Here is a 283,692-nt window from a genome sequence, read left to right as displayed (position 1 = left end):
TTGGAGAAATATAATAGTAATATGGGTTGACGAAAGAGATCCTGTGATTCTATATGTAATTGTATGGGATTGACAGTGTGATGGACTGTATAGTACCTTTTCATGTGTCTACTATGTCTTCACCTGAGAAGGCCTTTAGAGTTGGACACGGAGGGGGAGAGAAAGAGAGGGGGTGTGTGTGTGTGCTAGGGAGAGAGGAGGGAAGAAGAGAATGCTGCAGGGAACTAGCCTGCTCTGAGCTTTCTTTGTTCAGCAAGGTAGGAAAAAACGTAATCTCTCATTTCCTGTCAGATGATGTTTTTGGCAGGAGAGAAAGAGAGTGAGGGGGAGAAAGAGAGAGTTAGAGAGAGTTAGAGGCAGAGAGAAAGAGTGAGTTAGAGGCAGAGAGAGAGAGTTAGAGGTAGAGAGAGAGAGTGAGTTAGAGGCAGAGAGAGAGAGTGAGTCAGAGGCAGAGAGAGTGAGTCAGAGGCAGAGAGAGTGAGTCAGAGGCAGAGAGAGAGTCAGAGGCAAAGAGAGGGTGTGTGAGAGGCAAAGAGAGGGTGTGTGAGAGGAAGAGGGGGTGTGTGAGAGGAAGAGTTAGAGGCAAAGAGCTAGAGGCCGAGAGAGCTAGAGGCAGCAAGAGTTGGCAGCAAGAGAGCGAGAGTTAGAGGCAGAGAGAGGGAGAGAGTTAGAAGCAACAAGAGTTAGAGGCAAAGAAAGAGAGAGCGCGAGAGAGAGCAAGAGTTAGAGGCAAAGAAAGAGAGAGTGAGAGAGTTAGAGGCGAAGAGAGAGAGAGAGTGAGAGAGCAAGAGTTAGAGGCAAAGAAAGAGTGAGAGTGAGAGAGTTAGCGGCAAAGAGCGGGAGAGAGGGAGTTAGAGACAAAGAGAGAGAGAGTTAGAAGCGAAGAGAGAGAGAGGTTAGCGAGAGGTTAGCGGCAAAGAGAGGAAGAGAGTGAGAGAGTTAGCGGCAAAGAGAGAGAGTGAGAGAGTTTGCGGCAAAGAGTGGGAGTTAGAGGCAAAGAGTGGGAGTTAGAGGCAAAGAGTGGGAGTTAGAGGCAAAGAGAGGGAGTTAGAGATAAAGAGTTGGAGGCAAAGAGGGAGAGGCAAAGAGAGGGAGTTAGAGGCAAAGAGAGGGAGTTAGAGGCAGAGAGAGAGAGTTAGAGGCAGAGAGAGAGAGTGAGTTAGAGGCAGAGAGAGAGAGTGAGTTAGAGGCAGAGAGAGAGAGTGAGTTAGAGGCAGAGGCAGAGAGAGAGAGAGTGAGTCAGAGGCAGAGAGAGAGAGAGAGAGTGAGTCAGAGGCAGAGAGAGAGAGAGAGTGAGTCAGAGGCAGAGAGAGAGAGAGTGAGTCAGAGGCAGAGAGAGAGAGTGAGTCAGAGGCAGAGAGTGAGTCAGAGGCAAAGAGAGGGTGTGTGAGAGGAAGAGGGGTGTGTGAGAGGAAGAGTTAGAGGCAAAGAGCGGGAGAGAGGGAGTTAGAGACAAAGAGAGAGAGAGTTAGAAGCGAAGAGAGAGAGAGAGTTAGCGGCAAAGAGCGGGAGAGAGAGAGTTAGAGACAAAGAGAGAGAGAGTTAGAAGCGAAGAGAGAGAGAGGTTAGCGAGAGGTTAGCGGCAAAGAGAGGAAGAGAGAGAGAGTTAGCGGCAAAGAGAGAGTGAGAGAGTTTGCGGCAAAGAGAGAGAGTGAGAGAGGCAAAGAGTGGGAGTTAAAGGCAAAGAGAGAGAGTTGGAGAAAGAGGGAGAGAGTTGGAGGCAAAGAGAGGGAGAGAGAGTTGGAAGCAAAAGAGAGTTGGAGGCAAAGAGAGGGAGAGAGTTGGAGGCAAAGAAGAGGCGAGGGAGAAAGAGAGTTGGAGGCAAAGAGGGAGAGTTGAGGCAAAGGAGGCAAAGAGAGGGCGAGAGTTGGAAAGGCAAGTTGGAGAAAGAGGGCGAGAGTTGGAGGCAAAGAGGGCGTTAGAGTTGGAGGCAAAGAGAGGCAAAGAGGAGAGAGAGTTGGAGGCAAAGATGGAGAGACAAAGAGAGTTGAGAGAGGCAAAGAGATGGAGAGAGTTGGAGGCAAAGAGTGGGAGTTAGAGGCAAAGAGTGGGAGAGTGAGTTAGAGGCAGAGAGAGTGAGTTGGGCAGAGAGAGTGAGTTAGAGGCAGAGAGAGAGAGAGTTAGAGGCAGAGAGAGTGAGTTAGAGGCAGAGAGAGAGTGTGAGTTAGAGGCAGAGAGAGTCAGAGGCAGAGAGAGAGAGAGAAGTGAGTCAGAGGCAGAGAAAGAGAGAGTGAGTCAGAGGCAGAGAGAGAGAGAGAGTTCAGAGGCAGAAGAGATGAGTCAGAGGCAGAGAGAGAGAGTGAGGCAGAGAGAGTGAGTTAGAGGCAGAAGAGAGTGAGTTAGAGGCAGAGAGAGAGAGTGAGTTGGAGGCAGAGAGAGAGTGAGTCGAGGCAGAGAGTTAGAGGCAGAGAGAGAGTTAGAGGCAGAGAGAGAGTGAGTTAGAGGCAGAGAGAGAGAGTGAGTTAGAGGCAGAGAGAGAGAGAGAGTGAGTCAGAGGCAGAGAGATAGAGGTGAGTCAGAGGCAGAGAGATAGAGAGTGAGTCAGAGGCAGAGAGAGAGAGAGTTCAGAGGCAGAGAGAGGCAGAGAGAGAGAGAGTGAGTCAGAGTGAGTCAGAGGCAGAGAGAGGGTGTGAGAGGAAGAGAGAGGAAGTTAGAGGCAGGAAGTGGAGAGCAGAAAGAGAGAGAGTTAGAGACAAAGAGGCAGTTAGAAGCAGAGAGAGAAAGAGATGGAGAGACAAAGAGAGGGAGAGAGAGGCAGAGGCAAAGAGATGGAGAGTGAGTTGGAGGCAGAGAGGCAAAGAGTGAGTTAGAGGCAGAGAGAGAGAGTGAGTTAGAGGCAGAGAGAGAGAGTGAGTTAGAGGCAGAGAGAGAGTGAGTTAGTCAGAGGTGAGAGAGAGAGAGTGAGAGAGCAGAGAGAGAGAGTGAGTCAGAGTGAGTCAGAGGCAGAGAGAGAGAGTGAGTGAGTTAGAGAGAGAGAGAGAGTGAGTCAGAGAGGCAGAGAGAGTTAGAGTTGAGTTAGAGGCAGAGAGAGAGAGAGTGAGTTGGAGGCAGAGAGAGAGAGAGAGAGTAGTCGGAGGCAGAGAGAGAGAGTTAGAGGCAGAGAGAGAGTGAGTTAGAGGCAGAGAGAGAGAGTGAGTTAGAGGCAGAGAGAGAGAGTGAGTTAGAGGCAGAGAGAGAGAGAGTGAGTCAGAGGCAGAGAGATAGAGAGTGAGTCAGAGGCAGAGAGATAGAGAGTGAGTCAGAGGCAGAGAGAGAGAGAGTGAGTCAGAGGCAGAGAGAGAAAGAGTGAGGCAGAGAGAGAGAGAGAGTGAGTCAGAGGCAGAGAGAGAGAGTGAGTCAGAGGCAAAGAGAGGGTGTGTGAGAGGAAGAGGGGGTGTGTGAGAGGAAGAGTTAGAGGCAAAGAGCGGGAGAGAGGGAGTTAGAGACAAAGAGAGAGAGAGAGTTAGAAGCGAAGAGAGAGAGAGAGAGTTAGCGGCAAAGAGATGGAGAGACAAAGAGAGGGAGAGAGAGAGAGCGAGAGTTGGAGGCAAAGAGATGGAGAGAGAGTTGGAGGCAAAGAGGGAGAGGCAAAGAGAGGAAGTTAGAGGCAGAGAGAGAGAGTGAGTTAGAGGCAGAGAGAGAGAGTGAGTTAGAGGCAGAGAGAGAGAGTGAGTTAGAGGCAGAGAGAGAGTGAGTTAGAGGCAGAGAGAGAGAGAGTGAGTCAGAGGCAGAGAGAGAGAGAGAGAGTGAGTCAGAGGCAGAGAGAGAGAGAGTGAGTCAGAGGCAGAGAGAGAGAGAGAGTGAGTCAGAGGCAGAGAGAGAGAGAGAGTGAGTCAGAGAGAGAGAGTGAGTCAGAGGCAGAGAGAGAGAGTGAGTCAGAGGCAGAGAGAGAGAGTGAGTCAGAGGCAGAGAGAGAGAGAGTGAGTCAGAGGCAGAGAGAGAGAGAGTGAGTCAGAGGCAGAGAGAGAGAGTGAGTCAGAGGCAGAGAGAGAGAGTGAGTCAGAGGCAGAGAGAGAGAGTGAGTCAGAGGCAGAGAGAGAGAGAGAGTGAGTCAGAGGCAGAGAGAGAGAGAGAGTGAGTCAGAGAGAGAGAGAGTGAGTCAGATGCAGAGAGAGAGTGAGTCAGAGGCAGAGAGAGAGAGTGAGTCAGAGGCAGAGAGAGAGTGAGTCAGAGGCAGAGAGAGAGAGAGAGAGAGTGAGTCAGAGGCAGAGAGAGAGAGAGAGTGAGTCAGAGGCAGAGAGAGAGAGAGTGAGTCAGAGGCAGAGAGAGAGTGAGTCAGAGGCAGAGAGAGAGAGAGAGAGTGAGTCAGAGAGAGAGAGTGAGTCAGAGGCAGAGAGAGAGAGTGAGTCAGAGGCAGAGAGAGAAAGAGTGAGGCAGAGAGAGAGAGAGTCAGAGGCAGAGAGAGAGAGTGAGTCAGAGGCAGAGAGAGAGAGTGAGTCAGAGGCAGAGAGAGAGAGTGAGTCAGAGGCAGAGAGTGAGTCAGAGGCAGAGAGAGAGAGTGAGTCAGAGGCAGAGAGAGAGAGTGAGTCAGAGGCAGAGAGAGAGAGAGTGAGGCAGAGAGAGAGAGAGAGTGAGTCAGAGGCAGAGAGAGAGTGAGTCAGAGGCAGAGAGAGAGTGAGTCAGAGGCAGAGAGAGTGAGTCAGAGGCAGAGAGAGAGTGAGTCAGAGGCAGAGAGAGAGAGTGAGTCAGAGGCAGAGAGAGAGAGTGAGTCAGAGGCAGAGAGAGAGAGTGAGTTAGAGAAAGAGAGAGAGAGTGAGTCAGAGGCAGAGAGAGAGAGTGAGTCAGAGGCAGAGAGAGAGAGTGAGTCAGAGGCAGAGAGAGAGAGAGAGTGAGTCAGAGGCAGAGAGAGTGAGTCAGAGGCAGAGAGAGAGAGTGAGTCAGAGGCAGAGAGTGAGTCAGAGGCAAAGAGAGGGTGTGTGAGAGGAAGAGTTAGAGGCAAAGAGCGGGAGAGAGGGAGTTAGAGACAAAGAGAGAGAGAGTTAGAAGCGAAGAGAGAGAGAGAGTTAGCGGCAAAGAGCGGGAGAGAGGGAGTTAGAGACAAAGAGAGAGAGAGAGGTTAGCGAGAGGTTAGCGGCAAAGAGAGGAAGAGAGTGAGAGAGTTAACGGCAAAGAGAGAGAGTGAGAGAGTTTGTGGCAAAGAGAGAGAGTGAGAGAGGCAAAGAGTGAGAGAGAGAGTTGGAGGCAAAGAGAGGGAGAGAGAGTTGGAGGCAAAGAGAGAGAGAGAGAGAGAGTGAGTTAGAGGCAGAGAGAGAGTGAGTTAGAGGCAGAGAGAGAGAGAGTGAGTTAGAGGCAGAGAGAGAGAGTGAGTCAGAGGCAGAGAGATAGAGAGTGAGTCAGAGGCAGAGAGAGAAAGAGTGAGTCAGAGGCAGAGAGAGAGAGAGAGTGAGTCAGAGGCAGAGAGAGAGAGTGAGTCAGAGGCAGAGAGTGAGTCAGAGGCAAAGAGAGGGTTTGTGAGAGGAAGAGGGGGTGTGTGAGAGGAAGAGTTAGAGGCAAAGAGCGGGAGAGAGGAGTTAGAGACAAAGAGAGAGAGAGTTAGAAGCGAAGAGAGAGAGAGAGTTAGCGGCAAAGAGCGGGAGAGAGGAGTTAGAGACAAAGAGAGAGAGAGGTTAGCGAGAGGTTAGCGGCAAAGAGAGGAAGAGAGAGAGAGTTAGCGGCAAAGAGAGAGAGAGAGTGAGAGAGTTTGCGGCAAAGAGAGAGAGTGAGAGAGGTAAAGAGTGGGAGTTAAAGGCAAAGAGTGGGAGAGAGAGTTGGAGGCAAAGAGAGAGAGAGAGTTGGAGGCAAAGAGAGGAGAGAGAGAGTTGGAGGCAAAGAGAGGGAGAGAGAGTTGGAGGCAAAGAGGCGAGAGTTGGAGGCAAAGAGGGCGAGAGTTGGAGGCAAAGAGGGCGAGAGAGAGTTGGAGGCAAAGAGAGGGAGAGAGAGTTGGAGGCAAAGAGAGGGAGAGAGAGTTGGAGGCAAAGAGAGGGAGAGAGAGTTGGAGGCAAAGAGAGGGAGAGAGAGTTGGAGGCAAAGAGAGGGAGAGAGAGTTGGAGGCAAAGAGGGCGAGAGTTGGAGGCAAAGAGGGCGAGAGTTGGAGGCAAAGAGAGGGAGTAAGAGATGGAGAGAGAGTTGGAGGCAAAGAGAGGGAGAGTTGGAGGCAAAGAGAGAGAGAGAGAGCGAGAGTTGGAGGCAAAGAGATGGAGAGAGAGTTGGAGGCAAAGAGGGAGAGGCAAAGAGAGGGAGTTAGAGGCAAAGAGATGGAGAGAGAGAGAGCGAGAGTTGGAGGCAAAGAGATGGAGAGAGAGTTGGAGGCAAAGAGGGAGAGGCAAAGAGAGGGAGTTAGAGGCAAAGAGATGGAGAGACAAAGAGAGGGAGAGAGAGAGAGCGAGAGTTGGAGGCAAAGAGATGGAGAGAGAGTTGGAGGCAAAGAGGGAGAGGCAAAGAGAGGAAGTTAGAGGCAGAGAGAGAGGGAGTTAGAGGCAGAGAGAGAGAGTGAGTTAGAGGCAGAGAGAGAGAGTGAGTTAGAGGCAGAGAGAGAGAGAGTGAGTTAGAGGCAGAGAGAGAGAGAGAGTGAGTTAGAGGCAGAGAGAGAGAGTGAGTCAGAGGCAAAGAGAGAGAGAGAGCGAGAGTTGGAGGCAAAGAGATGGAGAGAGAGTTGGAGGCAAAGAGGGAGAGGCAAAGAGAGGAAGTTAGAGGCAGAGAGAGAGAGTGAGTTAGAGGCAGAGAGAGAGAGTGAGTTAGAGGCAGAGAGAGAGAGTGAGTTAGAGGCAGAGAGAGAGAGTGAGTTAGAGGCAGAGAGAGAGAGAGTGAGTCAGAGGCAGAGAGAGAGAGAGAGAGTGAGTCAGAGGCAGAGAGAGAGAGAGTGAGTCAGAGGCAGAGAGAGAGAGAGAGTGAGTCAGAGGCAGAGAGAGAGAGAGAGAGTGAGTCAGAGAGAGAGAGTGAGTCAGAGGCAGAGAGAGAGAGTGAGTCAGAGGCAGAGAGAGAGAGTGAGTCAGAGGCAGAGAGAGAGAGAGTGAGTCAGAGGCAGAGAGAGAGAGTGAGTCAGAGGCAGAGAGAGAGAGTGAGTCAGAGGCAGAGAGAGAGAGTGAGTCAGAGGCAGAGAGAGAGAGTGAGTCAGAGGCAGAGAGAGAGAGAGAGTGAGTCAGAGGCAGAGAGAGAGAGAGAGTGAGTCAGAGAGAGAGAGAGAGTCAGATGCAGAGAGTGAGTCAGAGGCAGAGAGAGAGTGAGTCAGAGGCAGAGAGAGAGTGAGTCAGAGGCAGAGAGAGAGAGTGAGTCAGAGGCAGAGAGAGAGAGAGAGTGAGTCAGAGGCAGAGAGAGAGAGAGAGTGAGTCAGAGGCAGAGAGAGAGAGTGAGTCAGAGGCAGAGAGAGAGAGAGAGAGTGAGTCAGAGAGAGAGAGAGTGAGTCAGAGGCAGAGAGAGAGAGTGAGTCAGAGGCAGAGAGAGAAAGAGTGAGGCAGAGAGAGAGAGTGAGTGAGTCAGAGGCAGAGAGAGAGAGTGAGTCAGAGGCAGAGAGAGAGAGTGAGTCAGAGGCAGAGAGAGAGAGTGAGTCAGAGGCAGAGAGTGAGTCAGAGGCAGAGAGAGAGAGTGAGTCAGAGGCAGAGAGAGAGAGTGAGTCAGAGGCAGAGAGAGAGGAGAGAGAGAGAGAGTGAGTCAGAGGCAGAGAGTGAGTCAGAGGCAGAGAGAGAGAGTGAGTCAGAGGCAGAGAGAGAGAGTGAGTCAGAGGCAGAGAGAGAGAGTCAGAGGCAGAGAGAGAGAGTGAGTCAGAGGCAGAGAGAGAGAGAGTCAGAGGCAGAGGCAGAGGCAGAGAGAGTGAGTCAGAGGCAGAGAGAGAGAGTGAGTCAGAGGCAGAGAGAGAGAGTGAGTTAGAGGCAGAGAGAGAGAGTGAGTCAGAGGCAGAGAGAGAGAGAGAGTCAGAGGCAGAGAGAGTGAGTCAGAGGCAGAGAGAGAGAGTGAGTCAGAGGCAGAGAGAGTGAGTCAGAGGCAGAGAGAGAGAGAGTGAGTCAGAGGCAGAGAGTGAGTCAGAGGCAAAGAGAGGGTGTGTGAGAGGAAGAGTTAGAGGCAAAGAGCGGGAGAGAGGGAGTTAGAGACAAAGAGAGAGAGTTAGAAGCGAAGAGAGAGAGAGAGTTAGCGGCAAAGAGCGGGAGAGAGGAGTTAGAGACAAAGAGAGAGAGAGAGGTTAGCGAGAGGTTAGCGGCAAAGAGAGGAAGAGAGTGAGAGAGTTAGCGGCAAAGAGAGAGAGTGAGAGAGTTTGTGGCAAAGAGAGAGAGTGAGAGAGGCAAAGAGTGAGAGAGAGAGTTGGAGGCAAAGAGAGGGAGAGAGAGTTGGAGGCAAAGAGAGAGAGAGAGAGAGAGTGAGTTAGAGGCAGAGAGAGAGTGAGTTAGAGGCAGAGAGAGAGAGAGTGAGTTAGAGGCAGAGAGAGAGAGTGAGTCAGAGGCAGAGAGATAGAGAGTGAGTCAGAGGCAGAGAGAGAAAGAGTGAGTCAGAGGCAGAGAGAGAGAGAGAGTGAGTCAGAGGCAGAGAGAGAGAGTGAGTCAGAGGCAGAGAGTGAGTCAGAGGCAAAGAGAGGGTTTGTGAGAGGAAGAGGGGGTGTGTGAGAGGAAGAGTTAGAGGCAAAGAGCGGGAGAGAGGGAGTTAGAGACAAAGAGAGAGAGAGTTAGAAGCGAAGAGAGAGAGAGAGAGTTAGCGGCAAAGAGCGGGAGAGAGGGAGTTAGAGACAAAGAGAGAGAGAGGTTAGCGAGAGGTTAGCGGCAAAGAGAGGAAGAGAGAGAGAGTTAGCGGCAAAGAGAGAGAGAGAGTGAGAGAGTTTGCGGCAAAGAGAGAGAGTGAGAGAGGTAAAGAGTGGGAGTTAAAGGCAAAGAGTGGGAGAGAGAGTTGGAGGCAAAGAGAGGGAGAGAGAGTTGGAGGCAAAGAGAGGGAGAGAGAGTTGGAGGCAAAGAGAGGGAGAGAGAGTTGGAGGCAAAGAGGGCGAGAGTTGGAGGCAAAGAGGGCGAGAGTTGGAGGCAAAGAGGGCGAGAGAGAGTTGGAGGCAAAGAGAGGGAGAGAGAGTTGGAGGCAAAGAGAGGGAGAGAGAGTTGGAGGCAAAGAGAGGGAGAGAGAGTTGGAGGCAAAGAGAGGGAGAGAGAGTTGGAGGCAAAGAGAGGGAGAGAGAGTTGGAGGCAAAAGAGGGCGAGAGTTGGAGGCAAAGAGGGCGGAGAGTTGGAGAGCAAAGAGGCGAGAGTTGGAGGCAAAGAGAGGGAGTAAGAGATGGAGAGAGAGTTGGAGGCAAAGAGAGGGAGAGTTGGAGGCAAAGAGAGAGAGAGAGAGAGCGAGAGTTGGAGGCAAAGAGATGGAGAGAGTTGGAGGCAAAGAGGAGAGGCAAAGAGAGGGAGTTAGAGGCAAAGAGATGGAGAGAGAGAGAGCGAGAGTTGGAGGCAAAGAGATGGAGAGAGAGTTGGAGGCAAAGAGGGAGAGGCAAAGAGAGGGAGTTAGAGGCAAAGAGATGGAGAGACAAAGAGAGGGAGAGAGAGAGAGTTGGAGGCAAAGAGATGGAGAGAGAGTTGGAGGCAAAGAGGGAGAGGCAAAGAGAGGAGTTAGAGGCAGAGAGAGAGGAGTTAGAGGCAGAGAGAGAGAGTGAGTTAGAGGCAGAGAGAGAGAGTGAGTTAGAGGCAGAGAGAGAGAGAGTGAGTTAGAGGCAGAGAGAGAGAGAGAGTGAGTTAGAGGCAGGCAGAGAGAGAGAGTGAGTCAGAGGCAGAGAGAGAGAGAGAGTCAGAGGCAGAGAGAGAGGAGAGAGAGTGAGTCAGAGAGCAGAGCAGAGAGAGTGAGTCAGAGGCAGAGAGAGAGAGTGAGTCAGAGGCAGAGAGAGTGAGTCAGAGAGAGTGAGTCAGAGGCAGAGAGAGAGAGTGAGTCAGAGGCAGAGAGAGAGAGTGAGTCAGAGGCAGAGAGAGAGTGAGTCAGAGGCAGAGAGAGTCAGAGAGCAGAGAGAGTGAGTCAGAGGCAGAGAGAGAGAGTGAGTCAGAGGCAGAGAGAGAGTGAGTCAGAGGCAGAGAGAGAGAGTGAGTCAGAGGCAGAGAGAGAGTGAGTCAGAGGCAGAGAGAGAGAGTGAGTCAGAGGCAGAGAGAGAGAGTGAGTCAGAGGCAGAGAGAGAGAGAGTGAGTCAGAGGCAGAGAGAGAGAGAGTGAGTCAGAGGCAGAGAGAGAGAGAGTGAGTTAGAGGCAGAGAGAGAGAGAGAGAGAGTGAGTCAGAGGCAGAGAGAGAGAGTGAGTCAGAGGCAGAGAGAGAGTGAGTCAGAGGCAGACAGAGAGAGAGAGAGTGAGTCAGAGGCAGAGAGAGAGAGTGAGTCAGAGGCAGAGAGAGAGTGAGTGAGGCAGAGGCAGAGAGAGAGAGTGAGTCAGAGGCAGAGAGAGAGAGTCAGAGTGAGTCAGAGGCAGAGAGAGAGAGAGAGTGAGTCAGAGGCAGAGAGAGTGAGTCAGAGGCAAAGAGAGGGTGTGAGTGAGGCAGGAAGAGAGGGGTGTGTGAGAGGAAGAGTTAGAGGCAAAGAGTCAGAGGCAAAGAGTTAGCAAGAGAGGTTAGAGACAAAGGAGAGAGAGTTGAGAGAGAGAAGAGAGTGAAGAGAGAGAGGGAGTTAGCGGCAAAGAGAGAGTGAGAGAGTTTGTTAGCAAAGAGAGAGAGTGAGAGAGGCAAAGAGTGGAGAGAGAGTTGGAGGCAAAAGAGTGGGAGAGAGAGTTGGAGGCAAAGAGAGGGAGAGAGAGTTGGAGGCAAAGAGAGAGAGAGAGAGAGTGAGTTAGAGGCAGAGAGAGAGTGAGTTAGAGGCAGAGAGAGAGAGAGTGAGTCAGAGGCAGAGAGAGAGAGAGTGAGTCAGAGGCAGAGAGAGAGAGTGAGTCAGAGGCAGAGAGAGAGAGAGAGTGAGTCAGAGGCAGAGAGAGAGAGAGTCAGAGTCAGAGGCAGAGAGTGAGTCAGAGGCAAAGAGAGGGTGTGTGAGAGGAAGAGGGGTGTGTGAGAGGAAGAGTTAGAGGCAAAGAGCGGGAGAGAGGAGTTAGAGACAAAGAGAGAGAGAGTTAGAAGCGAAGAGAGAGAGAGAGAGTTAGCGGCAAAGAGCGGGAGAGAGGAGTTAGAGACAAAGAGAGAGAGAGGTTAAGCGAGAGGTTAGCGGCAAAGAGAGAAGAGAGAGAGAGTTAGCGGCAAAGAGAGAGAGAGTGAGAGAGTTTGCGGCAAAGAGAGAGAGTGAGAGAGGTAAAGAGTGGGAGTTAAAGGCAAAGAGTGGGAGAGAGAGTTGGAGGCAAAGAGAGGGAGAGAGTTGGAGGCAAAGAGAGGAGAGAGAGTTGGAGGCAAAGAGAGAGAGAAAGAGTTGGAGGCAAAGAGAGGGAGAGAGAGTTGGAGAGCAAAGAGAGGGAGAGAGAGTTGGAGGCAAAGAGAGGGAGAGAGAGTTGGAGGCAAAGAGGCGAGAGTTGGAGGCAAAGAGGCGAGAGTTGGAGGCAAAGAGAGGAGAGGCGAGGGCGAGTTGGAGGCAAAGAGAGGAGAGTTAGAGATAAAGAGATGGATGGAGAGAGAGTTGGAGGCAAAGAGAGAGAGAGTTGGAGGCAAAGAGAGAGAGAGAAAGCGAGAGTTGGAGGCAAAGAGATGGAGAGAGAGTTGGAGGCAAAGAGGAGAGGCAAAGAGAGAGTTAGAGGCAAAGAGATGGAGAGAGAGAGAGAGTTGGAGGCAAAGAGATGGAGAGAGAGTTGGAGGCAAAGAGGGAGAGGCAAAGAGAGGGAGTTAGAGGCAAAGAGATGGAGAGACAAAGAGAGGAGAGAGAGAGAGCGAGAGTTGGAGGCAAAGAGATGGAGAGAGAGTTGGAGGCAAAGAGGGAGAGGCAAAGAGAGGAAGTTAGAGGCAGAGAGAGGGAGTTAGAGGCAGAGAGAGTGAGTTAGAGGCAGAGAGAGAGAGTGAGTTAGAGGCAGAGAGAGAGAGAGTGAGTTAGAGGCAGAGAGAGAGAGTGAGTCAGAGGCAGAGAGAGAGAGTGAGTCAGAGGCAGAGAGAGAGAGAAAGTGAGTCAGAGGCAGGCAGAGAGAGTGAGTCAGAGGCAGGCAGAGAGTGAGTCAGAGGCAGAGAGAGAGAGTGAGTCAGAGAGAGAGAGAGAGTGAGTCAGAGGCAGAGAGAGAGAGTGAGTCAGAGGCAGAGAGAGAGAGAGAGTGAGTCAGAGGCAGAGAGTCAGAGGCAGAGAGTGAGTCAGAGGCAGAGAGAGAGAGTGAGTCAGAGGCAGAGAGAGTGAGTCAGAGGCAGAGAGAGAGAGAGAGTGAGTCAGAGGCAGAGAGAGAGAGTGAGTCAGAGGCAGAGAGAGAGAGTGAGTCAGAGGCAGAGAGAGAGAGAGAAGTGAGTCAGAGGCAGAGAGAGAGAGAGAGAGTCAGAGGCAGAGAGAGAGAGTGAGTCAGAGGCAGAGAGAGAGAGTGAGTCAGAGGCAGAGAGAGAGTGAGTCAGAGGCAGAGAGAGAGAGAGAGGTCAGAGAGCAGAGAAAGGGTGTGTGAGAGGAGTTAGAGGCAAGAGCGGGAGAGAGAGTCAGAGGCAGAGAGAGAGTGAGTCAGAGGCAGAGAGAAGTGAGTCAGAGGCAGAGAGAGAGAGTGAGTCAGAGGCAGAGAGAGAGAGAGGAGTCAGAGGCAGAGAGAGAGAGAGAGTGAGTCAGAGGCAGAGAGTTGTCAGAGGCAAAGAGAGGGTGTGTGAGAGGAAAGGGTTAGAGGAAGAGTTAGAGGCAAAGAAGAGAGAGAGGTTAGCGAGAGGTTAGCGGCAAGAGAGAAGAGAGAGAGAGAGTTAGCGGCAAGAGAGAGAGAGAGAGAGTTAGAGGCAAAGAGAGAGAGTGAGAGAGGCAAAGAGTGGGAGTGGAGGCAAAGAGTGAGAGAGAGAGTTGGAGGCAAAGAGAGAGAGTTGAGGCAAAGAGTGAGAGAGAGTGAGTTAAGGCAGAGAGAGAGAGAGTTAGAGGCAGAGAGTGGGAGAGAGTTAGAGGCAGAGAGAGAGAGAGAGAGTTGGAGGCAGAGAGAGAGAGTGAGTCAGAGGCAGAGAGAGAGAGAGAGTGAGTCAGAGGCAGAGAGAGAGAGTGAGTCAGAGGCAGAGAGTGAGTCAGAGGCAAAGAGAGGGGTGTGTGAGAGGCAAGAGTTAGAGGCAAAGAGCGGAGAGAGGGAGTTAGAGACAAAGAGAGAGAGAGTTAGAAGCAAAGAGAGAGAGAGAGTTGAGGCAAAGAGATGGAGAGAGGAGTTAGAGACAAAGAGAGAGAGAGGTTAGGAGAGGTTAGCGGCAAAGAGAGGAAGAGAGAGTGAGTCAGAGGCAAAGAGAGAGAGAGAGTGAGAGAGTTTATTAGAGGCAAAGAGAGAGTCAGAGAGAGAGAGAGAGTGAGTTAAAGGCAAAGAGAGAGAGAGTTGGAGGCAAAGAGAGGGAGAGAGAGTTGGAGGCAAAGAGAGGAGAGAGAGTTGGAGGCAAAGAGAGGGAGAGAGAGTTGGAGTCAAAGAGAGGGAGAGAGAGTTGGAGTCAAAGGAGAGAGTTGGAGGCAAAGAGAGGGAGAGGAGTTGGAGGCAAAGAGGGGGAGTTGGAGGCAAAGAGGAAGAGTTAGAGGCAAAGAGGGGGAGTTGGAGGCAAAGAGAGGAGTTAGAGACAAAGAGATGGAGAGAGAGTTGAGCAAAGAGAGGAGAGTTGGAGGCAGAGAGAGAGAGCTGAGTTGGAGGCAAAGAGAGAGAGTGAGTTGAGGCAAAGAGGGAGAGGCAAAGAGAGGGAGTTAGAGGCAAAGAGATGGAGTGAGAGAGAGCAGAGTTGGAGGCAAAGAGATGGAGAGAGAGCAGGAGGCAAAGAGGAGAGAGGCAAAGAGAGGGAGTTAGAGGCAAAGAGATGGAGAGACAAAGAGAGGGAGAGAGAGGAAGAGTTGGAGGCAAAGAGATGGAGAGAGAGTTGGAGGCAAAGAGGGAGAGGCAAAGAGAGGAAGTTAGAGGCAGAGAGAGAGGGAGTTAGAGGCAGAGAGAGAGAGTTAGAGGCAAGAGAGAGAGAGTGAGTTAGAGGCAGAGAGAGAGAGAGTGAGTTAGAGGCAGAGAGAGAGAGAGAGTGAGTTAGAGGCAAAGAGAGAGAGAGTTAGAGGCAAGAGAGGGAGTTAGAGGCAAAGAGCGGGAGAGGGGAGTTAGAGACAAAGAGAGAGAGAGAGGCGAGAGAGAGTTGGAGGCAAAGAGAGGAAGAGAGAGAGTCAGAGGCAGAGAGAGAGAGTGAGTTTTAAGGCAAAGAGAGCAGAGAGAGAGGTGAGTCAGAGGCAAAGAGTGGGAGAGAGAGTGGAGGCAGAGGCAGAGAGAGTTGGAGGCAAAGAGAGAGAGAGAGTTGAGGCAAAGAGAGGGAGAGAGTCAGAGGCAGAGAGAGGGAGAGAGAGTTGCAGGAAAGGAGAGGAGAGAGAGTGAGTCAGAGGCAGAGAGAGAGAGTGAGTCAGAGAGAGAGAGAGTGAGTCAGAGGCAGAGAGAGAGTGAGTCAGAGGCAGAGAGAGAGAGTGAGTCAGAGGCAGAGAGAGAGAGTGAGTCAGAGGCAGAGAGAGAGTGAGTCAGAGGCAGAGAGAGAGAGAGAGTGAGTCAGAGGCAGAGAGAGAGTGAGTCAGAGGCAGAGAGAGAGTGAGTTGGCAGAGGAAGTCAGAGAGGAGAGTGAGTCAGAGGCAGAGAGAGAGAGTGAGGCAGAGAGAGAGAGTGAGTCAGAGGCAGAGAGAGAGAGTTAGAGAGAGAGTGAGTCAGAGGCAGAGAGAGAGTGAGTCAGAGGCAGAGAGAGTGAGAGAGGCAGAGAGAGAGAGAGAGTGAGTCAGAGGCAGGCAGAGAGAGAGAGAGAGTTAGGCAGAGGCAGAGAGAGAGTGAGTCAGAGGCAGAGAGTGGAGAGTCAGAGGCAAAGAGAGGGAGTGTGAGAGGAAGAGAGGCAAAGGTGTGTGAGAGGAAGGAGTTAGAGAAAGAGAGAGGTTAGCGAGAGGTTAGCGGCAAAGAGAGGAAGAGAGTGAGAGAGTTAGCGGCAAAGAGAGAGTGAGAGAGAGTTTGTGGCAAAGAGAGAGAGTGAGAGAGGCAAAGAGTGGGAGAGAGTTGGAGGCAAAGAGTGGGAGAGAGAGTTGGAGGCAAAGAGAGGGAGAGAGAGTTGGAGGCAAAGAGAGAGAGAGAGAGAGTGAGTTAGAGGCAGAGAGAGAGTGAGTTAGAGGCAGAGAGAGAGAGAGTGAGTTAGAGGCAGAGAGAGAGAGAGTGAGTTAGAGGCAGAGAGAGAGAGTGAGTCAGAGGCAGAGAGAGAGAGAGAGTGAGTCAGAGGCAGAGAGAGAGTGAGTCAGAGGCAGAGAGTGAGTCAGAGGCAAAGAGAGGGTGTGTGAGAGGAAGAGGGGGTGTGTGAGAGGAAGAGTTAGAGGCAAAGAGCGGGAGAGGGAGTTAGAGACAAAGAGAGAGAGAGTTAGAAGCGAAGAGAGAGAGAGAGAGTTAGCGGCAAGAGAGCGGGAGAGAGGGAGTTAGAGACAAAGAGAGAGGTTAGCGAGAGGTTAGCGGCAAAGAGAGGAAGAGAGAGAGAGTTAGCGGCAAAGAGAGAGAGAGAGTGAGAGAGTTTGCGGCAAAGAGAGAGAGTGAGAGAGGTAAAGAGTGGGAGTTAAAGGCAAAGAGTGGAGAGAGAGTTGGAGGCAAAGAGAGGGAGAGAGAGTTGGAGGCAAAGAGAGAGAGAGTTGGAGGCAAAGAGAGAGAGAGGTTAGAGGCAAAGAGAGGAAGAGAGTGAGAGAGTTAGCGGCAAAGAGAGAGAGTGAGAGAGTTTGCGGCAAAGAGAGAGTGAGAGAGAAAGAGAGAGAGTTGAGGCAAAGAGTGGGAGTTAAAGGCAAAGAGTGGGAGTTAGAGGCAAAGAGGGGAGAGAGTTGGAGGCAAGAGAGGGAGAGAGAGTTGGAGGCAAAGAGAGAGAGAGAGTTGGAGGCAAAGAGAGAGAGAGTGAGTCAGAGGCAGAGAGAGAGAGAGTCAGAGGCAGAGAGAGAGAGTGAGTCAGAGGCAGGCAGAGAGAGTGAGTCAGAGGCAGAGAGAGAGAGTGAGTCAGAGGCAGAGAGAGTGAGTCAGAGGCAGAGAGAGAGAGAGTGAGTCAGAGGCAGAGAGAGAGTGGTCAGAGGCAGAGAGAGAGTGAGTTGGAGAGAGAGAGGGAGAGAGTGAGTCAGAGGCAGAGAGAGAGAGAGTGAGTCAGAAGAGAGAGAGTGAGTCAGAGGCAGAGAGAGAGAGTGAGTCAGAGGCAGAGAGAGTGAGTCAGAGGCAGAGAGAGAGAGTGAGTCAGAGGCAGAGAGAGAGAGAGTGAGTCAGAGGCAGAGAAAGAGAGGAGTCAGAGGCAGAGAGAGAGGTGAGTCAGAGGCAGAGAGAGAGTGAGTTAGAGGCAGAGAGAGAGAGTGAGTCAGAGGCAGAGAGAGAGAGAGTGAGTCAGAGGCAGACAGAGAGAGAGAGTGAGTTAGAGGCAGAGAGAGAGTGAGTCAGAGGCAGAGAGAGAGAGAGAGGTTAGAGGCAGAGAGAGAGAGGGAGTCAGAGGCAGAGAGAGAGAGAGAGAGTCAGCGAGAGTTAGAGGCAAAGAGAGTGAGTCAGAGGCAGAGAGTGAGTCAGAGGCAAAGAGAGGGTGTGTGAGAGGAAGAGGGGTGTGTGAGAGGAAGAGTTAGAGGCAAAGAGAGAGAGAGAGGTTAGCGAGAGGTTAGCGGCAAAGAGAGGAAGAGAGTGAGAGAGTTAGCGGCAAAGAGAGAGAGTGAGAGAGTTTGTGGCAAAGAGAGAGAGTGAGAGAGGCAAAGAGTGGGAGAGAGAGTTGGAGGCAAAGAGTGGGAGAGAGAGTTGGAGGCAAAGAGAGGGAGAGAGAGTTGGAGGCAAAGAGAGAGAGAGAGAGAGTGAGTTAGAGGCAGAGAGAGAGTGAGTTAGAGGCAGAGAGAGAGAGAGTGAGTTAGAGGCAGAGAGAGAGAGAGTGAGTTAGAGGCAGAGAGAGAGAGTGAGTCAGAGGCAGAGAGAGAGAGAGAGTGAGTCAGAGGCAGAGAGAGAGAGTGAGTCAGAGGCAGAGAGTGAGTCAGAGGCAAAGAGAGGGTGTGTGAGAGGAAGAGGGGTGTGTGAGAGGAAGAGTTAGAGGCAAAGAGCGGGAGAGAGGGAGTTAGAGACAAAGAGAGAGAGAGTTAGAAGCGAAGAGAGAGAGAGAGAGTTAGCGGCAAAGAGCGGGAGAGAGGGAGTTAGAGACAAAGAGAGAGAGAGGTTAGCGAGAGGTTAGCGGCAAAGAGAGGAAGAGAGAGAGAGTTAGCGGCAAAGAGAGAGAGAGAGTGAGAGAGTTTGCGGCAAAGAGAGAGAGTGAGAGAGGTAAAGAGTGGGAGTTAAAGGCAAAGAGTGGGAGAGAGAGTTGGAGGCAAAGAGAGGGAGAGAGAGTTGGAGGCAAAGAGAGAGGTAAGAGTTGGAGGCAAAGAGGAGAGAGTTGGAGGCAAAGAGAGGGAGAGAGAGTTGGAGGCAAAGAGAGGAGAGAGAGTTGGAGGCAAAGAGAGGGAGAGAGAGTTGGAGGCAAAGAGAGGGAGAGAGTTGGAGGCAAAGAGGGCGAGAGTTGGAGGCAAAGAGGGCGAGAGTTGGAGGCAAAGAGGGCGAGAGTTGGAGGCAAAGAGAGGGAGTTAGAGATAAAGAGATGGAGAGAGAGTTGGAGGCAAAGAGAGGGAGAGTTGGAGGCAAAGAGAGAGAGAGAGAGCGAGAGTTGGAGGCAAAGAGATGGAGAGAGAGTTGGAGGCAAAGAGGGAGAGGCAAAGAGAGGGAGTTAGAGGCAAAGAGATGGAGAGAGAGAGAGCGAGAGTTGGAGGCAAAGAGATGGAGAGAGAGTTGGAGGCAAAGAGGGAGAGGCAAAGAGAGGGAGTTAGAGGCAAAGAGATGGAGAGACAAAGAGAGGGAGAGAGAGAGAGCGAGAGTTGGAGGCAAAGAGATGGAGAGAGAGAGTTGGAGGCAAGAGAGGAGAGGAGTCAAGGCAGAGAGAGAGGGAGTTAGAGGCAGAGAGAGTGAGTAGAGGCAGAGAGAGAGTGAGTTAGAGGCAGAGAGAGAGAGTGAGTTAGAGGCAGAGAGAGAGAGAGTGAGTTAGAGGCAGAGAGAGAGAGAGTGAGTCAGAGGCAGAGAGAGAGAGAGTGAGTCAGAGGCAGAGAGAGAGAGAGAGTGAGTCAGAGGCAGGCAGAGAGAGTGAGTCAGAGGCAGGCAGAGAGAGTGAGTCAGAGGCAGAGAGAGAGAGAGTGAGTCAGAGGCAGAGAGAGAGAGAGAGTGAGTCAGAGGCAGAGAGAGAGAGAGAGTGAGTCAGAGGCAGAGAGAGAGAGAGAGTGAGTCAGAGGCAGAGAGAGAGAGTGAGTCAGAGGCAGAGAGAGAGAGTGAGTCAGAGGCAGAGAGAGAGAGAGTGAGTCAGAGGCAGAGAGAGAGAGTGAGTCAGAGGCAAAGAGAAAGAGTGTGAGGCAGGAAGAGTTAGAGGCAAGAGTGAGAGAGGCAGAGGAGAGAGAGGAGTCAGAGGCAGAGAGAGAGAGAGTGAGTCAGAGGCAGAGAGAGAGTGAGTCAGAGGCAGAGAGAGAGTGTCAGAGTCAGAGGCAGAGAGAGAGAGAGAGTGAGTCAGAGGCAGAGAGAGAGAGTGAGTCAGAGGCAGAGAGAGTGAGTCAGAGGCAGAGAGTGAGTCAGAGGCAAGAGAGTCAGGGCAAAGAGAGTGTGTGAGAGGAAGAGTTAGAGGCAAAGAGCGGGAGAGAGGGAGTTAGAGACAAAGAGAGAGAGAGTTAGAAGCGAAGAGAGAGAGAGAGTTAGCGGCAAAGAGCGGGAGAGAGGGAGTTAGAGACAATTAGAGAGAGAGGTTAGCGAGAGGTTAGCGGCAAAGAGAGGAAGAGAGTGAGAGAGTTAGCGGCAAAGAGAGAGAGTGAGAGAGTTTGCGGCAAAGAGAGAGAGTGAGAGAGGCAAAGAGTGAGAGTTAGAGGCAAAGAGTGGGAGTTAAAGGCAAAGAGTGGGAGAGAGAGTTGGAGGCAAAGAGTGGGAGAGAGAGTTGGAGGCAAAGAGAGGGAGAGAGAGTTGGAGGCAAAGAGAGGGAGAGAGAGTTGGAGGCAAAGAGAGGGAGAGAGAGTTGGAGGCAAAGAGAGGGAGAGAGAGTTGGAGGCAAAGAGGGCGAGAGTTGGAGGCAAAGAGAGGGAGTTAGAGGCAAAGAGAGGGAGTTAGAGATAAAGAGATGGAGAGAGAGTTGGAGGCAAAGAGAGGGAGAGTTGGAGGCAAAGAGAGAGAGAGAGCGAGAGTTGAAGGCAAAGAGATGGAGAGAGAGTTGGAGGCAAAGAGAGGGAGTGAGTTAGAGGCAGAGAGGGAGAGTGAGTGAGTCAGAGGCAGAGAGAGAGAGAGAGTGAGTCAGAGGCAGAGAGAGAGAGAGTGAGTCAGAGGCAGAGAGAGAGAGAGTGAGTCAGAGGCAGAGAGAGAGAGTGAGTTAGAGGGAGAGTGAGTGAGTCAGAGGCAGAGAGAGAGAGAGAGTGAGTCAGAGGCAGAGAGAGAGAGAGTGAGTCAGAGGCAGAGAGAGAGAGAGTGAGTCAGAGGCAGAGAGTGAGTCAGAGGCAAAGAGAGGGTGTGTGAGAGGAAGAGGGGGTGAGTGAGAGGAAGAGTTAGAGGCAAAGAGCGGGAGAGAGGGAGTTAGAGACAAAGAGAGAGAGAGGTAGAAGCGAAGAGAGAGAGAGAGTGAGTTAGAGGCAGAGAGAGAGTGAGTTAGAGGCAGAGAGAGAGAGTGAGTTAGAGGCAGAGAGAGAGAGAGAGTGAGTCAGAGGCAGAGAGAGAGAGAGTGAGTCAGAGGCAGAGAGAGAAAGAGTGAGTCAGAGGCAGAGAGAGAGAGTGAGTCAGAGGCAGAGAGTGAGTCAGAGGCAAAGAGAGGGTGTGTGAGAGGAAGAGGGGGTGTGTGAGAGGAAGAGTTAGAGGCAAAGAGCGGGAGAGAGGGAGTTAGAGACAAAGAGAGAGAGAGTTAGAAGCGAAGAGAGAGAGAGAGTTAGCGGCAAAGAGCGGGAGAGAGAGAGTTAGAGACAAAGAGAGAGAGAGGTTAGCGGCAAAGAGAGGAAGAGAGTGAGAGAGTTAGCGGCAAAGAGAGAGAGTGAGAGAGTTTGCGGCAAAGAGAGAGAGTGAGAGAGGCAAAGAGAGAGAGTTAGAGGCAAAGAGTGGGAGTTAAAGGCAAAGAGTGGGAGTTAGAGGCAAAGAGTGGGAGAGAGAATTGGAGGCAAAGAGAGGGAGAGAGAGTTGGAGGCAAAGAGAGGGAGAGAGAGTTGGAGGCAAAGAGAGAGAGAGTGAGTCAGAGGCAGAGAGAGAGAGTGAGTCAGAGGCAGAGAGAGAGAGTGAGTCAGAGGCAGAGAGAGAGAGTGAGTCAGAGGCAGAGAGAGAGAGAGTCAGAGGCAGAGAGAGAGAGTGAGTCAGAGGCAGAGAGAGAGAGAGTGAGTCAGAGGCAGAGAGAGAGAGAGAGTGAGTCAGAGGCAGAGAGTGAGTCAGAGGCAAAGAGAGGGTGTGTGAGAGGAAGAGTTAGAGGCAAAGAGCGGGAGAGAGGGAGTTAGAGACAAAGAGAGAGAGAGTTAGAAGCGAAGAGAGAGAGAGAGTTAGCGGCAAAGAGCGGGAGAGAGGGAGTTAGAGACAATTAGAGAGAGAGGTTAGCGAGAGGTTAGCGGCAAAGAGAGGAAGAGAGTGAGAGAGTTAGCGGCAAAGAGAGAGAGTGAGAGAGTTTGCGGCAAAGAGAGAGAGTGAGAGAGTCAAAGAGTGAGAGTTAGAGGCAAAGAGTGGGAGTTAAAGGCAAAGAGTGGAAGTTAGAGGCAAAGAGAGGGAGAGAGAGTTGGAGGCAAAGAGAGGGAGAGAGAGTTGGAGGCAAAGAGAGGGAGAGAGAGTTGGAGGCAAAGAGAGGGAGAGAGAGTTGGAGGCAAAGAGAGGGAGAGAGAGTTGGAGGCAAAGAGAGGGAGAGAGAGTTGGAGGCAAAGAGAGGGAGTTAGAGGCAAAGAGAGGGAGTTAGAGGCAAAGAGAGGGAGTTAGAGATAAAGAGATGGAGAGAGAGTTGGAGGCAAAGAGAGGGAGAGTTGGAGGCAAAGAGAGAGAGAGAGCGAGAGTTGGAGGCAAAGAGATGGAGAGAGAGTTGGAGGCAAAGAGAGGGAGAGAGAGAGAGCGAGAGTTGGAGGCAAAGAGATGGAGAGAGAGTTGGAGGCAAAGAGAGGAAGTTAGAGGCAGAGAGAGAGAGTGAGTTAGAGGCAGAGAGTCAGAGGCAGAGAGATAGAGAGTGAGTCAGAGGCAGAGAGAGAGAGAGTGAGTCAGAGGCAGAGAGAGAAAGAGTGAGTCAGAGGCAGAGAGAGAGAGAGAGTGAGTCAGAGGCAGAGAGAGAGAGTGAGTCAGAGGCAGAGAGTGAGTCAGAGGCAAAGAGAGGGTGTGTGAGAGGAAGAGGGGGTGTGTGAGAGGAAGAGTTAGAGGCAAAGAGCGGGAGAGAGGGAGTTAGAGACAAAGAGAGAGAGAGTTAGAAGCGAAGAGAGAGAGAGAGTTAGCGGCAAAGAGCGGGAGAGAGGGAGTTAGAGACAAAGAGAGTGAGAGAGTTTGCGGCAAAGAGAGAGAGTGAGAGAGGCAAAGAGTGAGAGTTAGAGGCAAAGAGTGGGAGTTAAAGGCAAAGAGTGGGAGTTAGAGGCAAAGAGTGGGAGAGAGAATTGGAGGCAAAGAGAGGGAGAGAGAGTTGGAGGCAAAGAGAGGGAGAGAGAGTTGGAGGCAAAGAGAGGGAGAGAGAGTTGGAGGCAAAGAGAGGGAGAGAGAGTTGGAGGCAAAGAGAGGGAGAGAGAGTTGGAGGCAAAGAGAGGGAGAGTTGGAGGCAAAGAGAGAGAGAGAGCGAGAGTTGGAGGCAAAGAGATGGAGAGAGAGTTGGAGGCAAAGAGGGAGAGGCAAAGAGAGGGAGTTAGAGGCAAAGAGATGGAGAGACAAAGAGAGGGAGAGAGAGAGAGCGAGAGTTGGAGGCAAAGAGATGGAGAGAGAGTTGGAGGCAAAGAGAGGAAGTTAGAGGCAGAGAGAGAGAGGGAGTTAGAGGCAGAGAGAGAGAGTGAGTTAGAGGCAGAGAGAGAGTGAGTGAGTTAGAGGCAGAGAGAGAGAGAGTGAGTTAGAGGCAGAGAGAGAGAGTGAGTTAGAGGCAGAGAGAGAGAGTGAGTTAGAGGCAGAGAGAGAGTGAGTTAGAGGCAGAGAGAGAGAGAGAGTGAGTCAGAGGCAGAGAGAGAGTGAGTCAGAGGCAGAGAGAGAGAGAGTGAGTCAGAGGCAGAGAGTGAGTCAGAGGCAAAGAGAGGGTGTGTGAGAGGAAGAGGGGGTGTGTGAGAGGAAGAGTTAGAGGCAAAGAGCTAGAGGCCGAGAGAGCTAGAGGCAGCAAGAGTTGGCAGCAAGAGAGAGCGAGAGTTAGAGGCAGAGAGAGGGAGAGAGTTAGAAGCAACAAGAGTTAGAGGCAAAGAAAGAGAGAGCGCGAGAGAGAGCAAGAGTTAGAGGCAAAGAAAGAGAGAGTTAGAAGCGAAGAGAGAGAGAGGTTAGCGAGAGGTTAGCGGCAAAGAGAGGAAGAGAGTGAGAGAGTTAGCGGCAAAGAGAGAGAGTGAGAGAGTTTGCGGCAAAGAGAGAGAGTGAGAGAGGCAAAGAGTGAGAGTTAGAGGCAAAGAGTGAGAGTTAGAGGCAAAGAGTGAGAGTTAGAGGCAAAGAGTGGGAGTTAGAGGCAAAGAGTGGGAGAGAGAGTTGGAGGCAAAGAGGGGGAGAGAGAGTTGGAGGCAAAGAGGGGGAGAGAGAGTTGGAGGCAAAGAGGGCGAGAGTTGGAGGCAAAGAGAGTGAGAGATAGAGTTAGAGGCAAAGAGAGAGAGAGTTAGAAGCAAAGAGAGAGAGAGGTTAGCGAGAGGTTAGCGGCAAAGAGAGGAAGAGAGTGAGAGAGTTAGCGGCAAAGAGAGAGAGTGAGAGAGTTTGCGGCAAAGAGAGAGAGTGAGAGAGGCAAAGAGTGAGAGTTAGAGGCAAAGTGTGAGAGTTAGAGGCAAAGAGTGAGAGTTAGAGGCAAAGAGTGGGAGTTAGAGGCAAAGAGTGGGAGAGAGAGTTGGAGGCAAAGAGGGGGAGAGAGAGTTGGAGGCAAAGAGGGGGAGAGAGAGTTGGAGGCAAAGAGGGCGAGAGTTGGAGGCAAAGAGAGTGAGAGATAGAGTTAGAGGCAAAGAGAGGGAGTTAGAGATAAAGAGATGGAGAGAGAGTTGGAGGCAAAGAGAGGGAGAGTTAGAGGCAAAGAGAGAGAGAGAGCGAGAGTTGGAGGCAAAGAGATGGAGAGAGAGTTGGAGGCAAAGAGGGAGAGGCAAAGAGAGGGAGTTAGAGGCAAAGAGATGGAGAGACAAAGAGAGGGAGGGAGAGAGAGCGAGAGTTGGAGGCAAAGAGAGTGAGCGAGAGAGCGAGAGTTGGAGGCAAAGAGAGAGAGCGAGTGTTGGAGGCAAAGAGAGAGAGCGAGAGTTGGAGGCAAAGAGAGAGAGCGAGAGTTGGAGGCAAAGAGAGAGAGCGAGAGTTGGAGGCAAAGAGAGAGAGCGAGAGTTGGAGGCAAAGAGAGAGCGAGAGTTGGAGGCAAAGAGAGAGAGCGAGAGTTGGAGGCAAAGAGAGAGAGCGAGAGTTGGAGGCAAAGAGAGAGAGCGAGAGTTGGAGGCAAAGAGAGAGAGCGAGAGTTGGAGGCAAAGAGAGAGAGCGAGAGTTGGAGGCAAAGAGAGCGAGCGAGAGAGCGAGAGTTGGAGACAAAGAGAGAGAGAGCGAGAGTTAGAGGCAAAGAGAGCGAGGGAGAGAGCAAGAGTTAGAAGCAAAGAGAGCGAGCGAGAGAAATTAAGAGTGAGAATGATGAAGGGAAGGGGTCCAAAGAGAAGGGAGTAAGGAGGAGGAGAAAAAAGCCCTGCCCAAATAGCCCGTCTGGTGTTTTAACCCTTTATACGACTGGATCTGGCTTCTAACATTTTCCACTTAAAAATGTAGTTGTCAAATGTTCTGTTTCTCTCGCACTCTTTCTTTCTTTCATTCTTAGTCTCTTTCTCTCTCCTTCCCTCCTCTCCTTCACTCTTTCCTTTCTTGTTTTATTTTCTGAGTCTGATCTCCTTAGAAACATGTGTTGAATATGTGGTTCCCATTGGTTTTAGTCGAGGCTGAACCACTCGGAGAAGTGTCTTGTATGAAATGCAGACCAGATCATTGGACACCATTCATGGACGGAGACAGACAGTCGTGTCAGATGGGGCAGTCTCGGGGGGGTCCCCACTCCTCTCCTCTTCCCCCCCGTTAGCTTGTCTTCCTATCCCACTGACGACAATAATCTACTTGTTTTCTTTATCGAGGAAGTCTTACATCTGCATGGAAACAGTGGAGGGACTTGGTTAACCTACATTACCTTTCAAACATATCCCTCATTCTTTGCACCCCAAAAACGCTATATCCTCCTCCTGTCTAGAGTCTGTGTACTAGGCTCTGTATATAGTGTTGGCCTATAATGTAGCAATTGTGCAAGACAGGTATTGCAGATGTAGTGGGAGCGGTGGGGGTAATTGATTAATTATTCAACATGTACGTATCATTGAGCCCCTTGAGAACAACACACTGTTTGTTTCGCAGGCAGACCGCGTTTTCGGTTTGCGCCTCCTGCGAACAATCGCTGTGTTGTGTTGCATTAGTGTGCGTTGAATAGGGATTGGGCGGATTTGTAAAGACCCCCACCCCCCCTTCTGTAGCACCATTGATCAACATGGAAAGGGTCTGTTGATATGGAATTAGGTGTGATCCTCGCTTGACATCCTTCTCAGAGGAATCGGTGGAAAACACCGGAAGCGCTTTGTCTGACTGTGTCCCCCTCAAACCATAGACTGATTAGACTAGACATAAGGCCTTTACATCATTCCTCCTGGGTAAAGCAAACGCACTGGGCACACACTGGTTGAATCAACGTCGTTTCCACGTCATTTCAAGGGAATCACTTTGAACCAACGTGGAATCGACGTTGAATCGATGTCTGTGCCCGGTGGGAAGTGATTGGGTGAGAGGGATGAGTCTATAGTGGACTTGGGACATGCCGTTGTCAAATGGTCTGCATGAACATTTTGTTGAAATAGTTTTAGGGGATATTCATTAAACATTGCCATAGAATCTGATTCGTAGAAATGTGATTGGCGGTACAGAATAATGACGGATGTTAACAGCACATTATGCCAATTACTCAGAATTGTGTTCTGCCTAACAAAATAATTGTGTCGTTGAATATGGTTTTTAACACTATGAATAAACACTTTTGTTCCCCCCTTCAGCTGACTATCCCTCTAAAGTGTAACGGTTCATTTAATAGTGATGTGTTACAAATGTAATGACTTGCTGCAGAGCACTTCATCATTGTGCGTGTAGAGCATCTGATTGGTGCTGTTGTCTTATCTCTACTCATGCTTTCAAAAGCTTCCGATGCTCAATGCAGGCGACTCAAAACCCGCTTCTGTTCTCTCCTTCTCTCTCTGTTGTGTTTCCACAGTCCTGGTACCTGGGCGAGCTTAGTTCCATTCCAAGTCACGAACGGGACTCCGATTCTGCCAACAAATGTCCACCAGAACTACAGCATAAACATCATTGGTGAGCCCCCCCTCCTCCACACAGAGGCAGAGAACTGAAGACCCGTCGGGGGGAGAAGTGTCGGCAACGGGGGAAATAATCAGCAAGCAGCACTTAAAACAATTGCGTTTGTCCTTTGTCCCCCCTCCTGCCCTCCACCCTTTCCTCCCCAAACCCCTCCTCCCATCGGGACATTGGCCAAGAAGAGTTGGTTTGGAGTGAATCTGATCCGGTCCGCTCTAGCTTAACCCTATGCCATGCCAGTCAGTCATTGTGTGAGAAGAGCCTTTCCATTCAAAATGCTGTGACGTATTCTGTACAAAAACATTTAGATGCCTTAATATTTAGCATGACAACTCTTAGTCTGACGGTGGTGGTCTTCTTCTTCATTCTGTTGTTGGGAGTTTTTAACCTTGGTTTACAAACAGGGGAAGTGATCTGAAACACACAAAGGCTGGCTGGTAGTAGATTACCCGACTGTAAGTTATTCAACTCTGACCTTTACCCCTTCTGCAGAAGAGGCTCCCATGTCAAACTATTGACTATGTAACCATAGGAACAAATTGTGAATTCAGTGTTTTTTCTTCTTCTTTGTTTTCAATTTACTGTGATACAATTTTTATTTTGTCTGAAACTCGTTATCCTGTTGATTCTGTACTGCTATCCACTTAAAAGTTAGTTATACTCCTTAGAGTTGTGAACTCTTACTATGGTAAAAAAGAAGAGAAAGACACTATATTTTTAGGTTAGAGATTTGACCCGTTTTTTAAGAATTCGTATCTCCTTTAGAAAAGGATTTTAAAAAAAGACAAAAAATTATCTAAAAATCTCGAAAGAGGCAAGTGCAATTGAATTTTTGAAGGGAAGCTATGTCTGTCAGCCCTAAGACTCTAAAGGAAGGGAGGGTAAATATGAAACTTTGTTGTTTTAAATACATAAACGTAAAAAGGTTTAAAAAAAACAAACATTTGATTTGATTTCAGTCGCATTTCTGTGTATCTAAATATGGAAAGTAAAGAATACTAAGCCTGAAATGCAGTGATGTGTTTGAAGGTGCGCATTAAGCTACCTGTGCAGAACTGAATATGAACAAGACAGCACTTCTATTAAGCCCTACTCAGTCTCATGGGGAGCTTTTTATTTATTGTGAGAGAAAAAAAAGACATTTAAAAATCGTTTTTTATTGAAACACACGTAGTGTATAAAATGGCATCTGAAATCAAGAACATATGCATTTGGCCATCAGCTTATGAAGCTTGTGTTTATAATATGACTTGACGAGGGAAAAAAAGAAGAAGAATGCAGGCTGTTAAAGTCATTCATAAAAATGTATGTGTATGTCACAAAAAAATCTACACTTTTGTGCAACCCTGAACCTTCAAGGTTGCAGAGGGTTGCACATTTTGCTTCTTGAACACTCACATCCCAGATACAGTGGTGTCAGTCCCTGAAATCTAGAATTGTGCACGGCAGGTCTATTGCCTTGGCCTCTCTCCAAGTCCAGATATATTTCTATGACAAATCTCTCCAATACTCTTAATTTGCACGATGACATACTAGTCCACATTACGTGCCTTGCCTTTTGAACATAGAGACATCACTACACTTGTTTTATTGCTGCATTTATTACCATTATAGAAAAGAAATTAACATTTTTATGATAAGATAATTGTTTTGTACTCTGAATGACAATTGTGACATTGTTGATTTGTAACTTTTTTCATTTACTACTTTATCTCACAGTTACGTTGCATATCAAGGCTGTGTATCGTCGCCGTTTTAAAGTTTATAATCAACCATCATTATTTTTCAGTATTTTCGGTGGTTTTTTAATAACCTTTCATTTTTGTTATTGTTTTTGTCATTTCGTTTTTTTGTTTTTCATCTTCCAGTTACTATCGGGGAGGGAGGAATTCAGATGTATGAAAATTATGCAATACCAACTTTTGCCTATGTAGGTAGTGCTTATAGATACGTCAACTATTAGAGGCTAGTTTGGAGACTATTGTAATGCATCTATTTTGTTGATATAGTTGTTGTTGTTGTTGCTGTTGTTGTTGTTTTCCTTTTTTAATTGACCAAAGTGGGGACTGCTTTCGATGCAGTGTATGACAAGGTCTTTTTTAGTGTACTGAGAGATGGAGAGACGTGTTTCAGTGTGTTTTGAATTTTTGGTGGGGGAGGGAGGGAGGGGGTATTTTCTCAAACCTTACAGTTTGTCTGTAAAGAATGCACCCGGTTGGTCTCATATGGCTGCAAAGTCACTGATCTGTCTACTGTGACAAAATGTACTCTTTTTCTTTCAACTTCCCATCTGGGGTGCTAGCATGTGAGATTGACTAAGCTCGTTCTCACAGGAGAGACGGCTTGACTTGAGTGTGACAATCATTTCACACAAAAAAATCACAATATTCACATTAACCTTAATCAGGCCCGCAATTTCAAACTGAAATCATACCGCGTACTTGTGAAAAGCCAACACTTTGCTCATACCGCTTGTACGCAGGAAGCTATATTAGCATTAACCCTTAACAATCATCTGTGCCATTCTATCAGTCGCTGTGTGCAATTCCCAAGTAGATGCCTTAAACTATATATAAAGTTACCTGTTACACATGTGCTACAATCAACAAACCGACAAACGCTTGTGAGACCGGTCAAATCAGAATACAGGAAGTGGTCAAATTTATGCACTAGATCTGTATAAATCCCAGGGATAACTCTACCCATTTGGGGGGAGTTATTTTATCGCTATAGGGAGCCTTGTATTTTATCATGTAATAAGCTATGGACTACAGAGGAAGGATATCTACTATTTTCCTTGTACTCTGTAGGGCCAGAAGAAGAAGAAGAACAAAAATGGAGCCCTTGCATAGCACATAGGCATTGGTTAATCGTCTTCCCCAAGTGTGTTGTGTCAAATATATAACTTGTTCATAATAAATAATATAATAAATAATAATAAAAGATAAAAAGTCATACATATAAGAAACAAAATCAAAATCTCAGACGTTACGGGGCATTAAGAATTCCAATGATTACTCTCCCACTTTGTATTATGATAAACGACTTTTAGAACTCAAATAGACACTATCCACATTGATGTTTTGTTTCCTGTTTTGTTACCTGCCAGAAAGTATATAAAACGTATTAAACTCAAGTCAAGCTTATTCTCTCCTCCTTCACCCAAGACACTTATTCTGATTTTGTGAAGAAAGAAAAAAACCATGACAAAAACAAAAGCCACCCCCCCGTTCTATGTGCACTGTTCTGCCTTTTTTTGAGTGAAAACGTAAGTGCTTTGCAGCCCCTGGCCACTGGAGACCCCACTGAAGGACATTTTCCCTGAGTCAAGTGTGATAGAAACGTGTCAGATGCGGTGTTGAAAATTTGGGTAGAAGACTGTGTGTATATAAAGGTGAATACTGTGGTGGCGTCGATAGCAGTAGTCCTTTGGGGTCCGTTTGTGGGTAATGTGTGTTTTGAGAATGTGTGAGTATGTGTATGTGTGTGCTTGTAAGAGAGAATGTATGAGGGATAGAGAGGGTGAAACTACACAATGAGCGAAGATGAGGGTATTTCTATTGAGAAGCCTGCCTTATAGGCAGGAGTTTGTACACTGTAGTCTTTTTCAAGATTTTTTCTTTGACGCCCTTGTTTGTAAATGTTTTCAAACATCTTGGGGAATATGAGTCAATTCCATTTTATGAAAAAAAGAAAAAAACAATAAATTGGTTGTGGAGGCAGGACTTGAGTTACAACTCTCCAGCTTTCCCCAAATAATCGAAAATAAAAGTATTTTATCAATTTTCCATATTCCTGTATTTAGGGGAAGTATCCTATACAGAACCCTAAAATGTAAAAAAAAATATGTTTTTTAAAATTGTGTTTAGTGCTTATAAACTTTCCATTTTGGAAACATTTCAGTAATATTTTAAATTCTTGTTTTTGTTAGTGTGGCCATAGTACAGAGTGTGATGTGATTATGTGGTTTTGAATCCATGTCGGAGAGCGAGAGAAATAGAGGTTTGATTGGGGTTCTATGTTTAACGGTAGGGGATATCTATTCATGTCACTTTACAATAAAGTCACCTGATTTGAGCCTACCACCAGTGAATACCAGGGTAACGTCTTAAGTGACATCATAGGTTGTTCTACTGTGCTAAAGTGTGTTGTGTCAATCGTACGTAAGTCCTCCTTTAGAAATGTGCCGTATAGCGTTTCGCTCAGAAAAATCGTAATTACAGGATGATGCAACAATCCGTGAGAAGTTTGGCACTAGCATTTGACAATGTTTTGATATGTCTATTAGGGTTTTGGAACAGGCATGTGTATGGAACATCAAGCAAGTAATTCCGCTGTGAGGATTGGTTGATGTAAGTCCTTTGTGGCCCCCAGGCATCACACATTTTTGCACTTTCCATAATTTAACCTACATTTGATTCAAGCCCTTCAAGTACTCGTATAGAAATTGCCCTTAGATTCTCCAGACCTTTTATATCAGTGTTTCACTCATGGTATATCTTTCATAGATGTACAGGTATTGGCAGTTTTTTTTGTTGCACACATTTTTTAAGGTAATATTTATTTTCAAAGGGCTACTTTAATTTGATCATCTCTGGACAGTATGTACACAGGTGAAACCATTTTCACAGAATGACATGTAGGCCTACAGATAAGAAAGGCTTGGTAGAGATGAGTAATATTCAGTTATGATTGTTGAAAGCTATCCATGGTCAACCGTTCAGTTAGTACCTTATGCAAGGAGGACCAGTGGCAATCATGCAATATCTGTGTAGTTCTAGTTACTGAATGTTTAGTGCTCTAGGGTCTAAGAGGACAGATGGATGGCCGAAAACGCTTTCAGGAGGTGTGTTTTTACGCAAGCAATAGACGTGTTCCATGTATTGATTATTAACATCAGGTTGTTGTTGTAAGCAGGAAACATAAAAACCAGCATTTTATGTATTATTAATCACCAAACAAAATATATTATTAATTCAGTGCCTGTTCAAGCTCACCGTGTCAGTGGAGTGTCCATTGTTAATAAATCTGAAATCTGAAAAAGTTCAACAATTTAAAATGAAGAGGTATGTTTGGGGCGCCTTGGCGTGTTCTCCCAAATCTTTTGTTGTTTTGGTTTGAGATGTGGCTTCACAAGAGCGTTTTTTTTTTGTGCTTCATTCATTTGAAGGTCTTGGTCAACTGGGTGCACACGTCTCATGCTTGCTCTTTGAGGGGGGGAAAACTATGTGTACATGTCATTTGGACAGTGTATTTATTTGGATTGTCAATTGCTACATTATGTAAACTAATGTCATTTAGAAACGAATGCTTGCAAACTTCTCCGCAGGGTTGACTTCTTATGGGTCTTGTGGCACTTTTACTCCCTCTGCGCACACATTATTACGATGGCGAATCACTTCAAGGTGAATTAAAAAAGACAACAACAACAACAACACCAACGAAATAATGTAACAGTCTCCAGTAGTGAATTGTAGTAACACTGCAGGTGTGTGCAAAAGGTCTATGTATGTATTGAATGTATGTTTTAGAGAACTTTTGAAATCTTTTTGTTTATATCTTGTTATTTTACAGTTTAGGAACCACAGGTATCCGTTGTGAACTGTATAGCGAAGGCCTTGATATCCCTTTTTTATTGATTTTAGAACATTAAAGCAGTAGGCAATGCCTTTGAGATGGTTACATTTGGTGCAGGGGCTAAAATTGCCACAAGATTAAAATCAATGTAAATAAGGCTCAACATTTTTTGTGATTGTTACTGTAATATCCAGCCTATACTGCTAGCAGCTGTTTTTACTGCAGTCAATTACTGGAAGCGGATATATTTCCTATGCAAAACTGTTTAAACAATAAAATGAGCTATGCTACAAAAATGTCTGTGGTATCATGTCTTCTCTGTGTCAGTTAAACATCTCAGGACTACATACTTCCATACAACTGTACCTTTTCATTTTGGAATAGTTACTTTGTTTTAAGTCAACTATTGGAGACACTCACTTGGCTAAATGACAAAACTCAAAATGTATGAACTGTTCTGTGGTTGAGACGTCAATCACAATGAACGAGATAACATGCCTAGAGCATCAACGGACTTCATCACTGCATTCAAAAGGGTTGCAGGCATTTTTATTTTATCAAACCGATTGAGAGCAAGGAAAGGGGGAAGATTGGTATGGAGAAGTTATGTGGTTATATTTCAAGCTAATTGGTTTCTTTGTGGGTGTCTACACATTGGGCCTTTTAACTTGGAATATTCTGATATATGTTGAGTTGGGAGCTGACTGCAGACAGAGGAGCAAGGGATGTATTTCCCCATGTGGGTCACTATGACACGACCAGTCGTTACTCAAAAAAAGTAATATTACTTGTTACTTCTTTCAACAATAACAAATTACTTGACTTATTACTCCCTGGGGAAAGTAATTAGTTACACTAATCGTTATATAACTTTTACGTTACACCCAAAATGCTGCGTGTCCTCACTCAGAACAATGTCAATGTTATGTAGGCCTATACACCAACACAAGTAACCTAATAATGACAGACACAAAATCTACTATACACCCAGCTACAAGCTTGTTCAGCTTTCCCTGGGTTACAGCCTTGGTTGTTTGGATGAGGCAGGCCTACAGTTATCTTCAGCAGCAGTGATCAAGGGGTCTATCGATACGAGTTTTGTCTTGGCGTGTTACTTTTGCAGGTGCTTCAAGAGATTGGAAGTTGTGTTTCTAGCAGTGGGGAGGTGTTTCTCACCTGGGCACAGTAGACGTTTAACAGTTATATTTCAATTTGTCTTTCTTAACCAATCAAAGTAATGGGAGTACTTCCAAGCGGAGAAAACGTTTCAGACACAATTTTTCATCTCCCTTGGCGAGAGGACGTCAGACTTAGGACGAAAACAATTAGAATCTGGGGCGGGGGGATTTTCAATATTGCACCAACAGGGAATAATAATCATCACAAATATGTATTTGGATCAATAACTGTAATAGGAAGGGAATGATAACAAAAGTAACAAAGTAACTACAGTACGACCTATATTTGATCAGTAACTGTAATATTATTTCTCAAACTGAAACAGTACTCTGTTATATTATTTGTTACAGCAAAAAGTAATATATTTACTGTAACGCATTACCCCCAACACTGGTCATGACTATGAAACATTGAACTCCTAAGCCCTTCACACAGACCTAATAGAATTCTGGACATTGCATAAGGCACAAAGCAGGCAAATACTCCTATTAAAGCCAACCAAAACCCCATTGCTATGCTCTACAATATCATCTGCCATCAAAACCCCCATCGCTGTGCCCACAAGATAAGCCACTGCAAAAACAAAAATGGCTGCCGCCGCATTTGCTCTAGGACAGGACGCTGTGGAGACACACATGCCATGGTTCTGATCAAGGTGAAACTAGCACCTGGCCTTGAGCACCGAGCTGAGTTCATTTGGTCTATAAAAGAAGAACAACAATGTGCCGGACTGATAGAAAATTACGCCGATGTATAATAGTAATCATTATGCCATTTATCAAAATTGGCCAGTTAAAGTCAACATCTGGCTTCAATAGAGGAGCTACAGTCTGTAGGGTTTTGGCGGTTCTCGTATCGTACATATTTTCCATTCTTTTTTTATCAAAGCCTGCTGTCAGTGATTTGAAGAAACTAAATAGATGGCGATTCGCTCTTATTAGGTTTCTCGGGCCTCAAGTAAAGGGGATTTCATGATTGCCTTTGTTTTTGGCCTTTTTTCTTCCGGGGTGGACCTTTTGTGGAGGCTCGTGAAACATGAAGCTCTTCCCTGAGCGCTCTCAGTAAACTACTGCAGTGTAAAGAGAGAGAGAGGGAAGGAGGGGAGGACGGAGTTACTTCAGCAAGACAGGAACAACCAGTTCTCTAACACAAACATGTGAGTACCTACAGGAACTAAACCCTGGGTGCAATCAAACAGAGAAATGTCAAATAATATGTTTACAGTTCATTTTGAAAGTTCATACTTTTATCGTGATCTTCTTGAAAATGAGACGCTACACATCAGGAGATTATTCTGCCTATATATTAAAACAGAAAGGTACAGTTGATAGTGAAAGTGTACACACTGTTTCTACTGATCTACACAACCTCAAATATGTATTTTTTTTCATTACAACTGTGAATAATTTTGAATAAGATTCTACCAAACTTGCACAACTCTTAGGGGAACATATGTCCATTGCTTTTGACAAAATTGCTCAAACTCAGTAAATCCGTTTAGGAATCATTGCTGGACAGCAATATTCAAACCTTGTCTCTGATTTTCAAGTCAGGACTAAGACTGGATCATTCAGGAACACCTCAACGTTTTCCAATGGATATGTTTTCAGAAGACCACGGCAGGTTTTCCTTTAACTTTTTACCAGGGCTTTTCTCCTTTTATATTTATTTTGATCCTGACAAACACCCAGTCCCTGCTGTTGACAAGCATACCCATAACATGCTGCTGCCACCACAATACTTGAAAATACAGAGGATCAACAACATTGCATTCACTCCACATTACTGGCCTGTGTGACAAAGTGAAAAGAAGGAAGCCAGTGTCAAACAATCCACTCCAAATCATCCATTCTGTTTACAACAAGGCCGTTAAGTAATACTGCAAGTCAACACAGCAAATTAATAAAACATTTGGCCTAAATGAAAAACTACAGGTTTTGGTCAAATCCAATACAACACAGAGTGAAACCCTCTCTATTGTCAAGTATTGAGGTGGCAGCATCATGTTATGGGTATGCTTGTCAACAGCAGGGATGGGGAGTTTGTCAGGATCAAAAGAAATTTGAAAAGAGCAAAGCCCAAGTAAAAAGTTGGGATAGAGTTGTATTTTTCAGCAGAGCGATTACACAAATTGTAAAGACAAAGACACACCAGAATGGCTTTCCAAGAGATATAGAGTGTCCATTCTCAGTCCTGACTTAAATCTGCTTAAAAATCAGAGACACGGTTTGAAAATTGCTGTCCATCAATGATTCCCAACCGAAGTTTGCGCTTGAGCAATTTTGACTAAAATAATGGATACAGTGGGGCAAAAAAGTATTTAGTCAGCCACCAATTGTGCAAGTTCTCCCACTTAAAAAGATGAGGCCTGTAATTTTCATCATATGTACACTTCAACTATGACAGAAAAAATGAGAAAAAACATCCAGAAAATCACATTGTAGGATTTTTAATGAATTTATTTGCAAATTATGGTGGAAAATAAGTATTTGGTCAATAACAAAAGTTTATCTCAATACTTTGTTATATTCCCTTTGTCGGCAATGACAGAGGTCAAACGCTTTCTGTAAGTCTAAGGTTTTCACACACTGTTTCTGGTATTTTGGCCCATTCCTCCATGCAGATCTCCTCTAGAGCAGTGATGTTTTGGGGCTGTTGCTGGGCAACACAGACTTTCAACTCCCTCCAAAGAGTTTCTATGGGGTTGAGATCTGGAGAGTGGCTAGGCCACTCCGGGACCTTGAAATGCTTCTTACGAAGCCACTCCTTCGTTGCCCGGGCGGTGTGTTTGGGATCATTGTCATGCTGAAAGACCCAGCCACGTTTCATCTTCAATGCCCTTGCTGATGTAAGGAGGTTTTCACTCAAAATCTCACGATACATGGCCCCATTAATTCTTTCCTTTACACGCATTAGTCGTCCTGATCCCTTTGCAGAAAAACAGCCCTAAAGCATGATGTTTCCACCCCCATGCTTCACAGTAGGTATGGTGTTCTTTGGATGCAACTCAGCATTCTTTGTCCTCCAAACACGACGAGTTGAGTTTTTACCAAAAAGTTATATTTTGGTTTCATCTGACCATATGACATTCTCCCAATCTTCTTCTGGATCATCCAAATGTTCTCTAGCAAACTTCAGACGGGCCTGGACATGTACTGGCTTAAGCTGGAGGACACGTCTGGCACTGCAGGATTTGAGTCCCTGGCGGCGTAATGTGTTACTGATGGTAGGCTTTGTTACTTTGGTCCCAGCTCTCTGCAGGTCATTCACTAGGTCCCCCTGTGTGGTTCTGGTATTTTTGCTCACCGTTCTTGTGATCATTTTGACCCCACGGGGTGAGATCTCGCGTGGAGCCCCAGATCGAGGGAGATTATCAGTGGTCTTGTATGTCTTCCATTTCCTAATAATTGCTCCCACAGTTGATTTATTCAAACCAAGCTGCTTACCTATTGCAGATTCAGTCTTCCCAGCCTGGTGCAGGTCTACAATTTTGTTTCTGGTGTCCTTTGACAGCTCTTTGGTCTTGGCCACAGTGGAGTTTGGAGTGTGACTGTTTGAGGTTGTGGACAGGTGTCTTTTATACTGCTAACAAGTTCAAACAGGTGCCATTAATACAGGTAATGAGTGGAGGACAGAGGAGCCTCTTAAAGCAGAAGTTACAGGTCTGTGAGAGCCAGAAATCTTGCTTGTTTGTAGGTGACCAAATACTTATTTTCCACCATAATTTGCAAATAAATTCAATAAAAATGTGATTTTCTGGATTTTTTTCTCTCTCATTTTGTCTGTCATAGTTTAAGTCCTATGGTGAAAATTACAGGCCTCTCTCATCTTTTTAAGTGGGAGAACTTGCACAATTGGTGGCTGACTAAATCATTTTTTGCCCCACTGTATATGCTTCCCTAAGTTATAAAATGTAGGTAGAATCTTATTAAAAAGTATTCACAGCTGTAATGGCTGCCAAAGGTGCTCTCTCTCACCAAGTATTAACTCTGGGGTGTGAAGACAAACACAATCAAGACATCTTGTTTTTTACATCTTCTTATTCATTTGGAAAATGCTTAATAATTGTATTTAATATGAAAATGTTGAGGGGTTGTGTAGATCTGTAGGAAACAAATAATATAGCTAAAATTTTACAGCAGCAAAATGTAGACGGAGCGAGGGGTGTGTATAGTTAATTAACTAGGCACTGTAAGTCTTTTTTTATATCAATAAAACCAATCATAGCTTAATTATTTGGGAAAAAAACACTGACAATTCCCATACAAATTGTCTTTTTTTTCATAATCAAATGTTTTTCCTTGTGGTATGACATCCACAATCAACACACTGAGGCCAATTAGTGTGGGACATATAGGTTTGGATGTTCTTCAGACCGTGGGATTTACACACATATTGAGGTGTGGAATAGAAACAGGTGTTCGGTTGTGCGTGTTTTTGTGTGCGCTTGTGTGTGTTAGGAGGGGGTTAAATGGGGGGGGGGGGTTGTATTGAAAAGTCCTCCTCTCCTAGACTCTTCAACGTGGTGGATTAGCTCCACCAGTTTCCCATGGATCCTCTTGCGCAGCCCCCCTGCCTATTTGCATAAGGCACAGACAAGAGAGATATGACAAACAAACCTGGCACAGAGTACCGGCTGGCTTTTTCATTAACTCCCTCCTCTCTGAAGAACCGTGCCCAACACCACACAAACACACGGTCTCTCTCAAACTGTCACACCATCGTGCATTCAGACAACAGGGGGCGCTTTAACTCAGGAGACGACAGAAGATACTGCCCGTCTGCTATAATGGGATCGGAGCATAGCTGTACAGCATGTGCCAAATGACAAAGTCCGACCACAGTAGAGACATGTAGGCCTATTCTTCATTCGATCATAGTGATTTGCTAGTGAAGGAATGTCAACAGCAGGATCCCCAGGAGAAGGTGAGACAGGTTGGTTTTCGTTGTTCTGCCATTTCCCCCAATTCCTTCTTTGTAGGAGACCTTGTCCTTATACCCCTGTACATTACATCCTCCTTCACGGTGGTAATGTTCACCTTAAAACATTTTTTACCATACAGTGTACATCACATAGCTGTGCTGCACTGCTGTCGGGCAGCCAAGTTCCTATCAAGGCCCAGATTTATGGCATGAGATGCATTCCTTGGCTGCGGTGGGGACCGTTTCGTTGAAATATGAGAGGAGATGCAGGGAACACAGTCGGAACACAAATGACAAGCTTCACTTCGACTTACCCCATGTCCTGTTACTGTAAGCTATGTACAGTATATTTTGCTGGGGCAGGTGAAAACTAAAATGTTATAGTGAGTGGAGTCAAACATGCAATATGTTACAATACAGTAGTTGAATGCGTTTGGGTGAAAAACTATAGCATTTTTCTATGTTATCGAACAAATCATCTTCAGAGGAGGAACTATTCCAGCTATGTGCCGTCTGTCCACCTCATCAGCACGGCTTGTCAGATGATAACCAAACAAAAAGAGTAACTGTAACCCAGCTGTCATGAAAACCTTTCAAGCGACCACAAACCCCTCTTTTGTTACTGCTGACATGCAGCTTTCACCCTCCTAAATTACATTGGGATTAAATATGTTAACCAAGACTCCTTCCCTCTCCCTCTCTACTCATGTCCAGTCAAATTGGATGCAGGTGTAGGCTGCAGGAGGAGAAAAGGAAAACCAAACTTGTTTGTATTATTCTGGGGCACAAATATGGCTGGCAGATATTTGATTTATTTCACCTTTATTTAACCAGGTAGGCAAGTTGAGAACAAGTTCTCATTTACAACAGCGCCCTGGCCAAGATAAAGCAAAGCAGTGCCACACAAACAATAACAGAGTTACACATGGAATAAACAAGCGTACAGTCAATAACACAATAGAAAAAAAAAGAAAGTCTATATACAGTGTGTGCAAATGGCGTGAGGAGGTAAGGCAATAAATAGGCCATAGGAGCGAGGTAATTACAATTTAGCAAATTAATACTGGAGTGATAGATGTGCAAGTAGAAATACTGTTGTGCAAAAGAGCAGAAAAGTAAATAAAAACAATATGGGGATGAGGTAGGTAGACTGGATGGGCTATTTACAGACGGGCTATGGAAATCAAATCAAATTAATTTATATAGCCCTTCTTACATCAGCTGATTTATCAAAGTGCTGTACAGAAACCCAGCCTAAAACCCCAAACAGCAAGCAATACAGGTGTAGGCTAGGAAAGACTCCCAAGAAAGGCCAAAACCTAGAAAGAAACCAGGCTGAGGGGTGGCCAGTCCTCTTCTGGCTGTGCCGGGTGAAGATTATAACAGAACATGGCCAAGATGTTCAAATGTCCATAAATGACCAGCATGGTCAAATAATAGTAAGCACAGTGAACAGGTCAGGGTTCCATAGCCGTAGGCAGAACAGTTGAAACTGGAGCAGCAGCACGGCCAGGTGGACTGGGGACAACAAGGAGTGTGTACAGCTGCAGCGATCAGTTAGCTGCTCAGATATCTGATGTTTAAAGTTAGTGAGGGAAATATAAAAGTCTCCAGCTTCAGCAGTTTTTGCAATTCGTTCCAGTCATTGGCAGCAGAGAACTGGAAGGAAAGGCGGTCAAAGGAGGTGTTGGCTTTGGGGATGACCAGTGAGCTGAGATAAGGCGGAGCTTTACCTAGCATAGATTTATAGATGACCTGGTGACAAGTATGTAGCGAGGGCCAGCCGACTAGAGCATACAGGAGGCAGTAGTGGATGGTAGATGGGGTTTTGGTGACAAAACGGATGGCACTGTGATAGACTGCATCCAGTTGGCTGAGTAGAGTGTTGGAGGCTATTTTGTAAATTACATCGTCGAAGTTCGGTAGGATAGTCAGTTTTACGAGGGTGTTTGGCGGCGAGTAAAGGAGGCTTTGTTGCGAAATAAGAAGCCGATTTGAGATGTTTAATATGAGTCTGGAAGGAGAGTTTACAGTCCAGCCAGACAACTAGGTATTTGTAGTTGTTCACATATTCTAAGTCAGAACCATCCAGAGTAGTGATGCTAGTCGGGTGGGCGCGGGCAGCGAACGGTTCAAAAGCATGCATTTAGTTTTACTAGCGTTTAGGAGCAGTTGGAGGCCACGGAAGGAGTGTTGTATGGCATTGAAGCTCATTTGGAGGTTTGTTAACAGTGTCCAAAGAAGGGCCAGATACAGAATGGTGTCGTCTGCATAGAGGTGGGTCAGGGTATCACCTGCAGCAAGAGCGACATCGTTGAAATATACAGAGAAAAGATTCGGCCTGAGAATTGAACCCTGTGGTACCCCCATAGAGACTGCCAGAGGTCCGGACAACAGGCCCTCCGATTTGACACACTGAACTCTGAGAAGTAGTTGGTGAACCAAGCGAAGCAGTCATTTGAGAAACCAAGGCTGTTGAGTCTGCCGATAAGAATACGGTGATTGACTGAGTCGAAAGCCTTGGCCAGGTCGATGAAGATGGCTGCACAGTACTGTCTTTTATCGATGGCGGTTATGATATTGTTTTGTACCTTGAGGGTGGCTGAGGTGCACCCGTGACCAGCTCGGAAGCTGGATTGCACAGCGGAGAAGGTACGGTGGGATTCGAAATGGTCAGTGATCTGTTGGTCAGATATCAAGCGCATAGATTGAAAGTGGTGGTGTAGTAGGTTGTCCCTTTTTGTGATAAAGTATGTCAAACTGCATGACCCATTCACTTTACACTATCAAACCATTTCTCTAACAGGCTATATTTTGAATCAAAAAGGTAGAGTACAAAGAATGAAAGCACAACTGTAAATAAACACTTTTTCCTCTAATCGTTTTGAAGCAGGCATAATCAACCAGACATGCCTTGAAAAGACAAAAGGAGTACTCCAAGATTAAATTATTTAAAAAGGTATACAGGTCCATTAATACTTTCTATCCACTTTTAATTGGTCAAGTTCTCTGAAGATGTTCTCATCCTCCAAAAATGTAACCCAAAGCTTTAACAATCAACTAAAGCACCTGTGGGCTGCCTTTCATAATAGCCTCCATATGAGTATGACTGTATAGTGGACTCTCCGAAACACAAATAAATAGGGTCATGACCTAACAACCACAACCCCAAGCTCTTTAAGATCATCTCAATTCTGACGCAGCCATAGAACTTGAGGCCAACCGTTAACAGAACAACCATAAGGATCCATATCAGAGAGGTAGAGAATGCAAACAGGTATAGAGTTTTGTTGCAGTACTCTGGGTTGGTGATGGACTGGTTGTTGCTCCCACTGCAGAAGGTATGGTTGTAGCTCTCGTTGGCAATGGTCTGGTTGGAGCTCCCGTCGCTGAGGGTCGGGTTGTAGCTTGTTGTTTGAAATACAGAGAAAACAACCCCACTACCTATAGTAGATAAAGTGGTAGGGAAATAAATGTATAAATATAACATATTTATAACGTTATAATTGACAGAGTCCAAGCCGGTGCCATACTACCACCATCAGTTGAAATTGGACTCACAGCTCTTGGATCATGGTGGATCCCTGAAACAAATTTCTTCCTTGTAAGGAGAGGAACCTATGTATCAAATTTGGAGACTAGGAGTCTAGTGGGGTGTTTACATGCTGTTGAAGTTATCGGAAGTTTGGATTTCCGAAAGGGAAATTTTACATGAATGACCCTCCAAGTTGTAATTACAAATGGGAAACGGAGAAAACTGACCTTTCACCTTTTCAACCATATTGATAATGTAGCTAGCTGTACCCGATTTACAATGTTAAGCAAGGTAGCCAACTTTATTATTAGCAATGTAAGCTAGCTTATCAAGCTAGCTAAAATATACTGAACAAAAATAAAGGCAACATGTCGGATGTGGACGTCCTGGACTGGTGTGGTTACATGTGGCCTGCGGTTGTGAGGCCGGTTGGACGTACAGCCAAATTCTTTAAAACAACGTTGGAGGCAGCTTATGATGGAGAACTGAACATTAAATTCTCTGGCAAACAGCTCTGGTGGAAATGACTTAAAGTCCTGTTGTGTGACAAAATATGCCACACCTGTCAGGTGGATGGATTACCTTGACAAAGTATAAAATGCTCACTAAAAGGGATGTTAACAACTTTGTGCACAACATTTGAGAGAAATAAGCTTTTTGTCCGTATGGAACATTTCTGGGATCTTTGATTTCAGCTCATGAAAGATGGGACCAACAATGTGTGTGCCATGATTGTTCCTTGAAGGAAGGGAGAAAGGATGCATTTTCAAAATAAGTTCAAACAGTGCCACATATGTCTGGATTGGGAATCTCGCTCACCAGCAAAGATGCAGAACATCAGAATGAGCAGACTGATCCATATGACCCATGAGCAGAACCCTTGACAGTCTTTGATGGCCATAAACATAGACAGTAACACCAGGACCACATAAAAACATCCCAACCCTATCAGGTAGATAGGGATGAAGAACATAACAGGGCAGTCATTGAAGCACTCAGCACCTAAAGATAGAGAGGTAAATGAATTTTAGAAGGGTAGCTTTTGCATAATGGTTATGCAATAATGTTTTTGCGAAATGGTATTTCTTCACTACTACTTACCTATGACAAAGTGGACCAAGGGGATAACTGAAACAAGGATTGTAACAACACAGCGGATGATGAGAGAGATCAACGCTGGGGGAATAAAGAACAAGATGTATCATAATTTTTTCCATGATGGAGATGCATTCACTATTTGTTTTTCATTGTCATTATTTGTACAAAGTGAACTTCTACTTACCTATAAAAATATGGGTGTAGGGGATAATTGAACCGATACTGGTAATGATAATGACACTGATCAATTCTGGGGGAATACATGACAAGACTAATTAGCATGATATATAACAATACAAGATAGGTTCAAAAGAAATCCCAAGTTCAAGAAACATTGGGAAATGTGATAATGCCTTCGAACCCAGTGTTGATATATTGGTGAACTCCAAAAAGTTTAAAAAATAAAAGTTTTAAAGAAAGGATGACACCTCATTTCACCAATATATCCTGCAAACACTGGCTTCGAAGGCATTGTCACTTTTATACAGCGGGTTACCAACATAAACAAATACGAAGTGCATCATTATTTGAATAAGTGACATTTATTTGGACACATCCATAACAATGAGCTATTGATGCGCGATTTTACCTGGCATAGAAAATGTGCTCTCTCGTCGGGACACTGTTGTTCAGAGGAGCTAGCCAACAACACAGCTAACACAATCACTCCCAACTGAAGCTGGACAGACTTCAAACTAGCTGCACTTTGTTTTGTTTTATGTTTTCTATTGATAGTTTTGTGTATGTCCATAAAATTATGCTGATTCATGATTTCGACTGGCTAAGAAAAGCTGCCTACCTGTCTGTCTCATCCCGACACTTTCATTACTATGGGACAGCTGGAGATCGAATTTGAATATTGAAACAATGTTGCACATGCCAGAGACAGACCGCAAGGTTTATACGAATATCCGTGGTTGAAAACTAAATGTTACAGTCGTTTAAAATAAATTAGACAATGTCTAGATGCTTTTTATAGTGGTGATCAAGTTTCTAAATTGCCTGGCTGAGCTGGTGAGACAGTGGATTGTGCAGTCAGATGGAACAGGGTAAATAGGCATTTTAACGCCATAGATTTAGCCTGTGATAACTTGTGGAATAGACAACGTCTGGAATGTGGTTTTAACCAATCAGCATTCAGTATTAGACGAACCCGTTGTTTAATCAGGCTGGTCGCGAAGGGCTGGGGAAACAACCCTTAGGAGGATGCTATTCACAGTAATTACCATGTTTAAGGGCTTTTATAAAACGGTTGCCAACATATATTTAAAAAAAAGATTAACATTATTTGATTAAAAACTGTATTTTAAAATCAGTAAATATATTTTTATTCATATGATAACACCATATGATAGGTTCCACTGGATGTCATAAGGTGAATGCACCAATTTGTAAATCGCTCTGGATAAGAGCGTCTGCTAAATGACTTAAATGTAAATGTATGTCATGGAAAAAGTCCGTCGTTAGTTCTGAGATTCTGAAGTTGATAGCCAAACATGCTGATTGCTATCCCCAAAAAATGTATAATATGGTTAATGATTTTGATTTGCGATTTTTGCCATTTTTCTAAGTCCCATCTAATGCCGGCTCCCTCCCTCTCCCGTCACTCAGTAAATGTACACACCATAAGTTCCAAACAGTCCCACACCGTTACCAGATTCAATACGCTGGCAATTAGAGCCTGGGGACAATGTTACTAGCTAGCCAACTAAAGCTAACACACAATCACATCAAGCTGCTGAAATGACAGCAAACTGTGCCTTTTCATTTGCCATTTCCTGGATCCTGATAAATTAATTCGCCTGGCTCAGAGAAGCAGTCAGTCTCGTCCAAACATATTCATTCTCTATGGCATGATGGAGATCGCAGAAAAATAAACTGCAACATTGCCGAGCAGGTCAGAGAATCTGAGCAGCAAGGTTTGGACAAACCCCAACTGTTGCTAACCAAATGCTAGCCTAGTAGCATGGGGAAATACATTTGACATCTTCCAGGGAAGAATAAGTTTATGAATTGACTGGCTGGGTTGTGGGACAGTGAAGGCACATGATAGTTTAAAATGGAACTTTTAACAGCCATTACCTGGGGATTGTGGTGAATAACTCCCTGCTATCAACCAATAAGCATCCAGGATCCAAACAACTAATTTTATAATATTGCATACAATTTCTTAGCGGTGGCGAACCGTAATTATAGGACCTTCAGAGGGACAAAAATCTTTCAATATGAACTAATATATATATATATTAAAAATAAAAAAAAATCTAGATCATAACATCACTTAATGCGCCCAACATTATATATTCTGTAGTCTGGACCATTCTAGTTCTAGTGAAGGAGGAGCAATTATTGATGACATTATGAATGAATCAGACAGGCTTGGCGGCGCTTCGGGCTGGCACACGCAGAGAGACAGAAACAGCATGGACACATCATGACCCACAGCATAAAATAATGCACTGTTTACACAACATATGGTAGCCAACACCAGTCAATAGCATCAACAACAGTGTCACATCAATGGTGACAGGCTCATGGTGTTGAAAGGACAGCGACCATAATACCTGTGCACTCCATGGCGCTGAAGGAGAGCCCATTTTGGTCAAACACAGACACGGCTGATAGACGACAGGAGACAGCAGTCACACACAACATTTTATTTTATTTTTTTATTTCACCTTTATTTAACCAGGTAGGCTAGTTGAGAACAAGTTCTCATTTGCAACTGCAAAACATCAAATAATATTAAAGTGTAAGCAGCCCATTCACTCCAGTAGGCCCCATCTAGTCAGAACAATACAAGAGCACCACCATTCCATGTCCAAAATTAAATTGACAAACCAGCTAGCTAGTACATTTGATCACTTTCATCACACTAACCGTCCATCTAAAGTTGAAATGCTGAAATGTTTCAGTCATTATTTTCAAAGAGATAGCTAACAGCAAGCGAACTGCAACAAAAAAACAGTGCAACGCACCAGATTATGATCATTTGTAAACAACATTTGAAAGAAGTGATGCTAGAAAATGTGCAACAACATCCACGGCTGATAACATTGTCTCCATTGTCACACTACTAATACACAAGCTAGTGAACGTTTTATAGCGTTAGCGTGGGAAAACTACTGCTTGAAACACAAATTATTTTCTATTGCGCTCGCTTCTTCTTCAAGGTTTCATGGCAGACTACAACCTATTAGTGCAGTGGTTCTCAATCCTGGTCTTGGTGACCCAAAGGGGTGTACAGTTTTGTTTTTGCCCTAGCACTACACACCTGATTCAAATCATCAAAGCCTTTGTATTACTGTATTGCCACCACCTACTCGATTGGCTATTATTAGCCTGCTATTCTGTATTATGAATTCATTACCTCTTGCGCTCTCAGTAGTGAGTTTAGGCCTTCGTAGACACGTCTCTTAAAAAAAATATTAAAAAACTTTTCACATCCATTGCAATCCAAAATTTGATTGGTTCATTCCACTGTCACTCCAAAATTCTGCTCTAACACAGAAGCTGAACAGAGGCCTTCTGTCCAGCTTCTGAAGACCTAGCCAATGGCTGGCTGAGCTAGCTATAGTTTTCTACCCAGAAGTGCCGACTGGAGAATTTCCTTTTCAGTATTAACCCTTCTCTTTCCAACACAAACTGAAGAGATGAAATCTGAAAATTATTACAATTACTGTGAAGATTAAATGGAAATTAAAACTAAATGTATGTAAGACATACATTTTTAAGAAATCCTTTGGCCTTTTATGAAGGCCTAGAAGGCCCTGACGGTTCACCACTTACCGTATAGACCCCTCAAACTCAACAAGTTCCACTGTGTTTTTTAATTGTTACCCTCTAAATCACATATGTCAGAGTCAAGGCCCGCGGGCCACATCCGGCCCGCAAGAAGGTTTTTTACGGCCCCTGGGATGATCTTGATTTATTATTAGAACCGGCCCGCAGCAAGCCGGCAGCCCGCAGATCTTTTACACGCACCAATACTACATTTCCCACAATGCAAAGGTGACGCACCGAGCAGTAGGCTGCTTCATTTCAATATTTATTGGCACAGCAGTCGTCAGCATCACAGTAAAATTAACTTTCAGATACCCATCAAAAATGGCAAAACGGAAGGTGGATACTGAGAACCGGGGGTTTCAAACAAGGTGGGAGTCGGAGTATATGTTCACGAAGGTAGCTGGAAAACCTGTGTGTCTTCTGTGTGGAGAAAGTGTGGCGGTACTGAAAGAGTATAATCTGAGACGACATTATGAAACGAAACACGCGGACAAAAACAAGAATATGGACATGGAACAAAGGCTACAAAAGGCAGAGGAATTAAAACGAGGCCTCAAATCTCGACAGGCTCTGTTCAAAAAAGCCAAATCACAAGGCCAGGCTGCTGTCAAGGCCAGTTTTATTTTGGCAGAAGAGATCGCTAAATCAGCCCGGCCATTTACGGAGGGGGATTTCATCAAAAACTGCATGATTAAAGTTTGTGACGAAGTTTGCCCAGAAAAAGGCAACTCTTTTTAAATGTGAGTCTGAGCAGAAACACCATTGCCGAGAGAGTAGACCAGTTGTCCATCAATCTAAAAGAGCAGCTTGTGAAAAAGGGAAAAGATTTTATTGCATATTCCTTGGCTGTGGATGAGAGCACCGACATTTCTGACATTGCCCAGTTGTCAATTTTCATCCGCGAGTGGACTCCAACCTAAGCGTGACAGAGGAGTTTTTGGCTTTACGTCCTATGCATGGCACAACTACGGGGCATGATTTGTATGAAGAGGTGTCAAGATGTGTAAATGAGATGGAGCTGCCTTGGGAAAAACTCGTGGGTTTGACAACCGACGGAGCACCTGCGATGTGTGGACACAGGAGCGGACTGGTGGCGAAGATACGGGAAAAGATGCAAGAGGAAAACGCGACAGGTGAGCTGACAGCTTATCATTGTATCATACACCAGGAAGCGTTGTGCGGTAAAGCCTTGAAAATGGAGCATGTAATGAGCATCATCACGCGCACAGTTAACTTTATCAGAGCCAAAGGTTTGAATCACCGCCAGTTCAAGGCATTTCTGACGGAGTTAGAAACGGAGCATGGTGATTTGCCTTATCACACAGAGGTGCGATGGCTAAGCCAGGGAAAGGTGCTTCAAAGATGTTTCGAGCTTCGTGAGGAGATTTGTCTGTTCTTGGACAGCAAAGGGAAAGACACAACACAACTCCGAGACGAAATGTTTCTGTGTGAAATGGCTTTTCTGTGTGACATTACGAGTCATCTGAATGCAATAAACTTGCAGCTGCAGGGTCGGGATCGTGTCATCTCTGATATGTACAGTACAGTGAAGGCATTTAAAACCAAACTGACTCTGTGGGAGACGCAGATGCGGAAAGAAAATTTGAGCCACTTTCCCAGCTGCCAGACCATGAAAGAGAAGCTCTCTACCAGTGCGTTCCCGAGCACACAGTTGGCTGATAAAATAGGTATGCTTGCCGCTGACTTTCGACGCCGATTTGCTGACTTTGAAGCACAAAAAGCAGGTTGGAACTGCTCGGTAACCCATTTGCTGTTGACGTGGAAAGCTCACCACCAAACCTCCAAATGGAGTTGATTGACCTCCAATGCAATGATGCACTGAGGGCAAAATATGCGGCAGTGGGTGCTGCGGAGTTCGCCCGTTTCCTCCCGGCACAATGCCCCAGCTGCGCATCCAGGCTGCTCAAACGTTGTCTATGTTTGGCAGCACATACCTGTGTGAACAACTGTTTTCTTTGATGAACCTGAACAAAACATCACACAGAAGTCGACTTACTGCTGAACACCTCCACTCAATTCTGAGGATTTCTTCAGCTCAGAGCCTTACCCCAACATTGATGAACTTGTGGAAAAGATGGGACACCACCAAGTATCACCCTCAACCTCAAACAAGTGAACATTACTGTGCAATCACATATTTAGAGTTTTTACTCAGTTCAAGTTTAAAAGTTAAAATTTAATATTTGTTTTCACTGCATGTTACTTCTCCTTAAACAAAGTGTTGTTTTTGATTAATAGATTTTTGCACTTTATTTTTTTGTATTTCAATCCAATTATATTTTAAAAATATTTCAGTTGAGTGGATGATAGAAAATTGCTATTATTGTTTTTTCTTTGAAGTAAATTTAGCCCACTTTTGCTAAAATAGAAAATATAGTCTACTGATGGTGCCTTGAATACCGGTTTCTTTCATTTAATGTTCATGTTATGGGGATATTTATATAAAGGAAATTTGTCTTTTGTGTCTGTTGAAAATTAAAGATTACTGACAGAGCCATAAGAAAATATTGCTTTATTTATCTGATCATATTGTAATATATTTGTTAGGTTTTCAGTAGGTTCAATTAGGTTCACTAGACTATATGCGTCATTTAAAAAATTTTCAATGAACATTCGAACAGTCCGGCCCTCGTCTTGTAGCTGATTTTTTTATTTGGCCCTCCGTCCATTTGACTTTGACACCCCTGCTCTAAATCAATCAGGGACTGATTTAGGCCTGGGACACCAGGTGGGTGAAATTAATTATCAGGTAGAACAGAAAACCAGCAAGGGTAAGAGGTGAATACCCTTGGTATAGGCCCTTGCTATCTATATCTTAGCCATGGCCCCCCGGGTGGGAGACCTCTGACATTAAAAAGATAGTACTGTACCTAGCTACAGTGCCTTCAGAAAGTATTCACACAAAGACCTTTGTCAAGACCTTGACCTTTATCAACAATGTTGTTTTGTTCCAGCCTGAATTTAAAATGGATTAAATCAAGATTTGTATTTACTGGCCTAAGAGGATTTATGTTTTAAAAAATGTGTACAAATTAATTCAAAAAGAAAAGCTGAAATGCCTTGAGTGAATACGTATGCAACCCCTTTGTTTAGGCAAGCCTAAATAAGTCCAGGAGTAAACAGTAACATAATCATATACGTTGCATGAATTGTGCAATAAGTGTTCAACATGGTTTTTCAATGACTACCTAAACTCTATACCCCACACATACAATTATCTGTAAGGTCCCTCAGTTGAGTACAGCAGTACATTTCAAACACAGATTCAACCACAAAGATCAAAGACCAAATATTCCAAAACATGCATCTTGTTTGCAACAAGGCACTAAAGTAATACTACAAATTGGCAAAGCAATTCACTTTTTGTCCTGAAAACAAAGTGTTACAGTAAGTTTGGGGCAAATCCAATATGACACATTACTGAGTAACACTCTCCATATTTTCAAGCATAGTGGTGGCTGCATCATGTTATGGGTATACTTGTAATCGTTAAGGACTGGGGAGTTTTTCAGGATAAAAAATAAACGGAATGGAGTTAAGCACAGGAAAAATCCTAGAGGAAAACCCAGTTCTGTCTGCTTCCCACCAGCCACTGGAAGATTAATTCACCTTTCAGCAGGACAATAACCTAAAACACAAGGCCCAAATATACACTGGAGTTGCTTACCAAGAAGACAGTGAATGTTCCGGAGTTGCCGAGTTACAGTTTTGACTTAAGTCTACTTGAAAATCTATGGAAAGACCTGAAAATGGTTGTCTAGCAATGATCAACAACACGTTTGACAGAGCTTGAAGGATTTTGAAGAGAATAATGGGCAAATGTTTGCTGTGATGACAGCTTTGCACACTCTTGGCATTCTCTAAATCAGCTTCATGAGGTAGTCTAGTCATCTGTAATGCATTTCAATTAACAGGTGTGCCTTGTTAAAAGGTAATTTGTGGAATTTCTTTCCTTCTTAATGTGTTTGAGCCAATCAGTTGTGTTGTGACATGGTAGGAGTGGTATACAGAAGATAGCCCTATTTGGTAAAAGGCCAAGTCCATATGATGGCAACAACAGCTCAAATAAGCAAAGAGAACCGACAGTCCATCATTACTTGAAAACATGAAGGTCAGTCAATCCGGATTTCAAGAACTTTGAAAGTTTCTTCAAGTGCAGTTTCAAAAACCGTCAAGCCACATGGCAAGGGTCTAGAACACAGATACGCACCTTTAAAGTCCATTGTGAGAGAAGCACACAGACCTGAAAGAAGACACAGGCAATGTGAAATACCCATCATAGCGTACTACATACTTAAACTGCATACTATTTACTCATCGTCTATTCATTTTAACACGTACTGTTAAGTAAAAAGTTAGTCGTACGCCAAAGAGGCAACGCAGAAGTACCTCTTGATTGGCTTAGGTGAGGCGGGGCCGAGTGCAGGTGGATTTTTCTTCACATTGACCCGCATTAACCACCCTGATTATAGCTAATTTAACATTTTATTAATTTCTCTAAACTTTGAATAGAATAGGAATTTAGTTATAGGCCTACTCAGGCTGGTTATAGGCGGACTATCACATTTGACCTATACCGTAGTAGACCATATAGCCCATCTATCCTATTTTAAAATGACAGAAGACAGAAACAGATACGGTACTTTGGTTCCAGTTCAAAATATATATACTTTTATTATTTGACCCCAATTTCATGGTATCCATCGCTGCAACTCCCGTACGGCCTCGGGAGAGGTGAAGGTCAAGAGCCATGCTTCCTCCGAAACACAACCCAACCAAGAGCCGTCCTCCGAAGCACAACCCAACCAAGCCGCACTGCTTCTTGACACAATACCCATCCAACCCGGAAGCCAGCCACACCAATGTGTCGGAGGAAACACCGTACACCTGGCAACAGTGTCAGCGTGCACTGCGCTAAGCCCGCCACAGGAGTCGCTAATGCGCGATGAGACAAGGATATCCCTGCCAGCCAAACCCTCCCGACACTGGGCCAATTGTGCGCCGACGCATGGGCCTCCCGGTCGTGGCCGGCTGCAACAAATCCTGGGCTCGAACCCAGAATCTCTAGTGGCACAGCTAGCACTGCGATGCAGTGCCTTAGACCACTGTGCCACTCGGGAGGCCGCAGTTGAACATATTTATTAGTGAAACCAAAGTTCTGTAACATACAGTACCATTCAAAAGTTTGGACCCACCTACTCATTCAAGGGTTTTTCTTTATTTTTAATATTTGCTAAACTGTAGAATAGTGAGGACATCAAAACTATGAAATAACACACATGGAATCATGTAGTAACCAAAAAAAGTGTTAAACCAATTAAAATATATTTTAGGTTTTAGATTCTTCAAAGTAGCCACCCTTTGTCTTGATGACAGCTTTGCACACTCTTGGCATTCTCTGAACCAGCTTCACCTGGAATGCTTTTCCAATAGTCTTGAAGGAGTTCCCACATATGCTGAGCACTTGTGGGCTGCTTTTCCTACACTCTGCAGTCCAACTCATCCCAAACCATCGCAATTGGGTTGAGGCCAGGTCATCTGATGCAGCACTCCATCACTCTCCTTCTTGGTCAAATAGCCCTTACACAGCCTGGAGGTGTTTTGGGCCATTGTCCTGTTGAAAAACAAATTATAGTCCCACTAAACACAAACCAGATGGGATGGCGTATTGCTGCAGAATGCTGTGGTAGCCATGCTGGTTAAGTGTGCCTTGAATTCTAAATAAATAATTGACAGTGTCATCAGCAAAGCAGCCCCACATCTCCTCCATGGTTCACTGTGGGAACCACACATGCAGAGATCATCCGTTCATCTACTCTGAGTCTCACAAAGACACGGCGGTTGGAACCAAAAATCTAAAATTTGGACCAAAGAACAGATTTCCACTGGTCTAATGTCCATTGCTTGTGTTTCTTGGCCCAAGCAAGTCTCTTCTTCTTATTAGTGTCCTTTAGCATTGGTTTCTTTGCAGCAATTCGACCATGAAGGCCTGATTCACGCAGTCTCCTCTGAACAGTTGATGTTGGGATGTGTCTGTTACTTGAACTCTGTGAAGCATTTATTTGGGCTGCAATTTCTGAGGCTGGTAACTCTAATGAACTTGTCCTCTGTAGCAGAGGACCATCATAGCGCTGGATGTTTCTTGGTAGCACTGTCTATAGATGTGTCTATTTGAGAGTGGTTACATTTTTCCAGCCCTATCCCTCAGCTGTTAACCAAAACAGTGGCGGGGGTTCCTGGTTTGTAATTGTTTGAACTACAGATTGTCCCTTTATTGCTCCCAGTCATAAAAGTAACACCCACAGTAATAATGAATGATAGTTACAAAGTCCTCCCAGTGTTGGTGCCACCGTTTCCATGTAATAAATCTGTGTGGCTCTCCTTTGAATTTCGAAATCCTGATGTGGCCCTCGAGACAAAAAGCCTTGGGCTACCCTTGGGCTAGATGCTTCACAAATAATTTATTATGTTAGTGCATTTTAAATTCTTCAGGGTTTAATGAATTTTTATTCACTCTTAATTGACTGAATAGACAAATAAGCTGTCTCAGAAAAAGGTCAGTTCTATCAATATGCCTTAAAGAGGCTTTTCTGCACATATCAGATATGTCTATGTCCTGGGATTTTTTTGGTTTCTTACAACCTCATGCTAATCACATTAGCCTACGTTACCGATCTTGAAGTAGTTTTAATTAAAGAGGCTATACATAACTTTCCCAAGATAGGCTTGCTTTTTAACCTTCCATATTTATCTTTAAATGAAATGTTATTGTTCATCGAATCATAGTATATGCCTAATGTGGGATAGGCAGTGATTTGAGACTGTATTTCATTCAAGTGTTACGGTAATTCAAAACATTCTAGAGCGCAGAAATGACTTGGTAGGTAGCTTGGGACATACAATTTCAATTCTGCATAACGACACCGCATTTCATACTTCACTGTGGGAAAGGGGAATAAATACCTGTCGTGTTGACATGCTTTTTAGTTTGTTTCCATGACTGGTTTCACATTTCTTTCCAGCGATCACAAGGTAAAATAGATATAAAACAATTGTCATTCATATTTACAAACCCCTTATCCAAACGGATTATTAATTTACCTACAGTGCCTTCGGAACCAATTCAGACTCTGACTTTTTCCATATTTTGATACGTTAGTCTTATTCTAAAATGTATTAAATTATTTGTTTTCCTCATCAATCTATACTCAATATCCTATAATGACAAAATGAAAACAGGTTTTTAATTTATAAAAAAATAAAATAAATTGAGCTCAGGTGCATCCTGTTTCCATTGATCATCCTTGAGATGTTTCTACAACTTGATTGAAGTCCACCTGTGGTAAATTTCATTGATTGGACATGATTTGGAAAGGCTATATAAGGTTATATACTGTATAAGGTCCCACAGTTGACAGTAAATACCAGAGCAAAAACCAAGCCATGAGGTTGAAGGAATTGTCCATAGAGCTCTGAGACAGGATTGTGTTGAGGTACAAGTCTGGGGAAGGGTACCAAAACATTTCTCCAGCTATGAAGGTCCCCGAGAACACAGTGGATGGCCCCCATTATTTTTAAATGGAAGATGTTTGGAACCACCAAGGCTCTTCCTGATGCTGGACGCCCGGCCAAATTTATTAAATGGGGGAGAAGGGCCTTGGTCAGGGAGGTGACCGAGAACCCAATGTTCACTCTAACAGAGCTCCAGATTTCCTCTGTGGAGATGGGAGAACCTTCCAGAAGGACAACCATCTCTGCAACACTCCACCAATCAGGCTTTTATGGGAGTGGCCAGACGGAAGCCCCTCCTCAGTAAAAGGCACATGACAGCCCGCCAAAAGGCACCTAAAGACTCTCAGACCATGAGAAACAAGATTGTCTGGTCTGATGAAACCAAGATTGAACTCTTCGGCCTGAATTCCAAGCGTCACGTGTGGAGGAAACCTGGCCCCATCCCTACGGTGAAGCATGGTGGTGGCAGCATCATGCTGTGGTGATGTTTTTCAGCTGCAGGGACCGGGAGACTAGTCAGGATCGAGGAAAAGATTAACAGAGCAAAGTACAGAGAGATCCTTGATGAAAAGCTGCTCCAGAACCCTCAGGATCTCAGCCCGGGGCAAACGTACACCTTCCAACAGTACAATGACCCTAAGCACACAGCCAAGACAATGCAGGAGTGGCTTTGGGACAAGTCTCTGAATGTCCTTGAGTGGCCCAGCCAGAGGCCGGACTTGACCCTGATCGAACATCTCTGGAGAGACCTGAAAATATCTGTGCAGCGACGCTCCCCATCCAACCTGATAGCGCCTGAGAGGATCTGCAGAGAAGAATGGGAGAAACTCCCCAAATAAAGGTGTGCCAAGCTTGTAATGTCATACCCAAGAAGACTCGAGGCTATATTCGCTGCCAAATGTGCTTCAACAAAGTATTGAGTAAAAGGTCTGAATACTTATGTAAATGTGATATTTACATGTTCCTTTTTTTAAATAAACGTGTAAAAATGTATAAAAACCTGTTTCATTATGGGGTATTTGGTGTAGATTGATGAGAGAAAAAAGGCTATAAGGTAACTAAATATGGATAAAGTCAAGGGATCAGAATACTTTCCCAATGCTCTATAGTTCTTATCAATAGCAATTGTCAATTTATACATTTCTGTGCATGGAGAATGGTGTTATTTCGATCTGGAGAAAATTAAATGCACTTGGAACTGACAGGTTGCTTGACCTTACTCATGGCTTCCTCACCTGTAAAGTCAAATTCAGATTACGGTATATCTGTAGACACACATCCGCCACACCTTCATTGATTCGATCTCCACTCCCAACAAATAGCTAGTGAATAGCATGCTATTCTCATGCTTAAGTTCAAGGTCCAGAGAGAGAGAAGTGCATAAAAAGGGAATTCTATTCCATTTACTAGTTCTTAACTCAGGTCGGAATTCCCCCCATGACAAATTAATCACTTATATTCTTTAAGAATTAATGTTTGTTTATATATAATTCATTTGTAAGTCAAAAAATGGATAAAGAGGCTACACAACTTTCCTAAGATATGCTTTCCTATTTTAACTTTCCATATATATTTCTTGAAATCAACTTTGATTGTTGATACATGCATAAACACCATCTGTAGTCTTCTCTTACCTGATAAAGCAACAGAATCCTTTAGGTGAAGACAGACCAAAATAACTGCTACCGAGTGCCTCTGACTGGATTGTCTGTCACGCCCTAGCACTCCGATTGGCTTATTTGTCTCAAAGACTTGAACTATGACTAGCCCCATCTGATTTGATGATATTTTGCCAGAGTCTGACCAGGCAATAAAGGAACGTTAGAAAAACAACCGCACCAGAAAATGTTGATGATCAGGCAGGGCAAAAACAAAAACATATATATAAATAAATTGGTAGCACTTGTCGCACACACGAAGCCATACGTCTGCCATCTGCCCAGTACAGCTGAAACCGGGTTTCATCCATGAAGAGCACAGCTTCGGCTGAGACAGTTCCTGGCAGTTTGTGGAGAAATTCTTCGGTTGTGCCAACTCACAGTTTCATCGGCTGTCCGGGTGGTTGGTCTCAGATGATCCCGCAGGTGAAGAAGCTGGATGTGGAGGTCCTGGGCTGGCGTGGTTACACATGGTCTGTGTTGTGAGGCCAGTTGGACGTACTGCCAAATTCTCTAAAATGACGTTGGAGGCGGCTTATGGTAGAGAAATGAACAATAGATTCTCTGGCAACAGCTCAGGTGGACATTCCTGCAGTTAGCATGCCAATTGCGTGCTCCATCAAAACTTGATACATCTGTGGCATTGTGTTGTGTGACAAAACTGCACATTTTAGAGTGGCCATTTATTGTCCTCAGCACAATGATCATGCTGTTTACTTAGTTTCTTGATATGCCACACCTGTCAGGTGGATGGCTTATCTTGGGAAAGGAGAAATTCTCACTAATAGGTATGTAAACCAATGTGTACACAATATTTGAGAGAAATAAGCTTTTTGTGCATATGGAACATTCCTGAGATCTTATATTTCAGCTCATGAAACATGAGACCAACACTTTACATGTTGGGTATATATTTTTGTTCAGCATACATTGACAATTGTACATTGTCTCCTTAAAAATGTCAGGTTTGTAATGATGACATACAAGAGACCTGTCATGCATTCATTGCTATGATCATTGATCTCCTGAAGAAGCCATCCCGTTTCCTTTCTTTCTGTGCCCTGAAATGTTTGGATATACTTGTAAAGTTACAAGGTTGTTAGCTAGCTAGCCAATGATGTAACATGACTGAATAAAGTGTAAACAAATGGTTAACGACACTTGAGAGGTTTTGGTTTATGAATGTAAAATGCGGTCCTGGAGATTCGCTAGAGGAAGAAAAATGATCTGACTCATATTACCAGAGAAACATTGTTGACCTGGTTGGGTGAGAAGCAGGCCGTTTCTGCTGTAGTAGTGGTGCAACCATGACGCCAACAAATCTGCACACCCTTGTTTCTGTAGGGCACTTGGACACAATCTTATCATTAAAACGAAACCTTATCATTAAAACTTTTGAGCCCCGTGGGCAGGTGTCCCTTGGGTTGGTATCTTTCCGTCAAACACTTCTCCAAAACCAAAGTGGGCACAAAAAGACTGACATCACCAGTTTCACACACCTTTTGAAAAAATTCCATAAATGCCTTTTTTTGATTGAAAAGTGAATTCCTTTCTTTTTTAAAGCAGAGGTACAGTACAAAGAATAAAACCACAACTGTAAGAAAAAAAAAAACGATTTCATTGTACAATCTTTGGAATTTGGAGAGCGCAGCCTGGACAAAAGCTACATGTTGATTTGAGGCAATCTTTCTGTCACTAGATATGCTAGTAGGATGCCATTGTCATTTAGACTCTTAAAATGGTGTTGAGACATACCTTTTGCTCGTAGATGTTAAAATTTAGCAGGCTCAAGTGATGAATCATGTAACCTAGTCGGACAACGCTCCACCCATGCTAGTTATTTTCTAAATTGTGCCAGAAATAATGTAATTTCTCTGCTAGTTCTTCACTGGGCAGACGTGAGAGAGGATAGTGTTTATCATGTTCTTAATGATCGGAGGGTGCGGGTGGATATTGTGTGGGAGGTGGTGGGCAAGGGTCATCTCCCAGGCATCCACTAACTTGATATTCAGGCCCCTAAACATGGCCTTGATCACCCCGTCCAACTGAACCGAAAACCAGTCACTGACAATGAGGGTCTCTTCTAGGCTTTGGGCCCGGAGGTTTGCCGAGCGCACCACTACCACAGTCCCCGGAGCCCGGTTCAGAAGCCGCACAACCGCCCTTCGAATGTGGCGGAGTCGACGAATGTAAACCTGCACAGGGAAGGTACAGAAATGGGCCCAAACACTGATGACTACAACAGTGTCTGAGCCCCCGGCCAGGCCATCCAGCTCATTAGCTACATAGCGCAGCTGACTGATGCTGAGAGGGGTCCATGTGATGGGGGGGCCATGGCTACGGTACTTCAGCAGAATATTGTGGGGGATGTCCACCGCCATGAAGGGCCCTGCCTTCACCGGACTTCGAAGGTTGAAATCCTTCAACTCTGTGACAGAGAGAGAGAGAGAGTGAGATGAATGTATATGTGACAGAAGCCATGATTACACCTTGCATAAACATGGTTGTCGCCATTGCGATCAAGATTTGATCACTATCTGATCGAGATTTGTTGTCTACACTTAATTAAATATGTCTCTTCTCTGCCCACTTCGTCCGTATTTGGACCAGATTTCCTGGTCCCTACCTGTATGCAAATTAATCTAAACTGCCTTGGACCTCCCATTATGACCCAAACTGTGTAAATCAGAAAACAGCACACTTTTATAGACAATAGTTTTATACTCATCATTACAGCCTACTTTTGTTATCCAACGAATTAAGACTTGGGCGCAATAGGCTACTGTCCCGATAACCTCAACCTGTCCACAGCCATTCAAATAAATATTCAGTGAATCTCTCCCATCCCTAAAATGTTCACCACATCTGGATATGTGTATAAAATACAATTATTGCACAGTATAAATAAAAAGGACACTTGGGACACTTTTTTACCTCAGTAAAAACATAAACAGGTTAAGTTAAAGAGTAGGATACAAATTGCATCTCTGAATGGCGCAACATATTATCCAAACATGTCTGGACAGGGTTGTTATTTACACATGGATGTTTACATACGTTGTCTTTATATTATTGTAATCATGTTTTCTAAATAACCTTTAGTATAGGACAAATCATTGATCATTGATCATTCGCTAATGGAACCTCAATAATTCTGATAAGCAAGACGAGTGGTCAAATTCTGAAAATGCATGGATAAAAGCAGCAATTGATAAAAAGTGCAAAGAAGCATGTCAGTCAAGTGTCTTTATAAAGGAATCATGTATAAATATAAAGGTATCTTAAAGAGGCCTTCATAATTCAAGCCTGCAATATATTGGATAAGGGCCTCGCTCATGCTTGCAGAAAGCTATGCGCCTTTTACGCATCAGTTTGGACATCTGCTGCACTTGATTGACAGCTGGAAAATGCTCAAATATTCACAGAATATTAAAGAATAGAATCAAATCGAAAAGGATTGCAATGCTAATGTATCATTTTCATATCTGATACAGCAACCGAAATAGACTAATCACCACCCATCCACCTTTCATTCTGGCTAGATCTAAAGGTAGCCTACAGGTGGAAAATTAGGCCATACACTTCTCATGCAACTCCATCATACTCTGTCCAATACATTCCCAGTACATTTGTAGTTCAGTTTAAATTCAGACCTCGGCCTTTATGTAGCCTACGATTTTGATTATTCGACTTTGCACTGGCACCAGCTCTGTCAGGAGGAAAGGGACAATATTCACCCAACTTATTGTGGGAAGCTTGTTTAGGGTAGCCTTCCACAATCTTCCCACAATAAGTTGGGTGAATTTTGGCCCATTCCTCCTGACAGAGCTGGTGTAACTGAGTCAGGTTTGTAGGCCTCTTTGCTCGCACACGCTTTTTCAGTTCTGCACACAAATATTCTATAGGTTTGAGATCAGGGCTTTGTAATGGCCACGCCAATACCTTGACTTTGCTGTCCTTAAGCCATTTTGCCACAATATTGGAAGTATGCTTGGGGTCATTGTTCATTTGGAAGACCCATTTGCGACCAAGCTTTAAAGTCCTGACTGATGTCTTGAGATGTTGCTTCAATATATCCACATAATTTTCTTTTGTCATAATGCCATCTATTTTGTGAAGTACATCAGTCCCTCCTGCAGTAAAGCACCCCCACAACATGATGCTGCCACCCCTGTGCTTCACGGTGGGGATGTTATTCTTCGGCTTGCAAGCCTCCCCATTTTACCTCCAAACATAACGAGGGGCATTATGGCCAAACAGTTCTATTTTTGTTTCATCAGACCAGAGGACATTGCTCCAAAAAGTACAAGCTTTGTCCCCATGTGCAGTTGAAAACCGTAGTCTGGCTTTTGGAGCAGTGGCTTCTTCCTTGCTGAGCGACCTTTCATGTTATGTCGATATAGGATATAGATACTGTGTATATAGATACTTTTGTACCTGTTTCCTCTAGCATCTTCAAAAGGTCCTTTGCTGTTGATCTGGGATTGATTTGCACTTTTCGCACCAAAGTACATTCATCTCTAGGAGACAGAACGCGTCTCCTTCCTGAGCGGTATGACGGCTGCGTGGTCCCATGGTGTTTATACTTGCGTACTATTGTCTGTACAGATGAACGTGGTACCCTCAGGATGAACCATACTTGTGGAGGTCTACAATTTTTTTTCTGAGGTCTTGGCTGATTTCTTTTGATTTTCCTATGATGTCAAACAAAGAGGCACTGAGTTTGAAGGTAGGCCTTGAAATACATCCACAAGTTAATCTCCAATTGACTCAAATTTAGTCAATTAGCCTATCAGAAGCTTCTAAAGCCATTTTTTTCTGAGCTGTTTAAAGGCACAGTCAACTTGTAAACTTCTGAACCACTGGAATTGTGATACAGTGAATTATAAGTGAAATAATCTGTTTGTAAACAATTGTTGGAAAAATTACTTGTGTCATGCACAAGGTAGATGTCCTAACCGACTTGCCAAAACTATAGTTTGTTAACAAGAAATTTGTGGAGTGGTTGAAAAACGAGTTTTAATGACTCCAACCTAAGTGTATGTAAACTTCCGACTGTATATACATGAAGGCAGGGTAAAGTGACTAGTCATCAGGATAGATAATAATATGAGTAAAATAAAGAACAGAGCAGCAGCAGCAAAGGACGATTATGGAAAGTGTGTATGTCGTGCATGTGAATGTGTTGGTTTTGTTTAGGAGTGTCAATGTAGTGTGTGTGTATATATAGTCTAGTGAGTGTGTATATGTTTTGCACATATAGTCTAGTGCGTGTGCGTAGGGTTAGTGCAAAATAGAGTCAGTGCAGATAGCTAGGGCACCATTAATTGAATATTTAGCAGTCTGGAAATTTAGCAGTTTGATGACTTGGGGGTAGAAGCTGTCTCAGAGTCTGTTGGTCCGAGAGCCGATGCTCCGGTACCGTTTGCCGGATGGTAGCAGAGTGAACAGTCTATGGCTTGAGTGGTTGGAGTCTGATATAGAGGTCTTGGATGGCAGGGACCTTGGCCACAGTGATGTACTGGGCTGTCCACATTTGCCATACCATGTGGTGTTGCAGCCAGTCGAGATGCTCTCGATGGTGCAGTTGTAGAACTTTGAGGATCCGAGGGCCCATGCCAAATCTTTTCAACCTCCCGAGGGGGAAGAGGTGCTGCCGTGCCCTCTTCATGACTGTGCGGGTGTGTGTGGACCATGTTAGGTAATTAGTGATGTGGTCACCAAGGAACTTGAAGCTCTCAACCTACTCCACAACAGATCTATAGAGAGAGAATTTGAATGCACCTGAAACAGTGTGAGATGTAATAGGTTTGGCAAACAGCACTCACCTGGCAAGAAGTTGGTGAGGAACTCATAGTACTGTCTAACGGTGGAGTCTCCGTACATGTACACCACCTTGCCCTTCAAACACTGAGTAATGGGAGTTGGATCATTAAACTGGCGCATCACGACATCACCCAGGGACTGCCATGAACCTTGGAAGTAATACCCAGAGGGAGTGGTCCTGACAGGCGCTGGCTTTGCATGGCTGCTTTCCACCTCTGGTTTGTCTGAAATAAGAGAGGAAACATGATGCACCAGCTACCATCACTTTATATACACTCTCCGATTTTATCTTCACACTGCAACAATTTTTCCTACCTTTCTTCTTAGGCAGCACAGTGACACTGGCAGACCCCTTAGCCCGAATACGTGTTTTGAGATTTACGCCACTTAAAAAAGTAAAATAATAATTTGAAATGTTTAAACGCAAGCAATAACAATCACCTGAACAACATTTTGTAATTGTATATTGGAGAAAAGGCTGCGTAGATCTAAGGTAAAACATACGCTCATTGCCACACACACTATTTTTTACCCCACTCTAACCTCCGGAAGAGCAGTGCTTCTTTGTTGGTTATCAGATCTTTCTGGTAGCCTGCCTTGAAGTGGTTGATCCGTGTGTCACAGCTCAGCAGCTGCTTAGGCTTGTAGCAGTACCAGGGTTCACCCGTGTGGGGGTCTGTGTAATTGCACAGCGGCTCCTGGTTGGTCGGCAGACAAAGGTTACACATTGTGGTCTCAGACAGTAATCCATATTTGAACAGGCTCTTGTAAAGCACCCGGTTAGGCCGTTCTTCACGTAAGTTTCGTAGAACAGCAACTGCCTCACTAGGATGAACTAGTGTCACCTCCACTTGTACAGACCCCTCCCACAGTAACAGAAAAATGGCAGAGTAGGTCCCATTCTGGTGGTCCAACACCTGTCCTGCAACGCCCGCCCCCAGCTCTGGGGAGTGCAGCCTAGCCAGCAAGAAGTCCCCACCATGGCTCTTGGGATGTCCCTGGAAATCTTTCATAAGGACCAGAGACTCCAGCTGGTCCCCCACGTGCCACTCTCTCCCACCCACTGCTGGCAGCACTGCAAAATGGCTGTGCGCAGGGTCACTGGTCTGTTCCAGGGGTATAGACGTGGGCTGGGGCGGAGGCTCTGGCCAGGCAATGGACTCCAGGAGGTAATGCTCCTCCAGAGCTTCCTCAGGTGTGCGCTCCTGGCCCTGGCTCAGGTGGTTACAGCTTTGATTGTGGTCCAGGGGAGTAGGGCCCTCTGAGTGGTTGCTGCATAGTTCCCAACATAGGTCTAACTTCCACTGTGGATGAGAGTAGAGGTCACTGAGGGGGAAGAAGGTCATAGAGTAACACAGGTAGATAAGCTTGGACTTGTACTGGGGGAAGATCACTTTCCTCCTCACCTCTAGAATGCTGATGTTGCGGAACAGATAGAAGACGCCTGACAGGGTCAGCAGGAGGAAGATGCAGACATATTTGGACAGGCACTTCCACATGGCCCCAGTCTCCAGTACCCTTTATATGGACACATAGAAGCTGGTAACTGTTAACATGCTTCTCCAATGACCTTATCTGTATTTGATATCCCAAAACACGGTGTGCGTTTATCAGACCTAGACTAGACCCCATACAAATTCATGTTGATCTGGGCGAGGCACACCAGATTAAGAATTATCTTAATTTCATATTTTCCCACGTGACTATTTCTTTACCCATTTCGAAAGAAAGCGAGCAGGAAAAAAAGTTGTACTTCTTGTAAAAAATACTATAACAACCTAGCCTCACCAGAAAAATAACATTTATTGACTAATAAACCATGAAATTAAACCATGACTGTCCATGATTACAATATTTATTTAAAGCTCACATTAGGCTAATGTCTCCTCTACTCAACTTGATTGCAGATCCTGCAGCAATGACAGCTATGGATCAGGTGACAAAAGCATTTGTTTTGATTGACTGTTGCTTACAACTAGTTTCACAAAGTAGATGTTTTTGCAACTGGATGCCACCAAGTTGCAGAGTAATTACTTATCAGTTGCTTGGGGTGTTACATGAAGCAATCCGAATACAACATAGTTGCAAGCAACTCAATTTGCAGGAAAGCTGTAACAAATCAGATCATACACCGGTTAAACTAGCTGATTAAACCTTTTTTTTTCTCCTACAATACTATCTTGTGATTTCACAAGACTCTGGCTGCTGGTGGGGGAGGCGGAAGGTGTCCCAGGAAAATAATACTTGTGACGCCACATGGCAAGAGTCGAGAACACAGGTAAGCACCATTTACAGTCCATTGAGAAAGAAGCACATAGACCTGGAAGATGACACAGATTACATGGACATAGCCATGGCACACGTCTGTAGCCATGAAGTGCTTTGAAAGGCTAGTCATGGCTAACATCAACACCATCATCCCAGAAACCCTAGACCCACTCCAATTCACATACCGCCCCAACATATCCACAGATGACGCAATCTCTATTGCACTCCACACTGCCCTTTCCCACCTAGACAAAAGGAACACCTACGTGAGAATGCTGTTCATTGACTACAGCTCAGCGTTCAACACCATAGTGCCCTCAAAGCTCATCACTAAGCTAAAGACCCTGGGACTAAACACCTCCCTCTGCAACTGGATCCTGGATTTCCTGACGGGCCGTCCCAGGTGGTAAGGGTAGGCAACAACACATCTGACCCGCTGATCCTCAAAACAGAGGCCCCTCAGGGTTGCATGCTTAGTCCCCTCGTGTACTCCATGTTCACCCACGACTATGAGGCCAAGCACGACTCCAACACCTTCATTAAGATAGCAGACGACACAACGGTGGTAGGCCTGAACAACAACGATGAGACAGCTGGCAGTATGGTGCCAGAACAACAACCTCTCCCTCAACGTGATCAAGACAAAGGAGATGATCGTGGACTACAGGAAAAGGAGGGCCGAGCACACCCCCATTCACATGCATTAGTGCAGCAGGACAGGGGCTTCAAGTTCCTTGGTGTCCACATCACCAACAAACTATCACCAACCAAGACAGTTGTGAAGAGGGCACGACAATGCCTATTGCCCCTCAGGACACCTGAAAAGATTTGGCATGGGTCCTCAGATCCTCAAAAACCTCTACAGATGCACCATCGAGAGCGTCCTGACTGGATGCATCACCACCTGGTATGGCAACAGCTCAACCTCCGACCGCAAGGCGCTACAGAGGGAAGTGCATATGGCCAAGTACATCACTGGGGCCAAGCTTCCTGCCACCCAGGACCTCTATACAAGGCAGTGTCAGAGGAAGGCCCTACAAATTGTCAAAGACTCCAGCCACCCTTGTCATAGACTGTTCTCTCTGCTACCGCACGGAAAGCAGTATTAGAGTGCCAAGTCTAGGTCCAAAAGGCTCCTTAACATCTTCTACCCCCTGCTGAACAGTTAATCAAATTTGGTACAAATCGTGCCTTAAGTTCTAGACCTCAGCTGAATCTGGTAATGAATGGTGTGGCTGTTGAGCAAGTTGAGGAGACACTTGGCGTTACCTTAGATTGAAACTGTCATGGTAAAAAAAATAGATTCAATGGTTGTGACACCACACTACAAAAAGCAAGTTCTGCAGGCTCTAATTTGGTCTAATCTTGAATATTGTCCAGTCGTGTGGTCCAGTGCTGCAACGAATGACCTAGTTAATCTGCAGCTGGCCCAGAACAGAGCGACACATTTAGCTCTTCCTTGTAATCAGAGGGCTGATATAAATACTATACATTGCCAGTCTCTCTTGGCTAAGAGTTGAGGAGAGACTAACTGCATCACTTCTTATTTTTATAAGAAACAATGTGTTGAAAATCCCAAATGGTTTTCGCAGTCAACTTACACACAGCTCTGACAGACACACTTATCCCACCAGACATGCCATCAGGGGTCTTTTCACAGTTCCAAAGTCCAGAACAAATTCAAGAAAGCGTACAGTATTATATAGAGCCCTTATTGCATGGAACGTTCTTCCATCTCATGTTGCTCAAATAAACAGCAAACCTGGTTTCAAATGTCACCTCACGGCACAATGCCTCTCCCCTATTTGTCCTAGATAGTTTGTGTGTATGCATTGATATGTAGGCTACGTGTGCCTTTTGAAAATAAAATATGTAGTTCTTTCCTTGAGCTGTTCTTATCTATTAATGTTCTGTATTATGTCATGTTTCATGTTTTGTGTGGACCCCAGGAAGAGTAGCTGCTGCTTTTGCAACAGCTAATGGGAATCCTAATAAAATACCAAAATACCCGGCTTATTTGCATTGACCCCCCGTTTTTTTACACTGCTGTGACCCACTGTTCATTACCTATGCATAGTCACTTTACCCCTACCTACATGTACATATAACCTCAATTTCTTTGACTAACTTGTACCCCTTCACATTGACTCGGTACTGGTACCCCCTGTATATAGCCTTGCTATTGCTATTTTATTGTGTTACTTTCTAACTTTAGTTTATTTACCAAATATTTTCTCAACTCTTATTTTTCTTAACTGCGTTCTTGGTAAAATCAAATTTGATTTGTCACGTGCGCCGAATACAACAGGTGTAGACATTACAGGGAAATGCTTACTTACAGGCTCTAACCAATAGTGCAAAAAAGGTATTAGGTGAACAATAGGTAGGTAAAGAAATAAAACAACAGTAAAAAGACAGGCTATATACAGTAGCGAGGCTACATACAGACACCGGTTAGTCAAGCTGATTAAGGTAGTATGTACATGTAGATATGATTAAAGTGACTATACATATATGATGAACAGAGAGTAGCAGTAGCGTAAAAGAGGGGTTGGCGGGTGGTGAGTGGCGGGACACAACGCAGACAAGCCCGGTTAGCCAATGTGCGGGAGCACTGGTTGGTCGGCCCAATTGAGGTAGTATGTACATGAATGTATAGTTAAAGTGACTATGCATATATGATAAACAGAGAGTAGCAGCAGCAGACTTGTAAGTAAGCATTTCATGGTATTCATTGTATTCGGTGCATGTGACAAATAATATTTGATTTGATTTATTCTCTCTTGAAATAAGAGTTACCTCATTCCTTGAGTTTTTAGTCTAGGCCAGTGCTTCCCAAACTTTATAGCCATCATTGTACGCCTGCCACACACACACATTATACGATACACTTATTAAACATAAGAATAAGTGTGAGTTTTGGTCACAACCCGGCAGGTGGGAAGTGACAAAGAGCTGTTATAGGACCAGGGCACAAATAATAATATAAAAATAATCAATAAATTTGCTCTTTATTTTAGCCATCTTACATATAAAACCTTATTTGTTCATCAAAAATGGTGAATAACTCACCACTGGTTAATGAGGCAGGTGTGCTTGAAAGGATGCACAGAACTCTGAAATGTTGGGTTGTCTTGGAGAGAGTCTTAAATAATTTCCCACACAGTCTGCGCATGTATTTAGTTTTCATGCTAGTGATGGCCGAGAATCCACTCTCACATAGGCACTTGGTTGCAAAGGGCATCAGTGTCTTAACAGTGCGATTTGCCAAGGCAGGATACTCTGAGCGCAGCCCTATCCAGAAATCTGGCAGTGGCTTCTGATTAAATCAAATTTTCACATAACCACTTGCTGCAATTTCGATGAGGCTCTCTTGTTCAGATATCGGTAAGTGGACTGGAGGCAGGGCATGAAAGAGATAACGAATCCAGTTGTTTGTGTCGTCCGTTTCGGGAAAGTACCTGCATAATTGCGCACCCAGCTCACTCAGGTGCTTCGCTATATCACATTTGACATTGTCCGTAAGCTTGAGTTCATTTGCACACACAAAACATCTTATAATGATGGAAAGACCTGTGAGTTGTCCTTGTTAATGCAGACAGAGAAGAGCTCCAACTTCTTAATCATAGTCTCAATTTTGTCCCGCACATTGAATAAAAAGTCAAGGGGTCTGAGTCCCAGTAATCCTAGATTTAGATCATTCAGGCGAGAAAAAACATCACCCAGATAGGCCAGTTGTGTGAGAAACTCGTCATCATGCAAGAGGTTCGACAAGTGAAAATGATGGTCAGTAAAGAAAACTTTAAGCTCGTCTCTCAATTTAAAAAAACTTGTCAATACTTTGCCCCTTGATAACCAGCACACTTCTGAATGTTGTAAAAGTCCGTTTGATGTCACAAAGCTGTCTAGTACTTTAAAAATAGCCTCTCCTGTTGTCCTGGTTTCCAGTGGTTTGCAGAAGAGAATGTCTTCCTTAATTGACCTCCCATAAATGTAACGGACATATACCAGGAGCTGTGCCAGGCCCGCCACGTCTGTTGACTCATCCAGCTGTAATGCATAGAATTCGCTGGCTTGTATGCGAAGCAGTAATTGTCTCAAAACATCTCCTGCCATGTCACTGATGCATCGTGAAGCAGTGCTGTTTGATGAAGGCATTGTCTGCGTAGTTTTATTTGCCTTTTCCCCCTGTCCCAGCCATATCTGGGGAAGTAGAAAGAATTAAGTCCTCCACAATAGTATGGGGCTTGCCTGTCCTAGCCACTCGGTAGCTCACCATAAGATGCTTCTAGCCCCTTCTTATTAATGGTATCTGTTGCATTTATACATACATGTCTTACTACTCGAAAGTCGTCTTAATTCTCGCCAAAAAAACTCCTGTTCTTTTTTTTTTCAAATTGGCATGTTTCGTTTCTCAATGTCAGCGCAAGAGTGAAAGTTTCCCGTGAGAAAGTAACAGATAATGTGATTGGTCCCTTCCCTGACCAAGGCCCTTCTCCTCCGATTGCTCAGTTTGGCCGGGCAGCCAGCTCTCGGAAGAGTGTTGGTGGTTCCAAACTTCTTCCATTTAAGAATGATGGAGGTCACTGTGTTCTTGTAGACCTTCAATGCTGCAGAAATGTTTTGGTACCCTTCTCCAGATCTTTGCCGCAGACAGAATCCTGTCTCGGAGCTCTATAGACAATTCCTTCGACCTGATGGCTTGGTTTTTGCACTGACATGCACTGTCAACTCTGCGACCTTATATTGACAGCTGTGTGCCTTTCCAAATCATGTCCAATAAATTGAATTTACCATTAGTGGACTCTAATCAAGTTGTAGAAACATCAATGATGGTCAATGGAAACAGGATGCACCTGAGCTCTCAATTTCAAATCTCATAGCAAAGGGTCTGAATACTTACGTAAATTAGGCATTTCTGCTTTTTTATTTTTTTATCTCTAAAACCTGTTTTTGCTTTATCATTATGGGCTATTGTGTGTAGATTGATTCGTATTTTTTTGTATTCAATGCATTTTAGAATAAGGCTGTAATGTATGTGGAAAAAAAGTCAAGGGGTCTGAATACTTTCCAAATGCACTATACATTATCATTGGGTAGGATAGGCAGCTAGGGTAAATTTGAGCCCAACCCTTCATGTTTCATGTTGAAATCATCTCACAATTAACATTATTGAGCAACACAATCCATTTTTAGAAATGTTAGTATAACTTGGACACGAAACATGCTAATTTGTGGGATACTGATTTACATTGAATTTTGGGCACACACAGATAATAAGAAGTTAACATTTGGAGATAGTGGTTTGTTTGTAATTTGGGTGACATTTTCCCTTTGTTTGTAATTTGGGTGACATTTTCCCTTTAAAGAGGCTATACATACCAGTTACACTATACATCATTTTTGGTTATTGAACAGATATTTCACAGCCGTTTAAATTGCACAATGATTCTCTACACTATACTTGTTTTGTGACAAACTAAATCCACGCAAACCGTTAACAATCCATACAACCAGGAAATGGCTGAGCAACCTTCCATTTATATTTCTTGAAATCAACTTGTAATGTACCATGTGTAGTCCTCTGTTACCTCATTTAGCCAAAGAATCCTTATCGCGAAGACGGACCAAAAGAACGCTACCGACTGACTGGGTTGTCTGCTGCAATCTTTTACTTGTTGAATTTAAATACTAATGCGGAAATGTAATAGTAGAACAACCGAACGGTATTGATGGGAAGGTGGAAAGGCGCAATCATATCCAATGAGGGTACTAGTAAAAGTGTGAGAGCAGGTCTCTAGACTTGAATGTAAAGATTAAACTACCTGTTGATTTGGCTGTCGCCAGACTGGGCAAACCACACACTACTGTTTTATTTGCCCTGCGATCAAATCAAATTTCATTGGTCACATGCACATATTTATCAGATGTTATTGTGGGTGTAGCGAAATGCTTGCCTTCCGAGCACTTCCAGGTAATGACATCACGGTCTTGTTTTTACATCCTACACGCCTCGAAGGCCAGTGTTTACAGAACATTTGGTGCTGTGTGATTAGAACATAAGGGTCTGATCTAGAGAAGACGAATTAGACATTTCTCTCTGCTTCTGTGCTGAATGATATTCTCCCTGTTTGCAAAAAAACTTGTAAAGAAGATTGAATGAATTGACTCTATGAACGACTGCTCTCCTTTTTGGTTCACCTGGAAATTCCTGTTACACTCATGGATTTCAGTTAGTACTGACTGCCATATGAGTGTAATTAAAACTAACTTGTTGGCTTTTTTGAGGTAGTGACTGTACGGGCATTTTCTGAAACAATCTGGAAGATTTTCTGCTATTAAATGTTCATTTCATCTAGTGATATACAGCTAACCCATTTATTCTTGAAGAATAACTTCTAATGCACCGTGAGCATAACCCAAAATACGGTTCTGTCATGAGAACATCTATTCGGTTGACATCACATTTCATTGAACATAACATGTGAATGATAATTTAGTATTGTCGTTTAGGCTCTGCTCCTGGAGGTGGTCCCAACATTAGGAAGGTGCTCAGCTAATCAAACTCAGCTTGCCAAATTATAACAGTTTTTTTTTCTGGATTAAAAAATGTGTTTTTAGGTGGCAGGATTTTTGAGAACATAGAGTCCCCCATGTCGTCGGTGTAGATACATTTTAAAATTTTAAAGCTAATTTCCTGCAATTCTACACATTTTGACATGGAAGCAGAGAGAAAATGTTGAAGTTTTAAAGCAAATTTCTTGCAGTTATGTACATTTTGCCATGGTTAATGCTGTGTTATTTTGCTCTAACGTATATACATTTCAAAACCAATACTGCTCAATTCATTGTTTTGGGGAATTTCCAATTCGCCCTGTCTGTCTTTTATTTTGGTGATTGTTAGTCCTCAGATTATTTATTTAAACATATTGGTCCATTATAGTTTGTACTATCCTATATCTAGTTTAGGTCGTTTGAGTTTACAGTGAAAGTGTATTTCCATCTCGGCCTGAAAAAAATGCTTAGGTGGCCCACCCAAGGATTACAAGTGCAGAACTATCCCTGTACAGGTAGGGAGCAGAGCTTCCTGCTATCCCCGGATAGGCAGAGGAGTAGACACAAAAGCAGATGGAGACTACTGTGGTGGGCAGCAATGCGAAGGATAATATTTGCTTAACATCATTCCTGGTCCAACTGAATGAAGAACCATTATGTGTGTTGTTCTATGTTGTACAGTGCCTAGTTTCTTCTTGAGGGCAACCAGTGTTCGTGCAATCCCCACAATCCACAGCACACAGGTAGTGAAAGCAAACAGGTATAGAGTTTTGTTTAAGTCGTTTGGGTTGGTGATTGTCTGGTTGTAGCTCCCGTTGGTGATGGTTTGGTTGTAGCTTGTTTTGGGAAATTGAGCTTTGTCGTGAATTTCCATGAAAAACAAAAGCTGAACAGTCCTTTTAGCCAATTATCACGGGAATGTAGTAGTCAGTGTTTGGAATAAAAATAAATGTATAATCAGATACATGTTGTGAATGTTATGACACAAGTAGGAGAAAGACATGGCCGTTTTCCGTCACATTAGAAATGCTTCCTTCCTTCCTGGTTGATATTTCCAATCACATACAAATCTGTGATTATCTTTAACAAAAACATACATTTAAAAAGTAGTTCAAAAAGGTCCACGTGTGTCTGAATTAGGGATCTCACACACCAGTTATGATCCAGCAGGTCAGAACGACCACACACACCCCCATGAAGCAGCAGTTTTGGTCCTCTGCAGGAAGGCAATCAGAACCAGTAATATCAGGACCAGAGGCAAACATCCGATCACTAATCGGTAGCTACTGTAGGGATAAAGGGCTGGACGGGGCTGTCATCGAAATACAAACCACCAAGAGATAGAGAGGTGAAGGAAGTTTAGGAGAGTCGCTGTTGCATTATGGCGATGCATATTGTTTTTTTGTGTATTTCATTTGGAAGTAACTTATCTATGATAATGTGGATCAAGGGGATAATTACACTGATACTAATAATGATAACATGTCTAATCATTATAATGATCATTTCTGGGGGAAAACTTGACAAGGCTTATGTTACAGGCTTTTCTATTTCTAGTTTTTCTATTTCGAGGTTGGACTTCAGCACGTTGGACGCACAGATTGGTGTCACCTCGTTAGTCAGTGTGTGTTACACCTGTGCTGGCTTGTCATCTTGTTAGTCAGAAAGTGTATCACAGGTCGTTTTTAAGAGCAGCTGACCCAGTGGGCTTGGGAGATGTGGAGGGTTAACACCTTTAGTTGGCACAACCTATTATTTATTTTTTTAGTCCGGCCTTTTAAGTTTTATATGGGTTTTATTTAGTTTGCCTCTTCTTGGGCAAATTTAGTGGGCGCTTATGGTGGGTGTCTTAGGGCCCAGTTATTGCTAGGCATCTTTCAGTGAGTGTTTTCTTTCCCCATGAGTGTTTTACAGAACCCCACCAGTTTTGTTTTGATTTAACTGTTTGTTAGTTCCCCCTTGGCGTTCACGTGCCACTTCTGGGCAAGATGATAGGCCCAGTATCTCAAATTGTCGTTCCGGTTACACTTCGACAAGAGATACTGAGGTTGACTCACGATGGTAATATGGTAGGTCAACTAGACATATGTTCGTATTTTGCGTGACTAATTTTGCCCTAGTCTGAAACAGAATGTTGAAAGGAAGCTTTTGAGACGACAAAGACCCTTTTAGTCTCTGCAGGAGATGTTGAGCAACCTGTGGGGTACTTTTCAAAGGAACTGTACTTGACTATCGAAGGAAACGATCGCTTTGTACTGGCTCTTCAGCACTGAGGTTCATGCATCGGCCTCTACCCCTCTGGTGGTCTATATCGATCATAACCCTCTCGTTTTCCTGCAAAAGACGAGCTCCAATAATTGCTGACTCCTTCGTTGGAGTCTCATATTGCAGGAGTTTCCCTTTGAAATCAGACATGTCCTTGGTAGGGACAACTTGGTTGATGATTGTCTTTCAATGGTGGGCTTTGTTTAGCCAGAGTGTCGCCCTGGCACACATTTAGTTTGATTGCTTGTTTTTCCCTATGTGAGATTAGTTGGCACTCCCTATTTTGATTTGTTTTGGATTGCTTCCTGTCTTTTAAGTTTGGTGTGGGTTTTGTTTGCCTCTTGGGCAACTTTAGTGTGTGCTCATTCTGGGTGTCTTTTAGGGCCCAGTTGTTGCTAGTCAAATTTCAGTGGACATCCCCATGAGTGTCTTTCAAAACCACTCCTAGAACACCACCTGTTTTGTTTTAGTGACTATTTTTTAGTTCCCCCTTCTGTTTGGAGGACAATTTTGGGTTTCTTGCTGGGGAACGTAACAGCTTATTAGCATTTTGGTAACACTTTTTTACAGCATCCAAGCATATTTTGACAAGAAACTCCTTCCCAAAAATAATCCTCAAATCATGTTCACAAGATTCATTGAGTTGAAATAGTGTGAAACTGAAACAAAGGCAATAATGTCTGCATAAGACAATGTAATCTGTCCTAAAATACAAACTAGATCTGAACGTAACCTGATATTTTACTCACTGACAACAAGCAAAAGCTAGGCTAACATACTGTAGCAATTAAGCTAGTGCTGTCCATCTAGTCCACGAAGTAAACATACACATCCGAATTCCAGAAATAATGCTCTGAAACAAAAGACGCATGCAAAAGGAATGAAAATACTCACTGACAAAGCTTCCTATGGCATACAACGTAAAGGATGGATGAATATTGTTGGCAGACAACTGAAACAGAGCACTCTACATGAGGCAACAATAACAAACTTCCTCCTAACAGGTCACACGATGGGTCATTTTCTAGCTTTACATACGTATTCAGACCCTTTGCTATGAGACTTGAAATTGAGCTTGAGTGCATCCCCAGGTGCATCCTGTTTCCATTGATCATCCTCATGTTTCTACAACTTGATTGGAGTCCACCTGTCTTGAATACAATTGATTGGACATGATTTGGAAAGGCACACACCGGTCTTTATAAGGTCCCACAGTTGGGGGTCTCCCGAGTAGTGCAGTGGTCTAAGCAGGGATATCCTTTTCCCATCGCGCACTAGCGACTCCTGTGGCGGGCCGGGCGCAGTGCACGCTGATACGGTCGCAAAGTGTACAGCGTTTCCTCCTACACATTGGCCTCCATCATTCTTAAACGGAAGAAGTTTGGAACCACCAAGACTCTTCCCTAGAGCTAGCCAAACTGAGCAATCAGGGGAGAAGGGCCTTAGTCAGGGAGGTGACCAAGAACCCGATGGTCACTTTAACAGAGCTCCAGAGTTTCTCTGTGGAAATGGGAGAAACTTCTAAAAGGACAGTGCCTTCAGGAAGTATTCACAGCTCAACATTTTGTTGTGTTACAGCCTGAATTTAAAACAGATTAAATGTAGAGGTTTTGTCACTGGCGTACACACAGTACCCCATAATGTTCTTACAAATTACATATGAAAAGCTGAAATGTCTTGAGTCAATAAGTGTTCAACATATGTTACGGCAAGCCTAAATAAGTAAAAAAATTAAATGTGCTTAACAAGTCACATAATACATTGCATGAACTCTGTGTGCATGACTACCTCATCTCTGTACCCCACACATACAAATATCTGTAAGGTCCTTCAGTCGAGCAGTGAATTTCAAGCACAGATTCAACCACAACGACAAGGGAGGTTTTCCAATGCCTCACAAAGAAGCGCACCTATTGGTAGATGGCCAAACATTTAAAAAGCAGACATTGAATATCCCTTTGAGCATGGTGAAGATATTAATTAAACTTTGGATGGTGTATCAATACACTCAGTCACGACAAAAATACAGTCGCCCTTCCTAACGCAGTTGCCGGAGAGGAAGGAAACCCCTCAGGGATTTCCCTATTAGGTCAATGGTGATGGAGTTTAATGGCTGTGATAATAGAAAACTGAAGATGGATCAACAACATTGTGGTTACTCCACAATACTGAGTTGACAGAGTGCAATAAGGCCCTAAAATAATACTGCAAAAAAACCATTTGACTAAACAAATTACTTTTTTTCCTGAATACAAAGTGTTATTTGGGTCAAATTCAATACAACCCATTACTCAGTACCACTCTATATTTTCAAATATAGTTGTGGCTGCATCATGTTATGGGTATTCTTGTAATCATTAAGGGCTGGGGAGTTTTTCACGATAAAGAATACATTGAATGAAGCTAAGCACAGCCAAAATCCTATGTAAATTAGATATTTCTGTATTTCATTTTCAATACATTCGTTTCCTTACCTTAAATACACTCTATGGACAAGGAGAAAGTGCAATCAGTACTTTGGTTTTGTTAAACTAAACCGTGCCACCAATAGCTAACAAGATCAGTTACCCTTATCTAGTAGATTATGTTGTTTGACAAATGGGGATGAAGTCCAAATAAATATTTTGGGTATAATTTGCAAAGAGGAAGTACCCTAAACATGTATTCCCAAATGTTCTCACATGCATAAGTGTCAATATGCATAAAATCTGTGGTCAGAAATGTTTTAAGGAAAGCCATGGTTTATGTTTCAGCCCAACTGCATGTGGCAAGTTTGTCCCGCAACTCTAACGTTAACCTCTCTGGGTTCTTGCTTAACCCTTAACCAAAGGCTCTATTCAATATGTAACACTAAACAGATTCTGCGATATACAGTGGGGCAAAAAAGTATTTAGTCAGCCACCAATTGTGCAAGTTCTCCCACTTAAAAAGATGAGAGAGGCCTGTAATTTTCATCATAGGTACACTTCAACTATGACAGATAAAATGAGGAAAAATATCCAGAAAATCACATTATAGGATTTTTTATGAATTTATTTGCAAATTATGGTGGAAAATAAGTATTTGGTCAATAACAAAAGTTTCTCAATACTTTGTTATATACCCTTTGTTGACAATGACAGAGGTCAAACGTTTCCTGTAAGTCTTCACAAGGTTTTCACACACCGTTGCTGGTATTTTGGCCCATTCCTCCATGCAGATCTCCTCTAGAGAAGTGATGTTTTGGGGCTGTTGCTGGGCAACACAAACTTTCAACTCCCTCCAAAGAGTTTCTATGGGGTTGAGATCTGGAGACTGTCTAGGCCACTCCAGGACCTTGAAATGCTTCTTACGAAGCCACTCCTTTGTTGCCCGGGCGGTGTGTTTGGGATCATTGTCATGCTGAAAGACCCAGCCACGTTTCATCTTCAATGCCCTTGCTGATGGAAGGAGGTTTTCACTCAAAATCTCACGATACATGGCCCCATTCATTCTTTCCTTTACACGGATCAGTCGTCCTGGTCCCTTTGCAGAAAAACAGCCCTAAAGCATGATGTTTCCACCCCCATGCTTCACAGTAGGTATGGTGTTCTTTGGATGCAACTCAGCATTCTTTGTCCTCCAAACACGACGAGTTGAGTTTTTAGCAAAAAGTTATATTTTGATTTCATCTGACCATATGACATTCTCCCAATCTTCTTCTGGATCATCCAAATGCTCTCTAGCAAACTTCAGATGGGCCTGGACATGTACTGGCTTAAGCAGGGGGACATGTCTGGCTCTGTAGGATTTGAGTCCCTGGCGGCGTAATGTGTTACTGATGGTAGGCTTTGTTACTTTGGTCCCAGCTCTCTGCAGGTCATTCACTTGGTCCCCCCGTGTGGTTTTGGGATTTTTGCTCACCGTTCTTGTGATCATTTTGACCCCACGGGGTGAAATCTTGCGTGGAGCCCCAGACCGAGGGAGATTATCAGTGGTCTTGTATGTCTTCCATTTCCTAATAATTGCTCCCACAGTTGATTTCTTCAAACCAAGCTGTTACCTATTGCAGATTCAGTCTTCCCAGCCTGGTGTAGGTCTACAATTTTGTTTCTGGTGTCCTTTGACAGCTCTTTGGTCTTGGCCATAGTGGAGTTTGGAGTGTGACTGTTTGAGGTTGTGGACAGGTGTATTTTATACTGGTAACAAGTTCAAACAGGTGCCATTAATACAGGTAACGAGTGGAGGACAGAGGAGCCTCCTAAAGAAGAAGTTACAGGTCTGTGAGAGCCAGAAATCTTGCTTGTTTGTAGGTGACCAAATATTTATTTTCCACCATAATTTGCAAATAAATTCATTAAAAATCCCACAATGTGATTTTCTGGATTTTTTTTCTCATTTTGTCTGTCATAGTTGAAGTGTTGTTGAGAATTCCAGACCTCTCTCATCTTTTTAAGTGGGAGAACTTGCACAATTGGTGGCTGACAAAATACTTTTTTGCCCCACTGTAAATGTAAAGGTAATTTCCGATTTAGCTGTCATAGGTCGCGTTTACTGTGAATGCAGTCGCCGCGAAGGCGGGAACATTGTCTTTAAATTTCAATCAGTGGTCTAAGGAACTGCATCGCAGTGCTTGAGGCGTCACTACAGACCCGGGCTCCTGATTGACGTGTACTATGGTGCATTGAGTTGGTTTAGTGGTTAATACTCTGTTTGATTTAGAAGTGTGGGGTCTTTTTATTTGGTTTTAGTGAGTATTTCACGGGTTAGAAATGATGCTGTACACAAATGAAAGTTTATATTGTCAGAGTTTTGGTGGCACATATGGCCCTCTCCGGCCTCTAGGTCACCAGGCCGTTCGTTATGGCACTGTCACCATCATTACGCGCCTCATGACACTCACCTGGACTCCATCACCTCCTTGATTACCTGCCCTATATACATGTGTCACTCCCTTTGGTTCCTTCCCTAGGCATCATTGTTTCTGTTCCAGTGTCATGTCTGTGTGTTGTTTGTGTTTCTTGTTTTGTATTTAGTTCATTTATTTATTAAAACACTCAGTCCCTGAACTTGCTTCCCGACTCTCAGCACACACGTTACACATATGTAAATTCTGTTGATTAGAAGACATGTACTGAAAAACCCAATGTAAACCTGATACACATTTTGAAATATCTTTAAATGATGTCTGAGCTCCAGGAAAACAAACACTCACTTAATAGGGCTGACTGACCTCTGACCTCTGTTTTGACTTCCTAGTGAGGCCAGATCACCCTTACTAGGAAGACAAAATACATAGCCCATAAAAAAACGATCTAAAGACAACTAATTAAAAAGTTTATAATTTATCAATAATGTGTGATTCAGACCATGAAAAGGACAGAGAGAGAGACCTGTCTCTAGTCTATTTTACCATTACTTTATTGGATACAAGTATTTCCTTATGGCGTTATCAAGAGAAAAATTTGTTTGTTTTTGTCCTGCTTCAATAATACATCTCATTAAATTGGGTCTGCTCGATGGTTGGGATTTCTCCCTAAGGATTAGCCCTCTGACTCCCTGACCTGTAATGCCGCAGTGAGATCGTCAAGATGTTAGGGGAGTATAAGTCCATTTTGAGGGGGGGTTTCAACTGTGTGTTGTTATTCTCTAAGACATTTGCCTTAGAAGTCCGGATTTCCTGAATTACAAGTGTCCTAACTAAACTGTCTGGTCTGTCCTCTCTCGAGGTTATTGCGAGGTGACCACAGATGGTATCTAGATGCATGGAAGATAATTCGGCAGGTGAACAGTGTGAACCTCAACACCCCCTCTATCCGGCTGAAAATGGTGTTCAGTATCCTTCACCACTTCTACCGTGAGACCTGAGTCTGAGCCAGCAACCTGTACACAGCAGTCGAAGCGTTCAACTGCCTTTTCTCTCATGTTTTTTTCTCTCAGGAGTACACGTGGATGCATGTGGAGTGAGCATGGAGAGAGATCCAGTCCAAATGTCTCTCATGCTGCTGGAGTACTGGTAGGAAAATGGACAAAGACATAATGACCCTAAAGTAAATGTGAGAGACATTATCAAGGGCCATCCACTTTGAACATGTGCCATTAAAAGGACAAACTGAAACACTATCTGAAGAAAAACATGAAGAAACACCAGGAAGGATGAGTGCCGGGGACCGAGGGGGGTGGTCACCCGTGCCATAATTGATTTAAGCTGGTCCAAAATGGTTTATTTGGGGTATCTGGTTGATTGTGGAGATCTGCACACTGCATAATGTATAGTAATTTAGACTAAGAATCCATTGAAATACCAATCTGTCATTACCACAAGGGATGAAAAAAGTGAGGGTCTTAAATTAAAGTGATAGAACCAACGTGAAGCACTAAGGACTGTCATTCTAAATTTGGGTTGGATAATATTTCAATAATTATGATTTGAAAAGGCAAGGCTTCTAGAGTCAGAGCTGTGCCCTAAAAATGTGAGGAGAGACACATTGTACCGATTGTACCTTGGGCTAACCTTGCCCCAATCTCATTCTTAGCAAGGTTGGTGTGAAACAGTATTCTCTTTCTCTTCCCTGTGAAATGTTATTAACAAGCTGTAAGGAGATATGTGCCTCTCTGGCTGATAAGATGTCAGCAGCTATCTTGTTTTCTCCTCCTCTAGAGGATGGTGAAACAGTTAGATGCCAACTCTGGATGAGCTCCCATTTCCCCTTGAAGATATGGACGATGAGTAATGATTGACGACTGTTGTTTATTTATTGTGTGCTTTTATCCATGCATTTTCAGAAATTGACCACTCGTCTTGCTTATCAGAATTATTGAGGTTCCATTAGCGAATGATCAATGATCAATGATTTGTCCTATACTAAAGGTTATTTAGAAAACAAGATTATAATAATATAAAGACAACGTATGTAAAACATCCATGTGTAAATAACAACCCTGTCCAGACATGTTTGGATAATATGTTGCGCCATTCAGAGATGCAATTTGTATCCTACTCTTTAACTTAACCTGTTTATGTTTTTACTGAGGTAAAAAAAAGTGTCCCAAGTGTCCTTTTTATTTATACTGTGCAATAATTGTATTTTATACACATATCCAGATGTGGTGAACATTTTAGGGATGGGAGAGATTCACTGAATATTTATTTGAATGGCTGTGGACAGGTTGAGGTTATCGGGACAGTAGCCTATTGCGCCCAGTCTTAATTCGTTGGATAACAAAAGTAGGCTGTAATGATGAGAGTATAAAACTATTGTCTATAAAAGTGTGCTGTTTTCTGTTGATTTACACAGCTTGGGTCATAATGGGAGGTCCAAGGCAGTTTAGATTAATTTGCATACAGGTAGGGACCAGGAAATCTGGTCCAAATACGGACGAAGTGGGCAGAGAAGAGACATATTTAATAAAGTGTAGACAACAAATCTCGATCAGATAGTGATCCAATCTTGATCGCGATGGCGACAACCATGTTTATGCAAGGTGTAATCACGGCTTCTGTAACATACGTACAGTGGGGCAAAAAAGTATTTAGTCAGCCACCAATTGTGCAGGTTCTCCCACTTAAAAAGATGAGAGAGGCCTGTAATTTTCATTAAGTTCAAGGTCCAGAGAGAGAGAAGTGCATAAAAAGGGAATTCCATTCCATTTACTAGTTCTTAACTCAGGTCGGAATTCCCCCCATGACACATTTATCAGTTATATTCCTCAATAATTAATGTTTATATATAATACATTTGTAAGTCCAAAAATGGAAAAATGGATAAAGAGGCTACACATAACTTTCCTAAGATATGCTTTCTTATTTTAACTTTCCATTTATATTTCTTGAAATCAACTTTGATTGTTGATACATGCCTGATAAAGCAACAGAATCCTTTAGGTGAAGACAGACCAAAATAACTGCTACTGAGTGCCTCTGACTGGATTGTCTGTCACGGTCTTTTTTAAATTTTTTACTTTACCCCCTTTTCGTGGTATCCATTTGTTAGTAGTTACTATCTTGTCTCATCGCTACAGCTCCCGTACAGGCTCGGGAGAGACGAAGGTCGAAAGCCATGGGTCCTCCGATACACAACCCAACCAGCCGCACTGCTTCATAACACAGCGCGCATCCAACCTGGAAGCCAGCCGCACCAATGTGTCAGAGGATTCTCCGGCAACAGCTCTGGTAGATATTGCTGCAGTCAGCATTCCAATTTCACGCTCCCTCAAAACTTGATACATCTGTGGCATTGTGTTGTGTGACAAAACTGCACATTTTAGAGTGGCCATTTATTGTCCCCATCACAATGATCATACTGTTTAATTCGTTTCTTGATATGCCACACCTGTCAGGTGGATGGATTATCTTGGGAAAGGAGAAATTGTCACTAATACGTATTGTAAACAAATGTGCACAACATTTGAGAGAAATAAGCTTTTTGTGACATGGAACATTCCTGGGGTCTTATATATCCGCTCATGAAACATGAGTCCAACACTTTACATGTTGGGTATATATTTTTGTTCAGCATACATTGAAAATTGTACACTGTCTCCTTAAAAATGTCAGGTTTGTAATGATGACATACAAGAAATCTGTCATGCATTCATTGCTATGATCATTGATCTCCTGAAGAAGCCATCCCGTTTCCTTTCTTTCTGTGCCCTGAAATGTTTGGATATACTTGTAAAGTTACAAGGTTGTTAGCTAGCTAGCCAATGATGTAACATGACTGAACAAAGTGTAAATGGTCAACGACACTTGAATAGTTTTGGTTTATGAATGTAAAATGCGGTCCTGGAGATTCGCTAGAGGAAGAAAAATGATCTGACTCATATTACCAGAGAAACATTGTTGACCTGGTTGGGTGAGAAGCAGGCCGTTTCTGCTGTAGTAGTGGTGCAACCATGACGCCAACAAATCTGCACACCCTTGTTTCTGTAGGGCACTTGGACACAACCTTATCATTAAAACGAAACCTTATCATTAAAACTTTTGAGCCCCGTGGGCAGGTGTCCCTTGGGTTGGTGTCTTTCCGTCAAACACTTCTCCAAAACCAAAGTGGGCACAAAAAGACTGACATCACCAGTTTCACACACCTTTGAAAAAATTCCATAAATGCCTTTTTTTGATTGAAAAGTGAATTCCTTTCTTTTTAAAGCAGAGGTACAGTACAAAGAATAAAACCACAACTGTAAGAAAAAAAACCTATTTCATTGCAATTTATTGTACAATCTTTGGAATTTGGAGAGCGCAGCCTGGACAAAAGCTACATGTTGATTTGAGGCGATCTTTCTGTCACTAGATATGCTAGTAGGATGCCATTGCCATTTAGACTCTTAATGGTGTTGAGACATACTTTTAGATCGTAAATGTTAAAATTTAGCAGGCTCAAGTAACCTAGTCGGACAACGCTCCACCCATGCTAGTTATTCATCCCCCCGAGATGGCATAGCAGTTCAGACGTCTTTTGTCCTCGTCTTGTCGTGTCGTGTATATATATATATTTACAACTTTTTTTTCACATACATTTTATTTTTATTTTCCATCAACTCATCTTCAATACACTCTCCTGCAACCTGCCTTACCAATTGATATGTATAAATACGTATTATTTACCTCAAATCTGCAATCAAATCTGCAATCCTCCAAGAAGCTAGCCAGAAGCTAGCCAGAAACTCCAAGAAGCTAGCCAGAAGCTAGCCAGGAGCTAGCCAGAAGCTAATCAGAAGCTAGTTAGCTTCTTTACTGGCAACTCGTTCGTATTCAGCTAACCACGGTTTGTGGTCATCAGCTATCCTTTAACTCGAAAATCTATCGCCAGTTTTGTACGGCGCAGCGCGGCTCGGAACGGAACATACCGGACCGTTTTTTCTCTCCATGTCCCTGGATTTCAACTGCTCTCTGGACATTCACTCCCGGATCTCACAGCTAGCTGGCTGCTATCCGTGTGTCTATCTGCTTTCGTCGATTCCGGAGCAAACATCAATTACTCCGGAGCTAGCCAGCTCCGTCAACCACTCCTGAGCTCCGTCAATCACTCCTGGGCTGCAGTCACCTATCCGGACCCGTTTTACTGCCTACACGGAGCCCCTCCGGGCCTTCACAACTGGACTGCCGACGTTATCTACCCGAAGGAGATCCGGCTGGCTCCTCCGTCGCGACGTTACCTGAATGCCCATCTGCGGCCTGCTAACCGTTAGCTGTCTTACCGGATGCTCTCAGAATAGACAATCGGACAATTTATTTATTTTTATTATTATTATGTTTCTTCTTGGGCCTCTATAACTATATCTATTGTTTTTATTTTTTTGTTGTTGTGTGATTTGGACTAATCCCCTCTACAACACGGAACTCCACTAATCTACTGACGGAACGCAAGAGGTGGCTAACAACAGACCTCCATCCTATGCTAGCTTGCTACCGATGGCCTGGCTAGCTGTCTAAATCGCCGTGACCCCCAAACCAACCTCTCCACTCCCTGGACCCTTTTGATCACTCGACTAAGGATGCCTCTCCTTAATGTCAATATGTCTTGTCCATTGCTGTTCTGGTTAGTGTTTATTGGCTTATTTCACTGTAGAGCCTCTAGTCCTGCTCACTATACCTTATCCAACTTATTAGTTCCACCACCCACACACGCAATGACATCTCCTGGTTTCAATGATGTTTCTAGAGACAATATCTCTCTCTTCATCACTCAATACCTAGGTTTACCTCCACTGTATTCACATCCTACCATACCTTTGTCTGTACATTATACCTTGATGCTATTTTATCGCCCCCAGAAACCTCCTTTTACTCTCTGTTCCAGACGTTCTAGACGACCAATTCTTATTGCTTTTAGCCGTACCCTTATTCTTCTCCTCCTATGTTCCTCTGGCGATGTAGAGGTGAATCCAGGCCCTGCAGTGCCTAGCTCCACTCCTATTCCCCAGGCGCTCTCTTTTGATGACTTCTGTAACCGTAATAGCCTTGGTTTCATGCATGTTAACATTAGAAGCCTCCTCCCTAAGTTTGTTCTTTTCACTGCTTTAGCACACTCTGCCAACCCGGATGTTCTAGCTGTGTCTGAATCCTGGCTTAGGAAGACCACCAAAAATTCAGAAATTTTAATTCCAAACTACAACATTTTCAGACAAGATAGAACTGCCAAAGGGGCGGTGTTGCAATCTACTGCAAAGATAGCCTGCAGAGTTCTGTCCTACTATCCAGGTCTGTACCCAAACAATTTGAACTTCTACTTTTAAAAATCCACCTCTCTAAAAACAAGTCTCTCACCGTTGCCGCCTGCTATAGACCACCCTCTGCCCCCAGCTGTGCTCTGGACACCATATGTGAACTGATTGCCCCCATCTATCTTCAGAGCTCGTGCTGCTAGGCGACCTAAACTGGAACATGCTTAACACCCCAGCCATCCTACAATCTAAACTTGATGCCCTCAATCTCACACAAATTATCAATGAACCTACCAGGTACCCCCAAAGCCTTAAACACGGGCACCCTCATAGATATCATCCTAACCAACTTCCCCTCTAAATACACCTCTGCTGTCTTCAACCAAGATCTCAGCGATCACTGCCTCATTGCCTGCATCCGTAATGGGTCAGCGGTCAAACGACCTCCACTCATCACTGTAAAACGCTCCCTGAAACACTTCAGCGAGCAGGCCTTTCTAATCGACCTGGCCGGGGTGTCCTGGAAGGATATTGATCTCATCCCGTCAGTAGAGGATGCCTGGATATTTTTAAAAAATGCCTTCCTAACAATCTTAAATAAACATGCCCCATTCAAGAAAATTAGAACCAGGAACAGATATAGCCCTTGGTTCTCCCCAGACCTGACTGCCCTTAACCAACACAAAAACATCCTATGGCGTTCTGCATTAGCATCGAACAGCCCCCGTGATATGCAGCTGTTCAGGGAAGCTAGAAACCGTTACACACAGGCAGTTAGAAAAGCCAAGGCTAGCTTTTTCAAGCAGAAATTTGCTTCCTGCAACACTAACTCTAGAAAGTTCTGGGACACTGTAAAGTCCATGGAGAATAAGAACACCTCCTCCCAGCTGCCCACTGCACTGAAGATAGGAAACACTGTCACCACTGATAAATCCACCATAATTGAGAATTTCAATAAGCATTTTTCTACGGCTGGCCATGCTTTCCACCTGGCAACTCCTACCCCGGTCAACAGCACTGCACCCCCAACAGCAACTCGCCCAAGCCTTCCCCATTTCTCCTTCTCCCAAATCCATTCAGCTGAAGTTTTGAAAGAGCTGAAAAATCTGGACCCCTACAAATCAGCCGGGCTAGACAATCTGGACCCTTTCTTTCTAAAATTATCTGCCGAAATTGTTGCCACCCCTATTACTAGCCTGTTCAACCTCTCTTTCGTGTCATCTGAGATTCCCAAAGATTGGAAAGCAGCTGCGGTCATCCCCCTCTTCAAAGGGGGGACACTCTTGACCCAAACTGCTACAGACCTATATCTATCCTACCATGCCTTTCTAAGGTCTTCGAAAGCCAAGTCAACAAACAGATTACCGACCATTTCGAATCTCACCATACCTTCTCTGCTATGCAATCTGGTTTCAGAGCTGGTCATGGGTGCACCTCAGCCACGCTCAAGGTCCTAAACGATATCTTAACCGCCATCGATAAGAAACATTACTGTGCAGCCGTATTCATTGATCTGGCCAAGGCTTTCGACTCTGTCAACCACCACATCCTCATCGGCAGACTCGACAGCCTTGGTTTCTCAAATGATTGCCTCGCCTGGTTCACCAACTACTTCTCTGATAGAGTTCAGTGTGTCAAATCGGAGGGTCTGCTGTCCGGACCTCTGGCAGTCTCTATGGGGGTGCCACAGGGTTCAATTCTTGGACCGACTCTCTTCTCTGTATACATCAATGAGGTCGCTCTTGCTGCTGGTGAGTCTCTGATCCACCTCTACGCAGACGACACCTATTCTGTATACTTCCGGCCCTTCTTTGGACACTGTGTTAACAACCCTCCAGGCAAGCTTCAATGCCATACAACTCTCCTTCCGTGGCCTCCAATTGCTCTTAAATACAAGTAAAACTAAATGCATGCTCTTCAACCGATCGCTACCTGCACCTACCCGCCTGTCCAACATCACTACTCTGGACGGCTCTGACTTAGAATACGTGGACAACTACAAATACTTAGGTGTCTGGTTAGACTGTAAACTCTCCTTCCAGACCCATATCAAACATCTCCAATCCAAAGTTAAATCTAGAATTGGCTTCCTATTTCGCAACAAAGCATCCTTCACTCATGCTGCCAAACATACCCTTGTAAAATTGACCATCCTACCAATCCTCGACTTTGGCGATGTCATTTACAAAATAGCCTCCAATACCCTACTCAACAAATTGGATGCAGTCTATCACAGTGCTATCCGTTTTGTCACCAAAGCCCCATATACTACCCACCATTGCGACCTGTACGCTCTCGTTGGCTGGCCCTCGCTTCATACTCGTCGCCAAACCCACTGGCTCCATGTCATCTACAAGACCCTGCTAGGTAAAGTCCCCCCTTATCTCAGCTCGCTGGTCACCATAGCATCTCCCACCTGTAGCACACGCTCCAGCAGGTATATCTCTCTAGTCACCCCCAAAACCAATTCTTTCTTTGGCCGCCTCTCCTTCCAGTTCTCTGCTGCCAATGACTGGAACGAACTACAAAAATCTCTTAAATTGGAAACACTTATCTCCCTCACTAGCTTTAAGCACCAACTGTCAGAGCATCTTACAGATTACTGCACCTGTACATAGCCCACCTATAATTTAGCCCAACAACTACCTCTTTCCAAACTGTATTTAATTTATTTATTTATTTTGCTCCTTTGCACCCCATTATTTTTATTTCTACTTTGCACATTCTTCCATTGCAAAACTACCATTCCAGTGTTTTACTTGCTATATTGTATTTACTTTGCCACCATGGCCTTTTTTGCCTTTACCTCCCTTCTCACCTAATTTGCTCACATTGTATATAGACTTTTTTTTTTTTACTGTATTATTGACTGTATGTTTGTTTTACTCCATGTGTAACTCTGTGTCGTTGTATGTGTCGAACTGCTTTGCTTTATCTTGGCCAGGTCGCAATTGTAAATGAGAACTTGTTCTCAACTTGCTTACCTGGTTAAATAAAGGTGAAATAAAATAAATAAAATTTTTGTAAATTGTGCCAGAAATAATTTAACTTTCTCTGCTACTTCTTCACTGGGCAGACGTGAGAGAGGATAGTGTTTATCATGTTCTTAATGATCGGAGGGTGCGGGTGGATATTGTGTGCAAGGGTCATCTCCCAGGCATCCACTAACTTGATATTCAGGCCCCTGAACATGCCCTTGATTACCCCATCCAACTGAACCGAAAACCAGTCACTGACGATGAGGCTCTCTTTTAGGCTTTGGGCCCGGAGGTTTGCCGAGCACACCACTACCACAGTCCCCGGAGCCCGGTTCAGAAGCCGCACAACCGCTCTTCGAATGTTGCGGAGTCGACGAATGTAAACCTGCACAGGGAAGGTACAGAAATGGGCCCAAACACTGATGACTACAACAGTGTCTGAGCCCCCGGCCAGGCCATCCAGCTCCTTTTTAAAATATTTTATTTATTTGATTTTTTACCCCTTTTTCTCCCCAATTTCATGGTATCCAATTGTTGTAGTAGCTACTATCTTGTCTCATCGCTACAACTCCCGTACGGGCTCGGGAGAGACGAAGGTTGAAAGTCACTGCCAACCTTGGTTAGCGCGCACTGTGCCCGGCCCGCCACGACCAAGCCCTCCCTAACCCCTAACCCGGACGACGCTAGGCCAATTGTGCATCGCCCCACGGACCTCCCGGTCGCGGCCGGTTACAACAGAGCCTGGGCACGAACCCAGGGACTCTGATGGCACAGCTGGTGCTGCAGTACAGCGCCCTTAACCACTGCGCCACCCGGGAGGCCTCCATCCAGCTCATTAGCTACATAGCGCAGCTGACTGATGCTGAGAGGGGTCCATGTGATGGGGGGGCCATAGCTACGGTACTTCAGCAGAATATTGTGGGGGATGTCCACCGCCATGAAGGGCCCTGCCATTACCGGACTTCGAAGGTTGAAATCCTTCAACTCTGTGACAGAGAGAGAGAGGGAGATTAAGGCCAGGTGTGCACAATGAAAGTTCCAGAGGGATCTGTGACACAGTTAGTGAAAATGCAACCCGATTGTGGTAAGAAATGTGGAAATAATGGTCAAGATTGAGAGATTTATTCACCTCTGAATCTACATATGGTGTATGTGTGTGCATTTTTGATGCTCACTCCCATTAATAAAGTATAACCTTTATTATGATTAAAGTATTACCATACTATGTGGATTGTACAACCCAGAATGAAGGGTTTGAAATTATGAAGTTCCCTTACTTTAATAGAGTTTTTAATATTTTGATATATAAGCTCAAATTTAAATGCTTACATTAAAATGTAATGAGTATCACACGAGTGAAAAGAGGATGGAATGTAAGGGATATGTTAATGTTTGTACTGTTCTATAAACCAATTTCTGTGTTCATGCAAGTGGTTGACTGAACAAATCCTTCTCAGTAGCTGCAATTTTGCAGAATGCCCAGACCTTGTTTTGAGAACAAACAAAAGACATCTCAGTTTCAAGATCTCAGCTTAGAGGAGAAGCTTCGTGAGGTGTTGGTCTGTCACATGTTATGAAACTGTTTTGGTCGGTCACATGAATGAAACAAAACGGCATTGATTAATTAATTATTCTAAATCATGCAAATATATCTTGTCTGTGTATAGCCATATATAAGACAACTGCTGGTTTTGCCTATGCAGAGCTCCTGATTGACATGTGTACTATGATGCATTGAGTTGGTTGGAACCTCTCCAGCGCGCTGACAAATAAACAATGAGAATGTCCCTGTGTAAGAATTTTCACGACATACCATTTAGCGTTAGCATTCAGCATGCAACATTTTCCACAAAAACCAGAAAAGCATTCAAATAAAATAATTTACCTTTGAAGAACTTCAGATGTTTTCAATGAGGAGACTCTCAGATAGCAAATGTTCAGTTTTTCCTGAAAGATTATTTGTTTAGGACAAATCGCTCCGTTTTCTGCGTCACGTTTAGCTATGAAAAAAACCTGTATCCAGGATTGTGTAAATCTATCAGCAAGCTCATTAGCATAACACAACATTAACTATTCATGAAAATCGCAAATGAAATGAAATGAATCTATTTGCTCTCAAGCTTAGCCTTTTGTAAACAACACTGTCATCTCAGATTTTCAAAATATGCTTCTCAACCATTGCAAAACAAGCATTTGTGTAACAGTATTGATGGCTAACGTACCATTTAGCGTTAGCATTCAGCATGCAACATTTTCCACAAAAACCAGAAAAGCATTCAAATAAAATCATTTACCTTTGAAGAACTTCAGATGTTTTCAATAAGGAGACTCTATTAGATAGCAATGTTCCGTTTTTACAAAAAATATAATTTGTGTTCGGGTAAATTTTTTTTTTAAAAAGTCATTAAAACGCTAACTTTTTTCCAAATTAACTCCATAATATCGACAGAAACATGGCAAACGATGTTTAGAATCAATCCTCAAGGTGTTTTTCACATATCTATCGACGATAAAATCCATCGTGGCAGTTTACTTTCAATTCTGAAGAAATGGAACGTGCATGGACCTACAGATTACGCACACAGGACACCGGGCGGGACACCAGGTAAATGTAGTCTCTTATGGTCAATCTTCCAATGATATGCCTACAAACACGTCACAATGCTGCAGACACCTCGGGGAATAGACAGAAAGCGCAGGCTCATTCCTGGCGCATTCACAGCCATATAAGGAGACATTGGAACACAGCGCCTTCAGAATCCGGGGCATTTCCTGTATGAAACTTCATCTTGGTTTCGCCTGTTGCATTAGTTCTGGAGCACGCACAGATAATATCTTTGCAGTTTTGGAGACGTCAGAGTTGTGTCTTTCCAAGGCTGTCAATTCCATGCATAGTCGAGCATCTTTTCGTGACAAAATATTGCGCTTAAAACGGACACGTCTTTTTATCCAATAATGACACAGCGCCCCCATAGGTTCAACAGGTTAAATGTCTTACTCACGTTGGCCACAGAGAACGAGAGCCCACAGTCTTCGGGAGTGGGTCGCGTTGTTGGCACTGTGTTAAACTCAAAGTAGGCGAAGAAGGTGTTTAGCTTGTCTGGGAGCAAGACATCAGTGTCCGCTACGTAGCTGGTTTTCCCTTTGCAATCCGTGATTGTCTGGAGTCCCTGCCACATTCGTTTCATGTCTGAGCCGACTCCACTTTGTCTCACAGACAGTGTGGTGAAGAAGGTGCAACAGTGCCTCTTCAACCTCTGGAGGCTGAAGAAATTCGGCTTGGCCCCTAAGACCCTCATAAACTTTTACAGATGCACCATTGATAGCATCCTGTATGGCTGTATCACCGCCTGGTATGCACTGCCCACAACCTCAGGGCTCTCCAGAGGGTGCTGCAGTCTGCCCAACACATCACTGCCTGCCCTCCAGGACACCTACAGCACCCAAGGTCACAGGAAGGCCAAAACAATCATCAAGGACATCAACCACCCGAACCACGGCCTGTTCACCCTGCTATCTTCCAGAAGGCGAGGTCAGTACAGGTGCATCAAAGCTGGGACCTAGAGACGGAAAAACAGGCTATCTCAAGGCCATCCGACTGTTAAATAGCCATCACTAGCCGGCCTCCACCCAGGACCCTGTCCTGAACTTAGTCGCTGTCACTAGCCGGCTACCACCCGGTTACTCAACCCTGAACCTTAGAGGCTGTTGCCATATGTACAGTACCAGTCAAAAGTTTGGACACTCATTCAAGGGTTTTTCTTGATTTTTTACTATTTTCTAGTAAAATAGTAGTGAACACATATGGAATCATGTAGTAACCAAAAAAGTGTTAAACAAATCAAAATATATTTTATATTTGAGATTGTTCAAAGTATCCACCTTTTGCCTCGAGGATGGCTTTGCACACGCTTGGCATTCTCTCAGTCAGCTTCATGAGGTAGTCACCTGGAATGCATTTCAATTAACAGGTGTGCCTTGTTAAAAGTTAAGTTGTGGAATTTCTTTCCTTCTTAATATGTTTGAGCCAATCTGTTTTGTTGTGACAAGATAAGGGTAGTATACATAATTTAGCCCTATTTGGTAAAAGGCCAAGTTCATTTTATGGCAAGAACAGCTCAAATAAGCGAAGAGAAACGACAGTCCATCATTATTTTAAGACATAAACATCAGTCAATCCGGAAAATGTCAAGAACTTTGAATGTTGTGCAGTTGCAAAACCATCAAGCGCTATTATAAAACTGTCTCTCATGAGGACCATCACAGGGAAGGAAGACCCAGAGTTACCTAGAGTTAACTGCACCTCAGATTGCAGTCCAAGTAAATGCTTCACAGTTCAAGTAACAGAGACTTCTCAACGTCAACTGTTCAGAGGAGACTGCGTGAATTAGGCCTTCATGGTCGAATTTCTGCAAATAAACTACTACTAAAGGACACCAATAATAAGAAGAGACTTGAATGGGCCAAGAAACACGAGCAATTGACATTAGACCGGTGGCAATCTGTCCTTTGGTCTGATGTCTCCAAATTCAATATTTTTGGTTCCAACTGCCGTGTCTTTGTGAGACGCAGAGTAGGGGAACGGGTGATCTCTGCATGTGTGGTTCCCACCGTGAACCGTGGAGGAGGAGGTGTGATGGTGTGGGGGTGCTTTGCTGATGACACTGTCAATGATTTATTAGAATTCAAGGCACACTTAACAAGCATGGCTACCACAGCATTATGTGCTTGATGGGACTATCATTTGTTTTTCAAAAGGACAATGAACCAAAACACACCTCCAGACTATGTATGGGTTATTTGACTGAGAAGGAGAGTGATGGAGTGCTGCATCAGATGGAGGGTTAACTACTTTAGCTGTCGCTCCCTATTTGATTTCTAGAAAAACATTCCTTTGTCTGATCTTCATTACAGACAGACCTCTCCCCCCATCTTTCTAATTAATTCATACAGCCAGCAGGAAAAATCACAGATTGTGTAGCAGTCTACAATACATGAGAAAAATCTTAGCACATGTGGAACTTGGGCTGTGGTTTATCAAGTATGTGAGAGTTATCTACGCCAATAATAAACCGTTTGAGTTAGCCCGAATCTCTATAAGGCAATTGCAAACAACAACAAGAATTTAACTGGGATTTTCTTGAAAAAAATATAACGTGAGATTACACAAACCTGAAAATAATATTGATTGCGACGAAAATAATAAACCTCGGAGATCAGAGTTGGGATCAATTCAATCAATTCAGGCGATAAACTGATATTCTATTGCTTTTAAATTATCAAAATTTGCCAAAAATATCCCAGAGTGGGCCGTTAAATATAGCCTTAATAATCATTTGAAGGATTACACACAGTGCCTTCAGAATGTATTCACAACCTTTACTTTCCCCACATGTTGTGTGTTACAACGTGGGATTCAGATTCATTTCATTGTCATTTTTTGTCAATGATCTACACAAAATACTTTGTAATATCAAAAGTGGAAGACAATTTTTTCTTTTTTTATTATGAAAAATAAGACTTTTCTTAGATAAGAAATTCAACCCCCTGAGTCAACACGTTAGAATCACCTTTGGCAGCGATTACAGCTGTGAGTATTTCTGGACACCTGGATTGTACAGTATTTGAATGTTTGTATTATTCTAAATCTGTCAAGTTGGTTGTTTATCATCAGCCATTTTCAAGGCTTGCCATAGATTATTATTATTTTGTATTTTACCCCCTTTTTCTCTTTCCAACTTTCAATCTTGTCTCATTGCTGCAACTCCCCAACGGACTCGGGTGGCGATGGTTGAGTCATACGTCCTCCAAAACCAACCAAACTGTGCTTCTTAACACCTGCCCACTTAACCTGGAAGCCAGCCTCACTAATGTGTTGGAGGAAACATTGTTCACCTGGTGACCGAGGTCAGCCTGCAGGCGCCTGGCCCGCCACAAGGAGTTGTTAGAGTGTGATGAGCCAAGTAAAGTTCCCCAGGCCAAACCCTACCCTAACCCAAATGACGCTGGACCAATTGTGCTCCGCCCTATGGGACTCCCGATCACGGCCGGTTGTGATACAGCCTGGGATCAAACCCGGGTCTTGAGTGACACCTCTAGCACTGCGATGCAGTACCTTAGACCACTGCACCACTCGGGAGATCCCCGGTTTTTCAAGTAGATTTAAGTCTAAACTGTCACTTGGCCAACATTCAGTGTTGTCTTGGTAAGCAACTGCAGTGTATATTTGGCCTTGTGTTTTAGGTTATAGTCCTGCTGAAAGGTGAATTTGTCTCCCAGTGTCTGGTGGAAAGCAGACTGAACTAGGTTTTCCTCTAGGATTTTGCATGTGCTTAGCTCTATTCCTTTTATCATAAAAAAACGTCCTTGTCCGTGCTAATGACAAGCATAAACATAACATGATGCAACCACCACCATGCTTTAAAATAATGAAGAGTGGTACTCAGTGATGTGTGTTGGATTTGCCCCAAACATAAAGCTTTGTATTCAGGGCATTAAGGTTATTTCTTAAAGATCCCAGAAATGTTCCATATGCACAAAAATCTTATTTCTCCCTGTTAGTGAGCATTTCTCCATTGCCAAGATAATCCATCCACCTGACAGGTGTGGCATGTCAAGAAGCTGATTAAACAGCATGATCATTACACAGGTGCACCTTGTGCTGGGGGCAATAAAAGGCCACTCTAAAATGTGCAATTTTGTCACACAACACAATGCCACAGATGTCTAAAGTTGAGAGAGCGTGCAATTGGCATACTGACTGCAAGAATGTCCACCAGAGCTTTTGCCAGAGAATTGAATGTTAATTTCTCTATCATAAGCCGCCACGTTGTTTTAGGGAATTTGGCAGTACGTCCAAACAGCCTCACAACCGCAGACCACACCAGCCCAGGACCACCTCCACCTGTGGGATCATCTGAGACCAGCCACCCGGACAGCTGATGAAACTGTGGGTCTGAACAACCAAATAAATGCTGCACAAAATGGGAAGATCATCTGTGTGCTGGTCATCCTAAACAGGATCTTGACCTGACTGTAGTTCAGTGGGAAAATGCTCACCTTCGATGACCACTGGCATGATGGAGAAGTGTGCTCTTCATAGATGAATCACAGTTTCAAATGTACTGGGCAGATGGCAGATGACATGTATGGCATTGTGTGGGCGAGTGGTTTGCTGATGTTGACTTTGGGAACAGAGTGCTCCATGGTGGCGGCGGGGTTATGGTATGGGCAGGCATAAGCTACGGACAACAAACACAATTCCATTTTATCGATGGACATTTGAATGCACAGAGATACCGTGACAAGACCCTGTGGCCCATTGTCGTGCCATTCATTTGCCGCCATCACCTCATGTTTCAGCATGGAAATGCATGGCCCCATGTCGCAAGGATCGGTACACAATTCCCGGAAGCTGAAAATATCCTGATTCTTCCATGGCCTGCATAGTCACCAGATATGTCCCCCATTGAGCAGGTTTGGGATGCTCTAGCTCGACGTGTACGACAGGAGATGTGTCGCGCTTCATGAGGCAAACGATTGTCACACCAGATACTGACTGGTTTCCTGATCGTTTTTTTAAAGGTATCTGTGACCAACTGATGCATATATGTATCCCCAGTCATGTGAAATCCATAGATTATGGCCTAATTTATTTATTTAACAAGACTGCAAACATTTAATCATATTTGATGATAACAAAATGAGATCAGTCCTTACCTGTTTTCTAGGAGATGCTGGTGGTAGAACAATGTGGGCAACAGTTCAAATACATGTTTGAAAAGAGGAAGTAGCCTCAACATTTGACAGGAAGACATGGGAGTTGGCTTGTCAGGGATGTGGGAGGCCTTTTATAAATAAGATTTGCTCCACTCCTGCATCCTCTCGCCTCCTTTTGAAAAAGGTCAAAGTTAATCGAGGAAAGTCTGCTAGGAGAGGGACCGTGGATGGAAATTGCAATTGAGATGGTCCTTCTCCACTCGTGGGCCATTAGGCAAATTACGTTTATAGAGGTGGATCCCAAAATAAATGTGTAAAGAGCTGGAGACAAATTAAGTTAGTTGTGCAATAGTTTTTATAGATAAAACAATAAATAGTATAATGTTTTTAAACGTGTGCATGTTTTTCTCCTCTGACAAAACAAAAGCTGATTCAGAGTGGTTGTAGCAGATTTAAAAACTCTTCCGAGGTAGGATACAAATGAGTATCCTTGATGAAAAGGTGGCTGTCAAGGACAGGAGGACACTCTTCCACTTACCTACTAACCAATTGATACACTCCTCAACCGCTCAATCCGGTCATGGAGAAGAGGATGAACTTTTGCCCAAATAAGAAAATCCCTACAGCAGAGGTCTCCAAACTTTTCTTGCACGAGAGCTACTAAAAAACAATAAACATGGTGCAAGGTTGTCATTTCTTTCCAGGTAAAAAATGGGCACTTTATTTTCTTCTCCTCTAGCCCGCAACTCTTCCTTGGGTCCTTAGTTTACAAGAGAAAGTAGTGCACTGTTTTCTGTCAATATACCTGGTAAAATAAAGGTTCATAAACAACTCTAAGGGGGGCCCTATAAAATCTGACATTTTCTCCCCCTCAATGCGTGGCGAGCCCTTCATTTGCGGCTCGTGGTATTTTCCTATTTTCCATTCATAATACATAAAAATGATACCATTTCAATTCAATGTGTTTAATGCAGGCCTGAATTACTTAATTGAATATCTATGGTTCTCTGGAAGGCAGATAAATGGCAGTAGAGGGCAGCTGTTGAACAGAAACAAAATAGAACGTTTGCCAACGCAACTGCTCAGCTACAGCGACCGCCACATATCAGTTTGCATCTACCTAATTTTGCAGTCTGGTAGACATGGATTGATTAATTGTCAAATTAAATCTAAATCTATTCTTCAATGAAAATGAAGGGGAAGAGCTGGAGAACAACGTGACTGCTATGAATGAACAACCACTGGAGAACCAGGAAAATCAGAGGATGGAGGCGGGGAAATGCAGTTAGTTAATGTAGCTAACGTGGCTCCGGTGACTAAGAGAAGGAAACTATCGATTCAAGAAGAACACAGAAGGTTTCAAGAGAAATGGACAGACAAGCATTTTTTTTTGTACTGCATAATGGGGCTAGCTCACTTTGTTTGATTTGCCAGAAGGCAGTCAATTGTATTAAACAAACAAATTTAGAGCAACATTTCCAGTCACACCATGCCAACATTGACAAAACATATCCACCACAAAGCAACCTCAGAAACAACAAAATAGCACAACTCAAAGGACAGCTCAAAGGACAACAACAACAAATGATGAACAGATCTAGCATTTCTTGCAGAGAATACGACAGTGGCAACATATGGGATTTCTTGGATACTCACGAGAAACAAGAAGGCCTTCGCAGCTGCGGAGATTGTCAAAGAATGTTTTTGGCCTCAGTCGAAATATCGTATGCTGATTTCACAATCAAGGAAGCTAATTTAAAGCAAATGAAGGGACTGCAACTCTCAGAATCGAACATAACAGTACACACCTTGGATTAGTTAACACAACGTGCCATTGAAACACAGGAGTGATGTTTGCTGATAATGGGCCTCTGTACGCCTATGTAGATATTTCATAAAAGATTTGCCATTTCCAGCTACAATAGTCATTTACAACATTAACAATGTCTACACTGTATTTCTGAACAGTGTAGACAACAAACAACAAACACGCGCACCACACAGACAGGCAGGGGCAATGTTGCTGGAAATTCATTGGCAGATATTGTGTTAGGTTTGGCTAAATAGTTACTTACCAGGGATGGGATAATGTCAACGTTGCATTGATTAGGTTGTACCTGAGTGTTTGCGGTGTCTGATACTTGTAAGCTTGTTTATGACAGTTTGCGGGGCAACATGTGAAAAATGCATGTACTTTCAGAATTGCTTGGAGAGCTACTCATAGGTGGGCTGCGAGCTGGTAGCTCACGATGGACCTGTTGGAGATGCCTGCCCTAAAGTGTATGTCTGCGCATTCCTAATTTTCACAGTGGCAATATTAAACACTAGTGGTTGGTTTCCCAGACAGAGATTAAAGCTGCAATATGTAACTTTTTGGGCAACCCACGAAATTAGCATAGAACTGTATGTTATAGATCTGTCATTGTCGTTGAAAGCTGGTCTGTTCAATGTGCGCTATTTCTATGCTTCCCATTCTGAAGTTTCATTTTTGCATCTTTCGTTTTTTTTCTACACCAGCTTCAAACGGCTGAAAAAACTATATTTGGTTATGGAAAATATAATTCACAGCAGTTTAGATGGTACAATGATTCTCTACACCAGTGGTTCCCAACCTTTTTCGGTTACTGTACCACCAACTGAATTTTGCTCTGTCCCGAGTACCCCTGAAGTACCCCCTCATGTGCATTTTACCAGTAGGTCTATGGGCTCATGAGTCTTCTCAAGTATCCCCTGTTGATAGGCCAAGTACCCCCAGTGGTCCTAGTACCCCTGGTTGGGAACCACTGCGCTACACTATACTTACCCTATTTTGTCACACACTGTTATTAGGTGAACTACTAGAATTTTAGCAACCAGGAAATGGCGGAACAATTTCTGTATAGTGCATCTTTAAGCCTAGTTCTGGACTAAAAGAGGATGCTCAACGGATATTCTCCTTTGATATACATTTTTAGTCGAACCAGTCGGTTCGCTGCTTTCTCCATTTAAAAAAAAAAAATCATGTTTCGTGCAGTAGAAAACAAGATGTAAATTGCTTTAGTTTAATACAATGGGCTCAACAATCACGTCCAACAAATTGGCCGTCACCCTATGAGTAGAGCGCACACAGTCTACCGATTACTTAATAAAAGTTTGGACACAGTGGTTGCTCAAGAGCAGAAACGCTGATATAAAAAGCACCACATGTAGGAATATTCTCGTTGAATCTAGTGGCACCATTTTGTTTCCCAATGAGGTGAAAGATAACAAGGATGAGTGTATGTTGATGTGCTTGACGCAGCAGACTCATAATTCCGTGGAGCTGTATCATTAATACTTAAGTATGTGTGCATTTTGTATGTTTATAGACAGATTTGGTTCTGTGGCATGCTGGCACCTGCACTATATTACACACAGAAGCTTGGCTAATAAGCTGCAGGTGCGAAGCTTGGCAAATGGAGAAAGGGGACGGTCATCTGCTGTTTTTTTTTGTTGGCGGCGGCAGTAGCAGCTATGTGATGCCATCCTGGCTGGCCCAAGCGAGCTGGCAATAGACTCCATACCTACTTTGCTCCAAAACAAAAATTGCCTCATTTTGTCACAGGAAGTGGGCTTAAAGGACTCTATCGATAAACGCTTTTCCCTGAAACCCAATTGTTTCCTTTCTCTCTCTGGCACTGTCTCTGGTTATTAGTGTCCATCATCGTAGAATCTTTGTTGCGGTATTGGCAGGTATGCAAAGAAATGATGGGGCGAGATAAAATAACTAAAAGAGGGGGAATGGCGTCTAAACCAGGCTTTCATTTGCTGACAGCCGTGAGTTAGTGACAGTTGTTGAGGAACCTGACTTCGTCAAGATGTGATAAACGGCCCAACGTATGGCTTCTGCCGCACTCATATTGCTTTGCCACTCGGTAGAAGTGTGGGGTGTCATGTTGCTTTGCCACTTGGGAGAAGTGTGGGGTGTCATATTGCTTTGCCACTCGGTAGAAGTGTGGGGTGTCATATTGCTTTGCCACTCGGTAGAAGTGTGGGGGGTCATGTTGCTTTGCCACTTGGGAGAAGTGTGGGGTGTCATATTGCTTTGCCACTCGGTAGAAGTGTGGGGTGTCATATTGCTTTGCCACTCGGTAGAAGTATGGGGTGTCATGTTGCTTTGCCACTTGGGAGAAGTGTGGGGTGTCATATTGCTTTGCCACTCGGTAGAAGTGTGGGGTGTCATATTGCTTTGCCACTCGGTAGAAGTGTGGGGTGTCATATTGCTTTGCCACTTGGTAGAAGTGTGGGGTGTCATATTGCTTTGCCACTCGGTAGAAGTGTGGGGTGTCATATTGCTTTGCCACTCGGTAGAAGTGTGGGGTGTCATGTTGCTTTGCCACTTAGGAGAAGTGTGGGGAGTCGTATCTTTGGCACATTAAAGGATTACCCCCAACCCCAATTTCAGCCTTTGCCCAACCACTTCACATTTAAAAAAAAAATGCATTCAGGTGAGAAGTTGTAGTTGGGGGGAATTGCTCATAAATATTCCTTTTGGGGGTGGGTAAACCCAGTTTACCTTGTCCCAACACTTTCTCACTAAAGCATACTTACCAGAAGCCCACTGGCACACTCTGATAATAAAGGTATGTGCATCGCAAGCAAATCTGTCTCTGGATAGTTAACTCACAGTGGTAAGACGCCATGTTCCTGACATCTATTGTCACTTGCGGTGTATATTAGAATACCCCATCACATTTATTCCATTAATGTGTTGACAGGAAGAATGCAATCATCGCCTTGAAAATGAAGATTAGGGGCTCAATTCAATCCAACCCGCATTGCAGTATTTATGCAGTAGCTCTTTTTCCAATGGTCAAATGAACTCATAGATTGGTTTTAGGTACTGTATAAAAACCTACAACTACTACCAGGGTGACCCCTCTTACAGGTTTACTTTCACTTTTCAGAATAAGAAGTGTGTGGGCACAGGATGAATATTGTAAAGAAAGGATTCGAAAAAAGAAGGTATGTGCCCCATGTGGGATTAGATGTCACAATCTTTGAACTATGAGCCAACTGTCTTAGCGAACTGCACCACTAATCAGTCATAATGGTTGGGGAAAAATACAACAACTTCACATGACCACCTTTTCCATCTATTTCTTGTTAGGATGGATGTAGCTACGAATATATGCATATAATCCTCATACTGTAGAGTAACTCTTGAGGTGGTACCACACAGCACATCTACAAGGGAGTGTATTTTATACCAAAACCCTCCCTTGAGATGGCGTAGAGGATTTCAATGGTAGAGTTGAACCGCTAGGGGCAAAAAGAGCTAACTAATAGACCAATATACAGTGCCTTGCAAAAGTATTCATCCCCCTTGGCATTTTTCCTATTTTGTTGCATTACAACCTGTAATTTGAATTGATTTTATTTGGATTTCATGTAATGGAAATAAACAATATAGTCCAAATTGGTGAAGTGAAGAAAAAAAAAAAAACTTGTTTCAAAAAATTATTTTAAAAAAAACAACAGAAAAGTGGTGCATGCATATGTATTCACCCCCTTTGCTATGAAGCACCTAAATAAGATCTGGTTCAACCAATTCCCTTCAGGAGTCACATAATTAGTTAAATAAAGTCCACCTGTGTGCAATCTAAGTGTCACATGATCTGTCACATCATCTCAGTCTATACACCTGTTCTGAAAGGCCCCAGAGTCTGCAACACCACTAAGCAAGCGGCACCCCCAAGCAAGCGGCACCATGAAGACCAAGGAGCTCTCCAAACAGGTCAAGGACAAAGTTGTGGAGAAGTACAGATCAGGGTTGGGTAATTAAAAAATTGTCTGAAAATTTGAACATCCCACGGAGCACCATTAAATCTGTTATTAAAAAATAGGAAAGAATATGACACCACAGCAAACCTGCCAAGAGAGGGTCGCCCACCAAAACCCACGGACCAGGCAAGGAGGGTATTAATCAGAGAGGCCAAAGATAACCCTGAAGGACCTGCAAAGCTCCACAGCGAAGATTGGAGTATCTGTTTATAGGACCACTTTAAGCCGTGCACTCCACAGAGTTGGGCTTTACGGGAAGAGTGTCCAGAAAAAAGCCATTGCTTACAAAATAAGCAAACACGTTTGGTGTTCGCCAAAAGGCATGTGGGAGACTCCCCAAACATATGGAAGAATGTACTCTGGCCAGATGAGACTAAAATTGAGATGTTTGGCCATCAAGGAAAACGCCATGTCTGGCGCAAACCCAGCACCTCTCATCACCCCGAGAACACCATACCCACAATGAAGCATGGTGATGGCAGCAACATGCTGTGGGGATGTTTTTCATCGGCAGGGACTGGGAAACTGGTCAGAATTGAAGGAATGATGGATGGCGCTAAATACAGGGAAATTCTTGAGGGAAACCTGTTTTAGTCTTCCAGAGATTTGAGACTGGGACAGAGGTTCACTTTCCAGCAGGACAATGACACTAAGCATACTGCTAAAGCAACACTCGAGTGGTTTAAGGGGAAAAATGTAAATGTCTTGGAATGGCCTAGTCAAAGCCCAGACCTCAATCCAATTGAGAATCTGTGGTATGACTTAAAGATTGCTGTACACCAGCGGAACCCATCCAACTTGAAGAAGCTGAAGCAGTTTTTCCTTGAATAATGGGCAGAAATCCCAGTGACTAGATGTGCCAAGCTTATAGAGACATAACCCAAGAGACTTCCAGCTGTAATTGCTGCAGAAGGTGGCTCGAAAAAAGTATGGGGGGAGGGGTGAATAGTTATGCATGCTCAAGTTTTCAGTTTTTTGTCTTATTTCTTGTTTGCATTTTGCATCTTCAAAGTGGTAGGCATGTTGTGTAAATCAAATGATATAAACCCCTCGAAAATCAATTTTAATTCCAGGTTGTAAGGCAACAAAATAGGAAAAATTCCAAAGGGGTTAAATACTTTTGCAAGCCACTGTATATCACTTTTGTAACAAACTGTCAAAATGAAGACCAGAATTGATGTTTCACAATAACAAAGCCCAAAACATCTGGTTTTCGATTACTTTTTTTTTTCCATTAAAGAAAGTTACTCCTTAACAAGCTTAACTGGGGGGAGGGGGTCTGTTTTGAAAACATTTAGATTCACCCTATGCATTATTTATGTTTGCTCACATCTGTTAAATTCCATTGAACTTTATACCACTTCCCATCCTAAGGTGCTGGAACTACCCCTGGGTTGTGTTCAGGAGAAAGCAACTTGATGCCAAAAGAAACAGGAAGGTACTACCACATAGTTTCTAAACCCTCAGGCACAACATCGTGAGACCTCCGGGAACGCTTACGAAACAGACCAAACAGACCAGGCTTGGGGTTTGTGTTTTGGGAAGTCAATGAGAGAAGTGAAAAATGATTCCTTAAGTTGTATATTTTTCTCAAAATCTTAAGGCACAACCTAGATTCTAACCAATGTCTTAAGTAGTTGAACATGTTATTACTCCAACCTCGTGAAAGTGACAAACTGACACGTTTTTCATTTACGTCAAAAACAACTTTATATCGAAGGAGTGCCTTTGATTTGACGGTGTAACGATCATCGTTGGTGGAATTAGACCGTGGGGTAGGTTAATCATATTCTTTAATGATAACCAGAAAAACAAGACCGCGAGCACCAACGAAACGTGCAGCCTTGTAGGGCTCAACAGCAACAATACAAGGACAAGATCCCACAACATACAGTGGGGCAAAAAAGTATTTAGTCAGCCAGCAATTGTGCAAGTTCTCCCACTTAAAAAGATGAGAGGCCTGTAATTTTCATCATAGGTACACTTCAACTATGACAGACAAAATTAGGAAAAGAAATCCAGAAAATCACATTGTAGGATTGTTTATGAATTTATTTTAAAATTATGGTGGAAAATAAGTATTTGGTTGCCTATAAACAAACAAGATTTCTGTCTCTCACAGACCTGTAACTTCTTCTTTAAGAGGCTCCTCTGTCCTTCACTCATTACCTGTATTAATGGCACCTGTTTGAACTTGTTATCAGTATAAAAGACACCTGTCCACAACCTCAAACAGTCACACTCCAAACTCCACTATGGCCAAGAGGGAGTTTGGAGTGTGACTGTTTGAGGTTGTGGGGGAAAAAGGCTACCTAAGTATGATTCCCAATCAGAGACAACGATAGACAGCTGCCTCTGATTGGGAACCCCACTCGGCCAAACACAAAGAAATACAACACATAGAATGCCCACCCAAATCACACCCTGACCAAACCAAAGAGAGACATAAAAAGGCTCTCTAAGGTCAGGGCGTGACAGAAGGCCTGCGCAAAATAATAATTCATTTAATTTGTAAATCGCTTTTCTCAGACCCAAGCCGCAAAAAAAATGAAATACTTCAGCTAATAATAATAACATCCAGAACATAGAACACAGACAACAATCAAAGCTATGTACATTTATTTTTGCTATCTCTAGAGTTGATAAGAAGTAACCTAAACTTTTACAATATCCCTAACCACGATAGATAATGTTTTCGAGCAGCTATTTGTGTAGAAGTCTTTTTTTTCTCATATCCTCAGCAGCATTATAATAATACCCACACCATGCCTCCCAGCCTTAGAGTTCCTCACCTGCTGAACATTTACTGTACCTTCTGCTGAAGGCCGAACTCTAATGGCTTCCAGAGCTCTAGCTTGGTTCTGACTAGAGCGAGTACAGCTACGAACAGAAGTGACTTTTAGTAGTTGGTTAGGAGAATTTACTCAGCAGGTTAGGATCATTAACGTGGCAGATTAGGAGACTTGGGTTAGGGTTGGGAAAAGGGTTAGGATTGGCTAAAATGCTCTCCGAACCTGCTATGAAAGGTCACTTCCTGTCGTAGCTGTACTTCTCTAGTCACAACCCTCTAGCCTGGCCCGTAGCACATCATTATGAGTGAGTGAGAATTAGCCCCTTGGCACTTTCCAACTTTATCTCTAACCCATGTCTATGAAATTGGGTTTAGGGGATGGTTACTGTGGCTGTATATATAAGTAAAATGGCATCCTGGTTGTGTGCAAAATTGGTTGAAAAGACATCAGCCTGATGTTTTGTGACATCCTGGTCAGGTCGTATGCTGGGGTAGTGCAGTAATATTTATCATATGTATGTTATACATTGCCAGAAAGTATTCATACCCCTTGACTTACTCCACATGTTGTTATTTTACAGCCTGAATTCAAAATGTTTTAAATACATCTAAAAAAAAATCACCCATCTACACAAGATACACACGAAGGACAAAGTGAAAACATGTTTTTAGACATTTTTGCAAATGTATTGAAAAGGAAATATCTCATTTACTGAGTCAATACTTTGTAGAAGCACCTTTGGCAGCGATTACAGCTGTGTATTCTGGGTAAATCCCTAAGAGCTTTTCACACCTGGATTGTACAACATTTGCCTATTATTCTATTCAGAATTCTTCAAGCTCTGTCAAATGAGTTGTTGATCATTGATAGGCAACTATTTTCAGATCTTGCCATGGATTTTCAAGTGGATTTAAGTCAAAACTGTAACTCGGCCACTCAGGAACATTCACTGTCTTTTTGGTAAGCAACTCCAGTGTAGATTTGGCCTTATGTTTTAGGTTATTGTCCTGCTGAAAGGTGAATTCATCTCCCAGTGTCTGGTGGAAAGCAGACTGAAAAAGGGTTTCCTCTAGGATGTGTTTAGCTCCATTCCATTACTTTTTTTCCCCTGAAAACCTCCCCTGTCATTCACAATTACAAGCATACCCATAACATGGTGCAACCACCACTATACTTGAAATATGGAGAGTAGTCAACTAAACCAAGATCGACCACAGCCTCTAGTTTCAAATGGGAACAAATTAGTCATACTGGGCAAAACACGCAAGGAGGGGTGGGTAGAGTCAAGCACAAGCTAGCAAGATCCTATTGGTGTGTTCTAAGCATGCATTTGCATATTTCCGTTATGGATTGCCTACTCTGTGAAGTGCGCATGTGCAGTAACTCAATTAGCCTTTGCACTTCTTCCACATTTCTTTTTAACTTTGGCTAAGGTTAAAGCCTACAAAATATAGTCCTCTCTGTTCATAAGAGATTTTAGTTTTGAGAACAAAAAACTGGATTGAGATCAAATATTTCATTAATGAGAAAATTAGCAGAATGTGGGTCAAAATCATCACGTTCCATCTTCTCCATATTTGGTAGTGAGTGGAAACGCCTAGCAGATGCTTTACATTTATACAGTGCCTTGCGAAAGTATTTGCCCCCCTTGAACTTTGCGACCTTTTGCCACATTTCAGGCTTCAAACATAAAGATATAAAACTGTATTTTTTTGTGAAGAATCAACAACAAGTGGGACACAATCATGAAGTGGAACGACATTTATTGGATATTTCAAACTTTTTTAACAAATCAAAACCTTAAAAATTGGGCGTGCAAAATTATTCAGCCCCTTTACTTTCAGTGCAGCAAACTCTCTCCAGAGGTTCAGTGAGGATCTCTGAATGATCCAATGTTGACCTAAATGACTAATGATGATAAATACAATCCACCTGTGTGTAATCAAGTCTCCGTATAAATGCACCTGCACTGTGATAGTCTCAGAGGTCCGTTAAAAGCGCAGAGAGCATCATGAAGAACAAGGAACACACCAGGCAGGTCCGAGATACTGTTGTGAAGAAGTTTAAAGCAGGATTTGGATACAAAAAGATTTCCCAAGCTTTAAACATCCCAAGGAGCACTGTGCAAGCGATAATATTGAAATGGAAGGAGTATCAGACCACTGCAAATCTACCAAGACCTGGCCCTCCCTCTAAACTTTCAGCTCATACAAGGAGAAGACTGATCAGAGATGCAGCCAAGAGGCCCATGATCACTCTGGATGAACTGCAGAGATCTACAGCTGAGGTGGGAGACTCTGTCTATAGGACAACAATCAGTCGTATATTGCACAAATCTGGCCTTTATGGAAGAGTGGCAAGAAGAAAGCCATTTCTTAAAGATATCCATAAAAAGGGTTGTTTAAAGTTTGCCACAAGCCACACCAAACATGTGGAAGAAGGTGCTCTGGTCAGATGAAACCAAAATGGAACTTTTTGGCAACAATGCAAAACGTTATGTTTGGCCTAAAAGCAACACAGCTCATCACCCTGGACACACCATCCCCACTGTCAAACATGGTGGTGGCAGCATCATGGTTTGGGCCTGCCTTTCTTCAGCAGGGACAGGGAAGATGGTTAAAATTGATGGGAAGATGGATGGAGCCAAATACAGGACCATTCTGGAAGAAAACCTGATGGAGTCTGCAAAAGACCTGAGACTGGGACGGAGATTTGTCTTCCAACAAGACAATGATCCAAAACATAAAGCAAAATCTACAATGGAATGGTTCAAAAATAAACATATCCAGGTGTTAGAATGGCCAAGTCAAAGTCCAGACCTGAATCCAATCGGGAATCTGTGGAAAGAACTGAAAACTGCTGTTCACAAATGCTCTCTATCCAACCTCACTGAGCTCGAGCTGTTTTGCAAGGAGGAATGGGAAAAATGTTCAGTCTCTCGATGTGCAAAACTGATAGAGACATACCCCAAGCGACTTACAGCTGTAATCGCAGCAAAAGGTGGCGCTACAAAGTATTAACTTAAGGGGGCTGAATAATTTTGCACGCCCAATTTTTCAGTTTTTGATTTGTTAAAAAAGTTTGAAATATCCAATAAATGTCGTTCCACTTCATGATTGTGTCCCACTTGTTGTTGATTCTTCACAAAAAAATACAGTTTTATATCTTTATGTTTGACGCCTGAAATGTGGCAAAAGGTCGCAAAGTTCAAGGGAGCCGAATACTTTCGCATGGCACTGTACATCCAGTGAAACATCTGTCTCATTGTTCTATCTGTTTTATTACTTTAGTGGCTTGTTGCAAACAGGATGCATGTTTTGTGATATATTTTATTCTGTACAGGCTTCCTTCTTTTCACTCGGTCATTCAGGTTGTATTGTGGAGTAACTACAATGTTGTTGATCCATCCTCAGTTTTCTCCTATCACAGCCATTAAACTGTAACTGTTTTAAAGTCACCATTGGCCTCATGGTGAAATCCCTGAGCGGTTTCCTTCCTCTCCAGCAAGTGAGTTATGAAAGACGCCTGTATCTTTGTAGTGACTGGGTGTATTGATACACCATCCAAAGTGTAATTAATAACTTCACCATGCTCAAAGGGATATTCAATGCCTTTTTAAATTTTATTATTTATTTATTTTATTTTTACCCATCTATCAATAGGAGCACTTTTTTGCGAGGCATTGGAAAACCTCCCTGGTCTGTGTTTGAAATTCACTGCTCGACTGAGGGGCCTTACAATTATCGGTATGTGTCGGGTAAAGAGAAGAGGTAGTCATTCCAAAAAGATGATGTTAAACACTATCTTTGCACTCTGTGAGTCCATGCAACTTATTATGTGATTTGTTAAGCAAGTGTTTACTCCTGAACTTATTTTTTTCCATAACAAAGGTGTTGAATAAATATTGACGCAAGACATTACAGCCGTTCATTTTTTATTCATTCGAAAACAAAATCTTAAAACTTAATTCTACTTTGACATTATGGGGTATTGTGTGTAGGCCAGTGACAAATCTCAATTTAACCAATTTTACATTCCGGCTGTAACACAACGAAATGTGGGAAAAGTCAAGGTGTGTGACTACTGTCTGAAGGCACTGCATATATACCTCACATGCGACCCGTGACAAGACTATGCAATTTCTTCATTAACAAAGTCTAGTAAATGAATTATCTGACTCCAAGATGATTAAAATATGCAAGCATTAGGCAATAAGTTGACGTTGACTAGCAACAATTGGCCTGAGAGTGGAATACTAAAGTCAAATCAATGTATTTACATTGTAAAATTACATACAAGGCATACAGCTTAACTTACAAGGCAATACTGACACTAACATAGCATTCACAATCTAGGCACACAGATCTTACGGTTACATGGCAGAACATTAACAAAGAGATGCCTGTTAGGCCAGAGGCCTAGTAGCCTCGGAAATGAGAATTTCTCATACAACATTTCCGTAGAGTGCGTAGCAGGACAAAAGAGAAAAGAAAATACTTTCATTCCATTTATACCAGATCTAACTTGTTTATGTTCAAAAGCAATTGTTGACCAATCCACAGACCAAACCAAAGGTAATAAAACGAAGGTATCCAATCAGATCGAACCAGCCAACGTCCTCTAGGGAGGCGGTCACATCTATGTGTGATGAGCTGAGGGGGTGGGCTGGGAGCAGTAGAGAGACAACAGCATTCCTGAGAGGACAAAAGAGATCCTTGCATACAGTGTCATCAGGGTTCATTCTGAACAACTACAAGTAACCACAGAGGTCATACGAGGTCATAATTGTATAAATGACATCTAAGTTCTCTTCAGAGGACAAGTTTCAGATAGGTACCGAACATGGATGCGATAGCATCACTTTCGAACATTGCAATAGTCAGTCTGCTGGATACTGTGTGAGAGAGATACATTTTGGCCCAACAACAGGGAAGAGGGTTAACTAGCCCCTAAAAGTCTTGAGCCATGCAGCCAGAGACGACAGAGAGCACCTAGTTTAGGGCCAAGCCTACACTGATTTTTTTATTGGCAATAATTGTTTTTCTATTCTTGTGGTTGTAAACTGGAATCTCTTCAACCCGAAAACAGCTTTCAACCAGAAAATGACATCATTATGACATCCCATGCCAAATGTTGCTCACTGGGGTGTGTGCAGCCTGTATTGGACTGTATAACCTGTTCACATGCAAAAACATGCATTATTTTATGGCGCAATTGTCTAATTTTCAATGTTCCCTGACCCTCACCCTCTTGCAGTACCCTGGCAGATCCAGTCAAGGCAAAATAAAGCAAATGCACTAACAAGACTCTTCAAGCAGATGTTGAATGTGACCTTCACTTCTACGAGCCCTAGAGAGCGAGCTAGAGACGAGAGGAAACATGATTTCTTCAGCTGCGTTTGGGAATGAGACTGAATATCCATTAGGTGCTGCTTCCCTCCTCTCACTCTTCTCATCCACTCCCATATGGCAGGCGCATGGATCTGAGCATAGGGAGAGAGTGATAAAGAGGTCCCATATGTGTGTCTGTTTCTCTTTGTTAGTTCCCAAGCAAACAGAAGCCCTCTTCAGCAGATTGAGTGAAATGAACGTTGTTTTAGATGTCCAGATATGTGGCCCTCATTTGCATAAGGAGCTCACATCACAAGTGGTAGAAATATGAAGTTAGACTCTCATATTGAGTAGTGTGCTTTAAAGGGACTTCCTGAATGCCACAACGAAAGTTTTCTCTGGCAAAAAATATATATATATTTTTTTTCAAAATAAGATTTACTTGTTCAAATACACCATTTTAATTTGAAAATGTATATCCAGGCTTTCATACAGTATATTTCAGCACATTACCTATATATTCTATTTTATTTGTCCTTTTTTTATTACACAATGTTAAGATTTACTTTTCAAATACACCATTTAAATGTGAATATTTACATACAGGCTTTCATATAGCACACTATCTATAAAGACACTATATAATCTGTACATTGCATCACAACAACATTTCAATGACAAACATTACCATTCCATGTCAAATAAATAAATGGTAAAAATGACAAAATATCAGTCTGAATATGAAGTTAACATGATAAACCCCCCCTTTAAACACAAACCGAAAAAAAATAATTCTCTGAAGACAATCAAAATACACATATGTTAGTTCAATGCATTCTAGAATACAGGACATGTACGTATAGGCTACCAATATGCAGCATGATTCTTCATAGGGACTGAATAGGTGTATAACTACTGTATCTACTGTTTACTAGGTGTAAATGTTCAGTTTAATTTGAGAGGCCCAGAGGCTCAAAGTTCTTGATTGACCAATGTTATTAGTTGATAGGCAAATGTCCCAGTAAGACTTCACTTGTTGTTTCTCCAGTACTTTCATCAGATAAAGAGTTGATCAGATGCAAAGCAAAGTCTGATATTTTGTCCCAATCTTTTTTAATGTTGACCACCACATTTTGTTTCGTCTCATCTTCATATGTTACTTCAGAAATTGACTCTAGATCACTTATTGCGCCTTGAACCACATACGCCTTAGCTATTCTCTCTAGTTTATCCTCCATATGAATTTCCGCCTGTTCCAAAACATTCTTCTCAAACTGAGCCCTGTGAGAAGACTTTCGACAGCAGAACTCATTCCAAGGCAATACAGACAGGGTCAACAGCCCTACAATTCCGAGCACCACCAGCAAGCCAAATACCTCTGAATCATTTTTTAGGTCAGCTATGGTTGCTTTTTCTGTCAAATTGAGCTCACTGCTTTTCTTGCAGGTAAGTGCTCTAGAGCTGTAATTTAGGCAGCATGTGTACCAGAACCCATTGATGAGAACAGAGGCAACCCAGAGTAACCCTGTTGCAGCCGCCTTGAAGAGGAATTTGAACAGTGCCGCGCAGAAATGACCTCTGAGTTTACACTCACGCTCGCATTTGCATGTAAATCGAAGGATTCTTCTGAAATGTTTATCGACAAAGAGAATCATGAAAAAAATGATCAAAGTTGGTAACGCTAAGTAGGTACCGCAATGCCAAGAGCTTCTATCAGGTGAACAGGAGCATTGCAGGTGAATCTGAAATTCAAAATAGTATACTACGAGAAAAATTATGACCACATAAACACCTGCCGATGCTGTCAGGTGTTTGAAGATCACTTTTTGTCCAGTTTTATAGCCCAGCATGTCCCACATGTTGACCGAACAGCCTGTTAGCAGATTTCTCAGGGTTTATACAGTGTCCACGTCTGTCAATCTGTCTCTGTCCAGATGTTTGGAGTTCTGTCTGTTTCGGATACACAGGCCTCTTCTAGTCTCAGGTTGGTGGATAATTCCCGAGGGTGATGCAGAGCCACAGATGCTGCCAGTCCACTTGAGTAATACAGTTTTGTAGTATCAGTTAGAGGAGGTTCACAGCCCTAAAAATGTTCTTGGTTCTGACTATTGTTTTATAATAACCCACCCTATCCCATGACTCTACTGTGCTCGTGCTGGGAGGTGACAGCCAGATTATTGGAATCTCCAGACATATACCACAATGTTAGTCACTTCCCCGTTGCCAGTGGCTCTGAGGAAGTTTGTAGGTGCAAATGCTTGTGTGTTTTGGAGGAACAACTGAAAAATTGTCCTGAAACTGAAAGCCCTAATATTTCAACAAAATGTCATGGGGAAAACAGTGGTTTCTACAGCGTAAACAACACCCAGCATAAACGACACCCAAAGAGACCAGGGGATGTTGTGTGCTTTTAGGCCTATGACTGGCAAAGTTCAATCAGTTGAAGCCATACGACAACCCCACCACCATGCAGCCTCCCTCCCTCCACTAGCCTGTCTAGACAAAGTGTCCATTGTCCCTTTGCCCCACAACCACCAACACTCCTAAAAGAATTTCAACATGCCGCCTCACCAACTGTAACCTTACAGCAAAACAGTAGCGTGCGTGTGTAACAGATGCATATGTACTCTCCATGCGTTGTGTTTCTCAAAATAAATCACTTCGGCCAGTGGTCCCAGTTGAGCGTCATTTATTTCTGTTGTTAAATGGGAAACAAAACGTTAGTTGTGCAGGGCTTAACAGTATTGATGGCTGTCGATGGCAAAATCTGTAGCATGAAGACAACTGTGTTAGCAGTGGGCTTATGTGACCATTACATCAGTGTATGCTAGCTAACACACTTATTTGCAGCAATCATATGCCAAAGCACATCCCAGAAATCCCCTCAATCCCTAACAGGTACCATATACCCACACATGTATAAATCAGTAACGTACAGCAAACTTGTACACATTGACCTAACCCTTGCATCACATTTTCATACTGGGAAGACCTGACTTTCGCAATCTCCCCCATCTGCAAGCGGGGCCAATCACAACACACCTTATTGTCATCAGAGTTGAACTAACCAATAAGAATGCTTGAACATTAAATACACATTTCTTCAGAGGCAAGTGGAAACATAACCAACCCTTTTACACGTGGGTAAAATTACAGAGGAAAATAATCCATATTATAACCTATGTTGTGATAATTACGTTGTTTTCTCTATATCCCATTAGTTCTTACGCCACAGTGAAATACAATAAGGCCGTGAGAACAAAAAGACAACAGTCACACAGTGGAATAAATTAAAGTACACATATGTTTGTTTCATCACAAAACCGGAGACCAACATCTGCCCAGTGAAAACCACAAAGCAAATATTGCATTAACAAACCGGCAGCATGGTCAAGCAAGACCAGTTGACAGTTTACTAAACAGCTGCTGATTTAATATCTCGGAGTTACTGCAAGTCAGCACAAAGACAACAGGACCACTGCCTCCGCTATTCCAGCACCATTTCAACTTAAACATTTAAACATCATCAAATCAACAAGGCTGTATGCTTCATGTAGTATACTGAAAACTAACTTAAAGATACCAAAAATGATTTAGTCCAATCATTGTTGCCTAATATCATGTTTCTGTCCATGGTACTGATTTGTGTGTGTGTGTGTGTATGTGTGTGCAAGTAAAACCAGACTGTTGATTCACCCTACTTGTAGACTAGTTGAAAGCCAATGCCATCCTCCTCTCTTCATGTTGGTAAAATGGTCCATGGCTCTGTCATACAAAGTATCACGTTTATTTTTTGTTGTCATAGGCTATCTAGCTAAAATGTTTGCTAGACTAACTTCCTGGCATGGGCAACAATGAACCAGCTAAGTTAGCTAGTTAACGTTAGCTAGTTAACGTGAGCCTACTAGGTGACATCTCGGCTACATATTGAACTTAAATCGTCTCAGGCCAGTGGCACATATTCTTTTATGGTTAGATCAGAATCGGCATCATAATCATTGACCATAATCATTGGCCTGTACAGCGAATGAAGTCAAAACCACAAATCCCCATCGTCATCCATGGCTTAGGAAAGGGACGGTTTAGCAAGCTAGCTGCTGCAGGACCGACCAGAAACAGACACATATTTCTGAAAATGATGTTTTGCATGGGAAGTGATTTGATTGGTCTGAAGTCAAATCCAAACTGGCCTCCCTTGCGGGGTGTTTTGCTGCACTAGGACAACCGACAGTTGAGCTCAGCTCAACGCTGATTGGCTAAGTATTTAATATTTTTTTTATCAAGCGAGGCCAAATGCTTGGCATTAATCAATCAAAAGCTACTGCGGCAACATGTTATACTCTTTTGGTTCAGACAGAATCAGATACATGGGCTACACATTCTGAGGCAGAGGGGCGCTGTTTCACTTGCTCTAATGGTTTCTCCAGTGACATTCAACCAATTGTGCATTGACGGAAAATTTTGAAAACACAGCGATAAAAGTTTGTATTTTTTTATTGGCCAATATTTGGGAAGCCTGGCTTCCCTTGGCATCCATTGATACACACCAGTGCAGCACAACCCTCTCTGGTATATGAAGCACACACAGGTTAAAGAACTGAAATGGACTAATTTAGGTATAAACCAACATGTTTTATCTTCAAATGGAATACAGTTAATACAATTCTTCCACAAGTACTAAAAACACAAGAGACATCCCATTACTCAAATTTGAGCCTCATTACATTAGCTTGCCTGTGGTATTTAGAATTGATTTCAAAATGACCAGTAGTCAACCAAACATAATACACTATGCACTAAATCAGAGGTACTGTACAATAGTGGCTAAACCTGCATGATACCACTATACAGTGTTTCCTCCCTTCCCTGCGAAGGCATCTCAGGTGTTACCCAATGCCTCAGCAGGGGTTGTTGACTGTGCCCAGCCTTGACAAATCTGATAATCTCTTAACCTTATAGAGTCTGTGATCCGGTTATAAGGGGGGGAAAAGGCATCATGACGAGCACAGACTCCTGTTTGTCACTCATACTGCACCTGTTGACCCAAGACTGAGCAGTCCAGACTGAGCAGACAGACATTCCTACAGCATACATACACTGAGTATACCAAACATTAAGAACACCTTCCTAATATTGAGTTTTGCTCTCAGAACAGCCTCAATTATTCGGGGTATGGACACTACAAGGTGTCGAAAGCGTTCCACAGGGATGCTGGCACATGTTGACTCCAATGCTTCCCACAGCTGTGCTAAGTTGGCTGGATGTCCTTTGGGTGGTGGACCATTCTTGATATAGACGGGAAACTGTTGAGCGTGAAAAAAACTGCAGCATTGCAGTTCTTGACACAAACAGGTGCACCACCTGGCACCTACAACCATACCCCGTTCAAAGGCACTTCAATCTTTTGTCTTTCCCATTCACCCTCTGAATGGCACACATACACAATCCATGTCTCAATTGTCTCAAGACTTAAAAATCATTCTTTAACCTGTCTCCTCCCTTTCATCTACACTGATTGTCGGTAGAACATGGCACTTGCAACGCCAGGGTTCCCATGCAGGACCTGTACAAAAATGTATTAACTCATTACTGTAAGTGTACTCGGTACTGTAAGAGCACTCATTAGTGTAAGAGAACTCAGTACTGTAAGAGTACGCATTACTGTAAGAGTACTCAGGACTGTAAGAGTGCGCATTACTGTAAGAGTACTCAGTACTGTAAGAGCACTCATTACGGTAAGAGTACTCAGCACTGTAAGAGTACTCATTACTGTAAGAGTACTCAGCACTGTAAGAGAGCTCAGTACTGTAAGAGTACTCATTACTGTAAGAGCACTCATTACTGGAAGAGTACTCAGCACTGTAAGAGCACTCATTGCGGTAAGAGTACTCAGTACTGTAAGAGCACTCAGTACTGTAAGAGAGCTCAGTACTGTAAGAGTGCTCAGTGCTGTAAGAGCACTCAGTACTGGAAGAGAGCTCAGTACTGTAAGAGTACTGTGCTGTAAGAGCACTCATTACTGGAAGAGAGCTCAGTACTGTAAGAGAGCTCAGTACTGTAAGAGAGCTCAGTACTGTAAGAGTGCTCAGTGCTGTAAGAGCACTCATTACTGTAAGAGAGCTCAGTACTGTAAGAGAGCTCAGTACTGTAAGAGCACTCAGTACTGTAAGAGTACTCAGTACTGTAAGAGCACTCAGTACTGTAAGAGAGCTCAGTACTGTAAGAGTGCTCAGTGCTGTAAGAGCACTCAGTACTGGAAGAGAGCTCAGTACTGTAAGAGTACTCAGTGCTGTAAGAGCACTCATTACTGGAAGAGAGCTCAGTACTGTAAGAGAGCTCAGTACTGTAAGAGTACTCAGTGCTGTAAGAGCACTCAGTACTGTAAGAGAGCTCAGTACTGTAAGAGAGCTCAGTACTGTAAGAGTACTCAGTACTGTAAGAGAGCTCAGTACTGAGTGTCTGCTAAAGGACAAATGTAAAAAGAAATGACATGTAAAGTGGATTTAATGGTGTTCTTAATGTTTTGTATACTCAGTGAACATCCTATCTGGATTAACCATGCAGAGCCAAGAGTCTCTCACATGTTCCTTTCCCTGGCCTGCACTTCTACAACCACTTTCACAACCACCACTGTTACCCCCCCATCCCTCCATCACCACTACCATCACACTTCAGCCACCACCACAGAACGGAATAGTGCATCAGACAGAGAGTGATAGTAGCAGTAACCTCCCCCAACCCCCAAGTCATCTGATGTGAGGTAACATGTAAGGGCGAGCCTCCATCTGCCATCGACGCTAGCAGAAGGTACAGCTAATGAGGCTTGATTTGCTGCGGCACCTGCCTCCAATCTGGGGCTCTCTACCCCCTTTCTCCTTCCAGCCCAGTCCTCTTCCTCACCCTCAAGGTGTAATCATTGGTTAGTGTGCAACGGGAGAGCCCAGTCAGCCCACAGGACCTCAACCAGGGGGATTCATTAGTGGAAAGGCAAGGCTGCAAGGAAAGAAACTCTTGACCTGCCATCCACCAAACCACCAAAAGCGCCTATAGCCTCTCCTTCAGAAAGGGGGGGTGAGATGGAGCACGGTGAGATGCAGAAAGGCTTTTGTTTGGTAGAAAATGTCTTCAGGGTGAAATTTGGCATCAGTGATCAGATGTACCCTTCCCTATTACAACATATGAGGATGTGTAACAATCGATGTTTCAACGCTACAAGCATTTTGCATCACTTTCAAGGGGGAAGCTGAAGAACATTTTAAAAGGATAGTTGGGGAAAGCCCCTGAGCCCCTGACCTCTGGTGAGCAATCCATTTCACTTGACTGCTTAATGCAGCATGAATCGTAGCAAAGGAAGCTCATGCAAGTATTCTGCTTCTGCTTTAAGCTGACTTTAACCAATCACTGTTTGGAAAAAAAGTATAATGTGTGCTGTTATTTCTCAGTAACATCCTCACCAGATAAATCATAATACTGGGAAAGGTCTGAAGCCTCTGGTAAATTTATGAGCCAGTTCCGCGGGAAAGGCTTTATGATATAAAACGAATCTTTCCATTGAAATACATTTGTTTACTTTTAAATTCCCTCTTTTTTTGGTTTGGAACAGTTTTTAGACTTTAGCCAGAGGCAGGCTGACGTTGTGTGGCAATTTAGTGATGTGCGCTGCCCTCTTCTGGTGAAAAAGGGCGCAGGGATGCTACTGCAAAACCTCAACGGTGACGTAGTAACAAAGTCGGGGTCAATTCCAGGGAAAGAATTCAAATACATTTTTCAGATCAGAAAAATCTGCTAAATAAATGTCACTTCTGACATTTTTTCATGGAATTTCAATAAAATTGTCTGAAATGAATGGAATTGACCCCAACCCTGCCCAATAACAAATGCATTTTCCATCTTCATTAAAACAAGAGACAAATTCAGGTAATGCAACTGAAGGCTGATTTTCAATGTTAGATAAAACTGGCGGGATTATTCCCTCACTCATACTGATTACTTCAGCCTTGTTTGGGAAATGCGAGATATCAACTGTTACTCAGTGACGAATTACTCAGAATGACTCAAACGAGTTAAGGCTTAACAAAGTAATTAATAAATGCTTCAACCACCATTGCGAATCCTTCATTACCAAACTGGATGTTACCCATATGTCTTCTCCTTCGACAGAATGGAGCGACATCCCTGTGTTTAACGTGGGTCAGATCTTCAGGCAGCTGGTTGGAAACCAATGCAGATGGGCAGAGCATGGAAGCTCTGGATTTGTGAGCTCCTCTTCCACGTCGAGCTGCACCAAGGGCCCTTGAATTATTACAGGGCCCCCATTCATAATTAGCAGAAGCCTGGTGGGGCCTGAGCCCCTTCTAACGAAGCCTTTGTTGGTGGCTGATCTATTCACAATAAATGAGAGAACTTCTGACTGTGAGAAGCGCTCCTGCATTCAGGGCTAACGTGCCTTTAGGCAAGCTCTCAAGGAACAATCACGTATTATCTCAATACACAGAGGGGTGGTTGTGTGTGTGTGTGTGTGTGTGTGAGAAGCTTGCACTATTTCGAAAGTCTCAATTCCCACAGGACTGAATCATTTTCTGCACAGACACGTCACTACAGCAATAATGTGAAACAACAACAACAACTATTAGAGACAAGTGGTGGACCAGCCCATCTCAAATAGGTCAACAAAACCATTTCATAGATCATTACATTTAAATAATATTATATAATATAAATAAAATTAAATATAAATAATATTAAAATAATGTGATTAATATATACAGAAAATATTGCTCTGTACAAATCATTGAACAAGTTGCAGCAGCAGGCTAAACTGTGCGGACAACTTGCAAGTACACATTTTCAAATGTATAAACTTTACAAATCCACAGAAACATACAAAGATCCCTCCGTTGCATACCACAACAAGTGGTATGTCTACCATTTTGCTGAAAAACTCATCCCAGATGGTAGCTTGAAAGTAAGTTACGGTCTCTCTGACTATACCACAAAGAAAGTGATCCCACGAATTGGCATGGTGGGCCATCTCTTCCTGCCCTATCGTGCCCACGTGTATGCTGGGAATGCGGCCACAGATGGCCCATGGTACGCAACCATACAGCACAGCTGTGGAAGCTACCTGAATTTGATTCCGTCGACTGTAGCCTAGCAACAGCAAGCACCAAACCATCACACACAGTGCTGGATGTTTCTAGTGTGGTGCCAGCAGCGGGATGGGCCCAATGGGCGCCTGGTTGCAGCTCAATGGCCGGTGACATTGAGTGAACGCTGGCATGCTGCGATTAGAGTATCAGAGTCTCACTGCTTCTCCAGGAGGAAGTCGTACCAAATGTAAAATCCAAGTAAGGAGGAGTTGGCATGTTCCTCTAGTACAAGTGGATCTGAATATCCAAAGTGCCTCAGTTTTATCTTGTTTCACAGGTATCAAATACACACAGTATGCTTCATGAACACACGCTGAATGTACATATTAGTGATATACAGTACATTAAACAAAAGATCATCAAAAACCATGACAAAATAGTATTGCTAAAAATGACATTATTTATGGCACATTATATGATTATATGACCCACCTGATCAACACACTTCTGTTCATATTTCAATCTGTTTATTTTTAGGCTACTTACAGTAGTGATCTACCCTGCATCCCCCAACATCTCTCCTCTTAGGCCTATCTTCAACAGCGTCTGTTCAACTAAAACACCAGACGCCTCCCGCCACATGCTCCAGCCACTTTGATTTCTTCCCCGTGCAGTTGTTCATCAGATCCGATCTGGTGTTGTTTGGCGCAACCTGTCTCCCCATGGCCGTACCTTTCATCTTCCCCTGGTTCTGGGGTGGGGGGGGGCTGTCTGAAGATATCACTCGGTGACGGGCACTGTCCAGTCTGGTTTGTGTTGCGCTGGGGGCTGGATGAATGGCAAGCCACCACTTCCCATGCTTTTGATTCTCAGCCATTCTCAGTGGCGGCTCTGTTCACTTTTACTCCCGGATTATTAAGGAGTCATCTGCCCAGCTGAGTTGGAGAAGAGGAGAGAAAGAAGAAGAAGGGGAGAGAGACAAAGGAAGACATATCATTCATAAGACATATGACTGATTACATTACATTACAGTGTATTAGAGTTTTCCCACTTACAAACACACGCCGAAACGTTCATATACAATGTTGTCAGGAAGAGATTTCGATCAGTCAAATGATAAGGTGGGTGACCCGAGGATATTCCTCAGCGGTGGATCCTTCATCTCAATAACTGTATGTGGTTTCCTCAACACTCCAAAGGTCTCCTACTGGATATCAATCAGTAAGCGATTAGACAAAGGGCAACTGGGATCGCTTAGCGAGCGAGCTCCCCTGCTTGAGTTTACACACAAACACACACATGTATGTTTTACTATCCTTGTGGGGACCAAACAATTGATTCCCGTTCAAAATCCTATTGTCCATAAACCTAATGCCTAACAATTTGGTAATTTAGTAGATGATCTCGTCCAGAGTGATATACATTTACATTTACATTTAAGTCATTTAGCAGACGCTCTTATCCAGAGCGACTTACAAATTGGTGCGTTCACCTTAAGACATCCAGTGGAACAGCCACTTTACAATAGTGCATCTAAATCTTTTAAGGGGGGTGAGAAGGATTACTTTATCCTATCCTAGGTATTCCTGAAAGAGGTGGGGTTTCAGGTGTCTCCGGAAGGTGGTGATTGACTCCGCTGTCCTGGCGTCGTGAGGGAGTTTGTTCCACCATATACCGGAGCAACTAGGGTTAAGTTCCTTGCTCAAGGGCTGGGGGATTCAAACCAGCGATCTTTCAGTTACTGACATAACACATAACCGCTAGGCTACCTGCCACCCTAAGTCCTAACCCTTAAATCTAACCCAGGGGTTGCCAAACTTTTTTGGCCCGTGACCCCATTTTGATAACGAATTTTGTTTTGTGACCCCACCATGTCAAGAAGGTATGTATAAATCAACAGTCAGTGTTAACTTTCTTACAATTGGGGCTATGACAGATTGTTACAAATCAGTCTGACAGGACTTTTGACAGTATTTCAGTCTGAGGAAGGTATGGTTTGAAGTGACAGAAATGCATCAGAAAGGTATTGGGAAGTTCAGAAGATCAGCAGGAAATAATTTTGTGTAGAAAAGAGCATCATCATTGATGATCTTTTTCCCCTAATCTCATTTAGTGCCAATCTGTTAGCGGCTTGTGGGCATTGTAGAGGGAAACAGAAAGTATTCAGACCCCTTTCATTTTCCCACATTTTGTTACACAGCCTTATTCTAAAATGGATTAAATTATTATGTTTCCTCATCAATCTACACACAATACCTCATAATGACAAAGCAAAAACAGGTTTTTAGAAATTTTGTCAAATGTATTAAAAATAAAAACAGATATACCTTATTTACATAAGTATTCAGACCCTTTGCTATGAGACTCAAAATTGAGCTCAGGTGCATCCTGTTTCCTTTGATCACCCTTGAGATGTTTTTACAATTTGATTGGAGTCCACCTATGGTAAATTCAATTGATTGGACATGATTTGGAAAGGCACACGCCTGTCTTAATAAGGTCCCACAGTTGACTGTGCATGTCAGAGCAAAAACACAACGCATCACCGGGGGCAAACTACCTGCCCTCCAGGACACCTACAACACCTGATGTCACAGGAAGGCCAAAAATGATCATCAAGGACAACAACTACCCGAGCCACTGCCTGTTCACCCAGCTACCATCCAGAAGGCGAGGTCAGTACAGGTGCATCAAAGCTGGGACCCGAGAGACTGAAAAACAGCTTCTATCTCAAGGCCATCGGACTGTTAAACAGCCATCACTAGCACAGAGAGGCTACTGCCTACATACAGACTCGAATCATTGGCCACTTTAAGAAATGGATCACTAGTCCCTTTAAATAATGCCACTTTAAATAATGTTTACATATCTTACATTACTCGTCTCATACTGTATGTGTATACGGTATTTTATACCATCTACTGCATTTTGCCTATGCCGCTCGGCAATCGCTCATCCATATATTTATATGTACATATTCTTATTCCATCCCTTTATATTTGTGTGTATAAGGTAGTTGTTGTGGAATTATTAGATTACTTGTTAGATATTACTGCACTGCCAGAACTGGAAGCACAAGCATTTCACTACACTCGCATTAACATCTGCTAACCATGCGTATGTGACCAATACAATTTGGTTGGATTTGATTTGAAAACCCAAGCCACGAGGTCGAAGGAATTGCCCGTAGAGCTCCGAAACAGGGTCGTGTCGAGGCACAGATCTGGGGCAGGGTACCAAAAAAATGTCTGTATTGAAAGGACACAGTGGACTCCATTCCCAAATAGAAGAATTTTGGAATCACCCAGATTCCTAGAGCTGGCCACCCAGCCAAACTGAGAAATCAGGGGAAAAGGGTCTTGGTCAGGGAGGTGACCTAGAACCCGATGGTTACTCTGACAGAGGTCCAGAGCTCCTCTGTGGAGATGGGAGAATCTTCCAGACGGACAACCATCTCTGCAACACTCCACCAGTCATTTATGGTAGAGTGGCCAGACGGAAGCCACTCCTCAGTAAAAGGCACATGACAGCCCGTTTGTAGTTTGCCAAAAAGGCAGCTAAAAGACTCTCAGACCATGAGAAACAAGATTCTCTGGTCTGATGAAACCAAGATTTAACTCTTTGGCCTGAATGCCAAGTGTCACGTCTGGAGGAAACCTGGCACCATCCCTACGGTGAAGCATGGTGGTAGCAGCATCATGCTGTGGGGATGGTTTTCAGCAGCAGAGACTGCGAGACTAGTCAGGATCGAGGGAAAGATGAACAGAGCAAAGAACAGAGAGATCCTTGATGAAAACCTGCTTCAGACCACCCAGGACCTCAGACTGGGGCGAAGGTTCACCTTCCCGGATTTGAATCCGATCGAACATCTCTGGAGAGACCTGAAAATAGCTGTGCAGCGACGCTCCCCATCCAATCTGACAGAGCTTGAGAGGATCTGCAGAGAAGAATGGGAGAAACTCCCCAAATACAGGCGTGCCAAGCTTGTAACGTCATACCCAAGAGGACTCGAGGCTGTAATCGCTGCAAAAGGTGCTTCAACAAAGTACTGAGTAAAGGGTCTGAAAACCTACCTGATTGTGATATTTCAACCTGATTTTGCTTTGTCTTTATGGGGTATTCTAATGAAAAAAAAAATTCTAATACATTTTAGGATATGTGGAAAAATGTTGAATTCTTTCCGAATGTACTGTACATGTTCCTGGGAGTCTTATACTTAAACGGTTCAGAAGATAGAGCTACATTTGTCAGAAGAAAACAGAAACTGCTCTGTTTATTACAACCACATCTAGCGGCTACTGGAGCTTATGGACCTAACCCTGGTTCTATGAACCAAGATTAGGAGGACTTCTGGTCCCCACAAGGATAATAAAACCAAACACACACACATTAAGGCATAGAGACAGCTTGAAGAGAGAGATAGCTGGAGGACGGTGTGTGTGTGTGTGTATGCCTGTGCGTTTGAGGGGGGTGGGTAGTTAGGATTCCCAATATGTGTTCTGGGAATCAGAAAAGGAGGGCCAGATGGCACAGGCCTGCCAGTCTTTGAGAACCACAGCATACGGCGGCAGGGACGCACGGCAGAAGGTAGTGGGGGAAATGGAGCCACGGATCTGGGGTCATCCGCTTGAAGTTCCTCCCTCCCTGGAGCTGTTCCATCCAATCCCTTTGAACAAGAGAGAAGGCATCTTTACATCACAACTGTGTTTGTTTCTGTTTAATGTGGCATTCACTTCAAAAGTCCTAAAGATCCCCTCCCCAACAGCCTCCTGAGTTCCTAGCATATGTTATCCGACCTGATGAAACACAGCCTGCCAATAACACTGAGCTCTCCATACGTGGACATACAGGATGTGTCTGGTTTATCATCATCTTTCATCAAGTGGGATTTCATTTCATTTCTGAAATGTACATGTGAATACTACCTCATATTGCACAGCAAGAAGCAGCCCAGTTTCTTTACATTGTCTTTGCAAAAATAGTTATGCTATAAATCACACCAGTATATTGCCAATTTTATCATTCATGTCCATATGCCAGCTGTCAAGCAAACCCTTGTTTGAATGACAAAATTGAATGACCTTTTTTAAATGTTTATATATGAATCTTTAACCATGAAATCCTGTTTCACAGACCAGTATGATGCTATGAGTAACACATGGGGTCAAAGCGGGCTGAAGTATAACAGAGCTGGAGTACTAACGCGATGAGTCACCTTTGCCTGAGACCCGAAGACTTGCGTTAGCTCCCGCGAGCAAATGATTAGGCTTTAGCTCAGCGGGCTAAAACAGTTCCAGGAGACACATATACCACCTACACATCCGTGTTAAGACCTTATCAGCTGAGTGTTCCGCTGTTATCATCTCTTTCCACTGCGAGTGAGTCTGTTCCAATATAGGCCTTTTCAATACTATCCCTCACTACACATCTCCTCATTTTAATAGACTTATTGAAATAGACTGTGGCTCCCAGTAGATCGGACCTCTGCCCATCATTATAATGCCTTCATGGGCCGTATAGATCTGGCAACGTTCACAGGTTCGCCAAGACATCTGCCATCCAATATGGCAACGTGAATGGGAGGCGTTGGCTTGAGAGAGAGAGAGAGAGAGAGAGAGAGAAAGAGGGGGTCCCGTGCCTTTTGTTAGTGAGCCACCTATTATTGGTGTGTGTGTGTGTGTGTTGGATGGGATGTAAAGATTGTGGTTATGGTTGCCACTGCCTCTATGGAAACTGCATAGATGATGAGATGCAGTTGTTATGGTTGTGAGCTGGACGTCACAACGTGGAGACACCTCTCCGATCCTTCTGGAAGGTGTTTGTTAGGAATAGTATTCACATTGGGCCACATGTAAAAAAGTATTATTATTATTATTATTATTTTCTACTGTCCACTACTGAAAACACCCATAGGCTAGCTAAACCTACAGATATTCCCTGAGGTGGTTACACTTTACTTGAAGGGTACCTACCAAAGGACTTGATAACATAGTCATAATTATATCTTAATTGATTTGTTTCAAAAGAGTTGTGAAATTCTGATAAGTGCAAAGAAACAGCATTTCGCTTTGAAGGATATCCAGCAATTACATGTAGCATTACTTGACACACACACCAATAGAATCTGGGGGCCAACGGTGATCCATTTATCAGCTAACGAAGCTAACCAAAGCCCCTGCCCAGCAGGTCTGGAGAAGGCTTATAAACATAGACAGGAATCAGGACGGTTGCCATGTCTTCTACTATTGGCTATTGGGCTTTAATTAACCTACATAGGGCCTGACTAGAGCTGACTGCTCCAATGTGCAGTGGTAGATAAGGCCCCTTGGATGATTGATTTATTTGCTGCACGTGGTTGTGATTTCCATAACATTACCGCCCCCCAATTACAAGCCATGGGAAGTCGCATTATGCAGCTCTCAATATATGCCCACACATACAACTCTCTAAAGAGCTGCGGTGAAATGTAATAAGATGTTACAGTGTGCATATGCATAACTAGGTAAGGTGGAGCCGTTTTCACTTTGTTACATGTAAAGTACTCCATGATAGGTCACTTTGGCCCCTTTGAAAATGCACCACTAGGGACTATAGGGAGCATGACAACAGGGTCTCAATGGATTCAAACAACCAGGAATCAAACCTTGGAATATGTTGCACTACGGACACCACGAACTGTAGGAACTGTGACAGCCACCAGTAAATGAAAACAGCACGAGAAACGTCCAAATCCACATCAATCCACAAATCCAGGAACAGTAAAAAAAAAACAACGAAAATAGCAGGCCTCCATCTTGGCATATTGAAGCGGGTCCTGGCAGCCATAACAGCATGCAGAAGCTAGGCCCTGGCTTTGTGATTGCAGTGCCACGTTTCCATCAGGAGATCACTAAGGTAACGGTGGGATTAAAAACGGGCACTGCTGGCACATCCAGGCAGGCAAATTTTTTGGGGGAGGGGGGAGGTGGTAGGCATGGGGGGGAAGGGCACTGTTCCATATGCGCTCCACCTGCACCACTCTGAGGCACGCGCCAAACACACAGCCTGGCAGGCTCTGCCAATCCTTCACTGATTGGAAGTTGCCATGGCGATGACTGGGAAACTGGTAGATGAGGGAGAGGGGGGCTGTGGTTGTGATGTAGAAATTCTCAACAGTATTTTTTTAATTTAGGAAATTGGCAAAGGAAGTGTATTAAATTAATCACCATTAATAATAATTCACATATGGGACAGAACATAATTACACTGGTTTTTGGCGCTACGGGTGATAGGAGTGAGCGTAGAGCCCCCCCGAAAAGCTGATCTCATCAAAGGTACTTAAGCTTTCTCGGGTAGTCAGAGTGAAGATACGCGTCAATCTGATAAGCGTTTTATGAACATATCTCTGAAGTTCATCGCTGAACATAGAAAGCGCTGATGAGAAGTATCCCTTGAGCCATTGTTCATCAGATCTAGATCTGTATCCATCCGCCCGTCTGTTGATTATCAACCGAACCGCCACTAGTGGATGGCAACGACAAGAAATAGGCATTCTTGTCTGCTTGACAATCAGCGGTATACCATCTTCTCTCTGGGCTTGTTCGACATTCTCGCCGACAATGCAGACGGACTGATCTACAACTCACCTTTGCATCATAAATAACGACTCATTATTATTTGTAGATCAGTCAGTCAGTCACAATTTACCAATGATACATTACTGTTTTGATGCTCTCAAACATGGCCTCAAACATGTCTCCAATACTCATGTTTATTCACAACCACAGCCACTTTCCTCTTTGGATAGCCCTTCTCCTCCATTTGTTTATCGTGTTTTAGTTCAATTTTAGTAAGATATTCCACCTTTCGGGAGAGGAGCAGGAAATCTTATGGTCCGTGCTATGCGGGATCCTTGGGACGTCCCTACCCCATTGAAGTTGACATTTTAAATGAAGGGTTAAGGTTAAGCTTATGGATAGGGCTCAGTGTAGGGACGTCCTAAGGATTCCTCATAGCACTGACCGAAATCTTACCAGTAGCTTTTGATTACAAAATGGCCTCCGTGCAACTCCAGGCAAAGGCTGCGATTGGATGATTTCATCACACGCTGGCACTTGGAACTTCCAGGGGGCGCCGGGGGCAAGTGATTCAGCTGGAATCCAATGATAATCGGAATGAAGAAAGTCATTCAAATTGTTTTCCAAGCAGAAAGTCCCCTGGATAGAAATACCCAGACCCCTTTTTTTGTTATGTTAGAGGTTCCCTTTGGATGGATTCCTGGCTTGATTCTGTAATTGGGGGATGAGTGTGTCGAATGCTATGTGTGTGTGTGTGGGGGGGGTTTATATACAAGTTTATATACAACCGATGCTTCAGAGACCGACCTCAATACTAATTGCTCACCTTGGTGATGAGTTTGTGGGAACACAGTGCTCCCCCTGGTTAAAATGCAGTCTGCATAAGCCTATGGGCAAATGTCATTCTACATATAGGCCTATGAGAAAATTGCCAGAATGTTGTTAGTCATATAAGTGACCCTTTAATCCTGATTGCGATGCTGGCAAACATCATTGTGTGTGTGCGCTTGTGTGTGTGGTGGCTTATCTATTTGATTGTTCAGCTGTGGTCTGGTGTGTGCAAATAACACCCAAGTCCAAACCAGGGCTCTGGGCAGAAATCCAGGCATCCAAAGATAAACCTAAATAAACAACGCACATTCAAAATGATCCATATAAAGTCCATTGCATTTGAAGTTGTTTTTCTACCACATAATTCCCACCCTCAATGTGATTGAGAAATCACCATAATCACCACATGGGCCACCATCTTGCACAAGACTAGTTGGACATTGAGTCAATGCATTATTGTACGTGTGGAAGAATAAATAACGTAGTTCTTATAGAGAACCCTGCTAATGCTTGTGAGAAGCACATATGAGACGTCAATGCATTCCTTCCTTGCGATGGCAGAATTACTAACCTAATTATCCTGTCAATGCAACATTTTGAGCTCTTCCTCCCCAGTGTCAGGCAGTGCGGATGTGACCTTTCCACTTCATTGAAAATGCAGAGCCGGCCACCTCAGATGAGCTGACCTGTGGTGGAATTAGCCAACCCGTCTCGTCACCAGGCCCGTCCCATCCACCCCTGGCCTCCCCGCTACTCCAACAGCTTGAACACGCCTGGGCGCTGCTTCACAAAAGGCCTCAGCAGAGGAGGAACTATTAATCTGTCCAAAGCCTCAAAAGAGCGAGCCGCTGGTGGGGCTGGTGTGAGACCCCTGGGGCCCCTTACGGAGCGTCGAGCCTAGAGGCCCCTGATCAAGCAGACGGTGGCAGGACAATGGCACATGACTATGTACCTGTGCCCTTTGGCAGATGGATGTCACTGTGTCTGCCAGGGATGAACCGTGCCCTAGAGACAAGGGAGAGTTGGCATAATACAGAGGGCCGCTTGGTGGTGGGGATTCAGAAAGGCAGGGATCTAGCCGTTGACCCCCAGCAAGGTAGTGTAGCTCAAAAGATCATTCCAAATTGTCAATGAGGTTGAGAAAAAAAAACACATTCTAAAGCCAGATAAGTCTCTGCAGCTGTCATGAAACCCAATACGATTCACATCCAACCTAATTACGGTAGTCTACACCTGGTCCGGACAGCGACATAGACACACGACTCTTCAGTTGTACACATCTGGGGCCCGGACACCTACTATTTCAAGACGCCCAAATAAACAGCACACCTCCTGACTTAAGTCTCTTCAATTTATGGTGGCTGGGGGTTGCTCCACGGCTCTATCCCAAATCAAAGGCGTCACCCCGAACCGGAGATGCCGCTCAGAGCAGCTTGTTCTCTTCCTGGTAAGGGGTTCATGTATGCCGTATGTGTTGTGTGGATTAGGGGATGAAAGAATGCCACTGACTGTGAAATTGCAAGATTTTTATCAGGGTTGCAGCTGTGCTCAATCCTCAGCCTTAATCCTGCCATGGCCCAGAGAAACAACCCCAAGGGGGAGTAACAGTCACAGGAAAGTGTGTGTGCGCTAAAAGTCTCACCCTATTCAGGCTAAAGTTTACGGGTAAAAATGAGGTGCGACAACATTTTGTATTATTAGAGATCAAAACACTGTCACATAAACAAAATGAAAGACATCGACAGAACACAAGCTAGCCTGCTCCTGGAAGAAGCTTCCAATTTCCGCAGGAAGAAGTTTCCTCTTTCCTAGCTGTGCAAGCATGAAACATTTATGCATGATGAACCATGGCCATCTCCACCACCATGCCCTGACAGGGAAGACCGAATGAACTATGCTCAGCAGGTGACAGACAAACATATGCCTCCGATTCCACGGGGTTCTGCAGCCTGAGCCGGATTATCTCCAAAGGGCTAACTGGCAGGACCAAGAAGGAATGATGGGCTTTAATACATATTATTCACAAAGAGCATGGTTGATCAGGAGAATGGCACCCAGCGTGTACCCAGCTGCTTGGTTGGCAAAACAGCTCTGACTGATGCCAGGGTTTCTAGACAAGGGAATCTAATTCAGCAGACAATCGTTGTGGAACGTTGTAATGGAAATGCAATGCAATGGAACATACGCGACTCCTTATTCTACATGTCAGAGGGACATGTTTGTTCTATATATTGCATTTCTATCTGAACGTTACACCTTGTTCCCCGATCAATTCGGCCCAAGCCTGAGGTTTGTGTTTTGCCCTGTATTAGTCAAATTCCCTACAAAGAAAATGTTTCTTAGACCCATTCTGGCTGCTGTATTGCGTGGAAGTGATAATGAACCAGTGCTTTGGTACATCAACGTCCTTTGTTTTCTGTCAATAGTCACCATCACATACAATAATAAAATCCTTAAAATCTTATATGGCTCCGAGGTTGATCAGATTTACCCGCCCCAAACATCTACAACTAACATGAATTATATTCAATCATAGTCTTGGACCAGTGATAAACCTGTACATCACTGCTTTGTGATGCTGCCCTCTGAAGGCAGATTCCTGTACTGCAAGCAGCTGAACGGAGGCGGTTTATCCCCTTGTATGGACGGATGACTTTGGGGTGACGTTTCCCCTAGGTACAGATCTTAGATCAGCTTCCCTCCCCAAAACCTTAACCATTATTTGGAGAAATGGAAAACTGTCAACTTCACCCTGCTGCAAATGAATGACTACATGTTTTATGTGATCGTTACTGTTGCCTATTTCTGCATTAATCAACTTGTGTTCAACCTGCACAAGAATATGAGCGTAGAGGAACCAGATCACATGAGCATATAGGCTCACTTTGTGATATGTACTGTCATACTAATGATACACATAGAACCTTGAAGAATATCTCTTAGAAATGCCTCAGGAGTTTGAGGTCAACAGTCTTAAGGTGTAGGGTTTTTCCTTGTCCACTAGAGGGCAGAGTAGGACTTCTAATGAACTATTATGCCCTGCAGACTCAGCACAACCCATTCAACTGATCCCAACCATGGAACGAGAAGATTCGATTAATCAGGTACAAATCCTGAGCAAACTGTATAGTACTGTATATTATGTAGGTGAGTTGTGTTCATTTAGTATGTATGTAACACAGACAGAATGAGGAAATGACTTACCCCATACCCCTACAGTATAACCACAGACTGTATGAGTTATACACCCCAGATACAATTGCATGACGTTGTGAAATAAAATGATTTAATTAAAAAAATAACTTAATGAACATAGTCATATAACGGATATGGCCATCTTTATCACGTTACATTTACCATGTATTGATATCTTATAGGGATGCGGGACACAGACATATTCATTTCTATCTAGAAGTTCTTGGTTCTTCAGAATGGATGAGATCAAGACAAATAACTTAAATGTCTTGTTTCTTGTTTGATGGCACCTATAAGAGTATGGAAAATTGTTCAAATAAAATCATATGAATAAATGAAATGAAGTCATTATTTTGAAATTGTATTACTACTAGGTGTCACTACAGTCCCTGGTTCGAATCCAGGCTGTATCACATTTGGCTGTGATTGGGAGTCCCATATGGCTGTGAACAATTGGCCCAGCGTCGTCCGGGTTTGGCCGGGGTAGGCCATCATTGTAAATAAGAATTTGTTCTTCACTGACTTGCCTAGTTAAATAAAGGTGACATACTGCAACAGCTTTAGTAATTCATATGCTTACTTAACTTCACCGTTTGTCTGCTTTCCAGATGAAATTTGACAGAAAAGCAAATGTACAACACTTGGACCTTAGTTAAATCAGCCATTTTTTAAAGTTGAAAGCCATGGCTAACCATATTTCTGAGGTCCAAGTGTTGTACATTTGCTTTTCAGTCAAATTTCTTCTGGAAAGCAGACAAATGGTGAAGGTAAGTAAGCATATTAATTACTAAAGCTGTTTTAGTTCTTGTTGATAGTTAAATCAGTCATTTTTTTTAAGATGAAAGCCATGGCTAACCATATTTCTATCAACAAGAACTCAAAATATATAATCAAATTTCATTGTGACATGTTTAAATTGTATCTATGCTTTATATATGCCTTTGTAATTTCACCCTCTTTTTCTCCCCAATTTCGTGATATCCAATTGGTAGTTACGATCTTGTCTCATCGCTGCAACTCCCAATGGGCTTGGGAGGCCGCGCTGCTTCTTAACACCTGCTCACTTAACCCGGAAGCCAGCCGCACCAATCTGTCGGAGTAAAAACAGCTCAACTGACGACTGAAGACAGCGTGCAGACACCCGACCCGCCACAAGGAGTCGCTAGAGTGCGGTGAGCCAAGGGAATCCCTCCGGTCAAACCCTCCCCTAACCAGGGCGACGCTGGGCCAATTGTGAGCCGCCCTATGGGACTCCAGGTCACGGATGGCTGTGGCACAGGCTGAGATTGGACATGTTGGATTTTCAACACAGACGTAAACACATGGACTGTACGGACTCCCAAATGACATCCTATTTCCTACATAGTGGACTACTTTTGTCCAGAGCCTATACAAACACATGATATACTTACATGTTGTCCTTTAAGTGGTTTGCTGTAAAAGTCCGTCTCCACCGGCTGGCTTCCTCTGCGACATTCATTCACAGTCACATCTAACCAAGGGAAAGAAGTCAACAGGGACATCATATTAAGTCCACTGTCAGACTTTCAAAACACCAGGGTCGCGTTCAATAGGGCACAATGTAGAAAACAAATGATGGTAGCGTGGTGAAGTGCATCCCCCGTTTCACTCAGTTTCAAAATGTTTTCTCCCATATTGTGCCCACTGAACATTACCCAGCCTTCTCACAAGCTGATCTGTTTATATTTGCACTCAAGGTGATCACCGAACATGGAGGGCATCAGAAGGCAATTATAAACCACATGTTATAAATGAGCTTTTAAGACTGAACACCTTACTATTGGTGGTATACTTAGACAGACCATAGCAACCACAGTAAAGAAATAGATCTTAAGCAATATGGAACCTAGAACATCAAAGCCACAGCCTTGGGGACTTCACAGTCTTCTGAGCAAACGGTTCAGAAGAGTTTATCTAGCCAACTGTTCCTTTGGGACAAACATTTCACGACTAGAGAAACTGAGGCAGGGAATGAAAAGACAAACAGAAGACACCAGTCTCTCGCGCTCTCTGAATACGAAGGATCTTCAAGGACTTACTGGGTGTGTGATGGATGATGTTGATTTTATCTGGAGAGAGAGAAGAGAAAGGGTTGTTAAGCCTGTGTTACTGTACTGCATGTGGCTCACTACTCTCTTTCAGCAATGTCACCTTTATCAAGAGACGTAAAAATGAACTCTGCCAAGACTCTCATTTGGAGACGAAACACCATCATCAAGATGAGCTGTGGGAATTACAACTACAAACTCTTTCTATTGCAAAGGGTGGCGTCATTTGATGTGTACCCAATGGGACTTCAATTAGAAGTATAAGGACTGCCCAATCTTCTGCAGGACTTGCAGAGACATCTCTAACGCAGGTGGCCTTCATAGCTCTTGCATAATATTGTAACTCAGGCCACAAACAGTTAACTAGCTAGCTTGCCGACTAGCTTAACTACGCAACTGTTTGTGTCAAAATGAGGTCAGATCCCTTGATATATGTTGTTCCAACGGCTTATGTAAACTGTAAGCTCATTGCTAGAAGTCAAGGTAATGATCCCATACAGTATCTGTCCCCCAAGTGGGGACTGCTTTGGCAATCTTTGCTCTTCTCATCAAAAAAGGAATTCCGCTTGGAACGTTACAGTCAGAATAATGTCTACACTGAATACACCAAACATTAGGAACATCTTCTTAATTATGCTTATGCGTACCCCCCCCCCTCTATATTTTACCAAAGAACAGCCTCAATTCGTTGGGGTATGGACCTTACAAGGTCTCAAAACTGTTCCACAGGGATGCTGGCGCATGTTGACTCCGATGCTTCCCAGTTGTGGCTGGATGTCCTTTGGGTGGCGGATCCTTCTTGAGACACACGGGAAGCTGTTGCGTGTGAAAAATCCAGTTCTTGACACAAGCCGGCACCTACTACCATGCCCCATTTAAAAGGCACTTCAATCTTTGTCTTGTCCATTCCCAGTCTGAATGACAGACACACACAATCCATGTCTCAGTTGTCTCAAGGCTTAAAAATCATTCTTTAACCTGCCTCCTCCCCTTCATCTACACTGATTAAAGTGGATTTAACAAGTGACATCAATAAGGGATCATAGCTTCTACAGGATTCACCTGGTCAGTCTAAGAGCAGGTGTTCTTAATGTTTTGTATACTCAGTGTAGAAAACGGTTACCATAGACACTTTCATCGTCCTCTCGGTTGTTGATGATACTCGCCCTCAGCTGGCGTAGTTTCTCCTGTGGAGTTACAATACATTAGACACAGCAGCCATGTAATAATACACCAAGGCATAGTTAAGCAATAAGGCACCTCAGGGGTTTGCGGTATATGGCCAATATACAATGGCTAAGGGCTGTATCCAGGCACTCCGCTTCGTGTCGTGCCGCTTCGAACAGCCCTTAGCCGTGGTATACTGGCCATATACCGCAAACCCAAGGTGCCTTATTGCTATTATAAACTGGTTACCAACATAAATAGAACAGTAAACAAGTAGTTTAACCATGGTATATTGTCTGATATACACACGGCTGAAATGCTGTCTCAGCCAATAAGCATCCCGTACCCAAACTACCCGGGTTTATAATGCACAACATAACACATGCCATATACTCATTAATGAGTAGTGTTCAAAGCCTATGTCACCTGTCATGTTCACAGTTCACAATTTGCGCATGCTAGCTTGATGTATTATAGCACAAACCGACTGACTTTCAGGCTAAGGCATGCCCACTTTGGAAAGAGCCAATAGTTGCAGTCCTGTATTCTCCCGTTGTTGACGTCTGTAAGCGGGGGAAGTTGGCCCGCTGTGTATGACTTTGTCACACTGTGTATAATGATGTCATATTACTGAGTCTACCTTTAAGGTCGATGGCACTGCTCCTAGTGAGCAGGGTCTTGAAACAGCAGACTCATTCCCCCCCCGCATTATTACCTGTTGAATGGCGTCCATTCCCTTCTGGACCCTCTGCCAGTCACTGAACCTCTCCAGAGCCTCGTCCATACTGAGAGTGCCTCTCTTCACCTTCTCCTGCAGCTCAATCAGCTGCTCCAGCCCAGGCAGCTGGTTGGGCACAAATGTGTCGTACGTGGAGGAGATGCTGTCTCGCCCGCGTGCTACAGAATAACAGAATGACAAGGAGACAAAAATCGATCCCTGTCCGCCAGACAGTAACAAATCCTTTTCCAGTTTGACAGAAATTGTCAACGGATTATACTTATGGAATGATAATTCTATCGTTTTAATGTCACTAACATTGCTCCATCTACTTAGCATCACTGACCTATTCAACCGTCAAATGTAGACCTACAGAAATATGCTCTTTTGACTGTTGCCTGGCCTTACCTTGCTTAGTGGGTAGAGAATACAGGGTTTCAGTATCGCTCTGTGACATCTTCTTCTGGAACACTGCAAACACACACTGCCATCAGAGACAATACAGACGTGATGAACTGACACTACAAACACTAACGCTGTGTTTTTCTCCACTACCTTTAGCGAGTCTACTATTTCACGCCATTCCACAAGATGGCTCCATTTACAAACAAACAGCACAGATGTAGACGAGTCAGTGGACACAAATAGGCTGCACAACTGCATAAAAAGTGATACGTTGTAATATTTACTCTAAAGTGAATGACAGTAAAATACGTACTAGTATGTACATTTTATTTGAGATAAAATATCCTTCCAAGGTTTGGTAAAAGACATACAGATGAATGAAACTGCATTGAATCAGACTAAAATATACACTCAATGCTATCGATTTGGCAAGTAAGTACTTAGAATGATATGTTGCTTTATTTTGCTGAGGGAGTTACTTCTCTGCACTTATGGTGTTGACAGGGGTGATGGGTAACGGAGCCTCTTTAGGGTTCTGGCCCAGTCATCTCCTCAGATTTCAAAGCTTCATTTCCTTCCTGAAGATATACCCATCCACTTGTACACAGAAACATACCAACATGTACTCTACCCACTAACACACTCATAGGTTGCAACTGAAATGGTAACCCATTTCCTATATTGTGCACTTCTTCAGGAAATAGGTTGCCATTTTAAATACCGACACTCCCTCATACACTAATTATCCTTCCTCCACACGCGGACTACGATAATCTTACCAGTCAGAAGGGCAGGTAAAAATCTAATCTTTGTCTATTATTTCTAGCTGTGCAGTGCACTGACGCAATAGGCAAAGTCCCAACCCTCCTCCCGTTTCTTTAAGTCAGGACTTTCTTTAAAGAGATTCTCTGGTCATTTGGTCTACTTTTTTCGTTGTATACAGTAGTTCTGAAAGTAAGCACACGCGTGCCAAAAGTGGTCCCCGAAAATTGCGTACACTATCACATCACATCACACCACGTCACCTGTCTCTTTCACTCAATGTGATGGGCTGAAGCTAGAACTCAAAAATTGCCAGGGGGCTGGCCCACGTGGGAGGAAATGGAAGGGAAATGGCACGGCGCAGCTTCAAGACAAAAAAGACACTTTCAAACTAGAGAATTCGTGGCTAATTGAGGTAAGGCAGTAATTCCGCTCATAGATTATGTGTGCATGAATTACACAGTGACACATCCAGCCTAAAAGCCGAAGGTTTAAACAAATACTTTCTTAGTCGCCAAAGTACCGGAACATGTCTTTAAGTCACTGTGTGTGATGCATTCATTAGTGGAGGGAGGCAATATGATCAGTGCATGGTTGAAAGATTCCACTGTATTAATGTGTGGAAATCTCTTGATCCCCCTACGCATTCTCTCCCATCCTGTGTTGTCTCATGTCGGGGGACACGAACGATGGAAAACACGTGTAATGACCGATGCTGCTGGCTTGGCCCGAGACTGGCCCAGATTGGTTGCAGATGGCGGCCCAGGCCCAGTAGTTGGGCTTCTGTTATTGAGGCGTTTGTGATGCAGTGTAATCTGCTTTTGCTAGGCTTCAGGATATATGGGTAGGGCTGAAAGATCGGGGAGAAGTGGTGGTTCACACAATAACATCACATTTCGTTAACAAGATGAATACTTTTGGGCCTGTTCTACTGCAGATTGGCGGTTAGTGTTGCTTATGGAACCACATGTTTTCAAGAGTCTTCAAGTAGGACAGATAACCCTTATAGTTGATTGGAGGACCAGCCACCGCCTGACTCCCTTACAGTGCACAACAAAGACTAATGACCAAGACATAACATTTCCTCCTGTCCAACCCCAAGCAAGTTATCACCTTTCCCACAAAGCACAGAGTTTAGGATCCAGTCCACAGTTCAAAGAGGGTAAAGGGAACTGGAAAGAAAGGCAATGTCTTTTTGGAAGACAAGAAAGAAAGAAATCAAGAACACATCAATTATTTATAAACCCTTAAGATCAGTAGCTTCATCCTCTTGTATTATTTACACAGCTCAAATTGAACATTTAAGAATCCCATGCCAGCGAATTTGGATCTGTGTATTTGTAACAGTCAGTTCTGTCTTTGTCTTAGCTGCCTTCACATGCTGGTTTCACATCTGCTACATATTCCCCTCTTGGTTGAGGAAATCTCCAGACTTCTTTGAAATATTTAGTACATATCAGACCCAATTGTCTGGAACTAGCAACCAACTTCCCTTGAAGTTTACAAAAATAACGTGTTGCATTGCAGTAGCTGAGATCTTCTACCGCTCCAGCGCAATACTCGCTAGTCACAGAATAAGCATAACAGCAACCCAAGGTCAAGTTCAGTAGGGCACCATGTAGTTCAAAGTTTTGAAACGGAAAAAGACAATGACCATTCTCATTGGACAAGATCATGTCGGATCTTCTCCATCTCAATCCGTTTTCTCCTGTTTCGTGCCTATTGAACACAACCCAGTGTTCATCGGTCTAGTCCTACCTTGAGCTATGAAGGGGGTGCTGTCCTCTTTGACGGAGGTAGTTTCGGGCCGGGGTGTGGGCGCCGGTGGTCTGTTAGCAATAACGACGGCGCTGCTGGAGGTGAAGATGGTGTCATACTCTTCATCATTTACACCTAGCGGGGCGTACAGGTCCTCCTCATCCTCCCCCACCTCACCCCCCTCTCCCTGCTCCTCTCTCTGAGTGTCTGGAGCACTGGGATTCCCTGTAAGATATTCATAAACGATATTCATACATAATATGGGGTTGAAAACTACTGCTAGAGAAGCAATAGCTGCATGAGTCAGGGTCAAGCTCAAACCATCCAGTATGGTGCATCCCATTTTCATCAAATTACATCCACTGAATGTAGCTGTGGATTCCCGCTTTCCAGTGTGGCAATCGTGATGTCATACTAAATCAGAAACCGCATTATGGTCCGTCACCGACCCCCTGCTAGGATGACAATCTATTGAATGAACAATATGAAAACAAAGATGGCATGCCACACATTGAGCTGGTTAAACAATCCAATCCAATGTTCACCATCGTTCCTCCACTCACCTGCTGTGCACATCATCTCATAGATACTGCTGTCATCACTGTCCTTGCCCACGGTGAACATATTCTGTAACGACAGACCACGGAGACTGATTACTACACTCTGCCAGCAATGCATGACATTAATACAACACAGGTTTCAATGTCATGGAAATCTTTGTGCAAAGACGCCTTGTTATGGAAAAACAAGATTTAAAATAGTCAAATGTCACTCCCGTTCCTCTGTAAGCACCTCCAGATTCTACTCTACTGCCTACGTTGACAGTAATGTGGAGTACAATATGCGTTTCCCCTCTGTTACTTTGTGTGTCCTGATACATTATGAAATGCTATGCTGGTTCGATGAGAGACCCAAAACAAACATCCCCTAGAAGATTCAATACAGTAAACAGGGCTAGGAATACCAGGCTGTTGTTTGTGGCCCTCTGCCCAATAACATACTCAGTGCCAGAGGGGTAATCAGACTAATCAAACGATCACAGACAATCTACCCCTATCCATTCAAACATATCATTTAGTGGCGATTCAAGGCTCAGCGTTTGATAGGGGCTGACTGTTTTGCCTGTGGTAACCAGTAGAGGTGCTATTGACGAAATGCACTTCAGACAAGATGCTTATTTTCCCAGCTCGCAAGTTATCGTTTTATTTTCTTAAGGTCGAACGGGGAAAAGAGTGGGACTAGATAACAACTACGACAGGGAGAAGGTTTGCTAATTCGTTCGTTCTTGTTTGACCTGAAATCAATGCACATCTTCCTAAAGACCTACTGTAACACACCTGATTCAAACGGTCAATGTCAATCCTGACGACCATGATTGGTTCATCTTTTCAACAAGTGTGTTTGTGTTGGGATGGAAGTCAAATCGGCACGACCGTTATCGTAGCTCACCAAGACCAGAGACTCGTGTTGTGGGAATGTTCTGAATCATACTAGTACCGATACAGAATTAGATATTTTTATGATTAACATGGAAAGCAATAACAAAAAAAATTTTGCACTCAACTCCAAGCATTTCCCATGTGCTGTTCCTAAGCAACACAGCCACTCCATTGCAATATTATTACTTCTTGATATTGCATATTATGTATTTTCTGTTATGAATATATTAATTCAAGAATGACAGGAAGCTCAACAGATAGTTGACAAAACAAGCTCATTAAACATGGACAATCTACAGAGAATAAAATATTAAAAAATGATGCTTTGATGTTGTACAGTAGCGAAACATGTTTCCACTTGAAGACTGTAGTATTGAGGAATTATTATCTTATTCAGATATGCGTTTTTGGACTAAGCGCTTGAGCCAGCTGTTTGATATCATGCCATCATTGCTTGCTGACTTGTGAAACGTCACTCGAACACTGAGCACTTTGTATCAGATGTAGAAAATGTCCTTCACTGTCCTGGCTATACACATCATGTATAATATTAACTTTAATAGGTCATGTTTTAGCAGCGCTGGACCTGTCGCCTGTTGAACAAAAGCTGAAAGAACCACAGTCACTCCCTGACGAAGACAGGGTGACTGTTTCATTCAAATGCTATGCAAATCCTGTACAAATCCTGCAGTCTGACAGTTCGCTTATGCAAATCAAGTTGGCATGCAAAGGGCATCACAGACCCAACGAAGGGGAAACACAAGACTTCTACTGCAATTTGACCGTCAACATGGTACACATCAGTGGAGTCCCTGGAGGATTTAAACCTTTTTAAAAGAAGGAGGGGAAAAAAAATCATTACTGCTTTGCTCTGTAGGACAAGTCAATACAATCAGTGTGTCATTTCTCTCTCGTCTTTATAGAACGTTATTGACTTCACATTAACGTATAATAAGAGTGCATGTGCCAAATAACTAACAATTGTGGATGCACAGCTTTAATGAATCGTTTTAAAGTTCCATTAAGCCAGCTAAATGCCTCTCACTGTAGCCTACCACTAAGATGTGTGCCCCCCCTCCCTAGTATTACCTTGTTATTGATTATTGCATTGTCGGGTTGGGAGTTTGCAAGAAAAGACATTTCACTGTATGTGTGCATGTGACATTAAACATAGAAAGACAAATACAATGACTGGAGAACAAAATCTCTATGTTCAGTAGAACTGAGCCATATTGGCCTCCTAAAGTAGCCCCTTTCTTGTGCATGTGTAACCAACTGGGTTTCACACCCAGGTCTCCTGCACACCACGATTCTGTGTTAGCCCGCCGGAGTTCAATACGTTTGCTCATCACGTAAGCATGGTTACCGGAACCACCTCAGTTACACTTGGGCAATTCCATCTGAGAAATAACATAATCTGGCATGCTGTGCAACTATAAACACTTAGGTATAAATACATTGTTTCATTTAGGAAGGAAGGCCCCAAAAGGATAGCATTAAACAGTGATTATATTACAATATTACAATTAGAAAGCCGTTACAGTTGGAGCTACTAACAATCTCTGTGGTAATGTTTGTTTCTCATCTCCCTAACCGACAGTTCACAGCTCATTACCACTGGAGAAGCGTGGTGCCTTGGAGACCGGCAGTCCCAGATCAACAGTGATCGTTAAGTAGACCATGTGAGTGTTATGGCCGTATTCAGGGGTAGAGGGGCCATTCATCTTGACTGTATTGACAGACAGCCTCTTGTCCCCCCCCCCAAAGCACTAATACATCATAGCTTGATTCATTGGCAGAGGGAGGGGCAGACACATGGCTAGGGGTAATAAAACCACTATGCTAACTGAGCTTGGTCAACCCAATAACAGCCCTTGGTCAGCTGAAATACACTGACCTTTTTACATAAATTACCTGAAAGGTTTCATTATACAGCACATCAAAGAGGTTACCACAGCAACCAAGATTAACCAATAGAATTGAATTTGAATCAAATGATGTATTACTCAAAACAACTGTATGTAAGAGATAATCAACGAGGGGGCTATGCATTCTATGGAAACAAACTATTGACGTGGAAGATGTGTTCCACGACATGCTAGAGGAGTGGAACTGACCTTCCACGAGTTGATTAACCATTTTATACCATGGCTATAATTGTATGTATTTTCAGCTAGAAATTTGTTAATTTGCAGGTAGAAATGCTTTGGCTTAAAGGGCATTCTAGAGCGTGCGTTATTTCCCTATAACTCACGGCATATCAGTAGAATTCAATGAATATAGTTAATTCTGACAAGTTCTATGTTTGAGCTGCTTTTGAAAGCAAACGTCTAATTGAAACCATTATTGGCATTGTTGAATTTGATTTTCATAACAGCAAGCTAGGACTGATGGTTTGGTCAACTACATTAGCAAGTCTGTTCTGTTTGGTTACCAAGGCAACTACTGTAGCTTGTTAACTTGCTAGCTACTGTACATCAGTGGATGTTGAACACATTTCTACCTGCAAATGAACACATTTCTAGCAGCAATTTATAGCCATGTTAAAAGGGATAATCAACTCCGGAGAAGAATGTAACTCAGTGGAACAGCCTCAATTCATCAAGGCATGGACTCTACAAGGTGTCGAAAGCGTTCCCTAGGGATGCTGGCTCATGTTTTTTTTATTTATTTTTTTATTTATTTTTACCTTTATTTTACTAGGCAAGTCAGTTAAGAACAAATTCTTATTTTCAATGACTGCCTAGGAACAGTGGGTTAACTGCCTGTTCAGGGGCAGAACGACAGATTTGTACCTGGTCAGCTCGGGGATTCGAACTTGCAACCTTTCGGTCATGTTGATCCCAATGCTTCCCACAGTTGTGTCAAGTTGGCTGGATGTCCTTTGGGTGGTCGACCATTCTTCATATACATGGGAAACTGTTGAGCGTGAAAAACCAGCAGCGTTGCAATTCTTGACAGGAACCGGTGTGCCTGGCATCTACTACCATACCCCGTTCAAAGGCACTTAAATTGTTTGTCTTGCCCATTCACACTCAATGGCACATATACACAATCCATGTCTGAATTGTCTCAAGGCTGAAAACGTTTATTTAACCTGTCTCCTCCCTTTCATCTACACTGATTGGAGTTGATTTAACAAGTGACATCAATAAGGGATCATAACTTTCACCTTGATTCACCTGGTCAGTCTGTCATGGAAATAGCAGATGTTCTTCATGTTTTGTATACTCAATGTATGGTATGGGGGAAAATGGTAAAAGGTGTGCATCAAAGCTGGGACCGAGAGACTGAAAAACAGCTTCTATCTCAAGGCCATCAGACTGTTAAACAGCCACCACTAACATTGAGTGGCTGCTGCCAACACACTGTCATTGACACTGACCCAACTCCAGCCACTTTAATAATGGGAATTGATGGGAAATGATGTAAATATATCACTAGCCACTTTAAACAATGCTACCTTATATAATGTTACTTACCCTACATTATTCATCTCATATGCATATGTATATACTGTACTCTAGATCATCGACTGCATTCTTATGTCACTAGCCACTTTAACTATGCCACTTTGTTTACTTTGTCTACATACTCATCTCATATGTATATACTGTACTCGATACCATCTACTGTATGCTGCTCTGTACCATCACTCATTCATATATCCTTATGTACATATTCCTTATCCCCTTACACTGTGTATAAGACAGTAGTTTTGGAATTGTTAGTTAGATTACTTGTTGGTTATCACTGCATTGTCGGAACTAGAAGCACAAGCATTTCGCTACACTCGCATTAACATCTGCTAACCATGTGTATGTGACAAATAAAATTTGATTTGATTTGATTTGATATGTTATGATTGACTATTTACTAGGGCCCGGTTGTAGAATTCGTCAGGGGGGAACATGATGGTTTGACAGCTTTTTAAACACACCTGTAGGTTACCTCATGGATTATACTGGCATTTATGAGTGGATCTGCAATCTCTCGCAATTAGCAGCATTGCCAGAGGATAATACACATTCCTCAGCTGTTGTAGTGTCTAAGTCTCCCATTGGGGAATCCGCTGCTCTGTTTAGAGACACGGGGAGAAGCAGCTACGCTCCTGAAAGGAATCCGGTCTTAACTAGACTAATTGTGGTAGACAAGGATAAGGCTAGGGTAAGCATAAGGCAAGGCTGTTTTCTAGTACCGTTTAAGTTCAGGAGAGGGTGACAATTTACAGTTTCAATCAACTCTAACTATAACGGTGTACATTTAACTATTATTGTTATACTCTTGTTAAAAATTTTAAAAAGGATATATCCCAGGCAGGCACAGTGGATGTGGATACAGTTGAGCCTAGATTTGGTCTCTGTTTGCTACTCACGAGCCTGTAAACACAGGCCCATCTCTACATCTCTTTTCTGTTTTTCTGTTTGCCTCTTGGTATTACTGGCAAGGAATTACAATTTGATCAATATCAGTCATGGAATTGGTGTATAAATACTGTAGAACCAAATAGACCTTTTGAGGATAGGCTCTGCTGAAAATGCTGCATCTCTTTATTGTTGAAGATGTTGCACCATTGGGGTGCCTACTCCAGTACAAGATATTCTAAATCATTTGCTGTCTTCACTGCTACTGTGATTTCCATTGTGGAGAGCACGCATCATAAAAAGGCAAGGTCCTCTGGGTTTAGCTAACGGACATACAGACGTACAGACGCATAGCCTACCGATTACATTTGGATCGCTCGTCATTAGTGAGTAAACGGCGCACCCCCCTCTCCTTTCATATCGCAGGGAGATGGGGGTTGAGCCGGGCGAGGCTCTCACCATATTATGAGAAGAAGAAGAAAAAACATGCCATTACGCAAGAAGTTTCTGCGTTAGGCATCGCATAATTGTTCCAATGTATGCCGACGACGCACACTACTCTCTCCCCGACACGTCACTGTGACTTCATGAACAAGCACAGGCCTTGGAATCCTCCACCGGGGTGTTGCGACCAGAAAACGTATATAAGGCGCAGGAGTGACAGATTATAAAAGAGGAGAGATGGAAGATAAGGGGGAGCAGAAGGACGCAAATGAGCATGCTTTTCCATTAACCCATCAGGGGGAAAATGGTAAAAGGTGGCGTGGTTGGGGGATGAAGGCATGGAGATAGTGGCTCATCCCTGGAGGATGAGGTGACCCAGTACTCCTAAGGCTTCCACCAGCCTCCTTCCACCTCTACTGCCATGTTTATTATTTATGGAATGTCTCTGTACCGCCCCTGGTTAAGTGCATTCCTGAGTACACTGCTGTCTTTGTTGTTCACCTTCTTGACATGCAGGTTTTCAGCCATCTCAGAGAATAATTTGATGTTTTTTCTGCTATGAAAACGACTGTCACTAGGAAGAGAAACCCAAAGCTTGGGCTGCTGACACAGAGCCATTAGCTACTTTCAAAGTGAATAAATCGTTGTAGCAATGTCGTTTTGTCATATGTTAAGCAATGTTGAACATGATACTGTACTGTCTATAATGCTGGACTAGTATAGCTTAAATTAACTTCTCCAAGGACCCTCTCTCTGGGTGATAAAAGTCTTTCCCTCACTTTTCTTTCCTGGACCTCTGCCCTGCTCTGGGATCAGCAGCTCCTCAAGGAGGGCAAATAACGTCAATTTTTGCAGGCCTATCAAAGACTTAAGACTCAAAGAGCCTTAAGTAGCCTGAACGGTACACTTAAGGTAACGTTCTTCAAGGACACAAGGAGAAGACAATGAGGGCACAGTCTCTGCAACTCAAGGAAAGAGCCAATAAACAGAGCAACAAGGGACACAACCCAGAGGAGCAGCACAAGGAACCACCCAACTCAGAGGAGAGAAAAAGGAGCAACAAGAAAAGAGACAACCATCTTCCCTTTTGCTCTTTCCATGCGGCCTGAACAACAGAGGCAGCAGACTTTTCTCACAGACGGAGTATAACATCCTTAATATTCAGGTCTTCTCTTCTCATCATTCATTCCACTTCCCACCTTTCCATGATCATTCCCATTATGTTTTGTAAATACCTTGACTGTAATTCAATCAAGTAGTTGTGTTGTCTTGTTATTCTGGCAAGGAACTCCAATTGATTCTTAAAATAATTCATACCTTCAGATTCATCAATTATTACTATACTAATTTTAGTCTGATGAGTTATTTTGGCAATAATGTATTTTTTCACAAGTCTTTTTTTCTTCAATACTGGACTGGTGCCCTGATGTACTAAGATATAGTAATAAATCATACATCATTAAATCATTTTGTCATTTGAGAGAATGAGAATGTTATGAATCCTGGTAATGGGAGTGCGGGGTACCCGTTGAACTAGGCTGCCCGAGCAGGACAATAACAGCACAGCACATCACAGTACAAACATGTTCCAACCGCGTGTTTTTAGGAAAGCTGAGCCAATATTCACAAAGCTTCTCAGAGAATGTTTCGCCTTTTAGAGCGCAACAGATAAGGTTACACGGACAGGCAGGGAACCTGATCCTAGATCAGCACTCCTACTCAGACCTGAGGCATGTACTTACCAGGGTCTGCTGCAGCACTACATGGAGCTCATCGTGGCCATTATGTTGGGCGATCTCAGCGGGTGTCTGACCTTGGCGGTTAGTTGTGCACAGAGCTCTTTTCGACCCAGGACATTGTAGCAACACACCGGCGACGTCTTTAAACCCGTTCTGGGCTGCAAAGTGGAGAAGTGACGGCACGTCCTCTGGGAGCGTCTCTGGTTATGGTAGGATATGTTTAAGTGGGTTAGGGTTAGGTGCAGACAGAAACCACCCTAAAATGTAGTCAGATAGATATTCTAGTTTGAGATGTGTATGCATATTACAGTGTTATTGAACCTTTATTTTATCAGGGAGTCATACTGAGATCAATGTCTCTTTTACAGATGAGCCCTGAATTACGTAAATTACAGAAAATACACACATCAAAATAAATACAAAATGCAAGCAGAAAGAAAAACACAGTCATAAAAAACAAACACATTAATCAGTAATAAGGTCCTCAATTACCATCGAGGCATCAGAACATCAAATGTAAGAACATGTTGAAGATTGTTCTAACTCAGTAGAGACCAAAGCCCTATTACAAAAGAGGGCCAACCAGCTTTCTGGTAGAGAATGCAGTAATGAGTACTAAAATTGTCACCCATTTACTAAAGAGGGCCAACCAGCTTTCTGGTAGAGAATCCAGTTCAGTGCATTACGATAAACTGCATCTATCGGCATTAATGAAGTGACAACTGCATTCATATACATTAAATACATTAAATAGTACCTACAAAACGCCAGTCTCAACATCAACAGTGAAGAGGCAACTCCGGGATGCTGGCCTTCTAGGCAGAGTTCCACTGTCCAGTGTCTGTGTTCTTTTGCCCATCTTAATCTTTTTATTAGCCAGTCTGAGATATGGCTTTTTCTCTGCCTAGAAGGCCAGCATCCCGGAGTCGCCTCTTCACTGTTGACGTTGAGACTGGTGTTTTGCGGGTACTATTTAAAGAAGCTGCCAGTTGAGGACTTGTGAGGCGTCTGTTTTTTCAAACTAGACACTAATGTTCTTGCTCAGTTGTGCACCGGGGCCTCCGACTCTTCTTTCTATTCTGGTTAGAGCCAGTTTGCACTGTTCTGTGAAGGGAGTAGTACACAGTGTTGTACGAGATTTCTCGCATGGAATAGCCTTAATTTCTCAGAAGAAGAATAGACTGACGAGTTTCAGAAGAAAGTTATTTGTTTCTGGCCATTTTGAGCCTGTAATCGACCCACAAATGCTGATGCCAGTTTTATTGCTTCTTTAATCAGAACAGTTTTCAGCTGTGCTTTAAATAATTGCAAAAGGGTTTTCTAATGATCAATTAGCCTTTTAGATTATAAACTTGGATTAGGTCACGCCCTAAACATAGAGAGCCATTGTTTCTCTATGGTGAAGTAGATCAGGGCGTGACTGGGGGGGTATTCTAGTTTATTATTTCTATGTGGGGTTCTAGGTTATTATTTCTATGTTGGTGATTTGTATGATTCTCAATTAGAGGCAGCTGGTAATCGTTAGCTCTAATTGGGGATCATATTTAAGTAGCTGTTTTTCCCTCCTGTGTTTGTGGGATATTGTGTTTTGAGTAAGTGCATGTAGCACCTCTGTAGTCATGGTTCGTTGTTAGTTAATTTTTTTATTTTTTTTTGTCTTTGTTAAGTTTCACTTTATCATCAAAATTATGTGGAATTCAACATCCACTGCGCCTTGGTCAGTTTCTACAAATGATTGTGACATCGTGCCATTGGAACACAGAAGTGATGGTTGTTGATAACGAGCCTCTGAACGCCTATGTAGATATTCCATAAAATAATCAGTCGTTTCCAGCTGCAATAGTCATTTACAACATTAACAATGTCTACACTGTATTTTTGGCCAATTTGATGTTATTTTAAATGGACAAAAAAATGTGCCTTTCTTTCAAAAACAAGGACATTTCGAAGTGACCTCAAACTTTTGAACGGTAGTGTACTGTATGTGAGAGTGGATTCTCGGCCATCACTAGCATGAAAACTAAATACAGGCCACAGACTGTGTGTGGAAAATGATTTAAGACTGAGACTCTCTCCAATACAACCCAAAATTGCAGAGTTATGAGCATCCTTTCACGCACACCCTTCTCATTAACCTGTGGTGAGTTATTCACAATTTTTCGATGAACAAATAAGGTTTTATATATGAGATGGCTAAATAAACAGCAAAATGATTGATTATTATTATTTGTGCCCTGGTCTTTGTCACTTCCCACAAGCCGGGTTGTGACAAACTCACTCATTCTTATGTTTAATAAATGTATCGTATAGTGTGTGTGGAAGGCTTACAATGATGGCAAAAAAACAACATTTGAGAGTACACTGACCCTGGTGCTAGAGGGGGTACGCAGCTGCAGGTTGAATGTTTGAAAGGGTGCGGGACTATAAAAGTTTGAGAACCACTGCTCTAGAGAACATATACTTCATTTTACCTGCATTCAATACTAATTTCAGGTCAATTAAGTTTTTGTGTAATACATTTAAGGCAGACTGTAGTTCAGATAGAGCCTGGTCAACAGCCTATACAACAGTATTTATCACAAAGTTACTGCACAGATTCAGGATTACTTACAAACTACAATTCAACTACAACATTTGGTTGAGTCAGATTCAAATTGGGAAATACATAGATGTATTATAGACGTATTTACTCATATATTGATATTTAAATATCATATAACATAAAATATGAATGTCAGCAGATCATTCAATTGACTGGATTGTCGAGGGGGTACAGAGAACAGAACACTTACCGCCTTCGGGTGGGTCATATCCCTGCAGTCCCTGGAAGCCTGTGGAGGGCATGGCTTCCAACAGCATGGAGGACAGCCTTTGGTCCAGCTTCTCTACCGAGGACACCTGAAGAGACTGAGATCACAGGATAGGATGCATGAGCAAAGGGTTGCAAAATTCTGGTCACTTTCACCAAAAGGTTTTTCTGCTAAATCCTCTTGATTCTGGGAATCTTCCCACCTAAATTCCTGAGGAATTTTTGGAAAGTTTCCAGAATTTTGTAACGCTAGCACACCGTCATAGTCAAGTCATTTCAGCTATGTCAAGTGCTAGACATGTGAATTAATATTAGGAATGTGTTCCTAATTGCTTGGTATACTCAGTGTTTTCTGTTTTGAAGTGTCTAATTTTGATGCCTTCCTGATCCTATGATTTTTTATACATTTTAATTCATTCATTTTTTTCTCAAAAAAGAAAACCCAATTTTGGCAGCTTGAACAGGACTGATTCAAAGGGTTGAAACTTCAGCAAATTAGGTCTAATCAACATAAGTGTTCATGTGCATAATCAATTGGCTTTTTAAACTGAGTTGCAGTCAGCTGGCTTTCAAAGAGAGGAAGTAAACAACATCAACGTCAGCAGGAATATGCTGATTCATTCCATTAATTAGTCTCTCAAATGGGTTTAAATGAATGCATGTTGTTTACCTTGCATGCTTTATGTTCCTCTCTAAAAACCCTTTCTCCAAATCCTCCAATGAAACGTTGGTTCAGTCATAAATTGATAAATCATTTGAGTACTATAGTGTGCTCTCCTGTACATTTACATTTGAGTTACTTGTATTCATCCCCACACATTTAAAAGCATTGAATTGGTGTACGCCTGGGATTTAAAATCAGTGGCGGTTGGTGTCGTTGAAGATGAGGGAGGATGATTGAAAAGAATGATGAGCATGGCCTTATTTCTTTTAAGGCATATTGGATGACTATCATTCATATTCCATTCACCCAGCTCAATGTAACATCGATTAGTTTAGGCTACTACATTATACAAAAATGTCCCATTACCAATCATGAATGAAAGTTTCCAACGTAGGTGCACAGGTCAAGATCATTTTGAGTAATCAAGGTGACAGACATTGACACATTCAGATACAGGTACAGTTGAAGTCGAAAGTTTACATACACTTAGGTTGGAGTCATTAAAACTAGTTTTTCAACCACTCCACAAATACCAACTATAACCAACTATAGGTTTGGCAAGTCGGTTAGGACATCTACTTTGTGCATGACAAGTCATTTTTCCAACACTTGTTTACAGACAGATTTCACTTAATCACAATTCCAGTGGGTCAGAAGTTTACATACACTAAGTTGACTGTGCCTTTAAACAGCTTGGAAAATTCCAGAAAATGATGGAATGGCTTTAGAAGCTTCTAATAGGTTAATTGACATCATTTGAGTCAATTGGAGGTGTACCTGTGGATGTATTTCAAGGCCTACCTTCAAACTCAGTGCCTCTTTGCTTGACATCATGGGAAAATAAAATAAAAAACAACCAAGTCCTCAGAAAAAAATCGTAGACCTCAACAAGTCTGGTTTACCCTTCGGAGCAATTTCCAAATGCCTGAAGGTACAACGTTCATCTGTACAAACAATAGTATGCAAGTATAAACACAATGGGAGCACGCAGTTGTCATACCGCTCAGGAAGGAGACACGTTTTGTCTCCTAGAGATGAACGTACTTTGTTGAGAAAAGTGCAAATCAATCCCAGAACAACAGCAAAGGACCTTCTGAAGATGCTGGAGGAAACAGGTACAAAAGTATCTATATCAACAGTAAAACAAGTTCTACATCGACATAACCTGAAAGGCCGCTCAGCAAGGAAGAAGCCACTGCTCCAAAACCGTCATAAAAAAGCCAGACTACAGCTTGCAAATGCACAGGGGGACAGAGATTGTACATTTTGGAGAAATGTCCTCTGGTCTGATGAAACAAAAATAGAACTGTTTGGCCATAATAACCATCGTTATGTTTGGAGGAAAAAGGGGAGGCTTGCAAGCTGAAGAACACCATTCCAACCGTGAAGCACGAGGGTGGCAGCATCATGTTGTTGAGGGTGCTTTGCTGCAGGAGGGACTGGTGCACATCACAAAATAGATGGCATCATGAGGTAGGAAAATTACGTGGATATATTGAAGCAACATCTCAAGACATCAGTCAGGAAGTTAAAGCTTGGTCCCAAATGGGTCTTCCAAATGGACAATGACCCCAAGCATACTTCCAAAGTTGTGGCACAATGGCTTAAGGACAACAATGTCAAGGTATTGGAGTGGCCATCTCAAAGCCCTAACTTCAATCCTATAGAAAATTTGTGGGCAGAACTGAAAAAGCGTGTACGAGCAAGGAGCCCTACAAACCTGACTCAGTTACACCAGCTCTGTCAGGAGGGATGGGCCAAAATTCACCCAACTTATTGTGGGAAGCTTGTGTTAGACTACCAAAACGTTTGACCCAAGTTAAATAATTTAAAGGCAATGCTACCAAATACTAATTGAGTGTATGTAAACTTCTGACCCACTGGGAATGTGATGAAAGAAATAAAGGTTGAAATAAATAATTCTCTCTACTATTATTCTGACATTTCACATCCTTAAAATAAAGTGGTGATCCTAACTGACCTAAGACAGGGAATTTTTACGAGGATTAAATGTCAGGAATTGTGAAAAACTGAGTTTAAATGTATTTGGCTAAGGTGTATGTAAATTTCCGACTTCAACTGTACCTGGCACATGAAGTCCACAGGGTCTGCCACCCTGGTCAGTAGGCGAGCCATCTCCTCCATGCTGCTGTAGTACTGCAGATGGGCCTTTCCCATCGCCACCCCACTGCAGTACAGTGTTACGCCCACACTTCCTGCTTGTAAGTCTGCAACAGGAAAACAAATTATATAAACTTGTCTCATAAGCATTGGGCATCATCATTTTAGAAACCATAGTGTTTTGTTGTGTGCTCTTTGACAAAGTCATCAAGTCGCTCTAGGGTCATTACATGTCATTTCAGCACTCATGACATCTACCCTCTCAGATTGTCCTGAAATTATTTGTTGCTGGAAACAGATCAGATTAGCATTCCGGTGACATTATTTTGTTGACATTTTATTTGCTCTCCTTGTAATTAAGCTAATTGATTGCACCCAAATTGGCCCTTTTAATTTCTAGGATTCAGATAATATTCAACAAAAATAGTACCCAACATCCGATTTGGACCAAATTTCTTCCTTCCATTGAGTAAGACATGAGGAATCCCAAACAATTGTCAAAAGCCACCCACGGATCACCCAAACCAATCCCACCCCAACAACCAGTATACAGTATCGTCGGTTCTCTATGTCTGACAAGTAGTATGGAGCTGCGGCTTGGAGTATTGCTTCTTCATACTTTGTAATGTATTTCCTGTGAATCTGGTGATGTTTTTCCCCCCATTCAGAGAAATTAGCCATTGAAGTCGCTTGCATTATTGACCTTATATGAGTGTTTAAGTACCAGGTTGTTCCTGCCACCACACCCTTTTATCAATGTTGCTGGTCTTGTGTTTATTAAATGGATCACAACATTTTATTTTCTTTACAACTTTGGGTAGAAAACCAATAGCTTTTGCTCATGATGAAAATAACTTCTGTGGTCAATTTAATGTAACAAATGGCAGCTCTCTGAGGGCTATCCGTATGGTGAAATTCCTACAAGTCCAAAACTTTGATTGAGAAATGGGCCAGTGACTAAAATGTTGTGACAACCCTAATAAAATAATATAATTATAAATCATTGCATAGCAGACATATGTTTTTCAATAAAGTTCTTAGAAAAACATCTTTACATGAAGTGTGATTGGTGAAATGTACTATTAAATTCAAACCAATACCATCGCAAAACCCTATACAGTGTGTGTTTGGGACTTTTACCATTAAAGACCATTAGAGAACATAACATTGACTGCTGTAGTCTAATGGTTTGCTTGTACGCCAGCAATGGTCTATCTAATCCATACCTGTTTTGAAGGGAATAAACCACACACATAGGGGATGTTTTCTGGACACAAAGAGAAGGACAAACTCAATTGCTTTCATGGAAGACTAGATTGAATTACGAGGATGACCACACAATTGATTTTCATCATGAGCAAAACCTATTGGTTTTCTACCCATTTTTGCAAAGAAAATGTGATCCATTTAATAAACACACGAAACCAGGAAATGGACACAAGGGTGTGGTGGCATTAGCAGGAACAGCAGCATCTAGTAGGAAAAACGTGGTACTTTCCCACTCATTTATGGTAAATAATGCAATCGACTTCAAATGGCTAATTTCTCTAAACAGGGGGGAAAAACAATCACCAGAGTCACAAGGAATATATTACAAAGGATGAAGAAGAAATACTCCAAGCAGCAGCTCCACACTACTTGTCAGACAGAGAACTGATACTCTATACTGGTTGTTGGAGTGGGGTGAGGGGGGGTCCATGGGTGGCCTTTTATCATTTGTTTGGATTCCTAATGTCTTCCTCATTGTTAGGAAGAATTATGTTCCAAATTAGATGTTAGGTACTATATTTTGTGAATATTATATGAATCCTGTTCATCTTATCTGTTTCTAATTATAGAAACGATTTCACAACAATCTGAAACGGTGAGGGTCGAGAATCCTATTTCTTGTGCTTTTTGGAGGTGGAATGACTCTCTACAATAAGCAAGAATGCAAGTGAATTTTCACATACCTGCTGCGTTCACACAGAGGGTGTGTTTGTTCCAGTGGACAGGTTTCACTCTCACCCTCTGTTTACTCCTACTGAACTCAACCTCAGCATCTTTACTGGCCACAGAATCTTTTAAAAGAATGAACACCTCGCCTGGTGTCTACAGGAGGGAGAACACAAAACATAAACGTACTGTAACAATAGAAAAAGTACATTGGTTGACATGCTGACCATCTCAAAAGCAGCTCTATTAAATGTTAAAAAAAAAATTTAAAACCCTAAACAACCAAAAACCCAAAACCAATTTGAAATGTAAAAGTAAAGTGACTTCATTTTGGATCTATATACATCTTGTTACAGTACATTTTATGTACGACTGGCTGAATAAGTAATGTCATTGAATGCTTTGATGTTGCCTCCTGACATGTTAGTGCCTCACCCCACAGAGAACTCTGGACGGTACCAGCAGCATGTTGTTGGGTTTGGTACTGGAGGGTCCGGTAGACTGCCTGCTCTCCAACTTTAGGTTTAACTCCAGCTTTAGATCCGGTCCCGTCAACTTCCCAGGAACAGCGCTGACATTCCCTGCTGCAGCCTGGTGCCCTGTGGAAGGTCCACCGACAGTCAAGCCAACATTAAATACTTAGTGTTTCCCCTACCATTGTATTTGGTGCCAGATGGCCTTACATTTAGGTCATTTAGCAGACACTCTTTTCCAGAGAAACTTTTTTCTCTACCTTTATTTAACTAGGCAAGCCAGTTAAGAACAAATTCTTACTTACATTTTTAAAATTTATTTTTAATTTTACCTTTATCTATACAGGTTTTTTCTCATTGATATAACAACTCTTTTCCAAGAGAGGTCCAATAGCAGCAGAGGGAACAACGTTTCAGACAAAACAACTTACATACACTAACACAACATTAAAACAGAACTATAAACACACATACAGTACAACAAAAACGTTGTACATTAAAAACACAACCATCTTGACTAAAAACAGCTGGCCTAAAAACAATGATACTCTATGACATATACATCGATCAAGTGTTTAAACTCCACTAACGAAACTAGATCATCACCTTTTAAAATGTTCATGACAGAATTCCAGAACCACGGAGCTAAGTAACTAAAACTTTTTCTACCATGTCCTGTTCTAATTTTTGGTACTGTTAGAAGCAAATCAGAATGGGACCGTAATTGATATTAAAATACTGACCTGACTAAAAAAGAATAGAGATAAAATAGCATTTGACCCAATATGGCCTTATAAATCAGTGTATACCAGTGTTTAAGCCTACGCAAGGTCAATGACGACCAGCCAACAGCGCTGTAGAGATCACAATGATGAGTTAGATGTTTCTGATTTGAAATTATCCTGAGGGCTGCATGATACACTGAATCAAGTGCTCTCAGAGTAGTGGCTGAGGCCTGCATATATATAACATCACTAAAATATAAAACCGACAGTAATGTACACCGTACCAGCTCCTTCCTGGCCTCAAAAGAAAAACAAGCCTTATGCCGGTAATAAAATCCTATTTTCAGCTTGAGCTTCCTTATCAAGTTCTCTACATGCACAGTGAAGCTCAGCTTATCATCAACCCACACACCCAAATATTTGTACACTTTAACTTGCTCTATAGTATGTCCAGCCAATGTAGCAATGACATGATTTGTAACATGCCTGGTATTTGAAAATAACATGCATTTTTTTAACCCAAATTTAGAATCAGCTTTAAATCATACAGATTCTGTTATATGATGTTAAATGCTCTTTGTGCATTTTCAAAAGCTAAAGATAGTAGTTTATCACTTGAATAAAGAACAGTATCATCTGCATAAAAATGAACATCCGCTGTTTCAATAAGATCCCCAATGTTGTTGATATACAAAATGAACAACAGTGGGCCCAATAATAGAACCTTGCGGAACACCTGAGCACACCTCTATGGACTCAACCATCCGTCATTACACATTGTGTACGATTTTAACCTTTGCACTAACACAGCATGTTCCATGGAATCAAAAGCCTTAGACAAATCAATAAAAACAGACACACAATGTAACTTCTTATCAAGAGCACAGTGGATGTCATTTAAAAACTTCAATGTTGCTGAAACAGTGCTGTGGCCAGACCTAAAACCTGTTTGCATTCCATTTAAGATGTTGTTTTCTTGGAAGTAGTCCTTTAGCTGCCTACTAACTAAGGACTCCAGTACCTTTGACAGTACAGACAATTTTGATATGGGTCGATAGCTGTCAAGTAGAGAGGGATCTCCACCTTTCAGGAGAGGCAGTATAAAAGCAGATTTCCTTAACATCAAGCGTGAGGTTAAAAATACATGTTAAGGGGAAGCAATGATGTCTGGTGTAGGAGGTTCATCAGGGCCAGGGGATTTTTTAAAATCAATTTCTTTCAGGACTTTACACACTTCTAAAACAGAGGATGAAAAGGAGAACCTGGTGAAGGAGTGCACAGGGGTGTCAGGTAAATTCACAGGGGGCTCACTTATACCTTTGACCTTTTCAAATAAACTGCCTGCATCTAAAAAACGCATATTCAAGGCTTTCAGAATGGAGGTTCTCTCAGTTACAATCTGTGGATCGACCAACAATTGTTTGGGAAGCTGTGTATCTTTTTTGCACTCCAAACCCTTCACTACCTGCCAAAATGTGGATGGATTATTTACATTTTGTGAAGTAGATTTCAGGTAGTAGTCTTCTTTCAATTTACGGATCATAGCCACACCCATGTTTCGAAGATGTTTAAAAGCCTTCCAATCATGACAGCCTACCGGGGAGTAGTGGATTAACTGCCATGTTTAGGGGCAGAACGACAGATTTTTCCCTAGTCAGCTCTGGGATTTTTAAAATGTATTTTTTATTGAATATCCGAAATTTACAGCATACCTACAGTGAAGCCGCTCAACAACTACATCATACCAGTTATTCAACAGACTCCTATTCAGAGCGACACACAGAAGCATCCAGGGTCAATGCCCTGCTCAAGGGCACGTTGACATATCCCGAACCCGAACCCTCCAAGACCCCCCCCCCCCCATTTTAACAAAAGGACATCAAGGACATCTAAAATCATAACAGAATCATAACAGCAATGCCAACTGCCGACCTTGGTGTTGCTTTGGGCCTTTGTCCCCCACCTGTAAAATTATTTTGGCTCAAGTGTTTCACTTGTGTCCGTATATCATGAGATTCAAATATCCCAAGCAACAGTGAACATCTACATTTCTGGGTCGCTTTAAAATCTACTTTTGAGTTTTACAGTGGTTTACAAAGATGATCCAGAACTGGCTGTGCGTGTCACAGCAGGATGAGACTAAGTAGGGTATATTTGGATTTGCATAAAGAGAGATAATGGCCACTGGTGATGGAAGAGGAAAGGGAGAATTTGAATGATGAGACACACCGGCAGACAAACATACCTTTTGGACCTCCCGTCCATTTTAGATCACTTAAGCAATGAGGGGGGAAAAAAACAATATGGATGGCAGCAGATGGTTTTGAAATTCTCAGAAAACTCTTACTGGGTAGCAGAGAGTAGAGAGTGACTCAGGAAATAATTACTGTCAAATTCCTCAGAATATGTAGTGTTCTCATGGAAACCGAGGTCAAACTGAACCCAGGGTACTGTCTAACATAGGCAGCACTTAACTAGAGTCAGGGACATTGTGTTCCTACACTTTGTGTCCACATCTGATGCCCCGGGGCAACTACCTCATTTTTGTTGTATTTTTGGGAAACAGGATTTTGAGGGGGAAAATAGCTAACTTCCTGAAATTCCACACATTTGCCATGGTGCAAAGAGAAAAATGTGCAGATTTATAGCTACTCTCATGCTGGCCTATCAAAATAAAGTGTGACCTACATATTTTGCCATGAGGTTGAGAGAAAAATATACTGATTTAAAGTTAGGGGGACTAGAGGTCTGACCTCCCATTCTTTGCTACTTTACTAACTTGAGTGTTGACTTGAGCTACAGGTATATGCTATCTGTGATTTGACAATGCCCAGTTGTATGGAAATTGCTGTGCGGACGTAGCCTGGGCGGCAAGTCCACTAATTCGTTTCTGAGGCAATTACTTGAAAAATCATCAAATTCAACAGATATACAGTTGAAGTCGGAGGTTTACATACACCTTAGCCAAACACATTTAAACTCAGTTTCATAATTCCTGACATATAGTCCTTGTAAAAATCCCCTGTCTTAGGTCAGTTAGGATCACCACTTTATTTTAAGAATGTGAAATGTGAGAATAATAGTAGACAGAATGATTTATTTCAGCTTTGACTTCTATCATCACATTCCCAGTGGGTCAGAAGTTTACATACACTCAGTTACTATTTGGTAGCATTGCCTTTAAATTGTTTAACTTCGGTCAAATGTTTCGTGTAGCCTTCCACAAGCTTCCCACAATAAGTTGGATGAATTTTGCCCCATCCCTCCTGACAGAGCTGGTGTAACTGAGTCAGGTTTGTAGGCCTCCTTGCTCGCACACGCGTTTTCAGTTCTGCCCACACATTTTCTATAGGATTGAGGTCAAGGTTTTGTGATGGCCACTCCAATACCTTGACTTTGTTGTCCTTAAGCCATTTTGCCACAAATTTGGAAGTATGCTTGGAGCCATTGTCCATTTAGAAGACCCATTTGCAAATAAGCTTTAACTGATGTCTTGAGATGTTGCTTCAATATATCCACATAATTTTCCTGCCTCATGATGCCATCGATTTTGTAAAGTGCACCAAATTACGTTCATCTCTAGGAGACAGAACATGTCTTCCTCCTGAGCGATATGATGGCTGTGAGGTCCCATGGTGTTTATACTAGCGTACTATTGTTTGTACAAATGAACGTGGTACCTTCAGGTATTTGGAAATTGTTCCCAAGGATGAACCAGACTTGTGAAAGTCTACAATTTTTGGGGGCTGATTTCTTTTGATTTTCCCATGATGTCAAGCAGAGGCGCTGAGTTTGAAGGTAGGCCTTGAAAACATCCACAAGTACATCTCCAATTGACTCAAATGATGGCAATCAGAAACTTCTAAAGTCATGACATCATTTTCTGGAATTTTCCAAGCTGTTTAAAGGCACAGTCAACTTAGTGTATGTAAACGTCTGACCCACTGGAATTGTGATACAGTGAATTATAAGTGAAATAATCTGTCTGTAAACAATTGTTGGAAAAATGACTTGTGTCATGCACAAAGTAGATGTCCAAACCGACTTGCCAGAACTATAGTTTGTTAACAAGAAATTTGTGGAGTGGTTGAAAAATGAGTTTTAATGACTCCAACCTAAGTGTATGTAAACTTCCGACTTCAACTGTAGGTAGCCACAACTTTTCACCTCGCAGCCATGTCCGGAAGCAATCAAGTCCACTAGTAGGCAACAGGAATGATCATAAAATGCTTCTCTATTTGGTTTATTTCAGTTATAACGTTACAGAGCTATGACTTTTACATTCACTTGTATATCATGATCATGTGTTGGAATACAGTGAAATGCTTACTTACAGGCCATAACCAACAGTGTAATTTTTAAGCAAAAAATAGGTATTAGGTCAACAATAGATAAGAAATAAAAGCAACAGTAAAAAGACAGTGAACAATAACAAGGCTATAACAGTAGCGAAGGGGGGGTTCACACACACAATGCAAATAGTCTGGGTAGCCATTTGATTACCTGTTCAAGAGACTTATGGCTTGGTGGTATCAGCTGTCGAGAAGCCTTTTGATCCTACACTCTGGTACCGCTTGCCATGCGGTAGTAGAGAGAACAGTCTATGACTAGTTCTTTGACAATTTGTAGGGCCTTCCTCTGACACTGCATGTTGTGGAGGTCCTGGATTGCAGGCAGCTTAGCCCCAGTGATGTACTAGGCCATACGCACTACCCTCTGTAGTGCCTTGCAGTCGGAGGCCGAGCAGTTTCCGTCCCAGGCAGTGATGCAACCATACTCTCGATGTTGCAGCTGTAGAACCTTTTGAGGATCTGAGGACACATGCCAAATCTTTTTAGTTTCCTGAGGGGTAATAGGCTTTGTCGTGCCCTCTTCACGACGGTCTTGGATTGTTTGGAAAATTCTAGTTTGTTGGTGATGTGTGCACCAAGGAACTTGAAGCTCACAATCTGCTCCACTACAGCCCAGTCAATGAATATGGGGGTGTGCTCGGTCCTCCTTTTCCTGTAGTCCACAATCATCTCCTTAGTCTTGGTTACGTTGAGGGAGAGGTTGTTATTCTGGCACCACCCGGCCAGGTCTCTGACCTCCTCCCTATAGGCTGTCTCGTCATTGTCGTTGATCAGGCCTACCACTGTTGTGTCGTCTGCAAACTTAATGATGGTGTTGGAGTCGTGCCTGGCCATGTAGTCGTGGGTGAACAGGGAGTACAAGAGGGGACTGAGCACGCACCCGTGAGGGGCTCCAGTGTTGAGGATCAGCGTATCAGATGTGTTGCTACCTACCCTCACAACCTGGGGGTGGCCCGTCAGGACGTCCAGGATCCAGTTGCAGTGGGAGGTGTTTAGTCCCAGGATCCTTATCTTAGTGATGAGCTTTGAGGGTACTGTGGTGTTGAACGCTGAGCTGTAGTCAATGAATAGCATTCTCACGTAGGTGTTCCTTTTGTCCAGGTGGGAAAGGGCAGTGTGGAGTGCAATAGAGATTGCATCATCTATGGATCTGTTTGGGCGGTATGCAAATTGGAGTAGGTCTAGGGTTTCTGGGGTAATGGTGTAAATGTGAGCCATTTACCAGCCTTTCAAAGCACTTCATGGCTACGGACGTGAGTGTACGGGTCTGTAGTCATTTAGGCAGGTTTGGGCATAGGGACTATGGTGGTCTGCTTGAAACATGTTCTTATTACGGACTCAACGGGGACATATTGAACATTTCCATGAAGACACCTGCCAGTTGGTCAGCACATACCCGGAGCACATGTCCTGGTAATCCGTCTGGCCCCGCGGCCTTGTGAATGTTGCCTGTAATCCATGGCTTCTGGTTGGGGTTATGTACGTACAGTCACTGTGGGGATGGTGTTCTCGATGCACTTATTGATAAAGCCAGTGACTGATGTGGTGTACTCATCAATGCCATCGGAAGAATCCCGGAACATATTCCAGTCTGTGATAGCAAAACAGTCCTGTAGTTTAGCATCTGCTTCATCTGACCACTTTTTTATAGACCGAGTCACTGGTGCTTCCTGCTTTAATTTTTGCTCGTAAGCAGGAACAGGAAGATAGAATTGGGGTCAGATTTACCAAATGGAGGGTGAGGGAGAGCTTTGTATGCGTCTCTGTGTGTGGAATACAGGTGATCTAGAATTGTTTTCCCTCTGGTTGCGCATTTAATATGCTGATAGAAATGAGGTAAACCTGATTTAAGTTTCCCTCCATTAAAGTCCTCGACCACTAGGAGCGCCGTCGCTGGGTGAGCGGTTTCCTGTTTGCTCATTTCCTGACTGAGTGCAGTCTTATTGCCAGCATCCATCTGTGGTGGTAAATAAACAGCCACGAAAAGTATAGATGAAAACTCTTGGCAAATAGTGTGGTCTACAGTTTATCATAAGATACTCTACTTCAGGCGAGCAAAATCTAGAGACTTCCTTCGATTTTGTGCACCAGCCGGCCGTTGTTTACAAATATGCACAGACCATCCTCCTTCATTTTACCCGAGTGTGCTGTTCTATCTAGCTGGTGCAGTGTATATCCCGCTAGCTGAATATCCGTGTCATCATTCAGCCAAACTGTAAGATGTTACAGTTTTTGATTGGTAGGATATTCACGATTGTACCTCATTAAATTTATTGTCCAATGATTGTACGTTGGCAAGTAATGTTGATGGGAATGGCAGCTATCCCAGTCGCCTTCTGCGGATCCTTACGAAGCACCCCGCTCTGTGTCCTCTGTACCTGCGCCTCTTTCTCTTGCCAATAACTGGGATGTTGGCTTGTCGGGTGTCTGAAGTACATCCTGTGCGTCTTGCTTGTTGAAGAAAAGATCTGTCTAATCCGAGGTGAGTGATCGCTGTCCTGATATCCAGAAGCTCATTTTTGCCATAAGATACGGTGGCAGAAACATTATGAACTAAATAAGTTACAAATAATGCAAAAAAGAAAAAACACATAAAACTGCTGCCACTTCTTCCAGCGTCATTTTAGGCAAATTATCAGATTTACTGTGATAATTGCGCATTCAACAATTCCAACTATGTAGCCAAAACACCCACCATGTATACAGTATATACACACACACACACTGAACAAAAACAGAAAACGTGTTGTACGTGTTGTACCCATGTTTCATGAGCATGTTTCTTGAGCTGAAATAAAATATCCCAGAAATGTTGCATGAGCACAAAAAGCTTCTCTAAACATGTGTACAAATTTGTTTAGATCCTTATGAGTGAGCATTTCCCCTTTACCTGACAGGCGTGGCATATCAAGAATTTGATTAAACATCATGATCATGACACAGGTGCACCTTCTGTTGGGGACAATAAAAGGCCATTCTAAAATTTGCAGTTTTGTCAGACAACATAAGCAATTGGAATGCTGACTACAGGAATGTCCACCAGAGGTGTTGCCAGAGAATTGAATGTTATTTTCTCTACCATAACCTGCCTCCAACATCGTTTTAGAGAATTTGGCAGTACATCTGACCCTGCCTCACAACCGCAGACCCCGTGTATGGCATCATGTGGGCGAGAAGTTTTCTGATCTCAACGTTGTGTACAGAGTGCCCCATGGTGGCGCTGGAGTTATGGTATGGGCAGGCATAAATTATGGACAACAAACACAATGGCTCTTTAGTGATGGCAATTTGAATTCACAGATATACTGTGATGAGATCCCGAGGCCCATTGTCATGCCATTCATCCGCCGCCATCACCTAATGTTTCAGCATGATAATGCACGGCCCCATGTCGCAAGGTTCTGTACACAATTCCTCAAAAATGTCCCAGTTCTTCCATGGTCTGCATACTCACCAGAAATGTCACCTATTGAGCATGTGTGGGATGCTCTGGATCGACGTGTACGCTCCAGAGCCCGCAAATATTCAGCAACTTCGCACAGCCATGGAAGACGAGTGGGACAACATTCCACAGACTACAATCAACAGCATGATCAACTTCATACAAAGGAGATGTGTCGCGCTGCATGAGGCAAACAGTGGTAACACCAGATACTGACTGACTGGTTTTCTGATCCACGCACCTACCTGCCACTTGTTGCCTCAGGAATGAATACAATCATTATTGTATAATTCATTATTGAATAAGCATAATGTAACTATTATTGCTGACCCTATACACTGCACCCGACCTCCCATGATCCCCCTCTCTGCCCTCCCCTTCCCCTGTACCTCTCTGCACAATATCGGTCACCGCCGACAGGTACTCATGGGCGTCTTGCTCGCTGGATACCTGCAGACACTCGTCCCCCTTGAGGGGCACCACCTCCAGGAGGGGCGCCAGGCTGTCTACCCCACACAGAAGCACTACCACGTGGGCCGCAGGCCTCAGCACCCGGGCCAGGAAGAAGCGGCGGAGCTGGCACAGGCCCTCTAGCATTCCCCTGGACAGGATTAACAGCTTGACCTTGTACTGGCCCAGTCGCAGAAAGTCCTCCCGCCGGCTGGTCACTGTGGCGATGTCGTAGCAACAGATCCCTCCCTCCCAGATGGGCCCGGCGAAGATAGAGCGCAGGTATACAGCCCACTGCTCTGCCTCCACCTCATAGATGATGAGCAGGTCCTCGGCTAAAAGAGGATGATGGAAATAGGGAGATTTGTACAGGTGCAATGCCACTAATAAAAGCCTCGTATGCAAGTCAAACCAATATGTAATATGTTGTAAATGTGTTTTATCCATCCATGTTCAAATCAGTGTCTCTGTGAAAAACATGACCTTATGCTTTACGGGGCTCCATCTCCCTTGATACATAAAAGTTATTTGACTAAATGTTTCTGATAAATAATATGACTAAAATATTACTAACACATTTCACATTAAACTAATCAGGTAAGTAAGAGTCATGATATTGTTGAACTGATTGAATGTAGCATCTGGTAGACTTGACTACGAACTTTTAATTATGTATATGAAAGGATAGTCATCTCTTCAAAAGTTTGATATGAACATTGGAATGGTTGAATATACTTTGAATGAAGTCATCATAGTTATTCTTAAACATTTACTTGGTTTTACTTGGTCATAAGAGAAGCACAATAATAATAAGTGTACCAGATTCTTCAACATCATAATGCTAACAGTGTAGCAGATTCTTCAATATCATAATGCTAACAGTGTACCAGATTATTCAACATCATAATGCTAACAGTGTAGCAGAATCTTCAACATCATAATGCTAACAGTGTACCCGATTCTTCAACATCATAATGATAACAGTGTAGCAGATTCTTCAACGTCATAATGCACAAATACAGCTGTGAAGTATCAAATAACAATATTCCAAAAGCAATATCACAAAAAACTGAAATGTAATTGCATAGCAGCACAAGAGACACAAAAGTCTATGAATTTATCAAAAAGTTCAGAAGGTCTAGGCTACTCACCTGAGCTCATTTTTCACCTCTGTCCGCCTCTCTCCACTTTGACAAAGAAAAACAACTCGCCACACACTGGCTCTATTGTATGCAATTGGTAGGATAAGGGCTGTGAGCTTCCTGCTTGTCAAGATCAGACAGAGAGATGGGGCAGTACATGGTGGCTGTAATTCCAGGTGAGCGTAAGGACAAGTGTCTAGCCTTTACCTGGTCTACGGAGGAAGGAGCATAATATAATATAAAATAAACTGTACCCTTGATAAGAATATACAAATAATAAGAATAATTAACAAGCAAAGGCAAAAAAAAATACTAAATGTAACTTATAGGCCCATTGATAGAGACACTTCAGAGGCAGAAATAAAAAAAAAAGATAGCAAAGTTTTTAAAGGCTCCAGGTTTAGATTTGCTAGTTTGAAACAGATTAACTTGGACCACAAAGCCATCAAAGCCTCTAAACACAAGAGACCAACTGCAAAACATCATTACAGTGGCATTACTAATCTAACAATAAACATAATGAACATTGTCAAACTTAAACAAATACTGATAAGCACAATCGGCCATGGCGCAAACCTTTCTTCCCAAACAGACTGCATGGTTATCAAAAATAATGTGAACTTGACCTCAACTAGCCTACCTGGTTAAATAAAGGTGAAAAAAAGAAGTTTTTTTAAAAATGGTTTCCTTCAAAGAAATACTGGCAAAACAACAGTGCAGTACAACCTCTACACAATGCGACTAAGCTCTCACCTGCACAGGTCTAGGGGGTTTTGACTAGATTGCGTACAACTACGACCAGAAGTAACTTTTTATAGCAGGTTAGGAGAGAATTTTAGCTAACCCTAAACCTTTTCCTAACCTTTGGGGCTGCAGGGTAGCCTAGTGGTTAGAGCGTTGGACTAGTAACCGGAAGGTTGCAAGTTCAAACCCCTGAGCTGACAAGGTACAAATCTATCGTTCTGCCCCTGAACAGGCAGTTAACCCACTGTTCCTAGGCCATCATTGAAAATAAGAATTTGTTCTTAAATGACTTGCCTGGTTAAATAAAGGTAAAAAAAAAAAAACTGCTACATAAACTTTCCTACATAAACTTTCCTAACCTGCTGCAAAAAGTCACAGCTGGTCTAAGGGATGCTTTTAGACCTTTTCACATGTTCACCACTAATTAGAGTTCCCTGGGAAACACAGACACAAACTACGGTTCCTACATTGTCACATTAACATGAATTGGGTGATTCATGCGCATAGGGTTCACAGGGGCACGTGCCCCCTCAGATTTGTCCTGTTTATAAATATATATCTCCCAAAGTCATAACTAGCTACCAGTTGCCATGGCGCCGTGAGGTCGCCTAGGCAGAGAGCTCCTTTAAATGTGTAAATATTTTATTGTTTTATGTGGGAGTTTTTATATAAAGATGTTTTTATCAACGTTTTATTTTGTTAGTTTAGGACCAGCAAGTTAGTTATTTTTGTCAAGATAGCTCAGAGGGTAGTGAGCCAGCCTTGGTTTTTATTTGAAACCGAAGATGACACAGGCTTGGACATCACAGATGCTTGTTGTAGTTTTGACTGGATCTCTCACTCCAAGGTGTATTATCTCAATAATTGATGGGTAGTGAGCCTCTGGCGCCAGAGTGAGATCTAGTGGACGCCGTGGTTGGCCTGATGATCCGGGCCTCTCTTACCCCCCCCCCCCACCCCCCACCCCCCACACACACACACACTGAATGAGACCACTGATTCCCCCGGCTTGGGTAAGGGCATCAGAGAAGCTGAGAACATTGTGGAGGAGGTGAGTGCTGAGAGTGGAGAGAGAAGGCTCTTGACTGACTTTCAGGAGACTGTATGTTCGGACTATGTGCAGCCCAATGGAGTAGGATGTGAACTGGATGCATGCCCCAGACTATTGTCCAGTCCAAGAACTACATGTACTTTGTTTTTTGTTTTAAGCGTCTTTGATATGATCAAATACATCTATTATTACTTTTACCAAGAAGCCATTTCAGGGTATAAAGTTAGAGTAGCTAGCTTGTCTATCTTAGCTGGCATGACTGCTGGCAAAGTTGGTTTTAGGTAGAAAAGCAAGCAATTACTAAATGTACCGAATAAGACTCACATTCCTTTCAATCTTTTACCCAGATTTGAGCAGAGATGCAGAGAAGCGTATTTAGCATATTTTTAAAAGTGATCACCAGCCAGGAGGATACATACAGCTCAAGAGGTATGCTTAAATACGCAGACAAATAAACCCATTTTTAAGATAGAATTGTGATTATGGTTGCAGGAAAAAAAGCTGCTTCAGGTGTTTGAAAAATGCTACACTCTCCAAAACCCCACCAGCCATCCTCACAGTACTTTGTGCCCGCTCAGATTTTTGGGATGCATGACATCCCTGGGTGCATTGATCATTTCTATTCCACATAGAGAATAAAAACTTTTGCTATGGGGATCCAATGCTGGAACCCCATTGTAATTGGTGGGATTACTATTTTTCTGCCTTTAAAGTGGCTACAATTTTAACATGGTATAACCAGATCGATCCCAAATTGACCGCAAATTGACTGCTATTCAATTATGGAGATCACTTGATTGGTATAAGCAATTGGTATCCACTGTTAAATTCTTCCAGACTTCCACAAGTGAGTAGGGCAAAGATGGGACCTGTATGTCGATTTGGGATTGAGCAGACAGTCACCGAACTGTAAACTGGTTGGGGTAAGTGTACTTTTCCTCTATTCAAATGTCTTTAAATGTCCACATGGTGGTGCTGTAATAACAACCGAATTGAACTGTCTCTAAACTAGTTTAGTTATAAATCCAAAAAAGCTGAACTCTCTATTAACCACTTTACAACCCGCCCTTTACAACCTCACTAACAGTGTTGTGAAGCGGTTATGCTGAAAACATGCACCAACGTGAAGCTAAAGAATATATAGGCCTGTTGATTCACCCTGTGCATCATGATGTGAAATCGAATTCAACTACTCTAGCCTGGTGGTACTCACTCAAAACAGTGAATCTTTGGCCATCTAAATTGCATGACATTTTGCACGATGACAACTCTAAACCCTTCAAAAGAGATTGAGTGAAGTTTAGAGCCTGAGATTAAGCAGAAATGGTAGGATCCAGTGCACGACTCTGGAGTTGCAGGCCAACGCTACCCATGGTTGATGTTACAATGTTGCAACATACAGAAGAGGGAACTGATGTGTTACAACACTGCACATATAACCTATAAAAACATGTTAGACATACACAGACTGAAACAAAACGAGTCCGTGGGCAAAGGGGAATATGAACACAGAGGTCTAGTCTCTGCCACCAATAGAAGAGCGATATATATGGGGGCGTGTCTTACCAACTGCAGGCTAGGTTGCGCGCACAGCGCTGGGAGAGAGAACTTGATACAGAGTAACAGTAAATCACACGGACCTACAGTATACCAGTGTTGAAATTTGTAATCCTATTGCATGTATTTTTGGCTAGTGAAAGGAGCAAGTGAGATCACTGCGATCTCCCATTTGGATAGAGTTGATTTGTTGGGTAAGGACAACAACGGATCTTTTTCAGGCACAGTTCAAATATATTTGAATTTCTAGCACCATGGAAATGTCCGAAAACAAGCCGAATGATGATCCGAAGTTATCTACGACTGACAGGATGGTAAAATGTAAGTGTACAATTAATTGATGTTGATCATAAACAGTTGCCGCGTTGCTTTTTATTTTGGTCATGAAGTCACACACTGCTTCCATAGACGAATGTCTCTCCCTCTCAACACATTGCAATCCTAGTCGTATTGTACCCGAATGGTCTGCTCAATTGGAAATCTGGTTATGGAGAAAAAGGGTGTTAGCCGTGAGATACGACACCGGCTAGGCAATCTGTAAAAGTAGGAAGTAAGGGTGTTATTACAAGAGTTGCAGGCATTCAATGTTTGCATTTAATTTCGGGCAACATGCTTGTTGGATATGGTCCTATATTGTTTAACATCCGCACATACAATAATATATATGCCTTTTTCGTATTTTAAATGACCATAAAATACATGACTTGTAGCCACACACATCTATTCTGTATGAACATGGACGAATCATGTAGGGCAGGCCATCCAGTGATTGTTAAAACTATTATTCCATGGTTAAAAGTTAAACGGTTCACCCCTATTTTGGAGTCCATACATAATAGAGTGACACATGTATCTGTTTTTGGCTAGCCCCCATGTTTGATGTTTGCCCCCATGGTAGGTTACTGTAGTCTATGGTGTCTAGAAACCACATGGGGGCTGGACTATAATGACAAATTTCTTTTAATCTATTATTCATGAAATCACTATTGATTTCAACACTGAGTTAGGTTTGACTCTATACTCTACACAGTGTGAAAATAGTGTGTAAATAGTTTTACATTTGCTATGAAGGCTAGTAATCATCCCCTGCCACATCAAATCAAATTTTCTGTCACATGCGCCTAACACAAGAGGTGTAGACCTTACCGTGAAATGCTTACTTACTTACAAGCCCTTAACCAACAATGTAGTTCAAGAAATAGAGTTAAGAAAATATTTACTAAATAACTAAAGTAATTAAAAAATATATAAAGTAACACAATAAAATAACAATAACGAGGCTATATACAGGGGGTACTGGTACTGAGTCTATGTGCGGTGGTAGAGATTATTCGAGGTAATTTGTACATGTAGGTAGGGGTAAAGTGACTATGCATAGATAATAAACAGCGAGTAGCACCAGTGTAAAAACAAAGGGGTGGGGGGGTCAATGTAAATAGTCCGGGCGGCCATTTTGATTAATTGTTTAGCATTCTTATGGCTTGGGGGTAGAAGCTGTAAGGAGCCTTTTGGACCTAGACTTTGCGCTCCGGTACCGCTTGCCATGCGGTAGCAGAGAGAACATTGCGTGACTGGAGTTTTTGACCATTTTTGGGGCTTTCCTCTGACACTACCTAGTAGTATATAGGTCCTGGATGTCAGGAAGCTTGGCCCCAGTGATGTACTGGGCCGTACGCATTACCCTCTGTAGCGCCTTACGGTAGGATGCTGAGCAGTTGTCATACCAGGCAGTGATGCAACTGGTCAGGATGCTCTCGAGGGTGCAGCTGTATAACTTTTAGAGGATCTGGGGACCCATGCCAAATCTTTTCAGTCTCCTGAAGGGGAAAAGGTGTTGATGACTGTCTTGGTGTGTTTGGACCATGATAGTTTGTTGGTGATGTGGACACCAAGGAACTTGAAACTCTCGACCCGCTCCACTACAGCCCTGTCGATGTTATTGGGGACCTGTTCGACCCTCCTTTTCCTGTAGTACATGACCAGCTCCTTTGCTCACAGTGAGGGAGAGGTTGTTGTGCTGGCTCCACACTGCCAGGTATCTGACCTCCTTCCTATAGGCTGTCTCATCATTGTCATGATCAGGCCTACCACCATTGTGTCGTCAGCAAACTTAATGATGGTGTTTGAGTTGTGCTTGGCCACGCAGTCGTGGTTGAACAGTGAGTACAAGAGAGGACTAAGCACGCACTCCTGAGGGGCCCCAGTGTTGAGGAGCAGCGTGTCAAATGTGCTGTTTCCTACCCTACCACCTGGGGGCGGCCCGTCAGGAAGTCCGGGATCCAGATGCAGAGGGAGGTGTTTAGTCCCAGGGTCCTTAGCTTGGTGATGAGCTTTGTGGGCACTATGGTGTTGAATGCTGAGCTGTAGTCGATGAACAGCATTCTCAACATAGGTGTTCCTTTTGTCCAGATGGGAAAGGGCAGTGTGGAGTGCGATTGAGATTGCGTCATCTGTGGATCTGTTGGGGCGGTATGCGAATTGGAGTGGGTCTAGGGTTTTCGGGATGATGGTGTTGATTTGAGCCACGACCAGCCTTTCAAAGCACTTCATGGCTACCAATGTGAGTGCTAAGGGGCAGTAGTCATTTAGGCAGGTTATCTTCCCTTTCTTGGGCACAGGGACTATGGTGGTCTGCTTGAAACATGTAGGTGTTACAGACTCGGTCAGGGAGAGTTTCAAAATGTGAGTGAAGACACTTGCCAGTTGTCCGCGCATGCTCTGAGTACACATCCTGGTAATCTGTCTGGCCCCGCGGCCTTGTGAATGTTGCTGACATCAGTTACGTAGAGCGTGATCACACAGTCGTTTGGAACAGCTGGTGCTCTCATGCATGCTTCAGTGTTGCTTGTCTCGAAGTGAGCATAAAAGGTATTTAGCTCATCTGGTAGGCTTGCGTCACTGGGCAGCTTGCGGCTGGGGTCCCTTTGTAGTCCGTAATAGTTTTCAAGCCCTGCCACATCCAACAAGCGTCAGGCAATACCTAGAGACTTCTTTAATATTAACATGGAGCACCAGCTGTTATTGACAAATAGACACACACACCCCCGCCCCTCATCTTACCAGGTGTAGCTGCTCTGTCCTGCCGATGCATGGAAACCCCAGCCAGCTCTATTTTATCCGTGTTGTCGTTCAGCCACAACTCGGTGAAACATAAGATATTACAGATTTTAATGTCCCATAGGTAGGATAGTCTTGATGGTAGCTCATCCAGTTTATTTTCCAGTGATTGCACGTTGGCCAATAGGACGGATGGTAGTGACGGTTTACCCACTCGCTGACAAATTCTCACAAAGCATGTCAAGTCTTTGTTGTTGAAATTAAAGCATAAATCAAAGCCTTTGCTTATTCCTAGTTTTTAGGATGGAAAACATTTAGATACATTTTTCAACCATTTCTAACCTAAGAACTAGGTATACGCAAAGGCTTTGATTTCTGTTCAAACAGATGGAAAGGGGGTCTTAGACAACATCTACCAGGTATTAGAAATACATCAAAACACAAGTAAAGATCCCTGCCAACTAATATCAACACTTATATTTAGTTTTGGAGACATTATTTGCCTTTTGGAAGTTTAAGAAGCATTGCTTTGTAATAACATTACCAAAAACCCACATATCTTTAAGTTATTTTCAGATTTCTCTCCCTCATGAGGGAAAACAATAAAAGTTGACAGAAGTAACAAGTAAAGGTAGACCTACAAATTAGTGATTGTGTTTTTATTAATAACAATGTGGCTTATGATTTTTAAGTGGTTAAAATATGTCGTTCTGTCACCAAATCGGTAACGGAGTGAAGAAAACATCTGTAACAGAATGACTGCAACTGAATTGGCTACAATGGGAATTCATAATAGTGACATACCACAGTTGTGTCAACTGCTACTGTCCTCCCTTCTACTGGCATACTGTTATGTTCAGCTCATTACTGTTTTCTTTCTCTTTCTGTCAAGTGGTGGTCAGAGTGAGAGTGTGAAAACAGTCTGGACAACCCCTTCCTTTCTCTCTCCCTGTCTCTCTCCTCTCTCTTTCCAGTTAATGTCACCTCTCCCGGCTCTTACTGACACCTACCCATGAGTCCTTTCTCTTTCCATTTACTATAACCAGCCCTCTCACCCACTGAACACCGATTGACACAGGACATCCATGGACATTGAAATTTGGTCAGTCCAAATCTGAACCAACCATAGATGTCTGTTTCACAAGTTTGGACTGCAAGTTTGGACACAAGAGTGTCTGGAAGTGTTTTAAATAAAGTGAAGTTTAGTTCAGAAAGTTTAGAACAGTGAAGTTTAGTTCAGTAGAGTGAAGTTTAGATCAGTACAGTAAAGTTTAGTACAGTAGAGCACACTAGAGTTGATTAAGGCTGGGAATTGCCAGGTATTATCACGATATTTAGGTGCCGATATGATACAGTATGTATTGCAATTCTCACATTTCTATGTGTTGTGAATCAATACTGTGATTTTTTTGCGATTCTATGTTCCAAACTGCTGCAGAGGGACAAGAGAGAGTTTGGACAGTCATGGAAATAAGTGTTGAAAACAAATTGGCTTCATATTTAAAAAGAAGATTGAGAACAAGCTATGAAGGAAAATACTGGAGTTTTGATGCAGGTACAGCAAACTAGCGCAACAATTATATTGCAATAATATCCCAATATGTAACTGTATCTATTTTTTTTTTATCACTAGAGTCGAGTACACTATAATTGATTGTATTGTATTGTACTGAACTATACTCTGCTGTTTATTTATTAGTTTATTAGGATCCCCATTAGCTTTTGCAGAAGCATCAGCTTCTCTTCCTGGGGCCCACAAAAAAACACAAAACATGACAAGTAACAAAACACTGATAGACAAGGACAGCCACACAAATTGAAACTACTAAGATAGACAAACAATACATCAAAAGAACAATTCATACAATACAAATAAAAAGTGATGAACGGAACCGTTCTGTATTTTATCGAACGGATGGCATCCCTTAGTCTAAATATTGCTGTTACATTGCACAACCTTCAATGTTATGTCAGAATTATTTAAAATTCTGGAAAATTAATTACGGTCTTTGTTAGGAAGAAATGGTCTTCACACAGTTCACAACGAGCCAGGCGACCCAAACTGCTGCATATACCCTGACTCTGCTTGCACAGAACGCAAGAGAAGTGACACAATTTCCCTAGTTAATATTGCCTGCTAACATGAATTTAGAGAGAGAAAAATAGTCCTATAATTCCTATAATAACCACAACCTAAAACTTCTTAACTGGGAATATTGAAGACTCGTGTTAAAATGAACCACCAACTTTCATATGTTCTCATGTTCTGAGCAAGGAACTTAAACGTTAGCTTTTTTACATGGCACATCATGCACTTTTACTTTCCTCTCCAAGACAGTGTTTTTGCATTATTTAAACCAAATTGAACATGTTTCATTATTTATTTGAGACTAAATTGATTTTATTTATGTATTATATTAAGTTAAAATAAAAGTGTTCATTGTTCATTCAGTATTGTTATAATTGTCATTTATTACATATATATATATATATATATATAAATGGTCAGATTAATCGGAATTGGCTTTTTTTGGTCCTTCAATAATCGGTAACAGGGTTGATAAATCATAATCGGTCGACCTCTATCATATGGGACGCTGGGCTGAAGGGAGTTGTAGTTTTCATTTAGTAAACATTCAACCTAGGTCAGCGCAGAAATGTGGTAATTAACTACCATGACCATAATGCATTTTGCCTGTTCTTTTCCATCTTGGACAGAGATGGATACACTTTTATGCCTGCTATGTTAGGTAAGATACAGACAGACCACATACACCCCCGAATGAGAGAGGAATGTACACAACACAACAACGAGCGAAGCGAGAAAGGGATAAAGACAGTTTGTGAAAGTATGCCTTATCTACTTTAAAAACGAGTAAAATGATTGTCAGACAACTCTGCAGCATGCTTATCGAGGCTAGCTTTGCTAAATAGGATGACTAAAGACAATACAGTATGGGGAGAACAGAGATAATGTTCGATGGTTGTCTGGCTGCTACTGCCTAAGCAGAGATGAGATGATGACTTTAAGGAATGAAAAATCATCAAATCATCAAATAAAAAGTAATATACTCTGTAATATTTTATTATTTCATGGTAACGTCCTATTTTACTATGTGGACATTACAGAGACAATGGAATATTTTTAAATGTTTTGGCAATTGAATGTTCACTATATTTGGCTTTGGAATTTCCATTAAAAAGCTCAAATAATTTGAATGTCATTATTTCATAAAAGCACTAATCACTCAGCACTAGAAGGTGGCAAGTCTTGTGGGGTATGTATGGGTGTCTGAGTTGAATGATTATGCAGACAATCTGGAATTTTTCATTTTCTCATAAAAACTAGAATAGAAGCAGTTGATCTCTGGTCAACCATCAAACAGGAAAGACTGGCCTTAACAACTAGTACAGTAGATTTGTTTTGAACATATTTTTTTATAACAGACCACCTTCACAACAACTTTGTTAATGTGACTTGACCATGATAACTGACCATCAAATGTTATATCTAGGAGTTGAGCTTCTTCAACTTGCTCAGTGGTCACAACCTTTATGTACAACTCCAGTCAAGGTTTAGGTCTTAGAGAATGTTTTGAACCAAATACAATGCTTTTAGATGTAGATGTATTTAAGACCAGTTTATCATTAGTCACCCATGCTGATACTGACTGTAACTCCTTATTTATTATTTCAGTCAGCTCACTGGTTTTCGGTGCTGACATGTAGAGAGTGTAATCATCCGCACGCATAGTCATTCTAGCTTTGTGTAAGACCAGTGGCAAATCATTTGTACAAATAGAGAAGAGTAACGGCCCAAGAGAACTGCTCTGAGGGACACCGCACTGTACATATCTGATGTTAGAGAAGTTTCCATTGAAGAACACTCTCTGGGTTCTATTGTTTAAATAACTCTTCAAACATGCGATGGCAGGTGATGTGAGGCCATAGCAAGTGAGTTTCTTCAATAACAATTTATGATCAATAGCATCAAAAGGTTTCACTGAAATCTAATAATACGGCTCCAGCTATCGTCTTATTGTTAATTTCTTTCAACCAATCACCTGTCCCCTGAGTCAGTACAGTACAAGTTGAGTGCCCTTCTCTATATGCATGCTGAAAGTCAGTAGTTAACTTGTTATCTGAAAATTGTCATTTTATTTGGTCAAACACAATTCTCGCCATCAGTTTACTAAGAACAGGCAAACTGATTAGGTGGCTGTTAGCCAGCAAAGGGTGCTTTACTATTTACTGTACTGTACTGAACTCTACTGTACTTTACTGTACTAAACTGTACTGTGCTGTGCTCTACTGTTCAAAATTCTGAAACATAGACATCTATGATTGGTACAGATTTGGTCCAAACCGGACCAACCAAATTTGGTCTTGTTTGAAGGCGGAGCTCATTAGAATAATAGCCAGTGTGTAGAATAATACCCAAACATGCAAAAGAGGATAGTACACTTTCTACCTTTGTGTACCTATTCAGGATACATCACCATGAACAGAAGGACATTTATAGTTATGCATTTCTGTATTGTACAGATAAGGGACTCGTGATGTAATTCTTTTACCATCATTCTGTTACCGGATGTTCATCCCCTTCACTTACTGTAGTTTAATAAACAAAATAGATTTTTTTCAAACTCAAGGTGGGTTTGGAAATAACCGGATGCATCCAGTTTTCAGGGGAAATATAAAGAGCCTGACTCCCGCTTTTGGACATTAACACAAAAACAACTAATGGAACTGTGAGGGGACACACGCACACACACACACTCTTAACACACACATCATTTTTTGTTGTTGTATTGTTTGTATAATTTCCCCCCCCCCATTTGTTGTGTATTGTTGTATTTGTAACTTGTGTGACGTTCCTTGTCTATCAATGTATCAGGGTTTTGTTACTTGTCATGTTTTTGTTGTTGTTGTGAACATCAGGGCGAGTAGCTTCTGCAAAAGCTAATGGGGATCCTAATAAACTAATAAACAATGTGACACTCCCATCTTAAATCCTCCTCCACATTTACTGGATTGGTTAAACAGTGCAGAAGACAACCTCCCCCAACAGTAATTATTTTCTTGTCAGGAACGGAAAGAAAGAAATGCCTCAGGCGTTCATTCTTATGCCTGCTACGTTACTTTATCTCATAGCTGACAGTGACACCCCATTCTTTCTGCAGACATCTTTGAATCTTAATTCAGAGGAAATATTTAACAGAGTTTTTGGAAAAAGTGGTCACATAACAAACTGAGGGAGATTTTACTGTCATTCTGATACCAAAATTTACATCTGCACTGTTCTTCGAGTAAATGTGTTTTTGTACGATTTTCAGATACTCTACTCTCTGTTATTATCTATGCATAAGTCACTTTAATAACTCTACCCACATGTACATGGGCCGCTCTTTCCTGTGGATTTCTGAACATAACGCGCCAAACAAACGGGAGGTATTTTGGATATAAAAATCTTTATGGAACAAAAGGAACATTTATTGTGTAACTGGGTGTCTCGTGAGTGAAAACATCCGAAGATCATCAAAGGTAAACGATTAATTTGATTGCTTTTCTGATTTTCGTGACCAAGCTACTTGATGCTAGGTGTTCATAATGTTTTGTCGAGCGATCGATAAACTTACACAAAAGCTTGGATTGCTTTCGCTGTAAAGCATATTTTCAAAATCTGACATGACAGGTGGATTAACAAAAGGCTAAGCTGTGTTTTGCTATATTGCACTTGTGATTTCATGAATATAAATATTTTTAGTAATATTAAATGAATGTGGCGCTATGCAATTCAGCGGTTGTTGATGAAAATTATCCCGTTAACGGGATTTCAGCCCTAAGAAGTTTTAAGGGCTTCTACACCTGTTGTATTCGGCGCATGTGACAAATAACATTTTCTTTGATTTTTTTTCTTTGAAAATTGTTAAAAGTAGTCCTTGTGCATGGAGTTGTATGGTTTGTTTAACTTTGCAATCCATGTTTTTTTGTTTGGCATACTTTCAAAGTGAAAAATCGGAGTCTCAGCGCATTCTGTTACTGTGGAATTGCCCTCATGCTAATGTTAAACTACTCACAACCCACATCAGACAAAATCACAATTATTCTTGTCCTGAAATCGTAAAGAGGAGGATTTTAACTAACAATAAAGGGTGATTGTGGTGATGCTGTGTTAGGTTGTTGAAAGCTACCACATATACACACATACACACACGCACACACACACACACACACACACACACACACACACACACACACACACACACACACACACACACACACACACACACACACACACAATGTCTATGAAACATTTATAACAGTTGATTGACTTTTCATTATTTTCCATTTAATTATTTGTCCTCAAACAGCTGCTATGATATCAGACATAGAGTAGTCATTATTTCAGCTTTGTGTCAATATTATGACTGTACTCTATACAAAGCACCCCTCCAAATATCTTGAGGCAAAATGTTTGTAGTAATCTGTTGCCAATCCTCCTATTTCACCCTATGGGCTGTTTCTCATCTTCAATAGAACATGCATCGCACCTTTCCACCTGTTTTTGAAAACAACGCCTGTATAAAACTGATGTGGTGGCAACCGACTGTTTCAGTAAATACCCAGGTTTGTCTTATAAAAAGAGTAACCATATTGCCCTTAAGTTTGTGGAAGAGCTGTAGATTTCTATAGCTGCTTCCGGCTCAATAGCATGCATGGTAAGTTGGCGACCATGTTAATATAACGTGAAGAGTATCCGTTGTTGTCTATTTTATTTGACTCCAGTTAGAAGGGAAAGCCTCCATAGTAGAGGGTGTGTTTGCAGAGGCCTTTCTTTTGACTTTTGAGGATAGGCCCGGGCCCCTTGTTTAGACTTGTGGGGGTCGGCCACTACGGCCACTGATCCCAGCTGGATAGCTGAGTCATTTTCAGAACCTTAAGTAACACCACATACTCACCGTGGATTTATGTAATCTCCTGCCCAGAGACGCAGCTTCTCCCTGCTTTCAGGTTGGTGTGTGTGTGTGTGTGTGCGTGCGTGCGCTTTTATTTGGCCCTCTAAGTTCTCTGAGAAATAAAAAATAAATACATTTATATATTTGACCTGTTTTACATTTTCATTGTCTTTCAATACACACATACAGTACAGTATTTTAATTGTTAACAAAAGTGGTTAATTCGCTAATCACCATTTTACTAGGTCGAGAGTTTAGGACTACAGTATAAAGTTCTATCTGCAAAAAGATGATTCTGAGATAATTGTCTTTTAAAGTTCCGAACCCTCTTTGGTTTGAATGGTGTCAGCGATTTTTATTGTGTATTCTTTTGAACTTAACAACATGGATTGGGGGTATTTAGAGTACTATATATAGGTAGAGAACATTGAACAGAACAAGGCCATGTCTAACTTGATTTTGACAAAAATGCAGATAAATGAAGGAATATCTGATGTCTCGCAAGTGGATATAATAATGGTTTTCAAATAAACAGTCTTTGAAGGTATCAGCTGGGAAATAGCATATGAATGTGTTTTGTAGAGATGTCCAGATTTCCTTATCCTTACTTTTCCTATGTCTGACAAAAGCGGCACTAGAGGGTGGTAATTGGGAAGACCAGGATAGACAGGGGGTATGAAGAGCACCATTTGTGACCGATAACGGCGGCAGCAGAGAACATAATGGTATTATCATACATCATCGATTGTCAGCTGATAATGTAATATGGATTGGATAGAGACAGTGCACTGTCACAAAACAGTACAGAAATGAGTGTTTCTTATGGGACTTATGGGCCCTTCCCAACCATGCAGAGAGAAAAATAACACAAATATTTAATAGAAAGGTTGTTAAAAGCACACTGTATCTGTTTTGATCCAAAGAGCTGCTTGCTGCCATAGCTTCTTGGATGATTGACACACATTTCCCCCTGGTTGGTTGTTGTTGGCTGCTGTACTCCATTGGAGCATTTTAGTGTCTCTCTTTTAAGTGTAACCCCAATGAAAAGAGTAGGTAAACACATGAGAGAGAGAGTGTCAACATTTACTGGGTGGTTACAAGGACAAGAGGAACATGCTGAACAAATAAAGATGGAAGAAGGCATATGCTGACAGATTGGCTAGCGAACCTGCTCTCTCTTTACTTTGTCATTTGAATCAGACCCAAAATCAAATCAATTGATTGATCATTTGTTCAATTCATCGTGGATGTATGCCCGACACAAGACTTAACAAGTCTTTTAAATCGTCCTTTGGCACCTGCCTGTTTCTTAAGACTTGTTCACAATGCAGACCCCCTAGAAATCCCCATCAAAATCCATCTAAGATAGAGATATTTTTATACATGGGCTGCATTTCAATCCACCGCATCCACCAATGACGGTGGAAGGTGGCTGAGCTATAGTGGCGTTTTGTCAGATCTTGAGACATCCCGAAAATCAGTCATTAAACTACTATGAATCGCTCTATGGAAAGATGAGACTCGCACAATGGTGTTTTTCCATTTCTATGACCCCCAACAAGCGTCGCGGGACTTGTCCGAAGTCGGTACTGCTGATCCGCTAACTTCTGTCTATAGTGTCTGAACAGTTTGGGCTACACACCCTCTAAGGAAAGGTACGACTCTCACGAACATGTACATGTCGATTGTTTTGCTCTACAAGACTCGGTAGCCCGGTACCACAATATTCTTTAATGGAAGTAGTTTAGTGCCCCCCCCCAAAAAAAATATATTCGGATCTTTCTTATATCGCTCAGATATAGGACAGACAATGTTAAACAAACTTCCTTTTCATTATATTATTATCTGTTTTTCCATGTATGAATCTGTTATTCAATTTTGCCGGGGGATACCTTAAGTGGTCCTAAAATTACAAATCAAATAGATAGTCATACCAAGGATAATTTATCTTTAATTTAAAAAAATTGCATATGTTAGCTTAGTAGACAAATAATAATCTAAAAACCACTTAGGGCAGCTAAGTTGCATGGCCAGGAATCTGACTTCAAACCACTTACAAAGGTGGTTTGAAATGTGGCTTGAAATATCAGACTCCATGTGTTTTTTGGCTGTTCAGACTGCAGTAAAAAGAACAGATTTGAATCGAACATGCAAAAAAACTGCAAACTGCCAATGTGAACAAGCCTTTAGTTCTCCAATGTTCCTTTGGCATGCAGATAGGTCCCAGAATGCTTCTGGTGTGTGTGTGACTAATGACTCCGGTTAAATGGGATTGCAGGAATTGTTGAAGGTACTGTAGGATACATTATTATCAGCGATGAGATCAGAACTTTGCCTTTCGTACTTGTAAAACATCTCATGCAGCTGTTGACTGTCTTGATGACTTGTCATGAAACTGCAAAGACTGCAATGATAGCCTCTTCATGTTGTACTGTATTGATATATACATTCCGGCATCGGGTGACATTGGTTTTTAAGGGGATGTCCCAAATGTCCATGACGTTGCGACACACACTCGGAGACTCACTGCCGTTGTACACCTGAGGGACTACTGCACCTTGGTCGCTCATTAGATTACAGAGGAATTAGTCTCTGTTGTGGATTTAGGACACAGCAAAGGGGTGGATTTGGCCAGATTCATCTCTTTATAAAGACATAAAGGCAGATCTGCTCAGGGGGTGTAATCTGACTCCATGCATTAGCCTGTGATCTTGCTAATACAGGCCGAACAAATGTAGCGAGCCTAGCGTAGATCTGGAAACCGCAATGATATAATTTGTTTGTGTGCAAGTCAATGGCTTTTGAATTTCTATCGATCACATCAATTTTTTATGTGACATTTTACATTTACATTTTAGTCAGCAGATGCTCTTATTCAGAGCAACTTAACAATTAGTGCATTCCTCTTAAGATAGCTGGGGCTGGGTGGAACAACCACATATCACATTAGTAGGAAGTATATTTTCCCTCTAAAGTAGTTCTCAGCAATGTCAGTGCCTGTAGGAAGATTAAATGTTTGTTTTTTTGGGGGGGGGCATTTAAGATATACTCTATACAAGGCCATTTATTATTCAGTAATGATTCAAATAGAGTGGGGGGGGGTCTTTCAATCTTGACTGACTTGGCATCTCATGCGGTGTTATTACATTTCTCATTTTGAAGCAAGGCACCAGGTGCTATGTTCTCATAATGTAAAGGTCATGGGTGCCTTCTCACCTCACTGAGGCATTTCCTTGTTCCTGAGTTGACAAACTCATCTCCGTCAAACTCCACATTAAAGAATGACATACAGGGCATTCGGAAAGTATTCAGACCCCTTGACTTTTTCCACATTTTGTTACATTACAGCCTTATTCTAAAATGGATTAAATTGTTCTTATTCCTAAATTGATTAAATCGTTTCCCTCCCCTTATCAATGTAAACACAATCCCCTGTAATGACAAAGCAAAAACAGGTTTGTAGAAAATGTTGCACATTTATAAAAAAATAAATAAAATATGACATTTTACATAAGTATTCAGACCCTTTACTTAGTACTTTGTTGAAGCACCTTTGGCAGCGATTACAGCCTCAAATCTTCTTGGGTATGACGCTACAAGCTTGTACACCTGTATTTGGGGAGTTTCTCCCATTATTCTCTGCAGATCCTCTCAAACTCTGTCAGGTTGAATGAGGAGCATCGCTACACAGCTATTTTCAGGTCTCTCCAGTGATCTTCAATCGAGTTCAAGTCCGGGCTCTGGCTGGGCCACTCAAGCACATTCAGAGACTTGTCCTGAAGCCACTCCTGCGTTGTCTTGGCTGTGTGTTTAGGTTCGTTGTCCTGTTGGAAGGTGAACCTTCGCCTCAGTCTGAGGTCCTGGGCGCTCTGGAGAAGGTTGTCATCAAAGATCTCTCTGTACTTTGCTCTGTTAATCTTTTGCTCGATCCTGACTAGTCTCCTACTCCCTGCCTCTGAAAAACATCCCCACAGCATGATGCTGCCACCACCATGTTTCACCGTAGGGACGTTCTTCCAGACGTGATGCTTGGCATTCAGGCCAAAGAGTTCAATCTTGGTTTCATAAGACCAGAGAATCTTGTTTCTCATGATCCGAGAGTCCTTTAGGTGCCTTTTGGCAAACTCCAAACAGCTGTCATGTGCCATTTACCGAGAAGTGGCTTCGGTCTGGCCACTCTCCCTTAAAGGCCTGATTGGTGGAGTGCTGCAGAGATGGTTGTCCTTCTGGAAGGTCTCCCATCTCCACAGAGAAACTCTGGAGCTCCCGTGATTGCTCAGTTTGGCTGGGCGGCCAACTCTAGGAAGAGTCTTGATGGTTCCACACTTCTTCCATTAAAGAATGATGGAGGCCGGCCTAACGAGTGGTGCAGCGATCTAAGGCACTGCTTCGCAGTGTTTGAGACATCACTACATACCCGGTTTCGATCCCAGGCTGTGTCACAACCAGCCTTGACTGGGAGTCCCATAGGACCGCGCACAATTGGCCCAGCGTCATCCGGGTTAGGGTAGGGTTTGGCCTGGGGGGCTTTACTTGGCTCATCGCGCTCTAGCAACTCCTTGTGGCGGGACAGGCACCTGCAGGTGTTTCCTCCGACACATTAGTACGGCTGGCTTCCGGGTTAAACGGGCGGGTGTTAAGGAGCTCGGTTTTGTGGGTCATGTTTCAGAGGACGCATGACTCGACCGTCGCCTCTCACGAGCCCGTTGGGGAGTTGCAGCGATGAGACAAGTTTGTAATTGGATTGCAATTGGATATCACGAAATTGGGGAGACCTTCTGTGCCTCGACACAATCCGGTCTCGGACGACATTTCCTTCAACCTCATGACTTGGTTTTTGCTCTGACATGCACTGTCAACTGTGGGACCTTATATAGAGAGGTGTGTGCCTTTCCAAATCATGTCCAATCAATTGAATTTACCACAGGTGGACTCCAATCACGTTGTAAAAACATCTCGAGGATGATCAATGGAAACAGGATGCACCTGAGCTCAATTTCGAGTCTCATAGTAAAGGGTCTGAATACTTTTAGTTTTATATTTTAGAAATGTGCAAATAATTTCTAAAAACCTGTTTTCACATTGTCATTAGGGGGTATTGTGTTAGATTGAGGATGTTTTTATTGAATCCATTTTCGATTAAGGCTGTAACGTAACACAATGTGGGAAAGGGGAAAGGGGTCTGAATACTTTCCGAATTCACTGTACATAACTACAACATACAAATGTTCCTTATTTAAACTTAAAAAGATAAGTTACATTCATTGCAATATACACGTTTGTACAACTTAACAGTTTAGGTCAGCGGGGTTAAACACATTTCTTGTTGTTGTAGTTAAAACACTACGCTTTAGCGCTGTAGATCGACATAGAAATTGAGGCCCGCAAAAGTTGTCTCTGAAATTGGTACCACTCAACCAGGCGCCTGTGATAATATGCCTGTGTTCTTGGGCACACATGCAACACTGAGGTTTTCATGCTGATAATATTTGATTGATAACTATACTCTACCACCAAACTCCATGTAGTCGGTGACATTGGGAAATCCCTACTGTTATCTGGGCCACATCGATTTTTTTTTTTTTTTAGCTCATGTGGCTTGCCTTGCTCGTCATACCCAACGGCAGTTATCTCCCTTGCCCTGTACTTTATGCTATCGTGATGGGGGGTAAAGCCGACAAGAGTTACGTATCGCTATGTTGTTTTTGATAATATCGCAATATTGTTTTTGCACTAGTCGGCTGTACCTGCACCAAAACTCCCAAGTATTTTTCCTTCATAGCTCGTTTTCCATCCTATTTTTTTTTAAATAGGGAGCCAATTTGTTTTCAGCGCTTTTATATCCATGATTGATCTAAACTCATTTTCCTCATGCTCTCTGTCACTCTGCAGCAGACATATGGTGAGCAATATATTTGGAACATTCGAATCGCAATCAAATTGCAGCATCGAATCGCAATACATATTGAATCGTTAGAATCGCAGTACCTATTGTATCGGCCCCTAAGTATCGTGATAATCTCGTGTCATGAGGTCCCTGGCAATTCCCAGCCCTAGTACGCTTGATGTGGTAAAGTGGCTGTCCTCTTTCTCAAACGTGCATTTAATGTCTCCAGCTACTCTGGCTGGCAGGGCTTCATTGCACTCCCTTTGTTAGCCATGGGGCTAACCGCAGCAGTCAGTTTGGAGCAGCGACAGTTGCCTGTTATTAGATTTCCCTCTAGGACCGGCAGTAGCAGAGTCCCAGATCAATCAATAGGATGTCTACTACAAGTGTAAATACACAGTGGGAATGCACACACAGAAGCCTTATTGGAGCCGGAAGGGATTGAAGCATAGGCCCCTGATGCGGCAGAGAAAAGCTGCTTTCTGTACGAGCCACCTTTCACACTCCAACACATATAGCAAGGGCAGAAAGGATACGTGCATGCAGTCGTAGAAGGCTGACGGACACACACACACACAAACACTGCATAAATACACACACACACATAGATACTGTATCTGTGCGAGTCCACATGAAAACATGCATCCCCTCTCTGCCTTATCTGGGTGGCTCAGACTGTACACACTGGACAGCATGCACACAGTACGCACACAGCAAGCCTATTCAATGCCAGCTAATGTTGTGTGCTAACCTGTGTTATTTATTAACATGTGGAAAGGCAGGGTTAACCCATTCCCCCCAGAGATACGTTTGAGTGAGCCCTGAGAATGCCTGACACAATACGAGCTGAGGTATTTGATCAACTTCCCTCTCAAAACATAAGACACGTCTCTGGAGTTGGCACCATGTCCCTTTTTCATTTTCAGGGAAAATCTAATATGCTCTGAGGCCTAGGAGAACATGAGTCGTCAGTTGGCATCATGTCAGTTTGCAAAACACGCGTTTTGGCAGCAGGAGCCCCCACAGACCCCCCCAAAAAACGAAACAATACTATTTTGGTTTCAAGGGGAATGGGGGATTCCAGACCATCTGGTGCTGCAAGCCAAGGTCTACCTCTAGGCTAACACTGCAGTGTTATCATACTCACTGTTTCTGTAGTGGGGGAATGTGTTATGTGGTAACAACATACCACTAGGTTAGACCCTGACGGATGGGACAAGCTCCTGCAGCGTAAGCGAGCATGCTTCAGCTTGTCTCACACACACACATACTTTAACTCACTCACTTATACACACAGACTGTACACACACACACACACGCACGCACGCACGCACACACGCACGCACGCGCGCACGCGCGCACACACACACACACACACACAGGGATCTGCTCTGTAAAGCCAGCTGTACGCTGCCTGTTAACAGCAGAGTAGCGGAGAAAGGGGAAAAGCTCGACATCAGAGAGGGATGTTGCAGGGTTTCCAGCACCATGTCGACACGGCTGTGGAATGTTAGACACAGAAGGGAGTATTCTACCTCTCATACCATATATCAATCATCAAGCCTTCCAGTAGTGTGAAGCAGAAGGTGTTGGCCTGGGAAAAAAATGTGTCTGCTAGTAACTGAGGTTTCAGGACCTGAAGAGATTAAAACTCCCTAGTAGCTAAGGCTTCAGGACCCGAAGAGATTGAAAACTCCCTTGGCCTAGAGGAGTAGGTGAGGAGTTTCCAATGGAGTTTTCTTCCGACACTTTGGAGATGAAGTTCAAAATGGATGGAAAGTGTTGCATTTAATAACCTTTTACTGCAGTGGGCTAAATTAGGGTCACACAGAATGTTTCCTGGTAGTCTTAAACAAATCTTTGAAACCGAAGTGTACACCTCACACACATGGTTATGGGCTTAAAAAAAGAAGACACCTGTACCATGTCAGATATAGTTGAAATGTATTAAATGTTGAGTTTGCATCCCAATATTACACTCTATACACCTAAGAAGACTGAAATATAACAAAACTGTTTGACATAGAAACACCAGATCTTCTGCAAGTTAAAAAAAGAAAGAATGTTGATTAATTACGAAATTATGAAAATAACATTCCACCCATGAGGCCACTAGAGGGAGATTTGGTCATTTGATTGCAGGAAAGGCTACCTACAGTAGAACACTAATTTCAAAGTGGAATTTGTTGCCATGTCTCTCCTTTTAAAACGGATCCTTTTAAGTCATAGGGAAAGAGGCCGATGTTTAGGTTCCATGTTAGTATGCTTCCCAACTGGAAGAGGGTTGCGTTTGGCGCGTCGTTAAGGACTAGTTTTGGCACCAGAGCATTTCAAGATGGCGTCACACTCGCGCTCTACACTCTCCCGGGGTTGCCAGGTCTTCAGGCTTTAACTGGGATTGAGTTTGATGTTCTTTTACTATGTGTTTTATTTCTCCCGCGGTCACGTTCAGGTTTCCATTATGAAATAGGAGCCCTTCGAAGGCCCTGTGGGTATTTAGGCAAAGGGGAATATTCCTCTGCTAGAACTTGGTTGTCTATGGGCATAGTCATTTACTTTAGGAGAAATGCCTTAGTACATGCCGGATGAGTTTGGATAGAGTCTGATAAATAGCACAATATCCACATAAATTTAAATCACAGTTCAGTTAACTTTTCCGGTAGAAAGCAATCGATAGTATCGACACAGCAACTATTCACATTTCCTTGCTCATACAAAGAGGTATTAAAGTAGTCATGGCAACGTGACTCAGTACACTCTAACCCTTATTTAAACTTTATAACCTTTCTATAAAGCATAAAACAAAGACTTCTAGCTACATGAGTGTTTACCAAAGCTAACTGGCCAACTTATCGATCCTGCGGTGAAACTACAGCCCAGGAAGACATTTCTCTGATGTTTTCATACTGTTCCTGATGGGTGGACTAGCTTAGCGACTACAGCTAGCAAATCAAGGACTCTAGCTTTATTTACACAAATTGAACCATGCTAATTATAGACCGCCTGGCTGAAAATGAACCCCCCCCACCCCATCCACAGGTGTGTTGAGCTCTACACTCCACACGCTTGACTATGCACATTTGTAGGCAGTACTTTCTGTTCATATGTTTATACTGTATTGTCATTGGAAAATATCGTTTTTTTTTGCTAGTCTATACAAATGTCCCACATGTAACTAATTCAACATATTTCTGGGTTATTTTTCTGTCATTTCATAAAGGCTCTGGTTTTGTCTGAATCGATCAACATTTACCTGTCATTCATGTCAAGGAATCAGCTTCACAGCCATCCTTACCTCTACAGACACAGAGCAGACCAGCGTTCAGCGACTGAACAGGCCTGGCTGTGGAAGAGAGGAGCCAGCCAGGCAGAAAGGGGTTTGAAGCCGGCCTCAGAGCTGTGGCTGCATGGCAGGCCACTCAGTCACACACGCCCACATGGAGGAGAGGGGGAGGGGCTAGCTGTCCAGAACGCTCTGCTCTGCTCTGTGAAAAACCTACTGCAGAGGAGTCTGACTGGAGTCAGAGTCGTGACTGAGCACTGTTTGTTTGTGTGTGTGGCTGAGTCTGCCTGTCCGCTTATGTGCCTGTCTGTTCAAAAGCTATTGAAAGCTGGTCATTGTTTACTGGTGGTACTGTAGGGGCTCTAAGTGTCTACTCTAAGTGTCTACTCTGTAGTGTCTACTCTGTAGTGTCTACTCGGTAGAGTAGTGTTTACTCTGAACGTCCTCTTCTTTTTCACAGGATCGCAGAGTAGATTTTGATACTGTGTAAAAAAAAAAAGAAAAAAAAAAGGTTGACTCATCTCACAGTTGGGTGTCTTCAGTCCTTGTTACATGTGCGTTGGCAGCGGTTCGTAAACAAAGATACCACGTAAACATTTCGGTAACATTTTACTCAAGGCCAACTGTTGTAACGCATGAAGATGCTGTCTCAATGCAACGTAAGACTTTAGCATTTTGTTCTTCAAAGTTGTTCTACAAATACAAGTGACCAAGCTAAAACGGTGCATAGTCAGGTGCTATCAGATCACAAACAGATATCAATAGCTCCGGCGCTATCCACTGTTACCTAACACCGGAGGCCAGCCAGACTGTTAAAAAAGATAGTGTGTCTGTCTGTCTGACTGTGTCCCAGTTGATTTTGTGCCTGTCAGAAGAGCAACAGACTGGGGGCCATATATTTGATTGACCAATCAGCATAGCCTTTAAATCATCCTAATGCCCTGACGGAGATCGTTAACAGGAGGGGCAGTGTGTCCCAAATCATTGGGTGTGTTCATTAGGCACCAAACAGCAGAAAACAGACTGAAACAGGGAAGGATTACGAGGACTTGTCCAATAACAAATGCTCATTTTGTTTTTCTGTTGTCTGCCCTAATGAATACCACCCTAGCTGCATTTTGGTTTGTCTAGCGTGGAGCTGCCTCCCTCCCTACCACAAAGATGGCCTCCCATGTCCTGTTTCGCTTTGCATTGAGGATGTGTTTTAGGATCTTTAACTCAAAAGAATGCCTCCGTTGAAGAAGCGACAGTCTGTCAGTCCTAGGCCTGTAGATTTGTTTTTGTGGCTGTGTTTTTGAACATAATTTGTGCATTCTGTTTCTGGATGTCTCCCCCCCACACACACACACATGATGTATCATCATCATACATCTTAGACAGGTCCTGAATGAATTATCATGGATATGGCATCTTTTTTTTAACGTAATGTAAATGTGAAACGTTGTGTGATAATGCATAATAAATCACAAACCATACGCTAAACACCAAGCCGAAGTCAAACAGTCATCAAAGTGTGGGACGTTGTAGCAGAACAGACGAGCTCCGTTGTTTGTAATGAATTCTGCGGCACACCCTAGTTACACGCGTACATGCACACTGTTTGTTGTCCTTTTTTGGCAGCTCTTGTACGGCTCCACCGTATGGTGCAGCCTATCACGTTCCCCCGGCCCCCACCCAGTCTCTGGGAAGGTTGAGGGAATGGCAGTGCGGCTTGCCACATATCTACTGTGAACTCGACCGACTCTCTGTGTCCTTCCCTCTGTCATCTAACTGAAGTGTGTTATTAAGCTCTCTGACATCTTTGCTAGCAACGTCGACATTTGTATCTCTCTCGATCAAACTTGCTCTCATTATGCCTCTCTGTTTTGTTCTAAGTCTGTCTCTCGATCGGCTGTTTTTTACATTTTGTTTTTGGTGGAGCGATTCTGTGATTATGCGTTGCCCTTGTTCAAACCGCTGAGCTGGATAACACTACTCTCTGGGTCACCATCTGCCTCTCATACTGTTGTTTTATCTTTTATTGAGTGACTTCTTTGCTCTGTAACTGAACACTGAACTATTGTCGCCCACGTGTTGCAGGGGGAAACTCCCAGCATGCCGTAGGCCTAACTCTGCGTATAGATAGATCTAGACCGCTATTCTAGCCACCAGGTTGCATCAGCAGGGGACAAATCCTCCAATGATGCCTCCCTGTATAGACCGTTACCTGATCCCTCAGGAGGAATGCTGCTGGGCCTTTTGGGACGTCCAAATCGAGATATAAATCAGCGACTCCGTTTGGCAGATTCTATATCTCTCAAGTGCATCTGAGCCCGCCATATGTGTATGTCTGCAGAAGGGCAAATCCCCCACTACCTCCTAAAGCCCTGCACGGGTATGAACTTGAAGCCCGAGCCCTAACTATTCCCGCGACGTTCAGGACCTAGCCTACCCAGGCCCGATTTTGCTTCTGCCCAATTTAAGGCCCAGGCCCAGCCCGAAAGCCGAGATCAGAACTAACTTTCTCTGTTAGTAAATCCATTAGCTGCTCCTCTCTGTCTGCCACTCGCTCCCTGCGCACTTCTCGTTCTGCATGGGCTCTGCTCATGGCGGCTCTGTAGCGGTATGTATCCATAGCAACGGCTCCGCTTGGGCTGCTCTGCTCACTGACGAGACATGAGAGAGCCGTTAGCTACTTTTCCTCACTCTAAACAGACAAAACTCAAGGAACATTATTATTTTCCGTGAAATTATCTCTCCTGTTTTATATTTGATTAGGTAGAAGCACTTCTGACACCATGTTATGATCTTAGTCAAATATCACCTTACTGTGCGGCAGAGCACGAGCAAATGTCTCAGCTTCAAAATGTTAGTGAACAATTTAGTGATACCCGAGCCCAGCCCGTACCCTAGTTGGTGATGAAAAAGCAGGCCCTACCCGGCCCTAACCTGATGTACAATGTCAGAGTCTGTCGGGCTCTTGTCGGGTAACAGACCTCTACCACCTGCCCTCATTGCCATGTTGTTGACCCCCAGTTGTGGTCATTGTAATGGAGTGTGGAGCAGGGTATGCCAAAGGAAGCCCAGTGTTGGTGGATCACAATAATGAAGGAAGTAGTTCAAGACACATGGCTATGGCTTCTTTTAATCTTGCCTTGCGCCTCAAACCAATCCAAATCTTGAAAGAATTTTTCAAATAAAGATATTTTGAAGCAAGGTACAAATTTCAAATACAGTGGCACGTTTTGTGTAAACCTGGGCCACCAACAGGCACAACTTGATAAGGTACAGAGTATGCCATTTACTGGATATTGATCATCTCTGGCCCTTACTGGACACCTTCAGGCCATCATGGCAGTGACTCTTGCTGCATGACCAATTCCCTGGCTGGCTGGCTCAGCCTCAAGTGGACCTGACCCAGCCAAATGACCTAAATAACACAGGGGGAAGGAGGGCACGGCCTGACCGGTCAACCTGCTGTCTTCTGGACCTCACTGCCCCTCACAGGGCAAGACAGCCCCCGCCCCCCACACACTCGAGATAGGGCACGTGGATAGACCTCTCGGTACAAACAGATTTCCGAATTACGCCATTTCCTACATTTAATATCCTCGGTTGGTAAACACTCACAGATGGTGAGCTTTAATAATGTGTTACCAAGCAATCTTTTTTAAAAAGAGAGAGGGGAAGAACCGAACCGCTATTTTTACAATATGGAGGTCAGGCCTGGCGGTAAAAGCCGATGATTGATTTACAGCGACGGTCACTTTTAGCTCAAGGGTTTATAGGGGTTATATAATAACAGATACCTCAGGAGCTTCGTCACAAGCCCCCGATATGAGATACAGACCCTCCCTCAAACGTCTGGGTCTGGGAAGAGAGGAGACATAGAGGATGAGGAGGGGGGGCGTCGTCTCTGCTGAGTCAGAATTCTCTCGCAGTCTGGGAGAGGCTTTCTCTTCTCATCCCTCTTTCCTTGTCACATATATCTATCATCACCGTATTATAACAATCCTATTGATACCCTCAACTAGTCCATTTTCACCTGTGCTAATGTCAATTCAGATTACCACCCTTGCATAGATGAAATGCCTTATTTGGTCCAACTCCCCCAACCTACATAACCCCTGCCTTCAATATAGCCAAAGCGCTCCGTTAAAATATAGCTAAAGCACTCCGGTATAGGACAGAACTTTAATTAATGATTAAGAATGTAATCTACAGTTCAAGCCCAGTTTTATATGGGTCAACTCACTGCACCCACGGTATGGATAGGGATGGGGCTGTATGGGGGGCAAAAATAGACCAGACTCATCCCCTTGGTATCTGTCTAGTAATTGCATTCTAGAAATGCCAACGTCTTGGGCTGCCAGCGAGCTGAGTGCTCCTCTCCTCGGGAGGTGCGATCAACGCGCCTGTTGAGGCATATTTTTTTCAGAAGGCAAGCTGTGAGTTTTTTAAAAACATGGAAAGCGGGTTAGACTTGTTTGAGCAATTTTGGCATTAGGCCTATTCATTTCAGTGTTTATACAATTGGATCAGACCTGTTCTTCTGATCAATTAGACTTGTTATGGCTTGTTATTAGGGAAAAACATTTAATTGGTTGTGCGTTGTAAGCCGAGTAAAAATGACTCAACACATCAATGATATATTGATTTCTTTTCAAAAAATATATCACCATGTTGAGAAAGGGGAGAAAAGAGGGCGATACCGTGTTGTTCTGTTGTGATGTGTAGCCTTTGAGGACTTCACAATGATAGCATGTCATGTCAGATTTCTTTATATGGAGGTGTAGATTTCAGGGTCACTCACTGGAATGCTTGGTCAAGCCTTGGGCCTGAAACCATAGTTATGCCTGCAGCACTGCTCAACGCATCCTCTCAGCACGCACACAGTGGCATCAATCTCAGAGAATGTCCATGAGAAAGAATATTGAGAAAGCTATTTGACACCAAACTTTTCTAATGCTGTCGTCATTCTTCAGAGACAATCGGCCAGTTTCACAAACTCTGACTAAATGAACGAAGTAGACCCGATTTTCAAGGATTAGAAAAAAATAAAGAAATGTACGATTACAAACGTCTACAGACGTTCTTAAAATGATGGTAAAAGGGATATTTTAAACCATGTTGATGAAATCAATTGATCATGAATATTGATATAAAATAAATTAAATCTAGGAGTTTTTATTTACATTTTTTATCTGGGTCAATGAAACAAGGCGTATAAATCTGGTACCCCTCCAAAATAAACACAAGGCATTTCAGACTGAGTCATGTTAACTCATCTTGACAACTTGTCTTCTAAGTGTTACTCAACACCATGCAGAAGCATCAGCACCCGATCTGCACCTTGTTCTGTGGCGAGTTGCCGTCCTTCTGAATGTCACTCTCTGGTCGCTGAACACCCCCGCCAACAACAAGGGCCGCTTTGTAAAGTGGCCGTCTGGCCACAGGGGAACTCTCCAGCGGGGTTAGTGCGGACACGTGTTTTCCTCTACAGAACGGTGTCGTCAGCCTTCTCTAAACGCAGGCCGGGTCCAGTTGACAGGATGATGGAGAGTTGCAGTGGAGGGAGACAAAAGTGCTTATTGTATGCAGGGCCCAGCCAGGTTCGAGTCGAGAGTGTTATCCGAACATACTCTCCAGTTTCCCTCCAGTCTGACCTTCAATGTTCACTATCTGGTCTGGCGGGAGAGGAGAGAGGAGCAAAACATCCCCCGATAGTCCTTCAGAGGGGTGTGGTCTCAAATGAAATGACCTTGTAGATAAATGAAGGAGAAATGAACAAACCAACCACTGACACCAATATACATGATTAGCGTAGCGTAGCAATATACATGATTAGCATAGCAATATACGTGATTAGCGTAGAGTAGCAATATACATGATTAGCGTAGCAATATATATGATTAGCGTAGCAATATACACGCATGTCCTTTTTTTATAGACTTTTTATAGCATACCGTTGAACGTTGACTTCAAATCCATTTTGAAACAGAGGGTTGGAGGATATGTACATGTCTCCTTTGATAACACTGGGTTCAGAGTAAGTGTATCCTGTTATAGTAATTAGCATTAAATGCACTAGCATTTTCCAGCTGAATGTAAGCACCCTATCCAGGCTGTAGCAGCAGTTTAGTTAAATGTGCCTCCTCCAGTAAAACCCTGTTTTCCCTGTCCTCCCAGACTCCTGCTTTGTTCCCTCTCGGCTACGCTTTGAAAGTGACTACAGTTCCCTGGCTCTAATGACAGCTAATCCTGTGTCACGGCACAGGGGGGAGGCAGGCCTCAGCCCGACACCACAACCAGGGAACTAACAACTCTTCTTCATTGGCTGTCAGTCGGCTGGCTAGGCTATTTAGCGCAGGAGATGCTACAGTTAGGGAGACGCTACAGTGCAGGCGATCTTGCTACAGTTAGCGACTAGCAAGTTAGTTAGCCCCTGAGTCGCAATGTTATGTCGTGTTGTGGAACGATAACTAGTGTCATGGTGTGAAAGTTCTGGAGACTTTTGTGTTTGGGTTGGCACTGCACTGTAATGGGTTGCTGAAGTCATGGTAAGGGTCTTTGCGACATGCACGTCTACTATCTGGTATTGATTGGTGATGTATTTGTCTCAGAGGGCTAAATGTGTAATATTTTCCCAGAACGACGGAGTAGATAGCGGTGGAATGCATTCACCATAATTTCAAGGCAGGAAACGTCAGTAAGTGTTTGTAAAGTAGGTGTCAAGAAGAGCACTAAGAGTAAAAGTAATGCATAGGTACGAGAGAAGTCGTGACTGCTGCATGTTTAGCTAAAGAACAGCTCTGGTCTGGATCGCAAAAGTGCTGAACTGACCATGGCAGAATTAGCCTTCAGCTCATGTTTTAAAGGTGCAATATGCTGAAATCGCTCCCCCATTTGCAGGTTGCTAAAAATCTCATAGTTGGCCTAATTTCAGTTTGTGACAAAACAAGCAATTATAGTGTAGAGAATCATTCTACCATTCAAACCGCTGTCCAATACCTTTTCAAAACCCCCCAAAATTATATTTTCAGTTGTTTGCAGCTGGTGTACAAAACTGAAAGTAAAAGACGCAAAAACGAAACAATGGGAAGCATAGAAATAGTGCCCATAGAACAGATCTACAGCTCCTTAGACTTGCTTTTAATGAGAATGACAGATCTATAACTCACATTTCTGTGTGAATTTAGTCGGTTGCCAAAAATGTTAGATATTGCAGCTTTAAACATGTTTTCAATTTATGACTTAAGAAATTGAATAACATTTTCAATCAACCATAATTGTTCAAAGTGGCTTTTTGAGCACACCAATGGTTATCTACAGTTCTTCACTCTCCCATTGAGGTATATCCATTGAGATGTTGAGTCACTGTATGTTAAATAATGCTTCTCATACCAGCAGTTAGTCTGCGTGAGGCAGTCTGCGTCAAATGCTGTCTGTCATTCAGTAGTCGACAGTCACAGAGAGAGTAGGTGCTTTGACAGGTTAATAACAGGCCTACACCAGCATACTGATTTCCCAACCCTTGTTCAGTTCCCTCCATGTTCTCATTGACGTATCGTACCGTCCCTCTGATCCTCTCCGCTGGCCTTGACTCGTCATTGTCCCTGCACGGCCGCAGTCATCAGCCATCCACCATCCGCCAGGCAGCTGTGAAACGGTGGTTCCCCACTGGCCACTCGGTCTGTGTCATTGACCCTCCCCTACTGCCATCAATGGGCCGACACACGCCAACCACAAGCAGCACATTGTGGGCCAGAAGCCAAGGGAGCCAGCGCAGGAAGGGGACATCCCCGAGAGAGGGAGAGAGAGACCAACCTCCGCTTGTCAGGAATACATGATTAATACATGCTTTACATACATGAAGATACCTCCTTGTGTTTTCACAGCAACTGACCCATGTTTTGATTGCCATGTCGCCAAAGCTCCAGCGTGACCTTTTCATTCGTGTCTTTTCAATCTGTCGAACGAGGACAATCATTTTGCTCATTACTCAAGCTCCTACAGCCTTCAAACTGGCTCTAAACCGGCACTTTAAATGCTTATTGTCTTAGCACTGACAGCCTTGGCGACACGGACAGGCTGGATTGATGACGTTGCTTGGCTTGTATGGGAGCCAGCTTCTGTCTCTCACTGTCCCTGTCTACACATAGCTAGTGTCATTGTCATTCAATGGAAAGAATCTCCCACACACTGCACTTTCAAAGTATCACTTTGATTTTAATGCTGTACCATAGAACCAATATTTTCTTATGATGGCCGATGCAGGTACCACCTCACTTGTTGGCTTCTTCCCTCCGGTAGGTAGACCCATCTTTGGGCACATCAGTCCACACCCCCATAGATTTCCCCACAATGTGTCATGGCACTGTAGGAGTTCTCTATTGTTAGGAGGACCTGTAGGTGTGTGTGTGTGCGTGTGTGCGTGCGTGCGTGCTTTCTAACCGCTATAGCCGTGGGCATCTCCTTCTAAAGCCAATATTTTGCTATGATGGATAAAAGATCAGACTGAGACTGTATTCTGCTCTAGTTTCCGTGGCAACCCCTTTACTCATTTTGTTTAAAAACAAAGTCTATGTAATGGTTTAAAAGCCTGTTATTTTTAAAGCGTAATGATGTGTGTAAGATGGGGAGGATAGACTGTGTACATATCATGCATTTTTTCTGTGGGTATTAAAATATGATTTTGTGTAATTATCAATAAAAACAGACAAGAGGGAATGCCCCAGGGACGGGAAGAAATTAAATATTAAGAGAATTAAATACTGAACATGTGGAATAGTTATTGATAACAGGATCAATTCATTTGAACGCTGGGCCAATTTGTTATTGACTACAATAACCACCTGACTGTGTGCTTTTTCAAAATTGTTTTATCTGAACATTTTATGAACTGGAGTAGAAGTCACTCACCAACTGCCTCGAGTCAGATTTTAAATTGTGCCCTGAAAACATGATAAACTACTGATAACTATTGTGTAATTAATAAAGAAATATGCTTGTCCTTATGTGATGCCTTTTATAGAGGGGTTTGATTTTGACAGAGCCCATTTGGACAGGTTCCATCTAGCAGCTAGAAGCTCTCCTCTTTTCCCTCACTTTACATTATCTGCTTCCTCTGGACCAGAGTGCCAGGGGCACCGACTGTGTGTGTGCGCGTCTGTGCGTGTGCATTCGTATGTGCGTGTGTTGGTGCCTGTGTTTGTGTGTGGGTGGGTGTTGTTTGGCTCGGCCTCGCTTCCTGCCCCCGGGTACACCACCAGTATATCCCTGTCTCTCCCTTGCTCTCCCTTTTCCCTCACTGCTTTTCAAATACAGGCAGCACAATGAAGGTCTGAATCTGTGTTACTAAAAGGCACCTTTTCAAAGCCCGTTTTCTGCTAAGCGTCTTGTCCAGAGCCTGCTTCACTCCGACTAATGCATGCTAAAGAGACACACGCAAACGTCTAAATGACCCTTTGAAAAGCCGGGACCTCTCCTTTACTTAGTAGATAGAACAGAAGGCTCCTCCAACGCCGACAAGAGCACATTCGGTTGCCATGAGTGCCATTGTTGTGGTGCTTCATCTGCATATTGCACAATATGCAAAACGAGAACTGTTTCCTCGTTCCCTGTAGTGGGTTTAAAAGGTTGGATGGTGTACAATGGATTCAGAGTGGATCAAATATTGTAGGCTACCATGTAGTAGTATTCGCCAGTCTGCAGCTTCATTAGAAAGCTTGTCCAGTCTAAGAAAATTGTGCATCACAAGCCGCAGATCTCAATATGACTTCCTGAGAGGATGTGTGGTTGATTCAACACCAGAACAGATAACTATTCAAGAAAACCCCATGTGGGAACCACCTGAGAGAAATTAGCATATTGTTTTATTGAAAGCTGGCGAATAGAGAGGTAGCTAGAGAAAGGAGTTAGTTACTCAGGCTGGCTTAGTCCAGCTTCAGCCCTGTACATGCTTGAACAGTGTTTGTGAGGAAAGTGGATTTTCAGAGGGATTACTATTCCTTTCTGACTCTGGCTTTCTTTGCTTTTGAATCATCCCAAATGAAATTGGCAGCCATAAACCCTGACTTAAATGTTCTTTCAATCTCCTTTCCTTATTATAATAACGCAGCGCCATGCATGCTGCAGGGGGGGGGCGTAGGCGGGTTTTAAATATGGAGGGTTCACCCCAAAATGTATAACGCCTTAATTGTTTCTCAGTATTGAATCTCCTAGGCAGAGTGCTGACTTATGAATATTTGATTGGCAGCTTTGTAGCCATTTTAAATGAGAGGTAGGGTGGGGGGAGACTGAAAGCTGTATGGAGATGTAGCGCAAATAGAGTCTGAGGTGTTCCCGCATGGAAACTAAGCAAATTCATCCGGGGTGCGTCCCAAATGGCACCCTATTCTCTATATGGGTCCTGGTCAAATGTAGTGCACTATATAGGAGATTAGGGTGCCATTTGGAATGCAGGACCAGTAGTTAAAGAAGCTCAGCGCAGCACACGACACACAATAATGTATCGCCATTGACACACAGATGTTACAAACTTGAGTTCTGGGTGAGGTGTTTCAACACAAGTGTCTGAAGGGACAGACTCTTATTCAGCAGCTTTGGATGTGGCAGACAACGTTGTCGAAAATTGACTGTGTAGAATCATTGGTTTGAAGAAGTTCCAGTTGGTGCTCTACGTTTCTAATGGCGCTTCTATCCCTTCCGTCTTCCAAATATCCTGACCCATTTGAACCCGTACAATATTCTCTGCCAATTAGCTATTACCCAGTAGCGTAATCTCTTCTCTGTCTCTTTGTGGTTATGTCATTTAATTAATAAGCCCTGGGCAGGTTGTTTGGGGAATGAGATGCACCCTCTTTGTGTCCTATTCAACACTTGGCAAATATACAGCATGGGGCTGCTTCTTCACTGAAAGATTCCCAACTGGAAACCTTACTCTGCTGAGAGAGTTTTATGGGAATATGTTGAGAGATGGAAACTTTTTTTTGTTGTCCCTTGATTATCCTCCTTGGAGGTAGTAGCACTGAATATAGCAATGTAACCAGGAAAGGCAATCTTTTATTTGATGAAAGGCAGTGTTTTTTTCTCTCAGTTATTGATGATTCATGTCTTGGTTCATGACCTCCATTGTTTTTTTAAATGTTTTTGACGAAAACTGGGAGGTTGGAACCATTCAAACAAAAGTTCAGTCATGAGTCATGATGGGTTTTAGCTAAACATTCACTGAGAGACCACTGCAAAGCTTTGGTGTGGTGTGTGTGTGGGGGGGGGTTACTGTGTTGTGCGGCGCAGGGGAGCAGCAACCACAGGTGCTTGTAGACATTTGTCCACTCACTGTGTGTGTCTTTTGGCACTTTGACAGAACGCGAAGCTCACCGCCAATGCCTGATGCCTTGGGGTGAGTTAAGCACAGAGTGAGTTCAGTTCGTTCAGTGAATCACCTAAACCACAGCACACTGGCTCTTGTTTGGGGCCTTGAAATATCTTGCGTTGAAATAGACTATTGGAAGATGCCAATATTGCAACGTTTTTAGCCATTATCGTCCGATACGAGACGGCGCTACCGACATCAAGGCCGATATATAATATCGGGCGCATTGTTATTGTTGTCTGTCTCTCCATCTCTATCATTTTGTCCCACCCTCTTATTTTTTCCCCTTGTTTTTCTCTCTTTCTGGTGGTCATGCAGAGGCTGGCGGCAGTGAAAAGTGCTGGCGTGGTCATTTGTCTCGGGGTGTAGATGGGAAGTGCCAGCCAAAGACTCACCCACACTCTCGGAGGGTAGCAGTTGGTGCCCTGTCAGCCATTTTCCCAGGTCAAATCCCATAGTCCATTGAAAGGCGTTGTGCTCGACAAGATTTCATTGTGAAATCCGTGACATGCCAAAACACTCCAATTTAGAGTATTGGTTTGAAAATGAGCCTTTGTCAATATTGTTTTCGGCGATTGTTTGTATATGAAATAGTACTTTTGATGTAAATTATGTATACATGGTTGAGACTTCATGGAAACAACACTTTTTCATTTCTACATATGGAGGTTCATTTTGTGGAAAGTTATTTTCTTAGTCTAAGTCACACGCTCTATCAGCCACGATATACAGTATAATGTGCCCATTATTATTATCCATCGTATCTTTGTGCAGCTAATTGTCTTTTTACGAAGTGACTTCTTTCTCCTCAGACACTGCACAGTCTGTGGTGAAGGCTGATTGGCTGGAGATGATAATGTAGCCACAGTTATGTTGCCTGGTTTGAGACCCATAGAAAGTAGCTGCTTCCTGGGGCTGGAGGCTGGAGGCTGGCTGTAAGCTGTAATGTGATTGACACTTCCAGACAGTCAGCGTTCCCAGATCAATAGCAATGGGAGCATTCTTTTTTTTTTTCTCCCCCTGACACTCACTCATGTTACTTGTGCAATGAGAGTACAGAGTAAAATGGTGACTTCATATGTATACAAACACTGCCTGAATACATGGGTGTTATGGTGGATGAGAGAAGTGGGTCTGTGCAGTGGTTTAAATGGGCATTCCTATCAAAAACGAGCTACGTGCTGAACAACGCAGTGACGACAACGACTCCCTATGCAATGCTTCACGATCTTCCGTAGTGCTCTGTTGATTCTGTATCTTTTGAGTTTGAGATAAGCCCTTACCATAGAAGCGAATAGACATGATCCTTTTTATGATGGGATAAAGGTCAGCCATTTTGGTCGGGGAGCTTGTCAACCATGGCTTGATGTGCCGTGATAAGATATTGTGTAAAATATCTAGCCAGACAGTTTTAGAGGAAGGATTCCATAAATGTTTCAAATTAACTGCCAATATGGCAACATTCCATTCAAACAATGCAGTCAATCCACAGTCATACACTGGCTGCAGTCAGTTGATGATAGGACTTAGACAAGTTGTAAATGCAACAAGGACTGATATTGTATCATATAATAGCACTCTAAGAAAACAGCTTTCCAAATAGCTTTCCAAGAAAACATCCGTTTTGGCATATACAAGTACCTTGCAAAAGTATTCAGACCCCTTGGAGTTCTATTGTGCTACAAAGTGGAATTAAACATTTATTGAAAACGTTTTTTTGTCAACAATCTACACAAAATACTCAAAAAATTTGATTTAAAAAAAAAATATATTTTTTAAATATCTCAAATGTAGTCGTTGTGTAAGTATTTACTCTCTGAGTAAATGTTAGAAACACCTTTGGTATCGATTACAGCTGTGAGTCTTCTTGGGTAATTAGGCTATACAAGCGCTTTGCACACTTGTGTGGTGCAATATTTGCCCATTTATTTTTTTCAAAATTCAAGCTCTGTCAAGATGTTGATTTGTCTCAAACATACGGCTTTGTATTTAGGCCAAAAAGTGTATTCCTTTCCTCAGTTTTTTGTAATATTTAACTTTTTGGGGAATCTTTTTGGGAATATTCTTCTTTTCACTCATTTAGGTCATTATTGTGGAGTCACTGTAGCTGTTTTAAAATCTACATTGTCCTCATAGTAACATCCCTGAGCAGTTTCATTCCTGTTCTGAAGCTCAGTTCAAAACGACGACAGTATCTTTGATGTGGTTTAATACATAATCCACAGCATAATTATTAACTTGACCATGCTAAAATAGATATTTAATGTCTTATTTGTTGTTGTTACTCATCTACCAATCACTGAAGCCCTTCTTTATGAGGCTTTCAAAAAGCATCCTGGCCTTTGTTGTTGAATCTGTGCTTGAAATTCAATACTTGGCTGAGGGAAGTTACAGGTGATGTATGGGGGACAGAGGAATTGTTAGTCATTAAAGAATCTTGTCAACCCATATTATTTCATGTAACTTATGTGATTTGTTATGCCACATTTTACTCCTGAACTAATTTAGGCTTGCCTAAACTACGGGGCTGAATACTTATACAGCGACTATATTTTAGTTATGTGTATTTATCTTCCACTTCCACTTTGACATTACAGATTATTTGGTGTAGATTGTTGACAATTTTTTTTTTTTATTAATCAATTTTAATCTCTCTTTCTAACATAATAAAATGTGAAGAAATCCAAGGGGTCTGAATTATTTTGCAAGGCACTGTATTTTAGAGGCATTTATACAGAACATGTGTATAAAACCTGTATAAACTGTATAATTATACAGTATGACAATATTTTAGGTTGACAATAATTTCATTACACAATTTCTGATAAATCACATGCCTTACTTGTATTTTCCTGCGTAAGTCAAATCTGAATTATGCCTCTACTGCCAATCATTCCAATTAGATTGGTTTTGGATTTCTCCCTGACTAATGTCATTAAATTGGCATGTTCACCCCCATTCTAGAACTTTGAGGGATTATGACACAGCCCCTCTAGTAATTTAATAGGATCTCTAAGGGCATAACATATTGCCGACTGCATACAGCTTTCAGTCAGATGTCAACAGCAAGGGAGTGAGAGGGGAGGAGGGTGTAGACACCTGGACCATGTTCAGTAGGGCATAACGTTCTTATTGGACCAGTTTAGATAGTTCTTCCCCATTACACTCTGTTTCAAAATGTTTGTTTTCCCCTCCTTTCTGTGTCTAGCACTGAGCATGAATCCTGTACCGAACGTTGCTCATGGTTAATTTCAAGTACTGACTCACAGTAAACACAAATACTTATTTTCCACCATAATTTGCAAATAAATTCATAAAAAATCCTACAATGTGATTTTCAGATTTTTTTTTCTCATTTTGTCTGTCATAGTTGAAGTTTACCTATGATGAAAATTACATGCCTCTCATCTTTTTAAGTGGGAGAACATGCACAATTGGTGGCTGACTAAATACTTTTTGCCCCACTATATGTATATTGTGCATCTCACTGTGTGCAGTGAAATGTGGTGACCTTGGGCCGTATTTATTGAACTGAGTCATGTAGGCTACATGGATAGAGATCCTTTAATTCACATTCTATATGTAATTATATGGCTACATACACCAATGTATATAGTAAAGGATAGGGATTCAGGAGAAGAAAGCTATTTGATCAGCTAGGGATGTTGAGATATTCTTCTTTTTTTTTTTACCTTTATTTAACTAGGCAAGTCAGTTAAGTACATATTTTTATTTACAATGACGGCCTACCAATAGGTCTCCTGCGGGGACGGGGGCTGTAATTAAAAATAAAACATCTACATAAAGAGGGACCTAAGACAACAACATAGCATGGCAACAACACTTGACAACACAGCATAGTAGCAACACAAGATGACGACATGATGGTAGCAGCACAAAACATGGTACAAACATCATTGGGCAAAGACAACAGTACAAAGGGCAAGAAGGTAGAGACGACAATACATCAGGCGAAGCAGCCACAACTGTCAGTAAGAGAGTCCATGAGTCTTTGAATGAAGAGATAAAACTGTCCAGTTTGACAGTTTTTTTCAGCTCGTTCTAGTCGCCAGCTACAGCGAACTGAAAAGAGGAGCAACCCAGGGATGTGTGTGCTTTGGGGACCTTTAACAGAATGTGACTGGCAGAACGGGTGTTGTATGTGGAGGATGAGGGCTGCAGTAGGTATCTCAGATAGGGGGACGTGAGGCCTAAGAGGGTTTTATAAATAAGCATCAACCAGTGGGTCTTGCAACGGGTATACAGAGATGACCAGTTTACAGAGGAGTATAGAGTGCAGTGATGGGGGCATTGGTGGCAAATCTGATGGACGAATGGTAAAGAATATCTAGCTGCTCGAAAGTACCCTTACCTGCCAATCTATAAATTACGTCTCCGTAATCTAGCATGGGTAGTTAGGATGGTCATCTGAATCAGGGTTAGTTTGGCAGCTGGGGTGAAAGAGGAGCGATTACGATTGAGGAAACCAAGTCTAGATTTAACTTTAGCCTGCAGCTTTGATATGTGCTGAGAGAAGGCAGTGTACCATGTAGCCATACTCCCAAGTACTTGTATGAGGTGACTACCTCAAGCTCTAAACCCTCAGAGGTAGTAATCACACTGGTGGGGACAGGGGTATTCTTCTTACCAAACAACATGATCTTTGTTTTGGAGGTGTTCAGAACAAGGTTAAAGGCAGAGAAAGCTTGTTGGACATAAAGAACGCTTTGTTATATTTGTTATATTATATTTGTTATATTCTAGAAACATCCACATGCCCAGCATATTGTTATTGGAGAATACGCGGCTTACAAGGTAGTTGGAGAGCAGTACTTGTGTATGTTAATGTAGTGAGTGTAGCAGAAAGGTAATGTAATGAAAGTAGCAGAGAGGTAATGTAGTGAAAGTAGGAGAAGGGTAATGTAATGAAAGTAGCAGAGAGGTAATGTAGTGAAAGTAGAAGAAAGGTCATGCAATGAAAGTAGCAGAGTGGCAACGTCACGAAAGTAGCAGAGAGGTAATGGTGTGAAAGTAGCAGAAAGGTAATGTAGTGAAAGTAGCAGAAAGGTAAATGTAGTGAAAATAGCAGAGAGGTATGGTAGTGAAAGTAGCAGAAAGGTAAATGTAGTGAAAACAGCAGAGAGGTAACGTCAACAACTAATGTTGTTTTAAAGCTCTAGACAAGATTCTTGCAGCTGTGAGTTTTTAATTGGCCAAACATGTCAATTAATCTTTTGTACTGTCATATAATAAGGCATTGCAGTTTCCATGTGCTGAAATCTGTCTGGGATCTTTCGCCTGACTTTTGAGTTGCACCCCAGGTGTCATGCTTGGTCGTACAGTATCTCACCATTAATCCACCGGTAACCCACCCTTCTTCCATCCTTTCTTTTGATCCTTTCTTTTGATTCTGAACATTCATAATGGCAACGTCATTATACTCCTACCTGAAGTAATGGTTACACAACGTTAAAAGTGTTAAAAGTGTCGACCCCCAGTATGACCAACATGGTTTCCTGTAATCAGCCTTTTGAATGATACTTTTAATCTGTGGAAAGGAATTACTTGTCGTTCCCGGGAGTGCTTCAAATAATGCATGAGTGGGAGATAGATAATGCATTTGAAATAAATGAGGGGGAGTTGTTTGAATAATGCATAGTATTAATTTGCTATGCGACGGGAGATGGACAGTGTTTCTACCTAATGGTGGAAATGGCTCTAATTGGAGTGATGGCTCTTAACCATGCCTGTTGCTTTCCTGAGTTGAAACTCTTATTGGCCTTTTTACCAATTAAGCGTCTACTTTTTCACTGATTGCCAAAAGCCATTTTCTACTGCCACAGTGATGGGAGAAATATAAATCAGGAGAAAAGAGATTCATAACACTCAGGTATATGAGATCTGACGGCAACTACAGCATTGCACTCCAGAGCAACAGACTACGCACTGAGCACACACTGGTTGAATCAACGTTGTTTCCACATCATTTCAATGAAATTACGTTGAACCAACATGGAACACGCCCAGTGCGTAGTCTCAGGGTCCAGGTTGTCTTTGATAGCTGACTTCATTTATACAGGACATTGAATCCTGGGGTTGGTCTATTTTGTCTATTTGTATGAGGGTTTAAAAAGGGGGGCACGACAAGTTTGGTAGGGTGGGGTGGTTGGTGCCGGAGAGATGAGCTGTGATCCTTGGTCTTTTCACTGAATTAATGAATAAATTAAGGAATTCATTACTGTACCTTTCGGCACAATATAAAATGATCAGTTGTTCTGTCAAATTCCCCTTTAAGTCGTGGTAAATGAGAAGGGAATGATCAGACCATATAAATGCAGACCAATTTCTCTCCTTCTAGATTGTAGCCTGCAGAGCATCAATTGACTGGTTACATGGCGGGGGGGCTGAGTTATGATGAAATTAATGAAAGCTATCAGCTAATGGAGCCCAGCTTTGAGTCATCCTGAGTAATCAGCCAGGCGGACAGGCAGGCAACCAGGCAGGCGGGCAACCAAGCAGGCAGGCAGGCTCATCAAACCTCAGCCTGCTGCACTCTCACAGTTCTTAAGTGCTGGAAAGCATGGGCGTGTGCCATTCTATATGGCAGTCTTCAAAATTGAAATATGTTGCGAATTACTTCCAAAATCAATTATTGACGATTAATTAGAATGGATAAAGTAAGGACAGGATTGAGAAATAGAAATGAAGGCAATACATGAAAGACAAAGACTTGAATATCAATCATCCATAAAGTCTGTCAAAGGGGGTAAGGCCTACAGTATATCAATCACAGTAGGCAATGTGTGTTTGGAATTGCTGTGGTTTTGCAATTTCTGAAGAAGCTAACATAACATGAACAAACCAACTAGCCCACACCTTCTCAAATGACATGAACAAACCCAACTACCCTGCACCTTCTCAAATGACATGAACAAACCAACTAACCTGCACCTTCTCAAATGACATGAACAAACCAACTACCCTGCACCTTCTCAAATGACATGAACAACACAGATATGCCAACTAGTAGCCTATGCTAGCTCTCTTTTATTCACTTGCATGCATAACACATTGTTCAACAGTCTGCTAAGCAACTGGACATCAGCAACCTGAGAGCATCACTTGTAGCCAGGAGTATCCAACAATACTGAATGCCCTTTATCTCATCCTACTATAGGCATGGAATTTTAAAAACTAGGAGCACTTGATTTAGCTCACTCAGCGTTGCCAGGTAGGCAACAGGTGTTTTCCTGTTTGGAACACTTCCATTGGTCCTTAGATGCAAGCTTCACCCATAAGCCTTTGCTCTGCTTACATTTTGCTTACATTTTGTGTGCATATTCACACTACTTACATTTTGCTTACATTCTGCTTACATTTTGTGTGCATATTCACACTTGAAAGAATGGAATATTTTCAATACCACTGAAATTTGTCACTGTCATCGACGCCAGCATGTTGGTGATGTCAAATGAATGTAGCGATACCCTGACACACAATAAGTGTCAGCAATAAGATGCCTGTAAGATTGGAGACAACACGTCAGGCTCTGTGTGTAGTTGCACTGATGAGTAAACACCACACACACACACACACATACACACACACACACACTGTTCCCAGGAAGCAGCATACAGAGGCTTCCCCCACCCCTGATGATTTGAGTAGCACTATGTAGCAGACATGGTGGAAGGCTGGGGGGGGGGGCCTGTGTTCAACAGCTCAACATGAGAGACGGGAGGCTGCATGACGACAGACTGTCATTTTAAGCCCGGGGCTAGAGTTGCACAACAGGTGCTGAGAAATGACCCAGCCAGGGGGCCTTTGGTAACCATATCTGGGGCACTGGCTGGGGTTTAAGCACACCAACACAGATGAGTGTTATCTGTACAGGGATGTAGGCTATGTGAAGTTGTTTGGTAGGAATAGTTTGGCTGACTTGTCAATTGTTTCAGTCATCATCCATGTTGGGTGTCTGAATTGAAGCTGAGTGAGGTACTGAAAGAGAAGGTTAACTTTGCAAGCCATATTTGCAATCTCGAGCTAGCTCTGCTTTCTCGTATCATACAAATGTCTGTTGAGAGAGACTGTTGAAAGTGAAGTAGAAGTCTATGGCTGTGGCTCCACGCTTCTCCCAAAATCTGCACTTGCACTTTCCTTGTCATGGATTTAAAGAATTTGGATTGGTGTAAGCATTGGCTGGAGGGAGTTTACACCATAACGGGAAGTGTTCAAGTGCACACTTCAGGAGATCTGTGCAGTTTATGCAGCATACATGGTAGATCAAATTAAGCCCCATAATTATAATGACCTTTTTCTATTATTTTATTAATTACAGTGTGACATGGAGGTGGGCTGGAATTCTGATTACAGATGATGTCACCTAAGTGAAATCATTGCCTCGGTCTGTGAGATCCCCTCTCCACTCAATGACGCTGTTTCTGTAATGGCTAATGGCAGAGCACATTACTCTGTCGTTAGCAGTGATGCTGCTCTGGGATGTTAATTAGGACGATTTCCTCGTTTCTGATGGTGTGAAAATGCTGAGTTAGTGAATCCACTTCATATTTTCGTAAATTCGTGGCGGCTAATTTGCAATTAACTATCAGGGAGGTGAACCTTCTTTGTACTGTACAGCTGTGTGTAAATCATATTATGTCTATTACTGTGTATTATATAATATGATGGCTATTACTGTGTATTATATAATATGATGGCTATTACTGTGCATTATATAATATGATGGCTATTACTGTGCATTATATAATATGATGGCTATTACTGTGCATTATATAATATGATGGCTATTACTGTGCATTATATAATAGGATGGCTATTACAGTACATTATATAATATGATGGCTATTACTGTGCATTATATAATAGGATGGCTATTACAGTGCATTATATAATATGATGGCTATTACTGTGTATTATATAATAGGATGGCTATTACTGTGCATTATATAATATGATGGCTATTACTGTGCATTATATAATATGATGGCTATTACTGTGCATTATATAATAGGATGGCTATTACTGTGCATTATATAATAGGATGGCTATTACTGTGTATTATATAATAGGATGGCTATTACAGTGTATTATATAATATGATGGCTATTACTGTGCATTATATAATATGATGGCTATTACTGTGCATTATATAATAGGATGGCTATTACAGTGTATTATATAATATGATGGCTATTACTGTGCATTATATAATATGATGGCTATTACTGTGCATTATATAATAGGATGGCTATTACAGTACATTATATAATATGATGGCTATTACTGTGCATTATATAATAGGATGGCTATTACAGTGCATTATATAATATGATGGCTATTACTGTGTATTATATAATAGGATGGCTATTACTGTGCATTATATAATAGGATGGCTATTACTGTGCATTATATAATAGGATGGCTATTACTGTGTATTATATAATATGATGGCTATTACTGTGTATTATATAATAGGATGGCTATTACTGTGCATTATATAATAGGATAGCTATTACTGTGCATTATATAGAATGATGGCTATTACTGTGTATTATATAATAGGGTAGCTGTTACTGTGTATTATATAATAGGGTGGCTATTACTGTGTATTATATAATAGGGTGGCTATTACTGTGTATTATATAATACGGTGGCTATTACTGTGTATTATATAATACGGTGGCTATTACTGTGTATTATATAATAGGGTGGCTATTACTGTGTATTATATAATAGGGTAGCTATTACTATGTATTATATAATAGGGTAGCTATTACTATGTATTATATAATAGGGTAGCTATTACTATGTATTATATAATAGGGTGGCTATTACTGTGTATTATATAATAGGGTAGCTATTACTGTGTATTATATAATATGATGGCTATTACTGTGCATTATATAATAGGATGGCTATTACTGTGCATTATATAATAGGATGGCTATTACTGTGCATTATATAATAGGATGGCTATTACAGTACATTATATAATAGGATGGCTATTACTGTGCATTATATAATATGATGGCTATTACTGTGCATTATATAATAGGATGGCTATTACTGTGTATTATATAATAGGATGGCTATTACAGTGTATTATATAATATGATGGCTATTACTGTGCATTATATAATATGATGGCTATTACTGTGCATTATATAATAGGATGGCTATTACAGTACATTATATAATATGATGGCTATTACTGTGCATTATATAATAGGATGGCTATTACAGTGCATTATATAATATGATGGCTATTACTGTGCATTATATAATAGGATGGCTATTACTGTGCATTATATAATAGGATGGCTATTACTGTGCATTATATAATAGGATGGCTATTACTGTGTATTATATAGAATGATGGCTATTACTGTGTATTATATAATAGGGTAGCTGTTACTGTGTATTATATAATAGGGTGGCTATTACTGTGTATTATATAATAGGGTGGCTATTACTGTGTATTATATAATAGGGTAGCTATTACTATGTATTATATAATAGGGTAGCTATTACTATGTATTATATAATAGGGTGGCTATTACTGTGTATTATATAATAGGGTAGCTATTACTGTGTATTATATAATAGGATGGCTATTACTGTGCATTATATAATAGGATGGCTATTACTGTGCATTATATAGAATGATGGCTATTACTGTGTATTATATAATAGGGTAGCTGTTACTGTGTATTATATAATAGGGTGTCTATTACTGTGTATTATATAATAGGGTGGCTATTACTGTGTATTATATAATAGGGTGGCTATTACTGTGTATTATATAATACGGTGGCTATTACTGTGTATTATATAATAGGGTGGCTATTACTGTGTATTATATAATAGGGTAGCTATTACTACGTATTATATAATAGGGTAGCTATTACTATGTATTATATAATAGGGTGGCTATTACTGTGTATTATATAATAGGGTAGCTATTAATGTGTATTATATAATAGGGTAGCTATTACTGTGTATTATATAATAGGGTGGCTATTGCTGTGTATTATATAATAGGGTAGCTATTACTGTGTATTATATAATAGGATGGCCATTACATTGTGTGGAAACAAGAAAGCTTTGACTGCGTCATGATTGAAACAAATTCCACCGAAATGAATACCTTGTTTCTGCTGTTCTGCTTTCCTTAAATGACGGATATTGTTGTGGATGACTGTAATTAGTCAATAATTAAGATGGCCGTAAGGACAGGATAGTGAGCATTTGAGAGGATTTGGTGTAGGCGGCAGCAGTAACACACAGTCCTGCTAGCTGCAGGCTATCAAATATTAGCTGTGATAATTCTTGTCATTTCAATGGCGTCATTAGTGTATGCTAAACCGGCAGTTGATTTTCTGTTTGATAATTGCTGACATCAGAGTGCAGGACTTTGTTTACTATGTGAATAAATCCTATATAGATGTATTCACACATTTAGTTAAAATATAGTTTATTTCAAAAAGTTAAAATAGAGAAAATATAGTTTAATTAAAGTCTGTGTTTTGTTACATTCAATGAGAGGTGCATATTTCCCTTAACACCTTTTCTCTGGCCAAGATATTTCCTCCAAAGACTTCAACTTGCTCAGTGATTCAACTGTAGCTTTGACTTGTTTGACTTAGTCCTCTTGGGAGCATAGAGTCTCCAACATGGCTCTCCTCCTCACTCTTTATAGTGTGAGGGCTTTTGTACCTGTGGGTTTGTAGGAACTAACTCTCCCCCTCTTCCTTCTCCTCCAGCTGTCCCGTTCCCGCCAAGTCACCGACTCACAGCCAAGGAGGTGTTTGACAGCGATGGGAGGCCCAAAGTGGACGTGCTCAAAGGCCACCTGACCAAGGAGGGCCGCGTGGAGGAGAGCGTGGCCCTCAGGCTCATCGGCGAGGGAGCGGCCATCTTGAGGGCTGAGAAGAACCTGCTGGACATAGAGGCCCCCGTGACAGGTTAGTGAGTAAAACACACGCGGACATAGACATTCACAGACCAAACTAATGCCTGCACACACACACTTCTTATTCCCGAAATCTAGAAGTTTCTACCTATGAGGGGGAGTCTACCTGGTTGTGTGTGGTGGCAAAACTTTACAATACCCAAAGTCATTCTGTAGCCTAAATACTGCAATGCGTGTTTGTTTGAACTTCTCCCTCCTTTCCTCCCTCTCTCTGTCTGGGGCGCCCTTATACAACCTTCTGACTTTTCCCACTTCCCCTGAGTATGTGAGTCACCGCCAGGCTTTGAAGGACGTGCGTGGGCTCTGCTGCCCATCACCAGAACGCTGTAACAAGCAAGGGCAGAGGGACATTTTAAACTGGTTCACACAGTCTGACCAACCAAGGCGATGCTAATTGTTGAAATGCCCTTCTGGTACAGATAGACTTGAAAACAGAAAATTACTCTGACACACACATAGACGTATTTGCCCTCATGGAGAGGTGAATAGAGTTTTTTTTTTTTTTTTTCGTGTCACATAACATTTTATGTGAGCCAGTGAAATGGATTGAAATGCAATCCACTTCCTAACCATTTGTTATGAGATGTACTAAACCTTGGTCGAATTTTTAAGGTTGCTCGTTTAGTTTAATCTTACATTTTTACGCGAGCTGTCATTTTTGTGTGATTCCTGACACTTTGATAAGAACTAGTCAGATTCAAACCTATGCAAACACATTGTTTTCTCTCTCTCTCTCTCTCTCTCTCTCTCTCTCTCTCTCGCCATTAAGTCAAGTGTCTCAGTCATAACCCAATTAGACTTCCTAATGAGCTTCTTTGATGGGGGCTTAATGAGAGGCAGGGGGCCAGTCTTAGGAACTAATGGCAATAGATCACATCCATGAAGAGTTTGAAGAAGAAACTCCTTTGTATGTTTTGTTTCTGACTCTGTTGTGCAGCCTACAAGGAAATATAGCATTTGATACTCTCTTTCTCTCTAAAGTCTCTACACTAGAAACCAAGTCATTACTCTCCAGTTTGGCCCTGGCTAATGCAAATATGACTGACTGTGTTTGAATCTGTGTCTACTGTGCACAGCAAATATCTGTTAGTCCCTTAAGCTAAACACCTAGGTATTAGCTTGGGTATGGCTGACTGGCTGGTAGACACAGCTCCTTACATGAGACTCAAACCCATGGAACTCAAACCCATAGCCTTAAGGTGATGATGGAAGATGGCAGGGTGCCTAGGTGCTGTGCTGCTGCCCCTCTATTTGTGGCTGACTGTTGCACAATGTGCTGTAAATTATGTCTCCACTGTCTCTGCCATGATCACAAATCATAGAGCCATGTGCAGTCTTCACAGTATATAATAAGGTAGCATTAGGGCACTGGTTGCTATGTGTTAGCATAAGTTTTAAGACAAAATGGTTTCTATTTTAGTTCTGTCATACCACCAAAGTTGGTGAAATCATGTCGATGTGGTTGTTTATTTGAATTAATTCATTAATTTTGTTATTTCTCTGAAACATGTGGGTGTCAAAAAAAGTTTTTTATTCTGAATGTCTAAACATCTTTGCTTTTTTAGTTTCAATTACCATAAAACAAATTTTAACAGTAACTATATGTTAAACTAATGGATGGCAAACTGCCCAGCTAGCACATTTGGTTCTTTGGAAGTTGTGGCGATGTACGTTTTTGGTTTCCCATTGGTTCTGGGAATGAAGCCATAAGTTTCCTGACCAGTAAAACAGAGTGTTTTTTCAATGGAAATGAGAGAAAGGGGAATACCTAGTCAGTTGCACAACTGAATGCATTCAACCTAAATGTGTCTTCTGCATTTAACCCAACCCCTCTGAATCAAAGAGGTGCGGGGGGCTGCCTTAATCGACATCCACATCATCAGCGCCTGGGGAGCAGTTGTTGTTGGGGGTTAACTACCTTACTGAAGGGCAGATTATCTACCTTGCCAGCTCGGGATTCGAACCAGCCACCTTTCGGTTACGCTCTTAACCGCCACCCCCAAAATACTTAAAAGAAATGAAATAATGTTCTGAGAACATGTTTCAATAAGACTATTAGCTTGTTTTTTCCCCCATTTAAACGTGAACCTTTATTTAACTAGGCAAGTCAATTAAGAACAAATTCTTATTTACAATGACGGCCTACCCCAGATGACGCTGGGCCAATTGTGCACCCCACTATGGGACTCCCAATCACAGCCGGATGTGATACAGCCTGGATTTGAACCGGCGACTTTATTGACACCTCGTGCACTGAGATGCACAGCCTTAGACCGCTGCGCCACTCTGGAGTTTGGGTTAACGGTTTTGAACTCCAGCACCGATAGGACACATGGAATCCATCAATCACGCAAACACATTTATTTTTTATTGTGGCATGGCATCAGTGAGATTCAAACCTATAATCTTCTTTTCTCTATCAATGGAATTAGTCCACTGCACTGCATAGATGGAGCTACTGTAGTATATATACCATGTTATTTGTTTTAAATAAAAAATCTGTTCATTTTAGTCTATTCAAACAGACCCCATTTCAAAGGAAACAAGTACTCATTAAGATCAGGTGTGGCCAATTAGTGGGCACAGCCAACACACCTGAACACACTTAACAAGATGGAGAATAAAAAATTATGTTGATGCTGAGAACAGGCATATGTTATTAAATAACATTCTTTGAAAGTTTTCTTAACGTTTTTAGAACAATTTGAGAAAACCTGTATGAAAAGTAATGCTGATGTACTGAAATTCCCACAGAAGAACGTTGTTTCTTAATGTTCTCTGGACTATTTGAGAACATTCCCGATGTCCAACCAGTTGGAGAACATTCCTAGAACATTACCTGCACCATTCAAAGAAAGTTGTCGGAAGGTTGTATGCAAAATAACCATAGGGCGCTCTCACCAAGCTTTGAGAAACATATGGTTCTCAGAACGTTATGTGCTAGCTGGGTGTATTGCATAATTGCATTATTTCAAAAATGATGCTTGGAGAATAAGTTTGGTAGCTCCATAATGCTGTATGTATGGTCCCTATCTCATTCTCAGCAGATCATATTGTGTAACCAATACCTCTCATTCCGTAGTAAAGAAAAAAGCCTGGACCTGCACTTCATCATTGCTATCTTCCAGAGAAATCAGTTGTATGTGATTGGTTCTAAAGTGTAATGGAGAGTGAGAGAAAAGGCTTGGTTGTGTGTTGGTTGTGAATCAGCCTGGGGGATAGTAGAGTCAGAGGTAGGGGTTAACATTAGCTACTTCTACTCCCACTCCTACACCCACCCCCCGCCCCTCTCCTACTCAACAGTCCTATTCTACGGCAATGATACACACGCACACAAACACCCATCCACACACACACACACTGACACAAGGCCACATTTTCTGTTAGAAAGAATACATCCTTTTTTTCTCACTCATACTGTACAAAAAAAAAAACGTGCTGTGTTTTCTCCACCTCATTCTACCCTCTCCTCCGTCTATGTGATGTGTCTTGGCTGAATGGCCCTCCTGAGAAAAACAACACACACACTCTCTTCCTGGTTGTGCCAGGTGGCATCTGGGCTTTCATGGGGGAACCAGGTCACAGTGTTAGTCCATCAGGCCCAAACTGCTCCTGACACAGCTCCCTGCTGAATCATTCAGTCCAACAACCTGTAGCTACGTTCTGCTATTGCAAAAAAAACTGCAGTAATGACTTAATTCTTCAACCAGCGAGAGAAAAGAGCATTTTCTCTACCAGACCTTTACATCCCGGTCTCTCACATATAACACATGAATACTGAACAGATCGAGAGCTGCATTCCATATACACTACTACTTCACTCCAGGCTGGAACTCTTCCCAGAGACTCGGCGTTGATCTCCGAGGCATTACCGATCTGCTCAATCAAAAGAGGATTTTGCACCGTCTGCCTTCCCCGGTGGATCACATCAACTCAATGAGCTTGCCTCTGGAGTGGCCCGTGTAGGTTATTGAGCCGCACTAGATTGCGTAAGTCAGCCACCCACACACACACTGCTGTTGCTGACTGACGATATGTTGTTCTCTATCGCGCAGTTGCACTGGATGGCGAGAACAAATCCTAGCTCACTTGAGATAATGTACTCCCACCTGCTCATCTCATATGTGCGTCGTGATTGCCTGTGCGTGCTTGTCTTCATGTGTGTGCTAAGAACAAAGCCCAGAGGAAAGCCATTGTATCTGCTATGAATACTGCCTACTATCCATTGTGTCCAGCTGACTACAACATTTACATTTTAGGGATTTTTTTATTTTTTATTTCACCTTTATTTAACCAGGTAGGCTAGTTGAGAACAAGTTCTCATTTGCAACTGCGACCTGGCCAAGATAAAGCATAGCAGTGTGAACAGACAACACAGAGTTACACATGGAGTAAACAATTAACAAGTCAATAACACAGTAGAAAAAAAATGGGCAGTCTATATACAATGTGTGCAAAAGGCATGAGGAGGTAGGCGAATAATACAATTTTGCAGATTAACACTGGGGTGATAAATGATCAGATGGTCATGTACAGGTAGAGATATTGGTGTGCAAAAGAGCAGAAAAGTAAATAAAAAATAAAAAAAACAGTATAAAAACAGTATGGGAATGAGGTAGGTGAAAATGGGTGGGCTATTTACCAATAGACTATGTACAGCTGCAGCGATCGGTTAGCTGCTCGGATAGCTGATGTTTGAAGTTGGTGAGGAGATAAAAGTCTCCAACTTCAGCGATTTTTGCAGTTCGTTCCAGTCACAGGCAGCAGAGTACTGGAACGAAAGGCGGCCAAATGAGGTGTTGGCTTTAGGGATGATCAGTGAGATACACCTGCTGGAGGGTGTGCTACGGATGGGTGTTGCCATCGTGACCAGTGAACTGAGATAAGGCGGAGCTTTACCTAGCATGGACTTGTAGATGACCTGGAGCCAGTGGGTCTGGCGACGAATATGTAGCGAGGGCCAGCCGACTAGAGCATACAAGTCGCAGTGGTGGGTGGTATAAGGTGCTTTGGTGACAAAACGGATGGCACTGTGATAGACTGCATCCAGTTTGCTGAGTAGAGTGTTGGAAGCCATTTTGTAGATGACATCGCCGAAATCGAGGATCGGTAGGATAGTCAGTTTTACTAGGGTAAGCTTGGCGGCGTGAATGAAGGAGGCTTTGTTGCGGAATAGAAAGCCGACTCTTGATTTGATTTTCGATTGGAGATGTTTGATGTGAGTCTGGAAGGAGAGTTTGCAGTCTAGCCAGACACCTAGGTACTTATAGATGTCCACATATTCAAGGTCGGAACCATCCAGGGTGGTGATGCTAGTCGGGCATGCGGGTGCAGGCAGCGATCGGTTGAAAAGCATGCATTTGGTTTTACTCGCGTTTAAGAGCAGTTGGAGGCCACGGAAGGAGTGCTGTATGGCATTGAAGCTCGTTTGGAGGTTAGATAGCACAGTGTCCAATGACGGGCCGAAAGTATATAGAATGGTGTCGTCTGCGTAGAGGTGGATCAGGGAATCGCCCGCAGCAAGAGCAACATCATTGATATATACAGAGAAAAGAGTCGGCCCGAGAATTGAACCCTGTGGCACCCCCATAGAGACTGCCAGAGGACCGGACAACATGCCCTCCGATTTGACACACTGAACTCTGTCTGCAAAGTAATTGGTGAACCAGGCAAGGCAGTCATCCGAGAAACCGAGGCTATTGAGTCTGCCGATAAGAATATGGTGATTGACAGAGTCGAAAGCCTTGGCGAGGTCGATGAAGACGGCTGCACAGTACTTTCTTTTATCGATGGCGGTTATGATATCGTTTAGTACCTTGAGCGTGGCTGAGGTGCACCCGTGACCGGCTCGGAAACCAGATTGCACAGCGGAGAAGGTACGGTGGGATTCGAGATGGTCAGTGACCTGTTTGTTGACTTGGCTTTCGAAGACCTTAGATAGGCAGGGCAGGATGGATATAGGTCTATAGCAGTTTGGGTCCAGGGTGTCTCCCCCTTTGAAGAGGGGGATGACTGCGGCAGCTTTCCAATCCTTGGGGATCTCAGACGATATGAAAGAGAGGTTGAAAAGGCTGGTAATAGGGGTTGCGACAATGGCGGCAGATAGTTTCAGAAATAGAGGGTCCAGATTGTCAAGCCCAGCTGATTTGTACGGGTCTAGGTTTTGCAGCTCTTTCAGAACATCTGCTATCTGGATTTGGGTAAAGGAGAACCTGGAGAGGCTTGGGCGAGGAGCTGCGGGGGGGCGGAGCTGTTGGCCGAGGTTGGAGTAGCCAGGCGGAAGGCATGGCCAGCCGTTGAGAAGTGCTTATTGAAGCTTTCGATAATCGTGGATTTATCGGTGGAGACCGTGTTACCTAGCCTCAGTGCAGTGGGCAGCTGGGAGGAGGTGCTCTTGTTCTCCATGGACTTCACAGTGTCCCAGAACTTTTTGGAGTTGGAGCTACAGGATGCAAACTTCTGCCTGAAGAAGCTGGCCTTAGCTTTCCTGACTGACTGCGTGTATTGGTTCCTGACTTCCCTGAACAGTTGCATATCACGGGGGCTATTCGATGCTATTGCAGTCCGCCACAGGATGTTTTTGTGCTGGTCGAGGGCAGTCAGGTCTGGAGTGAACCAAGGGCTGTATCTGTTCTTGGTTCTGCATTTTTTGAACGGAGCATGCTTATCTAAAATGGTGAGGAAGTTACTTTTAAAGAATGACCAGGCATCCTCAACTGACGGGATGAGGTCAATGTCCTTCCAGGATACCCGGGCCAGGTCGATTAGAAAGGCCTGCTCACAGAAGTGTTTTAGGGAGCGTTTGACAGTGATGAGGGGTGGTCGTTTGACTGCGGCTCCGTGGCGGATACAGGCAATGAGGCAGTGATCGCTGAGATCCTGGTTGAAGACAGCGGAGGTGTATTTGGAGGGCCAGTTGGTCAGGATGACGTCTATGAGGGTGCCCTTGTTTACAGAGTTAGGGTTGTACCTGGTGGGTTCCTTGATGATTTGAGTGAGATTGAGGGCATCTAGCTTACATTGTAGGACTGCCGGGTGTTAAGCATATCCCAGTTTAGGTCACCTAACAGAACAAACTCTGAAGCTAGATGGGGGGGCGATCAATTCATAAATGGTGTCCAGGGCACAGCTGGGAGCTGAGGGTGGTCGGTAGCAGGCGGCAACAGTGAGAGACTTATTTCTGGAGAGGGTAATTTTCAAAATTAGTAGTTCGAACTGTTTGGGTATGGACCTGGAAAGTATGACATTACTTTGCAGGCTATCTCTGCAGTAGACTGCAACTCCGCCCCTTTGGTAGTTCTATCTTGACGGAAGATGTTATAGTTGGGTATGGAAATCTCTGAATTTTTGGTGGCCTTCCTGAGCCAGGATTCAGACACGGCAAGGACATCAGGGTTAGCAGAGTGTGCTAAAGCAGTGAGTAAAACAAACTTAGGGAGGAGGCTTCTGATGTTGACATGCATAAAACCAAGGCTTTTCGATCACAGAAGTCAACAAATGAGGGTACCTGGGGACATGCAGGGCCTGGGTTTACCTCCACATCACCCGCGGAACAGAGAAGGAGTAGTATGAGGGTGCGGCTAAAGGCTATCAAAACTGGTCGCCTAGAGCGTTGGGGGCAGAGGATAAGAGGAGCAGGTTTCTGGGCATGGTAGAATATATTCAGGGCATAATGCGCAGACAGGGGTATGGTGGGGTGCGGGTACAGCGGAGGTAGGCCCAGGCACTGGGTGATGATGAGAGAGGTTGTATCTCTGGACATGCTGGTTGTAATGGGTGAGGTCACCGCATGTGTGGGAGGTGGGACAAAGGAGGTAACAGGGGTATGCAGAGTGGGTCTAGGGGCACCATTGTGAACTAAAACAATGATAACTAACCTGAACAACAGTATACAAGGCATATTGACATCTGAGAGAGACATACAGCGAGGCATACAGTAATCACAGGTGTTGAATTTGGAAAGCTAGCTAAAAACAGTAGGCGAGGCTAATCCGCTAGCACAACAAACAGCAGGTAAAATGGCGTTGACTAGGCAACGGGGCCGACAGGTAAGACAAACAAGCAGAAAGGAGTACCGTGATTAATGGACAGTCCAGCGTGCGTCAGCTATGTAGCCAAGAGATCAGTGTCCAGGGGGCAGCGGTGGATGGGCAGGGGGGCTGGGCTGGCGAGTGTTATCCAGGTTTTTAAAAAACTAACAATGACTAACTAGCTTGTAGCTAGTTAGCTGGTTAGCGTCTGGAGGTTCTTGAGTGTGTCATAAAAATAAAAATAAGAGTAAAAGTAATAGCGATTCCGTATCACATTGGGTGAGGCAGGTTTCCGGAAGTTATAAACAAATTAAAAATCAAAAAGAGATGGGGTCAGAGAGTGAATGGGGTCAGAGAGTGATTGGGACGCGGTGGTTCAGACGGTTAGCAGGCCTGTGCTAACAAGCTAACAGTTCGTAGGCCCGAGCTAGACAAGGTAGCAGTTAGCGGACCGGAGCTTGACAAGCTAGCCGTTAGCAGGCCGAATTAGCAAGCAGGGAGATAGCGAGGGCTAGAGGGTTAACCTTTGGGGGACGTCGCGATGGGGTGAGTCTGTTTATTCCTCTTCATGCGGTGAGCTGGAGATACAGCGATTCAGAAAGCTCGCAGGCCTTGGCCAGCAGATGGATCTTTGGCGATGTCGCAGCGGAAAAGCCTGTTGAAACCCCCTCGGACTATTATGTCGGCGGACCAGTCGTGATGGATCGGCGGGGCTCCGTGTCGGCAGTAGAGGGTCCAGGCCAATTGGCAAATTAGGTATTTTTGGACCTCTTCGGCTAGTCGGGAGATGGGCTTAGCTCGAGGCTAGCTCCAGGCTAACTGGTGCTTGCTCTGGGACAGAGACGTTAGCCAGGAGTAGCCACTCGGATTGCAGCTAGCTATTTACGATGATCCGGTATAAAGGTTCAGAGCTTGTGGTAGGAATCCGGAGATGTGGTAGAGAAAAAGCAGTCTGATATGCTTTGGGTAGATGTCGCGCTGGTGTCCTAGTTAGCGTTGAAGACCGCTAGCAGTGGCTAGCTACTAGCTAGTAGCTAGTTAGCTGGCTAGCTTCTGATGAGGGTTCCGATTCTAAAGTATAGAAAAAGCAGATCCGTACCACATTGGGTGATGCGGGTTGTAGGAGAGTATATTCAGCCTGTAGTTGGAAAGTGAGATTAAGATATGTACGAAATATATACAGAAAAAAACGAGGAAAAACTATATTTACACTATACAGGACGGGACAAGACAAAACACACGTCCGACTGCTACGCCATCTTGGAAAGATGCTCAATCCTTATCCAGAACACCTTACAGTAGTGAGTGCATACATTTTCGTACTGGTCCCCCATGGGAACCGAACCCACAACGCTGGCGTTGCACGCGCCATGCTCTACCGACTAGAGCTACACGGGTCTACAACTCACTGTGGCCTGGCTGCCTATTCATCGGGTCGTCACCTTGACCCCTATGTCACTCTGACTATTCCAGTGGGACCTCACAGCCACTTCTGTCACCATGGCGTTATCACAGAGAGACAAAACGACACAGGTTGGCTTTGTCGAGATCTTCAGATCCACCCACACACACACACACACACACACACACACACACACACACACACACACACACAGAGAGCACATCATCGGCACTGCAACGTTTAGTGTAACTTTTTGTTGCTTCATCATGTCCCTCTATGCCCTTTGTGTTCTTTGATCGTTTGTTCTTCTCATTTTATGTCTCATTCCAGTGTGATGTTGAGTAAGTCACTTTAATTGAGTTCATCCCAGCTTTTAGAATGATAGAATGATGTTTTGTTCTGGTATGCATTCATGCTTCATTGACCAGAAATGAACCAGAACTGTGCTATCAAAAGTCCATCATATAGACCAAGGCTCTCCAACCCTGTTCCTGGAGAGCTACCATCCTGTAGGTTTTCACTCCAACCCTGTTCCTGGAGAGCTACCATCCTGTTGGTTTTCACTCCAACCCTGTTCCTGGAGAGCTACCATCCTGTAGGTTTTCACTCCAACCCTGTTCCTGGAGAGCTACCATCCTGTAGGTTTTCACTCCAACCCTGTTCCTGGAGAGCTACCATCCTGTAGGTTTTCACTCCAACCCTGTTCCTGGAGAGCTACCATCCTGTATGTTTTCACTCCAACCCTGTTCCTGGAGAGCTACCATCCTGTAGGTTTTCACTCCAACCCTGTTCCTGGAGAGCTACCATCCTGTACCAACCCTAATCTAGCACACCTGATTCTAATAATTAGCTCGTTGATAAACTGAACCAGGTTAGTTACAAATGGGGTTGGAGCGAAAACATACAAGAAGGTACAGAAGCTCTCCAGGAACAGGATTTACAGTTAGTATTGCTTACAACATGCAGTTAAATCCTGGTCATGAGATTGATCTTAAATCACACATTATAAAACTGAATAGTCGTAACTTGTTATGGCGCAAAGTGTTAGCGCGTTGTGGTTAGCAGCCATGTGAAAAGTCCTTTGTATTTAACAGTTGAGTTGGTGTGAAAAGCCTCTGAAAGTTACATTCTTTCATTGTAGGGTTGTTTCCATAGTGATCATGGTCAGCCTTGGCGTACAGTGCTGGCTGAGAAACTAATGAGCGAGAGGGATTTTGACTTTCTATAATTCTATCATTTCCTTTAATGACATATGATTAGGGGATCGATGCTGCCTTACAAACATCTACCTTTTTGTAGTAAGCGAGATTGAACATCCACTTTGCACAGTGAGCTACTTCTCAGACAGCGTGAATTGAATAGCATTTGTAACACCATACTGTTGACTCTGAGAGGGAGCGCATTAGAAATGATAACCCTTTAAGTTTAAATCCAGAAATTAAACCATTTGCAAAGAGTGGGGATTCTCCAAAGACAAAATGACAAAATGAGAGTTTACGATGCATATGCGGAGGAGAAATAATTCTCTCTTCTCTTCCTCGTGCCTAAGGGGGTTTGCAACTCGAGCTAATGGCTTTCCTTCAACAGATGATAATTGGAACTGTCTTCAATACATTTCTACGGGCTTACTCTCGAAATCTTTAGATGCATGCTTAAAGACAGACACGCAATCAGAGGATGGTTTTGGTATTCATTGCCAAGGACCCAATTAATATCAGTGCTATAGCAACTGTGTTTCAGGCAACTGTAGTTGGCTGGCGTTGTCTTTTGCTACTGTATATCAGTGTCATTTGTTAACATGAATTGTTCATGTTGTTTAGCGTTTTCTCACTGAAATATAAGGTTAGAAAAATGGAGGGGGAATTATCGCCCAATGTTTGTGAATAGCACACACACTCAGAATATAAATACAGTATTTGTTTTGTTTGTTGTTCAAACCAATCAGGGAATTATTTGTGTGACAATATAAACTATGATTGGCTGGTCGTGAAGGTTGACTAGCAGCTGGATATGACACTCTGCTCCGACCACTGCAATGGGTCTACAAAGAAATGACTGGGTTGTTCCTGGCTGGTCTGGGTTCTGTAATCACAGTCCCAGCATGCTTGCTGTCAGTGTGTGGCCAGAGGGTGACAAACATCGGAAGGCCCTGTGGGCTGTGGCTCCTTGGCTCTCCGGGGAGCAGTGGTGAACGGGGCCAGAGGGGCAATGGAAAACCAATTCTATTTGACTGAGTGGTCGAATGGAGTGATCATGGAGTGATTGAGTCTGGCCAGTCACAGTGTGGGTCATGTTGGGTTGTTGACTGGAGCGATTGATTGATGGAGGAGGTGGGGATGTGATTAACATCAAAGTTGTCACATTAGTGTAAAGTAGACCAACGGGACTAAATAAGTTAATGTTCCATCACTCTGTTATTAAGAATGGAGAGCGGGAGAGTACAGTACATTTTTCGACACTGCATGTTACCATACAATTGCAGACAAGAACAACACTCTATAGTTGAGATCTCAACAGGCATTGGGATACATGTTTTTCCTCCATAATAGCATACTTGTGTTCCTTAATAATAATAATAGGCTGTGCAAGTGATGTTCCTTTCATAGATTTCAGTCAGTATTCTATGAATAAAAAAGCACAGGGAAGTGACTCATGTCATAGCGAGACAGACATATTTTATTCTATTAAAGATGCCACCCGGAGTCTGAGAAAGAGGGAAATGTTGGCGCTTCCATAATGTAAATGTTGATAGGAGCTATGGCTGAACGACAGCTTTATTGATTCCATTTGTCATGTTACCTCATTATACTCTCACTAACATTATACCCTCACTAGCAACGAGGTATCAATGTACAGCTCTTTCCAGTGGTGCTTGTAAGAATAAAAATGGCCAATTCAAAAGGTTATCGGGTTATTTGAAGAACGAGTCCCACACTACTCGTGTACTGAGTATAATGCTTCTTTTTTTTTTACTGTGATGTTTGTTTGTTGATAGGTAGTCGTGCTATAGCTCCCTTCACATTTACAGTGGTCCTTCTTGGTTTGAGTAAGGTCCAACGCGACAGACATTCTGTAAAGGTGTTGCATTTATCTTGAAGAAAGAAAACAGGCACTTGACACAACGTAGAGGGTTTGGCAAACTCAAATGTTTTTAACGCTAAGAAATGTAGTCCGATATATAGTATAAGAGTAGGTTAGGTCATGTTGATTGGTGGCGCAGGTTGGTGAAAGCAGAGCTCACTATGTAATGCAGCACTAAGTCGCTTGGTTTTCATGTTTTATGCATGATGCCGTGTATTATGAAAGGATACAGGCGAGACAACACCTTTTTTGTACCAGTTGATCCAGGTTCAATTGGCTGGCAACATACAGTACAGAAACAGAAGACACTTCACGCTTGCAAATCCTCTCCAGGCAAATTGTATGAAACATGCTTGGAATTGAAGCCTTTCTGTTTGTCAGGTGAGAGAAGTAGTTGCATTGTGTATTGGAACTGGGTATATATGAACTAATAATTGCCCCTGTAAATAAAAGCTTTTGTGCCTCTTGGGATCAGAGAGTGGCTTATGATAATGATAAACGTGACTACTTGCCCATTATATGTCCAGGGTCCATATAATTCTTCTTAACATGTACATTTTTATTTATTTTACCTTTATTTAACCAGGCAGGTCAGTTAAGAACAAATTCTTATTTTCAATGACGGCCTAGGAACAGTGGGTTAACTGCCTGTTCAGGGGCAGAATGACAGATTTGTACCTTGTCAGCTCAGGGGTTTGAACTTGAAACCTTCACGGTTACTAGTCCAACGCTCTAACCACTAGGCTACCCTGCCACCCCCATGAATCATGATACCACAAACAAACTCTCTCAAAGGGTATACGTAAGTGTAATTAGAAAGCCTATGAATTTCTACTGCACAGGAAAACTGCACTTTTAAAGAGGACGAAGCAAATGTTTCGAATATGTGACCCACCCCCTGGATTCGGTCCTATGTAGCAACATTTAAAAAATGTTTTATTTTACATTGGATAAAAATACAGACTCAGAGCAAGAAAAGTATATATCATACACTGAGGTTGAGGAAGATTGAGAAAGTAACTTTTTTTTTTTACACCTACTGGAGAGCTCTTCTTTGGCTCCACCCATTCAGCATTGTTCACACCCTCTTAATCCTTAGCCCCACCCTTCTCTTTAAGGATTCACGTGAGGTCATGTGCCGAACAGAGTGAGTAGTGTAGGAAACAAACAAAGATTTCAAGACTAAAAGTGGTCAAATTAGTAGCCTACAAAAAGGAAAAACTCCAAAAAACTCTGGACACTTGAGCCTCTATCCTAATCCTACTTTGGTACAGGTCATGTTGCTTATGTTATTGTCTGTGGTAAACACACACTATATCAAATGAAATCCAAGCTTGTCACATGCACAGGATCCTAGTGTAAACGGTACCATGAAATGGTTACTTGCATAGTAGAAATATCAAAAACAGAAAGTGTCCAGATAAAAATATTTTGTAAATATTTTATCATTTTTAGATGACACTTACCCAGACACACTTGTTTAAATTGATGGGTCATGTGAAAATGCTATAACCACCCCCCAGCCACATCTAGCTAAGTGGATGGGTAACTATTGTCTAGACATGTACACATGTTCATGGAATTAAATAGATGGCCGTAATCCCCCCAAGACACACCTGACTAACTTGATGGGTTGTAATCACCTGGGGAAGTGAAGTATTTTGTTTAGACATGTATCTAGCTAGCTAGATACGAATAATTAGAATACTATTGCGACCCAGATCATACATACGCTAGCTAGCGAGCCCGAAAGCTAATGTTCGCTAGCTACAGTATCTAACAGTACGCTTGCATTTGCAATGAGAACAACTTTCGGACTAAATTAGAAACGTATCATATCTGGAAATGTAGCTGGACTCTTACCCGTTTACATGGATGAATGCTTCATGGCAGACTGGAACCATTGAACTCTGTTTTGTTTGACCAGCGTTGTGTCAAGTACCTCCGGTTCACACTGACGTGGAGTGTGCAGGCGGTAGTTCATCACAACTTTTTCCAACTGTTCTGTCGATAGCACCTGCTAAATTCAAAAGTAGCCAATCGTTTGTAGTTCTCAATGGCTAATGTTATATCGTTCAAAAAAAGCCACTGTAGAAATGATTTTCACCACATACTGAACAGCTCACGTTATAGACAGAAGCATGCTACATGGCAGACCAATCCAAACTCATCTCCCGGCATGTCCAGCCCATCCATTATCTTAGCCAACCATGCCTAGCGAGAAGGTTGTCTTTTTCTGTGGCTAAACAACTAGGCTCTGTATTTTTTAAATTTTTATCTTACCTTTATTTTACTAGGCAAGTCAGTTAAGAACAAATTCTTATTTATTTTCAATGACGGCCTAGGAACAGTGGGTTAACTGCCTGTTCAGGGGCAGAATGACAGATTTGTACCTTGTCAGCTCGGGGATTTGAACTTTCAACCTTTCGGTTACTAGTCCAACACTCTAACCACTAGGCTACCCTGCCGCCCCAACAATTGTATTCATATTTACAGATGGAATACAAGGCACACAAAAACAAACAAACATTTTAAAAAATGTTGATCAAAATAAATGAAAAAAGACGTTCAAATGCCTCTCCTGTGAAGTAGTGAAATGCAACATACTTCCTGAAACGGGTCACATATAAAAGTGAAGAATTGTAAGATTTGTTGTTTCTGATTTCCTCCCATGTGTGCTTCCTGTAGTTTGTGGAGACATCCATGGCCAGTTCTTTGACCTGATGAAGCTGTTTGAAGTAGGAGGGTCACCCGCTAGCACACGATACCTTTTCCTGGGCGACTACGTCGACAGAGGATATTTCAGTATCGAAGTAAGTGTTTCAACCTGTTCTAAGAACATTAAGTTAAAGAAGGAAATGGTTGATGCTTTTGCATTTGTACATCTGAAACTACTGTTGGTTATACTGTATTGTAAAAAATATGTTCTCAAAAACTATATGCAGATTCATTCCCAATCTCTTTGTTGTTCTCTTTCAGTGTGTGCTGTACTTGTGGGCCTTAAAGATCCTATACCCCAAAACACTCTTTTTGCTTCGTGGGAACCACGAATGTAGACATTTGACGGAGTATTTCACATTTAAGCAGGAATGTAAGTCTGGTTTGAGTTTTTCATTCTAAAGCATTGTACATTCAACCCGGCGCTTACACTTTCAAACATTCACACAGAAATGTGCTTCTTGGCATAGTATGAAAACAGATATTTGCTTTCTCCTTGATAGGTATTTACATGTGAACTATTGCTGTTGTGTTCGGGCTCAGAGTCAAAATAAAATACCAAGGGCAGAGTGAAATTATGCTGGAGTTTTTCGAATGTCCTTTGGAGGTTTTCTGACACTTTTGAAATGCTTTCCGACCCAGCACACTGCCCTAGTGTGTAAGAGCTAAGGGTGTTTGGCCTGGCAACACTCACTCCCTGCCCTATTTCCACCTTGACAGGTAGAATTAAGTATTCGGAGCGGGTGTACGATGCGTGTATGGACGCCTTCGACTGCCTTCCTCTGGCCGCCCTTATGAACCAGCAGTTCCTGTGCGTACACGGAGGACTGTCCCCAGAAATCACAAATCTTGACGACATCAGGAAAGTACGTGTCCTCCCGAACCACGTCCCCTGCATGGCCATGCAATATGCTTGTAATTTGAGCTGCTTACACTATCATTCAGAATGATCTCCTGTTTCACTGTTGATAAAGTATTACATTCATGGATACATTGGATATTGTATGTTGTACTGTTTCTATGTTGTATGAATATATTGCATGTATGGTTTAAACGAGGTTTCATTAAAAGCATAATGGATGTTCAGTATAAGTAAGATAATCAACTCTCCCTTGCAACAAACATTCACGTGGATTTTATTCTAATGGAATTTATCACGTGAAAAGCACTTCAATTGGGATACAGATACGTTTACACAGAGCATTGTGCAAACTGTTTCTTTCCCCGTTTTGCTGTTCAAGAAAATGAAAACTTTACCCATTTTCCCTTGAAATATTTCCTTTGAAAAGAATGACCTTGATAATACAACATGGATTACCTCGCTCTCAATTCGCTCTCAAACGATGCCCCTAGCTAACAGGAGAGTTACATTCGGGCAGAGTCTGGACCGCTCTGATTAAAAATGTTGAAGAGTCGGATCCTGCTTTCTCTCAAATTCAATAACGGCAATTGGATTTTGTGGCTGCAATCAGAGGGTCTCTGTAATCCAATCTGCACTATTGAAGTGTCCATTATCCTACAGTATATACTTTCTCTGGAGAAATCGATATGGTTACTCTGAATGACTGTCGTGAGCTTTTGGCTGATCACATCAATTTGTACCTTTTTCATCCCATTTCTGAAGAGGAAGTATTAGTGTGGGCAAGATTGAATATACCTATTCATGTTTTCTGCTCATAATCGGCACACATTGTCATCCAGTCCACATGTTGTGGGTGTCTTTCACTCAAACACGATGCACCGTTGTAAAACAGAGACCCTACCAACAGTTTTTCATTTTATCCACAGTTCAATGTACCAAGACTAATTGTCAAATCAAGATCCATCTCAAGTCTTTTACAATGACAAAAACAACCACTTTTCCATAGGTATTACTTGATCAACACCAACCCATTGAGGAAGCTAAACTGACTGAGTTTCCTCATAGATTAGACATTTTCCTGACCACTTGACGTTGTCTTTCCCTGTCTCTCCTAACTCTGTGTCCCTCTCTCTTTGCAGTTAGACAGATTCAAAGAGCCCCCTGCGTACGGGCCCATGTGTGACCTGCTGTGGTCGGACCCCCTGGAAGACTTTGGGAATGAGAAAAGCCAAGAGCACTTCACACACAACACAGTGAGAGGCTGTTCCTACTTCTACAGGTGGGCCATCAACAGCATCACCTCCTTCACAAGCTGCGTAGTGTGAAAAATGCTGTGAATGTATTCATTTATTCTTTACAGTGCACATTATTAAGGTTGCACTATGTAGGAAGTGCTACGCCATTTCCTGGTTGCTAAAATTCTAATAGTTCGCCTAATTTCAGTTTATGTGATAAAACAAGCAAGTAGTATAGTGTAGAGAATCATTGTACCATCTAAACCGCTGTCAAATATATTTTCCATAACCAGAAATATTGTATTTTCAGCTGTTTGACGCTGGTTTATAAAACCAAAAGTAAAAGACGCAAAAAACGAAACTTAAGACCAGGAAGCCTAGAAATAGAGCACAAATAACAGATCTACCGCTTCTTAAACTTGCTTTCAATGAGACATAGCTATAACTTACATTTCTATGTGAATTTGGTCGGTCACCCAAAAAGTTACATATTGCATCTTTAAGAATGCTATTTTCATGTCAATGTAGAAATGCTGGTGGAAGTGTGTGTGTGTGTGTGTGTGTGTGTGTGTGTGTGTGTGTGTGTGTGTGTGTGTGTGTGTGTGTGTGTGTGTCATACAATGGACTTGACATTGATCTTAGTGCAACACCTCTGGGCTCTACAGTAATATAACCATTCAAATAGAACAGAGTCCCGGTTCTATTGAAGCATCACTGAACCCTCCTCTGCCAAATGTTCATTTTCATTCAGTCCCCTTCCAACTCCCTCAGTCTTTCTTCTATCGTCTGTGGATATGACAGTAACCGTAGAACCTGCATTTGTCATCATCCCAGAGAAACGGGCTTCTCTCTCATTACTCTGTCGCAAGTGTTTATGGAGCACACATATTAACTCCCCTTAAACAGATCCCAGTTGCATGCAAAGCAAACAAAGGAATGGCTGGAAGCACGGAGGGAGCTCACTCTGTCCGGAAGATAATGAACAGGGCCACAGTCCTCTCCAAATGTGTATTATAGTGCTCTAGTGTCCAGTCATTACAGGTGGATAAACACTCTATGGCCCTGGCATGCCAGTGGTAAAGCCAGCCTGAAGCAGCATAAGCAATCAAACGCTGTGTCTCCTTGAGTGTGCTACACACTGATTTGCAGGTTTTTTTTTCTTCAAAACATTATTATTGCATTATATTTTGTATCACGGTCAGAAGGTATTTGAACCTTGTTGAATGGTTCTCTGTTCATTTCATACTTATGTTAAACTAAGTGGCTAGAGTTAGCAGGTCCATGGAAAGACTCAAAGGTGCATGAGTGCGTTCAGACACCCAAAGAGCTCTATCTAGAATAGGATAAACGTTGGACAGACTTTTTGCAGTTTGTAAATTGATGTCATTTGAAAAGAGACTGCATATCATCTTTGGTAGAGACTTTACCCATAATGCAGGACTATTTCAAAGTCCCCTTATTTGAGGAGTATACCAGCTCTTTTGACCCCAGGAAGACTTGTGGTCTCTAAGGCACCAGCTAAAGGGGATTCAATAAAGACTAAAGAATGTACACTGAGTGTACAAAACATCTTTCCATGACATAGACTGACCAGGTGAGTCCAGGTGAAAGCTATGATCCCTTATTGATGTCACTTGTTCAATCCACTTCAATCAGTGTAGATGAAGGGGAGGAGACAGGTTAAAGAAGGATTTTTATGTCTTGAGACAATTGAGACTTGGATTGTGTTTGTGTGCCATTCAGAGGGTGAATGGGCAAGACAAAAGATTGAAGTGCCTTTGAACGGGGTATGGTTGTAGGTGCCAGGCGCACCGGTTTGTGTCAAGAACTGCAACGCTGCTGGGTTTTTCATGCTCAACAGATTCCCGTGTGTATCAGGAATGGTCCACCACCCGAAGGACATCCAGCCAACTTGGGGAAGGATCGGATTGGAGCATTGGAGTCAACATGGGCCAGCATCCCTGTGGAATGCTTTCGACACCTTCAAGAGTCCATGCCCCGACGAGGCTGTTCTGAGGGCAAAAACTCAGTATTAGGAATATGTTCCTTGTGTTTGTTATACTCACTGTATAGTGTTTTATGTGGGAACAATAATGGTTATTTGCATTCAAAATGTTATTTTGGTCAGGGCTGTGAGATAGATTTGTAGATGAACCAACAGTTTGCTTTAAATGGTCTCGCTTGACTATCTGCTAGACAACACATGCCCGGTCAGGGCGTGAAATGTCACCCCTGTCACTTGAGAGAGGGTAAGACAGTCGTGTTGATGCTCTCTGGTTCTGCCAGTGATATTTCCATCGTATGGCCCTGCCACCGCAGAGATATCTCTGATATCTGAGTGATAGGGATTCAGTATACTACATCGAGTGGAATCGACTATTGAAAGAAAGACAGTGATTTGACAGTGATAGACCCTGTTCGAATACTCCTAATACTTTCCTTCCTCGCTTCCTTGAAGTAATCACGAACCAGACATTACTAGATGGATTTTTAGCAAACTTGCCATTGCTTTCAACAGTTATGGCATGTCAGATCAGTGATTACTTCAGGGAAGCAAGGAATAAAGGATGCATTTTAAGAGTATGTGAACAGATAATTGCTGTTGTAGTATAAACACTTCAGCATTTCAAACAGGATAGTACAGTAAAACTCCAGTCCAGGTTAGTTGCTTCCTCTTGTACCTCTATCCCAACAGCCCCCTGTGTCTTCTTGGCTTGGCTTACATTCCTCTGTGGCTTTTGGCTTGCATTCCAAGTGGCACTCTATTTCCTACATAGTGCACTACTTTTGGTCAAGTGTAGTGCACTATATAGGGAATAGAGTGCCATTTGAAACATAGCCTTGTTGTTTTTCCCAGTGTCGTCGTTTGGATCTGCCTGCAGGGCTCATTGTAATTGCCAGCATACTGGCATGCTGCGTTTATTGGCCAGCTTCAAGTTCCAGACTGAAAGGAGAACAATTCGCCAATCTGAGAGAAAATAATCAGTTTGGTGCTTTTTCCTGGCTTCTGGCAACTGTTTTACCCCAGCGCCATAGGCCCCCTCATAACTGTTTTACACACTACTGAGGCATGAAATTGCACATGAATACAGGCCCCATCTTTTCAAGCCTAGCACAGACACTGTACTGTGTGGTCGACTGTTTGTGAGTAGCCTAAACAGGAAATGACATGGTATTTTAGATGCTTTATGCAAATAGACCTTGAATGGATTGTGTCTGTTCAGATGATGCACAGAGTACACTGTCAGGTTTGAAGTAGACAGTGATGTGCATTTGTTTGTTTATTTGTCAGGGACTCTCACAACGGTTTGGGATGGATCGCATCTGCGCTCTGTCCCAAAACAGATGTCAATTGCGTTCAGCACAAAATGTCTTTAGTCTTCTGAGCAGTGCCTACAGTAGCAACGGCATCTGCTGATGCCTGGAGAAACAAATAGGAGTGAAAATAGTCAATTAAGATGGATATGAGCTACTTTTTTATTTTCCTCGAAGCGATGCTATCACTCCATAAAGAAACCACGCGCACTTTGGTTACCGTTCCCCCTGTCGTTGGTGCGTTCTCCTCTCGGGTCATCAGTAACAGAACAAGGAATGTGACACCATACCCATTTCTAGGTGTAAGTCCACCTGGAGTGACAAAGCAAAGCAGGCCTCTCCGCTAGGAAGCCTGCAGTGTAACTGTGCCCCTCAAAGCATACCTGTCTGACAAGGAAGTGCAAATTGATCGGATCGGTTCACTTTTGTTCAAGTTAGAGTATACCGTACCCGTTCTCTTGTCTACTACTTTCTATTCTGGATATTAACTGGAGGCGGAGGGCTATGGCTGTTACGAGTTGGCCCGAAGTGCAAGGCCATCTACCTGTCTCACAAAGCAGTGAGCTAACCCTTTAGCTCCGAAAGCTTTCAGCAATGGAGAACCACATTGATTAAAGGGCACAACCATTGTTAGACTAATTAGCAATATCCAGAAACAAACACTTGAGTTTAGCCTTCAGCCCCGCACTTAATTATCAAATGACAGCTGAAGTGTCGTTTTGTCAATGGGAAAAAGCGTTGCCTGTTGTGACCTAAAATGAAATAAACATGAGTCGGTTCCACGGTGAGTTTGGTTCTTTGAACAATGATTGCTTTCATGTTTCGTCAGGTTCATTGAATAACCTTCGAAAGTTGTTGTGGTGGGGAGTTCTGAAATGATTTTGACACACAGCTCTGTTGTGTTTCCCCAAGGTCTGGAAGTTCATGTGTACTCACTTACTTACTAAACGTTCCTTCTCCGGGAGTTTTCAACGTAGCTGGTTTCAAGGGGGTTGTTGGCTGGCTGGCTGGCTAGTGTGACTAGGGCCTCCCTCACTGAGTGCAAAATCACATTTTGGGTTCTTTGGGAATGAAAGGTTATGGCATGGAAAATCCTGAAACTTTACTAAATTGTAATTGCTGGCAGTTTATTTTGGCCACCTCAATCTCAGACTGATCAGAGCTGCATGAGTACGCAAAAGCTGCACGCACACACACACACACACACACACACACACACTGAATACTTATAGAAACCACAAGGTTGAGATTTTATGCTGGATCCTTTGTTTGCCTTTTCCAATGGTTACATGATGAAGGTGCCTGCTATTAAAATACACCTGAATGAATATCTATTTTAAGTGTCAATCCACTGGGCACACACTGGTTGAATCAGCGTAGTTTCCACATAATTTGAATGAAATTACGTTGAACCAACGTGGAATAGAAGTTGATTTGACGTCTGTGCCCAGTGGGAAAGAAATCGAATCACTGCTTTTTGATCAAATTAGAGCCGTTAATCAAGCATGTGTCGTCTTGTCTTTCAACAGTTATCCTGCTGTCTGCGACTTTCTACAACACAATAACTTATTATCGGTCATTCGAGCCCATGAAGCACAGGACGCTGGGTAAGTTCCCTCTCCCCCCCCCCCCCCCCCCATCGCTAACTGTTACAGCCGTTCACCTTGGACAACTATGTCGCTTGAGCCTAGCCAGGAAACCTGGGTAGGAATCCTGCGCTTGCAAAAAATAGTGTTGAATTCAACTTTATTGAGTTTGGTCGTCAGTGCCCCCTCAAAGGACCGTGACACCCTTGGTAGCAAGCATGCCATAACGTTTGAGAAAAGGGCTGATGAGGCAGGGGCTCCTCCTCAAACTGACAGAAGGCGTGTCACCCTGTTTGTTTACTGCTCCTCCACGAAGACTGTCCGGCCCACTCAAAGAGAAAAAAACAGCTTGACCTACTAGCTAGCCACAGATCTAGGATCAGGTAACCCTTCCAAAAAATGGATTTCATTAGTCCTCGGGCCATCGTGGACTGCATACACATAATAATAATGTGTTACATCCACTGTACATAATCTAGCAGACACTTTTATCCCGAACAGTTATGCATGCATACATTTTATATACAAATGGTCCTGGAAATCAAACCCACTATCCTGGCATTGCAAGCACCATGCTCTACCAACTGACAGCTACAGAGGACCACACTGTGCTGCAGAAGACCACAAGTACAGTTATAGGTAGTGTTCTTGTAACAGTGATGGTGCTGATGATGTTGTCTCTCCCTCTAGGTACCGCATGTACAGGAAGAGCCAGACGACAGGGTTTCCTTCTCTCATCACCATCTTCTCAGCACCCAACTACCTAGACGTCTACAACAACAAAGGCAAGCACAGAGTGAATCGTACTCATTACCGCATTAATTTGTTTATTTGTTATGGATCATTTACCACTTGCCAGTGGAGGCTGGTGGGGGGGGGACTATAGGAGGATGGGCTCATTGTAATGGCTGGAAAGGAAAACATGGAACCGAGTCAAACATGTGGTTTCCATATGTTTGATATGTGTAATACAGCTCTGTTCATTCCATTCCAGCCATTACAATGAGCCCGTCCTCCTATAGCTTCTCCCACCAGCCTCCTCTGTTGTATGCTGCCCTAGAGTTAGGCTTCGCTCAGTCAATGAGATAAGATTTGGAAGGATGGCCTCGCGACACAACCTGACTCTATTGAACTAGTTTACGGTTGAAGTTGTCAGACACGGATGTTCATACAACATCAAAAAGTAAATCTCTTTTTAAAGTGCATTTTAAATCACAACACACTTTACAGTGAAACAAAAAAGTAAAGCGAACAAAGAAAAACAGTACAGAGAATCCACAATTGAATCACACTGTACTTGACACAGTGTGATCAGATCAAATGTATGCGAAAGGGAGAGAGAGAAAGGGAGAGAGAGAAAGGGGAGAGAGAGACAGAGGGGGAGAGAGAAAGGCTGAGAGAGAGAAAGGGAGAGAAAGGGAGAGAAAGAAAGGGGGACAGTGAGAAAGGGAGAGAGAGAAAGGGGGAGAGAGAGAGAAAGGGAGAGAGAGAGAAAGAGGGGAGAGAGAGAGAAAGAGGGGAGAGAGAAAGGGAGAGAGAGAGAAAGAAAGAAAGAAAGAAAGAAAGAAAGAAAGAAAGAAAAGAAAGAAAGAGAAAGAAAGAAAGAAAGAAAGAAAGGGGGACAGTGAGAAAGGGAGAGAGAGAAAGGGGAGAGAGAGAAAGGGGGATAGAGAGAAAGAGGGGAGAGAGAAAGGCTGAGAGAGAGAAAGAAAGGGGGACAGTGAGAAAGGGAGAGAGAGAGAGAAAGAAAGGGGGACAGTGAGAAAGGGAGAGAGAAAGAAAGGGGGACAGTGAGAAAGGGAGAGAGAGAGAAAGAACGGGAGAGAGAGAGAAAGGGAGAGAGAGAGAGAAAGAAAGGGGGACAGTGAGAAAGGGAGAGAGCAAGCACACAGTGCCGTGGTTCCAAAACGTTTCACGCGTCTCTTGGGTTGGGTGGGGATGGGATGGACTGGCTGTGGTCCATTTGGCATGCAGTGTCCCAGCACACTCTGGAGGAGGCTGGACACACAGACAGACCTTTATGAAGTGAGTCAGCACAAAAAGTCCAAGAGCGACTCTTTTTGTCCAATCGGGGAACCACAGGGGAATTTAGGGAGAGAATGGGAGAAGGGAAATGGGGCATATTTTTGACACACACACTCATGGGGGCATATTTCCGCATAGGTGTGAATTGGGGCAAAGCCCGGTGATGAGTTTCCTTGCGGGCATGTGTCAGGATGGTGTGTAGTAGGATCTACTGCAAGGACATCTACAGAAGGAGAGCGGTTTGGAGTTTTTTTGTGAGCCTGACAATGGCTGATGTTCACAGCCCCGTCCAGGTTGTTTATGTTTTTGCTTTGATGTTCCCTAATCTCAGCCCACCTTGATATCTGATCCCAGCTTTGCCAACTCAAAGGTAAAGAGCTTTAAATAGCTGACCTTCTGAAGGACATTCAGGAACGCATGCCATTACTCAGCCCGGGCTCCTGCACAACTAGACCCCCCCCCCCCCCCCCCCCCTCCATCCCACTCTTTTAGTTTTATTGTGCATTTAACGCCGATTGCGTATTTCTTCAGAGTTTTAATGTATTGAATAGGGTGCTCAGTTTTCTAGGATTCTTTTCTTTTCTCTTGAAACAACATGGGATTCTTCACCCTTATAGTCCTACAGACGTTCTAACTAAGGAGTTAAGAGGAGTTCATTATATCATCTGTTATTTCTGTGAAGAACCGCCCAATGAGGCATATAATATGGTTCGAATGGGGCAGGGTGCCCAATTGAAATGCAAGTGACCGTAATAGATTGAACTTCTCTCGTCTTGGACTGGGATCTCGGTTGCGAGTGCCGCGGTCTCGTGATTGATGGCCAATCGATGGCAGCTGTAAATCTAAAAGGGGCCAGTCAGCTAAACCCGTCAGTCTTTGCAGGGGGGTTGCCAGAATCAGATTAACCAGCCTCCTCCAAATCAGTCTGCGGTCAGTGTAACCTCGCTCAGAGTGGGGATTTGGCAACCCTGACAAAGGCAGGAACCCCCCAGCCGGTGGTCTCGCAGGCAAATAAATACAATTTAATAAACACAAAGGCCACCATTGCCGAGTCGACATAATGCAACAGCCAAATAAATACAAAAAAATGTAAGGGTTAGATCAATCGTGGAATCGGATGGTTCCGTCACCGAGCTACTCGGGTGGCTAGTCTACACGGTCTCATGTCAGGGGTCAAGTTGTCTGTAGCCACATAAGCTGGAGCTGAGTGATCACTCGGCCAATGTCCCCCCCCTCTCTCACTGACCTGTAAACATGAAAACTGTCTGCTGAAAAACAATATGGGTGGCAAGTTTAGTCGCTGGTGTCAGACAGCTTGGGTTCCTCCAGCCATGAAGACGGGGAATGACACCGCTCCCAAAGTCTATTTCGGAGCGGCAGAGAATTGTCACGCAGTGAAACGAGAACTGAGGGGTTCTCCCCCATCGGAGACAGTAGCTCCTCATACCCCAGAATCCCCTTGTCACTTGAATTCCCAAGACATGTGACTAGGGACTTAGTCGCCGTTCCCATCTGGGATTTGGGAGGTGGAGTTTGGTTTTATTTGAGGAGAAGAGGGTTAAAGCTACTGTGGTGTGATACTGTTGTGATATAAGATATAAGATATGCTTGTGGCAACTATTTATACTTCTAGTACAGTTTATCAGACCTGGGCTCAAAGGAATCTATCTTGTTGAATGCTATATTGGCAAGCTGCTTAACTAAAACCAGCGAAAGACCCTTCGCTGGGCCTGCCTCTTGGACAGCAGTTACGCATATCCAAAAATGGCACACATAGTATCAGATGTTTACCGGATTTTCCCCTGCCATATGTTGTTGATTGAGTTTAGACCGTTGGAAATGTGACTGGGAGACAGATGGGAATAGATGGACGATTTGAAAGTGTCAGACTGGGGATTCAGGCTTGGGTGTTGCGAAGTTGTGTTGATCACAAGGTGAAACATTTAGCCTACCTGCCTCCGAGACAGTCACATAGTTCCCGCTCTATCCTGCTATTCATTGATAGAATGAAAATAGAGATGGAGATGGATGGAGATGTGCTGTTGCTCTAGAGAGGGCTGGCTCAGAGATATGGCTGAGGTCAGAGTTCGGACTCTGTTTCCTGTGGGATTGGCATGTGGCCACATGATCGGTGCTGAGCGTAGAGTAAATAGTAGGATGGCATTCCCGAGGCAGGACTACAGGGAACAAGGGAATTTTCCGCCTCGTCACAGTTGACAGCGTGGGGACCTTCTCTGGTAATTCTCCAGGGACCCCTCCCCCCATAGAGTCAGAGCAAGTCAGAGCATAAACGGGTATGTTCTCTGTTCTGTTTTCCTCTCTGGATTTCTGGTCGGGTAGCTGGATGGGAATCTTGGCGTGAGAGGACCAGTTAACCAGTAAACATTCCTAGTCCATCATTATCACTTACTCACCATCCTTTTGTGATTTATCTGATTTCTTAGAACTGCAGTTATGATCAAGACCTCAATTATTATTGGTCAATGACATTGACAACTCAATCTGCTTTGTTACTCTAACACTGTACTCTGTAGCCTACTGTATTGTTCCACTGCAACAGTGATTTGACAAGAAACTGGATTAAATATGTGTGGGATGATAAATTCATAAAAGTCAACTGTAGTGGAAAAAAATGTAAAACAGCCAATTTCCCTCTAATTCTTGTCTACAGCTGTTATATGAGTGGAATACAGAGAAAGTTAGATAGAAGATGGAGAAAAGCAGAGTAGGGCCGTCCGCTTGTCAGACAGACAGTGGAGGAAGCATTAAGCCAGAGGAAGGAACTCTCAAACTTCCACCCCTCGTCCCTCCAGACAGAGGGGATCAGAGAGCCGTCCTCGTTAAGAAGGGAGGAAAACCCTTCTCGGCAGGCACTCGTCTGTGAATAATGTATGAGAGGGCAGACAGGCGGGCGTCGCCATTACCGTATTAGTGGGTTTTCCTGTTAGAGCAACCCCACGGATGGTCTGGTCTTCCCCCAAGAAGCACTACAGTAGTAGTTAGCGTTATTAGAGCAACAGAGATGCCCGGTGGTTGTCTGAGGAACTGCAACCAGACTTAAATTAGTTTGAAAATGTATATCGTCGTTTGTGAGTGTTTTATTAATTTATTAAAAGCAAGATAGCTAACACATAAGTTATGAAAATATGGTCCCTTCAGGAATCAAACCCAGAATGCTGGTGTTGCAAACAACAACCAACTGAGCTTAATGCTTCCTCCACTGTCTGTCTGACAAGCGGACTGCCCTACTCTACTTTTTCTCCATCTTCTATCTATCTTCTATCTATTACCCGGCTACCACCCGGTTACTCAACCCTGCACCTTAGAGGCTGCTGCCCTATATACATAATGGAATCACTGGCCACTTTAATAATGGAACCCTAGTCACTTTAATAATGTTTACACAATGCTTTACTCATTTCATATGTACATACTGTATTCTATTCTACTGTATTTTAGTCAATGCCACTCCGACATTGCTCTTCCTAATATTTATGTATTTCTTAATCCTGTTATTTTACTTTAGATTCGTGTGTGTTGTTGTGAATTGTTAGATTCTACTACATTGTTGGGAGCTAGGAACACAAGCATTTTGCTACACCTGCAATAACATCTGCTAAATATTTGTATGTGACCAATAAAATTTGATTTGATTTTGAGCCATGTAGAATGGCTGGTTGCTTGGTAATGACGTAAATGGGAAAAGTATATTTATATACCAATAACTGCGTAGACACACTATATATACCAAGCTATGTGGACAGCCGTTCAAATGAGTGGATTCAGCTATTTCAGCCGCACACGTTGCTGACAGGTGTATAAAATCGAGCACACAGCCAAGCAATCTCCATAGACAAACATTGGCAGTACAATGGCCCATATTGAAGAGCTCAGTGACTTTCAACGTGGCACCATCAAAGGATACCACCTTTCCAACAAGTCATTTTTTCACATTTCTGCCCTGCTAGAGCTGCCCTGGTCAACTGTAAGTGCTGTTATTGTGAAGTGGAAATGTCCGGGAGCAACAACGGCTCAGTTGCGAAGTGGTAGGCCACACAAGCTCACAGAACAGGGCCGCCGAGTCCTGAAGCACGTAGGGCGTAAAAATCACCTGTCCTCGGCTGCAACACTCACTACGGAATTCCAAACTGCCTCTGGAAGCAACGTCAGCACAAGAACTGTTCGTCGGGAGCTTCATGAAGTGGGTCATCACGGCCGAGCAGCCATGGAAGATCACCATGCCAAGATCACCAATGCCAAGCATTGGCTGGAGTGGTGTAAAGTTAATCGCCATTGGACTCTGGAGCAGTGGAAACGCTCCAGAGGTGGATTTGTGCTTTCAGAGTTTGTGTGTGTATCTAAGAGAAGGCACAGTAGCTCATAACAATGGCTGTTGATACTGAGGGCTGCACCACTTACTTGCTCCAACACCCGCTCGTCTCACCGCTGTCTCGCCACTACCACGCAACCCCACCCCTCACCAAGCCCAGTGAATGTTAGTCTGTCTATCTGTAGCTGTACAGACTCATGACATGCAGATGGCTGGCATGCCGCGTTTGATGACTTGCTATTCTCAAACCCCGCCAGGAGACGCAGGAAAGTCCCCAACCGGGGCCCAACCTCGGTGTCAGCTTTCCCCCCTCCGAATCAGCCACATTGGCTGGGTGTTGGGGGTGGAGGTGGGAGGGAGAGCAGAGGGCTGTATAAAGGGGATGAGGCAACAGTGTCTGTCTGTGTGGTTCCCTGGCCTGTTGCAATGTGATAACACACTTTGACTTATTTAGACAGACTAGGTCAAGGTTCCCCAAATGGTTTTATTTGGCCCCCCAAGTTTTCAAGTAAATTTTGTCATTTTCATTGTTGGACATAAGACTTATAAACACCAGGAAATCAGCTCCGAGTGATTTTAATTTATGAAATCTGTTCCCAAGTATTCCCATGGACAATAGAGAGACACGACGTGGTCGTATATACAAATGTACGCAAGGTTTGATATGATGATTACGTTTCAGTCAAACATTATATCTCTTTCTGCTCCTTGCGGTCAATTTGCAGTCTACAAATGATTTGTAGTTATGTTCCATCCCCCGAACCATCCGACTCAGAAAGAATCAGCCCGCTGCTGAATCTGGAAAAGGTCATTGGCTCAGGTCTAGGTCAGATCCTAGTGGAACCGCCATGTGAGCCAATGTAGCAAAATGTCATATAGTTTGTTAAGTCAAACATGTCATCGTGTATTTTGACATGTTTTTTCTTCTTCTTCATAATCATTCTAAAACGTCCATAAGAATATGTAGATTTTTCCATAATACAAACAACTGTTGGATTGTTTGTTCGCGTTGTTTGTTCGTGATTATACAGTATGTGTTTCTCTCGTAAACAGTCTAAGGTTTCAACTTGTTATAGATACGTCCTCGGTTTCTGATCCCATTCTTGGTACGTTGCAATTGCCTCCCGGAGAATTCAGCCTTTTCATGCATGTTGGCACAGAAAAAGCTTGGTGTATGCACATTCTTCTGGACCTCTGGAGCGGTATTGCATACTGTGGATAATGTGGTCAACCAAAGCACTTCCTCCCGGTTCCCCAATAAACTATGTCCCTTGTTTTATCTCACGTGGATCTCACAAGTAGATTTGCTGTGTTTCTCAAAATGTCTCTGCCTCAACTTTTCCTATCAACATGCCAATAGGGATCTCCAATCTGTCTCTCTGTCTCTGTATCCCCCCCCAGCTTACCTCTCCCATGATCTCTCTCCCTTTCTCTCGCTCTCTCCTTTCACCCTCTCCCTCCATCCATCCATTGCCAGAAGTGTATGTTTTCTCACTAAGGAATGGAGGCGATCAGTCCATCAAAGCCCATATGCTGAGCGAGTTGTTTTTCCTGGTTTTATTCATGTATAAATCCCTGTAAATGATGCTGGGACTGTTGTGGTGGGGGCTTGGAATCAATGTGACATAGCATTGAAATCAAATCCAATCACATTGTATTTGTCACATGCACCTTACCGTGAAATTCTTACTTACAAGCCCTTAACTCTTGTTTTTCTTAACTCCATTGTTGGTTAAGAAAAATATTGACTAAATAAACTGAAGTAAAAAATAAAAGGGCAACAATAAAATAACAATAACGAGGCTAAAATACAGTGACTGTGCATAGATAATAAACAGAGAGTAGCAGCAGTGTACAAAACAGGGGGGGGGTCAATGCAAATAGTCTGGGTAGCCATTTAATTAGCTGTTCGGTAGTCGTATGGCTTGGGGGTAGAAGCTGTTTTGGACCTAGACTTGGTGCTCCGGTACCGCTTGCCGTGCGGTAGCAGAGAGAACAGTCTATAACTAGGGTGGCTGGAGTCTTTGGGGCCTTCCTCTGACACCGCCTGGGATAGAGGTCCTGAATGGCAGGAAGCTTGGCCCCAGTGATGTACTGGGCTGTACCCCCTGTTGCGCCTTGCGGTTGGAGGCCGAGCCGATTCCATACCAGGCAGTGATGCAACCAGTCAAGATGCTATCGATGGTGCAACTTTAGAACTGAAGATCTGAGGACCCATGCCACATCTTTTCAGTCTCCTGAGTGGGAATAGGCGACTGTCTTGGTGTGTTTTGGACCATGATAGTTTGCTGGTGATGTGGACAATAAGGAACTTGAAACTCTTAACCTGCTCCACTACAGCCCCATCGATGAGAATGGGGGTGTGCTCGGCCCTCCTTTTTCTGGAAGCGCAGAGGATGGGTTTAAAGGGCCAGCCGTGTAGAACAGGCACACGATGCAGACTGACTTTATATTTTCACTTAATAACGCTGTTTTAATTGCTAGGTAGAACGTGGTATAAAACTGACAGCTTTTGAGGGGTTTTATGAGATGGATTTACGGATTTATGGACAGTTTTATAATACACAATATGGATGTTTTAGAATAGAAGGCACTCTAAATGCATTCAAAATGAATTTGTACACCAGTGATTTGATCAACGTGTTACAATATAAATTGGGTTAACACTATACTTAATGCATGCAGGTATAATTCATTATGATGCGGTCTTGTAATATGTCTTGTAATAATCTCATAATGATCCGGACAAACTAACAGCCAGTTTGGAAACTAGGCACAGAGAGACATAACATACCATAAGCCTTGTTCTAAAGCAAGTTATAAATGCATTATACCTGGATGTGTTTAATTGTCAGATGTCTCATACACACCCCCTCTCTCCATGAGGCTGTTCAGGAGGATGTAATCTCTCATGGACAGACTATGTAAACATAAACGGTAGCGTAGCATCTGTCAACAGACTGTGGGATCCAAAGGCTAATGAGTCATTTTGTTCAGATTTTGCGCAGATTTTATCACAGGTCATTTGGACAAATCATGATTTTGCATGTTTTAGCATCTTTCAGAAGGTGAGGGGACATTTGGCCCATATACTTGCCTGTAAGTTGCGAAGAGAGAGGGTATCACGGCTCAGGAGAAGACCCAGATGCAGACAGTTTTGAAATAACAATGGTTTATTACAAAAACAGGGGGGCAGGCAAACGACAGGTCAAGGGCAGGCAGAGGTCAGTAATCCAGAACAGAGTCCAAAAGGTACAGAACGGCAGGCAGGGTCAGGTCAGGCAGAATGGTCAAAACCGGGAACTAGAAAAACAGGAACTAGAGTAAAACAGGAGTACGGGGAAAACGCTGGTAGGCTTGACGAGACAAGACGAACTGGCAACAGACAAACAGAGAACACAGGTATAAATACCTTGGGGATCATGGGGAAGATGGGCAACACCTGGAGGGGGGTGGAGACAAACACAAAGACAGGTGAAACAGATCAGGGTGTGACAGAGTGTAGAGCATCTGACCTAAAGGGATTTTAGTTCTGGGTTAACCGAGATTAAGGAGGATATAACTTTACAGAAAGAAATGTATTGTGTAGAACAGAAATGATTGTCTGACACATAGAACAGGTCATCATGTCAGCTCTATTCATTATATATCTGTCTGCAACATACAGAGTGTTTCCTGTCCCTGAATTCATACTTACAAAAATATATGTTTTTTTAGTAATGAAACTTAAATGACTGAAGTAAATATTTAAGTCAATCTAACTTATGTTTTGTCTGTTCCTTATAGCTGCAGTGCTGAAGTATGAGAACAACGTGATGAACATCAGGCAGTTCAACTGCTCCCCTCACCCCTACTGGCTGCCCAACTTCATGGACGTCTTCACCTGGTCCCTGCCCTTTGTTGGGGAGAAAGGTGAACGACACACACACACACACACACACACACACACACACACACACACACACACACACACACACACACACACACACACTGCCTCCAGTTCAAGTTCATTTCATTCATGCATATGATGGCAGAATACATTTAGGGAACTGTTGTTGTGGCTGTTATTAGTACTCAAATGCAGTCACATGCATCGGTATATGTGGATATAGTCATGCCTAACAATACAACAACCAGAAATAACAGTTGAGATGACCAATTATCACGCCCAGTGGTATGTGTGGCTGTAGTCATATCAAATGAGATGTGTACATAACAATTATCGGTCCTGTTTTATTTGAAGTTCTTCTTATGAAGGCTTCATAAAGCCTTTACATAGGCTTCATAAGCACAACATAGATGCTTCACAAATCATCTTATGACGCCTATGTGTTATGAAGTCTTCATAAGATAAACTTCAAATAAAGCGGGACCAAATTATCACATCAAATGTCATTCAGCTTAATGCCGTAGGGTTCTCTCTCTCTCTCTCTCTCTCTCTCTGTGTGTACGAGTAAGAAGCATCACTTCTTACTCGTACAGATTTAGTTACTCAGTGTCAGTATTGTCACGATGCCAGAATTTGGACTTCAATACTGATACCAGGTTTAGTATCACAAACTCGATACCATCACGATTCTCGATATCAAAACAATACTAAAACGATACCACAGCAAAAAAAGAAGGTGCATTTGGAAAGTAATCAGACCCCTTGACTTTTTCCACGTTTTGTTACGTTATAGCCCTATTCTAAAATGGATTCAATATAATTGCTTTCATCAATCTACACACAATACCCCATAATGACAAGCGAAACAGTTTTTAAAAACATTTTAGCAAATTTATTAAAAATAAAAAGAAGAAATACCTTATTTACATAAGTATTCAGACCCTTTGCTTCAAATTGAGCTCAGGTACATTCCAATGATCATCATTGAGATTCAATTGATTGGACAATTCAATTGATTGGACATGATTTGGAAAGGCACACACCTGTTTATATAAGGTCCCACTGTTGACAGTGCATGTCAGAGCAAAAACCAAGCCATGAGGTCTAAGGAACTTGGAGACAGGATTGTGTCGAGGCACAGATCTGGGGAAGGGTACCAAAACATTTCTAACGCATTGAAGGTCCCCAAGAACACAGTGGCCTCCATCATTCTTAAATGGAAGAAGTTTGGAACCACCAAGACTCTTCCTAGAGCTGGCCATCCGGCCAGACTGAGCAATCGGGGGGAGGTCCTTGGTCAAGGAGGTGACCAAGAACCCGATGGTCACCCTGAGGGAGTTCCAGAGTTCCTCTGTAGAGATGAGAGAAAATTCCAGAAGGACAACCATCTCTGCAGAACTTCACCAATCAGGCCTTTGTGGTAGTCTGGCCAGACAGAACCAGTCCTCAGTAAAAGGCACATGACAGCTTGCTTGGACCATGAGAAACAAGATTCTCTAGATTTTCTGATGAAACCAAGATTGAACTCTTTGGACAAGCGTCACATCTGGAGGAAACCTGGCACCATCCCTACGGTGAAGCATGGTGGTGGCAGCATCATGCTGTTGGGATGTTTTTCAGAGGCAGGGACTGAGAGACTAATCAGGATCAAGGGAAAGATGAATGGAGCAAAGTACAGAGCGATCCTTGATGAAAACCTGCTCCAGAGCACTCAAACTTGGCAAAGGTTCACCATTCAACAGGACAACGATCATAAGCACACGGCCAAGACAATGCAGGAGTGGCTTCGAGACAAGTCTCTGAATGTCCTTGAGTGGCCCAGCCAGAGCCCGAACGTGAACCCTATCAAACATCTCTGGAGAGCTGAAAATAGCTGTGCAGCGACGCTCCCCATCCAACCTGACAGACCTTGAGAGGATCTGCAGAGAAGAATGGGAGAACCTCCCCAAATACAGGTGTGCCAAGCCTGTAGCATCATACCCAAGAAGATTCGAGGCTGTATTCGCTGCCAAAGATGCTTCAACAAAGTACTGAGTAAAGGGTCTGAATACTTATGTAAATGTGATATTTATGGGGGTTTTATTTGTAAAAAACTTGCAAAACCTTCTAAAAACCTGTTTTTGCTTTGTCATTATGGAGTATTGTGTGTAGATTGATGATGAAAAAAAGCTATTTCATCAATTTTAGAATAAGGCTGTAACGTAACAAAATGTGGAAAAAGTCAAGGGGTCTGAATACTTTACAAATGCAATGTAATCCATCATGCCAAATGGAATCAAAAACATTATTAAAATCAACAAATCATGCAATACTTTCCCTCTGTTTTTCTGATGAACATGCTGGTTTATGAACATGTGTAATGTGTATGCGGTCTGCTGTTCTGTGTTTGGGTAGAAAACCAATTAGTTTTTATGCTGAGAACTCTCTCTCTCTCTCTCTTGCTCTCTGCAGTCACTGAGATGCTGGTCAATGTGTTAAGCATCTGCTCCAATGATGAGCTGACGACTGATGAAGAGATCGATGGTAAGTCTGTGTTCACAGCAGGGGAGCAACTTTCACTGAAATTACATTTTTATTCTTCCCCTCCAGTTATATCATTGGAATGTGATACAAAACGAGGCGACGGTGTGGCTTTAGGACCATGCGTACGCCTCCAAGTGGTCGAGGAGACTGTTTGGAGTGTTTATCGGACTGGATAACAAAAATTTTAAAAACAAGTTATGACCCCCCCACTTATAAAACCAAAGTTGCATTCCCTGGTTCACAGGATGGTGTGCCCTCGTTGCCACGACACTTTAGACACACCCAATTCCCTTCCTCCTTTTTACATGCAGGTGCTCCACTTTCTCAGCTCCACTTTCTCAGCTCCACTCTCAACCATTGATAAGTATGCAAATATATTTGCTAATGACATGACATTGCTAATGACATGACCCTTGGGATGGTGAAATGAATATGGGGAAGTAAATGAGTGGAAGGGAGCGACTGTATAGAAACGGAGAATGGGGAATTGGGCATGGAAGGGCCAAGATCATTATGGGGTTGTGTCTCTCGGTGTTTGACTAGACTTCCACTAGAGGGCAGCCTCGACCGATGGAACATTCATCAGCTCCACAAGTGTACATTTTACATTTGCTTTCTTTGGATCCGCAGTAGAACATGACAGTGCAAGATGCTCGCATGGATGCTCGCATGGATTATCCTAATGGTAGCTATTAGCTACTATGTAACACAGTTTGTTACAAAAGTCAACACGTGCCACAATTCTATTCAGGTTGCGTATCTATGGGTGGAACACACCGTGTTCCTGGTATTCAATGCCTCCTGATTTCTTATTCCATTCATTCCTTATCTTACAGCTCATTCAATTGGGTTCCATTTAACACTAGTAGGCTCCATTGTACAACATAATGGCCAGAGGCATTCTCTAGGTAGAGATGGTTTGGAACACCCATTCCTAGAAAAGCCCTTTAGATACTCCAAGTCACACACGTCACCATATCTCTATAGTGAGGGGGAAGGAATGCTTAGGTCATATCCTGTTCCTGTATGGCAGGAAGTGGTGTGGTGTAGAACACGGATTCTAACCCTAGACCCTAACGTTACTAGTTGACAGACACTCCTTAGTCACTTACAACCTCGGTGACTTAGTCGCTAACATCTCATAATTTCCTCATTTTATTTTCTTAAATGACTTTCTTCAATAGTTTAATATCCATTGTGTCGATGTTCATGTTCTCTGCATTATGTATTTCTGTTCCTCTTCTGTCGCTCTCTCATTTATCCCTCTTTCTCTTCATCTCTGTCTCACTCTCATTCTGTCTCTCTTTCATTTCTCACCTTCTCCCTTTCTCCCCGGTGCTGTGATTATTTCACACCTTCGGTAACCTCATTTAATGTGTCCTCCTTCTTTTCTGTTCTTCCAGAGTTTTGTTGAAATAATCCATTGCTTTTCTTTATGCTGCCTCTTTTCTCTCTCCTCTCCACCTCTTCCTCCTCATTGTCCTTCTCATTCGCTTTTTCTGTAATTCTTCAGCCGTCCATCCACTGATCTGTCATCTTTTCTTTTCTCTTCTGGGGGTGTTTTTGAGAAGGACATCTAATATATGCCCCCAAGAAAGGTACAACCCTCAGCTCTACTGTCGTGTGCCAATATACCTTTTTTTTTTTGGTGGTGCTTGCTCAGGCACATGCACTTTGGGAACCAAATGACTAACACAATACATAAATGTGTTGTAACATTTATGCTCAGTTTGGTTACGGATGTTGATATTGATCAGTCAAAATGTCAAATGTGTTGATCTAATTAAAAAAAAATGACAGACATACACCCCAATTCAATCAATCGCAGATAAACTGTGCTGTAGGTTCACTCAGAATGTTGACACTATACTGTTTTATTTTTTTACGGAGAGGTATAGTTTTGCGTGTTAAACAGCTTGCATGGTGTGTTGGTTTTAATATGGTTAACTTAAACATAGCTTTCCTGCAGTACGGTTATCTGCACTTGATTGAATTAAAGCTAGCCTATAGCTTCAATAGAAACAGTGTAGTGTTGTCAGTCCTAACACACCATATAGACCAGTGGTCACCAACCGGTCGATCACGATCGACTGGTCGATCTCTAAGCCATTCCTAGTCAATCACCAAACATTTCTGTAAAAAACCCAACGATAAAGCCAAGCGTTCCTATTTTCGTTTCACACTGTTGACGGTAGGTGCACTTCATTCAGAAGCCCTAGCGCTGGGAAGGCAAAGTGTTTTCATTTTGAAACATTTTATGTGTGTGAAAGTAGAACTCTTACCGGTCAGGCCCAGAAAGCAAATCAAGTGTACCTATAGGCCTAACCCTGGCCAATCAGATAGCTCAGATCACTGTATCTGCCCAATTTCCTTGTGCCATGGACTGTAAAAAGAAGCCCCGAACGTACAGAAAAGTTGATCATGTGATATTTCAAAACTTTTAAAACCATGACTAGAGAGAGACTCAACGAATACACAAAATAACTGCTGTTTTTATGAGTAAGTTCGTGTTTAAGGTGTTATTCAGCACTGTCACAACTTTGTTCAACAGTTTTATAAGCTATAACATGCGCATTTCGATAAGCTTGCAATGTTATTATTTGCAACTTGTGTCTTTTTTAATATCAAGGAATATTGAACTTTCTCTGATCATAGGAGTAACAGCATGAATTGGTGCATGAGGCAGAAGTAATGCAGTGCGACTTAAGTTTCGCCATCAGCTGAAAGACGGTGTCCCCTTTTCTCAGAGGAGGGCGGGAGAGAGGAGGGACGGTGAGTCGGGTGAGAGGCAGCCTCACCGGTGCTCCCTCCCTCTGCTCAGACTGACTATCAGATGCAGGCCATCAATCCAGTATAAAAAGCGAATTAATATGCTCACTCAGTTGTGCCTTACAAGTAATACAACAAATGATGTATTACCAGTTTGATCATATACCTAACGTTTAGAAATATAATTTCAAAATGGTCTGAGAAGAACAACATTGGCAGGGCAATTCAAGTGTAGCCAATATGCAGCGATAATGTATTGGGCCTGTAGCCTACTGCACAAACCTGATTGCTACAGAACTGTTTTTAATTGGTTAATGTTGCATCGGCTTATGTTTTTTTAAAGTCATGCAATAAAAACTCAGAAAGTGATCTTGACTCAGAAAAGGTTGGTGACCACTGATATAGACCATTCTTTGTGCCCAAACATCTAGCTAGCTATACTGAACATAAATCTAAACGCAACATGTAAAGTGTTGGACCCATGTTTCATGAGATTAAATAAAAGATCCCAGAAATGTTCCATACGCAGAAAGAACTTATTTAACTTGTTTACATCCCTGGCAGTGAGCATTTCTCTTTTGCAAAGATACTCCATCCACCTGACAGGTGTGACATATTAAGAAGCTGATTAAACAGCATGATCATTACACAGATGCACTTTGTGCTGGGGACAATTAAAGGCCACAAATGTGAGGTTATTATTATTTTACATTTTACCCATTTTTCTCCCCAATTTCATGGTATCCAATTGATAGTTACAGTCTTGTCCCATCGCTGCATCTCCCGTACGGACTCGGGAGAGGCGAATGTCAAGAGCCGTGCGTCCTCCGAAACACGACCCAGCCAAACCCCATTGCTTCTTGACACAATGCCCGCTTAACCTGGAAGCCAGCCGCACTAATGTGTCGGAAGAAACACTGTGCACCTGGCGACCGAGTCAGCGTGCACTGCGCCCAGCCCGCCACAGGAGTCGCTAGTGTGCGATGGGACAAGGACATCTGTACCAGCCAAACCTTCCCCTCACGCAGGCGACGCTGGGCCAATTGTGCGACCCATGGGTCTCTCAGTCGCGGCTGGCTGCTACAGAGCCTGGACTCGAACCCAGAAACTCTAGTGGCACAGCTAGCACTGCGATGCAGTGCCTTAGACCACTGCTCCACTCTGGAGTTCCTAAAACGTGCAGTTTTATTCACACAACACAATGCCACAGATGTCTCAAGTTTTGAGGGAGTGTGCAGTTGCCATGCTGACTGCAGGAATGTCCACCAGAGCTGTTGCCAGATCCATTTATTTACCATAAACTGCCTCCAATGTAATTTGAGAGAATTTGGCAGTACGTCCAACCGGCCTCACAACCACAGAACATGTGTAACCACGCCAACCCAGGACCTCCACATTCGACTTCTTCACCTGGGGGATCATCTGAAACCAGCCACCCGGACGGCTGATGAAACTGTGGGTTTGCACAACCAAAGAATGTCTGCACAAACTGTCAGAAACCGTCTCATGGAAGCTCATCAGCTTGTTCGTCGTGCTCATCAGGGTCTTGACCTGACTGCTTTTCGGCGTTGTAACCGACTTCTTCAATGGGCAAATGCTCACCTTCGATGACCACTGCCACACTGGAGAAGAGTAGACAGCGTGTGTGACGTCGTGTGGGTGAGCAGTTCACCCCATGGTGGCGGTGGGGTTATGGTATGGGCAAGCATAAGCTACTGACAACGAACACAATTGCATTTTATCTATGGCAATTTGAATGCACAGAGATACCGTGTCGGGATCCTGAGGCCCATTGTCGTGCCATTCATCTGCCGCAATCACCATGTTTCAGCATGATAATGCATGGCCCCATGTCGCAAGGATCTGTACACAATTCCTGGAAGCTGAAATGTCCCAGTTCTTCCATGGCCTGCATACTCACCAGACATGTCCCCCATTGAGCATGTTTGGGATGTTCTGGATCAACATTGAGCGACAGTGTGTTGCAGTTCCCACCAATATCCAGCAACTTCACATAGCCATTGAAGAGGAGTGTGACAGCATTCCGCGGGCCACAATCAACAGCCTGATTGATCAACTCTATGTGACGGAGATGTGTCACGCTGGACGAGGAAAATGGCAGTCACACCAGACACTGACCTGACTGGTTTTCGGATCCACGCCACTACCTTTTTTTAAAGTTATCTGTGACCAACAGATGCATATCTGTATTCCCAGTCATTTGAAATCCACAGATTAAGGCCGAATGAATTTATTTTTTATGATTTGTTTCCTTATATGAACTGCGACTCAGGAAAATCTTTGAAATTGTTGCATGTTGCGTTTATATTTTTGTTCAGTGTATATCTTAACAAGAAAAGACATCACCCATGCGCAGGGATACTCAATACTCCCCCTATTGGTCCGTTCAAAGGAACACACTCCACTAGAGTCTTACACTGTTCTCCGCATACTCTTTCTCTCTCCATATATTTCTAAGCACTCGCGTTAATTTCCATCTCTCACACTCCACCTGTATGTTGATGTGGTATAATTGTCTTATGTGGAATGATTTTGTTGTGAGGCCCACATTTACTATAAATGACTCCTGTGCTAAAAACATCTGCTCAATGATTCAAGTGTCCAATAAATGTTACATAAACACTTAGGGTAGGATTCCTTTCTATCAGTAGTAGTCACTCACACACATACAGTGGGGAGAACAAGTATTTGATACACTGCTGATTTTGCAGGTTTTCCTACTTACAAAGCATGTAGAGGTCTGTCATTTTTATCATATGTACACTTCAACTGTGAGAGACAGAATCTAAAACAAAAATCCAGAAAATCACATTTGTATGATTTTTAAGTAATTAATTTGCATTTTATTGCATGGCATAAGTATTTGATCACCTACCAACCAGTAAGAATTCCATCTCTCACACACCTGTTAGTTTTTCTTTAAGTATCCCTCCTGTTCACCACTCATTACCTGTATTAACTGCACCTGTTTGAACTCGTTACCTGTATAAAAGACACCTGTCCACACACAGACTCCAACCTCTCCACAATGGCCAAGACCAAAGAGCTGTGTAAGGACATCAGGGATAAAATGGTAGACCTGCACAAGGCTGGGATGCAGCTTGGTGAGAAGGCAACAACTGTTGGCGCAATTATTAGAAAATGGAAGAAGTTCAAGATGACGGTCAATCACCCTCGGTCTGGGGCTCCATGCAAGATCTCACCTCGTGGGGCATCAATGATCATGAGGAAGGTGAGGGATCAGGCCAGAACTACACGGCAGGACCTGGTAAATGACCTGAAGAGAGCTGGGACCACAGTCTCAAAGAAAACCATTAGTAACACACTACGCCGTCATAGATTAAAATCCTGCAGCGCACGCAAGGTCCCCCTGCTCAAGCCAGCGCATGTCCAGGCCCGTCTGAAGTTTGTCAATGACCATCTGGATGATCCAGAGGAGGAATGGGAGAAGGTCATGTGGTCTGATGAGACAAAAATAGAGCTTTTTGGTCTAAACTCCACTCGCTGTGTTTAGAGGAAGAAGAAGGATGAGTACAACCCAAAGAACACCATCCCAACCGTGAAGCATGGAGGTGGAAACATCATTCTTTGGGGATGCTTTTCTGAAAAGGGGACAGGACTACTGCACCGTATTGAGGGGAGGATGGATGGGGCCATGTATCGCGAGATCTTGGCCAACAACCTCCTTCCCTCAGTAAGAGCATTGAAGATGGGTCGTGGCTGGGTCTTCCAGCATGACAACAACCTGAAACACACAGCCAGGGCAACTAAGGAGTGGCTCCGTAAGAAGCATCTCAAGGTCCTGGATTGGCCTAGCCAGTCTCCAGACCTGAACCCAATAGAAAATCTTTAGAGGGAGCTGAAAGTCCGTATTGCCCAGCGACAGCCCCAAAACCTGAAGGATCTGGAGAAGGTCTGTATGAAGGAGTGGGCCAAAATCCCTGCTGCAGTGTGTGCAAACCTGGTCAAGAACTACAGGAAACGAATGATCTCTGTAATTGCAAACAAAGGTTTCTGTACCAAATATTAAGTTCTGCTTTTCAGATGTATCAAATAATTATGCAATAAAATGCAAATTAATTACTTAAAAATCATACAATGTGATTTTCTGGATTTTTGTTTTAGATTCTGTCCCTCACAGTTGAAGTGTACCTATGATAAAAATTACAGACCTCTACATGCTTTGTAAGTAGGAAAACCTGCAATATCGGCAGTGTATCAAATACTTGTTCTCCCCGCTGTACGTAGACAAAAAACACAACTTAGTGCTAGGCTTTACCAGCTCATGTATGGTAGTGAAGACACCTTAAAGAAAATGCCCCAGATAAGCAGTGATGGTTGGAAACGGCCTGACTGTCTGACCCTGACAACTGTGTGTGTGTGTTTGTGTGCGTGTGCGTGTCTGTGTGTTTGTGTGCGTGTCTGTGTGTTTGTGTCTTTTAGGTGCCACAGCCTCTGCACGCAAGGAAGTAATCCGGAACAAGATCCGTGCCATTGGCAAGATGGCCAGGGTATTCTCTGTCCTCAGGTATTTATTGGGATTCATCGATGCATGTCTAGGTGTGCAGTTCCTGTCTATCTACAGTGCATTCGGGAAAGTATTCAGCCTTATTCTTAAATTGATTAAATTAATTAATCAATCTACATACAATATCCCATTATGACAAAGCGAGAAAAAATTGACCTTCATTTACATAAGTATTCAGACCTTTTGCTATGAGACTCATTGTGTCGACGCACAGATCTGGGGAAGTATACCAAAAAAACATTGCAGCATTGAAGGTCCCCAAGAACGCAGTGGCCTCCATCATTCTTAAATGGAATAAGTTTGGAAACACCAAGTCTCTTCCTAGAGCTGGCCACCCAGCTAAACTGAGCAATGGGGGGAGAAGGGCCATGGTCAGGGAGATGACCAGGAACCAGATGGTCACTCTGACAGAGCTCCAGAGTCCCTCTGTGGAGATGAGCTCCAGAGTCCCTCTGTGGAGATTGTCCAGAAGGACAACCATCTCTGCAGCACTCCACCAATCAGGCTTTTACGGTAGAGTGGCCAGGCAGAAGCCAGTCCTCAGTAAAAGGCACATGACAGCCCGCTTGGAGTTTATCAAAAGGCACCTAAAGACTCTCAGATCATGGTTTGATGAAACCAAGATGGAACTCTTTGGCCTGAATGCCAAGCGTCACGTCTGGAGGAAATCTAGCACCATCCCTATGGTGAAGTATGGTGGTGGCAGAATCATGCTGTGGGGATGTTTTTCAGCAGCAGTGACTGGGAGACTAGTCAGGATCGAGGGAAAGATGAACGGAGCAAAGTACAGAGCGATCTTTGATGAAAACCTGCTCCAGAGCGCTCAGTACCTCAGACTGGGGCGAAGGCTCACCTTCCAATGTGACAATGACTCCAAGCACACGGCCAAGACAACGCAGGAGTGGCTTCGGGACAAGTCTCTGAATGTCCTTGAGTGGCCCAGCCAGAGCCCAAAAACTATTGAATCAATTATAGAATAAGGCTGTAACGTAACATAATGTGGAAAAAGTCAAGGGGTCTGAATACTTTACAAATGCACTGTATGTTTATGTATTTTATAATATGTGCCCAGTTACATGATCGTAGGCAGAAGTCAGCATATTGTACTTGACAGAATAGCTATTTGAAAGTTCAAAATCATGTGACTTAAGGACAAACTCACATCTAGAAGCCTACCAGACGAGCTAAATGCCTTTTATGCTTGCTTTGAGGCATGAAATACTGAAGCATGCATGAGCGCTCCAGCTGTTCCGGACAACTGTGTGATCACGCTCTCCGTAGCCGATGTGAGCAAGACCTTTAAACAGGTCAACATTTACAAAGCCGTGGAAGGATTACCAGGACATGCACTCAAAGCATGTATGGACCAACTGGCAAGTATCTTCACTGACATTTTCAACCTCTCCCTGGCCGAGTCTGTAATACCTATATGTTTTAAACAGACCACCATAGTCCCTGTGCCCATAATAGCAAAGGTAACCTGCCTAAGTGATTACCGCCCCGTAGCACTCACGTCGGTAGCCATGAAATGCTTTGAAAGGCTGGTCATGGCTCCCATCAACACTATCATGCCAGAAACACTAGACCCACTCCAATTTGCATACCAACCCAACAGATCCACAGATGACGCAATCTCAATCACACTCCACACTGCTCTTTCCCACCTGGACAAAAGAAACACCTACGTGAGAATGCTGTTCATTGACTACAGATCAGCGTTCAACACCATAGTGCCCACAAAGCTCATCACTAAGCTAAGGATCCTGGGACTAAACACCTCCCTCTGCAACTGAATCCTGGACATCCTGACGGGCCGCCCCCAAGGTGTTAAGGGTAGGCAACAACACATCTGCAACAACACTGGGGCCCCTAAGGGGTGCCTGCTTAATCCCCTCTGCACTCCTTGTTCACCCATCATTGAGTTTGCTGACGACACAACAATGGTTGTCCTGATTACTGACAACGATGAGACAGCCTATAGGGAGGAGGCCAGTGACAACAACCTTTCAATGTGAGCAAGACATAGGAGCTGATCGTGGACTGGCTGAACACGCCTCCATTAACATCGACGGGACAGAAGTGGAGTGGTTCGAGAGTTTCAAGTTCCTTGTTGTCAACCTCGCCAACAAACTATAATGGTCCAAACACACCAAGACAGTTTTGAAGAGGGCACGACAACACCTCTTCCCCCTTAGGAGACTGAAAAGATTTGGCATGGGTCCCCAGATCCTCAAAAAGTTCTACAGCTGCACCAACGAGAGCATCCTGACTGGTTGCATTACCGCCTGGTATGGCAACTGCTCAGCATCTGACCGGGATGGCGCTACAGAGGTACTGGGCCGTACGCACTACCATCACTGGGGCCAAGCTTCCTGACATCCAGGACCCACAGTTGAAGTCGGAAGTTTACATAAACTTATGTTGGAGTCATTAAAACTCGTTTTTCAACCACTCCACAAATGTCTTGTTAACCAACTATAGTTTGGGCAAGTCGGTTAGGGCATCTACTTTGTGCATGACACAAGTAATTTTTCCAACAATTGTTTACAGACAGATTATTTACCTTATAATTCACTGTATCACAATTCCAGTGGGTCAGAAGTTTACATACACTAAGTTGACTGTGCCTTTAAACAGCTTGGAAAATTCCAGAAAATTATGGCATGGCTTTAGAAGCTTCTGACACAGGCTAATTGACATCATTTGTGTCAATTCGAGGTGTACCTGTGGATGTATTTCAAGGCCTACCTTCAAACTCAGTGCCTCTTTGCTTGACATCATGGGAAAATAAAAAGAAATCAGCCAAGACCTCAGAGAAAAAATTGTAGACCTCCACAAGTCTGGTTCATCCTTGGGAGCAATTTGCAAACGCCGGACGTTACCATATTCATCTGTACAAACAATAGTACCAAGTATAAACACAATAGGACCACGCAGCTGTAACACCGCTCAGGAAGGAGACGCGTTCTGTCTCCTAGAGATGAACGTACTTTGGTGAGAAAAGTGCAAATCAACCCCAGAACAACAGCAAAGGACCTTGTGAAGATGCTGGAGGAAACGGGTACAAATGTATCTATATCCACAGTAAAATGAGTCCCTTATCGAGATAACCTGAAAGGTCGCTCAGCAAGGATGAAGCCACTGCTCCAAAACCGCCATAAAAAAGCCAGACTACGGTTTGCAACTGCACATGGGGACAAAGATCGTACTTTTTGGAGAAATGTCCTCTGGTCTGGTGAAGGAAAAATAGAACTGTTTGGCCATAATGACCATCGTTATGTTTTGAAGGAATAGGTGGAGGCTTGCAAGCTGAAGGACACCATCCCTACCGTGAAGCACGGGGGTGGCAGCCTCATGTTGTGGGAGTGCTTTGCTGCAGGGGGGACTGGTGCACTTCACACAATAGATGGCATCATGAGGACAGAAAATTATGTGGATATATTGAAGCAGCATCTCAAGACATCAGTTAAAGTTAAAGCTTGGTCACAAATGTGTCTTCCAAATGGACAATGACCCCAAGCATACTTCCAAAGTTGTGGCAAAATGGCTTAAGGACAACAAAGTCAAGGTATTGGAGTGGCCATCACAATGCCCTGACCTCAATCCTACAGAAAATGTGTGGGCAGGACTGAAAAAGCGTGTGTGAGCAAGGAGGCCTACAAACCGAATTCAGTTACACCAGCCCTGTCAAGAGGAATGGGCCAAAATTCACCCAACTTTTTGTGGGAAGCTTGCGGAGGCTACCCGACACGTTTGACCCAAGTTAAACATTTTAAAGGCAATGCTACCAAAATCTCATTGAGTGTATGTAAACTTCTGACCCACTGGGAATGTGATGAAAGAAATAAAAGCTGAAATAAATAATTCTCACATTCTTAAAATAAAGTGTTGATCCTAACTGACCTTAGACAGGGAATGTTTTACGGGATTAAATGTCAGGAATTGTGAAAAACTGCATTTAAAATGTATTTGGCCAAGGTGTATGTAAACTTCCGACAACAACTAGGCGGTGTCAGAGGAAGGCCCAACAAATTGTCCAAGACTCCAGTCACCCAAGTCATAGACTGTTCTCTCTGCTACCGCGCGGCAAATGGTACCGGAGTGCCAAGTCTAGGACCAAAAGGATCCTTAACAGCTTCCACCTCCAAGCCATAAGACTACTGAACAACTAAACTAATCAAATGGCCACCCGGACTATTTACATTGATTACTCCCCCCTTTTGTTTTCATACTGCTACTACTCGCTGTTTATTATCTATGCATAGTCACTACTTCTTGAACTGCATTGTTGGTTAAGGGCTTGTAAGTAAGCATTTCACGTTAAGGTTGTATTTGGCGCATGTGACAATTTGATTTGATTTGAATTGAATTAGGCTTCATTGAAAACCTTTTATCATGGGCCAAAATTCTTTATGTATTACTAATTAACGTATGCTGTATTTGATTTAATACTTATTTTTGGCATGGCGCGTCGACCAACCTCGTCCCCAATTATCTCTTAAAGTAACTGTCCAGTGAAATTCTCACTTTTAAAAGGTAATATTCTGTTGTTGACTCATCCTATGCACGTATTTATGGCCAGAGCCTAAATTGGAGAAGAAACACCTCAAACTTGTATATCAAACAGACTGTTTCAAACATGATGTCATGTTGGCTCATTGGCTGAGCTGGCCAATCAGCGGTCTACTCGAATGAATATTTTGAATGACTGGTATACGTCCATACCATTCTGTTGTTGGGGCACGCTTACAACATTCATACTCAGGAAATCTGCTTTTTAAACAACTTAATTACCATTTTTTGTATGGGAAACTATTTCACTCAAATGTTTATTAATTATAGGTCATATTTCATAGAAATCTTGAAACACTGGACAATTACTTTTTAAATAGTGAAAAGCTCTTCCTGTGTCTCAACTCTTCCTGTTCAGTGCTCCTTTTTCTGTTTAACCTCTCACTTCCTGGTTCAACTACCAATAGATAATAATAATCATTTATTAAACTTTTATAGCACTATTCATTAAATAAAGGCATTTCAAAGTGATGTCAAGCAACAACAACAGCAAAAAAACAAGCAATTCAAAAACAACATCCTGAATCATCGTGGTCAAGAGATTGAACGCTGAGAAAATTCATGGATGATTGTCATTTTATACAGGTGAAGGAATAGGAGTATTAACTTTCATAAACATTGAGCTAATAAACAGCTTCATGGTTAGTTGAATCCAGTTCCATTTCTTTCTTTGTTGTCCCTGCAGGGAGGAGAGTGAGAGTGTGTTGACACTGAAAGGGCTGACCCCCACCGGCATGCTGCCCAGTGGAGTGCTGTCCGGAGGCAAGGAGAAGCTCCAGAATGGTACGCCGCACAACACACACCCTGGACCTCCATGCCTAGCCCACAACACCCCTCACACTCCCCAGGCCACCGTGTTCCGCCCCCATCAATACACACTTATACTAATATTTAATTAGCAACGCATCTACCTCAAAGACAAGCAGATACCTGATACTTATTTCACTCTTTTTTTTCTCTCAGGGCATTTTCTCTTAAACCCGGTATATTTCTTTACGACTTTTATGTCATAGAACACAGTTGCAGCAGTGGGAAATACAATGTAACTATCTGTAGTCAATATAAGCATTACTGCAGCAAGGTTACCCTAGAATAAGCTAATATCTAAGTACTGCAAAGCGTGGCCCCTTTCTCTGATGTTGGTTTTAGATAATACCGTCATAAAATGTTAGAAGTTTTTCGCCATTGTCTCTTTTAATGCTGTCTTGCTTTCCTTACCCCCCCCCCCCCCCTCTCCACCTTCCTCTCTGAAATCTACTGGTTATATCTCAAATATTGTCTCTGTCTTCTTCTTTCTCCTCTTTCCCTAGAAACCACAGGTATAATCTGTTGTGCAAGTATTGTGTCAGCAGTGTTTTGTGAGAATATTGTAGAATTCACCCTCCCATGTTGAATTCCAAACACTCCCAAAAACAGTCTGACGATCGATCGATCTCCTTTACGTGACAGACTAGCATTATAAGATGCTTTTCCACAGGGAAGACATTTCTTCCAAAGATGACAAGTGGAATTGAATAATCTACCGACGGAATCAGGCTATAACATAGACAATTTAGAATTTGAATTTATTTTAAATAGAACAAAATCATGTCCTTTGATTTGACAAATTTGAAGTGATTTTTAAGATGTCAGGGAAGGCTAGGTACCGAGTAAGATGCAAAGGATGAATTGGAATTGACATAAACAACCGTGTATGAAAGGGGATACATATTATCTACCTTGTCACCCACAAACAAGGCAGAAATCCAAAGAACTTCATTCTCCTCTCTTTGGTTCTCTTGGTCAGTTTAAGTCTCCTCTATCAGTTGTTTTAGGCCTACAGTGAATTTAAGTCATGTTTTCAAGCCTCTACTGCTCTGAACCGTCGACATCTATTTCTGGGTTCACTTCTCCCAAAGTTTACCACAGAAATGCTACATGTTTGCCTTATAAACAGTAGTCTATAACTCTATCTCTCTCTCACACACACACACACACACACACACACACACAAAACCACACATTGTTGATTCCGACTGCATAGGGGCAACCATGTACAGTAGTTCCCAGTGATGCAAAGATGGGCCAAAGCCATCCAATGGAGATGCAGTAGCGAGGAGGAGCCATGTTGGGAGGCAGAGTGACGTTCAAAGAGATTTTCTGTCGCAGCATTGGTAGAATCACAGCTCGCCATAGGCTCCTATTGTTCAGACAGTCTCCAATGTGCTTCTACCGCAATGTTGTGCAATCCATCAACCACTTGGTTTCTTTTGGACCTCCTTGTAGCTTTCCTGTGTGTGTATGTCGCTCTTGTGCATTATGTATCGTACCTCCATAGCCACATCGACCTGTTCAAGTTGTAGAGCTGTAGCCGCTAAGTATCATTTGCAGTCCCACCCGAGCCCATTTCTTTTTCTCTGTGCGCACCACCTGAGTACAGAGTCATTTCCGTATTTCTGGTGATAAGTGTTTGATGATAAGTATTGCTATAGAACAGAAGGATTTGTACGGTAAGTGGTAAGTGCATCAAAATATTCCCACAGTGTGTTTTTTAAAGGTGCATCTGCTCTTTCGGCGGTTCGTGTCAAAAGACGCGGCTGCGCTACAGTTCATGATAGCTTGTAGCCTATGTTTCCCGAAATCATTCTTCTTTTCTTTTACCTGAGCTCGGTTGTTTATGACTTTGGCAGAGTTGTTTCTGTTCTCACTCACACGTCTACATGTACTGTAGCCTAACTCCTGTTAAACACCGATCATATGTCACCCCCATCCCCCCCAACCCTGCTCCAGTGTGTAGTTTGTTGAGTGAGGATACATCAGACAGATATTCACATTCACACCCTTTGATAATCATCAACCCTCTCCAGTCCTACTTGTCACGGCATCCCCCTCCCCGACATCCATTTTCTATAGCCGTCCAGCACCGCTTCTTGTCCCTTTGTCAAACACGGGTGCCGTTTTTACCAAGCTCAAAATACCAGCGCACCACACATTTGTGTACAATGGGTATTTGACTGGCTCCATTCTGTCTGTCACCTTTTTGGTTAACTACCCCCTTCCTTCTTTGTCTGTCTTAACACACCCGCTTGATTCCTGCTCCTCCTCCCATGAGTGTCCTCTGTCCGAAAAACACAGGGAGTTTTTTTTGTTTTTAACATTGTTGTCTTTGCATTGGCTCTCTCTTTTTGCTGCTCATTGACCGGTTCCTGGGAAAAAACCAAATGAATTCCTCGCTGGTCACCCTTCTTCTCATTCGTTTTGCAACCCCCGTCTTCTTCTCTTCAGCTACTATTGAGGCTATTGAGGCAGACGAAGGTAACTAGGCCGGCGGCCCTCTCTGTTGCTTCTTACCGCAATAGACAGGGGCCCCCGCCTGCTGCGTTTTCATCCATCTCGCCGTTGCTTGTTACAGAGTGTGTTGGGTGTTTGAGCTAACAAATTGTGGCATAATAATTAACCCCCCCCAAAAAAAGAGGGGGGAGAGTACAGAAAAGCCACACTTGTTTCAAAGGGGAACAAAGATCATATCACTGTTGAACAAAGATCATACTAGGCAGATAGCATTAAATGCATTACTTTTCTTTTCACCTGCTAGGATATAGCCACCCTCCCACCGACAAGGTTTTCAGCTTAGTCTGTATGTACATTGTTTTGCAGTATCCCCTCCACTAAGTAGTGTCCACTCATACGTTTGTCTGAAAAACAACAGCACTCAGCAGGATATTATGTCACACCTGTGACTTCATACAACGCCCCATGCCCCTACACCAACTCATCCACCCACTCAGTTTTCCTATGAAAGACCGATCTGATTGTCCCCCTTTGAAACAACTAATACAGTTGTGCTTTGTCTTGGCACTAATATACGTGAGATAGAAACAAATCAGAACAAAATTTGCTTTTCCAACAGAGGCTTTGAAAGCCAAATTGGCCTCCAACTCCAAAAAGAAAATGGGCACACAAAGCCACGCAACAAAGAACAAGCTCAACTACGCACTAAATAGCGATTTGCTAGCTAGCTGCTATTTAAGTTGGAATTGTTCAGCGACTCCTCATAAGCGCCCCCTAGAGGATGACGTGCATCAGTGACGAGACTCTTTTAGCTTATTTTTCCATGTGGTTCCTCTGTGGGCCTGCTGTGTCCTGTTCTCTTTGTTGAGCTGCTAATAACCTGTGTCTGACCTGTACTATGCAGCAACACAAACTGCAAGACCCATCAGCCCCCTCTCTCCACACCCATAATTTAATAATATCGCTAATTCCTCCCAAATTGTACTGATCCAGAAAAAGGATATCCTGAAAATGTAACTGCTGACTACCATTATAGCCCCCTTGTCCCTTAGTAATTTGTTGCATGTTCTGAGCAGGCTTAACAAGTGGTTAGCAACAAGTACCTTTTGTAGTAGTGTCTATGCATGTGAGCGTAGTCTCACTGTTGTAGTACTTTTTCTGTGGTATACTGTATGTTTCAGTGTATGTGGGCCCCACTCTCTATTTTCCATTCATTTTTCTCTTTTCCATTTCCTTGGTCCTTTTGTTTTGTTTGTGTAGTACAATGGTGGGGTGGTCTGGTCCTGGGGGTCCTCAGGTGTTTTCAATTGTGCCTTTTTGAAATATGCAGTCAAGTATCTTCAGGTTTATTTTTTGATAGAGCATCAGTTGCCAGATGTTGTTTTTACAGTTTCTTTTTCTTTTTTTTACACTATTTAACTTCCACGTTCACTTTCACACTGAATAATTTGCACATGTATTTTCCCAGAATGCCAAGAGTGTGCAAAGCTGTCTTCAAGGCAAAGGGTGGCTATTTGAATAGTCTTAAATATAAAATATATTTTGATTTGTTTAACACTTTTTTTGGTTACTACATGATTCCATGTGTTATTTCATAGTTTGATGTCTTCATTATTATTCTACAATGTAGAAAATAGTACAAATAAAGAAAAACCCTTGAATGAGTAGGTGTTCTAAAACCTTTGGCCAGGAGTGTACATACTTTTCTGCTTGTGAGTTAATTATGTGATATATCAGCCGTGTTTTTACTTTTGTAAATATTTCCTGGTACAATGAAAACCTATTTACCTCCAGCACCAGACATACCCTCTTCAGTAGAATTATGTAATCCATTTGTCTTTCGGGTTATATAATTACGATAATATGGTAATTGGTGTTGATATTGTGTTGTAATTTACTCTGATTAATTGTTCATTTTGATTGTATTATACTTCTCTAATGTCTTCAAAAGGCAGAATGAAAACTACATGGGATGGCTCATACCTATGATATTACAAGATGAGAATAAAAATAGATAGAATTTATCATTTAAGTGTTCAAAATGTCTCTGCATGAAGAAGTTAAGTTATATACATACTTATAAATACACGCACCCAACTTGTATTCTTACTGTAGTTGTTTCTAGGAAAACACTAAGCAGATGAAATGCACATTGGCGTGATACTATTGAGAGAAGCATAGTATAGAAATATATTTTTCTCACAAATAACTATAGTGTTAAAATGTCGATGCTGTGGTTTCTGTGGGTTGGTCTACTAAGCCTCTACTATGCTAACAACCATCAAGGGATTTTTCCATTCAGTGCAATGGTTTATATAGTCAACCATTTCAGACAAATGGATTTTTATTCGTTGTATGGAATTCATTATTTTGTCATCACATGACTTGATTGCTATCACTATTAATTATTGACTCTGAACAAAACCAAAGGCAACCAAAACACACTGATTGTGCTTCTGAACCAGAAATAAGTAACCTTATTAAATATTGTACATGTCTTTTCTACTTCTCTCCTCTAAATCACCCATTCCCTCCATTTCCCCTCTCCATCCCTCCATCCTCCAGCCATCAAGGGCTTCTCGCCCCAGCACAAAATCACCAGCTTTGCGGAGGCCAAGGGCCTGGACCGCATCAACGAGCGGATGCCCCCGAGGCGGGACGGCCTCCCCTCAGACGCCAGCCTCAACTCCCTCAACAAGGCTCTGTCCTCGGAGACCAATGGCACAGACGCCAAGGACAGCAGCAACATCCAGTGAAGGGGCACGCTCCACCACGGCTGGTGGTGGCAGTCTGTGGCGACCAGGGTGGGTCGAACTACGGAAAGTTATCGCTCGTTCACTTTTTCAGGCCCTTGGCCTCCTCGAAGCTGGTGATGACGTGCTTGATTCTGAGACGAGAGAGGGAGAGAGAGAAAGAGAGAGAGAGAGCGAGAGAGAGAGAGAGAGCGAGAGAGAGAGCGAGAGAGAGAGCGAGAGAGAGAGCGAGAGAGAATTTATGAAAGCCCCTAGCTCATTTTACTGCAGGGCTCTCCAACCCTGTTCCTGAAAAGCTACCCACCTGTAGATTTTCGCTCCAACCCCAGTTGTAACTACTATAACCTGATTCAGCTTATCAACCAGCTAATTATTAGAATCAGGTACGCTTGATTAGGGTTGCAGTGAAAACCTACAGGACGGTTGCTCTCCAGGAACAGGGTTGCAGTGAAAACCTACAGGACGGTTGCTCTCCAGGAACAGGGTTGGAGAGCCCGGTTTTACTGGATATGGACATTTTGTGTAACTTCTTACTAACTATTGTACGTTTACAAAATACAGCACTAAAAAGGGCAAAACATAAAAAAACATGTTTTTAACATATAAGGGTGTACAAATTAAGTAAGGACTATTTATTAATAACTTTTTTTGCTACTCTTATAAAATAGCTCTGAAATAAATTAGGCAGTCTTAAAAAGAATGTTGCAACATTGTTTAAATGCCCCAAAAATTTAAAGTTTTATGGTTTTGTACAGATTATGCTTACCTCAGGTTCATTTGGTGTGTGCTTTTGACCCAGATTTCTGGAAAATGGCAAATTATTACCTTGGTGATGAATACCTATTTTTTGGGAGTTTCATAACTGGAATTTACATTTATATATTATTTGCAAATATGTTTTTGTTGTTTTTTTGGGAATATAGATTTTATTGTGGCTTGCTGGAATTCTGTGAGTGTTCATTTTTCTCTTTTTAAAGTATTGCGAACAAAGTAAACATAAAGAACCTATATTGTGTAAAAAAAAAAAAAATCAACTGAAAGTGTCTGCCTATGCATGTTTTATAAAATGAAACAAAGGATTGGATAAATGAATTGAATGCCTTGGCTACGGAGGCCTGTTTTTAAATGTAGTGCGCTTAGTGAATATATACTGGAAACGTATATCGGCATTCATTAAATTAACACCATGATAATGCTTTATATGCCTTCAACTTCTTTTATAATTGAAACATTTAACTATCTGAGATGGAAAAGGAATCATATTTTTAACATGCACTTGTAAGTGCACACAGTCAGATTTAGCATGTTTGACCATTCTTGTGAGGTTTGTGGTTACATGTGGAACTCAAAATGCATGATAACTGTTAGTGCCATATAACGGGTTAGAAATGTTTGTTCTGTTTTGTAAACGTGCCACAGAAAGTGTAATTTAATTACTATTATTAATAATGTTATTATTATTATTTGGAACTCTGCTTTGTATATCAGTTACAGGTTTGTTACTGCTTAATACTTTAAGATAAAACAAAAAAACTTTGTTTTTTTTAAACTGCTTAAGTGCCCAAGTAATTCACTACACGACATAAAGCCTTGCTTTTGTAATTTAACTTCAAACCAGTTGGCAGATGAAGCATGCACTCAACTATGAAAAAGTATTTTATATTACTGTTTAATAAAAAATGTGCATGTATTTCAACTTAAATGAAACTGTTTATTTGTGTGTGGTATATTCCTATTCTCAGATTTCAAGTCAATGTAAACATAAAAAATAAAAAATGTATTACATCCTAAATATATACACTTTTGGAAATGTTTTAATGATGATTACATGGTGTACGCCAAAACATTCATAATGAGCTCTTCATAAATGATTATATCTAGCATACTATTTATTTCATAAATTGGATTTCATAGCTGCCTCCCAAAAAGCATGTATCTCTCTAGTCACTGGAACTTAAGAGACTTGGCTTAAAGGAGAATTCTGCTTTTTACAACCAAATCTCAATTTTTGATGTAAATGGGACTTTGATGTAGCTGTTCCATTATTAGTAGCCATATTATAAGTTCAATATTTGCAAAACAACCAGTTTTCATAACTTCATAACTCTGAATATTCTTGTAATTTTTGTCCAAAAGGAAAAGGCATGCTGTCACAATAGGTTAGCACCTACAATTTGCAACATATACAGGGTTTCCGGATACTCCCGTAAAGCCAAGCTCATTGGCTATCGAGCTAACTTGACCCCGATTGGTGCTTATTTGACAAAGATACAGTCGATCAAATGAAGACCGGCCGCGTCATCGGCGTGCCATGAAGGCGTTGCTCTCTTACCAATTTTGTGTGTGCCATTTCTTCAGCAAGTTCACATGGTGAAGCTGGAGGGGTTTTCTCCACCCTGTTTGGCGGACCTTGTAATTGATGTCGCCTACCCACTCAAGGATGTCGTAGCCAGGGTCATGCCATGTAGCCAGGAATTTACTCTCCGTTGTAGGGATCAGCACCAAGACCTTCTCGCCTTGGTGGAACTCTCGTGTTTAGGCCCCCTGGTTGTAGATACGCTCCTGGGCGCGTTGCGCCTGGGCCATGTGCTCTGTCACCATTGGCCAAATCGCCGTCATCCTCTCCCTCATCCATATGTTCTACTATGCTGCGAAGGGGGGGCAGCTGCTCTTCCCAGACCTCCTTGGTTAGGTCCAGCAGTCCGCGGGACCAATGGCCATACAGGGGCTCAAAGGGGGAGAACCCAGTGGATGCTTGGGGTACCTTGCGCACTGAGAACATCGGGTGGGGCAGCAGCTGGTACCAGTTCCTCCCGTCTCCCTTGATGACTTCTTCAGCATCTGCTTTAGGGTCTTATTGAAGCATTCAACTAATCCCGTCCATTTGTGGATGGTACACACTGGTCCTGTTTTATTCGTAATTGATTGCAGACATGTTTCATCACACGAGTAATGAATGCGGTGCCCTGGTCCGTCAGGATTTCCCGTGGAATACCAATGGACCCACCAGATCCATTGCCACCCGCTCAAATGGCACTCCTATAATGGGCAAGGGAACCAAAGGGTTTCTATAATGTACCCTCAGAGCTGTGATCTGGCACTCCGGGCAACTACGGCAGTAGTCCTCCACGGCACGCTTGACTCCAGGCCAGTGGAAGCGGTTCCCGATCCACTCCCTGGTTTTCTCCATCCCCAGATGTGCCCCAAGCAGGTGGGTGTGGGCAAGCTGCAACACAGTCCTAACATACTGCCTGGGTATGAGTAACAAGTCTTTTGTCTCCCCATTGTGCTTTACTGCCTGAATCAATAAATTACGCTCGATGGCGAAGTGGGGGTAGCGCCACTCACTTACCCCAGTTAACAGTCAGCCATCCACCAAAATCACCTGGCCTCTAGCATTCTGGATATTGGGGCCTTCTAACTGGGCCATCCCGAACGGACCCGTGAGGATTCCCATGTCGGGAGGTCCGTCTGGGGCCTCCACCTCCATAAAGGGGAGCCTGAGGTCTTCCTCGCACAGTGGCTCGCTTGCCGGAACAGGGTCATCTCCCTCCTCCGAGTCCGACTCGGGCCCAGTGGACACCTCTCGTGGCGGTGGGTGGGTTGCACAGGCCACCGTCCTTTCCTTTTCTTCCTACCTCACTTGCGTGCCTCCCCAGGTCCCTCCTCCACAGTACCTGGAGGAGAGGGCAATATCCACCGAGGAGAATTAGGAACAGCCCCCACGAGCATCTGGCACTCCCCCTTCGGGGTGGTTAACCTCACCGGCACAGTTGGGTACCTCTTCGTGTCCCCTTGTACACAGGACACTGTCTCCTCCTCGTCCCCCGGTTCATCTTTCCCCTCTCGGGTGAGCCACTGTGGGTGGGCCAGGGTTACCATGCTGCCAGAGTCCAGCAGAGCACTGGTGTCGATGCCATTGATCCGTACAGGAACCATCGGAGTGCGCCCACCAGGAGATGACATAACTCGCCATCCGGGTTAACCCAGAGCTGGTGGATGAGGAGAGCATGGCCTCCTCCCGGGAGCTGTCCCGGCTCACCACACTCATAGCGGCACTCTTCGGTCTCTTCTGGTCCTCTCCCGCGGTGTGCCACAGTGCTCCTTTTATGTGGCCTCCACGGCTGGTTGGCACTTTCCCCTAATTACCTCCACTTGGAGCTATCCGTGTCGGGGTGCCCAGCTTGTGTACTCCCAGCAGAGGGAGCCAACATCGCATCACGTACCTCCCCTCTATTACCACCCCCCGTGTTAGACCTCCTGGGATACCACAGTACCAACATTTGTTGTTTCTCGAAAATCTGCAATGGTGACATAAGGCGCTGCATGATTTACAAATGTCCTGTTAAAACTTGTTAGGGCTAGGGGTTCCGCTAGCGGAGAGAAGAGTCACAGAAAGCAGAAATATAGATAAAATTAATCACTAACCTTTGAGGATCTTCATCAGATGACACTCATAGGACTTTATGTTACACAATAGATGTATGTTTTGTTCGATAAAGTTCATATTTATATCCAAAAATCTCAGTGTACATTGGCGCTTTATGGTCAGTAATGTTGTGCCTCGAAAACATCCGGCGAATTTTCAGAGAGCCAAGTCAATTTACAGAAATACTCATAATAAACTTTGATAAAAGATACCAAGTACTATGCACAAAATTATTGATATACTTCTCCTTAATGCAACCGCTGTGTCAGATTTCAAAAAAGCTTTACGGAAAAAGCAAACCATGCAATAATCTGAGTACGGAGCTCAGACACAAAAACAAGCCATGCAGATACCCGCCATGTTGTGGAGTCAGTAAAAGTCATAAATGATGTTATAAACATTCACTTACCTTTGATGATCTTCATCAGAATGCACTCCCAGGAATCCCAGTTCCACAATAAATGTTTGTTTTGTTCGATAAAGTCCATCATTTATGTCCAAATACCTCCTTTTGTTAGTGCGTTTAGTAAACAAATCCAAACTCACGAGGCGCGGGCAAGTCCAGGCGAAAGTTCAGATGAAAAGTTCAAAAAGTTATATTACAGTTCATAGAAGCATGTCAAACGATGTATAGAATCAATCTTTAGGATGTTTTTAACATAAATCTTCAATAATGTTCCAACCAGAGAATTCCTTTGTCTTTAGAATTGCAATGGAACGCAGCTACCTCTCACGTGAGCGAGCGTGATCAGCTCATGGCACTCTGGCAGACTCCTTACTCAATCAGCTCTCATTCACCCCCACTTCACAGTAGAAGCCTCAAACAAGGTTCTAAAGACTGTTGACATCTAGTGGAAGCCTTAGGAACAATATGACCCCATAGACACTGTATATTCGATAAGCAATGAGTTGAAAAACTACAAACCTCAGATTTCCCACTTCCTGGTTGGATTTTTCTCAGGTTTTTGTCTGCCCTATGAGTTCTGTTATATCATTCAAACAGTTTTAGAAACTTCATAGTGTTTTTTATCCAATACTACTAATAATATGCATATATTAGCATCTGGGCCTGAGTAGCAGGAAGTTTACTCTGGGCATGCTTTTCATTAGAACGTGAAAATGCTGCCCCCTATCCCAAACAGGCTAACGGGAAAGAATAAGAATCAATTAGTATATTTGAGTTTAACCATAATATTTGTTGTAATATTTGTTCTGTCTTTTCTGGTGGATTAAACTGAAATTGCAACCAACTTTCTATGTCTTGTTTTAAAAATAGCGATATTTTGGAGATTATTTCGTTTTCAAATCATTGAAAGTGAGAGGTTGTAATCTGAATAAAGGGAAAAAGGCCATTCTTGAACATAGGGTGAGACATTCATACTAATCTGCTAGAGAACCAGTTTGGATTTAAGTATAACTTTTGTATGACTGAAGCCTTTATTGAGAGGTCTAATGCTTTAATATTTAATCATTTCTGACCTCCGAATTCATATAGATTACAGTGCATTCGGAAAGTATTCAGACCCCTTGACTTTTTCCACAATTTGTTACCTTACAGCCAATACCACCATTAAACTACTACCATTACCCATACTACCTCTACCATTACCATTTTGAATAATAATCACTGCAATACTAATAACAATAATAATAATAATAATAGCAACCCTTACTGCTTATTGGTAAAGATTTAGTTACTCAGTGTCAGTGTTTTGACTTCTATACTGATACCAGGTTTAATATCACAATACTCAATACCATCCCAATAATTGATACCGAAATGATACCAAAACGATACCACAGAAAAAAAGCATACAGTTTACATTTTACATTTAAGTCATTTAGCAGACGCTCTTATCCAGAGCGACTTACAAATTGGTGCTTTCACCTTATGACATCCAGTGGAACAGCCACTTTACAATAGTGCATCTAGGTCTTTTAAGGGGGGGGTGAGAAGGATTACTTTATCCTATCCTAGGTATTCATTAAAGAGGTGGGGTTTCAGGTGTCTCCGGAAGGTGGTGATTGACTCCGCTGTCCTGGCGTCGTGAGGGAGTTTGTTCCACCATTGGGGGGCCAGAGCAGCGAACAGTTTTGACTGGGCTGAGCGGGAACTGTACTTCCTCAGTGGTAGGGAGGCGAGCAGGCCAGAGGTGGATGAACGCAGTGCCCTTGTTTGGGTGTAGGGCCTGATCAGAGCCTGGAGGTACTGAGGTGCCGTTCCCCTCACAGCTCCGTAGGCAAGCACCATGGTCTTGTAGCGGATGCGAGCTTCAACTGGAAGCCAGTGGAGAGAGCGGAGGAGCGGGGTGACGTGAGAGAACTTGGGAAGGTTGAACACCAGACGGGCTGCGGCGTTCTGGATGAGTTGTAGGGGTTTAATGGCACAGGCAGGGAGCCCAGCCAACAGCGAGTTGCAGTAATCCAGACGGGAGATGACAAGTGCCTGGATTAGGACCTGCGCCGCTTCCTGTGTGAGGCAGGGTCGTACTCTGCGGATGTTGTAGAGCATGAACCTACAGGAACGGGCCACCGCCTTGATGTTATTGAGAACGACAGGGTGTTGTCCAGGATCACGCCAAGGTTCTTAGCGCTCTGGGACGAGGACACAATGGAGTTGTCAAACGTGATGGCGAGATCATGGAACGGGCAGTCCTTCCCCAGGAGGAAGAGCAGCTCCGTCTTGCCGAGGTTCAGCTTGAGGTGATGATCCGTCATCCACACTGATATGTCTGCCAGACATGCAGAGATGCGATTCGCCACCTGGTCGTCAGAAGGGGGAAAGGAGAAGATTAATTGTGTGTCGTCTGCATAGCAATGATAGGAGAGACCATGTGAGGTTATGACAGAGCCAAGTGACTTGGTGTATAGCGAGAATAGGAGAGGGCCTAGAACAGAGCCCTGGGGGACACCAGTGGTGAGAGCACGTGGTGAGGAGACAGATTCTCGCCACGCCACCTGGTAGGAGCGACCTGTCAGGTAGGACGCAATCCAAGAGATGGAGATGCCCAACTCGGAGAGGGTGGAGAGGAGGATCTGATGGTTCACAGTATCGAAGGCAGCCGATAGGTCTAGAAGGATGAGAGCAGAGGAGAGAGAGTTAGCTTTAGCAGTGCGGAGCGCCTCCGTGATACAGAGAAGAGCAGTCTCAGTTGAATGACTAGTCTTTAAACCTGACTGATTTGGATCAAGAAGGTCATTCTGAGAGAGATAGCGGGAGAGCTGGCCAAGGACGGCACGTTCAAGAGTTTTGGAGAGAAAAGAAAGAAGGGATACTGGTCTGTAGTTGTTGACATCGGAGGGATCGAGTGTAGTTTTTTTAGAAGGGGTGCAACTCTCGCTCTCTTGAAGACGGAGGGACGTAGCCAGCGGTCAGGGATGAGTTGATGAGCGAGGTGAGGTAAGGGAGAAGGTCACCGGAGATGGTCTGGAGAAGAGAGGAGGGGATAGGGTCAAGCGGGCAGGTTGTTGGGCGGCCGGCCGTCACAAGACGCAAGATGTCATCTGGAGAGAGAGGGGAGAAAGAGGTCAGAGCACAGGGTAGGGCAGTGTGAGCAGAACCAGCGGTGTCGTTTGACTTAGCAAACGAGGATCGGATGTCGTCGACCTTCTTTTCAAAATGGTTGACGAAGTCATCTGCAGAGAGGGAGGAGGGGGGAGGGGGAGGAGGATTCAAGAGGGAGGAGAAGGTGGCAAAGAGCTTCCTAGGGTTAGAGGCAGATGCTTGGAATTTAGAGTGGTAGAAAGTGGCTTTAGCAGCAGAGACAGAGGAGGAAAATGTAGAGAGGAGGGAGTGAAAGGATGCCAGGTCCGCAGGGAGGCGAGTTTTCCTCCATTTCCGCTCGGCTGCCCGGAGCCCTGTTCTGTGAGCTCGCAATGAGTCGTCGAGCCACGGAGCGGGAGGGGAGGACCGAGCCGGCCTGGAGGATAGGGGACATAGAGAGTCAAAGGATGCAGAAAGGGAGGAGAGGAGGGTTGAGGAGGCAGAATCAGGAGATAGGTTGGAGAAGGTTTGAGCAGAGGGAAGAGATGATAGGATGGAAGAGGAGAGAGTAGCGGGGGAGAGAGAGCGAAGGTTGGGACGGCGCGATACCATCCGAGTAGGGGCAGTGTGGGAAGTGTTGGATGAGAGCGAGAGGGAAAAGGATACAAGGTAGTGGTCGGAGACTTGGAGGGGAGTTGCAATGAGGTTAGTGGAGGAACAGCATCTAGTAAAGATGAGGTCGAGCGTATTGCCTGCCTTGTGAGTAGGGGGGAGGTGAGAGGGTGAGGTCAAAAGAGGAGAGGAGTGGAAAGAAGGAGGCAGAGAGGAATGAGTCAAAGGTAGACGTGGGGAGGTTAAAGTCGCCCAGAACTGTGAGAGGTGAGCCGTCCTCAGGAAAGGAGCTTATCAAGGCATCAAGCTCATTGATGAACTCTCCGAGGGAACCTGGAGGGCGATAAATGATAAGGATGTTAAGCTTGAAAGGGCTGGTAACTGTGACAGCATGGAATTCAAAGGAGGCGATAGACAGATGGGTAAGGGGAGAAAGAGAGAATGACCACTTGGGAGAGATGAGGATCCCGGTGCCACCACCCCGCTGACCAGAAGCTCTCGGGGTGTGCGAGAGCACGTGGGCGGACGAAGAGAGAGCAGTAGGAGTAGCGGTGTTGTCTGTGGTGATCCATGTTTCCGTCAGAGCCAAGAAGTCGAGGGACTGGAGGGAGGCATAGGCTGAGATGAACTCTGCCTTGTTGGCCGCAGATCGGCAGTTCCAGAGGCTACCGGAGACCTGGAACTCCACGTGGGTCGTGCGCGCTGGGACCACCAGATTAGGTGGCCGCGGCCATGCGGTGTGGAGCGTTTGTATGGTCTGTGCAGAGAGGAGAGAACAGGGATAGACAGACACATAGTTGACAGGCTAGAGAAGAGGCTACGCTAATGCAGAGGAGATTGGAATGACAAGTGGACTACACGTCTCGAATGTTCAGAAAGTTAAGCTTACGTAGCAAGAATCTAATTGACTAAAATGATTAAAATGATACAGTACTGCTGAGGTAGGCTAGCTGCGTTGTTGACACTACCCTAATCAAGTCGTTCCGTTGAGTGTGAAGTTTCTACAATGCTGCTTTTCGGGGCAAGCTGGCTAGCTAGCAGTGTTGGTTACGTTACGTTGCGTTAGGAGAACGACAATAGCTGGCTAGCTAACCTAGAAAATCGCTCTAGACTACACAATTATCTTTGAAACAAAGACGGCTATGTAGCTAGCTATGTAGCTAGCTACGATCAAACAAATCACACCGTTGGGACTGTAATGAAATGAAATGAAAATATGATACTACCTGTGGAGCGAAGCGGAATGCGACCGGAATGCGAAAGTTCTATTCAGTAGACGTTGGCTGGCTATTGGCTAGCTAGGAGTGTCTCCTACGTTAAGGACGACAAAATAGCTGGCTAGCTAACCTCGGTAAATTAAGATAATCACTCTAAGACTACACACTCTAACTACACAATTATCTTGGAAACGAAGACAGCAAAGACAACTATGTAGCTAGCTAACACTACACTAATCAAGTCGTTCAGTTGAGTGTGATAGTTACTACAGTGCTACGGTAGACGGTGAACGTGTTGGGCAGATAGGAGACGACGAAATACGATAATTGCGCAATTATCTTTGATACAACGACGACTATGTAGCTAGCTAAGAAGAAATTGCTAAGATTAGACAAATCAGACCGTTGTACTATAATGAAATGTAATGAAATGTAATGAAAAAGTTATACAACCTGCAGACCGAAGCGCGGATGCGACCGGCTCGCTCCAACCCGGAAGTCCTCCGGTGAATGTATTCAGACCCGTTAACCTTATTCTAAAAAAAGTATTTGTATTTTTATCTCAGCAATATACACACAATACCCCATAATGACAAAGCATAACAGGTTTTTAGAAATTTTAGCACATTTATAAAAAATGTAAAACATAAATATTCAGACCCTTTGCTATGAAACTCAAAATTGAGCTCAGGTGCATCCTGTGTTCATTGATCATCCTTGAGGTGTTTATTGATTGGAGTCCACTTGTGGTATAATCAATTGATTGGACATGATTTGGAAAGGCACACACCTGTCTATATAAGGTCCCACAGTTGACAGTGCATGTCAGAAAAATAACCAAGTGAAGGAATTGTCCGTAGAGCTCCAAGACAGGAATGTGTCGAGGCACAGATCTGGGGAAGGGTAGCAAAACATTTCTGCAGCATTGAAGGTCCTCAAGAACACAGTCTCCATCATTCTTAAAAGGAAGAAGTATGAAACCCCCAAGACCCTTCCTAGAGCTGGCCGCCCGGCCAAACTGAGCAATCGGGGGAGAAGGGCCTTGGTCAGGGAGTTTATCAAATCAAAGTTGATTAGTCACATGCTCCGAATACAACAGGTGTAGACCTTACAGTGAAATACTTACTTACAGGCTCTAATCAATAGTGCATTAGGTGACCAATAGTTAAGTAAAGAAATAAAAACAACGGTAAAAAGACAGTGGAAAATAACAGTAGCGAGTAGCGAGTCTATATACAGTAGCGAAGCCATAAAAGTAGCGAGGCTACATACAGACACCAGTTAGTCGGGCTGATTGAGGTAGTATGTACATGTAGATACGGTTAAAGTGACTAAGCATATATGATGAACAGAGAGTATCAGTAGCGTAAAAGTGCGGTTGGTGGGTGGTGGGTGGCGGGACACAATTCAGATAGCCCGGTTAGCCAATGTGCGGGAGCACTGGTTGGTGGGGCCAATTGAGGTAGTATGTACATGAATGTATAGTTAAAGTGACTATGCATATATGATAAACAGAGAGTAGCAGCAGCGTAAAAGAGGGGTTGTGGGGGGAGGCACACAGTGCAAATAGTCCGGGTAGCCATTTGATTACCTGTTCAGGAGTCTTATGGCTTGGGGGTAAAAACTGTTGAGAAGCCTTTTTGTCCTAGACTTGGCACTCTGGTACTGCTTGCCATGCGGTAGCAGAGAGAACAGTCTGTAACGTGGCTGGCTCTGGTCTTTGACAATTTGGGGCTGGGGTCTTTGACACCACCTGGTGTAGAGGTCCTGGATGGCAGGTAGCTTAGCCCCAGTGATGTACTGGGCCGTATGCACTACCCTCTGTAGTGACTTGCGGTCGGAGGCCGAGCAATTGCCATACCAGGCAGTGATGCTCTCGATGTTGCAGCTGTAGAACCTTTTGAGGATCTCAGGACCCATGCCAAATCTTTTTAGTTTCCTGAGGGGGAATAGGCTTTGTCGTGCCCTCTTCACGACTGTCTTGGTGTGTTTGGACCATTCTTGTTTGTTGATGATGTTGACACCAAGAAACTTGAAGCTGTCAACCTGCTCCTATACAGCCCCGTCGATGAGAATGGGGGCGTGCTCGGGCCTTGTTTTCCTGTAGTCCACAATCATCTCCTTTGTCTTGGTTACGTTAAGGGATAGGTTGTTATTCTGGCACCATCCGGCCAGGTCTCTGACCTCCTCCCTATAGGCTGTCTCATCGTTGTCGGTGATCAGGCCTACCACTGTTGTGTCGTCTGCAAACTTAATGATGGTGTTGGAGTCATGCCTGGCCATGCAGTCGTGGGTGAACAGGGAGTACAGGAGGGGACTGAGCACGCTCCAGGTTTGCGGATCAGCATGACAGATGTGTTGCTACCTACACTCACCACCTGGGGGCGGTGCGTCAGGAAGTCCAGGATCCAGTTGTAGAAGGAGGTGTTTAGTCCCAGGATCCTTATCTTAGTGATGAGCGTTGAGGGTACTATGGTGTTGAATGCTGAGCTGTAGTCAATGAATAGCATTCTCACATAGGTGTTCCTTTTGTCCAGGTGGGAAAGGGCAGTGTGGAGTGCAATAGAGATTGCATCATTTATGGATCTGTTTGGGCGGTATGCAAATTGGAGTGGGTCTAGGGTTTCTGGGATAATGGTGTTGATGTGAGCCATTACCTGCCTTTCAAAAGCACTTCATGGCTACAGGTCTGTAGTCATTTAGGGAGGTTGCCTTCGTGTTCTTGGGCACAGGGACTATGGTGGTCTGCTTGAAAGATGTTGGTATTACAGACTCAATCAGGGACATGTTGAAAATGTCAGTGAAGACACCTGCCACGTCCTGGTAATCCGTCTGGTCCCGCAGCCTTGTGAATGTTGACCTGTTTAAAGGTCTTCCTCACGCCGGCTTTTGAAAACGTGATCACATAGTCGTCCGGAACAGCTGATGCTCTCATGCATGCCTCAGTGTTGCTTGCCTCAAAACGAGTATAGAAGTGATTTAGCTCATCTGGTAGGCTCGTGTCACTGGACAGCTCACGGCTGTGCTTCCCTTTGTAGTCTGTAATAGTTTGCAAGCCCTGCCACATAAGACGAGTGTCGTAGCCAGTGTAGATTGATTCAATCTTAGCCCTATATTGACGCTTTGCCTGTTTGATGGTTTGTCGCAGGGTATAGCGGGATTTCTTATAAGCTTCCGGGTTAGAGTCCCGCAACTTGAAAGCGGCAGCTCTATCCTTTAGCTCAGTGCGAACGTTGCCTGTAATTCATGGCTTCTGGTTGGGGTATGTACGTACAGTCACTTTGGGGATGACGTCCTCAATGCACTTATTGATAAAGCCAGTGACAGATGCCATCGGAAGAATCCCAGAACATGTTCCAGTCTGTGATAGCAAAACAGTCCTGTAGTTAAGCATCTGCTTCATCTGACCACTTTTTGGCCACTCTGACAGTGCCCCAGAGTTCCTCTGTGGAGATGGGAGAACCTTCCAGTCCAGAAGGACAACCATCTCTGCAGCACTCCACCAATCAGGCCTTAATGGTAGAGTGGCCAGACGGAAACCACTCCTGAGTAAAAGGCATATGACAGCCCTAGGTTTGCCAAAAGGCACCTAAAGCACTCTCAGACCATGAGAAACAAGATTCTCTGGTCAGATGAAACCAAGATTGAACTCTTTGGCCTGAATGCCCAGTGTCACATCTTGAGGAAACCTGGCTCCATCCCTACGGTGAAGCATGGTGGTGGCAGCATCATGTTGTGGGGAGGTTTTTCAGCGGCAGGGACTAGGAGACTCGTGAGGATCGATGGAAAGCTAATCTGAGCAAAGTACAGAGATCCTTGATGAAAACCTGGTCCATAGCGCTCAGGACCTTAGAATGGGGCAAAACTTCACCTTCCAACAGAACAACGAGCCTAAGGACATTGCCAAGACAACGCAGGAGAGGCTTCGGGACAAGTCTCTGAATGTTCTTGAGTGGCCCAGCCAAACCCAGGACATGAACCTGATCTAACATCTTTGAAAATACCTGAAAATAGCTGTGCAGTGACGCTCCCCATCCAACCTGACAGAGCTTGAGAGGATCTGCAGGGAAGAATGGGAGAAACTCCCCAAATACAGGTGTGCCAAGCTTGTAGCGCCATTCCCAAGAAGACCCGAAGCTGTAATCGCTGCCAAAGGTGCTTCAACAAAGTACTGAGTAAAGGGTCTGAATACATATGTGAATGTGATATTTCCGTTTTTATTTTTAATACATTTGCAAAAATGTCTAAAAATCTGTTTTAACTTAGTCATTATATGATATTGGGTGTAGGTTGATGAGGGAAAACATTTTTTTAATCCATTTTAAAATAAGGCTGTAACATGTCAAAATGTGGAGAATGTCAAGGGTTCTGAATACTTTCCTTTAAGATGAGTAATGCCTGGGATGCTTTAGATATTTCCTTAACAAACACATTCCCACCCTGATTCTGACCTTCGATCAATAGCTGTATTCCCACAGAGCAGAGTGAAAAAAAAGATTATTTATTGGACCATAATAATAGTAACAACAATGATAATGGTCATTGATAGTGATTCGTCAAGATGAAACCCCAGCTAATTCAATAAATTAGAAAGTGTTACCCAATGTTAGCTTTTTCAAGCTACACTCTGCAAGATGTACATATCATCAAAAAGTAGGCCAGTGCCACCAACATTTAAGACTGGTTTGGTGGGGCTCTGACAGTGTCACGAGCGTGAGGTAGAGCTGCAGCTGGAGTCCCTCCCAGTGGCCCTTGTCAGACTTGTTCAGTTGTACATGAGAAACAATGCACAATTGAAGGAAGCAGGTTCTAACATCCTGTTTAGGGAAGGCCAGAGCCTTGACTTTGGAATGGAGTAAAGTAATAAACCTCACAGGTAAAGCTCAAAGTTAATCTGATCGCGCTTTGTCGGCTATGCACCTTTAAAAGGCAATGTTCCTGCCTTCGCGGAGACCATATTCACGGGTGACACAGCATATGTCGGTGCATAGCTGCAAAGCATAATTGGATTGAATCCTGGCCCTACACTTTTTAAAGTGAGGATTCACTGATATAATATCATTTGTTTAAAAAAAAATTGAAATTGTGTGTGCACATTTTTTACATGATTTGCATGAAGGTGCAAGTAACGACTATTGCATCAAATCCTCTAGCAAGCACATATCTGGATTTAGAATGCTAATTCAGTAGATCTATCCAGAAGTTCTTTAGATCTGTTTTTCATTCTTCATACGGGGGAAGTGAATGTCTGCAACCTCAATACTAGTACAACAACATTCTCAAGCAACCAGTGTAAGGTCATCTGGGTGCGTGACACTCGTATGAAAACAAAGAAGAATGGAAGACGTCATCAATAGCATTCTGGCTGCTTCACACTCTTCCGCTTCATTCATTTTCTTCCACAATGAGCTGTCTTCACCAATCCCATAGAAAAAAAAAGCAGTAGTGAGCGTTTTTGAATACCGTTGAAGTCGGAAGTTTACATACAAATCAAATCAAAGTTTATTTGTCACGTGCGCCGAATACAACAGGTGTAGACCTTACAGTGAAATGCTTACTTACAGGCTCTAACCAATAGTGCAAAAAAGGTGTTAGGTGATCTAGAATTTTTTTCCCTCGGGTTGCACATTTAACATGTTGATAGAAATTTGGTCGAACTAATTTTACTATCCCTGCAATAAAGTCTCCGGCCACTAGGAGCGCCGCCTCTGCGTGAGTGGTTTCCTGTTTGCTTATTTCCCTATACAGCTGACTGAGTGCGGTCTTAGTACCAGTATCTGTCTGTGGTGGTAAATAAACAGCCACGAAAAGTATAGCTGAAAACTCTTTAGACAAGTAGTGTGGCCTGCAATTTATCACAATATAAAGCGAATCAGGCGAATCTAGAGACTTCCTTAGATTTCGTGCACCAGCTGTTGTTTACAAATATGCACAACCCCCCCCCTCGTCATACTGGAGTGAGCTGTTCTATCTTGCCGGTGCAGCGTATATACCGCTAGCTGAATATCCATGTCGTCATTCAACCACGATTCCGTGAAACATAGGATATTACAGTTTTTGATGTCCCGTTGGTAGGATAATCGTGATCGTACCTCATCTAATTTATTGTCCAATGATTGAATGTTGGCGAGTAGTTTTGACGGTAACGTTAGCTTTCCCAGTCGCCTTCTCCGGGTCCTGACCAGGCATCCGTCTCTTTGTCCTCTGTACCTGCGTCGCTTCCTCTTGCAAATAACGGGGATGTCGGTCCTGTGGGGTGTTTGGAGAATGTCTTGTGCGTTGTCTTTGTAGCAGAAAAAATATTTGTCTAATCCGAGGTGAGTGATCGCTGTCCTGATATCCAGAAGCTCTTTTTTGCCGTAAGATACGGTTGCAGAAACATGATTTTCACATGACGTCAAGCAAAGAGACACTGAGTTTGAAGTTAGGCCTTAAAATACATCCACAGGTACACCTCCAATTGCCTCAAATGATGTCAATTAGCCTATCAGAAACTTCTAAAGCCATGCCATAATTTTCTGGAATTTTGCAAGCTGTTTAAAGGCACAGTCAACTTAGTGTATGTAAACTTCTGACCCACTGGAATTGTGATACAGTGAATTATAAGTGATATAATCTGTTTATAAACAATTCTTGGAAAAATTACTTGTGTCATGCACAAAGTAGATGTCCTAACTGACTTGCCAAAACTACAGTTTGTTAACAAGACATTTGTAGAGGGGTTGAAAAATGAGTTTTAATGACTCCGACCTAAGTGTATGCAAACTTCCGACTTCAACTGTATATGAAAAATGCATAGTACTTGGTAAAAAAATATATATATTTGGAATTTTTGCTTTTCAAGAATGAGATCCCTTCAGAAAAATGTGCGCTGCTTCTGCTCATACTTTATATATTTTTTAAATAATTAATTGAAATTATGAATAATCAAATTGATGGCTTTGAGTTGCTATAGGCAGTGATTTATACACCCTTTTTTTGCATTTAACACTTCACACAAAAAAATGGACACTCAGTCCATTATATTTATTTATCAAACAATATTGACTTTATTTTCATTGCAATTATATTTTGTTATATGATTACATAATACATCTAATAATTGGGTTTACAGTGTATTTTTTTAAACAAGGGCGTAATTATTTTTTTTTGCCCTCATAAGCTGGCACATTCTCATATACAACAACTTAGGGAAGACTTACAGAGAACTGTAAATCAAAGTGTTGCCAATATACCATCATTTTGTGCAACCAACAAATTGCTCAGAATTGAGGCACGGTAGGAGATCAATGCTATATTGGTTTTATTATGTTGGTTTTATTGAGCACGGTTCACATAAGAAGTGTAACAATTATTTGTCACCTTGAATGAGTTCCTTTGAAAATGTGGGTGTCTCAAGGGTATGCTGAAGAGCTGAACATGCAGTTCAGTTTGAGGCAAAATTATTTTCCTGAAAGCCCATTCTGAACTGATAGGCCTTACAGGTGTAGGAAATTGGTGGAAAATGTGGAAATTGAAGCCTTCTAAAACTCAAATACACTACCCGTTTGCATTTCCTGCTTTGCAGGAAAATTCTCAGCAACAAAAGAGTGATCAAATTAAGATCCTACATCTGTACATGTTGTTTTGGGTCATACACAGCCCAGCCTAGTCTGAGACACTTACTAGATTCCTTCACACCGGTCACGCCTGCAACGCGCGGGCAGGAAAAAATAAGTGACAGGAGTTGGCGTTGAAGTACAAACACACCTTAGGGGCCGAGTTCCTGTCCAAGCTGGGACACGTGAAAGACTTCTCCCACTGGCCGAAGCAGCCTCCCCATACCCTCTGACCTCAAGGGAAGCTGGTCTACTTCCTCCCATTTTTTTTCATCAAAGAAAGTGCCAATAAGCAGCAATCGGCAAGAATGTGAACAACTTTTCCAGTGGTTGATAGCAGTGGCTCACACAGCTCTGCAGATCCCTAAAAAGGACCCAGGACGGGAGTGCTCAGTAGAACCACCATGAAGACCTTTAGGATTGCTCTTCTTATCCTCCTCCTAACCCCGCTCAAGCTCCTCACTACAGGTAAGCCTACATGGATATTTAGATCTGCTTTTGGGAGTAAAAAATTACTACAAACATACTTGGATAGGAGATGGTATGTTTTTTTTATTCAGTCAGTAATGGATTTAAAAAGTTGTAGTCGGGAAAAATGTATACTTCAAAAATAGACAACATGACTTACCAGTAGTTGAAGTTTATTGTGTTATGTTATTTTGTCTTGATCATTGTTTTAATTGGCTGTAGTATTTACTTACCATCTTAACCAGACTTGGTTTGCAACAAAAAATCTTGTATATCGACATTTGGATCATGAATTATGTTATAGTATGACATGAAACACAGTATGTCTGGGAGTTGTTCTAACAGACAGGCTCACATGTTCAACATTTCTCCATGTTCAACATTTTTGCCCTAGCCTGAGATAAGAGCAGCGTTGTTTTTTATTGTCGTTGATTCGAATCTTGTGTAGTGTTCCCAAAATAATGTATATTATCCTGGTCAGCCTCATGTGGAGGAAGGTACAGCCACAAACCTTGATAAGGTGCAATTCATATTTATAAAGTAGTATACAATTTCTGAACACTTTGTGTTAAGTTGCGTCAAGTGTTACCAGGATAACTCTGAAACCTCCCCGTGGTGCAAGTCACCCAAGAGGGACACATGGCCATGAATGTTGACAGGGAGACCAACCAAAGCTATTGGCAGGACCTAAATTATTCCTATTTTATTAAAGGTCTATTGAAAGACAAAATGCACACCTAAAATAGTCTTTATTAGGTGTGTGTGAGGAACCCTGTTCATCACCTTGTGTTCACTTTACACCTTTATTTCAAGTCTACTATGTTTCATCTAGGATCTATTTCAAGTCGACTTTATTTCAAGTCGACTTTATTTCAAGTCTACTTTATGCCAAGTCTACTTTATGCCAAGTCTACTTTATGCCAAGTCTACTTTATGCCAAGTCTACTTTATGCCAAGTCTACTTTATGCCAAGTCGACTTTATGCCAAGTCGACTTTATGCCAAGTCGACTTATGATCAACTTTAGCTATCTTTGGCGATCTATTCGGGGGACGTAATGCATCGGACAACACGGATAACAAAGACAAAACATCTAGGAATAAAACCATGTCCAGGCCCAACACAAATTAATGTAGTTACTTGGGCTGGTAGAAAAAAAAGAGGAAGTCTCCAGATAGTTTGTTTTGATTGGATCATGGGCACGGATCCAAGAGGATCGTTAACTGCCATGTGCTGCACAGAGAGGTGATTGGAACTGCAGATAGTCAGTGGGAACCAAACTGCCCCTTCTCTCACAGGGGGAGAGATTATTGTCCTGAGTCCCTTTCGAAGTGAAATGGTCCAATCGGCAGCAAATCTCCTTCCAGTATGAATCTAACATCTGCAAGAAACACCCAATCAAAGGTCACTGCAGTGCAAGCCTCTCTAGAGTGGCGAGAGAAATGGCAGTTTTCTCCCTTGCAAATATGTCCCACCATAATATATAGAAAACTAAATTGATAACGGGTGAAATGCAAGTGCATTTAGCCTATCTTGTAGCCTTAGTGATTGCACTTTCCATTTGCCTGTATCATGGAAATAGATTATTACTGTTGCCATAAGGTGCAGTACTTATTATGAAAGGGTGGGGGCAGGGGTGAATCTGCCGCCACAGCCGATGAGGAGGGGTCTCTGTACAAGACAGAATGCAGCTATAGCAGAGGAAAAAGAGGCAAAAGCAGGGGTCAAGTATTGGGTTATGTGCTCAAAAGTCAGTGTGAAACATCAGGCACGAAGACAGTTGAGCTGAAGCCCCTCTCTGACGGGGGAGAAGACAGGAAACCCTTCCTGGCCCTTTGGCTGTTCGAGCCAGTAGGGGCCAGGGGACAACAATACTCTGTCTGGGACAGGATGCAGCTTTTCACAGGTCTGGGCCTGAAGCGGAGGATATCCACCTCAAAGTGTCACAGACGGGATGGCTTTCTCAGGGGTGCATCGTCAAAATCGGTCTATTTAAAATGAAAAATAAATAGAAAGACAGTGGTCTTTCAAACCATGCCAAACAGGAACACAATTGTCTAACCTTTGAATCTAAAAGGGACCAGTATCTCTGAGGAAATGTTTTAGCGACCAAGATAGAAATGGTGACTTTCGATCTGTCATAATGTCAGCTCTTTGGAGTGCTCTCACATCCTCTAGATTGCTTTAGGATTTAGAGCCGCACTTTACCGATAATTAGTCTGCAGGTGAAGCTTATTGCTAAATGTGGTACAATTACAGGTTCTCTTAACAGGAAGTATTAGCAAACAATATATTACATTCAGCCTTGAAAACGTAAACAACTTACTAAATCATGAAGTCATTTTTTGCCTGTTTGTCGTTCGGTATGGTTATGGTGTTGCCACAGAAGTTAAGTATTGTTAAAAAAAGATCAGAAGCACCAATAGCAGAACCAGCAGCAGGGCAACCTGATGGACTGCCATTAGACCAAGTTCCACGTAGGTATATTATGAGGTTCTGAGGTAATATTTCAAGAGATGAACAATAGGCAGACGCATAGACAGTGATAGTCTTAAAAAAATTAAAAATAACATTTAAAAATAAATGTTATCTGGTTGCATTTTTAAGTCTAAGATTCTCTCATCACCGACGACTCCTGCTGCTACTTTTTGATGATTTGCATCTTATTTTACACTGCTGAGTTAGAATATCTTTGATCTGTCGTCATAGCAACTGAGACACCCAATACGAGTGTTCCTCCTCCCAATACATCTGTCCTTATAACCGATGCTGCTGCCACCGCTGCTGAGACCACACGCAGTAAGTAAAAGGAAACATATCAAAACATGGTTTCAGATTCAAACAGCTGTATTAATCTCTTGTTCAAATAACTGTCAAAACCTTAGGACATTGTAACCTTAGAATGAGAAACTCTGCTCTTAGACTGATTTTACATTCCAGAAACAGTAAATGCCACGGACAAACCAACAGCAACACCACCACATCTCTCAGTGCAGTCCACATCTCCACATGCTAAGGATGATGGTATTTCATTTAAATTGCCCATTTGAAAAAATTACTTACTACAGTCTGCTTTGTGAACTGTATTTCTATGACTGAGGTCCTACACCAGAGGTCAGATGTGCTCACGTGTCAAATAAGCTCTACAGATGCATGGCTGTTGGAATAACCAAATGATAATAACCAGAGGCTGACCATATATCAAGCATCTCAGAGTGCTGATTTAGGAGGAGTCTTGCCTTTTAGATCACAATGAATAAGATTACATGAACAGGATCGGACCTGATCCTAGATCAGCACTCCTACTAAGATGATTGATACATACTGGCCCAGATCTTAAATGTTAGAAATGCTCTAAATGAGTGCATTCTTCCCCCTTAGCAAGGGTAACAGACAGAGAGGCAACGACCCAGGCCACAACAACTGTTCCCACGAGTGACCCACTTCAAAATGTGGCCACAGTTCAGGCTACATCAAAGACCCACCCACAAGGTAAGAGGAGGTTGCTACCCTCTCTCAAATTACAACAGCGATAAGATAGATGATCGCAAGCAAAGCATCGAGTTAAAGATACCTTCTTCTCTGTAACGAGAAATAGCCTACTGATTACAGTAAAGTTAAAATGGTCATTCTTCAGTTATTCAGACAACCACAGAGAGACATGGTTTTCCTTCACCGGGATCCTTGACCACCTTCAGACCAGAAGAGAAAGGTACCGTTTCCTGTCAATCTGATTTATTCACTTATGTTCCATCAAATAACCCACTAAACCAAGAACTTGGGACTGGATAAGACCGTAACTTGAAGGGGAATTTCAGGATTTTTACAACTCAACGTTAGATGGTTCCTTACCCTGGAAGTGGTCTATATGGGCCAGGAAGACTGTAATCCATGGTTGGGTTTTCTCTGAACAACCACTAAAAACTTCAGCGAACTCTCGCCACTGCTAGCTAACAATCAATGGAAGTGACTTAAGTATAATCATTCTAATAAATAAATATGACAAAGCCAGCTTGTGTAGATATTACATAACTTCAGAAAGCCTTCATTTCTTAATTCAAACACTTGATGTATTTTTATTTTTTATTTGACCTTTATTTAACTAGGCAAGTCAGTTAAGAACAAATTCTTATTTTCAATGACGGCCTAGGAACAGTGAGTTATACCTGCCTTGTTTAGGTATTATCCTCATGACCCAATAACAATGGTTTGCCATGAATGTTTTCTTCAGTTTCAGGTGGTGGAATTACAGGTAAGTCTAAAGCACTATCACTGTCCCTCAATTAGGGTTGCAAAGCGAGGGTATATTACTGCAAATTTGGAAGTTTACAGGTAAACTACAAGAATTTGGGTAACTTTCAAGGATTTTATATAATTTATCACAAGACATCTAGTGGCCCTTCTGGGTACTTCAGATTATCATATGTGTCTGTAATTATCTCTGGCCCTCTGTGCCCTTAACATTTTTTAAATAATCAAATAAGATTAACATTATCCTAAATATAAACCATCAACTTAATGGATACCATTGGTGTTTAATATGTGGGATTCGGCATGAAATATCCTTTATATTTTTTTTTACACAATTATTTTTTTTACTAGGTCAATGTCCTTTTTGTAAATGTTTTGGTGCCAAACTGTTGGCAGTTGTGAAAAAAGACAGTTGCAGAGTTGATTGTAAATAATACCATTGCTGGTTAGATGCTCTTTTTAGGCTATTTTGTCTTGAAACATATATTCTCTCTCTCTCTCTCTTCCCTGATGTCTCGCTCTTCCCTGCTGTTTCTCTCGCTCTTGCCCTCTCTCTCTCTCTTCCCTGCTCCTCTCTCTCTCTTCCCTGCTGTCTCACTCTCTCTTTCCTGCTCCTCTCTCTCTCTTCCCTGCTGTCTCACTCTCTCTTTCCTGCTCCTCTCTCTCTCTCTCTCTCTCTTCCCTGCTGTCTCTCTCTTCCCTGCTCTCTCTCTCACACATACATATATATATATATATATATATATATATATATATATATAGATATATATATATATATATATATATATATAGATATATATATATATAGTATTCATTATTGGCGAGATTCCCAAAGGCTGGAGCGTCGGCCTTCTCGCCCACTCCAATTTTGCTCCAGTAGTGCTAACTTAATGAGCTCAGGGCATGCCCTGCCCAGCATGCATTTGATGTCTACTTGTGTGCTGCTATAGCCCCTTGCTTTAGCTACTGTCATGATGCTCACTAAATATTTTCATAAAGAAACTAATAAAACACAGGTGCTAAATCAAGAAAGCTGTCATCAAGGCAAAGGGTGGTTACTTTGAAGAATCTAACAAATAAAATATATTTTGATTTGTTAAACACTTTTTTGGTTACTACATGATTCCATATGTATTATTTCATAGTGTGGATGTTTTCACTATTATTCTACAATGTAGAACATAGTAAAAAAAATTATAAAAACCATTGAATGAGTAGGTGTGTCCAAACTGTTGACTGGTACTGTATATGTATATATATATAGTATTCATTAATAGACCTGTGTCCATATTTTCCATTAATTTCTAGTGGATATGTTTCAAGAGAACAATGCCTATTTAATGAAAAAAGCATCTAACCAACAATGGCATTATTTTCATTTGTAAGAAGGAATACGATATATCAATACCATTTATGAAAGATAAGTATAAATCATCAAAGTTACCATAGATTGCCAAAAATGAATTACCCAAATGACTGAATATTCTGGTAACTTTGGTAAATGACCAGTAGCTTTGCAACCCTACCCTCAATGCACCTTATTTGTCCACTACCTGAAAATGAACAGGATGGTATAATGATAAAAATTACAATGTTTCCAGGTCAGGAAGGAGACAAGAACGATAGGAATGCGGGTCAAGATGCCAGTAGGTCCTACCATCATCTGTAAAGAAATGAACTCACACTGACACAAATTTACCTCGCACTGAAAAACACACACGGTCAGCAAAACAAACATAACATTTTAAATAGACACAT

At 43.0% G+C, this 283,692-nt stretch overlaps 5 protein-coding genes across 19 annotated transcripts in view; 3 read left to right on the top strand and 2 right to left on the bottom strand.

Moving 5' to 3' along the window:
• Window positions 1-31,359, top strand: part of LOC115138107 (nuclear factor 1 B-type-like) — a 102,640-nt gene extending 71,281 nt beyond the window's left edge. For all 6 annotated transcript variants that reach the window (XM_065025498.1, XM_065025500.1, XM_065025496.1 and 3 more), the window contains one exon: window positions 25,384-31,359. In XM_065025498.1, the coding sequence (XP_064881570.1) occupies window positions 25,384-25,519 (136 nt within the window). In that variant the 3' untranslated portion in view covers window positions 25,520-31,359. The remainder of the gene's footprint in view (window positions 1-25,383) is intronic.
• An 8,780-nt stretch (window positions 31,360-40,139) lies between these two features.
• On the bottom strand, window positions 40,140-68,776 carry LOC115138102 (NXPE family member 3-like). 4 transcript variants are annotated; one of them, XM_065025494.1, is made up of 10 exons: window positions 68,459-68,776; window positions 65,940-67,070; window positions 62,006-62,117; window positions 61,143-61,903; window positions 60,915-60,985; window positions 60,602-60,823; window positions 41,981-42,046; window positions 41,800-41,874; window positions 41,518-41,700; window positions 40,140-40,607 (listed from the first exon to the last, which is right to left on the bottom strand). In XM_065025494.1, the coding sequence occupies exons 3-10, from the start codon at window positions 62,096-62,098 to the stop codon at window positions 40,213-40,215; spliced, it is 1,866 nt and encodes a 621-aa protein (XP_064881566.1). In that variant the 5' UTR covers window positions 62,099-62,117; window positions 65,940-67,070; window positions 68,459-68,776; the 3' UTR covers window positions 40,140-40,212. The 4 variants fall into 4 exon arrangements, with proteins under 4 accessions (XP_064881566.1, XP_029530446.2, XP_029530445.2 ...); XM_029674586.2 differs by lacking the exon at window positions 65,940-67,070 and having other exon boundaries at window positions 62,006-62,138; XM_029674585.2 differs by lacking the exon at window positions 65,940-67,070.
• A 51,772-nt stretch (window positions 68,777-120,548) lies between these two features.
• On the bottom strand, window positions 120,549-161,219 carry LOC115138101 (B-cell scaffold protein with ankyrin repeats). Of its 2 annotated transcripts, none has more exons than XM_065025493.1 (15): window positions 161,091-161,219; window positions 159,879-160,274; window positions 150,933-151,096; window positions 150,515-150,653; window positions 148,527-148,669; window positions 145,761-145,875; window positions 142,972-143,168; window positions 135,546-135,609; window positions 134,983-135,207; window positions 132,466-132,528; window positions 132,055-132,236; window positions 131,296-131,359; window positions 130,164-130,193; window positions 129,516-129,595; window positions 120,549-121,187 (listed from the first exon to the last, which is right to left on the bottom strand). In XM_065025493.1, exons 1-15 carry the CDS (start codon window positions 161,098-161,100, stop codon window positions 120,810-120,812), a joined length of 2,250 nt encoding a protein of 749 aa, XP_064881565.1. In that variant the 5' UTR covers window positions 161,101-161,219; the 3' UTR covers window positions 120,549-120,809. The 2 variants fall into 2 exon arrangements, with proteins under 2 accessions (XP_064881565.1, XP_029530444.1); XM_029674584.2 differs by lacking the exon at window positions 120,549-121,187 and adding an exon at window positions 128,173-128,393 and having other exon boundaries at window positions 161,091-161,207.
• A 3,248-nt stretch (window positions 161,220-164,467) lies between these two features.
• Window positions 164,468-261,572, top strand: LOC115138109 (protein phosphatase 3 catalytic subunit alpha). Of its 4 annotated transcripts, XM_029674607.2 has the most exons (15): window positions 164,468-164,754; window positions 206,759-206,959; window positions 222,169-222,293; window positions 222,460-222,571; window positions 222,919-223,064; window positions 224,200-224,339; window positions 229,140-229,217; window positions 229,887-229,981; window positions 239,338-239,463; window positions 241,892-241,963; window positions 243,535-243,561; window positions 249,197-249,281; window positions 254,539-254,636; window positions 257,118-257,147; window positions 259,689-261,572. In XM_029674607.2, exons 1-15 carry the CDS (start codon window positions 164,688-164,690, stop codon window positions 259,877-259,879), a joined length of 1,593 nt encoding a protein of 530 aa, XP_029530467.1. In that variant the 5' UTR covers window positions 164,468-164,687; the 3' UTR covers window positions 259,880-261,572. The 4 variants fall into 4 exon arrangements, with proteins under 4 accessions (XP_029530467.1, XP_064881562.1, XP_064881563.1 ...); XM_065025490.1 differs by lacking the exon at window positions 243,535-243,561; XM_065025491.1 differs by lacking the exon at window positions 257,118-257,147.
• A 15,806-nt stretch (window positions 261,573-277,378) lies between these two features.
• The window catches only part of LOC115138120 (uncharacterized), a 9,848-nt gene continuing 3,534 nt past the window's right edge, over window positions 277,379-283,692 (top strand). Inside the window, exons 1-7 of one of the 3 annotated variants that reach the window (XM_029674622.2) lie at window positions 277,379-277,684; window positions 280,393-280,482; window positions 280,624-280,707; window positions 281,065-281,175; window positions 281,321-281,395; window positions 281,915-281,935; window positions 283,536-283,580. In XM_029674622.2, coding sequence (XP_029530482.1) covers window positions 277,621-277,684; window positions 280,393-280,482; window positions 280,624-280,707; window positions 281,065-281,175; window positions 281,321-281,395; window positions 281,915-281,935; window positions 283,536-283,580 — 490 coding nt within the window. In that variant the 5' untranslated portion in view covers window positions 277,379-277,620. The remainder of the gene's footprint in view (window positions 277,685-280,392; window positions 280,483-280,623; window positions 280,708-281,064; window positions 281,176-281,320; window positions 281,396-281,914; window positions 281,936-283,535; window positions 283,581-283,692) is intronic. The other 2 variants (XM_029674621.2, XM_029674623.2) reach the window with 2 other exon arrangements.

This window comes from Oncorhynchus nerka, linkage group LG12 (genome assembly GCF_034236695.1).
Source record: "Oncorhynchus nerka isolate Pitt River linkage group LG12, Oner_Uvic_2.0, whole genome shotgun sequence".
Taxonomy (NCBI): Eukaryota; Metazoa; Chordata; class Actinopteri; order Salmoniformes; family Salmonidae; genus Oncorhynchus; species Oncorhynchus nerka.
This window is presented reverse-complemented; position numbering and strand designations above follow the sequence as displayed.

Excerpts from the sequence above, each read along its gene's own strand:
- LOC115138102 (XM_029674585.2), bottom strand. Across the intron at positions 60,824-60,914 it reads TGTGCTGCCTAAGAAGAAAG|ACAAACCAGAGGTGGAAAGC; the intron begins GTAGGAAAAATT and ends CTCTTATTTCAG. Across the intron at positions 41,875-41,980 it reads CTACACCCATATTTTTATAG|CGTTGATCTCTCTCATCATC; the intron begins GTAAGTAGAAGT and ends TTATTCCCCCAG.
- LOC115138101 (XM_065025493.1), bottom strand. Across the intron at positions 150,654-150,932 it reads CGTCCAGAGTTCTCTGTGGG|ACACCAGGCGAGGTGTTCAT; the intron begins GTGAGGCACTAA and ends TCCCTCCTGTAG. Across the intron at positions 145,876-148,526 it reads CTGTGGACTTCATGTGCCAG|TCTCTTCAGGTGTCCTCGGT; the intron begins GTACAGTTGAAG and ends CTGTGATCTCAG.
- LOC115138109 (XM_029674607.2), top strand. The coding sequence starts at position 164,688 with ATGGAAATGTCCGAAAACAAGCCGAATGATGATCCGAAGTTATCTACG. Across the intron at positions 222,294-222,459 it reads GAGGATATTTCAGTATCGAA|TGTGTGCTGTACTTGTGGGC; the intron begins GTAAGTGTTTCA and ends GTTCTCTTTCAG. Across the intron at positions 229,218-229,886 it reads CATGAAGCACAGGACGCTGG|GTACCGCATGTACAGGAAGA; the intron begins GTAAGTTCCCTC and ends CTCTCCCTCTAG.